We start from the raw sequence: 288,358 nt of genomic DNA on the forward strand, positions 1-288,358 counted from the left end.
AGGAATCAATTTGCCCCAGGAGATCATAGGTCATATCTCAATCTTCTGGCAAAAGATGTTTCAGGTCTTTCCCATGAGAATAACTATAAAGGGTGCAGGCCCTGTGGTTAGCAGGTGCTAATAGAGTAGTTATATCAATTTATTTTGGTCAGCTTCTGGAAGTTTTGGGACACTAATGTGTACTTACCCAGTTATGCCATATTCCTTTTGAGATCTTTCTGAACTTCCCTACTGAAACATCCAGAGAATCCTTCAACTGCGACTCTTGTACAATAGGAATTATGTTCTCTATAGACAACAGATGAATTAAGCTTTATGTAGACATTTTGGATCACCATTTCTCATTATGTATCTGCCTTTAAATATATTTTCCCAGTATAGGTATGGTGTAAATGCTGTGCCTTGGGGTGCTGCACAACATAAATATAAAGTCTGCATCATCTGTTTTTGCTGACACTTTAGTGTCTACTTAAGGAATATATAGAAACTAGACCTCTTCCCATCCTTCCATCCCACCTCCGACCTGTAAGTAAACTGTGACCCTTGCAATGTCCTTTCTGCCTTAAAGGGGAACTATTGTGAAAAGGAAAATTGTCCATGTGTGAACAGTTTGGGGTAGTGGGTTCGGAGCGGTCCCTTTCGTGTGCGTGGAGTTTATTGTTTACCCCCTCTGTAAGATGTCTCTTTAGAGTTATGGAGACATATGTAGAAATACTGTCAGAATGTGTTAGTGATGTAAATAGAGTCTTGTGCCACACAAGACTTATTTCTCAGCATAAAGGGCAGGTGCAAAAAGATTTCTTAATGACAGATTTGCAAATATCTGCATTATGGGGGGAACATAAATTAAGCACACTCTGGCCTGTAGTCCCATTCATGTGTCTATGAAATTTTAGAGTGCATACTCTACTGAATAAAGACATTTAGCCAAGGGTTCATTTATGACCCCACAAGTGCAGTTAGGTTTGCACAGCTGTAGATGCAGTCATTATCAATATACTGTATGCCATTCTTATCCAAAATTCATTTGGCTATAGTTGGCCATACACATACCAACAATATTGCATGAAACACAGTTTCAAAGCCAGGTGAGCTTCTGGTTTAACTGGAACAATATAAATTCTGCCATACTCTGTGCAGCCTCTTGTACACTCTCCTTCTATGGCTGCTTTAAGAACTACATACAATTTGTCAGAAACACCTCAGAGATGAATAAGGGATATAATTGCTTGTGAATTGTTTGATCAAACCACACTGTATATCTTTGTGACATTTGCAGTGTGACCTCATACTATGCATAGGCACTTGCATCTGCTAGAGAAATTAGATAATAATGTATGGCTATGGATCTGAAAACTATATGTCCTTGTTGGGTCTTTGGCTGACAGAGGATGCTGATAATAGTAGTTAAAGGCTGGAGAACTGCAGCCTGAGTAGTTTCCAGTCTTATTTCTTTATTTTTGCTGAAAACAAAATGATTCCTTCTTATTACAGTAGTGAGTATGGCAGTTATAATAATATGATGCCACAATGGAGCATTAACTCCATAATGAAAATATTAGCGTATAGTAGAAATCTTATAATAATGCAAAGACATTGCAATATTATAACAACTGCTCAATGGCACTGGGAGGATTAAAATATTTCTTCTGCACTGTGTGCATTGGCTGAACGGCAGAGGGATTTCAGTACCATGCTCAGCAACTACAGAACATGCTGCTTCATAATGTTTAGGACCCGGCAGCTTTGCCTGCTCATGCACGGAGCAAAAACACACCCACAAGGCTGCCTAGATTCAGAATCTGTCAGGATACTGACTTTGGCACTGCACCCTTACAGATGGGGAGTGGCGTGGAAGGAAGGAGCAGGCGGGGCCAGTGATCACTGCAGCTGATCACACACACACACACCAGCACTATCTTATCCCTCTCTTTCTCTCACACACACTCACCACAATCATGATTCTTCCTCCTCCTCCGAAAAAAAAGAACTCCAGCAATCTCTTCCTACACAGGGTATATTAATGTAACCCACCTACCCTCCTGGAACAACAACATCACCCGCAAAGAGCATGAAGGTAGAGCCACAGAAGCAGCAAAAAAGGACTCTGCACTGTAAGGATCATTAGTGCTTTTGTTCCCAACATCCCAGGAAGCTCAGAGAGGGCTGGTAAGAAATAACCTCTGTGCTACACTGAAATGTTTTTGATACCAAGCTCAGATCGTTGGAGCCTCACAACATAACAGTTCTGCACTGATGATCTATAGATTTGAGATCTCTGAGCTGGACTACAGCTTGAACCCATGCAGTTCCCTCTGTTGGAGTTTTCATGAGGGGTTTCCTAAAACCAGGACAGCAGGGCACCTTACTAAGGTGCAGACAAGTGAGCGCTTAGATCTGACACAGTAACCAAGCTGCTTCTCTATCATTCTGTTACTATTCTGCATCTCAACTTCTAGACGACCCCAAACATCTAGGAAGTGCTTTGCTATGGCATCCAAGCCGGAGGAATATGATCTGAGGATGAGATAATGAGATCATTTGTATTGTGTATAGGAAAAAAAGAAATTGAGACAGTAAATCAGTTCTGTAGCTAAACTCACCATCTGAGGAGCAGCAACGAATCCCCAATGGAACTTTGTGGATTATGTGCTTTGTAGCCTAGAATAAGGTATTGATACTTGACAAGCTTTAGGAGAAAAGGCTATAGGTGACAAAAATAGTAAATTGCAACAATTATCTGACATTGATTTCCATATCCCTTTAATCTGGTTGTTTTTTTTCATATTATGTCTGCTCTCCGAAGGAAATTTGGGGACGATTATCAGGTAGTGACCACTTCATCCAGTGGCTCTGGTTTCAACCAAGCAGCCCCAAAAAGGAAAAGACAGAGATTTGTGGATAAAAACGGCAGATGTAATGTTCAGCATGGGAACCTGGGGAGTGAGACCAGCAGATACCTCTCTGATTTGTTCACCACTCTTGTGGACCTTAAATGGCGTTGGAACCTCTTCATTTTCATCTTAACTTATACAGTGGCCTGGCTCTTTATGGCATCCATGTGGTGGGTTATTGCCTACATGAGAGGGGATCTTAATAAAGCACATGATGAAAATTATACACCTTGTGTGGCCAATGTCTACAACTTTCCTTCTGCTTTTCTCTTCTTCATAGAGACAGAGGCCACAATTGGTTATGGATTCAGGTATATCACTGATAAGTGCCCAGAAGGGATTATCCTCTTCCTCTTCCAGTCAATTTTAGGCTCTATCGTTGATGCCTTTCTCATCGGCTGTATGTTTATAAAGATGTCACAACCCAAAAAGAGAGCTGAGACTTTAATGTTTAGTGAACATGCTGTTATCTCCATGAGAGATGGCAAACTCACCCTCATGTTCAGGGTGGGCAACCTCCGAAACAGCCATATGGTTTCTGCTCAGATTCGGTGTAAATTGCTAAAAGTAAGTATTGAGATATTTTGGGCATGTTGGAAAAGAACGATTAATTTGTATTTTTCAAGGTTTATATGGTCATGTGATTTTGGTGTAATTGGATTAAGTGGAAGAACTATGATAATGTAGCACTACCGAGTCAGTGAATATTGTCCTACTTTTCTACTATGTAGGTTGTGTCTTATCTAACCTTTTGATTAAAATACAATATTTAAGTGTTTTATATACAATTTACAGCAACGATGGGAGAGAAATATTTACTAAAATAGCTTTTTATTCTGACAAATACTACTTAATCTTCCCCAAAGAGGATAAAACAAATATATAGTCTAACTCAAGTAGGCCATATATTATATTTGTTAATTTTTAAAGATGACCAAATAAATATTTTGTTGATGATGTTAAAACATGTGATATAAAAATATAAAGCTAGTTTAGGTAGGTCATCACAAGATCATTTCAGAATCCTAAGGCCCAATAAAAAGGCTCCCAGGTGCCTGCTGCCTAAATGAGGATCAAGTTTGATTTTAGAATTTGATTGTGGAGTTGATTGTGGAAACATATTTCATCCAATTGGTGCTAATTTATCTCAAACCAGCAATTCTACAGATATAATCTGAGACTCTACCAAAATCAGTCACCAAATGACCAATAAAGCAAAAGACTTAACTCAGCTTTATTTTCTGCTTATGGGAACTGTGTGGGATAAGTGAAAGTAAAAGCATATCAGATTTATTTGCAGCACATAGATGTACGCAATAGGTCCACAGACCATATTAGGTCACAGTGGATTATAAAGTCACACAAAGCAGGTTGGTTAGCCCACAGGTCAAGTAAACACATGGAAAGAGAAGAGGTTACATTCTATCAAAGGTGCCCAAGTGGAGTGATGGTAATACATAAGAGCCAAGTATGACCAACTCCTCCACAATATCTCTCAGCAACCAGTTTCAGGATCATAAGCACCATCTTACACAAAATGTGGACTCAACAACCTAGTTCTTTGCAGTGAACTTATAGCAGGCCTCCCTGAATCAAGATATTAATATGCATGTTTGAAAAATAACAAAACAAATTAATATTTGCACAGAACTGTTAACCATTTGCTTTTTACTATGCTCCAATGTCAGTTGTCCTTTATAGACTCCAACAGTGATTATTCCAAGCTGCTAGCTCTTAGCTTTTGACAATGGTATTTTTAAAACACATTTCTCTACATTAGTTAGGTTAATAGGATACATGTTTCTTGTACTCCTGTTTGATTTTTCTCTTCTTTAACAGAGATGGTAAATACTTAGCTGGTTGATAAAGGAAATGCTCATCCATCAACCATCATGGTTAGACCAAGGGATTTATTTACTCATACAACATTCCAGTTAATGATCCCCTGGAGTCTCCCAGTTTGAGTCTCTGCTCTTGGTCAAACTTCCACTGTATTGATTAGCCATGTTATTGCTGTCCTTCTCTTTGCTTGCATTGCTCTTTAATTATCTGAGCTGCTTATTTCCATTTGGTTCAGAAATATAATTAAATAGCAACAACAGGGCCAGGCTAATGGAAATTGTGGAGGGTGGAAAGGAAGACCCTAATATTTGTTTTGTAATGTAATGTTTTTTCTGCAACTTTTAGCACCCATGGCCATCCCTGATGCCTGTACTAAAAATGTCAATTGTTACACAGAATGTCTTGCTTTTTTCCCCTCATTGTTGACCCTAGGGTGCTTGGAGACCCAGGTCTTTGCACTACTCTGTAGTCCATGGCAGTCCATAGCAGTTCTGCCATGGAGTAACATTATTAATGTAGCTGTCAATATGCAGTAAATGTTCTTTTTTTATGTCTTAGCAATTTTGAAAAACCCAGTGCTTGGGAATCATCTTATGTATTACAATCCAGTGAGTCCTTTCCCCTTCTGCTACTAATAAGTAATGTAATCCCTAGCAACAAAAGGGTTAACCCAATGCCAGTCAATGCTGTCATGCCATTCATATTAAGCACATTAACAATTATAGTTCAGTGACTCACATTTAGACTTCACTCCATGTTTATTTTAGCATTATGCACGGTTCACGGTTTACATTATGGTTGAAAGATGATCCTTGCCTTTTTTTTTTAAATCTTTACCTTTTTTAATCTATGAAATAAAGTAGTGGATGGTTGTAGGTTTGCAGAACAATACATTATGGACAATCGTTAGATCTTTTTGAGGAAACGCAGAATTATTATCCCTTTGGAGACCCTTGGATAGCTTTCTTAGAGATGCATTCATAGAAATACTGTCATCAACACAGTACTAAATAGACAGAATGGTGTTTATTAGGTCCCTGCTTCATATGGCAAGCTAACAAATAAATCTTTGAAGGCTTTTGCACAGTAGGTTCCTTAAGAACACAAAGCCTATTTCATTAGCTGCAGAGGGAACAGGGTTCATTTAAAAAAGCTTTAAAAGAAAAACCCCTACCACTTTGCTGAACGACCACTTGGGAATACCCCCAGTGTTTCTCAGTTATGCAATAAACAATGGCAGTTCACTTAATATGCATTTTTTAGTCCAGGCAGCTGATGGAATAAATTGCAGTACATTAAGGATATTATGTATAAACAAACAGCTGATAAATGGGATTATTTACAATGAGCATGGGTGAAAGTGCTTGAGCAATAAGGGGCACAAAGTTGTGGGTTATGAGCCCATCCACATATCACTTGTAGCCCACTCATAGTCCGGTGCACAACGCAAAGCGCTCTATTTACTGCTCATTGCACGTCTCAGTGCTGCACTCTGCACCTTGCTCTCAGTTTTCAGCGCAGTTCAAGTCACAAAGTCTAGAACTGAAAGCCACAGTCCTTTTAAGAGGTTTAAGTGCAGTGCATACCCCAGGGCTCACAATTTGGGCTTACCAAATGGAGAGCAAGTCATAGTATGCCCATGTCCTGCCACACTGAATTCAGTGAGCCAGAACACATATGGGAGGGAGCAACACTTTGTGCTCCATTTTCAGCAGTGTTGGAATGGCCCATTTGGATACCAGGAAAACTTCTGCTTCTATCCATTTTGTCTATTTTTTATAGTCAGTGCCTATTTCTGTATGGGGACAAAAAGGCAAAATAGATGGAAAGATTCATATTGTATTTTAAGAGGTTAGGAGGGTAATGAGACTGAATTAGGAGAGAAGGATAAATAGTTTGAAGAGTGGGCATATGGTCTGATTTTTTTCTGGTTGGCCCTTGGCATCCCAGACCAACACTGATTCTAGGAGCACAAAGGGTTGTGTATGTGGGTGTTGCAGGCAAAAATCAATCACAGTGCAGAGTATAAAAATAGTTGCTCTTACTTAAACCTGCATGACTTTTCCCCCGGCCCAGATTTATTGAGCCACAACACCAATTTAAAAGTGAATATTACATGGCAATACAAATGCTAATGTATTTTAATGTCATATCTGTGTTAATGTTATTAGCTAATTTGTAGTGTTATTTCTGCTTGTGCTAAGGCTGAAAATTCTCTTATTGTTGGCTACACATGACTGGTCATGTGATAAAGGCATACAGTCGGGTCATACCAGCTGGCTTATAAAAAACACATCTACTGGTTCCCCTATAAGAGGGTTTAATAGGATAACTATGGGTGTTAAACTTATTTGTGAGCAGTTAGTCGGAGACAAAACATGACTAAAAGCTGGGCAAATACCACCTTAAAGGTCAAGGAAGACCCAAACCACTGTGGTGGAAGACAGACACTTTCCCCTTAGTGAATTGAATCGCTATGTTTTTTCCCTAGGCCAGTTATTCTTTTTAGGTATTAAATCCACTAGCATACAGAAAAAAGTGGTACAGCACTCAGCCACAATTTTAGACTTGTACATGGCTATTGGGCTTTTACTGAGATGCGATAGACAGTGATAATAACTTGCACAATAAAAAAAAAAACAGAAAAACTGCAAGAGCAGGTTTAGTAAAATGCGAGCTCATCTACCATTGCGGATATAATGGGGCATGTATATACAGTGTATTTTTACTTGCTATTGAATTCATGTTATGTAACTTGTCTCACAAGGTTTGCAAAAGAATATCACAAGAATGGTCAATAACTATAAATGATATTGTCACCAATTTTTTGTGGACATAATCAACATTAACAATACATTCATAGACTGCTACTATTCATTTATTCACCGATTATTATTTACATTAGACAAATCCTAATGGAAAATTTGAAAAATAAAGTTATATTAGCCCTATAAGCTGGGGTTTTTGCCCAAGAGGCCCTTGGCCTCAGGAGTGCCACTGAAGCTGAGAGACTTCTTGGGAAAAGTGCTAATTATTAATATTTAATTGGATTATCTAATATTTATCAAGAATATCCAGCCCACAGTCTAGCAGTGGTTGATTAACTACACACTCAACGTCCTGCCCATATATTGGGAGTTTTTAGAGAATATCCAATATTATGTTCCTTCATTACATCATCCATTTAAACTGGAAGACCCCAGCATTTCAAGTATCCCAATGACATTCTTTCTGTAGCTCCATCTCTAAGAATGATAAAAATCTGAACTATTTACTTGACTCAATTATTGGGCAATTAGTGAAAAAGGGCAAGTTTTGTACCTCTGTGACTGTGTGTGTTGTCCTCATGTTTCCTCCTCCTCTGTTGCTGTATGTGCAGAATAACAACTGTCAGGTCGAAATTCAATTTGTTCTGAGTGTTTGGTACAGGCTTTTTTTTTTTTAAATTAGTCAATTGTGATTTTGATTGTTTAACAGAACGAGGCTGCCCCCATGAGGTTTTTCTTGCGTCCTCAACATTTGACCCTATAAATACCACAAAAATCCATGAATACACTTGTACTCCAAATCATTTCCATTTTTACCTGAAGAGTGTGATCCCCGCCAGTGCACATTTTACTGGTTTATATAAAGCAGGATAACATCCTTGAATGTGAAATTCCTGGTGCAGGCACAAAGATTTCTTTAGTAATTACGGGGCGTTATAATAAAAGTAATAAATGGAAACAATTTTCATAAATAAGAACAAACATTCACATTTTTTACAGTGTATTATTCTTCATTAGACATTTATTTCATTGCAATTTTTTTTTAACAGCTGCTTGAGGGTGGCATATTTTGGCACAGATATAATGAATTTCTTAGTAAGACATCCTATTACATGCACTATAAAACAGTAAAATTGTACAACTTTATTCCATTGGTGAATGGGCGTGTTCACAAAAGCTGGTTAATCATATTTTTCCCGGTAAGGACTTTTTTTTAATACATTACCCTGAATAGTTTCCTTACCATAAATGATGATTTATAGAAAAAAAAGCATATGTTTACCCCATAATATTTAATGTATATTTAGAGGTGGAGCGAAGTACCAAGTACAAATGTGTGCATTTTTATTTACCAGCAATGCAAAAGTCAGTATGTGCCTAATGGTAGGTGCACTTCATATACCAAAACAAATATAAATCCCACTGAAATTGCCTCAACAGTGGCTTCAAAAAGACTTGTCTGCTCTTGAGACTGCTCTTACATACTGTTTGTTTGCCAAGGAAAAGATAGTGTGTGAAGGGGAAGTACAAGTCGTACCTAAGGTTACAATCCTTTCATAAAACTGCCATACCACTACACAATCCTCCAGAATATACAGCCCCAACTTACTTACAAATGGAAGATGAAGTCCTCTAATAAGAATCCTGCCAGTAACATCTAGAAAAAAATGCATTTAGTTCCATTGGCAGTGATCATTTAAAACCAAGCACAAATAATCCAGTAAAAAACGAAGGCAGGATTCCCATTGGAGCGTGCTTTTTCATCTGATTGAGCTGCTGGTTTAGAATTACAGAGAAATTAAGATGGTGCATTGTTATTGCATTCCCTGGTCTATTGTTTCATATGTTCTAATCCAGTGCTGTCAACTTCTGTGATAATGAGGGACGGAATTTTTCAGACCATCATGGTGGAGTGACAATAAGGGAAACCAGTGATGATTACTCCCCCTTTTAAACCACACCCATTTAAACCACACCCATGTTATGCTAAAAACGTTTAAGGCCACACAAGGGAGCATAGGGCAGGCAAAGTATGGCACACACAGGGAGCATAGGGAAGGCATGTCACATACAGGTAACATAGGGAAAGCACAATAGAGCAGGAAACAGGGAAACCTATCAGGACTCAAGATGAGCAGTTCATACTGTGCTACATACAGTGATACAGTGCTGGTTCCCCTCCAGCAGTTTGTATGAAGTGTGAACAGGTGAACTAAGTGGACACTACAGGTGAACAGTACAGGACTTTAAGGGTGACTTTAAGGGTGTGAACAATAGAGTTGTTACAGGTGTGAACAATGCAGGGGGGATTGCAAGTGTGAACAATGCAGGATTTTACTGTCTGTATTTGAGGATTTAAACATTGCAGGGGCCAGTTAATCTCTGTACTGATACCTTTTAAAGTTTACACAAGGTTAGCAGTCACAGCAGGCAGACTTTCATGTGGGGGCCACACAAGGATGGGGGGCACCAGATGGACAGCCCTGTTCGAACCCATTTTCAATTGTTATGCCTCTTCCCTGCCCATTGTATCCTCTCCTTCACCTACTAACCCCTGCATTCTCTGACCTCTTAATGCTTATTCACTGTTATCAACTTCTCTTATCTACGTTTCTCCACTTGCAATTAATTTCTTTCTTCTCTTTTTCTTTTCATGAATCTATTGTCTCACCTTTTTCACAACCTTCTCCTAATCCCATTTTCTCTCTATCTTTATTGGGTCACCTTCCTCTCCCCCCACACATTTTGTGTTTTTGCACCGAGCCATTTCTTCATCTGTGCATGTCTTTTATTCTTCCGCCAACCACCTGTGTTTATTTTCTCTTTTCTATCTCCAGCTTTGTCTGCCTTTTTCTGTCTCATATAAAATTTACCATTTTACATGTAAAGGTGCTGTAAGTAAGCAAATGTTTACCTTAAAGGCCCCTATTGTACATGCAGGCTTGGGTATCTGGATCATTACCCTTTAGACAATGGCTGCACATCTTAATTGGCTGTGTTAAAAAGTAAGGTACTCTTGTACCAGCAATGAATTAAAAATATTGTATTGTAATGATGTACAGAACTCAATTTCAAAGTCAAAAATGGAAGTGTATTGATCACTTGTATGACACATAGGTTATATATTAAGATAACTGATGACTTTATAATTCCTACATGTATGTACTAGACTTACAGTATGCTACTCATTCCTCACATTTTCAATCAGTCACCCATCCTCAGTATGGGTAACTGAAAGACTCACTAGGGCTCATGTACTAATTCTGGGAAATATAACCTCTGTGCACTAACCAATCAGTAATTTGCTTCAGGTTGTCTGCTTCAGGTAGAATACTGAAAGTTTTATCACATTGCTTGCTTTTATAATTTACTGTACTGAGGCAATTTTATCCTACTTCAGGCCTAAAGCTGGCCATACAAATAAAGAACTGTTTTCTTGGAGAGATTGCCAAACCATGGCATGTTTGCCCAATTTGGAAAATTTTGTGCAGGGTTAGATCAGGCTGATCTGGTTGTTTGGCCTCCAGACCAATGTTCAGATTATAACAGAGCCTTATATCATCATGCCAATCCTCTCCCAACAAGATTTTCAAACTTGGACAATAGCTATCTGGGTGATTTTGAGCCAGCTATCTGTCAGGGAGGCAGTCTGGAAGTGCAGAGAAACTGCTGACTCAATCTGAAGGAGACAAATTAACATCTTACAACTTCCCATGAATGGCCATCTTTATCCAGAGGAGGCACAACAAATGAGGAGACATTAGAATATTGGTTCCCAAATTGTAAATCTGGCACTGGCCTGGAGTAGTGACTGGTAGGGTCCAGGGTAAAGGACAGCAGTTCAAAAGAGATGTGAGGACCTCCAATAATAAAACAACAGCTAATTAAAAAATAATTAGAAAATTTTATTAGGACATAGAAACCTAACGCGTTTCGTGCCTATTAGGGCACTTACTCATTGTCTCACTCTAGGGTAACAAAGGGTGACCACAAAGAGGAACTTGAAACAAAGAAAGTCAGAAAAAACAAATAGTTTTGAATCATGACATTAAAATTGCAGAACCAAATACAAAACCCATTTATCCTTATGAGGTACAAGGTGGTAATGGGCAAAAATAGGTGGTGCCAGTTGTGCCTGAAATGATTTACTTGGTTTTCTGATGCAAAACAGACAGCTTAGTCCAAATAACCTAATTTTCTAAATGGCTGATATATGGGCAAGAGGTTGACATTAAGCCCTATGGGCTTTTATAACTGATGGCTTGTATTTTTCTGCAGTAAGGTACATTTCCTGGGTTTATTTTTAGAGAGTTGGCTGATGAATATGTGTATTAAAAATGCATGAAATTTGTATTTGGTTGTAGCAAAGAAAGTAGCTGAAGAAGCTTTGTGGTGGGTTACATTTTTGCTGAATAATGGAGAGCAGCTTAGTTTTTTTTGGGAATGAGGCTGTACTAAAAGCCTTTTTCTGAATTCCCCAGGACGGTTGTTCATTAGCAAAATGTTCTGTCCTTTGATTTCCTTTCATAAGGATTGCAGAAGGTGGCTAAACCTTTACAAATTAGCATTAACACTTCATGGAAAGGAAAACCTGACTTTAATCTGATTGTTAATGATTTTAGCAGATGAGACTCTTCTTGCTTCAATTGGAACAAACCGTCAGGTCAGATTGTCCTTCCAAACATTTTTCCAATGAGGTTTATTATGTAGCTGCTGTTCTGGTGAAGAGTGTAATATTTTAGGTTCTTGTTAAGAGCAGACTGGTCTGCTTGTCGGAAAATAAAAAAAAAAGGAATTTGCTCCAGGCTGGTTAGATTTTAATGATTCAAGTCACCATGTTAGAAAAGTAGAGGACGAAGCATAAAATCCGGTATATGATGGCCTATTTCTGATAAGGAACCTCTTGAGGACCGGGGTTTTCATTCAATAGCCTGTTTGTTGGAATCTCAAAATTCCACGTAGTTAATGAACAGATCTTTTTGTTAACAATATTCTGCGCCTGCTGTTTCTTTTTTAAGCCACTAATTACCTTTGACATTTAGCTGTTCCTATTGGAAGGGAGTATTGGGCTTATAAGCGGTGTGTACTTTAAATGCACATCGCACCGCATACGTGGGAGATAATGATGTCTTGCAATTTAATATTAAAAATCATTTGTATATGCGCGAAATGCTCCCAGATGGCAAAGCCTTAAATGATGTTTTCCACAAACAACGTCCTGCTAAAAAATTAACCCTTTGGTGGCTGGGCTTCTTTGATATCACTTTGCACCATGTTGCCAGGCAACACACGGAGCAGAACAGCGGCATACCGACAAGGTGCCGGGCCCCCAGGAAAAAATATCTTTGAAGGGGCCCAGCACCACAAAACCTGTCATTGGTGAGAGTGCTTGCTCCTTCGCATGAGTGCACTGAAATGTTACAACGTGCACACACAGGCCTGTCTTCCCGCCCAAACAGAAATTCTTGCTTAGTATCATTGCTATAGAGGAAGCTGACCCCGCGGTCTGAGCCCCCCTGCGGCCGCGGAGTTTGCTTCCTATATAGTTACACCCCTGGAGCAGAACACATTAAACTGGAACCCAAAAAGCATAATATCTGTGGCACTGGCGTTTTGCAAATAATCAACATAGATTCTACATTGCCTGGCCAGAAAGAGGTTGTCATTATGGAAAGGACCTATCATGGTGACTTTAATCATTAAAATCTAACCAGCCTGGGGCAAATTCTTTTTTTTCTTTTTTTTCCCACTAAGCCAGTGGTTCTTTTCATGATCTGTCCACTCAAATGGTGCGCCAAACTGTGCTGATCACATATCCCCTGGTGATGTATAATGGAGTTATAACTGGGCATTTTTAGGGCATGATTATTTGTAGTGATGGGCGAATTTGCGCCGTTTCGCTTCGCCGAAAAATTCGCGAATTTCGCGCGAAATTCGCGAAATGGCGAAAAATTCGCGAAACGGCGCCGGCGCCCGTTTTTCGATGCCAACGCCCGTTTTTGACGCCGGCGTCCGTTTTTGGCGCCGGCGCCCGTTTTTGGCCGGCGAATTTTTACCGCGAATTTTCGTGGGCGTTTCGCGAATTTATTCGCTCGGCGCGAATCGCGCAAATTCGCCGCGAATTCGCGCCTGGCGAATAAATTCGCCCATCAGTAATTATTTGTAATAGGGCAAATAATTGTGGTTATTAACACCTGCTTTTATCACCTACTTGAAACTGGGGATATCCAAACTGACTGACAGAGATACAGTATGAATTGTAGAAGTGCAATTAGTCTATTTTTATTTCATATTCTAATGCTATAACTGACTGGTACAGTAAGAGGGCTCTGCTGTCTTCTGTTTTCCCTTCTGTTCAATATGTGATTTTCAATGGTAATGCCACAAATATTTGCATAAACAAGCGCTATAAGAACATGATACTGCACCTTGTCAATTTGTATGTGGGGAGCAGAAATACAGGATGAATGAAGAAAGTACAAACATATTACAATTGTTGTTCATTTGACCGTTAGGAGTCACTATATATCTTTTTGTTGTTTAATGGAAACCAAGATAGTCTTGACAATTTCCCCACAGTGCAAGGCAACCTCTTATTGTTCAACTGTGAAATAATAGATTTTGGAACTTGAGGTCCCTCTGTATTCCAGAGAAATTGCACACTGTCCACTATGGCAAGCAGAGGAACTTCAAATTCCAGAAGGTGTTGCATTACACTGTTAACCTAAAAAGAGGGTTTCCAGTAAGACAGATTTGCCTTTTAATCTGTGGAATCAGGAATGTCTGTGTTTATGCAACATTTTACATAAACCCAACTGAACTAGCTCATATCAAAAAGGGTGTTTTATATATTCCATTTACATTTTTCAGCAGACCTTTACATACAGTAGTAAATCAGTATGCTGGTATAATCTTATAGCAAAGGGAATTATCTACTAGTAGTTGTTCAATTAATGCTCAGTATTGTCTACAATGAACTTCAATAGTCTACTCTTCTGTTTGTTTCTTATTATATGAGAAGCATGTGTTTTACCATAGAAACATTTATTTTCAAATAACCATGAAATTGTCGTATTTTACATGAAACTGTAACAGAACAGCGACAATCTCACCGGTAGTGCTTGATGAAACTGCATCACTGCATCAACTGTAAAATATTTCAGTCTACCATATCAAAGCTAAAACTGCAAACCAGTAACACCTTCATAGAATTATAGGGAAATAATCCAATGTGGCTAAAAAATTATTTACGTATATATATATATATATATATATATACCCAGTTATAATTGTAATTCAATCAGATTTGCCCAACAATATTTTTGCTGGCTGGTGCAAAATCACCAATGATATTTCCACTTCTACTATACTAAATAAATGATGATTAATAATAATAATAATATATATATTTATATACTGTACTCCATCTCAAACCTGCTGAGGTCATGCAGAACTCAATGGCAGATGTCCCTTTTATAATTGCAATCTATCAAGGTAAAATTGTGGATGGAAGTTGTGTTACTAAAATAATGAGGACATTTTGGATTTTAGTAAATAAACCCCAAGTGTACACATGTTTGCAGTATATATGCTCATTCACAGAAGAAAAGAACATAGAATCAATGGATAGGTGTCTGGTCAGTGTCAGCTGAGGCAATGTAGTCATTTGTATCCCCTCTGAGAGATCTCCGAGGTCAAATATTGTGTTTAATGGCATCACAAGAGCCTTAGAGCTGCAGTCATGTGTCAATGTTTGTACTCCGAGTGACGTTTAAGATCACCAAGCGCTTTACAATGTAGCCCATAGAAAAACATAACTACACATTTGATTATATTTGCAGCAGCATAGTAATATATTTTTAATGTTATAAGTACCATATAAAGTAGTGTGTCATTTTATGGCCTAATAGGTGATGATCTTGTTGTGATTGTCTTACTTTATAGAACTCATTAAAGCACAATCAATTGATTTGGATCCTTTTTGTTTGGACCCTACCAAATGGTGTGTTTCCTGCATGCACATAGATTCACACATATTGACATGGGGTTCCATTCCCCGTATAGATGTAGTTAGTGATGTTGCACTGCATGTGTTGTAGATACTTTGTGTGTGACGTGACACTAGCACCTAACTGCATTCTGTTTGGCAGATTCGTCCTTGTGTTCCTAATTGAGACTGAACACTACTTGACAATTTTCTTTTTTGAGATTTTCTCCTTGATATAGTGTCTGATTTGTCTGCCTTTCCATTACTAACCCTAGGCCCAATTCTCTTTTTTTTTACATTTGCATCCCTCCCCGAACTACTAGTATTTGGATTTTTAGACTAATCTCTCCACCTCTGCAGTTGGAAGTATGGGAGACCAGCTGAGAGAGTCTGTGGAGACCTGCTCATCTAACTACTAGGATAAGTTTAGATCCTTAAAAAGGGAATGTGTTGTTGGTCTGTACAATAAGATAGAAAAATATTACATGTTAGACTTCCTTACAGTTGCTCATTGCTGCATCTCTGTTAATTCAGCATAGCCAAAAAACTAAAAAAGGGAAGAAGCACTGCGTATCTTGACAGCGCTATATAAATAAATGATGATGATGATGATGATGAAGAACTCCAGCAGATTAAATTGAAAATTTTAATTAGAATTTTTCGAATTCTTTTTATGGTCAAAACTTCCAATTCGACTAGGTAATTATCCAAACTCGATTCGAGTTTTTAAAAATTCAAATTCAATTTTTGAGATTTATCATACTCTGGCCCTTTAAAAATTAGAATTCGACTATTCCCCAGCTAAATCCTGACGAATTCCTGTATAAGTCAATGGGAGAGGTCCAGTTACCAATTTGGAGATGTTTGTAGCCTCCCTGACATTCTTGTTTTTTTCGGGGGGAAAAACTCTAATCTACTTTGGTCAAATTTCAATCGAATACGATTAGAGTTTTTCGGCTCGGTAAAACTTGTCTACATATTCGTCTTACATATTTGATTTTTATAATAAATTACCCCCCAATTGAATTTCAAATTTCGACCCTTGATAAATCTGCTTCCCCAAGTTGAAAAAGCTCCAGCTAAAATAAGCTTCTGTAAAACCATTTTTCCCAGCAGTGAAGTACGGCTGGAGCAGACTTTATTTTATTATGTACACTGTACCATAATGTTGCACCAGTTTATATAGATCATTATTAAAACTTTGTGTTGAGCCATATTTTGGGGGGTTTGCTTGTAGTGTGCTCACAGTGAGCAGGACACTGTTACTGCATCTGTATGTCTTAAAAAATATACTTTTTTAAACAAAGAAAGCCAATAGTGTGTTTTATTTACTGAAAATAAAAAACTCACGTCACGTCTATTTAATTTCCTTTTTTGTATTTATCTCATATGCATGATATCTTCTTAGAAGAAGAACGTCTTCTTAGTTGGGTTTGAAATACTGATCCTTGACAAAGTACATTATGGTTTTCCAAAGATTTCTAAATGAGTTCATTCTGTATGACTAATTCATAACATTTGACTGGCACCCTATGGCCAAGGTATGAGCTGATCATTGTATTCATTAACCCTTTGATTTATATTAGCCTTGGATGGCACAAATTTGAGTTAGACTATTGTGTCTTGGACCAATGTAAGGGCTCAGTGCTAGCACATAGCTACTGTTGAAGCTGGAGGCCCACTGCTTTCTGTGTAAGAAAATAACCTTACAAGAGATTCTTTGCTGTAAAATGTTGACTTTGAAGTTAATCTCAGCATAAATTCATGATGTCTAATTTTACATCTGAAGCCCTGTCCACTGTTCATTCCCCCCTCCCCCAAAGATGTCGACTTTAATTAAATAAATGCATTTAGGGTAAGGATGAAGCTGCATAGCCTCTAGATCTGTACATGTTAAATGTAATGGATTCACAGTGCAAAACGTTTTGGGGGTGTTCATATTTGTTGACACGTCTTTTATAATATAAAAATTATATACATTATTTGTATTATTATATAAGTAATAACAATGCAATTATTTAATATTTACAAGTATTTAATGTTTACAATTATTATCATACTAATACTACAAACAATGCTTTGATTAAACTACTAGTGCAAGACTTGATCTACTAGGTGGCAGTAGCATAATTGTGGCAGTTGCATAATTAATGGTATTTATTTCTATAAAATGTCTTTTGTATTCTGTTTTAAATGGCATTTTCATTGAAATTTGTTGGTTGAACTGAATTAATACCATATGTTACAAAGTGTAAATGTGATGTCAAGTTGTTATGAAAACTGCAATACCTATTAATGCTTTTGTTGCTTTTCTGTGCAGTCCCGTCAGACACCCGAAGGTGAGTTCCTCCCCCTCGATCAGCTTGAATTGGATGTAGGATTTAGCACAGGGGCCGATCAGCTTTTTCTGGTTTCCCCACTTACAATCTGCCACATGATTGATGCAAAGAGTCCCTTCTACGAGCTCTCACAGCGATCCATGCAAACAGAACAGTTTGAAATTGTTGTCATCCTTGAGGGCATTGTGGAAACTACTGGTAAGAGAGCTCTTTTCTATTGTTCTTCAACTAAGCTTTTCTTTAGGAGAATCATGCCTTGGAGGAACGTGAGTTATACACAATGTAGAGCATCATTATTTAAACTAATTAGTTGATGGGGAAGTCTGGACATGATTTGGCATGGAAAGAGTAGAATGATGTTATTTGAAACCTGTCATCTCCAAAGAAAAATAACTTTCAGCTTTGAAAATTTATTGTCATTGAATGACATACATATCCTTTTTTGGTCACAATGAGAATTTAGAAGGTCATTCCAAAAACTGTGATGTTTAAGTTAATTTCTGTTTTACTAGTACTTTCTATTTTCTAGCTTTGAGCAGCCCCTACAAAAACCTTACTATAATAAACAATAGCTAATTAGTTTCATGTAGAAGAGCTTGAGTGATTTTGTTGTCTTTTGTAGCTCCCTGAGTTTTGTTTATGCCATCTGTTCAGAGATAAAGTGTTGAATGGCTATTTGATAACAGGATTTGAAGCAATCAAGTCAGATATTTGCATCAAACACCTTTTTTAAAGAATGAGCAGAGGTTTAAAATTGCCTTATTTTAAAGGGAAGGTGTTGCTGGTGGAAAAGATGTTTCTGAAAGCACGTATTGGTACCATATGGAAGGGAGTGTGTGTTTAAAAAAAGATGCATTTATGTCAAAATAATCCAAAATACTGTTTCAAAAAGCAAAGCATTTGCAGAGCCCTATTATCTTAGACACTTTCCATGTTTTTCATATCCCATAATATATTGCTGCTACCTATTTAGTGGAGTGCAATGATACAATGCTTATTCTATGTAGAAAGTTGAATCTGTTACAACAGTAAAGTGCTGACTTGACACCATTATATACTTCCTTTCCTATTCCACATGGAACCATAAGGGGAATACTGAAATGCAGGATTTTATTACATCTAATAAGCATTTATTTTCTTCTCTGATACACCATGAAAAAAAACTATTCAATGGGTTTTGGAATGTTATATGTTTAGTAACTGAATATAAAGAGATCCTAATTAATGCTCATTGGGAAAACCTATTTAAATAACTGATCATTATTTAGAGAAATTAATCAATCACATCAGTAATGAATGTGTTTAATCACAGCTCCCTGTGAATTGATTCTTCCAGTTACTTAACATGCTGGCACTGTTAACCTAAAACATGCAAAATTGCTTCTGTCTACCTTGTACCCCACTCTTTGCAATCAGAAAAAATATCAGCAGGCTGGTATATTCGTGTTATCCAGATGAGCTGGCTTAAATTCATACGTTTGGCATAAACAACCATACCTTGTTGCTGTAAGGAACGGTGTTGCATGTGCACTGTGTGTACCACATGCATCAATTATGTTGGAGCCATTTATATGTATAAAATGAGCACAAAAGTTTAATGAATACCCCTAGGGCCCCCCCAAAGGCCTCCCCACTGAACTGCATCACCAGGGGGTCTTACTTGCAGATTAGCCCAACTGGGTTGGTGCCACCTTGCCCCACTTCATGTGCACTTCTCTGCTTCAACTGGACATTTTCTGTGTTGCCAGTTGCAAAGAAGAGGACTCAAAGTGGTGTGAGACTATTCTGGTGCACTACTCTGCATTTTGTAGCCAGGTAAAATGATAGATGCAAGTGAGACTCACTGATGGTACAATTTAGGAGGGGGGTAGTCATCTAGGGGGCTTAGTATGTCAGTAAGCAAATGTTACAACCAGTAAGCAATTAGCTTTTGTCTTCCTCAGATAAACGGAAACCTAATTCCTAACTGGTTGCTATGGATGAGCTTTCTAGTGCAAACATACATTTCTGAAAACAAATGGAGGTGCTTTCTTTCTTTCACTTAACTTCACAGACTCTCATAAATGACATGTTTATTTTAACAGAATGTAATAGAATTATTGCTCTATAGCATGGCAAATTTTAGGGATCTCTGACTAGAAAACATTAAATAATAGAGTGATAGATAGACAAGTCTTTTGAGGTCCATTATGTACCACTTGGTTTTGTTGTTATGGATACAGCAAGCTTTAGCTAGATTTATGATTGCAGCATTTTTGACATAATGTGTTAAAATGACATAACATGGAACACAAAATGCATAGCAGTCCCTAGGCAACATTTTCTGGTGAACAATACAAAAAGTGTGTTCGTAGAAGATGTATTATAATCATTGTAAAGCAACTAAATAAAAATGTTTCTAGAATATATTTGTATAAAACATCCAAGCATAACAATACAGTTATTAGATTCTCGTTCACATCTCTAGTACCACAGGTCATAATATCACATTTCTGTGTAAATGGAGGTGGTGGGTGATATAAACTTTTTAAACAGATTTCCTGAGAAGGACATATTTAGAAAAAAACTCAAATGCAGTTGATTTTGTGGCTTGTTAGTCTTATACAAGGTTACATATAAATATTGATCTCAATATTTTCTGCTACAAACTCTGATCAAATCTGCTTTGGGTTTTTTATGCTTATTTATTATTACATTTTCTCGAAAATTAGCTTTGCGGAAAAATTTAGATTTTCACAATTTTTTTTGTTCTTTTATCCGATTTTCACTATGTTTTCGGAATTTTCACCCAAAAACGCAGAAAACTTCGGGGGTATTGCACATTGGGAATTCTCCCATTGACTTCTATGCAACCTCGACAGATCTGAGATGCCGGATTTTCAGATTCGGACTTTTCCATCCTCTGGGTTTAATAAATTCTGAAAAAATTGTGATTTTTTAAAAGTCAGATTTTGTAAAAAAAGAAATCACAAATTTTTCGTGATTTTTGCATTCAGAGCTTAGTAAATAACCACCTTAGTATTACAGCATTTAAAGTCAATTTGCAATTGGCTTTCATTTGTGTGTGTATTTTATTTTCTATTCAGCAGCTCTCCAGTTGCAATTTCAGCCTTCAGGTTGCTGGGGTCCAAATTTCCCTAGCAACCATGCATTGATCTGAATAACAGACTGGAATATGAATAGAACAGGGTCTGAATAGAGGGATGAGTAATAAAAGTAGCGAAAACAATAAACTTAGAGCATTTGTTTTAGACTGGCCCCCATGTGAAAGCTGGAAAGAGTTAGAAGAAGAAGGAAACTAGTTCAGAAACTCTAAAAATAAATAATAATAAAAAGACCAAATGAAAATTTGCTTAGAATTGGCCATTCTACAACATACTAAAAGTTGACAATGGTGAACCACCAATTTAAAGCTTCCAATTCCAGTTGCAGGAACAAAGAACATGGAGCTAGACTTACACAGATCAGATGGGATTCGCGTTGAAGATTATTTTGCATTCTAATGCAGCTGCAGGCCCTGAAGAGTTAGGGAAAATTGTATTGTGCAATATTGCTTTAAGTATAGAACTGTGATGTTGCTGGACTATATGTCCAACTCACTTGACAGATACCATGAGTTGCTGCTCCTGTTAGCAGAAAACAGCACTTGCCCGGGATTCAACCTTTTCTTCTCCTTTAAGGTAAGGTTTGTGCTGCATAAATTAAAATTAAATGATTGGCAAGCTGGTTCAGTATTCAGATGAGCCATAAATGCTTTCTAGAAGTAGTTTATGTAACATAGTATATAAGCAGCAGGCATTAAACTGTGATTTGTTTAAAGCAATTTTTCCAACTGTGGAGATTTTTGCTTTTATGTTTCAGAACAAAAATCCCAGAAGGCAAACTACAATGTTTTTCTCAATCTCTCTAGTAGGGGTTCGGTACCTTCTTCTAAGGGGCTATTTATCCGCTGCTCAGTGAAACAACAAATGTTCTCATTATGTTTTACAGATTACATCTGTGCAGCTATCATAGAGCATGTATGTTTAAACAGTCAAGATAAGAATCCTTCCATAATATGCTTATTACTCACAAGGATATCACTTGGGACTGTGACAAAGGCCCAAAATCCTAGTCATACCATGGAAGTTTTCTTTTGTTGGTCTGTTAACATAACCAAACATAACACAAGCATAATATTAACAATGTCCTTCCCACTGAAGCTGCCTTCAGTGTGTTTAACCCAAAATATTATTTTATATTTTAATATTATGTAATGAAGAACTTATGTTAAGCTAACTGAGCCCACGTGCCTCTCCTCACCTTCTGAATGCAAGTAGAGCTGAATTCATTGGGCACCTGTTGAATTTTGGGCTCTAGAGAGCAATTAAGGAAAGTGAGATATGTGATCCTTATTCTGCTACCACTTTATATAGGTTCTCTGCTCAGATAGTGTAAACATTGTTTTGATTTGCTATGATAGCTGTTGTGTTGTGTATGTACATATAAGATGGCAAAAACATTCTTGGGCAATGGCTGGCATCATGGAGGTACAGTGGTTAGCATTCCTGCTTTGTAATTTCCTCATCCCAAGCAGGAATGGAGCTTGCATGTTCTTGCCTGGGTTTCCTCCATCACTCTTAATACAATACATAAGCATGTTATTGGCTTGTGATGAAATTGACCATTGTTTGTGTCCATGTTAAATTATAAGTTCCGCTCAGGCAGAAACTGATGTGAATTATGCTCTCTCTAATGTGCTGTGTAACTAGGCGGTTAATTGACATGTTTATAGACAATAGTTGATGGATAGACACATTTTCATTTGCGAAACTTTGGAAAAAGCAAGAAAACATGCATATTTTGCTCAGTATACTGCTACACTCATGCCCTACATTGTTACAGTACCTCCCATCCACTAGGCTACAACTGCTTTTTCAATAGGTAAAAAGACTCCCACGTTTCTACTTTCTTAAAAACATTTCTGACATTACCTCTGGTCATCTGGTAATGGTATCTACTGTTACATTATGTTGCTGTTCATCAAAAAGCACCATCTATAGTTTATATATTACTACAGGTATGGGATTCATTATCGGAATACAGTCCAAAAACAATTTTTTCTTCAGCACGCCACTTACTTTTTCAGGGTGCATCCACTCCCAAGCTGCCTCCAAGTCAGCCAAATTCCTTATCTTGAATAATAGGATATGAAGCACACCATCCTCAGGCTTTGCCTTTCAGTGTGAATTCTGCTGAAATAAAATGTTTTAAAGGCAAAGCCTGAGGATGGTGTGCTTCATATCCTATTATTCAAGATTCATTATCGGAAACCAGTTATACAGAAATCTCCAAATTACAGAAATACCATCTCCCATAGACTCTATTACTATATAATGAAACTATGCACATTTTTAAAAATGATTTTCCCTTTTCTCTGTAAATAAAACAGTATCTTGTACTTACTCCCAACTAAGATATAATTAATTCTTAGTAGACGCAGAGCCAGCCTATTTGGTTTATTTAATGATCACATGATTTCCTGGTTGGCTTAAGGTATGAAGATCCAAATTACGGAAAGATCCATTAACCGGAAAACCCCAGGTTAAGAGATCCCATACCTGTACTAGCTTACTAACACAGGCACATCTTATAATAAATCTGTGCACCAACAGATAATATCTGGGTGCTTTGTATCCCACATTAAAATGAATAAATCATATAATTATGTGTATGTCCTTATATAGATAGCTACAGTGTGGCTCAGATTCCTTTGGTTGATGTGGAAGGAGATGGGCAGGATAAAATGATATATGTCATTATCGCGCCTGCCTTTTTTTGTCAAATAAAGTGAACGGAGCCAAGTTGCAATTTTTTTACACAGTTTTGTGAATATTTTGGCTGCTGATAAAACTTGTACATGGCAAGATTTTTCACTCATTACTACTTATACATCAGTAACGTTATCTCTCTCCACAGATATCTCTGGAAGAAGGCTCTTCCCACTATTGTCCATTTGTACCCATGAGATACTTTATCAAATCTGTGAGCTACTAAGCATTTTTAATTTAAACATTAAACTTGACAAAGATCCACACTCTATCATTCTAATGGCACTGCTGAACTGTACTACACAAAGTTCGGTAGTGAAATATAAAAGTATAGCAGCACTTTAAGTGGCCCAACAGTAACAAATGAGTTAAAGCTTTCCCTGTTGCAAGGAAGTCAAAACAGTAATTTACAATTTCAAAAAAATAAATTCTTACAAGGTTTTGCTGCTGCAGGAGTGAAAGGTGTCCAGCCGTGATGAATTAGTATGAATGCAGAGTATTGATGACCTGATGTTTGAGTTTTGTTTAATTGATATGTCCTTCTTTGGAAAAGGGGCCATTCACCAATTTCTTGTAATATGAACAAAAGGAACAACCAGCGGAACTTGTTCTTAGTGCCCCTAAGCTTATGTGTACTCCCACTATGAAGCAGTTGCCTCTCTGTAAGAGTGGGGGGAGGGCATATGCAGCACATGGGAGTTGTTTGGCATGTCCAAGCCAGGAGTGCCATGGTAAGCAAGGCACTATAGATCCCTTGTACTTAATGTCTGCATATGGCAAATGCTATGTATACAAGGATCCCTTGTACCCACAAGAATTGTGCAAATGCTTTGTATATGGGGCTTTACAGCTGGTGGGAAATTAAGGCATGGACAGGTCTAAGGCTAGGGGCACACGGCGCGATTTCGCCGCGATTCAGCGCTGGGCGAGTTGTCGCTGCGTTTTTTAAGCCGAAATAGCTTTGCTAACTTTGGCGCTGGCGTCAATGCAAATTGCGGCGAAATCGCTGCGCTAATTCACACGCGGCGATTCTTTTTCTACTGTCGCCCGGAAACGCCCAGCGAGGCAACTTCGGACGACAATAGAAAACGAATCGCCGCGTGTGAATTAGCGCAGCGATTTCGCCGCGATTTGCATTGACGCCAGCGCCAAAGTTAGCAAAGCTATTTCGGCTTAAAAAACGCAGCGACAACTCGCTTAGCGCAGAATCGCAGCGAAATCGCGCCGTGTGCCCCTACCCTAAGACTGCAGATGGAGCTAGAAACATGTTCATTAATACTACTTTTTAACAATTTGTTATGAAGAAAAAGTCTTAAAAAGACCAATATCTTATGAAATTAACTATGGTTACTACCACAGACAGATTATTTTAGTATATTTTAGGTCATTAAATAAAATCCATTTATATTATAGCACTAGAAGATTCTGTATCTAAAGCAATGTTTTTTGCTGACTCCAAATGCCTGTGATCTGAAACCGAGGTGTTAATGCCCTCTTTGGCAGAGTTTACTAATTGAGTGAAGGGTGTGCTGCGTATTGAAGAGAAACGTGTGGTCTGACCCCAGTACTAACTGTATCTAAGCTACTCTGACATTTTCATTGGGAAATGATCCTTACAAAAATGTATAGATTGAACACGTCACGTGTACCATTCTACTTCAGATCATGTTTCCTGGTTAGTTATTGGTCCAGGCCTTTGGTTGGGCACAAATTATTTTGCAGTCTGATATTTAAAAAAATCAGTCTACCAAGAAGCCTGCTTTATGGACCCTTTGCATTAAAGGTCAGATTCAAAAACCTTGCAATTTGTGGTTACATATTCTTTTTCCTAATATTTTGACTGTTTATGAAATTTAGTGTCCCAATATGTTCAATTTTGATGACAATGCTATTTTTCCTTTCTTTTTGTCAAATTCAAGCACTCTAGCTTATTTATATAGAATTTTGATAGACCTTTCAACCAACATTTTGACCAAACTTGTTCCCAATGCCCAACCTGGAAAAATATAGTATTTTTCTACGTGAAAGCTGAAAATGTGTTTTCAGAGAGTGGAGTGGAAAAAAAATTTGACATTGTCATCAATTTAATATATTGACCTGACATCATAAAAATGGTGTGCAGTCTGGACATTTTAGTAATAGTGTAACATTTACATTTAATCAACATTCCACTATTTTTATTTTCCACTGATACCAATAAAACAGTTTTTGAAGTTTAAAAACAGGCAATTTTGTTTTGTGATTTTAAAATAGGGTAAAATATACCATATGACCACAAATACGATTTTTGGAGACTATTAAACAGTTAAGATGTTGAATGATCCCAGATAAAATAGTCTTTTTTCAGGTCCCTTTTTTTGTTTATACATTAGGAAACTGTTTTCAGCCAGAGGTCTCGAGTTAATGGACATCCTATAATCAATTTGGAGTCATATGGTAAAAAATGTTGGGGTGAAAAACCTCGAATTCGATTCAAATTCGATCATTCTGTTCACCTGTTTTTAAAAAATTTGATTTTTTTCGATTGGCTGTTTTTTTTTCGAATTTCGAGTTTATGGGAGTTGATGGGAGTTTTTAGAAACTCCCATAAACTTGAAATTCAACCCTTGATAAATCTGCCCCTAAGCGTTTCATATTGCTAACAGTCGTTCATGTTTTCTGATATTAAAGCTAAATTATGTTTGTGAACAAACCACACACCACAAAAGCAAACAATGATGTGGTAAATTTATAAAGTTGAGTTTTTTTTTAATGTACTGGTTGGTAACAATGGTTATTATAAAAATACAGATACGAAACTCTAAACTCTAAAACTCTAAATGGTATTTAAAAGTCATTAGTTTTGATGTAATATGCATTTACAGTCAAACACATTCTGAAAAAACTGACCAGAGCAGAACATTATTTGAAAATCATAATAAATCCTTCCCTTGATTTTTAATTAATCTGCGCCAAGGTTTGTATTCAGAGTTGGAGACAGTTCTGTGGGATATGTTGGTGCTTTTAAAAATACTTATAGTAGAAGACAAAATATCAAATGCTTTGTTGTGCAGTCTGTGACTTTCTGGATCTGGGAAAACAAATTTCCAGGCAACCAGCTTTAACAGGAAATTTGGGATGCTACCCAAATATGTAGTCACATAGTAACTAAATCAAATGTGCCATTTTTTTCCTGCTCTAAATTATTTGGATATATGCATGCCCTATTTCATGAACTGATTTCCCCCAAAACAACCTTCCTTTCCAAGTGTTCATCTAGTAAAACTCAACTTTAACTCAGTCTCCAAAATCAAATTATCGGTGTGTTTACCTCATAAAGAAGATGTTTCTTGTGACAGGTTCTTCCAGGTGCCTGGATATACATCAGCAAAAGAACTGAATGTTCTTCTCCTGGATTAAATCTCTAGTGTGGTTAATTAAATCTATTTTTTACCAGTGCAAAAAAGATGTGAAACACAATATGAAAACCAACAATGTTTTACTGTTTGAATGTGAATGAAATTGTATAGTTGACTAATGTATATTATAGAGACATCCATAATAATTACATGGCTGCTTTTGCATATTTAGAGGAAAGGAATTTAATTATATAACCAGCATGATAAAAAATAAAAACATTTTGCCTGTGTCCAACAGGCAATTCGAAATAGATTTTCAATGATATTGTATGTTTTTATCATTTTGAGAAATTAATTTCACAATGCGGAATCCTCTGTAATTATATGTATGAGCTGAGCTCCATTCAAATAGCAGCATAAAACAACGGTTGTTTTATTGTGTTAAAGTCACCCTTAGAACCTTTGGTCATGACTGCCATTAGCTCATGATAACTGCATAGGACAAAATTGCTATATTAGCCATTCAACCTTAGTTTCAATAATATCTATAAAGAACAGCAAAAAACTATTTTTGCACCCCAAATCTCACCCAAGTTGACCTCCAAGCTGGGGTTTCTGGTGTATCTAAAAGATCTCACCAGATCTCATTCTATTTGGCCTTCAGGATGAGCCCTCTCAACCCTTCCAATTACTGCTCCAAGTGCCCCTCAGGGGTTACCCCCATTGTTAGGTCGACAGTGGCTGAAAGGCAATCTAAACTTGATATACTTAAATTTACACACCAGTCTAATAGATATGTCTAACGGTTTTAGGATCTGCAGTACTTCACAATGGAGTTCCTCTTGCCTTCTGTCTATTCTTTGCTGTTATGAGTTGCACAGGCTCTGGCAACTACATAAATATATCAGGCCATACTGATAATCTTAGTGTGTTAGTAGACTATCACAAGACATTAAGATGACTGTCTGGGGGTATTGGAAGCAGTTGGAACATTATCAAGCAAAATACATCAGATTGTTTAAGTTAAGGAAGAATCAGCAGTTTGATCTAGAAGTACCTGTATAGTCTTTTAAAACTTCTATTCAACGGAATGGCCTAGATATGCAATTTTAATTCATTCAGTGTATCTTTATGTACATTTAAATTGTTTAATGATTACATAAAACTGGCACAAAGCTTATAAATATATAATTAGGGGGGTTATTTTTATTGTTGCAATTTTTTAACTCAAAAAACACGAATAAATGTGCTTCCATAAAACCAAAATTTGAATTATATTTATTGATGGTACCTACTGTATAGAAAGGTATTTTTGGGTTCCGATACAAAAGCCAATAGTCTTTCAGTTCAGTCAAGAAAGGACAAATTAGTATCCATTAAAATTCTATAAACCTAAAACAATAAAATGAAATAATGATATACTGTGCCTTACCTTTAACATTTGCCTTTAGCAGGAATGTCATATTCCCTATAATATTCTGTGTTTGCCAGGGTTGCAACAGATAATTTTGAATTTGCACCTTTTTCATCGAGTGAAGTGAACATTCAAATTCCAATAAATATTTAATTTAGAGGGGCGATGGAGTGAAGTGCTCCTTTTTCGTGTTCACACAGGTCTAATGTGTTCAGCCAAAGAATATTAATCATGCATACTAGAATAAAGAAAAATCACTAATGATGTACCATATTCTAAAGACAAGTTAATGGAAAATTGACATCTAAATCACATTATTTTCTCTCTTTTTCCCTCATATATTAGCACATGGCCACTAAGCAATTAGTACAGGTCAGATCTATATAACAGATGTTCAGCAGTATTCACTCTACACGTGATTGGCAATCCCTAAGGTACTCCCGAGATTAGTACACATCATTATACCAACTGGGATCCCCTTAACACAGTGACCTGGAAGAAAAAACATATTGTTCGTTCGTTTGCATTGGAGACTATATCAGAAATTAAATCAAGCAAATGCTAGATTAAAGCATGAAAAGTCAACAAAAATTTCTTTAAGCCTGAAATTGTCATTCATCAGCCCAGTCTTAAGTAGTATTAACCCAGTAGTATTCTACTCTGATAAAAGGATAAAGGTTCGGAGAAACTCTGGTGAAATAATCAGTTTGCACTTCTTCTGACCAATTCTCAGAGCCTAGAGCCTCACATTTATATGTGAGAAATGATTGTCCGGGCATGAAGTAGCTATATTTGTGCCTGAAAAATAATGGTCACATGTAGGTGCAAGGCATATCTAAAATAATTACTTTTTTAGTTGTCACTTTGAGGCCCATTGTGCCAGTTATCTCAAGGCATTCTTAATTACTTCTTGTTGGGGGGTGGTTGCTTATTCCATATCCTCTTGTGTCAGATTAACAATATATTCACATATTTTAGGGATACATTATATTGCAAGAAACCAAAAGCCAAGCAATTTTTCTTTCAAATTTTCAGTGCAGCAGTGCGAACCAGTAAAATGGTGTGTGCTCTGAATTGCATGTGATTTACCAAGCAGACATAACTTAGTGGCCATATTGTAGAATCGTCATACCATTGTGGTGCCATTTTTCTTGTCAGTGTGGGTGCAAACGATGGCAACGTCATAGTACCACATCTAGGAGCCAATGGGTCCCACAGCAAAATCTTTATAGGGCTGCTCATTTCAAAAACCTACACGAAGATGACATTTTTTAGCAAAATGTGCATCTATTTTTGACCCTCACCAGGGGCCTCATTTATAAATGTCCTGGATACAAATGCTTGAGCACTAAGGAGTGCAAAAGTCCTCTGTCGACTTTCATCTGTGCAAAATCTATAGCTGTAGCCCCTAGCATCTGCCGGGTCTACTTGGTCTACTTGATTTTATGCATATTTTACAGGAAAATATATGAGAAACCTTTATATTGCCCCTGTTCATTCCTGGTGAGATCAATATAGTAAGCTCTACTGTATGTCCGTAAAACCTATTGGCATATTTGCATTCATGAAGTGTATAGGAACTGTATATATATATATAATATAAATGTAGAGGTGTAGAGATAATTAAATTGACTGTGATTTGATATGCAAAATGGTTTATATGCAAAATTATTTCATATTGACTTAAGCAAGAACACTGTAGCATCATAATGGAATTGTGTATGTAACACCCCTAATTTAAAAAGAACTAGAAATAGCATCTCACCACAATAAGGTGCTTCAAATTCCATAGAGTTTGCATGGACAATAACAGAACTACATCTCCTAGCTTGCAGCAGAGATCAGGAACCTACATGGGTCTTGTTATTGCCAGTTATAAAAAAGGGTGTAAAATCTTTGTGGAGGGACTGCCCTCTTGCCACTGTATAAAATAAGAGAGCTGTGAGACAGCAGAGGATTCTGACTGCAGTGTACCTGCTGTACCCGCTTTGGAGTGAAAGAGCTGCTATAGGGTGCAAGCCACCAGCAGAGATCCTGACCCAAGGGAAGCCTGCTACAGGGAGAGCCTGGAGAGAAGCTGACCCTGCTACCCCAGCTTTGGTCTATCACCTGTAAAACAGCTGTTATCAGTGCTAGCAAGGAAGAGAGCAGGGGGAAGCTGTCTGGCAGTTTGGCAGAAAACTCCCTGGCTGAAAGGCTGCACAGAGGTCCTGGGGGAGTACAGCTACTATAGAACAGAACAGCCTTCATTATCTCAGATCTGCTACTCCAAGTGATCTGAAGATTTAAGAGCACATATTTATTACTCTATTGGGGAACTGTGCATTCATTGATCCATGGGAGTTAACCCATTTATTGCTGAACTATACCCCCTTTAATAAGTAATTCCTAACCTGTAAGGATAATGCTTCTGCAGGAAGTAAATATGACTAAGGCCATTGTTATACCACTGGCTGGTGAATCAAAGGGACAGCAACATAATCTACTGAGCCAGGGAAACCGAATAAGGACCCCAAAGTGAACAACCATTTGAGACTGTGCCAGGGGAGTTAAGTTAAGCAGCCAGTGCAATATTACTGGGTTTTAAATCATTAGTCTATATTTAATTGTGAGTAGTGATAGGCAAATTTATTTGCCAGGCATGAATTTGTGGCGCTTCGCCGCCGGCGAATAAATTAGTGAAAATTCGCAGGTGTCCAAAAAAATGTAAGCCGGCGTACATTTTTTTGGACACGTTTTTGCAAATTTTTTGCCGTTTCGTGAATTTCACGCTAATTTTCCGACGAAACGGGACAAATTTGCCCATCACTAATTGTGAATTACAGCATTACAATACCCTGTTTGCTTAATATTGTTGACCTTATTCAGATCCCTGCCATTCATTTACTTAAATAAAAAAGGATCTTATTGAAGAGCTGGGGAACAGCTGGGTGTCACTGATTTATATATATATATATACATACATATTAGCCCCACCCACGGGTGTGCTACATGTACTTTTATAGTGCAATATAATATAAAGATAGTCTGTCATAGTCTGTATAGTGTATTCTTCAGAAAATGAACATGTATGCTGCTGACTGGCATCTCAAATACAAATAATACAAAGGAAATTACATCATAATGTTGAAAAGCTCAACATTTAACCGATATATTGTAATTTTCCATAAATCTGCCTTAATACTCAGAAGTGATTATGAAGTTGATTGCATCTGAAAAGATTGAGTCAGTAATGCTGGGAAAGAAATACATTCCTTCTCTTTATCTTTAAAGAGATAATTAGATGCTTGTTGACTAATTTTATGTATTAAAAAGTGAAGCAAAAAAGGCAGCATCAATAAGGGATAAAAACAATCATTTTCATGTTAAATAGCATTCAATATTTCTCAAATGATTCATCTTGTCAGTCCCACTTTTCATTTATTCATAGATTTCAGCTGAACCTCTATGTTTGTGTAAGAATGATTGCTATTTATAGACTATATGATAAATAAAGTCTGAATCTACAACAAAATAATGTTTTCTGTTGTTTGCCCAAATCTTAACCTATCCAAAATGTTTTAAGGGTTTGAACATTCACGGAGCTGTAATCCAGCATTATAATAAAAACAACTATAATTCAAAATAACTTTACAATATGCATCAATGAAAGTTATTTGTTAAAGGAGAATGAAACCTGAGAAGAACCCATGTCCTTCCACAGATCTCCTGTAATGTACGGTATCCAAGTCTGCCAGGTCTTATTGTGGGAGAACCAGGGAGATAGCTCTGGATGAGCACAGGAACCAAATGTGTATGGATGGGACGGGGGCTCAGTTAGTGAAGTCAAGCAACAGGCCAGGTGAAACCAAACAGGCAATGCAGTATCAAAATGAGGTCAGGGTCACGGGCCAAAGTCATACACAGAGTAGAATCGCAGCACCAAATCATAATCAGAAGAATAGTCAATACAGGCAGGAGTCGGTTCAGGCGGTTCAGCACAAGGAATCAATACAAGAAAGCACCCAGGAGCCAGGAAGGACCTTTACGTTGGGCAAGGAACATTAGGCAAAGAGCCATTTAAATATTCAAATTTGCGCCACTATGTGATGACGTCACGCGACATTTAGAATGAGGGTGAAGATACCCGAGCACCACTCAACACAGAAGTGACAGAACTTGGCACATGATCACACAGGAGGTGGTGGGCGTCTCCGCAGCCGAGTCAGCGAGCACCCCTACCGCTTGCCAGGTATATATATTACATATCCCTTCCAAAACTCATCAGCATGTACTAACCAAATAGCAAATATAACTTTTCCTGGCTGAAAAATGAGTATTGCAGTGAGGTTGGTGGACGTCATCTTGTGCCACTTCACATCTTACTCGTTGTGATTGCCCCAGAGGAACATGTACAGGTATGCAGGCCATAGTGGGAAATGGAACCTTGACTATATGTACCTTGCCCATGGTACATAAAGTCAGAACCAGCATAGCAGAGAATCATAATCAACAGATAAATTCTGCTTTTAGTACCAATTACATTTACCACTATTTATCATTATAATCCTAGCTCCTCTCTGTACATTTGGTGCCCTGTTGATTTTGCAGTTTCTGTGCATTGAAATGCCAAATGCGCACATATAATGATCAATACACTATTAGTTACTAATAAAAACTAACTTACATGTTCTATATGACTTATGGTGGCATCAGGAATTGAGTCATTAGCAACATAGCAGGCCATATCAAGATGGAATCAGTGTTCCTAGTAATTAGATAGTATGAAGTAATAACTGCTACTTTATCCATTTTTCAAACCTAAAGTCCTTATTAAAGGGTGCCAAAAGTAGCATTTTACAGGACTGAGGCTATTGATAGAATCTATCATGATATAATTGTAGATTGTTGCTGGATGCCAACGGCGATGTCATTAAACCAGTAAGGTTTAGTGACATAGCCATTGGCATCAAGCAACAATCTAAATATATCTGAAGTTAGATATTATCAAAGGGTCCTTCAGAACTTTTTCTCAATAGTTAAGGCTGATCTACACTTTTCCAATTCTTTTCTATTTATATTTAGCTTCCTCTGAGCCTCTCTGACATTTTCCTTATTCTTTGAGTAATGATTTTATTTCAGAAGGGTCCATGGTTGTTATACCTTCTAACTAGATATAGTCAAAATTCTCTAGAGAAGGCTACCTTAACATGCAGTGGAATATCTCATTATCGTTTGTGTTATCTATGAATGTGCACTGAAGTTCTATTGTTCCTAAGGAAGCTCTGGAGAATTCTAACGATGATAGTCGGAGCTATTGGAATGATATGTGCTTTTGTGTGTTACTTTAAATCTGTTGGGAGTGTCTTCATCTATTCAATTATCTGCATCATTTTTGCACATACATCTGGAAACAAATAGATAATAATATGGTGCAAATTCAACCATGCTATAGATGAATATAATTGCTTTGCTTATTATTATTTTTATCATTGTCTATTCTGCATCCAACAATTATGATTTTTTACACCTTTGGTTTAAAGAAAGGATTATAGTGAATCTGAAAATGTAACTAAACCATAACTGTAACTGACAGAGATAGATAGATATTATCAATATTATTTTGTTCATTTGTAAAACCCAAGTCTTAATTCCCCATTCTCCTGTCCTAAGGCTTGAGTCTCTGACCTCAAGGGGTTTGATTAGACATTAGTGACATGGCTGTTACGTGAACATGTAGGTTAATGAAGAGGTGGTAGGAAACAGGAAACAGGTATACTGTCATTTCTAAGAGATTTAGAATTAGAACCTGCAGATGATAGTTTATAGCAGGGAGTCTTTAAAGGGATCCTGTCATCGGAAAACATGTTTTTTTCAAAATGCATCAGTTAATAGTGCTACTCCAGCAGATTTCTGCACTGAAATCCATTTCTCAAAAGAGCAAACAGATTTTTTTATATTCAATTTTGAAATCTGACATGGGGCTAGACATTTTGTCAATTTCCCAGCTGCTCCTGGTCATGTGATTTGTGCCTGCACTTTAGGAGAGAAATGCTTTCTGGCAGGCTGCTGTTTTTCCTTCTCAATGTAACTGACTGTGTCTCAGTGAGACATGGGTTTTTACGATTGAGTGCTGTTCTTAGATCTACCAGGCAGCTGTTATCTTGTGTTAGGGAGCTGTTATCTGGTTACCTTCCCATTGTTCTTTTGTTTGGCTGCTGGGGGGGGAGGGAGGGGGTGATATCACTCCAACTTGCAGTACAGCAGTAAAGAGTGATTGAAGTTTATCAGAGCACAAGTCACATGACTTGGGGCAGCTGGGAAATTGACAATATGTCTAGCCCCATGTCAGATTTCAAAACTGAATATTAAAAAAATCTGTTTGCTCTTTTGAGAAATGGATTTCAGTGCAAAATTCTGCTGGAGCAGCACTATTAACTGATTCATTTTGAATTTTTTTTTTCCCATGACAGTATCCCTTTAAGAAGGAATACTCATACTAATAACTGATGAGTGACGTAGCCCTACAAATAAGATTTGAGTACTAAAATAACAGTACCTTCTTTCACAGAGACAGTTCACTACATAAGGTTGTTTCATTTATCATTGCTTTTTGCATTCAAAGCCATAATGCCTTGACTTGATAGAAATACAGTTTACATAATTTTGTCATGTTGGCACTGAAGAAAAGAGAATGTAGAAAACAGAATTCATCAAAAGGAAATGCTAATTATCTGAGTAGCCATTTCTGGATACAAGGAGAACTTGGCTGAAAATAGAAACCATTGGGGTTTAAGTAGCAATGTGAAATAGTAAATAAGTGGTGCGAGTTACTTAAACTGTGACCTTTTTGATTAAACTATAGACATACTTGGGGGCTTTCAGCCTGCAGCCATATAGCTGATGGACTACAAGTCTCAGTGCGCACAGAAAAGTGCAAGATTAGCAAGAATATTACTGTAAACTAATTTAACATAAAATAAAAGTGATTCATGCAAATAAAGTTGAAAGAAATGCAGTAAATGATATGTGGGCAACTGTAACACCTCATTTTCCACTAACTTCCAAGAACTGTTAATGTTGAACATTTTATATTACAAAATAACAAACTTACCCCACTACACAGCAAAAATATTCCCTTTCCCATTGATCAAAGTCTGTACAATTTGACCAAAAATAATCCACTACATCAGCCCCCTAGAACAACAAGGTAGTTATAGGGTAATGCATCCCTTGCCATTATTTGATCTACCAGATGGAAGACATAGCACACAATGTAATCAAGTTAAGTGATTGGATCAGATATTTTTTTGTTTTGATGCTTATTTTAATATATTGATCCCAAAAATACAGTAATTGATCACTGATCAATATGGGATTCTGCAATTAATATCAGATTGTGAGCATGTTTTCATAAAAACATTAAAAAAATCTGTAAGTCTTTCCCATATTGAATTGCCCATATAAATATATATAATTTCACTTACAGAGGGCACCATTGAAACCATTGGGCTTTCCTCCAAGTTGCTGTTATAGTCTCCATTCATAATCAACAATGAAAACTTATTATTTATATAATGAAGTACAGGAACAATTATGAAGAACTATTGTACTATTGTGATCTACCAAACACTTTAATGTTCCAAATGGTTTCATAATCCTGAGTTCATTTATTTCTAAGTGCCATTTTAAATGTTCCCCTTATAAATATCTACATTGTGTTTTTTTCCAATTGTGGTGCTTTTCAGTTCTCACAAAATGGAACATGTATTTACTTTTGTCTATGAGAAAATATCTTTTGTGATCGTGCATCTACTTTAACGACCCCATCTTTATACACGTTACACATTGCCAACCTTTTTATTCTGTGCAAAACAATAGTCAGCAAAGTGTTGGGTTCTACAAAAAAGAGAAAGAATCACCCCTCTGGATATACAGTAAATAGAATGAGCCAGATGTCATTGCATGCAATACATGTTTCCAATAGAAACATCTGTTTATTTGGCAGACAAATTAGGCAATTTGTTGGCATCAATAGAGCTATCGTACCTTTGGGTTTATGCAAAATGGGCTGCAGATGGTTGCTCTTATCTGTTGGACCGGACACAGTGTTCCTGGATGCTTTTGTTTATATGTATTTTTAGAAAAGAACAAAAAATGAGTACATTGTACAATTTGTGAACTAAATAAATCCAAATCATTCTTTGTGATTATTACCCTATTGGCACAAGGTTTTAAATACACTCACTTAATTTAAACAATTCCTAATAAAGCCGCTATAGAATACAGTGTATATATATTTTGCTATACACAATTAAAATTATGATAATTTCCATCCATATATCAAGACTGGTCAGATACTACTGGTCAGATACTACTGTGAAATGTATTTAATATTAACTGGGGGTTGGTTGAAGTTAATTTTAAGGGGGGGGGGTGTTGGTTGAAGCCTATAACTAACTGTCCTAGTGATACGAAACACGTTAGTCATGAGATGTTTATATAAATAAAACTTCTTATTTTTACCTAATATCAGTCTGATCTACGCGTGACCTACATTTGCTTATCTACATATGGATTGTCCTCTCCCTTGAGCTGAGGGCCTGGGGCAGGAGCACCTGGGCCACCGATCTAATTTGGTGAGTTATTCTACTGGTGAAGTAATATGCTTAAATATATTTGGTTTGCAGTTGGTGCTAAGTCTACACAACCATTGTACAAGATTCCTACTGTAAGCCCATGGCCTTTATTATTTATGTCCATATTTTAATCACTAAATTATAACTCTTGCCATTTTATTTGTAACATTTTATATGGTTTGTGTTTTGCAGTCTAAGCCATGTTAGTGGTTAATTATTCTGCATGTAAGGGGTATAGATGTTACCTATAGCATACTCAGAAGCATATTGGTTCTATCTATCTATCTATCTATCTATCTATCTATCTATCTATCTATCTATCTTGTAGCTTTCCATAGGGCAGGCTTAAAATGCAGTTCAAATTAGGGGCTGCCAGTGGGGGACATTTATATGCCTTCCCCCACCTGCCCCTTATGAATACAACAATGCCTAAAGAAGATGGCACTATATTCATACGAGTGACAGCAGGTCTCTGTGCTCTGAAATGGATGTGCCATTGGGTAATCATAAATAGAAAATTGCCATTTTAAAAAATAAGGGCCGCCCTCTGGGATCCTAGGATTCATGGTGCACACAAACAAACTATACATGGTAGGTCACACTAACCAATTAACAGACAGAGTTCTGTTTTTTTGCTTCCACACTTCTTCCTGTTACAGTTAGAGTTGTAGCATTTCTGGTCAGGTGATCTCTGAGGCAGCACAGAGATCATCACAAAATGGTGGTTCAAGGCAAGACATATAAAAGCGCAATATTTACTTAAATATATATACCAGTTCAGTAAGATTCTTTAATATGCCATTTAGGGTATTTTGATATAAATCTGTTATTTTGGTATTAATTTTGGGGGTATAGTTTTCCTTTAAATTTGAGTAAATAGGTCGAAATGCCTTGAAACAGTACTTTAAGTCTTTAAAGGGTCAGCTGCTAAAAATTAAGACAGAAATTGAATATAAGTAAGGACAGGTTTTCCAATGGGTATTGTGTATCTTTTCTCTCTCTTTGCACTAGGATAGGAAAGAATTGAAGTGCTGAGAGGAAGTACCATGTGTACTGATGTTATTGGAAAGCCGTGGAAAACATATTGATTTAAAATTCTGTGCTTCGGTTTGTAATGATTTGTTGTATTCCAAGCTTAAGTTTAATTTACTGAGAGTTAATTCAAAGTTTAACATATGCTTAGTCTTCTGTAAATGCTTTTGGCCAGCTTTTCATTTTCATTCTAAAAAAGGAAAATGACATAGTTTCTGATAAATGTGGTTGACCTTTTTTTAAATACATAGTTCAGGTAATGTATATAAAAAAAAGAGAGAGAATGATGATATAAGAAATGTTTCTAGAAGATCCATTGTGTTGACTGTTGGTTAAAAAAGAAAAAAACATCTTTCCATCTTTCATGACATTCTTTGTACAAATAAACAAGAAAGCGTGCCTTGGAGAACTTAGATGTCAACCTTAACGCTCAGAAAAATACTTTCAATATATCAAGGAAATAAGGCAGGTAAATGAGCCTTACTGTGTGCAAAATTGTATAATTTTTTAGAACTCTTCCAGTTTATTTGTTGAACAGTGAATAAATATGTCCAGCCCATTGATTTCATTAATAAACACTGTGTAAATTTACACCTTGACAGTGACCAATAACAACCAATCAGTGATTACCTCTTTTCAGCCAGCTGCAGGCAGAACATTGAAAGCAAACATCTGATTGGTTGCCATAGGTTACTTCCCAGGTGCAAAATTGCCCACCGTTTATAAATTAGTCCCATCTACTGTCCCGTGTGATAGGAACATTGAAAGCATGCACTCTTGTATTTGGGTCTAGAGCAAATTTAGGTTTTTCAACTTTTTAGCCTTCCATGCTGCCTGCCTGTACACTTTCACGCAGCTTTTTCTTATTGTCTATAATTAGTGATGGTCGAATCTGATCTGTTTCACTTTGGCAAAAACTCGCAAAACAGTGAAAATTCACTGAAATGCATGGAAGTCTATGGGCAACAATTTTTTTTTTTTTGACATGCGACAAATCTTTTCACCCATTAGAGCCTATGGAGATTATTGTTGCAGCAAAATTTGTTGCACATTACTATTAATAATATATAATATAGCCCTACTGTGAAATATAGGAATAAGTCATCTCAGAACTCTTTGTGCTTTAATATCGTAATTGAATTCTATTATACTCTCCTCAATACTAGCCATGCTCAGAAAATACTATTTGACAAAAGTGGTGTCTAATCAAATTTTACTATGAATATTGCCAGGGCCGGAACTAGGGGTAGGCAAAGTAGGCTCGTGCCTAGGGCGCAAAATTTGGAGGGCGCCAGGCACGTACCTTTCTCCGCTTCCTACCCCTAGTCCGGCTGAGTGCACTCCTCTCCTCTTCAGTCCTGCATACTGTTTGTGCACGTGCGCATGCGTGCGCGCACTGGAGGGGAGGAGGAGAGCATACCGGAAGGGGGTGACGGGTCGGTAAGCGTGCATGCGCACATACTTCCTGCACGCGCGATGGAGGGGGCGCCATGGCTGGCTGGGTTGCCTTGGGCACCAGGCCAGCCTGGCCCAGCCGTGATTATTACTATTATTAGTATTGTAGTTATTAATTAATTAAAATGAATCTACTTGTCCTGCCTTTACAAGTAAGCACCACTAGTCATTGCTGTCTGAAAACGAAAGGATAAAATTATAGATTGCTTTTAGTACAACTGTTGGCAATGTAAAACCCTTTTTGGCATCCAATTCTTTAGCAGTTTTTCAGTGTGTCACCCCAAGAGGATAGTTATTTCACAGCACAGTACATAAGTGATATTGCTTAACCACCATCATTGTATTCCATCTGGGAGGTGAGATGTGTGTGAACATTCCAGTCAATATACTCATCATGTTTTTCTTCAGCCATTAGCTCATTCAGGTGGTATGTGTAAAGGCAGTGTTTCTCCTAGCACCATGAAACAACTACCCACACTATATATACCCCCATGATTAAGTCAATGTTATTTTACATTTCACTTTTAGGGGCACATTTACTAAGGGTCGAAGTGAATTCGAAGTGAAATTTCGAATTTTAAAAAATCAATTTCGAAGTAATTTTTGGGTACTTCGACCATCGAATAGGCCAAATGTGTCTTCAATTCGAATTGAAAAAACTTAGAATATTCAACCATTCGAAAATCAAAGTACTGTCTCTTTAAAAAACTTCGACTTCGACACTTCGCCACCTTAAACCTGCTGAATTGCTATGTTAGTCTATGGGGACCTCCTAGAACCTATAGCCAACATTTAGTTTTTAGAAGTCAAAGTTTTTTCTTTTTTTGAAAATCGCTCGATGGATCGATTAAATCGTTTGAACCGAAGGATTTAATAGATCGAACGATTTTACTTCAATCGCATATGGCCATATTCGATCAAAAAACTAATGCAATTCGATGGCCGAATTTCAACGTTTTTTCACTTCGAAATTCGACTCTTAGTAAATGTGCCCCTTGGTGTAGTGATTCAGACCAGGATTGGGTGTAGTTGGATTTCATCTACTAAAACACTGTTCAGATAACTGAAATATGCTTCAGAAGCTACTAAAGGTTGAATGGATTACATGTTGCCGGTATCATTGTGCTTATATAAAAGTCATGGGATTCCTATTAGTGTTTAGTAAGCAGCCTTCTAACTATGGTATACAGTATAACTACCCGTAAATGTTAATTAAATGCTTAGGAAAAAACACACTGCCTGAGGCCTTGCACTTTTATATAGTCATAGTACGCCTCAGTGATTCTAATATCCTTATAACATACAGTTGGGAGTATGTTAACCCTTATAATACATGAGTAATACTCAGTTCCCTGTGTAACTCAAAATGCAGTCTTGTGTCTTTATATGGTCACAGAACCACTAGCATACTGTAAATATTCCTACAATTTATTTATATAAAATTATATAATATTTATAATAAAATTATATATATATTTAGAATAAAGTATACTTGATGAGTAACAGTACATTAGTTTGATGAAGGTACTGTGTAATAACTACTGGTTAAACACTCAAATTTCTTTGGTAGCAAGATGCAGTTTTACAGTGACTTTAACTTGGATTCATACTGGAATGTGCTACTGTACAAAAGAAAACACAGTTTGAGTTACAGTTTGCTGTTCTAAGAAGCTAATGTGTGTCAACAGCTCCTTCACAGTGGAACTGAGCTGCTTTGCCCTATAAATAGATTGTTATGCAATCCATGCATAGTATGTGAATGTATCATTAGGCACCACCATCAGAAGATATGGATGGTGGGGGGGGGGGCAGTTCCTAGCTCTGAATTCCAAATCAGCCATTTAGCAATTAGAAAGCTTCTATAATAACATTTCACATTTTAAATGTGAGTAAATGAAATTAACCTTAAGGAGAAATTTCATTTAAACAAAGGACCTTGGAAAACAGTAATTTCTACAGATATGATCTTGCTTACTGTACTGGAATGCACAACATTCAAGGCAAATCAAGGCAGGTTGGATAAGTGGGCTCTGACTGATTGCAACATTCCTTCAGCAGGACAATTACCAAGGGCAGTATTTAAGAGAATTATCAGATCATGTTTAAGTCAATTATTCTTCTAATGGAAAAGTTTATTTGCATTACAATTTGGGAGGGCTAGCTATTGTAACAACATCATGCACATCCCAAACCCCAGCTCCAACCATTATTGGTGTCCAGAAAGAACTTTCCTCAATCATTATCACTTCATCAATACAAAAAAGCTTTGTATAATAAATGCTAGTAAGCTAATAAAATGAGTTTTATGGGACTACATGCCCTGCTTGTGTTCATCTTTAGCAATTGAATGGGTATTCATATCCATGTAGGGTCAGTGAGCCTAATGGCTATCATTAACCCCTTAGCAATAATTTTTGGAGGCATCCCTCTAGATTTGAGAAAGCTGCTATGTACACACACATATATATATATACATATAGACAAATACAAGAGGTCCTCTGCAATCAACCTATTATCAATATATTTAAGACATTGCCTAACCCTTTAAACAAAATAGGCATTGTTTGTCCATATATTGCAATATATTTAAGCTGGCCAACTACGTCAAAGTCATCCCATATCTGGCCAGTCCTAAACTCAAATTGCATCTGATTCATTAAGAATTCTATTGCTTAATTATACATTTTACACAGGGACTACGTTTTACCTGAAACTTACTTGCTGCTTTCAAAGTAAAACTTCCAAACTTGGTTGCCCTTTTATTAGACACCAGTGGGATCACCTGACTATAGCTGGGTAGGGTGGGAGCTACAACATGGAGCTGGTCACTGCTCCTGTATAAACTAAAACAAACAAGGAAAAGTTGTGCTCACCACTAATTTTGAAACCATTAAGAGGGGGTGCAATGAGGCTGTGACCTCAAAATACATACATATAGACAAGAGGTCCTCATATACTGACATTGCACATTAGTCAGGATACTCCTAGGCCTTGTATACTCCTAGACACCTATGCAGCCTGCCCTGCATTTTGCACTGAAGCACAAAGAACTGTGCTTTCCCCTTGAATACAGTGCTCCTTCTGATCAGCAGTGCTGTATTCATGAAGGACTGGACATTGGTGGCACATGCCACTTTGGAGCCCTGTACCACTTGCTGTAAGCAGACAAAAAGGGCAGGGCTGCATTGTGCTGCCAGCATAGAAATCTGCACCTTGCTCAGTTTTGCAGATGGAAGAAATGGCCCCTTCATGATTCTTTAAAGCTGCATTGTGTACATACTGTACCTGAGTGTGTGGGTTTCCACTCTGCTGAGTGTCAAGAACAGACATGAAGAGGACTGGGCCATGTTTTGCTATATATTTGTACTATAAACGTGTTTAATGTCTTTTAGATCCCGTTCTCAAAATCATAAGCTATAATAATGCAGTGGTAAAAATGCAGTGCTTGTTGCTAAGCAACACCATAACTATATATAACACCACTAATGCGCTCATTGTTTTAATGAAAATAGAAAGAACAGCAATACCCTGAAATCGTATGATCACTAGAAATTTTTTGCAAAACCATAGCACTAACTAAGCTCTCGGATACTTCTGCAATTAGCCCAAACACTTTGCTAATGGGACATTTGAGTAGTAAGCGATTTAGCATGAAAATCTTCTGGAGCCATTATTTTATTATCTGTATGAGAAATCCCAGCACTATACGAGTTTTTATACAGGAATATGTATGATTTTTCTTATCATTTATTTTAGTTTACAAGTGGGTTTAGGTATATCAGTTGAGCTCTAAGTGTTTGTTTATTACACTCTCTCATTCTATAGATCTTCCCACTGCAATGTTTTGTAAATATAGTCTATTATTAATGAAGGTGTATAACCAGACGTATGTGTGCATTGGTAAGGAAGGAGCAAATACACTGGTTATCAAGTGGCAGCGTTAAGAGGTCATCGCACCTGTATACATTAAGCTTAGAGAGGCTGAAAATTGTATACCATTATTTGTAAAGGTCTTATATCACATTGCCTTTTGGTGAAAGGGACCTACAATATTGTACCAAATTATCTGTTACCTTCTGGATAGCCTGGCAAGGTATCCTTTCACAGCCTGGTACAAAGATGCCACACTTGCTCTCTGTTTTACTAAAACATGTGCGTTTAAATCAGAACCATAAACAAACAAATACAAACAATGTCAGTAAAGAACTAAATAATATAGTTATCAAACATTCATTAATGCTGTGGCGCACCACATATAACTGAGAGTTCAGGCCTGCTTGTTGTGTACCCTTTACATTGGTGTGCACTTATCTGTAATCAGGGCCAGATTTGTGGCGAGGCCACAGAGGCCTGGACCAAGGGCGGCAAAATTTTAGGGGCAGCATGCCGCCCAGCCGCATCTCTATGGAGCACTAGGGACTCAAAGCTTGTATGTGTGGGGAGGGTGCGTGCACTACGGCGACGGCTTACTGGGGAGGAGGGGGGCATACACGAAAGATGTGGCCAGCAATGGGACCATGCTGTTTTTGGGTGCGGCATCATGAAATCCGGCCATGTCTGTAATCTCTGTTGTTGCATCCATGAATTCCAGTACATTGAGTTTGGAATCCGTTAATGTTCATTCATGCGGAATTCCCTGGAATTGCAGTGTCCAGTAGTTAGTCCTGGTTCTCTTTTGGGTGGACCTGGGCCAGTAACTAAGCCAGGGTGACTGAACCTAAGTGTTCTGGAACCTGGGGCTCTAAACTACCCTGTTCAGAGAAGGGGCCTGACTAATGAACCTTCTGGGGCCTTCCCTGACTAACACTTACAGACACACTGAGTAGAACCTGACTCTTGAACCTGGGGCTCTAAACTACCCTGTTCAGAGAAGGGGCCTGACTAATGAACCTTCTGGGGCCTTCCCTGACTAACACTTACAGACACACTGAGTAGAACCTGGCTCTTGGTCATTCCAATCCGTTGTCATGCAGCCCCTGCACTTATAGCTCCAGAGCTTTCCTTACAGAGCACCCATGTAACACCTACATCACTTACAGGGGCCAGGTCCATAAGCACCTAAAAGACATGTGGCGAGTTGGCAACTAATGAAGAAGAGTAGACTTTACTTGGGTAAAGGTTAAGTCTTGAGGTTTTATTTTATATATAGCTACACGAAGATTGCAGATCACTGTCTCAGTCAGATCAAGTGGAAGATACATTTTATTTTGTGCTTGCTCTGTTAGTGACATAGAGAACAACCATGATTTGTAGAATAGGTTGTTAGTAGGAAATCATTTGATTTTATTTGACAGAAAATATTGCAACATTTATAATATGAAGCATTTTTGACAGAGAAGAAAAGGAGTGCAGTTCCGTTTCCCCTCCTGCAGGATATCAGTGCAGCCAGTCAACTACTGTATGTAGTTTCCTGCAGGGTTTGAATCTTGTATAGTTATTTGGGTCACTGTTTGCAGTGTACTGACCGTGTTGGCTGATATGTTTAAGAGATGCAAGTGGTTGCTTTTTTTTGCCAAAAGACTCATAAGCTTGCAAACTACTTGTTTCTATTATTTCCTATGCACTTACCATTGTTAACAAACAGGAACTCTACAACCACATTGGTGACAAAAAAGCCAATCCAAACTCTCTAATTTCCTGTCTTAGTGTAGCTGACCCCTGATTGGGGGGTGCAAGGCCCACCGGGGCTGCTACCCAGGGACACCCTCACCCCTCTAGGGCCCCGCAGCTTGCCCACTCACTGCCAGCCCCTCCCCCTGTGCACACTATATTTATACTTACTTTTGCTGCAATTAGGAGGGAGGGCAGTGGGGAAGCAATGGGGGAGGGCAGTGGGGAAGCAACAGGGAGGGCAGAATCAGATCTGGGTTGGTAAGGCCAACAAGGGCTGTGGCTATCTCATCTGCCATTATACCACAGACTGGTATTTCTACAGATTACATTTTCAAACCATCACAATCCCTGAACAAATATCCATAGTATATAGATACTGGTCAGGACTGACAGCCCCCCATACACCACTGATAACACTACAAAACAAATTTAATGGCTCCCTCAGCAAAAATCTCATTCTATTTTTTTAAATTAATCCAGAGCAAATCTTGAGTCAACCAAACAGACCAAAACAAATCTTCCTCTTGATACAGAAAGCAGAGTCTCTTCTTGTCCCTTTACCTTTCTGTAATAGGGTTTCTTGCTTTTGAAAGCATAAAATGACTCATGGCTTTTCTTTTTTTGAGGAAGGATAAGATGTGACTGTAAGAAATGTTCACCGGATTAAATAAGAGCAAATAGGCAGAAAAGGGGAGACTGCTGATACACAATGTTGATTTATTATACTCTTGTGATAGGAATCTACAGAGGAATTGCATAAAAACCTTTGCAGAGAGAGTCTATTTACTCAGATGCAATATTGTAAATACCCCAAGTTTTCTGTTCAATAACAGGATCTGTGTATAAGCATCAACAACAGGACAAAGCTTTGCTAAAGCGTGCTAATACGAAGAACATCAAGTAACATCTGTATGAAGTCTGCAAGAGTGTCTCATAAGATAACTGCTTTGAGTATTAAGACATGAGATGTTCAACAAAGTCATTTATTCATTTTTAATCTTCAATCATAGTTGGGATTCTAAAGGTGAGAATGATCCATATGATGAAATAATGCCAATGCTTCCTCCTCACTAGCAGGCCTGGACTGGGAGTCAAAATAGGCCCTGCCATTCCAAGTACGAGCCATTCCAGAGGCCCAAACAGCCCCCAAACAGCCCACTCTATGGTAACTTTCTATGGAACCATACAGCAGCCCCTCTGGCATTTGCCAGAACCCACAGATTGCCAGTCCGGGCCTGCTCACTAGGTATTCCTAGCTATTCTGATCAACACATATGTACTGCAAATAAGTACATTCTGCTAAACATTTTGCTCCTGAATTGGAAACCCTATATGTAAAGCTGTAATATTCAATTATTCTGTAAACTGGTGGTATTTACCCTGACTTTGCTGCCAGTGTGTCTTTGGCAATATTCCCTGTATACTAGAAATCAAATCAGGCTCCACCCATTTCTTACATTCATGGTCCTGGTTGACATCCTGTGCAATGAGAAGTCATCAATCCTAGTCCTTGATTGCACAGAGACTTTTTTGTTTGATAGCTCTACTTGCCTGCAGAGGCAATCCGAATTGTTTCCTGTATCCAGCATTTGGAACATTTTCTTATGTGATATTCTTTTCCTTTATAAGATGGGAGGAATTCATTTGAGCATCATTTGTAGTGTCTTTCTTTTGAAAAACTTTTCCTAAGAATAACCTTTTATGCACACTTCTAAACATAACATTGAATAAGCTCTCACAGAGAATACTGTACTGAAAATGATAACCCACCATGGTTTCACCCTGACATACATGCTTTTGACTGCATTTTTGAATATAGGACTGTGAAATTCTCTGGTTTATACAAAGTGCTCTTGTGATCGAGTCATCCATCAACTCTGGTGCAAGCTTTTTTAGCCTTTTAATTCTGGCACATGACTTGTTAAGCAATCAAAGAACCAAATGTATTTTCCACTATCCATCATCTACAGAAGGTGTTAGAAGGTAGTCATATTTTTAGTAATTTCTCTGTTTTTGAATAAGATCTTATACTTGTATGAATTAAATGTAATGATGTTTTGGAAGATGAATCCTGTCTCTAGGGTTCAATTATGACTCTGGAATGCACCATTGGAGGAGTCCTTAGGGGTGTTCCCCGTAATGCTCATTCTAGGAGCACTTGCACAGTATCTGCCTCTACAATGGCTTTCTAGCAATAATACAACACAATTTTTTTTCTACAATGAATGAATGAAGTTTTTTCCAAAAATAATAGGCTAGCCCAGGTTTTGTTTTTCATGAAAAAAACCTATGCAAAAAAATACAAGCAAGATCAAAATCTTTCTTGCAAATTATTACTTCATATTGCCCAAACCAGAGGTTGAATGGTTCATAAATCTGTCCCCATGTTGCATATATTTTAGTGAAATACCTTAATTAAACATTTTGTAATAAAACTTAACAGTTAGTGCAGCAATTAAAACGTTGTGCTGTCATAGCCATTAGTAGCGCAAAGATTATATTAAATAACACAATTTTGAAAAAAGGCAAGTGAGTGTAGGGTGGTTAAGCAATTCTGTAAAATGCATTATTTTTAGGCAATTTGTCCTTTCTACTTCCATTTTCAATAATAACAGTTTGTTGAACTCCCCCTTGGTGATAGTAAGGAATATTACAAAGATAAATACATATGCTCTGTGTAACACATTGCTTGGCCGCCGTGCAAACAAAAGCCTTCTATTTGTTCAAATCATTGCTACTACCAATTGAGATACTGCACATAAACATACCATCATTTCCAAAGGTGGGTTTCTTTTGCAAAGAAGAATATTCTATGACTAGGCTGAAAAAAATGAAATTATTTTCTTTTTGTATATGTCTATTACAGTTATCTGTAAACATCGTACATACCATTGTGTAAAGTCTGCATTAAGCTAAATCATTCTTCATTGTCCACCTGCAAACTCAGAATGAACAATATTTCTATAGGAATCACATGTATAATGATGGGAATAGTATTTACAAACAAAAATGGCTGCATTTTCATTTATAAAAAGTGATATACAGTAAATAATAATAAATAATAATGATAAATAATAATAAATAATAATAATGATGCATTTACTAAAGAGCAGCTGTCTATAACTAAACACAATACAGGTATCCAGTCCTTTGGAACACTCAACCTATGCCATAAAATGCACTAAAGTCCAAGTCTCCAGAACTCATCTCAGTATTTTGACAGTAAGGGGCCGATTCATCAAGAGTCGAATATCGAGGGTTAATTAACCCTCGATATTCGACTGGGAACTAAAATCGTTCGACTTCGAATATCGAAGTCGAACGGTTTTGCGCAAATCCTGCGATCGATCGATCGAAGGATTTTTCGTTCGATCGAACGATTAAATCCTTCGAATCGAACGATTCGAAGGATTTTAATCCAACGATCGAAGGAAAATCCTTCGATCAAAAAAATCACAGGCAAGCCTATGGGGACCTTCCCCATAGGCTAACATTGACTTCGGTAGGTTTTATCTACCGAAGTAGGTGGTCGAAGTATTTTTTAAAGAGACAGTACTTCGATTATCGAATGGTCGAATAGTCGAACGATTTTTACTTCGAATCGTTCGAATCGTTCGAATTCGATCGAATTTAACCAATTCGATGGTCGAAGTACCCAAAAAATACTTCGAAATTCGAAGTTTTTTACATTTGAATTCTTCACTCGAATTTTGTAAATCTGCCCCTAAATGTCAGCACACTGTTGATTCTCTTCAAAGAAGATTCAGAAATTATTCTAAAACATATGATTATATATCTCTTACATGTGCTAATATCAACCTTCCTGCTGTCCTAGGCTGCTGCCCATTGCCTCTTACTTCCCCTTATCCTTTTTGCAGGCTACTTCCTTTTGTTATATAATTTCTCCACCTTTTTTGCCATACACTCATTGATAGGCACATTTCTTTTTTTAATGACCCTCTGATGACTTCTGCATCCATAGCAACTGTTTCTAACTTTGTATTGAAGTTTTCATTTCCATGAGCTCTCTATTGTGTTGATTATTTTAAAGTATATAAATATCTACCTAGTATTCCTCTTACTTATAAATAGAAGCAGTAACAGTTGTAATGTAGTGTGGGTGTCAGGAAAGAGTAGGTTCAGTGCTCACATAGGAAAAAAGTGGAAAACAAAGGAAAATGACAAAGACTTTTTTCTGCTACTCTGATCTTATGGACGTTGGCTTGATGTACATAAATGACGATAACCACGCGACAATTTTAATGTACGCGTCAATTTGATGTGAACCGATATTTTGAAGAGCTGATTTATCGTCAGCAAATTGTTGGCGCAGTTTTGCAAATTCATTGCAAATTTGTGTCTGGCAAATTTATTCGCCCATCACTACTTTCTAATCATAGTCACATATTGGGGGCACATTGAATATTTGGTCTCATGCTGCACTTAAATAATAATCCCACAGTCCTACTGCAACACAGTTTAATTTGCATGTTTCCTCATAAAACCTCAAACTACATGTTGGGTGCATCCATCAACTGCATTCTTACTTTCCTACATTGTCTTGCAATGAAAGAAATGCTTTAAGCCATAACATTTAAATACAGTAAGTCTTTATTCTCCTGCTAATAAGTTATCAAAATAATAAATCACTTTCCCAAACCAATTAAAAATACCTAGATTAAAGATTCCAATTCATTAATTGTAACTCTATTATGGGACATGCTCATGAGTCACAAAATACATTTGTCCTATTTGACTCTGATTTGATTAATAAATGTATCATTTTATTCATGATTAATATATATTAATTCAACTTTGATGTAACTTTTAGTGTGATGTAGAGAGTGATATTCTGAGACAATTTGCCATTGATTTTCATATTTTATTATTTTTGGCTATTGAGTTATTTAGCTTTTTATTCAGAAGCTCTCCAGTGGGCAGTTTCAGCAATCTGGTTATTAGGATCCACATGACCCTAGCAACAATGCATTGATTTGACTAAGAGACTGGAATGTGTATAGGAGAGGCTTGAATACAAAAATGAGTAGTGATGGGCGAATTTGGGGTGTTTCGCTTCGCAGAAAAATTCGTGAATTTCCCGCAAAATTCATGAAACGGTGGAAAACTTTCACTGGCGAATTTCAGCGGCATTTTCACACCTGTCGCGAATTCGCACCTGTCTAATAAATTCGCCAATCACTAAAGTATCAATAACAATACCATTGTAGCCTTACAGAGCATTTATTTTTAGATGGTATCCAGATGGTATCCAGTGACCTCATTTGAAAGCTGAAAAGAGTCAGGAGACTCACTAAACACACTTAGGGGCATATTTATGAAGGGTCGAATATCAAATTGAAAAAATTTCGAAATTCAAATTCAAAAAGACCAACCTAAATTGTCGAAGTTTTTTGTGGTTGAATATGTCCGTTTTCCATCGAATAGGTCCGTATTCGTTCGAATTTGAATCGTATGAATCGAATTAATATCATATTTGATCCCCCCAAGAAAACTTTGATTTTTCAAAGTCCACCAATTGACTCCAAATAGGTTCTAGGAGGTCCCCATAGGCTAAAACAGCAATTTGGCAGGTTTTAGATGGCGAATGGTTGAAATCGAATTTTTAAAGAGGCAGTACATGATAATTTCGATATTCAAATTTTTACATTTTTTTTAAAATTCAAATCAAATTTGGACTATTCCCTAGTCGAAGTACACAAAGAATAGCTCAAAATTTGAATTTTTTTCATTCGAAAATTCACCTCAACCTTTGATAAATCTGCCCCTAAAAGTTAACTTAAAGGTAAAGCACACCATTAAGAAACGTGTATAAAATGTAGAATTTTCGAAATGTATAAATTAAATGAAGTCGCTAGATCTAGGATATTAGTATCTACAGTTATAGGACCTGTTATCCAGTAATTTGGGTTTCCATACCTTAAGTCTACTAAAAAAATTATTTAAACATTAATTAAACCCTATAGGCTTGTTTTGTACCCAATAAGGATTAATTATATTTTAGTTGGGATTAAGTACAATTATTACAGAGGAAAAGGAAATTGTTTTCAAAAATGTTAATTATTGGATTAAAATGGAGTCTATGGGAGATGGCCTTCCCATAATTCAGAGCTTTCTGGATAACAGGTTGCAGGTAACGGATCCCATACCTATATTACTCTGAAACCCATTATATATACAGTATACAGGTATGGCATCCATTATCCAAATTATGGGAAGGTAGAATTCAAATTTGTAAAAAAAATATTTCCTGTTTCTCTGAACTACTAAACGCTACCTCATACTTGTTTTATGTCATGAAACTCCTCAGTGACTTATAATATCCATGTATTTTACAATTGGGGGTACTTTATCCACTATATACTGTATATTAATGGGTAAATAGTTCACCTGCAGTGAGATACATTTTCAGTAAATGTCCCACACTTGTTCACACCCCTTTTTCTTTTTAATTATTTTGTATCATTAAACTTGGTGGATGAATATGCACCAGAATCTCAGTGGTGGTTAGGTAAGTGTTAAGAATGTTCCGTTCATTCTGTGCAACACAATGGTTAGGGTAATCCTAATAGAAGGGTGCCTACAATGCTGGGTACTTTCCCAGTATCATATAACAACTGTTCATATTTTAATTGTAGGGGTTTGCAGGGCAGGGTGCAAAGTACCGAAAATGGATGGGAACTGCCATGTTTTGTTGCAGTTTGCACCCTGCTCTGCAAAAAAAAAAAAGAATTGCTGCAGGTCTCAGTGCTCAAAAGTAGTAATGGGTGAATTTATTTGCCAGGAGCGAATTTGCGGCGAATTTGCAGTGAAAATTCACTAGCGAAAATTCGCCAGCATCATGACACTGTCGACGGTTTCTGTGCCGGCAACAATTTAGACGCCGGCGATGATAAACGGATGCCCATTTACTTTAATGGGCGCCGGTGTCAACTTTGATGCTGGCGCCGGCAAATTTTTGCCAGTGTCAAAATCGCCATTTCGGGAATTTTTCGCCAGTTTCGCGAAATTTGCGAAATTCATGGCGAATCGAAACGGGACAAATTCGCCCATCACTGCTCAAAAGTAGAGAGCAGAGATGTGCATTCAAATTCAGCAACACTCTATTCATAAGCAGTGGACTAAGAGAGGCACATAAGCATCCCCCTAATGCCTTTACCCATCCCCTAACTTGAATATAATTCAAAGAGTGCCGGTGGGCACAGGCTGCAATGGAGAACTGTAATTACCACAGGAAAACCTGTGAAAAATACTGGGAGAAATCTTATGTATAAAAAGTGATGCTCATTGCCCTGTGTAGGAAACCGTAGCAGTCATTGCTTTCTAATTGTGACATCTTGTATACAGGCTTCATGTAAGATCAGCCTTGGATATCTCCCTAATTCTAATTCTAGTTGTCTGTCAGCACTGTGAGCAGACCTTTAATAGTTGCCGATGCTGCCCGTGGCCTTTTGTAGCAAATAAACATCATGCTGATTTGAAAATATAAAAACTAGTGGACAATTTATTTTATTCCATTTTTTGCTGTGGAAAAAAAGGAAACACAAAGGAAAGAAACACTTAAGAAAGAACTCTTATGTACAGAAATCAATAACAGAAGCACACCTGCTGCTCCATGGAAATGACTTTGAGTACAAAAACTCACTATACAAATGCAAAACAAAGGGGAGGTGATTAAGGGGGATGAAACCAGATGAACAAATCTGTTAACCTTTTCAGTTTTTGGCAGCCAAGGATTTTTCTTTTGAACATAGTTATAACATCTTTAGGGTTCACTTGTATATATTGTACATTAATGTATTATGGTGGGTGAGGCTGATGGGACCACGTGCTGGTAATAAAGCAAGGCCTACAGTCCTGTTGGATGAGGACCATATCAACACTCCAGTGCGGACATCATCATACCAAAAGAGTGAAACCATAACGGGATTGATCTTTGGGAAAAACTACAATGTATAAAAAAGTGCAAGAATACTCCCTTAGTGCTCACTTACAGAGCACTTGCACTCCTGGGGATCACAGTTCTCTGAGCTGAGCACCGGATGATAAAATCAAGCACTTGCTGCAGAGATCAGTATAAGGAGGGCCAACCAAGTCCTTTCCATACCACAAGTAAGGGCCCATGATTTGGGATGCATCTCTTAACACAACCTACAGTAACTATGTAAATGACACACATTGGAGGGTAGGAGGGGGGTGCCTATGTGCCTATTCTCACCTGGAATCACTTGGATACTGTGGTGACAGTCACACTGGATTCAAAGTCTATGCCACAGGTCTCGGCACTCTGTAATAAAGCACAGAGGCCTGCATCTATTTGCACATGGTCATATGCAGTGTGCAAAATGCAAATATATTAGGGCAGCATTAATATTATAGCATGGGAGAATTGTACTGTCAGGTTCTGTAACAGGTTTTCTAAAATGTAGCTTTATTATTAAATAAGAATACTGTATTTTGGCCAATTCACACATATCACTGTTTAAGAAACTTTGACTAAATCATAGGTTTTCAATATTTATTTCTGGATATTTTCCTAGAAGCAAATCCGTGTGTGCTACCCTGGTGAGACAATAAAACATGCATTGCTTATAAACCTAAGGTCAGTTTTAAGAACCTATATCTTAGAACATCAGCAAAAAGATTGAGTACAAAATGTCACTGCTTTCTTTAGTGAGAGAAATAAACAACAGTTCTTTGAAACACACACTTGTAGGCTTATTGCAGGCAATGCTGTATTCATGCGGTCTATTCAGGTCTGTGCTCCATTTTTGACCGCAAACATGCTGGTAAAGTGCAGGTCAGGAAGCAATTGTGCAAAAAACATTGTAACTGTTCACTGTTTCATTTTTATTCTTTGCACTTTACACCATGCCATGTACCTTGCAAATGAGCCCTTATAAGAAATGCAGTTTGTAGTGCGATGTAATTTGAAAAAAATGCAATTCCTTTGGAAATACTGTGTTTGATTGGTTTCTGTGCTTCATATTCAGCAGCACACAGAATCTCAACATCTTATGTACTGGATGGGGCTCTTTTGCCTTGCCAGACATACTGTATGCACATTAAAGCCACACGCATTTGTCTAATATATATTTTTTTATCACCAGTGTCGAACTGGGGCACCTGGGGCCCACCAGAGAACTTGATCTGAAGGGCCCCTCCATTTAGTCAGGGAAGCCCGCAAGGGAAAATAAAGGACATATAAAGAACAAATGGCATTCAATACAATGATGCAGAAACTGATGTAAACGCGATAGAAATCTCAGATTAGATGGGGTAGGAACTGATGGGAAAGTGAAAATATATAGCTATATGTCTATACATACAGTATAGATATATAGAGATAGAGAGATATGTGCACATAGTACTCAATTTAATCAACTTGTACTTGATTAATTGATTAAAAATTCATGGTACACTTCATTTAAAATAAAAATATTAAAAACAAAATAAAAGTGAGCATTTCAATTATTTAATCAACTTTTAATTTATTTATTTTAAGCACTCCCATCCCAGTAAAATAATTCATTGCTTAACTAGGGGTAGAAAGATAGAGAGATGAAGCAACTGGAAAGGAGCATGGAGATGGGCAGTAAGATAAAAAAAAAGTGGGGCAGCAAACTTAGTGGGGAAGTTAAGAGACCATAGGACTTACATTTTTAAACTAAATTAAAGAAGTTGGTGGAGGGCACGCAGGGTTTTACAGTCCATGTGGGTAATGGGGATAATTAGGCCCACCCCTCCCCCTAGATCATTTGCTTACCAGCACTGTAGTAGGAGCCAAGCAGATCAAATCTTCCCTGGATAGCACTGGCAGAGGAGAAAATGAGAAGGCAGCAATATCAGACCACCAGCAGCCCAACTTGACCAGCGGATTGAAATTTAGCACAGGCAGATGCGGCCAGGATCTACCCATCGCACCAGTAGTAATTGTATCCACAGCCGATCCCTCCTTGACGCTCCTCTCTCTGATTCCCCCCCATGTGATGGACACCAGTCAGTAAGTGACATCATCCCGCACAGCTGAAACAAGCTCACCTTTCCAGAGCAAAATACGAAGATAAGAGCAGTGTTGCCAGGCGGAGTAGTGTAGCAGCAGCGGGGCCCACTAGTTACAGCGTGTGAAGCCCATAGTTATCGGAGCGGACAATCTAAGCAAAAAACCGGAGCATAGCGCACAATTCAAGTCTGATCACTGGCAAAAAAAATAGGGTGTGGTCTTGGGGGCCCACCGGGATTTTTCCCAGTGTCCCGGTGGGCCAGTCCGACACTGTTTATTACCGCATATCTCGGTTTGTTATTAACAACGTTCAGCACTTTAATTTGACTTCCCATATCTCGCCCGTTTTTGACGCCGGCGAATTTTTGCCGCGAATTTTCGCGGGCGTTTCGCGAATTTATTCGCTGGCGGCGAATCACTCAAATTCACCTCAAATTCGCCCATCACTATTGCTGAGGTGCAGGGGAGGCATATTAGTGTCCACCCTCCTGCCCATACACATCCCCTTACTTAACCCATAACCCAAACCTAAGCAGTGGTAATGGGCACAGACCACAACTGGGCCCTGTATTTGCTGCCATCCCATTTGGGTGCCATTTTGTGCCTTTTAAATTACCTCTTTGGTGAATTTCCCTGTGTATAATAAATAAAGAACTTACATTGTAATGAAAACACTATTTCATTATTTAGATGGAACAAACAATATTGATATGCCATAATATACACACAGCACATCATGCATGGTAAAGAAAAATATGATGTGTACGATGATGTGATTAGTTTGAAGCAATGAGACTCCTTTAATTTTACCACGATTATATCTGAAGTGTAACCTCTTCTGCTGAGTAACTAATGCCAGCTCTGACCAATGCATTCACTCTGGTGCAGCAAATCCAAGAATGTCACATTAACAGGACACAAGAAGACATGGGCTGCTTTAGGCTGTATAATGTCTTTATTTAACCACCATATGCTTGAAATATCAAGCTTCTGAACCTCTCCGGGTAGCCCTCTAGGCAGAAAAGCCCTGTCTTTTTCCAAAGCTTGTATTTTCAAACATATACTGGTGCTCATGAAAAAGCCATCATTCAACCTACAGCTTTCCACTCAGGCTCATCACTGCTATAAACCATATTCTCACAAAATATACTGTATATTTTAGGGTCGTGCATACCTTAATTTTGTCTAATGCCATCATACAATTATTTTTTTCTATTGTCACCAGGAGATCTTATTTACTGGGAAACACACATTACCACTGCGGCATATTTAAGACCATTTTTCAACATTTGTTAGTCCATGTGCAAATACTGTATGTGATATCTCACTCCGTGATAATGCAGCATGAGTCGAAATAACAGTTTCCATGGTAATTAAAGGCAGCTCAGAGTGTAGAATCATAAAATAATCAATATTAATAAGATGACTCTTGGTTGCGTTATATTTTAATTCACATCATTTCGTTTAGATGCGATTTAAAGAGAAAATGCATAGTTCAGGAGATGTGTCATATTCATCCATTATTATACAACTAAATGAGCTGTATTCTCCTCAAGGCGATTTAAAGGAGTCCAGAGGGTTTGAAGCAAAAGAAGATGTTGGAGACTTAATTAAAGGGGATCATCACTTTTAGATAAAAATGAAGCATATGTTGTAGGAGGCATCAGAAAATAGTTATGCATCTATTATCTATTAATGTTTGGTCTCTTGAGGCACTGATCCTGATAAACTGTGATTCCTTGATAGACATTAGCTGGTGCCATAGATGATAACTGACTGCACCCATTTAATATAAAAGAATAGCCCTACTGCAAATCTAGGGGAGGTAGGATACTAGTAGAGCCCTGTAATCAGTGCCAGTGCTTTGGTGGCCACTGGGGGGGACCCAAAAATGTATATGGGGGCCCAAAGATTTCTGATTTCAGTCCTAATAATTATAGTTCTTGCCTTGCATATTAGTTGGTAAAAACTTCTCTTTGGCACTCCAACTTGTATTTGTAGATGTTCTGGGCTAAATATTTTCACATCAAACTATGTGAGTGTTTTTAATTCTCTTAGTGTGGTGGCACACTAGATTCTTTGTTGGTTGGGGGAAATATCTGTGGGAGGCATAGGGCCTCAAAATAGGACGGGATCAATGCACTAAACATATCAATTGCTTAATCGTGCCAAATCACCTTGGAACAGACTTTCTTTCCCAGGCTTTAGATAATTAATTTTTAAATCTAGGACTGGGTCTGTATCCACTTTTTTTGTTTTTCTGATATTTCTCATAGAAGCTAATTAGATGTCTCAAGTTAGCACAAAGAGACAAACTCTGAATCAATATGTTTCTGTGATGACTTAACAGTTCTACTATATACAGCAGATGGGCTGGCACCTAACTGTGTCTATCTAGTATATAATTCTGCCAAATTCTGCCACACCTGTGTCTATCTCCTGCTTATCTTCTGGCTTCTTCTCCTCAAGGCCATTCATGACTGTGGAATGCCAGAGGAATTGCTGTCGATATACTTTTTTTTTATTTATGTCACCCAAAACACCTGATCATTCTTATTCTTATTATCTTCGGATAATCCTGACAGCATCAAGTTTGATCAATTGCAAATGGTCTAATAACATTAACAGTATAATGTAGTCTAGGATATTATCATTTGAACAAAACAGCCAAATAATAATATATAACATAGTATAATGTGATATCTTGATCCCCGCTATCACTAATTACTGTGTGTTGTCCTTCCTGAATTCCACATGCCATTTTCAACTGATCAGTCACCAGTACTCCAACGTTTTGTTATTAACACATAACTGACACCATGGGATCCCATGTCTGAGTGGGCACAATATTCACTGTCCATACAGCTAACCAAAGCTCCACCCTTCATCCCACTGTTTTGCAGAAACACAACCAGCTCTGAAACATAGCCTATTTAAGTCAACCCTCAATCTCCACCCTTAGTACCATTTAATCCTAGTCATTTTGATCAACTCACCTTTCCTTTTTATAATTTCTGCCATTACCCCATCAGCATCTTCAGTAACAGGGAGGGTGGGCCTACCCTGGTCCTGCTGCCCCAACATCCAGGTAGAACAAGATTGTGGGACCAATCTTCCACCCTTTAAAAATCCACCTCTGCTGTCCTGTGCCCCTTATACACCTTTTAAATATTTATAGCAACATTTTACACATTTATACAAAAGGTTACAGTAACAGTGAACTGATGCAGCAAGTCCTTTATAGAAAACATCCAGCAGCTTTCTTAACCAGTCTGGAAATTCATTCCCATCTTTGGCCATCAATAATTCAGAATGGATAGACCCTTATTTTGAGGCGTTTCCTTGTGTCCTTTCTTCACATTCAACATCTTGCAGCTCTATTATTTCTACTTTAGAGTCCCTTCTTTCATAGCGTACATTAATAGGCACATGAGGGTCCTCAAAATGTCCATGGTCATTTTCGTGGTAGACACTGTAAAAGGGATAGCTACCATAGGAACTGTGGCTGCACACAGAAGGGTGCACAGCAACAGTAACTGAAGCAGAGGCAGTCACAGTAGTAATAGGTTGGCCATACGCAGGTACTGAAGCACCTCCTGGAGCAAAGGCAGTTTTTTGTATGTTATGGGAGTGGGATCTGTGCCCTGACCTGTCCCTGGTACTAGGACCAGCATGCTCTTCAGTAAAAGATGCAAATGCATCTCTGTGAGGTCTGTATGGAGGTGGGCGTGATCCTTCTGTTGAATCCCATCTCTGATTTCTATTGGAACACCATTGTTGTTGAGTTCTGGCTTCTTTGTTGGGTGGTGTGCTTTGATTTGGTGGATTATGCCTACTGTTTTGCTGTACAACAGTGGGCCGCGGAAAGACTGCTGCAGAACACTGCTGAGAATTATATTGGTGGAACTCTTTACTGATTCCCGATACAGAGGTTTGAGAACTATATTCGGAATCTGAGTAATCTGACCCATTTAGTGTCGGTCTAGGATGCCCAGGGAACCTTACAATATTTGGTGGTGGGTCTTGAGAAACCTCAAGCCTATCTCCGCCATTAGTTGGAGAGACTTAGAGACCTCAGGATAAGGCTCAAAGAAAGACAGAAGTACAGGAAGTAGCACCAACCCGTTTAGTACACCCAAAAGAGTTAGAATTGCCAGGACAGCAAAAAAGTACCTGACAATAAAGTCGAATTCTGATCCAGCAAGTATCAGAACGCCTAATAAAGTAGACACAGCCCCATCCAGGACAGGTGCTCCAAAGCAAGAACAGCTCTGCGATTCTTGTCTCCGATAGCATTGAGGAATGCCAAAGCAACATGAACAGTGAATTCCACTCCAGTTCCAACTGAGGCGATCAAGATAACTACAGGCACTGCACTCAGCTTAATACCTATTAGTCCCATCATGCCAAACAGTTCCACTGTCATAAGGGCTAACACCATGACAATGATTCCAGCAGTCCAAGGGTTCAGGAGAAAGAGCGCACACACCAGAAAGGTACAGGCCAGAACCACACTGATGGACAACAGCAGCCAGTGACGGAGACTAATGTATAGCTCCCAGAACAGGAAAGGGTAGCCGTTTGGGTAGCTCGACACCCCAAGGCTTGTGTAGTTGTTACAGATTGCCCTCACTTTTTCTATAGCCTCCACAAAGTCGGATGTTTCCCGCAGACCATTGAGGTAGAATGGAAACTGGACATATTCTATTGGTTCAGCTGCACGAATTGTCCTGGTCTCAGGCCTATCGACTGCTTTGTCGTGGAGCCACTCAGGAGGGTGTGGGCGGATGTTGGCCTGGGAAGCAGCGTAGGCTACAGGGTCATTACTCACCCAGGCTGTTAAATAGATGTAGAAAGCATTTGGCTGAATAATCCCATCTGCGTCCACCAACTGCTGTTTAGTCAGCTGGTTGAGGTTAATGGGTTTATCAGAATTGCCTGTCTGTATCAGGAGCTTGTAAGCAAGGACAGCATCATCAGAAGCATTTCTATAATCATTACGTGTAATTTTTCCAGCCTCCCATTCATGGTCAAATGTATCTTGCAGTCCTTGCAGCCAGCCCCGAAAGTAATGCAGCCACATCTTAGGCAGCTGTTTGTTACCCTCCAGCAGCACATATCTCACACCAACAAAGCTTTTGTGAAGTTCATAAAGCAAACGCTGGGTTCGAGGATAGTCTGCTTTCTGTGTAACCACATACATGGTAAAATGAAAAGTACTTGAACTGTGTCGCAATAAAGTCATATTCCCTGGTCTCCCTTGGTACAATGTCCGTCAAATCAAGGCCATCTCACACTCGTGTAGTTCCATAAAGGCTGACACTAAGCAAGGCTAAGATACCCAATATGACAGCAACTTTAGTTTTTGGTTTTAACAGGAATGGGGCGTAGTCCACTTTGAATCTGGTGTGCACTGCATAGAGCCCCCATGTACAGAGAACGGAGAAATCAGGTCTCTAGTGGAACTGGTGCTCTCTGGAGTCTGACCGCTTACATCCTGAGGGGTTGATGCTGCTGGCTGCATAGATATTTCAGACCGAGGTTGTGCTGTGGTGTAATACAACTGTGTTCGTGGATCATATTCGGTACGAAGCTGGACTGTCGACTGCATTGTGATTAGTGTTTCATGTGCAAGGCTGTGACTGCTGTAGGTTGGGGGCAGGCTGTAGCATGTATTGTCATTATTGTCTGTATAGGCCTGGGGCTCAATCTGAATCACTCTGCTCACGCAAGGACTGCTGAAGCAACAGAAGATATCAAGTCTGCGGACTTCCCTGCGATAGAGGTCCATGCTAAGTATAGCAGGAAATATCAGCAGGACCATGGCAAAATTAAACACCACAACAACAGCAGCTTGGAGGGAAAATGCCCACAATGCAGGAATAGGTATCAAGGCAGCCATGAAGAAAGCAGTCACATTGCTAATAGATGTAAGGGCTACGCTTGCTCCTGTGCACTTTAGACACTCACCAGTCCTGTCCTCAAATGGAATTCTTTTATTCTGCCCGGTTTCACTAAAAGCATGTGCCAAAAGGAAGACATCATCTACACCAAACCCAAGAGCGAGAAAAGTCAAAACCTGAGTCGTTGCTGCATTAAAGGAAATTCCAATCAATGAACATAGACCCAATCCAGCAGCCACTGAAAGCGCAACCAGCAAGACTCCTGCTAGCCCCACAGCACCCTGGGACTTGGCACAGTCCCACCTCAGCATGGTTAAACAGGCATAGGCAAGCATCAGCAGATAGCCACTTGCAACTCTGATAACGCTCACATCTGAGAATGACTTGAGAATATCATCCAGTGTAGTTGTAGTAAAAGGGATAACTTTCTGTGAGGAGTTTTGTGGGACACTTTGGTGTACAACCTGAACATAGGTCCTCTGCCAGGCCTCCAAGATTTCAGCTGCTTTGTCTTCATTCCAATTCATGTGGGAAACTACTTCATGACCCTTGAAGTGCTCATACATTTGTTTGGGGGTCATCAGTTGAAACATGGTCTGCAAAGCCAGGGCACTGACAATTTGACCGCTAGCATTCTTCACCGTGCCACCAATGATCAGTTCCTCTTGCCAGTGCATATATTTTTTTGACAGTCCATAGCATCCACCACTTAGAATAAGGGATACGTCTACAGGTTTGGTTGAATTTTAGTTGGGTGCAGTGTATGGACAATTCTTATCCGATGGGTTCAAACAAGGTCTGTCCATATAACTGTGGCCTACTTCTGCCTTGTTTATCTTTTCCTCCCAGATGTCTATATGAAGTTTTCCTTTCTTTAACTCTTCCAGCAACTCCAAAGGGTCAAAGTTTGTCCATTGCAAAATGTCTTTACCTTGTAGATATGCCATTCCAGACTGAAGCTTTGCACCTTCCCAAAAGCAATCCAGTGGTGTGATGATTAGACATGGATACATTGAATCTATAATCTGGCTCACGTACACTGCTTCTGTAATAAATTCACCTGATTTAAAGCATTATTCTTCCAATTTCCAATGTTTGTTGTACATGTAGACTTGCACCTTGGTGGCTTCAAGTGCAGAGTGCAGATGTTGCAGGAGAGCTTCTGTTGTCAGGACATTAGCACAATCTTCAAGAGGAGTCTGAATCATAAGCTGTGGATGAAACATAGCCTCCTCCCCTATCTTCTGGCTGGTATAATCTAATTCATGGCTTTCTCTTCTACCAATTTCAACCCACAGCTCTTCCATATTGGTCTCTAAATTAGCTGCTCTTAATCCCACAGTGAAAGCACCAAATATTAAAAGGCCCACAACCAGAAATTTTCCGCAGTTTTTTTTGTATGTAACAACCAAGTTTAAACAACCCTTACAACCTGTTCTAACTCTGTCAATGGCTGCCTAGTACTTTGACCTCCACATAATGCCCCCCCTACACCCTACCCATTTTGTCTAATATATATGATGTTGCACTCGCATGTAGTATATCTATGGTGACTTTGCTCAGACAATGAAAGTAGAACATTTAAATCACTGTATATTTTGTTATTGCTTGAGTATATTGTATTATTTGGATAGACTGCTACAATTTCCCATTTTGTATACTTTCAGCCACAAATCCATGATGTTTTAGTTCTCCTTCCTTCTCTGCTTAAATATTACCGGTAGCTTTCTCCATCCATATCAGCAACTGTCTGTGTGCAACTCCTGCTAGAGCTGAGCCAGTGCTTATACAAGCAAACTTGATGTTTATTGAAAAAAAAATCCCTTTAAGTGGGCACTGGCTTTGTAACTCTGCTCGCTGGCACCTCCATGACAGGAAATCTCTAACAGCTTGAATGCAATGAATAAGCAGATCTGCAAAAAAAAGGCAGTTCTTATGCGTATGATAATGTGATCTATAATATGAATCTTAACGTTGGCTTAGCTATTCAACACACTGATCAAAGCTGTTTAAATGGTCAATAGAAAAGTAACAAGGAAACCTTGGATAAAAGTCCCTGAGGATGAATATTTTTGCTGTGCTGCATCAGGAGCGAATGTGCATTTGTTCGGTGTGAGTGGAATGTGGAGCAGCATCTCGGTTATACAAGGAAATATATAACAGTGTTACTGATAAGTACTGGCAAGAGATCTGACACTTTGCAAGCTGAGCCTTAGAAGAGACATCTCATCCTTAATTTTTATTACAACAATATGTACTACTGTGTGAACAGCTCTCGCAGATAAATAAGAATTCCGTAGAAATTTACTGAAGAGTTTCAATCTTGCCTCAGCAAAGCTAAACTGAAGGAAGGAAGGCATTCTAACCCAGAGGGCCCCTAATGATCATAGATATATTGCAATGTTATGTTTGTCGTTAGTGGAAAATGTATAGATCAACTTTAGTTGCAGGCACACAACGTGCTCATTGGACTGGACTGGTTGATGAAAAGTCTTGAGATTCTCTTTCAACAAAGTGCACTACCTCCTTCCATAGCAACAGAAATAATATCAGTGAAAATTATGTTTAAAGGGTGAGATAATGTAGCTTATTCTTTGGGGTTTATGGCATAAGGTTTCTAATCCCATTCCAGGATAGGGATGTAGCGAACTGTTCGCCGGCGAACTAGTTCGCGCGAACTTCGACTGTTCGCGTCCGCCGCAAGTTCGCGAACGTCGCGCGACGTTCGCGTCAAAATCGTTCGACCATTCGACCGTTCGATCGCTAAAATCTAACGATTTTCGTTCGATTCGAACGAAAATCGTTCGATCGAACGATTAAAATCCTTCGATCGTTCGAATCGAACGATTTTCGGATGTTCGAAGTTCGCGAACAGTTCGCGAACTGTTCGCATTTTTTGCCGGTGTTCGCGAACGGCGTTCGCGAACACATACTCGGCGGTTCGCTACATCCCTATTCCAGGATTTAAATTCCAGGTGCATGTGCAGGATGCAAAAATTCAAGAAAGCAGACGGCACTTCTGAAACTGGGGTTTATTGGAGTACCTGCTGGTAACACCTGACGCGTTTCGGGAGTTATCCCTTAATCATGTGCAGGATGCCACCCTAAGATACACTGTGCGGTGTCTGCATGCTTTCATCCCAGGTCAGTCAGGGCCAGTCTTATCAACTACGATCTTGCTAACTGGTCGGCCATGGGGGGGGGCTCTGGTGCTGGGAGGAAAAATGGTGCCTTCCTCTCCCTCAGTTCAATGGTTGCAAATCTCCTTACTCTTTTGTTCTATTGCCCTCAGCATTTTATTGCACAGTTTGGGCGTCAGATAGTTCATGCCACTCTATGGTTCCCAGTCATTTTATGACACATTGTGGTCCCCAGGCACTTCAAGGCAAACACAGTAACAACCCCTCCCCCAAGCACAGCACAGATTTTAAAGAGATACTGACATCAGAAAATAACCTTTTTTTATATCCATCATAACATTATATTTTAATGCTATTTATAATTTTGCCATAAAAGTATTTGCCTGATGCTTTTACATTTCCTTTCTTACACCCATGTTCCTGTATGAGGGGACTGCCATATTTGTGCAGCAGTAGTCTGTTATCATTAGAAACTCTAACTGACAGAATGAGATGGGACAGTCAGGTTTATGAACTTTAAGTAATAATTTCTTACAAAAGCAGAACAATCAGCAAAAAACGATCAACGTGACCTATAGGTAACTTTTAACGTAGATTAATAATTTGAAAAGTGTCAATATCACTTTAACATAAGTGATCCTTAGGTATCTCTTCTACAGATGAGTGAGGTTGTGATGTATTTAATGTACAGAGTGCACCCCTGAGATGGGCCCTAATGCTGGGAGGTACAGTATGCCTCTGTGTATGCTCCCCATGGGCACAGGGCTTGATTGGGCCCAATAGCCTGAAGCTGCCCTGAGGACAATATGCAGCAATACAGCGAAGAATAGGAGTAGGGGTATGTGTTAAAGGAACCTGGAATTGAGGGGTGCTATTGGACATGGGGAGCAGTGTGCAAGACATAACAAATAAGGCTCTTTCTCAGGTGGTTAAATTGACCAGATGTTTTTGAAAACAACCACATTTTAAATAATGAATGTTTGCAGATATGTTTTTGTCTTATGTTTAGGATAAAAAAAGCAGTGAAAAACACACTTAGATCACATCCTATTAAAGTTTGTCTCATTCATCAAGCAGTAACTATGTCCTTGATCATCGGATGCAGTGGAATTAGTATCCTGTCCCTATGGAAACATATTGCCATTAATGCTCACCTTTTCCTTCCATTCTCTCTACACATGCACAGTACAGAATGTATTTTAGTTGCTGTGCCCTGCAGTCAGAGTTTCCTTTTCTCTATATTTGGTTTCCATAGATACTTCATCAAAGAAGGATCTTCCATTTAAATGATTTTTATGTTACTCAATTTGAAGCACTCAACTTGGCCCCTCACCCTTCTATTAAATAACCAAATGACTGGAAATGCAAATTAGTCTAAAATTATTATAGAGTGTGGTTTGTTTATGTCTAGTACTGTATCTTTCCTAGGTGTATAATCATCTAATGTAACAATTTCAATTAAAAAGTCCGACCAAACTAGACTGTACCTTATTTATTATTAAAAAAAACATGATTTTATTGGATTGGGTAAAAACTCGATTATTTCAGACTTTTTCCTGAAAAGTCAAATTTTTATAGATTTTTGCCCGAAATATTCGGATTTTTGGGATAATTCCAGAGCAGACCACAGAAACTCACAAAAAGGATAGGGACCTCTCCCATTTACTTATATACAACCTTGGCAGGTCTGAGGTAGAGTATTTTCAGAGTCTGACTTTTTCCATCATCAGGATATAATAAATCTCAAAAAATTTGAGTTTTTTTTCCACTAAAAATTGGTATTTTATAGTAAAAAAAAACTTGAGTAAAAAAAACTTGAGTTTTTGGCATTCGGGCATCATTAAATAACCCTGTAAATGTTACAAAGTAATATAATAGAGTAAGGTATGTTGGAAAAAAGAGGTCCAACCTCTGTAAAATACTGTACTGGCTGTATAGAAAATTATAATTTTATATGCCATTTGTGTCTGAGTCACTAGAGAACATCATGCAGAATATCTGGTTGTTGTTACAAACTTGGGCCCGACCAAAAGACAACACAAGATAAGCTGAAGACAGGAACACTGCCGTGCTGCTTGTATGTGATTGTTATGGGCTTCTAGAGCAGAACACTGGGATTATCATGCCTAGGGATCCTCACGCTCCTGGAAATTTCCACACCAGGTGTTATGAGTTTTTCTGTTATTGCGGGAAATTGATATCTGCAGTCCCACTTTCACAGAACATCAATATAATGAATTGCAGAAACATAGGACATAGATCATAACACATTAGAACAGCACAGACAATTGTATTTAATAATTACCAAAATCCATTTATACATATACAATGTAAGAAAAAAAAAAAAAATGTTTAATATTTTTAAAATTTCTCAAGTTCATGACACAAAACACAGGCTCACACAAATGCACCCTGCACTTTACAGAATGATTACACTCAAAATATATTTCGGATATGCAATTAAAAACAAACACTTTTATCTTTAAGCCTGCCATTATGTAATATATTTGCTGTGTGTTCCTGGATTTCTATATCTCAGGGGAAAACAGTTGAAAATATAAACTGGCTCTTTCAACAATAAATTGTTATTATTCCTGTCAGGAGGCAAAAGATAGGATTGATATTGTACTAATACCAAGGTTAATATGATAAAGTGAAATGTATTGAATTCCAGCGTTTGCAGGGACGGTGTTACCCTGACCTTACTGATGATCCTTTGAAGAGAGCTATTAGGCAATACATAGATCAAACTGTTTTCACTTACATTGGAAAAAAAATTGCTTCTGTAGAATGTCACCGTAACTACAGGGGATTCCGCAGATTGCCTAAGAACATTGTGAATACTAATACATGTATAGTGGGGGAACTTAGCTCGCTTATAAGTAGGATTGAGCTTCCAATTCTCACTTACTAAGCAATTTCCTAGGCCATATCTTATTGTCTGCAGAATTATATTTATATGTATAAGTAGGTGCTGTCCCATGCTGCTTGCCTTTGATCGAGGCTTCAGCAGAAAAATACACTGAGGTCATGAATAGATAACTATCAATCAAAAATATCGATGCCTATACAAAAAAATGTCATCTTACGCTTACAGATGAATGCAAATATGCAGAGAAGAAATGCTTTGTTCTGTGGTTGTATACCACATTCTGTCTTGTGGTACACCTTAAAGAAGAAGGAAAGGCCAAATTACTGGAGCGTCCCAAATGATAGATAACCCCCAGTCATTGTCACTTACTGTATATACTCGAGTATAAGCCGAGTTTTTCAGCATTCAAAATGTGCTGAAAAAGTCTACCTCGGTTTATACTCTAGTCAGTGGGCAGTAGCTGAGATTACAGTCACTTTTAATCATTCCCATACCAACAGTTCGCTTGGGGAGAGACTGCAATATCACACAGCACCCTCTGTTGGTTATATGAAAGAATAACAGTGCGCCCTCTGTTGGTTATATGAAAGAATAACAGTGACTGCAATATCACACATCACCATCTGTTGGTTATATGAAAGAATAACAGTGATTGCAATATCACACAGCACCCTCTGTTGGTTATATGAAAGAATAACAGTGACTGCAATATCACACAGCTCCCTCTTTTGGTTATGTGAAAGAATAACAGTGCGCTCTCTGTTGGTTATATGAAAGAATAACAGTGACTGCAATATCACACATCACCATCTGTTGGTTATATGAAAGAATAACAGTGACTGCAATATCACACAGCGCCATCTGTTGGTTATATGAAAGAATAACAGTGACTGCAATATCACACAGCACCATCTGTTGGTTATATGAAAGAATAACAGTGCGCACTATGTTGGTTATATGAAAGATTAACATTGACTGCAATATCACACAGCGCCCTCTGTTGGTTATATGAAAGAATAACAATGACTGCAATATCACACAGCGCCCTCTGTTGGTTATGTGAAGGATTAACAGTGATGGCAATATCACACAGCGCCCTCTGTTGGTTATGTGAAGGATTAACAGTGATGGCAATATCACACAGCACCCTCTGCACATGGTAGTGGGACAGTGGGACAATGCACACAGTAATCCGTTTGGCAATTCTCTGTCACCATCAACTTTGCAAAGAAGTCTGGTTGATCGCTGGGGGGGTCGCTTTGGCGGAATGTGCACTGCTGGGAGACAAGGCTGTAGTTGTGTCTAGGCTTATACTCGAGTCAATAAGTTTTCCCAGTTTTCGTAGGTAAAATTGGGTACCTCGGCTTATACTCGGGTCGGCTTATACTCCTGATATCTGACTTTTTGTTAAAGTTCAATTTTACACTCTTGCTCTTGCAAATGTCATTGATGTGCAAACCACCCTAATCATTAGTCTGTTATTGCAAGTTTACAATAAAAGAATTTTATGGATAATAGAGCATTCTATAAGTTGACAGGGGCAACTACCTGGCTGGGGTGGGCTGCATTATGCTTCACACTGAAAAGCAGATGTTTAATATAACCCCCCATTCCCCTTACAAACCTGCACTTGCAAGCCTACATTTGGTGCAGTAGAAATGGCTCAGCTGTGGCATCACTGTAAATGTCTTAAGAATATATATATATATATATATATATATATATATATATATATATATATATATATATATATATATATATATATATATAGACAAATACAAGAATCCTCTGCACTCAACCCATTGTATGTGTCTATATGTATTCTGTGGTCACAGCCTCATTGCACCCCCACCTAATGGTTTTAAAAATTAGTGGTGAGCACATCTTTATATATATATATATATATATACACATGTTAATGCTTATTTAACATTACAGCACAATCATTCAGCTTCACTATTTGAACCAATATCGGCAAACATTTTGCGATGTAAGCAATATGCATGTTAGTGATACTTATATTAGAGCTACACTAGGCTTCAGTAATACTTGCATGAGTGTTGTACAAGGTGTGCTTGTATGCTGTCCTTCAGCTAAAGGAAGGTGTTCAAATCCTTCATCATGGAGCAGACAGATCATGCCAACTTTACATGCAAAGATTGTGTTGCTGTAATAAGGACTTTAAAGTTTCAATGGATCTACTAACCTATAGTTCCATTTAGTATGAGAGAAGCATGTAATAGAATTTGCCAATGCGTTTTACGTAAATAATAAACATTGGAATTCGACTTTTGTTAAATTGGCCCTCAGTCCAGGCTCCTATTGTACAAATCCCTTAGCTGATAAGCTTGCTTTTATTCTATATGTAGGAAATGCATCAAATCCACAACCTACACACTATTCACACAAGAAATTGTTCCTAAATTAAAAAAGTCTAGAGTCTAAACTTAATACTTCCAGTGTTCCATATACTTTATGTGACCCTGTGATATGCCGAACAAAATATCATAATGAATATAAATACAAAAATACATAATAATAAAATGTGTGAAAAGGTACAAAACGCTGCACGCAATAAGGGATCTCCAAAATAGCAACTTCTGTGCTGTAATGGTTTCCATTGTTTGATGGACCTCATCTTCTTCTGAAAAACAAACAGAATAGCTTAATTGTGCATGAACGGTTCATAATCACAGCAATCTGTGCCATGTGGCTTCTGAATCCATTAATATAATCCCATCCTGTGATATCTAGCCTGCTTATCCCTCTGTCTCTTTAGCCATTTTATGTATTGAACTTTGGATTAGGCTTAATAATATCTTCATATCCTGTGCTGTGGGAAGTAAAAAAAAGTCTTATGCTTAGCTCTGTGCTTCAGTTACATTATATAAAATGATTGCTAGTTGGAGCCCCTTCCTTGACCCTTACAGACCCTAGCTAATATCTCTACAGTAAATAAGCACAGAATTTTGCCTCGCTGACCAATTTAATGCGCCATTATTTTTTGTAGAAGCTCTAAAAATAGGATATGGGTAATATTCAATCTTATGACTTTGACTGAAAGTAGAATAGCCAGAGGCTGCAACAAATTTCAGAATTCTGCAGACTTCAGTTCTACATCACCAGCAACTTATTTTGCAAAGGTGAGGCTAAGGAAATTTTGGGCATTCGATCCAAAGTATTGCAAACATTTGCACCATGAATGCAGCTCTGGGGCTGTCAGCAGGCACTTTGGTGTCTTAACATCTGCCCTTACCTATTCCATAACTGACACATCATTCAGATGCACAGGTTAGAGAGAACTGGTGGTCCATAAAGGAGAACTGTCCTTACTGCCTGCCCATGCCAATCACCAATGGCAGGGTTGCCCTTGTGCCTGCTGTCACTTAACTCTGCATCTTTTTACCCTACAAGAAACACAAAGTGCAGAAAGACCCTGGCTCAAAGTCCTTCTTGAATTTGCACTAAGGGGGGCTTTTTTGCAAATAAGATCCATGAGCCATAGGTAGAGAATAGCAATGGCCGAATTTATTCACCAGGCATGGATTCACTGCGAATTTACGCATTTCACCACCTGCAAATTGTTTTGCAAAAATGCTTGAAAAATTAGCCGTCAAAAAAATTCAGTGTCACAAAAAAGTCACTTGTGTAAAAATCTTTGTATGCATAAAAATTGTTGCACATCAAAATTATTTTGAAGCCCGTTGACTTTAATGCATTTGGACAAAAATGTTGTTCATGTAAAAATTGTCGCTCGTGTAAAAATTGACGCAGATCAAAATAATTTTGATGCCCATCAAACCAGATGTATATCAGAGAAAGGGGAGCACTTACAAAATAAGTCAATTAGAAGCACTTGGTGATACTCATCATCTATAGTGAATGTATTACGCTATGGTAGTTCCTAATTTCTGTTGCCACAGGCGCTGATCCCTTGTGCATATTGTCACAATATAAGGTGAGTGAAGAGGTAGGTAATATGTATAGTAAAAAGTGTGTATGTGTTCTGTATGTAAGTGTGAGGAATCTAATGTTATGAGAATGTCATTTATGTGAATCACCACTAGTGATTCCACTATAGTTCTTTAAAATCATTTTCTAAGTATAATGTTCACCCAGGCCACCAGAGGACACTGTGGTACAGTAGGTATAAAAGGAGGGCTCCACCCAAGTTTAGGCACTTGACAGGAGGGTGTGGCCAAGTCAACAAGGGGTGAGTGAGGACCTGGCAGTGTTAGGACAGGAAAAGTCAACATAGTAGGTGCTTTAAGTAACGAGCACTTGGTGCACGAGCTAGTGAGAGTGTGTAGTATGGGCAGTTGTTTCGCTTAAGAGGAGTAAGCAGAACTAGATTCAAACGTCCACCCCATTGGCCAGGGAACCAGTGTCAGTATAGTGGTAGCTAATGAGAGCTCAAGAGACTTCTGATCAGAAACCGTGAGAAATCCAGAAGGTATCGGGCCCCTATTGGAGAGTGGGGGGATACGGGTGTGAAATACATGACCACCGGAGTGGTTACATGGGAATAGAGTCCTAAGGAAACAGAAATAAGGAAAAAAGATAGTAATTTCCATGATTAAATATATATTGTAGAAAGCACCCTATTGTTACCACCCCCAAACAAGTATGTCACCCATTTTGTTGGTCAAACCTTTATGGAGATGAATCACACATTCATTTAACTTGCCTCAAATGCTTTGGGATTCCCAAACACCCCCATATTTAGTAAATCTGCCTTTTAAAATCTGTCTCTGTGAAGCATCTGTTGACTGACAATAAATTTGTTCTCTAAACGTGTAAAGCATTTGTATCAGCTTTAGCTCGTCAATTAGCAAAGCTTGCTTAACTAATGGTACAGTAATTATTACTCCAGGTCAGATGATTGAATTCTCAAGCAAGGTGCATTAAGAAACATCATTTTTCAACTAATTAGCTGGAGCTCCAGGCAGTTCCAAAAAAAAAAACATTTTGTGTCTTATATTACTGTATATTTGTATTCAGAAACTGTAGTGTCATTTACATGCAAGTTCCGCTTCCAAATTCTCATTATAAAGACATTGAAAAAGAAGTGCACAGAATAGCTCCTCTCATGGGGGTATATTTATCAAAGAGTGAAGTTAGAGATCTCCACAGTCCGCAGAGTGAAATACTGCCTCTCTCAATTCATTTCTATGGGATTTTTCACTCTACGGACTGTGGAGATTTCTTACTTCACTCTTTGAGAAATATATGTGATGGTGTCAGTCACTTCTGCCTATCCAGTGTACAATGCAAAGTATGCATTTTGCAATGGTTGTTGGTACATCCTGTGCAAAGGGCAAGTTATGCCTTTTATCTACAGGAGCTCTAAAGAAGTGTCCTGTGAATCATGGGCAGATGAAGGGCATTTCTTCATTTGCCGCCCTTACTTGCACTTGTCAGTGTGCCATTAACAGGTTCATTGTTGCCACACAGAAGGGGTTACTGGTTAAATTAAGGATTGTTGGCCTAAAACTTAGGGGCAAATTCACTAAGATTCGAAGTTGCGCCAGGCGCAACTTCGCCGCACTTCGCCGCACTTCGCCAGGCGTAGTTTCGCCAGCGCTCCGCAAATTCACTAAAATCCGAAGTTGCGCTCAGGGGTAGCGTAAGGTTGCGAAGTTGCGCTAGCGTTGATTCGCTATGTAAAGCGCAGTTACGCTAGCGAAGGCTAATTTGCATACGGCGCCAAATTCAAATTTCAATGGAGGAATACGTATCAGCACTACAAATGCCAAGAAAACCTTCAAATCATCAAATAAAAATTTTATTTTGCCCTACACATGTGCCCACTGTCTAGGTAAGTTGCCATGAGTCAGGAAATGTAGGGGGGAAGGAGGGGAGCCCCAAAAATTTTTTCGATCTTTTTCAGCCTATCACCCATAATGTAGAAAACACGCCAGCGTTTTTTGGGACTTAGAAAAAATATTGACTTTTTTTGAAACAATCCCTATCTACTCTATTGCGCTTCGCCAGGTCTGAGGTGGCAAAGGAAGTCTAGCGTAAAAGGTAGCGTTCAGTACACTGCGCAAGTTAGTGAATTTGCGTAGTTACGTCGCTAGCGAAAATTCGCCTGGCGTAAGGGTGCGAAGTAACACTAGCGAAACTACGCCAGCGTTCGTTAGTGAATTTGCGCAGTAACGAAAATGCCAAACGCTAGCGAATTAACGATATCGAATTAACGCTAGCGTTCGGCGCTTCGGCGCTTAGTGAATTTGCCCCATAGTATTTGTACCTGCATCGAGAACTGGCTAAAAGATAGATTACAAAGAGTGGTGGTAAATGGAATATTTTCTAATTGGACCAGTGTCGTTAGTGGAGTACCGCAGGACTCTGTACTTGGTCCTTTGCTTTTCAACTTGTTTATTAATGACCTGGAGGTGGGCATTGAAAGTACTGTTTCTATTTTTGCAGATGATACTAAATTGCGCAGAACTGGGTTCCATGCAGGATTCTGCCACTTTGCAGAGTGATTTGTCTGAAACAGTTGGAAAACTGGGCAGCAAACTGGAAAATGAGGTTCAATGTTGATAAATGCAAGCTTATGCACTTTGGCAAAAATAATATAAATACAAGTTATACACTTAGGGGCCCATTCACCAAGCTCGGGTGAATGAATAGAGGGAAAAAAACGAGTAGTTTTTTGTGCTCCTCGACTATCGAATTGGCATAAATTAGAGTAGAATAGATCGAGCGCAAAAACGCTGCGACTATTCGCCCATTCGGTCTCTTTTAAAAATACTTCGACTGCCTACTTCACTACCTAAAACCTACCGAATTGCTTTAAAAGCCTATGGGAAAGTCCCATAGGCTTGTTTTCCAAGTTTTTGATTGAATAAAAAGGCATTCGGTCGATCATTCGATCGAATGAAAATACTTCGATCGAATACGTATTCGATTGTGCGCCTATTCGCCGGGCGAATATTCACCCATTCGACTATTCGCCAGCGCGTAAATTCGCCCGAATTGCCTATTCGATTCTATTCCCCAGTCGAATTTCGAGGGATTTAACCCCTTGAAATTCGACCCTTGATACATCTGCCCCTAAATGGCAGTGTGTTGGGAGTTTCCTTAACTGAGAAGGATCTAGGGTTTTTTTTTTGTAGATAACAAGTTGTCTAATTCTGGGCAGTGTCATTATGTGGCTACTAAAGCAAATAAAGTTCTGTCTTGCATAAAAAAGGGAATTAACTCAAGGAATGAAAACACAATTATGCCTCTTTATAGGTCACTGGTAAGGCCTCATCTGGAGTATGCAGTGCAGTTTTGGACTCCAGTCCTTAAGAAGGATATAAATGAGCTGGAGAGAGTGCAGAGATGTGCAACGAAACTGGTTAGAGGGATGGAAGACTTAAAATACTGTATATGGGTAGACTGTCAAGGTTGGGGTTGTTTTCTCTGGAAAAAAGGCGCTTGCGAGGGGACATGATTAAATTTTACAAGTACTATACATTAGAGGACATTATAGACAAATGCCAGGGGACCTTTTTACCCATAAAGTGGATCACCGTACCAGAGGCCACCCCTTTAGACTAGAAGAAAAGAACTTTCATTTGAAGCAACGTAGGGGGTTCTTCACACTCAGGACAGTGAGGTTGTGGAATGCACTGCCGGGTGATGTTGTGATGGCTGATTCAGTTAATGCCTTTAAGAATGGCTTGGATGATTTCTTGGACAGACATAATATCAAAGGCTATTGTGATACTAAACTCTATAGTTAGTATAGATATGGGTATATATAATTTATGTGAAGGTATGGAGGGGTGTGTGTATGGATGCTGGGTTTTTATTTGGAGGGGTTGTAACTATGTAAATAAACATGGCTCTTTGCATCTTTCTTTTGCACGTCAAAAGCTGCATCTTCAGTGTAAGTATACCGTATATACCCGAGTATAAGCCGAGTTTTTCAGCATCCAAAATGTGCTGAAAAAGTCTACCTTGGCTTATACTCGGGTCAGCGGTACCCGAACTGAGTAGCTGAGATTGCAGTCACTTTTAATCATTCCTATACCAACAGTTCACTTGGGGAGAGACTGCAATATCCCACAATGCCCTCTGTTTGTTATATGAAAGAATAACAGTGCGCCCTCTGTTGGTTATATGAAAGAATAACAGTGACTGCAATATCACACAGCGCCATCTGTTGGTTATATGAAAGAATAACAGTGCGCCCTCTGTTGGTTATATGAAAGAATAACAGTGACTGCAATATCACACAGCGCCATCTGTTGGTTGTATGAAAGAATAACAGTGACTGCAATATCACACAGCGCCATCTGTTGGTTATATTAAAGAATAACAGTGACTGCAATATCACACAGCACCCTCTGTTGGTTATATGAAAGAATAACAGTGACTGCAATATCACACAGCACCCTCTGTTGGTTATATGAAAGATTAACAGTGATGGCAATATCAAACAGCACCCTCTGCACATGGTAGTGGGACAGTGGGACAATGCACACAGTAATCCGTTTGGCAATTCTCTGTCACCATCAGCTTTGCAAAGAAGTCTGGTTGATCGCTGGGGGGATCGCTTTGGCAGAATGTGCGCTGCTGGCAGACAGGGCTGTAGTTGTGTCTAGGCTTATACTAGAGTCAATAAGTTTTCCCAGTTTTCGTAGGTAAAATTATGTACCTCGGCTTATACTCGGGTCGGCTTATACTCGAGTATATACGGTAGGTAGTCTTTGATTGCAGGGAAAAAAAATGCTTTCATTGTCAGCAATTTTTTTGCCCTATATTAGGCATTGTTTTGAATAATCTCAAGCAAGTTCATCCCAATCACAAATTACATGAAAATTTATGGGAATAGTTGCATTTTTATTATTTCTGGTTCAAAATCTGGTGCATGATGAGAACTATATTTCAGAAACCATAGAGATGGATTCTCAAAGCAACGCAAGGCCAGTAACCCAAGAGTAGCCTCCAATGAGAATCCTGTTTGCTCTCTTTCAGCTCGTCCCTTTATTCTTGGTTTCATACAATGGGAGTTAAATCATTTTTTTAGCTCTAAAAAAGAGCCCATTTTGGGGAATGTTATATGTTTCTTTTAAAACATTCGCCATTCTTCTGATGTGTATTTACAGAGTAACAAGCCTAGACTGCACAGCAATCTCCCTATGTTATGATAACAGTAAGACGGCTAGTAGACAAAATTCCCACTGAGATGTTGTCTTGCATGGGTAATTATATTTAGCCTAACTTTGGATAGATGAGTATTGCAATGGTAGGGGATTATAAAATGTTTTCATCATGTTTATTAAATCAGAACTTCAAAACTTCGAAGTTTGTTCTGTAAGCAAGCACATATTGCAATAATGTAAATATGCCTATTGATTTATAGATTTTTAACGTACAGTAAAAATAATATGTTACTAAATTATTCATAGTTAAATATATAAGCCTTTAATTTAGAGTGTAAACAGAGCCACAGCTCTGACTCACCGCTAATCTAAAGTTGCCAGGTGTTGCGGTGTTTCATCTGTTCATTTAATTTAGAGTGACTACCTGCAAAGCATTCCTAGAACTTAAATATTGTTTGGAAAAAATGCTCCATGCACCTTTAAGCCGATAAGATTTCTCCTGAACACGAAACACTCTGAGTTGTCATGGGTAACGCTTCTGACTTAGCTTTTTATAGGACACTAATAAGCACATAGCAAAATCCTCTAGCAGGCGATATTTGTTGCACAAAAACTGTGGATTTCATATATCATCACACTGGGCCAAAGTATAAAATGGGACAAATGCATTGTTAGTCTATGTGACTAGCTGATCTCTGTACACTTTGCAGCATCTTTCTATTACAGGCAGCAATTTTATAGCTGAAGTACAGTATGGTGAAATGCACTTTTTACACATTTCAGTTCTATTTTAACACTCCAGGGTCATATAGAACATGCAAGACAGGGTGCCAATACAAAAAGCAGACAGAGCCCTCTATGTTTGTGCACTTTGCACCCTTTTCTGTGTGCCTTCCCCTCCTGAATACAGTGCTGCCTGCATTTAGCAGGACTGTATTCAGGAGTGGGGAGGCACCCATCCCTTACTTGCATTTAAATTAAACTGCAGAGCGGCTGATCTCTGCACCTCACTCTGGATATTCATTTCAAGGAATGACTACCCTTGCCACAAGAATGAAGCATGAATAAGAACTAAAGGCACACCTTGGAGATCCTTTTGTGCTCCTGGACTTGCCCCAGGAGCAGTTGTAAACAATTTTGTCTCTAAGCTGTGTGCTCATGTGCACACACAAATTTTGAGGCCAGCATACAAAACAAATTGTGGTGTGCACAAAGAATTTTGTGTTTACTCTGACCTGAGCACACTGATTTTAAAAATATGCACATGCATTTAAAATGTGTGCATAAAATAATGTTTTTCATGTACATAGACAAGAAGGAATTAGTTGCAAACTCTACTTTCTTATTTTACTGTTCTCTCTATGTAAGTAAAATCAAGCATTATAGATAACATACATGTTAATGGCCCAGCATGAATAACCAATAATCATTGGAAAAGCTTTTGAAGCATCTACACATCACAGCACAGTAACCCAAATAAATGGAATACAAACTCTATTTATAGATAAGGAACATTCTCTTTATGATAATTATTTGCTTTGGGCCTCAGTACGGCACAGATGATATACAGGTTCATATCCTTCCTTCACCTTTCTGTAATGTCACTATCACACCTTTGTCTCGGACTAGAGGACCTTTAACAGTCTAAAGATTAAACTCTCTAAAACTGAATTAATTACACTCCATTCCCTGAGTTCATTTCACTTGATATTTCAATTATGATTAATAGTGAAACAATTAACCCCATCAGTAAAGTTCATTACTCTGATACAGTACTGTCTGTATCTGTGCATTAAAATCAAGTCACGTCCATTCCTGTTGTAGAATATTACCCATGCAAAAGAAATCGACACATATTTTCAATTATGTCACAACTCAGTTACTTCTGTTCATTTCTTATTGATCTATGATCAAATTTTCCCATTCCTTCTCCAAATGCATTTACCGGCCTTACTTTGTTAGAATTCTCCCCTCCATTTCGGCAGTTTACTGTATTGTTTTTGGGTTTCAGCATGTTTGAGCCAGCCTACACATTGTATATACACTTATATATACTTACTGTAGTTTTATAAACACATTATATTTCTGGAGATAAACTTTCGATAGCAGTGTTGCAACATTATAATTTAGATTTCTCTTGCATCTACAATTACTGTAAGCTTGAGATGCCTAATTTTGAGAAATGGAAGAGTCAGTTTTGGGGAACATTTACAACCCCTTTATCAACCTTCAAGAACATGTTTCTTTTCATCTAAGCCATTTGTTTGAACTATTTCTCTACCCTGCTTGAGAAGCATGGCTCTGTGGGTAGGTACATCTGTCTAGCGCCGCTAAGGGTCCTTAGTCCAATTCCAGCAAGGAGTTGAAATAAGTTCTTGCCTTGTCTGGGTATTCGTTTCCCCCAAAAACATATTGGGAAATCAACTAGCCCCCATAAAACAAACACAAGGGGACACAAATTGCAAAAGGTGTTCGATAGTAACACGTTTCCTTCTTAAAATATACATAGCAACCTTTTCCAAATCAGAGAACTGATAATGTCATTTAATAAGTCCAGATCACAATTCATATGAATCACAGCCAGCCACAGCCACCTAAAGAAGAATATCAATCTTTAATACTATTTTTAGATGAATAAAATCACACTTTTTTTTTGCAAGTATCAAAGATTACAAGGGTGCTCAGGTATACAGATCTCAAAATACACCAGTGTTACAGTGTACGTTCTTTGAAAATTGAATGGAATCAGTTGGTTACCCCCTTATATAGCATGAACCAACTGCCAATGCATTTAGTTCGAACCCCGATGTGATCTACTGTACTTTATTAAATCGTTTGATACAGTGCCACACAGAAGGTTACTGGTTACATTAAGGCAGGGGTCCCCAACCTTTTTTACTCGTGAGCCACATTTAAATGTAAAAAAGAGTTGGGGAGCAACATAAGCATAAAAAAGTCCACGGGGATGTGAAATAAGGGCTGTTATTGGCTGTTTGGTAGCCCCTAAATGGACTGGTAGCCCACAGGAGACTCTCTTTGGCAGGACACCTGCTTTTTATGCAACCAAACAAGCCTCGAATTCAAAAATAAGCACCTGCTTTGAGGCCACTGGGAGCAACATCCAAGGGGTTGGAGAGCAACATGTTGCTCGCGAGCTACTGGTTGGGGACCGCTGCATTAAGGAATGTTTGCCTTGAACATAGTATTTTTACCTAGAGAACTGGCAGGGTTGGCACAAGCCTCTCTGGCAGACAATCTTTTATTAATATCCCAATTCCTGATATCTATAGGAGGTTTATCTATGATGTGAAACTGGATGTTAGTCAAGTCACTATGTACAGATTGTACATGTTTAGCTATAGCTGACTTTGCATCACCCCTCTCCACAGCTGGATGATGCTTCAAAATCCTTGTGCCAGTTACAAATACTATGGTCTAGCACCAAATACTGTGCTCCACATTGACAGGTAGCTAAATACACAACCACGTTAGATTAATTAATCATTTACAATACTGTGGGATTATACAGTTTACAGTAAATGATACTAAATTCTTTAGAAATGTACATCACATTACAAACTTTGCAACTACCAAGACTGCACTTATACTGTATGTATCCCTATTACTTCAAACAGACTGATCCCTGAGTACCTTTATCCAATCTGTATAAGCTCTTATACGTCCAGGATGCTACCCATGGAAAGCAAAAAGTGGATCTGCATTCAAAATTCCAACCAAAAGGGGGTGTAAGCTCCACTGGGACAGGGAGTGATATGCATGATGAGCAATCGCTGCAAAGTGTAGTATAAAAGCGGTGCTATATAAATCACTGATGATAATTTATTTTATCTACGAAGTTTTCATGATCGTCTATTACCCTTTGAAGATAACTTTAATAAACACCCAAATTATTTTTTTTAGATTTTGCCACATTTTTCTGTGATATGAAAAGGGTTTATGATCAGTGATCCATTTGTATGTGGTGTAAATCTGTTTTATCGTTTTTTCTTGAGTTCTGGCCAAACTGATTGGATGTGTGTTCCTTCCCTCCCCCTCAACTACATTTGGCAGCTGCGGATGGTCAGAGCAAAGGACAGACACAGATCAGCAAGCAGTTATGTCCAGTTCTCTTCTGATATTTTTGCCCATTATGAGTCATCTGTAGTTAAGCTTGTTAAATCAGCATTTTTGTAACAGTTGCCAGCTTTCCCCACTGCTTGATATGTGTCCAATTTAATACAATATTAGGAGGATCTGCTTGACCTTCAGTCTACAGGTTCAGCTACTGTCAAGATTCATTCAACTATTCAATTTTTCATGTTAAATGTAGAACTTACATGTCATTGTGAGAGATACAGTAGTGTGTGTGAACAAAGCATGGAAAGCAGGGAAGTACGAGAAGCATGTTAATTCTTTTCTGAATTTAACTAGCCTAGCTGGGAAATGCTATCCATTCATAAAGTTTGTGTGAAATGTATCTTTCAACTAACTGTTCAACAGCTGTTTTGTGTGTATCAATCAATGGTGGACATTGGTTCCTATAGTTGCCTTAACTAATATGAAACTGAAAAACAAGACATAGGGGTTCACTTACAAACCTAACTGCAATGTCTCAAGTGCAATTTGGATGTAATTTTCCATGTTTTTACCAATAATGCAGAATTTTGTCCTTATAATTCTAGCATTCTGCTGCAATGTATCAAATCGAAAGGGTACAATTTGGGTCTAACCTATTTATATAGGGGTTTGTGTCACTTCCGGAATGTACATTCAAAGTAGTATTTACATCCAATGCAATGTTCACAAGTATTGTGTGCCTTTTGACACAATCTGCTTTGGAAAGACTGGAACTGCCATGTTCAGAGTGTTGGGAGATCCAGGGTTGACCAGCATCAGTAGGCTGTGCACCATTCATGAGAAGAGGCAGGATGAACTCACTATCAACCATGTGAAGTGTAAGAGTGTGTCGGGACACAATAAACTGTGTAAAATATTTGTCTTCCATTGTGTCCATTTTAGAGCACCAGATTTGTGAGTGTTTTTATATATGTCCCCTAGAGTCTTCTCCTGCAAAGCATAATATGTTAAATACGGTACAATTTATATGTAATACTTTTTTTTGCTGAAGGACTTTATGGTAGCCATCTGTGAAAGCTCTTTGACACTCAAGGGCCCTCGGACAGATATAAAGAGATTATGGACCAGTCTTACTGCATCAGTCATTTTGCTTCTTTCTAACAAAGATGCTATTAAGGTCTTCAGTGCTAAAAAATAAAAGTGTGAAACATGACCTGCATCTTACAAGCTTAAAGGGGCTCTAAACTCCTACTCAACCACACTTTAATATTTTGTGCTCGACTATAAATACAGATATACTACAGTATAAGATACTGTATTATCAAGAGTGCTGAAGTCCAGCAAAATTAGGATTGGCCAATATATAAAAATGTCCTTAGCTTTCCAGGATAGCATTAAAATGCAGGAAATCCTCCACTGAGAATCCCATTTGACTGGCATCATATTCTCCATGACAGGAGTACTGTAAGCAGCATTCTCACAGGTGAATTCTGTTGCATCTGTAATTACGCTTTCATACCTCTAACATGGGAAAAATGTAAAGAGGGACAAAAATATCAGCTGGTCATAATATGGAAAATTTTATTTTTTGCCTTTGCAAAAAAATTCAGTGATCGTGAAATGCAGAATTTCACTATGAATCTATGCCTGCTCATCACTTACAGCTTTCCCTCTGTTGTAAAGTGGGAAAAAGGCTTAAGAATTCCCTATCACTGTATACATGTCATCGACAGTACTCTTGTTACCAGTAACTAGTAATTTAGTAGAATACAAATGACCCTTCACCTCCCGACTTTAGCATCTCCACCCCATCTTCACATTGCTAAATCATCACTTTGCACTTTGGCACCATCTCTGATGGCATCCTCTTGTATTGAGAGCTACCACCAGTCTTTCGTTGATAAATTTTGTTTTGAGAATAAGAAAAGTTGGCATGCAACCTTGCCTATTATGCCTGCGATCAATTTGCCTCATAGCTAAAATTACTGCCTTCATTCCATTTCCTCAACTTTTGTAAAATATTTTCTTAAAAAAGAATCTACAGTATGTAAAGCTATGATACTAGTGCCCTTTCACGTATTGTATGCAATAACTAAAGAGCCATTTCAGCATGAGTAGTTGTTTTTAGTGATAAGCAAATTTATTTGCCAGGCATGAATTTGCCACAACAAAAAAGTCTCTGTGGCAAAACTGTTGCAGAGACAAAATAGTCGCCACAAGAAAAAACGTTCATTGATTTTAATGCATTTGGAGTGAGAAAAAATGGTCCCACGTGTAACAAAAAGTTGATGCCCATTGACTTCAATGCACAATTTTTTCTGTGAAGCCAAGTGGGACAGATTCACTAATCGCTAGTTGTTTTCATTAGGCTTCTTTTCTCCAAAAATTCCTAAAACTCAATTCCATGCCACCATGGAAACTTTTAACCTGTATTTTTTGCATGCAAATACAAACAGTAATTAATTGCCATGGTACTGTTTTTAAATGTAGTTTTTTTCCCAGTTTCCCTTATAGTTTAGGATGTTACATTAATTGCTGGGTAGCTAACAACTAAACAGAATGCCACTTAGATATTTAGAAGAGAGAAATTGGCTCTGTGTTGTCCAGAGAAGCCATCTGTGTGTGGTCCTGCCCAACCAGCAGTAAAAATATTGGAATAAGTGCTGGATGAACAAGGCATCTGCTCGTAGTTTTGATACATTTAAATTAACACTCTTATCTGACAAATCCCAAGGAGACCAACTGTCCTTGTTTGTTGAAATGTTTATGGCATAATAAGCTTTACCTAGTTAAATGAACATATTATCTAATGTGCAGTTTCAGGGGAAAGATAGCAACAAAATGCAGGGATAATCTTGTATTTGAGCTATGCTGCAAGTATAGATTTGGATTTATAATCCTAACTCATTATTCTTGGTGTCAAACAAATAGCATAATATAAATATTTATGTGTTGAATAACCTTGTAAAGAATAAAAATATTACACTGATCTGTTTGGTTGGCAGTGTTGGGTGGGCCTCCTAAGTCCCATCAGAGAACCTGACATTGAGGGGCCAATCTCACAGAAATTAGATGTAAACTGTGCTAAATGCAACTATGTAACTTTGGAACACAACTCTGATGCTGCTGGTTGGCATTGCAAACATTGTGGTGCAGTCCATTTATTTTGCAAATAATGTAATCAATTGGCACACTTTTACCTAGTAGTCTTTGGTGTGATGGCACCAGAAATTGATTGACTAAATGAATTGATTTAAATGGCCACTCCCACGTTTCGACTGGAAATTAAACTGCATGATAAATCCGTGGGTGTGTTATTGCCCCACATTCTATAAAAATAGTTTGGAAGATTTCAGACCTAGTTAGCATGAAGCATTTACCTATCTCTCCTACTCAACTGCAAAATAAAATAATGCATTTGATAAAGGGCCAGTAACACCAAACAATGAAAGGTTTCTCTTAGAATTTAAATGTACTGTTTCCCTGCACAAGTTATATCTGCTAGTTTGTTTCAGAGCCTTGTATATCGATAAGTTACTGTGTAATCATGGTGAAACCCATAGATCAATAAGAAATGCATTTACAAATAAGTACCATATAATACATTGGTTTCCATAGTGGAAATAAATGGAGATAAACAGGGGTCAAATGCCATTCTTGGATCTTGACAGAATTATACAAATCTTTCAAATACATAATGCAGGGCATTGGTTTTCTAAAAATAGTGTACATAAAGATGCTGGTTGGACAAATACAAACTTCAAATGAAAAAAAAAACTTTATGGTGTTAGAGGGTCTTTAGTAGTATTTTCATAATTTAAAAATGAGGGTAGCCTGGTAACCAAGACTTGCTAATGTGCTTAATACAGGTCCCAAGTGAATGCCCAAGTGCAATCAGTTGTATCCACGGCTTCCTCAGTATATTTTATTCTTGCTCCCAATGACTTTTCTGCATCATTACATTTTAGTACATTAGTGCTCAGCTTAAGTACATGTACATGTGAGAGTCCCAATGTAAGGCAAGGTTTTCCTTTTAATGAAAACTTTTAAAAATGTAAAGGCTGTTAGTACAGAATTTTAGTAATGGTCTATTTGACACCAGCAGAACATAACATAGACTTTGAAGTATTGATATTATCTTTTATTAAAACATCTAATTGCTTCAGTATGTGGAGATATTAAAGCTGTATTTGGACAGTTGCCCATTGGCAGGCAGTCATTTCATGGTTCCCTCTTTAGTTAGTGGAAAATACACTCCAAAATAATATTAAAGTGTTTATTAATATGATTTAAGCTGTACCAGTGGAGAAGTTCAGAGGCCCTATTAGATTATTGATCCAAGCATTCAAATGGACCACAGGAGCCCCCATCATGAATCTTGTTAGGCCAACTTTTGAGTGTCAGTGTCACTGCACATGCTCAGTGTGCTCTGGGCTTATGTTAAAAAACTAGTTTTAGGGGTTGTCAGAAATCATCAAGCAGACAATTAGGCTAATCTGACATAGAATGGGATACTACAGGGATAATTATTATGTCCTGGTGAAGAATATACTGGTCTCTGTTCTGCCATGTAATATGGATCTGAATTGATTTCTAAGAAGCCTTGTATCATTATATTATAATATTATATATATGCATTATATTGTGAATGGTCCCTAGACTCAGGCAACTGACACTAGTTCAGACCTTGTGTTGACACCTCTTTGGTTTGGCTTTATAAAACTGGATGGTAGTGTCAAAGTGGTAGTGATGTTGCGGAGATGAAGAGAGGATGTTGGAGGTAAGGACAAGGATGTTGAAGGAAGTCATTATGATGTAGATGGTGGTTCTTTGACACAAGGGGGTGGAGATCCAGCCGATCAGGATGGGGTTTTGGGGTATCCGAACATCAGACAGGCAGTTACTTTATTAAGATGAGAATATACTGGGGCAGTATACTCTTCATACACACAGATCTTCCCTGCTAAAGGGTTGTGGTCATCTTAGGCTACATAAATTGTATAACCCCTTTAGACTAGAAGAAAAGAACTTTCATTTGAAGCAAAGTAGGTGGTTCTTCACAGTCAGGACAGCATCCCTAATGCTGGGTTTTCATTTTGAGGGGTTGAACTTGATGGACTTTGTCTTTTTTCAACCCAATTTAACTATGTAACTATGTAACCCCCAGAGAAGATTGGAATACCATTTTGTACTTTCTGAATTCCATCATATTAATTTTCAAGTAAGGGTGTATGGATCATCTTGCAGCTGAGCAATAATGCAGTGGCAGTCATAAAGTCACAGGGGGCAGAGCCCAATTTGGCATCTATGTGCACATCCGCAAGTTCCTGCTTGGACATCATACTTGGGAGGTAGATTTGCTCTCATTTTATTCAGTGATCTTATTCATTCATAATAAGGGTAATATAGAGAGACAAACTAGTTAAGAGCTACATGATGTGCAATAGAAATAGTGCTTCTTGATGTATTTTTCATTAATAAGATTTAAATCCTTCATGTGGAAGTTGCATATGACAGGAGAAAAAAATAGGTTAAACATGGAATTCACCCTAAAGATCTGTGCTTGTCTTTTCCAAGGCACTCGTCTAGAAAAAATCTGCAAAAGAGCATGAAATCCTGTTTTATGTTGGTTATTACTGTAACAAGGCATGAAGCAGGGGCTTTGGAAACATGGGACTTCCATTACTGAATGGAGAACATTTAAATGTATTAATATCTCCATGGCAATAAAGCTGTGTAAAACGTTAAGTGCAAATGATCATGCTGAAAAATGTATTCTGTATTATTCTATGGCAGAACAAATATGCTATTCTACAAACTCTTCCTTTCTAATATATTATATATACACTTTTATATTTTATACAATTCTACAGTTTCAAACAGGAAGATTTAACTTGTTGCATTTAGAACATTACAAAATTAATGATCATGAATGAAGTGGATTGTGATCCAATATGTATAAAGTCAAGGGAATGTTGATCGAAAGAAGTCAGTGTTAATGGAGGATTGATGGGGGTTGAAAGTAGAAGGCATTTTATTTATTTTTATTTTTATCAGACATGCATGTATGTAGCTTTACTCATATTGTTCATTATTCACATCAGCTCAGTTACACAGTTGCATTAGGTTCAGTTTCATCTGAGCAATAAACTGGCCTGTATGTTTTTGGAGTGTGGAAAGAAAGCAGAGAATACACTGGTAACTTTTGCAAAATCAAGGAGAACTTACAAACCCAGTCTAGTGCCTAGGTCCAACTACATTCAGGACTCAGCCCACTGTAAGGCAGGGCCGGGCCAAGCCGACAGGGTGCCCTAGGCACCTGGTCCGCTACCCCTGCCCCCACCCCATATGAGTGCGCACTGCATGCATGCGCGGCTGCGCATGCGCTATAAGGGGAGATTAAGAAAGGGAAGGGCAGGGTAGTGACTGAGGGAGTGACGGACCGAAGGGAGTGATGGTCAGAGGGAGGGAGGGGAGGAGGGAATCGAGCAGCAGAGGAGCAAACAAGCCGGACTAGGGGTAGGCAAAATACTTTTGAACAGGTACCTGCCCAGCATCCCCACATAAAAGAGTCTGGTTTGGGGGATGTTATTTGTTCCATTTAAAGTATGCTGGGATCCTTATAGTAACACTCTAAAGGAAAAATGTTCCCAATTAAATGAGGCCAAGAGTTTATTGCACTGGGTACATTGGATTTCCTAGCTTTGCTTTCTTTTGTGTATAGCACATATGTCAATTTCTCACTACCATGAACTTTGACCCAAAATTTTGGAAAGCTATTAAAGCGAAGGGAAAGTAAATGTCTGGGGTCATTTACAAAGACCCTAGATGCAAGTGCCAAAGCATGCCCCTTAGTGCTCAGTCTAAAAGCACACAGTGATATACTGGAATTCTAATTAGGGATGTAGCGAACTGCCGTTTATGAAAAAAAAAAATGCGAACAGTTCGCGAACTTCGAACATCCGAAAATCGTTCGATTCGAACGATCGAAGGATTTTAATCGTTCGATCGAAGGATTTTCGTTCGAATCGAACGATCGAAGCCATTCGATCGAATGATTTCATTCAATCCAATGGCTTCGATCGTTCGATTCGAACGAAAATCCTTCGATTTTAGCGGTCGAAGGAATCGAATGGTCGAATGGTCGAATGATTTTTGACGCGAACGCCTATTGGCGAACGTCGCGCGACGTTCGCGAACATTCGGCGGACGCGAACAGTCGAAGTTCGCGCGAACAGTTCGCTACATCCCTAATTCTAATGCTAGGTTTCAGGGTGCTGAGCAAGGTGCACAAGTGAATGTAAAATTGGGGAGGGTGTTCTCCTGGTTAGGAAAAAGTTGAGAGAGGTTTCTATTTTTTTTCTTAGCAGCAGAACATCAGACCAGCCCCTTTTCTTTCTCCTGAAAAATTCCTTGACTACTTGGTGGTCATAATGGTAGGAAACTGACCAACACAATTAATTCATTTTAACAGTGCGTGTATCCATTGATATCTAGGAATAAAAAAATAATGATGTACATTGCAAAATTTCTTAGAATAGCTCATTAATTTTACATTGACTTTTTTTAAGGGTTTACTTATCCTTTAATTATGCATTGTCTGAATAATCTGTTGGTTATAAAAACACATTTGACTGTGGTGGCAGGGCCCTTTTTTTCTTAACTTGTTGCTATTCCATTCTCAAAGTAAATAGGTAAATCTTTAGGTCAACGTTATAGCTAGAGACTATTAATAAACACTTTATTTCTGCTGTTACATAATACTGCCACATGCTAGTCACTGCAAGAGCAAAACTCCAATGCAATGAATAAGGGAACAATTGTTTTTACGCTGTGGGGCCTCGGAGTGTGGATTGCTACTTTTTCTATAAAACAGCAACATTAAAAAAAATCTATAAGGATGCAAATAGATTATTTTATTCTTACTTTAAACAGGATCAGGGATTTCAAATGAAAATAACACCACTTAGGTTTACTATATATAGTATTAATTGGCAAGTAAATAAAAGTTCCTGTTGATACTGCATAATGCTGTTTGATTGGGCTTGTTGGCACGGTTGTCTTTCCCAAACTGGCATAAAGCCCCCTACAGTATATTGGATTTATTTATTGAATTCCATGTAAATATTGAAGCATAATAATATTCATACCAGTGTAAGGCTATAGTAAAATGCATCGGCACCATTTCTCAAACTGATAGCTTAACTCCAATAGTGCTCTGGTTGAGACCTGTATTCCAGAGTGCAATATTAATAAATGAGCCTCCTAATAGCAGCCATTCCTTCTCCTGTGCAATGTGGGCTTGCTGAAAGGTTCATTGGGAAAAATATTCCAAGCTCAAGGTTTACTAATCTCTTCCCTTCTTTCTTCACTCCATACTGTGCATTACTTCCTACCTCACCTCTTAGTGTTATCTATTGGTAGTCTGATGGTGTACATTTAGGAGTTGTGTCAATATGTTGATGATGGATTCACTCAGTTCTGCAATGACTATAAATATCATCTAGATTTTTGCATGTTCTAACTTTGAGAGTAAATATTTGGGCAAACACATTTTCGCATCGCAAAAGGCTCATTCATTATTCTTTTGATGTACAACACTAACAGGTGCAAAATAGTATCTGAAACATGGAGGGTTTGGATCAGGTGTAATGGCTGAACTCTGCACCTTTCATTGGATTAAAAAAATATATAATGCAGGAAACCTTCACAATACATTGGGCTTAATTTGGTGAGAACAAAAGGTTGCAATTTGGGTCATATGTTTAGAATGGCATAGGGGCAACTGGCAAAACAAGGCTGCTCTTTGTATTTGTTTTTTTCCAACTTTGCAACATGTCCCATGATTTTAGGGACATTTTAAGTTAAATCACCTCCAATGTCTAATTCAAGAGATGGTGTGCCATTAAGAGAATCATTCTTAACTAGCAGAAAGAAAAGTCTCAGCTTTAGCCGTTTTTTATTGATTGACCTTTGAATGGTGGATATTTAATGAACCGTAAAGTCTATGGTTGCCTGCCATTGATTTGCCATCCTGAACATAATGATCTAAAAGGACTGGAAACATTACACACAAGGTAATCCTAACCTTCATTGACCAGTCAAATTGAGCTGATTGCTGGCAGTCCTTTCTAGGCTTTCTAGAGAATCTGTAGACCCTTATCCCCTACCTGTATAAGGGAAATACAAGCTGTAACAGGCAGATGACATTGCTATCTAAATATACTGTAACAGTGCCTCTTGTTTGTTAGAGCTAAGCTGTAAATAGATATACAGTACAGTAACTCCATCCCTTATATACTTACCCACTTATCTAGAAATAGAGAGATTTTTAAATATTATTTTAAAAACAGCCATGAGTAATCTTAGAAATCTACAGCTGCCATCTGTGTAAAGCTGTCAGTATCCCTTTAACAGACTGAAGACCCTTTGCATCAGGTACTTTTCTTCCTATTTCTCTATTAAGCAGGGCATTCAATCATTGGCTCGTAACCTTTACAAGCATTTCCATAACACAGAGCTTAAGGCGAGTCGGACGGGCATCTCAAGAACAGCAGACACTGTATGCTTTGTAATACCTGATTTACATTTTAATTACATTTTCTAAGTGAAATTAATTCATCTTCATTCTGATATGAAAAACACTGGCCGGTGTTTGTTGCACAAATGTGTTATTACAGCTATTAAATGTGGCTACCCTTATCATGGGAAAGAACATTTGTGAAGATCCTCAACATACAGTATGAGTTTCATCAAATGCATCATTGGCTGTGCAAGGACAAAGCAGCTTAAAGTGGATCTAAACACTGTTGCTCAACTATACTTTATGTGATTAGGCTTCAAATTTAACAAAAGATAAGGCATTATGGGACCTGCAGTTCATCTATATCAGGCTGGTATTCTTAAAACATTATTGCTTGAAATGTTTTTCCCCACCTCTCCAGGACCAAATACTTCTGCATTGATTATTGTTTTGGTTAAATTGTTCTATAGGAGAACCATAGAACCTTCCCATTTGAGCACAACCAAGAAAGGGAATGCTTTAAAGGGGATGTAAACCTTCTTTAAAATGTGGTGCTGATTCAAGTCATCATTTTGAATACACTTCTATTACTGTGCAGTTTCTGCTTGCACATATTAGACTGCAATAAGGCTGCAGAAGGATGGATACAGTGCTGTTTAACTGAATTGCTTTGCTTATGGTAATATGAAACCATGAAGAAAAAATGAAGTGTAAGAACAGCAAGCAGGATACCCATTGGAGAATACCCATGCGTCATTTGACTTTTTTTTTTTTTTGCATTGTTGCTTTAAAAACACATCTCTGAGGTTGCTGGATTACAGTTCCCATCAATAGTTCACCTTTAAAAAATATGCAAGGAAAGCATATTTTTGCAAAGTGCATAAAAATAGGTGCATTTTTTTGTGCTTTAGGGAAAGGCAAGTAGGCATTCTACCTTGCCCTTTTGCCCATCCCCCTAACTTCTCATTCAGACATGCATGTGGGCACATGTTGCAATGAAGGCCTGCACTTACTCTTTGGCAGACATTAAGGACAGGGCTGCCTTTTGCCTGTTGTTATTGCACTCTGCACCTAACATTGGATTTCCACTTCAGTACTAGCTGCAGAGTGCAGCTAGAATGGGGGCTCAAGTACTTTTAGAATGAGCATCAAGGTGGATAGTTGTCTGCTCCTTAAAACTCTTTTGGATGGAGCGACAATGGATGAAAGCGGGGAATGGCGGTGGAGAGCAGGTAGGGATCAGGTCTGGGTTGGCAGGGCCCATTTGATTTTTTCCATGTGTGTTTTTATCTATTTCAAATGCAACCCTCTATTCCATTGCTATATTCTATTCTACTGCTATATTGCTTTCTGAACATGTGTCAAATTGCAAGGAAAAGCAGTATGCTGCTTCTTAATCAAAATGCTGAATGCTCATGAGTATAACCAGACAGAACATAATGGAATCAATTAGCTAATGCATATAGGTATGTTCAAACCCACATCTCAAAGCATGTCAAATGCATTAGAAAAATGCCAGTGTGTATGAGCCCTAACAGTGTCCCCCATAGTGTGTGTGTTATTTACCCTTTATTTGTTTGAAAGGATGACAACTCCTGCCTTTTCAGTCTGACCAGTGTCCTAGGTACCTTTATGTACTCCAGAATCACTGCTAATCATGAGAAGGGAGTAAGATCAACATGCGGTTACTGAGTCCACTAAAAAAAAGCTTCCTCTGCCTTTCTAAACCTCCCCTCTCCAGACATAGCTATGGCTCTTTAGCATGCAGGAAAGCTATATACATACACTATTAACGCTGATCAATACTTAAACTTGTCCCCATCCCTGGCATACAAACAACTGATAATTAAATAAAATGCCTTTCTCCTTTTTTCATGTAAGGTTCGATTTGCCCCAGCAATTCTGTGAGACCTCCTTAAATGACCTTTCCTGCAACTGCTTGCTCACTTGAAAGCCATTGGATCGTGCACTGCTGCTCCACGGCTTCAACGCTGCTGAAGACTAATTAATATAAAAAGATATGTCAGCGCTGTCATTTTGGGAAGCTGAAAGAAAATCAGTGATTTCATTTTCCCCCTATAATTAACAGATAAGAAAGAGAAAATATTTGTTTTATAGAACTGTCCTTTACTAAGTATTTATACTAGAGGTCAGATTGTGCTACTCATCCTCTGCTATAGTTTAACTGATATTTAGTGCTTATTTAAATGGGTGAACATATAAGAAAGATGACAGGATTCCACTCTAAAGGGGATCTTAAAAAGGACTCGCCCTCCCAAACTTCTTAATGTTAAATACTTAAAGGGAAGGGGTTGTATGATGGTAGTCTAATTATACACCTAGAATGCATTCTGTCAAACCTGGGGGGGGGGAAATGTCTCTATGATGTTATTACCCAAGATACATTACATCCACTTCAATTTGGGGGACTTGAAATATGAATTACTATTAAAGTCTATGAATTCTTGCAAGTTTGGCACATTATTTACCCATATGTGACAGCATGGGAGGTGCTTTCCCTATACCCCTTTGAGAATCTGACAAAAATGGATGGCCTCAAAGAGCTTTTCCCCTACTCGATACAAACTACCCTAAGCCTAAATACAAAAAACTATACAATATCAATGCTATGGTACCAGAACCCTATTAGATTAAACAACATGTTTCCTAAGTTTTCTAGCTTTTGCTAGAGGGGCTATCAAGAACTGGGCTTTTCTTCTTTCTGGAACGAGGTGCAGAGGATACTTGAGTCACTCACAGATACCTTTTTATTAGTTAAGCCAATAAAGGATCTCTCTAACCCCCCCCAAAAAAACCCATCTAACAGCTAAGTGGAGTTGAGAAGACACTTACCACCAACAATAACAGATATACACAAGAGACTAATCATTAATATGAATCTTGAAGTCCAAAACAATGTGCCTGCACAGATATTTGGGCCCCAACCCCTCTGATACCTCCCTTCTCCCTGTTTGATTATACGTTTAAAGACCAACTGAAAAGCTATAAAACACTAGACCTTTGTGATCATCTAGAGACATAGGGGAAAATGCACTAAAGCGCGAAGTGGCTAACGCTAGTGCAAATTCGCCTGCGTGACGTTGTTTTGTTACTTTGCCGATTTACTAACGGGCGCTGGCGTAAATTCGCTAACGAACTGGACCTACTCTAGCGCTACTTTGCACCCTTACGCCAGGCGAAGTTGCGCTATGGCGAAGGGATGTAACTACGCTAATTCACTAATTTACAGATTTTCATGAACGTTAACTCTTGCGCCAGACTTGCCATCGCCAACTGAGACCAGGCGAAGTGCAATAGAGGGCTTGCTTCAAAAAAAGTTGCAATTTTTTCTAAGTCCCAAAAAACGCTGGCGTCAAAAAAAAAATTTCCGAAAAAAAGGATGCCGGCGTCAAAAACGGCGCCGGTGTCAAAAAAATGGGCGCCGGCGTCAAAAACGGGTGCCGGCATCAAAAATGAGACACCGGCGCCGTTTCGCAAATTTTTCGCCGTTTCACGAAATTCGCTAATTTTTTGGCAAAGCGAAACGCCGCAAATTCGCCCATTACTAATTAACACTAGTGCAACTTCGCTACCGTTCACCTCCCTGAGCGCAACTTTGGATTTTAGTGAATTAGCGGCGCCCTGGCGAAGTGCGGCGAAGTGCGGCGAAGCCTACGCTAGCGCAACTCCGAAGGTTAGTGAATTTGCCCCATAGTGTTTGTACTATGAAAACATGTTAATAGAAGTTACAAAACAAAAAAGTAAGTTTAGCAAAAGCTTGTTCATTGCACTCCTATTGTTCAAAGGGGTATCCTGTGCCTTTAAAGGAAAACTATACCCACAAAATGAATACTTGAGCAACAGTTTATCAAATGAAGTGGCATATGAAAGAATCGTATCAACTATTTAAGTAAATAAGTGTGCTGCCTCAGAGATCACCTGACCAGAAATACTACAACTCTAAGGGGCAAATTCACTAAGGCGCGAAGCGTCGAACGCTAGCGTTAATTCGCTAGCGTTTGGCATTTTCACTACTGCGCAAATTCACTAACGAACGCTGGCGTAGTTTTGCTAGTGATGGGTGATAGGCTGAAAAAGATCTAAAATTTTTTGGGGCTCCCCTTCCTCCCCCTACATTTCCTGACTCATTACCTAGACAGTGGGCACATGTGTAGGGCAAAATAAAATTTTTATTTGCTGATTTGAAGGTTTTCTAGGCATTTGTAGTGCAGATACGTGTTCCTCCATTGAAATTTGAATTTCGCGCCGTATGCAAATTAGCCTTCGCTAGCGCAACTTCGCTTTATATAACCAATCAACGCTAGCGCAACTTCGCAACCTTACGCTACCCCTGTGCTACCCCTGTGCGCAACTTCGGATTTTAGTGAATTCGCGGAGCCCTGGCGAAACTACGCCTGGCGAAGTGTGGAGAAGTGCGGCGAAGTTGCGCCTGGCGCATCTTAGTGAATTTGCCCCTAAGTGTGGAAGCAAAAGACACAACTCTGTCTGTTAATTGGCTCATGTGACCTAAGAAGTATAGTTTGTCTGGTATGTTTGTTTGCACCGTGAATCAGAGGATCACAAGGGCTGCCCTTATTTTTTAAAATGGCAATTTTCTATTTATGATTACCCAATGGCACATACTACTAAAAAATTATATTATTATGAAAATTGTTTATTTACATGAAGCAGGATTGGGGTGAATTTGATCTGTTTTGCCGAAAAATTTCCAGAGAAATTTGCGAAACGCAAAGTTTTATGCCCGTTTCAATTTAGACACGAGCAACTTTTCCGATGCGCATCCAAAATTGAACGTTGCTGAATTTTTGTGGCATTTTCGCAAATTTATTCCCTGGGGGCAAAATGCAGAAATTCGTAGCGAATTTGCAACTGCCGAATTTATTCGCCCATCACTATTTTACATATGAGCTGTTTTATGCAAAATATTTTTATAGAGACCTACATTGTTTGGGGGTATAGTTTTCCTTTAAGTTACTGATGCAGGAAGCATCTTCCAATGCATTTACAGTATGCTCACTTCTATTAAGGTGACCAGAGCCAGTACAGGGGGATTAACCCCCAAACTAATGAAAACCCCTACCCTCCATAGTCCCCCCTCCCTGTTTCCCCCAGCTTTGGTGTTAATACCTGTAAATGCCCCTAAGTCTTTAATTACCCCTTGATGCAGAGTCATCGAAGCAGAGCTCACAGGTGCCATTTTTACCACTTCTGGAATCTTTGGGTTCCTTTCGGCAATTTCCGTGACTGTTGGTGCATGGGCAGTTGTTCAGAACTGGGAAATTGCTACAACTTTGCAGGCACCAATATGCAGCTTACTTACTGAAGACTCCTGAAGTGGTGAAGATGGCGCCCACTTAAAGACCCACTTGCCCACTTAAAGACTTTGGGCATTTACAGGTATTAACATCTGTGCAGGGGGGAACAGGGGAGGGCTATGGAGGGTTGGGGTTTTCATTAGTTTAGGGGTTTAGTTCTCCTTTAAGATTCTGGGCTAGCCAGCCAGAACAGCAGGGTGAACAATTTTACTAATTCATATTATTAGCTGAAAGGAAAATAGAACACTTGATGCGTGTAATGATCACAATTAAGCTCATGACATTTACACCCCCCAAAAGAGGTTAGTTTAGGGTATGACCACCAGCTGCCTTAGCCGCATGTAGCTATGCCCTGAAACTTCCTTGGTCTATCCAATTTCCTGTATGCCCCACCTATTTTGGGGTCTGTGATTTGAGACTCTTGAGGAGAAAATGAACCATTTGAAAGTATGGAATTTGTATTAGTGGTATTAGTTCACTATACAGAATAAGAGCATCACAATAAGGATCACTGACATGAGTATCTGGCAAAAAAAATACAATGTTCAACATACCAAATAACAAATATACTGTACATATTATGTACCACTACATAGCAATTAATAAATGTGTATTGTGTTCTACTGCATCTATAATTTGTCATCTTTGGGAACCTTTGCTTTACAGTGCCCCCTGTGGATGAAAGTATAAACACCAAACTGGCAGCTGCTACCGCTGACTTTTCTATGCTTTACAAACAGAGTATAGGGTAATAAAAACTCACCTTACTATGAAGAAAGGAATAAAGGGTAATAAAAACACCAGCAACTATATTGTATTAAATAAGGTTACCAACCATCAACGTCTTTTAAACACACAGGAAAAATTTTGCTAGCATCCGATATAAAGAAAATCATTTTTTTACCAATAAATGCTCTACACATTTCATAAGAAATAACTTATGCATTATAAATATTTTCATTTTCAGAATACATATCCCAGCCTGAGGATACAGCATATTGGCAAAACAGATACACAGAGAAATACAGTACATAGGGCTGCGTGACCTATACCAGTATCTATATTCACTAACTTCTTATGCGGTTGCTACGTTACAAGTACCTATCATTTGGAGTAACCATAGTAATTCTAATATAAACCCAGACTAGGGCTATGTTTTCCGCCGGCAGCTTCTGTAACTTGTTCACTCTCGTTACTGGGGTTTCGCTGCAAAAGATGCATATTTGATACTGTACATGAAATCAGTCTGTATTCATCAGTGGCTACATTAGGCTCCTATGAAAGCTTTTCCTCACTTCACAATGGATAATTAGAATAATAATAACTGCACACTGTTTATAGGGAGATGGTATTGATATTCTAATCCTTTCTCCACCTCCAATTACATTGTGAGAACCAAACAACCAACTGTGTCATTTGCTCACAAGGATTTCTAATATGATAAAATCACTTACATGGAAATGCTTTTATGCCCAATGCTAGTTAATAGGTCAGATGCGGGAAGGGTATCAAGCTGTGGTCTTCCTTTCATTCATTTGGACCCCAGCAGGATGTTCTTTAATACTCCATTGCCAAGAGTAATAGCATATTATACTAGATGGAATTATGGAGTTTATTAATGCAACACTAAACATTCTATTTTGTGTATAAAAAATATTAGGATGTGATATTTATACATTAAATAAACCTTATGAGCTGTTTTTGCTTTGATTATCTTAAAATTGAATCAAGTATAAAGTACAGGTATGGTATCCGTTATCCAGAAACCCATTATCCAGAAAACTCAGAATTATGGAAAGGCCGTCTCCCATAGACTCCATTACAATCAAATAATCCAAATTTTTTAAAAATGATTTACTTTTTCTCTGCAACAATAAAACAGTACCATGTACTTGATCCAAACTAACATATAATTATTCTTCTTAAAAGCAAAACCAGTTCATTGAGTTTCTTTAATGATTTTCTAGTAGACTTAAGGTATGAAGATCTAAATTATGGAAAGATCCATTATCTGGAAAACCCCAGGTCCCGAGCATTCTGGATAACAGGTCCCTTACCTGTCCTGTTTTATTATTACAGAGAAAAATTACATCATTTTTAAAAAACTTGGATTATTTGGTTATAATGGAGTCTATGGCCTTTTCATAATTTTGAGCTTTCTGGATAACTGGTTTCCGGATAATGGATCCCATACCTGTATATGTATTATTTTCCTTTCATTCCTTCTATGAAGATGTCACTTTGTTTCTGTTTCTGTCTCTAGCCTGGCCACTACTTCCATCAGCTCTTATTTTGTTATATAAACCGATTACAAGAACCAGTTAAATAGGGGCTGTAAAATCAAGGTTAACATGAAAAACCTTCTTGGTTTGCTCATAACCCATGCAGAGACATACCATGAAAGTAAATCCAGTATAACTCTTTCCTAGAACTGAGCACAACTCAGTAGTAACAGCCTCAAACGTTTGCTCATAGTCTGTTTAGAGAGATACCATACATTCACAGCTGGTGCCAGTGGATTGCCCAAGCCATAGTAGTAAATGGCAAGAATAATAAACTCATTTGGATGCAACTGATTGTCTCACTCATTATAATCATTATGTTCAGTTGCATTAAGGGTAACATTTTTTCAAACTTTCAGGTATTTATTTTTATTCCTGGAGTTACAAAATGCCATTTCCAAATCATAATTTATGCCAGACATTCTACCCCCAAACAACAAAATGGAATAGCATATTAGATGTCCCCTCTGGGTGCTGTGACCTTAGATACCCTTGGCATCAGGCAGCTTTGTTCCTTGGATATCTTTCGTCATCATTACTCTTCCAAATAGGGAAACTTTAAAACAACCTGCAATATTAGTGCTGCATTCATTTCAGTTCTACCATATGTGACTCATAAAGCCATAGTGAGTAACGCTATGGAGCTGCAAAAGTGTCAGCAAAGAGAGAAGAAGAGAGAAGAAGAAGAGAGAAGCCAAAGTGGGATCGAAACTTTCAAATGTGTCAAAGTAAGCAATGGAATGTAAGATAAATACATTCCATTATGTAAGATAAATAATAGACTAACTTAATTTCTATAATTAACTTTCTTTTTATTTTGTGGTTTAATGGATATACTGTATATAGATGGTGTTTAAAAAAAGTACTATTGGTTGCTTCTAGGGATGCACCGAATCCACTTTTTTGAGTTCTGCTGAACCCCTAAAACCTTCGTGAAAGATTCGCCCGAATACCAAACCGAATCTGAAACCTAATTTCCATATTCAAATTACCGGTGGGAAGGGGAAAAATGTTTTACTTCCCTCCCGCCCCTCATTTGCATAGGAAAATTAGTATTCGGATTCGGTTCGGCCAGGCAGAAGGATTCGGCGGAATTCGAATCCTGCTGAAAAAGGCCGAATCCTGGATTCGGTGCACCCCTAGTTGCTTCACAGAATAATAGCCTATGATGTTAACACGACTTGAATGCCAATTTACTTGAAGATTGTTTAAATTGTATAAATTATTTTCATATACCTTTAAATGTTTCAAATTATTTAAAGAAGACGCCTAGTAGCTTTCCCCTAAACCTATTTGAGCTAACACACAGTAAGGTCAGTGGGAAGGCATTTAAGTTATGAGTATGGGGTGGGGGTGGTAAATGTTCATCAGTGGGATGGAATGTTGCATAGTAGGGGTAAAGGACATCTTCAAGGACAGCTATTTATGAGCATATACTGTAGATGCTGGGCACTTAAAGGAATTGTTCAGTGTAAAAATAAAAAGTAGGTAAGTAGATAGGATGTGCAAAATAAACACATGTTTCTAATATAGTTAGTTTGCAAAAAATGTGATGTATTAAGGCTGGAATGACTGGATGTGTAACATAATAGCCAGAACACTACTTCCTGCTTCTACGTCTCTTGGTTTCCACTGATTGGTTACCAGGCAGTAACCAATCAGATATCAAAAAACAAAATGGGCAGCACTCCAGGATAAAGTTAAAAATTGCCTTTATTCACCAACAGCAGGGCAGCATTAATAACCAATCAGAGACTTAAGGGGGGCACATGGCTTATAACTGTTTGCTTTGTCCCATGTGGCCCCCCTTCGTTGACTAACACAGAATTAGAGAGCTGACAAGCAGAAGTAGTGTTCTGTTCTGCTATATTAGACATCCAGTCACTCTAGCCTTTATATATTACATGTTCGGCTAACTAACTATATTAGAAACATTTTTTTATTTTATCTAACTACCCAGTTTTTTTTTTTTACACTGGACTGTTTTAAGGCCTTCAGTCTATACCTCACAATTGCCATGTGTTAGAACATTATTACTACACAATATGAGTGCCATTGCTTTTAACTAATTGAATTATTTGAAACAGTAGGGTAGGGAATGCATATAATAGCTGGGGGGATTTTATATAGCAAAGCTCCTTAACTAAACCTACAGTAGTTCAACACAATCAAATGTCTGCACACCACTTACTTGTAGAAACTGGTGCTCTTCAGTCCTCACGCTTTCCTATTAAGTCCACAAAAGATAGAAGAAGGCATACAAAATGTTATATGTTTTGTCACCCTACATGATTCTTCTATTGTATAGCAGAAAATGAAGGCACAATTCCAATATAGTACATGAAAGAAAGGGAGAAAGCAAACATACACTTCTATTTGCCTTCTTATCTAGGTATTGGGCTATCCTTGATCAGGATGTGTATATTATAATATATGTTGATAGGGTAGCCCAGACCCTGCCTTGGCATCTAGACACCCACTCTCAGACCCACAACCTCCTTTTTTTACCAGCTTAGACCACTAACCACTAACTTATTACCTATAAAAGATTGGAAGGGAAGCAGAAAAGTCTATTTTGAACAAACAAAGAATGATCTTGCAGACCCAACCCATGACTCACAGATCTGATTCTGCAATGGTCTACATTATGGACATGGTTGGCCAAACTCGGCAAAGATCTCCAATTGCATTACACATGGGCTTCATCTGATCACTCAGCTAAACATCTGTTTATGTATTTACTAGTGGAGTGATACCTCCCATAGGTTTATTTGCACTTTTTTGCACAAATTTTTTGTATGAGTGACATTATTTTATGATATATAACTGATGTTGCTATTTATATTAATCCTTGCTGAGAAATTATATTAAAAAAAAGTGAAAAGCTTTGCAAAATTCTAGAAAGCGGAATGAAAAAATATCACAATTAACACACAGAATGTTGTATGTAGTCACCCAGCACTGCCCATGATATGAGATTGAAATGAAAACACTGTAATTAGAGCTGATACAAGTTCCTTTAAGTCAAAAGACTGACTCACCCTAAATGAAAACAGAGTACGTGCTCATAATAGCAGCCCTAGCATTTTCTCAGCACTTCCCTTCACTTTAGTTGTGATTGCCACTATCTAGCAAATTAAATTATAGCCACATATGACCCAACATCCTCCCTATGGCTAGTACTTACTCTGTCTCAGCTTATTTTAGGAATTGTATTCCTTCTGTTAAGGGGAAATGCAGCTGCAGTCAAAACCTGAACTCATATAACTGCATTTTACTTATTTGTGCCTATTGCATAGATTTATTTGGGTCTGCTAAATTGAATACAGTTCTTATATGTCAATACTTGATAAAGGGCAAAATAAGGCCTGAAACGTTGCCTGTAATTGTTTCCTATATAAATCACCTTTTCACACTTACATATTACTATTTCTACAGTACAGGTAAGGGATCCATTATCCAGTTATCCAGAAAACGCTGAATTACAGAAGGGCCATCTTCCATAGACAATAATCAAATAATCTAAATTTCTAAAAATTATTTCTTTTTTCTCTGTAATAATTAAACAGTACCTTGTACTTATCCAAACTAAGACATAATTAATCCTTACTTGAAGCAAAACCAGCTTTATGGTTTTATATAATGTTTACATGATTTTATAGTAGACTTAAGGTATGAAAATCCATATTACAAGAGGTCTTTTTTGCACAAATCTTTTTGTGGATTTGCATATTGTTTTTAAACTTTACTGGTTTGTGTAGCGTAATATTGTCTAGATACAATTTTTATAACTGAATCCCTTACTCTAACAAATGAAAGACCAGAGGGCAAAGGGATTGGATCAGCTAATAGCGCCCACCTCACAGCGGTTGGTGAATCTGCTCCTTTGGTGACAGGTACAGTATGTCCAGCTTTACACAGAACAGCTTTCATGGAATACTCTGTAGAGCCTTAACCTTGTTTTTAAAGTAAACTAGAATTTGAAGTCCAGCAAAACCGAGTAAAGTGTATTTGAGCTGTACAGTATGATAGGGTTTAGTGTCCCTTTAAGGTGAAGCTCACTATGCTTCTAAATGCAATCTAATGTTTGGCAAGTAAGTGGTCAGTAGGCAGCCTGCCCACCTGTGTCATACCCAGATAACTTTGGTTTTTACTACTGGAACATGGTAGCATCTTGCTCTCTATGTGTGTCTTGGTGCAATCAGTTTTGGGCCTCTACTTTGTCATTTTGGTGTTTGCAGATCTGAAGATTCTGGCAAATGCCAGAGGGTGAATTTAGGGGCACATTTACTTAGCTCGAGTGAAGGAATAGAATAAAAAATACTTCGAATTTCGAAGTATTTTTTTGGCTACTTCGACCATCGAATTGGCTACTTCAACCTTCGACTTTGAATCGCATGATTCGAGCTAAAAATCGTTCGACTATTCGACCATTCGATAGTCGAAGTACTGTTTTTTTGATCGAAGGAAAATCGTTTGATTAAAATCCTTCGAATCGTTCGATTCAAAGGATTTAATCTTTCGATCAAACGATTTTTCCTTCGATCGTACTAAATGCAGTAAATCCTTCAACACCGATATTCGAAGTTGAAGGATTTTACTTTGACGGTCAAATCTCGAGGGTTAATTAACTCTCGATATTCTACCCTAAGTAAATGTGCCCCTTAGTGTCTCACTGTGTCCTTCATTATAATGTAGTTCTGTAGGTAAGTGCTGAGTTAATGTGAGGATGAGCAGTTCATTTTAGTAATCTGTATTTATGAAACTGCATAATTTGTCATCGTCTTAGTCATAGTGTAAGGGGGCCTTGGCGCCAATGTTTTTTTTTGTTAACTTATAAGGGGGCCCTGACCATCATTAGCTTTTTATAACTTGTGTGTTGGGAGTTTACCTTTTTTAGCGCTGTGTGGTCTTTTAACTGCAGTGTGGAGTGGGCGGGATCTGGGGTGGGGCTTGGGGCCCAGGGGGCTCCGAATTTTTTTTTGTATGGGGCCCCCGTGATTTCTAATGGCGGCCCTGATGCTATGCAGTGAGCATTATAATTTGTTCATCGTATGTGCTTGTGCTAAGGGCAAGAAAACAAAAGTGTATTACAGGCCTTTGAAAGTATACACCTGTGTTTTACATGAGTAAATAGAGCTTGTGCTGAACATACTTTTTGCCTATTGTTTTATGATGTAAAATCTATGATGTATGCTATTTCAGCAAAACAGGGCAAACTGAGAAACCAAAGTTACTCCATGTTTGGTCCGTGTAAGGTACATAATTAGCACATGCGTACAAATGGGGGTGGTGCATGCTCACAAGGGGGGGTGCACAAACACCCACTGGCCTAGGGGTGGCCATATCAGATGTTCGGGCCTAAGTTTCCCTTGGTGCTAACCGCATGGATTGTGTATCGTCTTGTGTTTACATGGTTTTATACAAGCAGATGATGGGTCTTTACTGAAACTGATGCTATTTTATAAATGTGATATTGTTCATTAGAGAACCCACCGGTAGACTCTGTCTGAGAAGATGAAGGGTGGGTACGCTTCTTTGATCAGCACATGCACAAGAGGGGTCAGGCTGAAGTCCAGTGCCTAAATACACTCCTGGATAGCACATTTTTAAAGACCTTCAAGGCAGCATTAACTGTGTGGAATATCTTTGGTGATACCTGGGGATGCCAACTAGACTCAATTTGTGGGAAAGGTTATGTCCCCTTTAAACCCTATCCATGCTTTTTGCCACTCCGATAAACTTAGTACAGATATAAATCTTGTTCGGGGAAGATCCATGCTGAGACTGTGAGACGTAGACATATCATTTAGACTGCTGAGACAAATGTTACTAATGATCAAGCTAAATCATTTACGTTAAATCATAAGTCTCTGTTTCTGAGTACAGCTGTAAGATCATTTAGCTATCAATCAAATTAACTTTCGCTTTGCTACCTGTGCAATTACTGGCTATGGTGGAGAATACGTTTTGACATATGTAATTAGCGCAGCCAAATATTGGTAAATATTTTATACATGCTCCTCAGCGGGCGTTACTCTTAGTGTGGATATATATATATATAGTATGGATATCAAGCTTTCTATAGGCACTGATTTATCGGTAGAGAGCCTCTTAAATATTTCTGAAGTGCATCAAAAGACTAATAAAGATGATCAATAATGTATTTTACAATTATTAGCCCCTGCAAGAATTTCTTGATAGACTAAGAATTGTCTCATTGAATGAGTCAGCAGAACATGGGAAGAGGCATAACCCATTTGAGTCACTTATAGACTAGCCTTGAGCAGCAAAACAACCAAGCTGACAGTTTTGCTTTGCATGGTATACAACATTCAGTAGCCAAAGGGGGATGCTGATGTGAGCCACAATTGCTAACATAAAAGGCTGCTGCTAAGGTACACAAATGCTTCTCTTTTGGAGCACTTTAGGTGTGTGATGGAACGTACCACATGCAATTTTAAATATGCACATTCTTGAAATATTAATGGGTTTCTTAATTATAAATAACCAATATAAATAATAGAATTAATGTGCAGATACCTGTCCAGACCATCAAAACCTCATTAAAGATCCCCACTAAATACAGGTAGGGATACATTTAGTATTTGTAAAATAACCCTTATTAATGACATTGTTTCATTTATTTGACCCATGCTGCCCAACCACACCCACATTGGTTTAAAAACACTGGGGATGCACTGGAGATACAATGCGCCAATCCTCATTGCTCCAGTCCAGATGATGAAAATTTGCACGAATAAAGGGGAGAGGACAGAGGCGACGAACGGCAGTGGGTCTAGGGGCGCCCACTATGTAAATCCGGCCCTGTAAGCAGCGATCACCCTTCCAGGAGGGCCCCAGTTTTTAGTAACCTGGTCACCTTGGTCCCTGCAGTTGTGGCCTTTAAAACAAGTAAAATGGAAAACAAAATGACCTGGCCACTAATTCACCCTGGCCACACCCAATTTGACACAGTTTCACCCATGGACCTGTGAGTAATACCTTTCCATATCTTAAGAACCCTTCTCTGCCACGGGGCCTCTGCCTGGAGTACCCCCTGTACTCCCCTGATGGCATGATTTTGCTATAGTTCCAATAATAAGCAGAACATATGCAGTGTTATGTTGCAGTTTTTATGCTAAGTTCTATAAAGCAACCAAGTTATTGCTCATATAGAAGGTGGCGGCCTGTCCTCACTTACAAACAAGCTGCACATGCAGTTCAGATCAACTCTCTGCTAACAGAAACATTGTGATCTAGCACTTTCTAGTATCACAACGGGCTATCAGTATTGTTGGACAATAATATATAAGATAATGAAGAAGACTTACAAATATGGGGTGTGACAGATGATAACCCCATTGCAACATATTGGCTTGGTTATTCTCCATGGGCAGGTATGTATCTGCATACTGGTTTTTCATGTGAATGGTGCAGCCATGAAAAAAAACCTTACCATTAGACTATTGCAGGAATGGGCAATCAATAGGTCTCTATAGCTCTCAGCATCCCACCAACCACCTAACAGTATATAAGTAGCACCACATAATTAAAAATAAAACTACATATACATGTAGTCACTACACATGTTGTCTATGACCACGCCTAAAAAAGTTGCTCTCTAGCGGCCAACTGAAATGGAGCATTTTTGCATATTGCAAAGTAAAATAATACCAGGGGAATATTTGCTCTGACTCTATTAACCCATTACAGACAGATGCTTTGCTATAAAACAGAAGACCAAATAATGCTCAATGTTGGTTGGTACCATAGGTTACAAGATATTTTGCACCTGTTACTACATTACTTAATTACAGATTACATGCGTCTGATTTTAGTCTATTGTACACTGAAATACAGGTAACATATATACTGGTTTAATATATGGAATATATGTGTGATGTGGTGGCTCATGTGAAGGTGTACATGGTGCTGGTGTGTCACGAACGGCACCCAGAGGGGCACGATCGTTTAGCAAAGTTTTTGGGCAGAAGGTCACAGTTCAAGGGAAAGACAAGCAAAGGTCAAAACCGGAAGATCAATCAGAATAGTCTAGTAGGCACGGGTCGGATAATGGAGTTCAGAATGGTCGGAAAACAGGCAAGGGTCAGGATCACAGAAATCAGAGTAGTCAGGAAAGCAGGAGTCAAACACAGGAATGAGGCATACAACAAAGCACCCAGGAACTCACAAATGGAACCAAACAACGGACAATGATACAATTACAAAGTCCCTTTAAATACTATTTGAATTTGGCGCTTTTGCGCAATGACATGATGAGGCCAGCATCAAATGCACATAAAACACAGAATTTTTAAAAATTCTGTATACTTGCATTTTTTTATTTTAACACTGCATACTGTATTTTCCAGCAATTCCAAATAGCTCTTTCAACAGAGAAAACCTGCTTAGATAATGAAATATTTGTCAACTAATAAATAAGCTCAGCAGGTAGAATTGAGGTGTTACAATGTTCTTTGGTAAATTAATACTTTGTCCAAAGGAATCCCTGTGTAACGGTTGGAATACAACAGAAAGATTGTTCCAACTTATCTAAAAGTGTTGCTTAGCAATATGATGTCATGTTTGACCTGTAACCCTGTATGAGTTTCTTCTTCCTATGTGTGGATGTTCTCTCTCTTGCAGACATATTATGCTTAAGTGCTTATGTTCTATAAAGCAAACAAGTTAATGCTCATACAGAAGATGGTGTGTCTGTTCTCTTTTACAAAAAAGCTGCTCATGCAGTTCAGATCAGCTCTCTGCTAATAAAACTATTGTGGTCTAGCACTTTCCTGAACAGTATATAATGTTTCACCAATAATCCATAGTTCAACTTCCAAACGTATATGATTTGTATCTCAATAGGCTTCCAATATTTTTGGACAATTGAACTTTTAAAGTATACACATACAGTACCACCACCAGATAATGAAGCCTAAAGAACATTCAGACATTTCCTCTACATTCAATGAAGTTTGTCCAGATATTACAATATTTAATATTTAAGCTTGCTGGCTGCATCTAAGTTGTATCTGGTCTGTCCTACACTCTTTATGAAAAATGAGCAGAGAGTCGTGGATCTAAACCATTCCTTGCCCCATTTTTGTGGAAGCAATTCACACCTTCATTTCATATTAAAAAACATTTTAATATTTCTAAAATAAAAATCCCCTTTACAGGAGAACTAAAGGCTCTTTGAAATAAGTCCGAAATCTCTTGCTTTATTTTATTTTCTAACAATCTAAGTGGCTGCAAAAATGTATTTATTGCCACCAATGCCTTATACACTTTCCACCCTTCTTACACACTACATGAATTGCTTCAGTCCAAAACAGTGCATAGAGACTTGCAGTATATTATAGTATAATAGTAGCAAGCAGCAATCACCCAGTAATCCCAATTTGTTAAATAACAGTGAGATAACTGAAATAGAGCTGGTAAGGATAATTCTCATTGCAGAATTATTTGGTCTCTAATTCAGCCTGTCGTGCCTTCTTTATAGAGCTGGGAGAGAAGAATAGTCAATTTTAGCAACGGTATGTATTCCATGTAACAAGGAAATGCAGTCACACTTTACTCAGTGGGTTGCCAGACTACAGATCCAAGCATACTTCACATATTTTCAAGGTCAAGGTATGCTGGGAACTGTAGTCCAGCAGCATCAGGGTTGTATCCTATAGCAATATTACTCAATAAAACTTTTCCCCAGCTCTCCGGGGTTTATAACTCCATCAAAAATAAAATAACCCCAGCTGGTCTGTAAAAATCTGGCACGCTTTTTTGCCTCTTGCTGCACTTGCTCTTCCATCTGGGATAGATGACCCTGAAAGAATTTATTTTACATTGTGATACTTGCCAATCCCCCACAGATTGTAGATTATTTTTCAAGAATAATGCTTCCTTCATATGTACGGTTTATCATTTAATGTGAACCTCTGGGTCTATGGTATACCCAGGGTTTAGAGCACTGCTACAAACAGCTGGTGATATTTGTGCCAGTCAGTTGAATGGGAAGCACCCCATAACATTTTTATTTGTTTTGGTTATAAATAGAGTTTGGCGAATTTGGGGCGTTTCGCTGAAAAATGTGCGAATTTCCTGCGAAATTCGAGAAACGGCAAAAAATTGGAGAAATGCCGCTGGCGTCTCATTTTTGATGCCCGCCGGTGTCCGTTTTAGGCAAAATTTCACAAGTGTCCAAAAAAAATGGACGCCAGCGTCCATTTTTTTTTTACGCTGGCTAATTTTCACTGGCGAATTTTCGTGGCAGTTTCGCAAATTTATTCGCTGGCGTTGATTCGTGGGAATTCGCTGTGAATTCGCACCTGCCAAAAAAATTCGCCCATCACTAGTTATAAATGGTTTAACAGCTTTATAATCACATATATGCGGGGGTTGTCCATTTAGTTTAATTCAACAGATAGAAAGAGCAGAAGGAGAACTCAGCAGACATTTGCAGCTAGACACATTCAATATATTCAGAATCAATTGACTTAACCCCAGTGTAAAGATCTGTACACTACACTATGAAGCTAGAGAGATATTTGTGCAATATTTTTGAAAAAGATAACAAATGAGATTACAGATGACATTTGGACCATAGAGCCCTAGTTTATTTGTAGCAATTTGAATTGGGCCATTCAATTATACTGAGATTTATAGAAATGAATGACACAACTCAAACTCTCACTAAAAGGGAGCAGAGGGAACACACTTCTCTCAAAGTTTGTGTAAGGAAATCTGTTTTACCTGGGATTGGGGGTGCTGTAAGTCGGCCGCGGGGACGCCCGCCACGCCGGCCGCGGGGACGCCCGCCTCGTGGTTCCACCATCTTGCCTCCTTAGGACGCGCGCGCCCGCGTCTCGTTTCCTTTATTTTGACGCGGACGCGCGCGCGTCGATCCTGACGCGTGTGCGTCGATTTTGGCGCGAAAACCTTGGCGTCCAAACAGGGTATAAATAGGCCACTTCCACTCCCAGCAAACTGCCCGTGATAGAACTTGTTTCTGGTGCTCTGTTCTGAAGCCTTGTGCTATTTTGCCTGTTTGAATCTGATTATCCGTGTTTGACCCAGCCTGTACCTTGACCATCCTGAATTCTGTATCCTGACCTGTGCCTGATATCCGACTACTCTTCTGCTTGTACCCTTCCTGCTTGATACCCGGTTTTGACCCTTGCCTGCCTGACGACCCTTGCTTTCTGCCTGCCACGACCCAGCCTGTCTGACGATCCTTCTGCCTTATCCTTGTCTGTTACCGTGATCCTCGGTCCCAAAGACTCTAGCTCCCAGCCGTGCCCCATTGCCTGCCAGAACACTTGCTTGAACCTCTCGTAAGACCAGGTGGCACCCGATTAGGCTGAGGGCTCCTCCCGAAGCTCAAAGGTGGTCACACCACTGGTGAAGCTTAGCTCAGAACCAGGATTCGAGCACTTGTTCTGGTGTTGGGTGCCGGCCGTGACATTATCACGGGCCATGGAGGACGACGATCACACCGAAGCTGCTGCCGCTGCTCCACTTCCATCTTCTTCCGAGCTGTTGCTAACTACGCTGCTGGAACGCATGGAGGAGCAGGAGCAAAAGCAGAACTATCTACTCCAGGGGTTTCATAACCTAACACGCCAGCTGGAACCCTCGCAGCAGCCAGCCAGTTCTGTTCCTACTCCTTCAGTGGGTTCCCTGCCTGATAGGGGTGCTGTATTCAGACCTCAGGAACCCAAGATTGCATTTCCGGCCAAGTTTGGTGGGGACAGAACCCAGTTTTTTGTTTTTCAAGAAGCCTGTAAGCTGTACCTCAGCTTTTTCCCCCACTCATTTCCCTCTGACGAGGAAAAGGTCAGGTTCGTAATGACCCTATTAGTGGGTGACCCCCAAGTCTGGGCACTTAGATTGCCAGCCACCGACCCTGCCCGTTTCTCTTTAGATATTTTCTTCCGCTCTATGGCCATTCTTTACGATGACCCGGATCGCGCCTCTTCGGCCGATTCCGCTATTCGCAAACTACGCCAGGGTAAACGGGAGGTGGAAATTTACTGCACAGAGTTTCGTAGGTGGGCGGTGGAGACTGGCTGGAACGATGCAGCTCTAAGGAGCCAGTTTCGCATCGGTCTAGCCAAATCTGTCAAAGACAGCCTGGTCAATTACCCCCTATCTACCAGTCTGGATGACCTTATGTCTCTGGTTATCCAGGTAGATAGGAGACAGAGGGAAAATCGGGAGGAACAGGGTACTTCTTCTTTGTATAAGCATAATTTTAGTGCTAAGTTGTCAAACCCCTCTGTGTCTCAACCTCAGGAGGAGCCTATGCAGCTGGGCATCTTTCACCTCTCTCCTGAGGAAAAGGCACGGAGGCGGTCTCTTGGGTTGTGTTTGTATTGTGGGGAGAAGGGTCACTTCCTCAATCAATGTTCCAAGAGGCCGGGAAACGCTCTAGCCTAAATGGAGAAGGGGAGCTCCATTTGGGTGCAGGCGTTTCCTCTCCCCAATCTGCCTCCAAGGTCCTATTATCTGTTAAATTAACCTGGCCTACGGGCACTGTTAAATTGTCAGCCTTCATTGATTCTGGGGCGGAGGGTAATTTCTTGGACGCAGCATTCGCTGCTAAAAATAAAATTCCTTTGGTTGCCCTCAATCCTCCTTTGAGAATTCTGGCTGTCGATAAAAGACCCTTGGGATCAGGGGTGGTTTCCCAAAAGACCACAAATCTTTCCATGTGTGCAAATGATCTACACTGTGAGGAGATAGCTCTATACCTCATTGAGGGAGCTTCCTCTCCTCTTATTCTTGGTTTACCATGGCTCCAGAGGCATAACCCTCTGATAGACTGGGTTTCTAAGGGGGTGACTCAATGGGGTACAGGATGTAGTGGGGTTTGTTTTCCCTCTGTAGTAGCCACTACTTCTTTTGAGGGGTTACCCACAGCATATTCTGTTTTTTCTGATGTTTTCTCCAAAAAAGCAGCTGAGACCTTACCTCCGCATCGGCAGTATGACTGTCCTATTGATTTAGTTCCTGGGTCAATTCCTCCACGTGGTAGAACCTACCCTCTTTCATTGCCCGAAGCCCAGGCAATGAAAGAGTATATACAAGAAAATCTTGACAGGGGCTTCATTAGGCCCTCCTGTTCCCCTGCGGGGGCAGGGTTCTTTTTTGTGGGTAAGAAAGACGGTGGTTTACGCCCCTGTATTGATTACAGGGGGCTTAACAAAATCACTGTAAAAAATCGCTACCCCTTACCATTAATCTCCGAACTATTTGACCAGGTCAAGGATGCTAAGATCTTCTCCAAGCTTGACTTGAGGGGTGCCTATAACCTCATTCGGATCAGGGAGGGGGATGAGTGGAAAACGGCTTTTAATACTAGGGATGGCCACTACGAGTACCTTGTTATGCCGTTTGGTCTATGTAACGCCCCAGCAGTGTTTCAGGAGTTTGTCAATGACATCTTTCGGGACCTGCTGGGGATATACGTAGTGGTCTACCTAGATGACATCCTCATCTTCTCTGCCAATCTGTCTGATCATCGTCTTCATGTTTGTGAGGTATTGCGTAGGCTTAGAGCTAATAACCTGTATGCAAAATTGGAAAAATGTATTTTTGAGGTTGCTTCCGTACAGTTCTTGGGATTTCATATTTCTTCCAAGGGTCTCGAAATGGATCCAGACAAAGTAAGAGCTGTCCTGGAGTGGACCCAACCATATTCTTTACGTGCAACCCAAAGGTTCCTAGGTTTTGCCAACTATTATAGGCAATTCATTAAAAATTTTTCTCTTATTGTGGCTCCTATCACAAATCTTACTAAAAAAGGTGCTGACCCCAGTATGTGGCCTCCGGAAGCTATCCAAGCTTTCGAGTTCCTCAAAAGGGAGTTTAGTTCTGCCCCAATCCTCCGCCATCCCGATACAACACTACCTTTTATAGTTGAGGTAGATGCTTCTGAGGTGGGAGCAGGGGCAATTCTCTCTCAAAGGCACCCGACTACTAATAGGTTACATCCCTGTGCATTTTTCTCTAGAAAATTTCTTCCTGCAGAGGCAAATTATGACATAGGGAATAGAGAACTATTAGCTGTCAAGTGGGCCTTTGAAGAATGGCGGCATCTATTAGAAGGGGCTAAACACCAGGTTACGGTCTACACTGACCATAAAAATCTGTTGTATATTGAGTCAGCAAAGCGTCTAAATCCCAGACAGGCAAGGTGGGCTTTGTTCTTTTCTAGGTTTAACTTTACCTTGACGTTTAGGCCTGGTACAAAGAACGTCAAGGCAGATGCTCTTTCCAGAAGCTTTGACTCAATATATTCTGAAACTGATGACTGTAGTACAATTATTCCGGGTGAAGTCATTGTGGCTACTTTGGAATCTGACCTCTCTTCTTTGTTATCCCCTGTTCAGACAGACGCTCCCTCTAACACTCCTGTTGGGAGATTTTTTGTTCCTGAAGATCTTAGAGAACAGGTTCTAAGAGAGGTTCATGATTCCAAGATGGCAGGACATCCTGGTGTAAGTAAAACTATTTCATTACTTACTCGAAGTGCTTGGTGGCCGACCTGTAAACAAGATGTTAAATCTTTTGTGGATTCTTGTCCTGTCTGCCAACGCTCCAAGTCTTCTAGAAATTTGTCCCAAGGGTTACTGATTCCCCTCCCTATTCCTGAAAGACCATGGACCCATCTTTCTATGGATTTTATTGTGGAGTTGCCTGTGTCCCAGGGGAAAACAGTAATTTGGGTGGTGGTGGATAGATTCAGTAAGATGGGTCATTTTATTGCTCTTCCCCACCTCCCATCTGCCAAAACTTTGTCCGAACTTTTTATTCAACATATATTTAAGTTGCATGGGTTTCCCAGTAATATTGTTTCAGACAGAGGTGTTCAATTTATCTCTAAGTTCTGGCGCGCATTTTGCTCGTTAGTGGGGATCGATCTTTCTTTTTCAAACCGCCTATCACCCACAAACCAATGGGCAAACCGAAAGAGTGAACCAGTCTTTAGAGCAATTTTTAAGATGTTTTGTGTCCGAAAATCAATCTTCCTGGGCAGAACTGTTACCCTGGGCAGAATTTGCCTACAATAACGCTACCCACTCCTCCACTGGGGAGTCTCCATTTTTTGTTGTTAATGGGTTACACCCAAAAGCCTTTTCCTTCTCTAATTCTGGTTCTTCTGTCCCTTCCGCTAATTCCTCTGTCGAACAATTTTCCTTGATTTGGTCCCAGGTACATGATTCCTTGTCTACTGCTACTTCTGCTCAGAAAAGGGCTGCTGATAAAAGACGTAGAGAAGCACCCCAGTATAAAGTGGGAGACTTGGTGTGGCTCTCTACCAAAAACATCAAGCTAAAGGTTCCTTCCCTTAAGCTGGGTCCCCGTTTCATTGGTCCTTACCCCATCACTACTGTTATCAACCCTTCGTCTGTTCGCCTTAAATTGCCTGTTAATTTCAAGATTTCTGATTCTTTTCATGTTTCTTTACTTAAACCTGCCGCTAATACTCGCCTTACTTCTGTTCCCCCTCCAGTGCAAGTTGACGGTCAGCCTGAATTTGAGATCCAGGAGTTCCTTGATTCCCGAATGGTACGTAACAAACTCCAGTACCTCACTAGGTGGAAAGGATTCGGTCCTGAGGAGAACTCCTGGGTCTCAGTTGATGACATCAAGGCTGATCGTCTTAGGAAGCAGTTCCATTTAAAGTTTCCTGGGAAGCCTGGGGGTCCGGTGTCCCCCCCTAGAGAGGGGGGTAATGTAAGGAAATCTGTTTTACCTGGGATTGGGGGTGCTGTAAGTCGGCCGCGGGGACGCCCGCCACGCCGGCCGCGGGGACGCCCGCCTCGTGGTTCCACCATCTTGCCTCCTTAGGACGCGCGCGCCCGCGTCTCGTTTCCTTTATTTTGACGCGGACGCGCGCGCGTCGATCCTGACGCGTGTGCGTCGATTTTGGCGCGAAAACCTTGGCGTCCAAACAGGGTATAAATAGGCCACTTCCACTCCCAGCAAACTGCCCGTGATAGAACTTGTTTCTGGTGCTCTGTTCTGAAGCCTTGTGCTATTTTGCCTGTTTGAATCTGATTATCCGTGTTTGACCCAGCCTGTACCTTGACCATCCTGAATTCTGTATCCTGACCTGTGCCTGATATCCGACTACTCTTCTGCTTGTACCCTTCCTGCTTGATACCCGGTTTTGACCCTTGCCTGCCTGACGACCCTTGCTTTCTGCCTGCCACGACCCAGCCTGTCTGACGATCCTTCTGCCTTATCCTTGTCTGTTACCGTGATCCTCGGTCCCAAAGACTCTAGCTCCCAGCCGTGCCCCATTGCCTGCCAGAACACTTGCTTGAACCTCTCGTAAGACCAGGTGGCACCCGATTAGGCTGAGGGCTCCTCCCGAAGCTCAAAGGTGGTCACACCACTGGTGAAGCTTAGCTCAGAACCAGGATTCGAGCACTTGTTCTGGTGTTGGGTGCCGGCCGTGACAGTTTGTCATACAGTAACTTGCACTTAGTGGGCCTAAAGCTGGCCATAGATGCAAAGATCCGATTGTTTGAATCCTCGAACGATCGGACTTCGCCATCTACCTACCTGCCATTAACCATTCAGATCAAATAAAGTAGAAAAGAACAGATCAGCCGATGTTCTGCCCCTGACAGCAATCATACGAAAGTTATGTCCGACAAAACCTAGTGACTCCCACTGAAAATCATACGATCGGCAATACACGCAGAGATATTATTGACAGCCGACAGAAATCTTTTAACCTGTCCAAACGGCCAATCTCTGGCGGACGAAAAATGTTGGGACTCTCCACACCCGGTCCAAAATCGTAACGAATTCTTGATTTGTACGATCCGATCTTTGCGTCTATGGCCTGCTATCAGATTGATTTGACTGAAAACACTTTTAAACCTCTACACTAGAAGTGATGAAACCCCTGCTAAACAACTTGCACTTACAATACATTGGGTGGGCAAAACTGAGAACCTGACCACAATTTTGCTGATATTATGAGGGGGGGAATGCTGCACTCTGGGTATAAAACATGGCAAATTGCATTTGAAATTGCACTTTGCATACTGCACTTGCATTCATAAATTACCCCTTTTTGTTTTAGTGGGCCTGTGAATGTGATATCACCTGGTGGCCAGATCCTGGCCACAGGGGCCAGTAGTTTGATATACTGTAATGTAAGACTTGTACTTTTTTTCAGGAACATGGCAAACTGATATTTATTTAAAGGGCACAATGATTTTGGATAGGGATCATAAATAAAAACATTATAGAAAGGAGTAAAGACATCATTTATCATATTTAAGGAAACTTTATCTTTAAATGTATACTATTCTGATGGACATGCATGTAGCATTGATGTTTATTTATTTTAAAACAGTACATACGTCTCATTAATCTGTTTGGTTGGCCTTATGAACTAACTTAAGAACTAACTGGGCCAGCTATGGATGAAATGTGAAATGGGGGATATATAAAAATGTTCCGTGTATATGTGTGTGTGTATGTTTCTACGTGTGTGCGTGTAACTAATGGAGAGCAAGAGCTCGCACCACAAGAAAACACCATCTGTATCTGAAATTGTCACATTTCATTTACGCCGATGCAAAGCAGCCGCAAGCATTCCGTTGTTGTTATCTAACGTTTCCAACATTTAACCTATTTTTACTTTGTAATATTCATATCAGCTACGTGTTTCAAGTACCGTACATACCAGAGCAATGTGCATTAAGTACTTATCCCTACGCACACTTTCTGACCTCATTGACTTTCTTTCTTTTAACGTAGCGATGGATGTAGTTAATGAACCTAGGACTTTAGTAAAGGGGGTGTTCTTTGTAATACATTTTTTCTATGATCATTTTGACATTGTGTATTTTTAATTTTTTCCACTTCTAAATAGTCTTATGTCTATATGTAGGCATAACTTTGATCTTAAAGGAGTTAACTTTTAGTTTGATGTAGAAAGTGATATTCATTAAAATCAATAATGTTCTTCTGCCATAATTCCAGTGATAAAATCACTACAAAAGTACAATGCTTTATGACACATTTAAAAATACATATTTGCTAGTGTATTTTCTACTTATCAGTTGGTAATGTGAGATTTATAGACCACCATATCCAAGGGCACAGATAACAAACAGATTTCTCTTCATGGATGGGCAGATATTCACCACTCACTGCCTGCTAACTCAGCCAATTGGGAAGAGACAGGAGCATGCTCACATTGACCCAACCAGCGTGTAATGAATTCAAAATAACTCATCAGTCTGCCTTTCTTTTTCTACCTTGTTTGATTGGCCCTACAGCCATCACTGACTGCTAGGTGCCATATGTTGCCTATCTAAAATCAAGAGCCCAAACTAATGTGCCCATGGAAGTATGACAGTCAAGGTCCAGGTGTTCCAACTTAATATAAAAATAATCATTTTAAATCCTTTATTAAAAAATAACCAAGGTTGTGTCGAGCTGCTATGATATACAGTCTGGTAAGCACTATAATTGTGATAGTAATCTTTGCTAGAAGTTTCATATTCTGTTTTAAATAATATGAATGAATAAACCACAGCACATCAAATACTCTGCTCCTAATAGATAAATAGGCAAGTAAAGAACCCTTATTAATTAAAAGGGGTCCTATTTTCTTGAACTAATCAATCAGTAACAAGATATATGTTTATATGTTTATCTTGATTGGTTTCAGATAAATCATGCAAAGTAATTCAGAATTCATTAATAATGACATTAAAAGCTAACACTGTATATCCTGAAGGTTCATATTGATAAGTTAACCTTATACTGTACAACTGTAAATTGCCATATTTGTAAGTAGATATACATTATATTGCTGTTTTTTCCTTTTTCCTTAATATTAACACAAGATAAGATAATAAAGACATTTCTACAAAAATCAATACTTTATCTACAGAAATAATCTATTGATAATTTATAATGAGTAAAGATATCGCCAGTCTGATTTATTAACACAGAGGCAATGTGGAAAATGTCAAAAAATAAATGCAGATCACCCTGTTTATTCTACTCGGAGGTGCAACTATTAGAGGTCCTCCATGGAGTTTTTTAAGATTTGCATCTGACTCTGTTTACAGCACGTCGCTGGCACAAAGGAGTCTCCTGGGCCTGTAGTTAGGAACAGAGCTTCTTTGTGCCGGAGAGTATTTCACTCTGAACATTGCAGTGGATTTGCATGGGCTCTCATGCTGTTTGTAACCATTTTTATTTTAGCACTGAGGTCAGCCAAAGGAATTGTAACCTTTTTTGGCTTGACATTAAACACGGGTAGTAACCCTTAAGCAGAATACGTGTGCTGGAGTACTTTGTTTGCACTGTAGTAACTGAGCCCTTATATATCTAAATCCTCAGTACAAACATGGATCTCAGCACATAAAACCAGCCAGTCTTCACTGTAAGCATTGTAAGTGAATGTTCCAAACTGAGAGTTAAAACACTTATTAATTTGAAGGTTCCTATGATCTAAAAATAATATGTCTGCTTGCCTGTATGTCTATAGAATCTCAGCATGCATCAAAGCCTCGAAGACTTGTAGCAAAAAAGACTGGAGTGTAACTCATGTGCAGCCTCTATAACTGCTGATAGGAGCAGAACTGCAGTGAGCAGAGAAAGGCATTTTCTTTATCTTTTTCAACAGAGAATAAGAATCCAACCCTTTCTTTATTACTAATGGGATTTTCATGGGTGTGAAGAGGTGCTTCTGGTCTTGTCCTTTGTTCCATGCTATGCTAATGCATTTTCTTACAATTTTTGAAATAAATTGTATATAAATGTGCTTGCTCAATCTAACACTTTCCTATCTGCAAACAACTCGCCATAAGTCATGCAGTTTCTGCCACTTGAAACAGGTAGAAGCTGTCAGTTACTCATTGCGTGACAAGTGTCTTGCTGACCCCAGGAGCCTCAATATGAAACTGGATGCAAGAATTGTAGGGGGACGGTGTAGTGATGCTGGGGTCAATGCACGCCCAACCCTAACCTGTCCTCTCCTAAGCCGAAAACGAACCTGACCCAGTATTTTGATATTATTTGTATACTGAAGTCACTGGATAGAGAGGCGCAGGGCTGGTACCAAAATGAGGAGTAATCAGAGGGTGCTGGGGTGTGGGGTCTATCAGTGCTATTTCAGTCATGGTCAGTGAAAAATTACTATAAAACTTTAGCACCACTGTGCTCCCTGAATTTTAGGGGATTTAGTTTTAAGGGGGCACAATGATGTGGAATGGGAGCAAGGTGGACTGGGACACAGCTGGGATTGATGGGGGTGGGGCTGGACAGATATCTCATCCCCTGCAGATCAGGGGCATTCAGACCTTCATGAAAGTTAAAGGAAAACTATACCCCCAAAATGAACACTTAAGCAACAGATAGTTCATATCATATTAAGTGGCATATTAAAGAATCTTACCAAACTGGAATATATATTTAAGTAAATATTGCCCTTTTACATCTCTTGCCTTGAGCCACCATTACGTGATGGTCTGTGTGCTGCCTCAGAGATCACCTGACCAGAAATACTACAACTCTAACTGTAACAGGAAGAAGTGTGGAAGCAAGAGACACAACTCTGTCTGTTAATTGGCTCATGTGACCTAACAAGTATGGTTTGTTGGTATGTTTGTGAGTACAGTGAATCCTACGATCCCAGGGGACGGCCCTTATTTTTTAAAATGGCAATTTTCTATTTATGATTACCCAATGGCACATACTACTAGAAAAGTATATTATTATGAAAACGGTTTATTTACATGGAGCAGGATTTTACATATGAGCTGTAATATCTTTTTATAGAGACCTACATTGTTTGGGGGGTATAGTTTTCCTTTAATGTCATTATTGTTAAATATTAAAATGTAAAATAAATCTGGGACTGCATGAACAGGGAGCAAGGAGTGCACAGAACAGGCAGCATAGTAGGCACTTGCAGTGAGTGTGCTGCTGGCTCTGCAGTGCTGGGAAAACTTTTATCATACAGCATTGGTTTCAGAGCCTGGTGTGCCTGTTATATCTTTTATGGTTTAAAGGAGCACATTTGTACAGGTATGGGATCTGATAATCGAAGAGCCGTTATTCAGAAATCTCCAAATATGGGAAGGTCATCTCCCATAGACTCAATTTTAATTAAATATTTTAGATTTTTAAAAGTTATTTCTTTTTTTCTCTGTAATAATAAATCAATACCTTGTACTTGATCCCAAATATAATTTAATTATCCTTAATAAAGGCAAAACAGTTCTATCGGGTTTAATTAATGTTTACATTATTTTTTAGTATACTTATGGGGGGATTTATCACCGTTTGGATTCGAGTTTTTGCCATGATTCAATTTTTTTCACATAAAAACTCACAAATTCAAATTATATTTTTGAAAAATGGTTGGTATTTATTAAGCACAAAAAACTCGAAAAAATTGGAATGTAAAACTTCGGCATCTGAAAACAGAAGTCAGTGGAAGCTGTCCTAGACAAAATTCAAGCTATTTTTTAATTAAAATTTTTCAAGTTTTTTTGAGCTTGTAAATGCACAACATTCAAGTTTTCAAGTTTTTTTGAGCTAGTAAACTCACAAGTTCAAGTGTTTAAATTTTTCGGAGCTTGTAAACTTACAGATTCGTGTTTTCCTGATTTTTTCACAATGGTACTCAATTAAAGTTTTTATATTCAGACATTCAAGTTTTTTTTTTATAAAACTCTAAAAAAAACCTGTAAAACCTCACATATTTCATTTATACTTTTTTCATCTTCTGGGCAAAGTTCCACAGTGGGAAAACACTCTTTCTACCCACTCTAAAGTATCTCCATGGCCCCTTAGCTCACATTTCTCATGTCTCACTGGTGTTTCTCACCAGACAAGTTGCTCAGATGTTTATTGAAATACATACCCAATCAACTCCAAGCAGACGATGCAGGCAAAGGTCCAGGGTAGATACACTGATACTAAGGCAATGTTTCATTCAATTATTCTTCAAGCTGGAACTGCCTTTATGCATTTTATATTAGTGGTCCAACTACACTGGAATGCGACTGAGTTGAAAGCATATCAGTTAAAGATCTCATCCCCCAAGAATTAACTTTTTAGCAAAAGATAAATAAATAATCTCAATCTTGGCTGCTAGAGGTTTTGCTGGTATTGTGGTTACTATGGTAACAGGCGACTCCAAGGCGCTCTAAGCACATATCAGGGCTGACCTCGAGGACACATTATTTCAGCTGTTCATGTTTCCTGCCCTTAACAGACCAATTGATTTTTATTTTAAATCCTTCTAAAAAGACTTAAGTAACGAGTGGCTGATCTTGGGAGGTAATGCAACAAGGTAAAGATGTCAAATTTTCCCCTATTACTGATTTTATTCTTTATAATTTATATATTCCATCTGGAAATATGTATATATACAGCAAAGAGGCTTGTCATTAACACACACTTAGGAATACTTTCTCATTGTGTAGGAACCGACACATGACCTCATTCAATTTCCAGGCACAGGTCTGATAATGTGAGTGTCTTATGACATATTGCTCTGATCTTTGTGGGTTATGTCAGCCTCAAAAGACAACAACTTAATACAGTGGGTAGATGTTATATCTCTCTGGCACAAAAAGATCAAAGGTTTTTTCCTTTGTTCAGTTTGTCCATTCACTTGATACACAGTATATATAAGACATTAGCTGTGTGCACCAGATGCTTCCTAAAATTGTTTGCTTTTGTGTACAGCTACAAGCAGCAATACTGGGGCAGGGACTATTGTGAATGTGTATATGTAGAGGACCATTGTATTCAGAAACTCTAAAAAAAAAAAAAACCCTCATCTGTTCTATTGACTTTAATTTAATGTAGCTGAACATATTGAGTATACAGTATATGACATGCCTGTTCAAGCCATAGATAATAAAACTACAAATATTTTAAGCATTTACATCAATTAGCCACCAACATGTGGTTTATCAATTCTATGGTCTTCAATATAGAAAAACTGAACTGTGCTACCCTACATCATGGTAAGAATAGCGTTGTAACCCCAGTTATTTCATGTATTTGTCATGTTGCATCTAAATATGCCATAACCATGTTGGCAGCCAGTTTGCCAATCAATAAATGATTCATGTAGAACAGTGATCCCCAACCAGTAGCTCGTGAGCAACATGTTGCTCTCCAACCCCTTGGATGTTGCTCCCAGTGGCTTTAAAGAAGGAGCTTATTTTTGAATTCCAGGCTTAGAGGCAAATTTTGATTGTATAAAAACCAGGTGTACAGAGCCTCAATGTAGGTTGACAATCCTCATAGGGGCTACTAAATGGCTAATCACAGCACTTATTTGGCACCCAAGATCATTTTTCATGCTTGTGTTGCTCCCCAACTACTTTTACTTCTGAATGTTGCTCACGGGTTCAAAAGGTTGGGGATCCCTGATGTAGAATAACAAAGAACCTGAAAATGTACAATTTATTGTGCTTGCAGTCAGATGCTTGAGTTATTAAATGCATATTGGATAGGTTGGCCATTGCGGATTATGTTTTGATCGGGATGATGAGGTTGAAACCCACCTTTCACTCTGTTGTTCAGGCATTTCACTGTCCACTGTCTTAACATATATTAAGTGTGATACACTGTTTCTATGTTCTTTCATGAGGCAAAATGATCACTTGTAGGAGATATTGCATGCTTCCCAGAACCATTGTAAAGCAAAAGAGTAGCCAGATAACCCATTTTAAATATAAAGTTTTACTCTAAACACTGTAGGAAAACATAGTCTCTCATTTTCCACTAACTGGACCTGCATATTTTCTGGACCATCTACAGTGGTAGCATAGGGGCTTGAGGCAACTAGGAATGGGACAGCATGGGGTGGCCAGACTTTGCAACCTGATGTAGCAGAAGAGTAGTGGAATAACTCTAGTAAGGACTTCCTTCTTATATTTATTTATATACTACAGGTAATACTGTATTTTTCCACATTTCTGAGATTTTACCCTGAATTCCAATCTAGTTCAGCATACTGGAAATTGGCACAAAATTGTTAGTAAATCACATGGTAATGTACCAATGAAAAAATTCAGGCAGGACACGTACAACTGTACCTAACTTTACAAGTGGGATAGGAAAATTAAGAACACAATGCAAAGTGAGCTCTCTAATTGTCTCTAAAAGTTGTTGGCAGGTGTAACACACAGGACCTTCTTGTAACTTTGTGTGCTGTGCAATGTGCTTGTAGTTCATCAACAAGTAGGAACATAGACGCTAGGGGCAAAAATTTCCTTTTTCGTGGTATAACATGTTGTGTTTTATAGATATATCCGAGTATACGTATAGTGTATGGAATGTAGAGTCCACAATTTACCACAGCCAGGTAAAATGACGCAACCAAGGTTCCCAGAGATGAAACAATGTATTCAGATTATCCAGCCCAGAGACAGCAAATTATACAGAGATCTTTCAAAATGTGCCCACAGGTTATACTTTCTTCCTTCTCTCTCTCCTTCTTCTTCTTCTCAATCCTTCTCTCCATCTCTTCCTCTGCTTCCCTTTCTCTTCAGCCAAAAACCAGCTCCATTGTTATACTGTTTCTCTGCCATTGACCAAAATGGGGAATGGTTCTGATTGGCTGATGACAAGATAAACCAGCTAATTTCTTTAGATATCCCTTTTACCAATAACGACTGTACAAACAGTTCCGCTTTGAAATGGAAAAGACCCTCTCCAGATGGTTTCTCGGGGTGTGTCCCACATATTTAACAAAGCATCCTATCTTATTTTTGCATTTTATTAAAATACAGGACGGGTCATAAAAACTCAGGACATATACTAGCTTAATGGCGGTTAATTACAATCGGTCTATATATATTACTACATAACGCATCAACCAAGGGCTCAGTATGAAATCCTATAATGTAATGTATTCTGTCACATTATTTATGACTATAATAAAATTGTTCGTTATTAATAGGAAATGTTAGTGTTATATAAATATTCTTATTATTATAGTGTAAGTGTTTAGTCTTATAATATCTGGTAAACCCAAGCTAAATGGGTTTATACAAAAAAAACATTTGCATCAACAGAAAGGGCATGCTGTGACATTTTCAGACATTTTCAGATTTTCATATGTGACCGTTTCCATAGCTTTTTGTAACCCCAAGATACATGAGCCTGTCTGTTCTGTTTTCCAGTATATTGCAGTATCTTTTGCAATAATCTTACCTGTACCGTTCACTTTCAGAGAAGCTTACATATTGTAAATGTTAACATGCTTTATCAAATATCAGCCTTTTAGCAAGTATATTGTTGTAGTCTGTAGAGCTGAAAGTAAACATGCAGAAATGCACGTTTTCACTTAATAAGAAAATACAGCTTCTTGTTCACAGTTAAAAGTGACATTGTAGGGAGTGCTAGCCATCTCCAGCATAATGATGCCAATGTCTAAATAAAATCAGTATCCCCTTTCTCTTATTTTGCAAATGTTTGGCCAATCAAAGGAGAAAAACTCTTCTTCAAACTTGATGTTAGATAGGCCTAGATTATGATCCAGATTAGGACTAAGAGGAAGATTTATACACTTGATATGTTTTTTGAAATGTCCCAGCTCTTTGCAAAACATTTTCAGAAAAGTACTGGGTTTGAGGTTTCTAAGATTCCTTTCTTAGGTTACAGAATTTCTAGTGAATGTTTTGAAATTGGCTCCAATAAAGTCTCTGCTAGTGATGGGCGAATTTATTCGCCAGGCGCGAATTCGCGGCGAATTTGCACGATTCGCTGCCTGCGAATAAATTCGCAAAACGCCCGCGAAAATTCGCATCAAAAACGGGCACTGGCGTCAAAAAAAAGGCGTGAAATTCACGAATTTCCGGCGAAGCGAAACGGCGCAAATTCGCCCATAACTAGTCTCTGCAATCCTTGATTTGCATCTTCCTACCACTGCTGAAGCTATCCAGAGTTCTATCATAGACTGTTTATTAAGGGATTCTGCATTTATAATGCTCCCATACTAGCTCCTATTCACAAAGGAGGGAAACCAAACACTTGGCCCCATATAAACATGAAAGCTTTTACATCTTTGAAAGAAACATTCACGTCTGCCACCATTCTCAAAACCCAAAACCAGCATCTACAGTAGATGCATCAGACATTTATACAAGCACTTTTCTCTTGCAGAGGTTATTAAGCAAATACAAAATCAATAGCTATTAGGTAGTGATGAGTGAATATATGCCATTTTGCTTCTTCTAAAAAGTTCACAAAAACGCGCTGAATTCAATGGGTGTTTTTATGACTGACAAATTTTACTCGTGCGACAATTTTTCTCGCTCCAAATGCATTAAACTCAATGGGCAAAAATATTTACAAATCCATGGCTAGCGAATAAATTCGCTCATCACTATTATTAGCTGTTAAACTGTCCTTGGAAGAATGGTGACAGCTGCTGGAAGGTGCATATTAACCCATCACCATTATATCTATTTTTCAACAAATTTATAGTTCTAAGTAAAGGATAGGGATGTAGCGAACGTCGGAAAAAAAGTTCGCGAACATATTCGCGAACTTGCGCAAAAATGCGAGCGGTTCGCGAACGGTTCGCGAACCCCATAGACTTCAATGGGATGAAAAATCTGCCTGTGTGTGCTTGGAAGAGATAGTGTAGGGGGAGAGCTGTTAGTGATTTCAGGGACAGATGATAGTAAGCTTGCTGGCTAGTAATCTGCTTGATACTGCTCTGTATTGGAGGGACAGAAGTCTGTAGGCATTGTTTGCCCAGTTTTTTTGGCCGCAGCCACTGAAGCACAGAGGCCAGAAAAAATATGCCATATAAATGCTGAAAATAGTAATTTTTTTGGTCGCAGCCACTGAAGCACAGTTGCCAGAAAAATTATGCCATATAAATGCTGAAAATATAAATTTTTTTGGTTGCAGCCACTGAAGCACAGAGGCCAGAAAAATTATGCCATATAAATGCTGAAAATATAAATTTTTTTGGTTGCAGCCACTGAAGCACAGAGGCCAGAAAAATTATGCCATATAAATGCAGAAAATATGCATTTTTTTGGTCGCAGCCACTGAAGCACAGTTGCCAGAAAAATTATGCCATATAAATGCAGAAAATATGCATTTTTTTGGACGCAGCCACTGAAGCACAGTTGCCAGAAAAAATATGCCATATAAATGCTGAAAATAGTCATTTTTTGCCATACGTTGACCTTGTAGACATTGTTTGCCCAGTTTTTTTGGTTGCAGCCACTGAAGCACAGAGGCCAGAAAAAATTAAACCAGTAGGGTTTGCACCCTAGTTTGTAACGGTGGCGGAGGGAGGAGGAGGACGCTAAAGGACAGCTGTGTGTGGAGTCATGAGGCTTGAAGAGAAGGACAGCTGCATAGAAGTCAGAACAAGTCTTCCGGCGTGCAGTAACCCTCCGAGATCCACCCCTCATTCATTTTAATAAAGGTCAGGTAATCGACACTTTTGTGACCTAGGCGAGTTCTCTTCTCAGTTACAATCCCTCCTGCTGCACTGAAGGTCCTTTCTGAGAGCACACTTGAGGCTGGGCAAGACAAGAGGTTCATGGCAAATTGTGACAGCTCTGGCCACAGATCAAGCCTGCGCACCCAGTAGTCCAGGGGTTCATCGCTCCTCAGAGTGTTGATATCTGCAGTTAATGCCAGGTAGTCCGCTACCTGCCGGTCGAGGCGTTCTTTGAGGGTGGATCCAGAAGGGTTGTGGCGCTGCCTTGGACAGAAAAACATTTGCATGTCTGACGTTACAGACTGGCCAAAGGGCTTTGTCCTTGCAGGTGTGCTCGTGGCAGGATTACTGGCACCTCTGCCCCTGGAATGTTGATGAGTTCCTGAAGTGACATCACCCTTAAAAGCATTGTACAACATGTTTTGCAGGCTGGTTTGTAAATGCCGCATCTTTTCGGACTTGTGGTATGTTGGTAACATTTCTGACACTTTATGCTTGTACCGAGGGTCTAGTAGCGTTGCGACCCAGTACAGGTCCTTCTCCTTAAGCCTCTTGATACGGGGGTCCTTCAACAGGCATGACAGCATGAAAGACCCCATTCTCACAAGGTTGGATGCAGAGCTATCCATCTCCGCTTCCTCATTATCAAGGACTGCATCATCCACGGTCTCCTCCCCCCAGCCACGTACAAGACCAGGGGTCCCCAAAAGGTCACCACTAGCCCCCTGGGAAGCCTGCTCCTGTTGGTCCTCCTCCTCCTCCTCCACAAAGCCACCTTCCTCCTCTGACTCCACTTCTGGCACCTCTCCCTGCGTTGCAGCAGGTGCCTGGGTTCGTTCTGGTGATTCCGACCAGAAATCGTGCGCTTCCAGCTCCTCGTCACGCTGGTCTACAGCCTCATCTGTCACTCGTCGCACGGCACGCTCCAGGAAGAAAGCGAAGGGTATTAGGTCGCTGATGGTGCCTTCGGTGCGACTGACCATATTTGTCACCTCTTCAAAAGGTCGCATGAGCCTGCAGGCATCACGCATAAGCACCCAGTAACGGGGGAAAAAAATCCCCAGCTGTGCAGATCCAGTCCTACCACCCAGTTCAAAAAGGTACTCGTTGACGGCCCTTTGTTGTTGCAGCAGACGTTCCAACATAAGGAGCGTTGAATTCCAGCGAGTCTGGCTGTCAGAAATCAAACGCCTGACTGGCATGTTGTAGCGCTGCTGAATGTCAGCAAGGCGTGCCATGGCTGTGTAGGAACGTCTGAAATGGGCCGACACCTTTCTGGACTGGGTGAGAACGTCCTGGAATCCTGGGTACTTGGAGACAAAACGTTGGACTATTAAATTTAACACATGTGCCATGCAGGGCACATGTGTTAAATTGCCTAGTCTCAACGCTGCCAACAGATTGCTTCCATTGTCACACACCACTTTTCCGATCTGCAGTTGGTGTGGGGTCAGCCACCGATCGGCCTGTGACTGCAGAGATGACAGGAGTACAGATCCGGTATGGTTTTTGCTTTCCAGGCACGTCATCCCCAAGACAGCGTGACAACGGCGTACCTGGCACGTCGAATAGCCTAGGGGGAGCTGGGGGTGCACAGGTGTGGAGGAGGAGAAGGAGGACCCAGCAGCAGAGTAAGAAGAAGAAGAAGACGAGGTAGAGAGCGATGGAGGAGTAGAGGTGGTGGCAGAACCGCGTGCAATCCGTGGTGGTGACACCAACTCCACTGTTGTTGTTGAGCTACCCATTCCCTGCTTCCCAGCCATTACCAAGTTCACCCAGTGGGCAGTGTAGGTGACATACCTGCCCTGACCATGCTTGGAGGACCATGCGTCAGTAGTCATATGGACCTTTGGCCCAACACTAAGTGACAGAGATGCGGTAACTTGGCTCTGCACATGTTGGTACAGGTGTGGTATTCCCTTTTTAGAAAAAAAATTGCGGCTGGGTACCTTCCACTGCGGTGTCCCAATTGCTACAAATTTGCGGAAGGCCTCAGAGTCCACCAGCTGGTATGGTAAAAGCTGGCGGGCTAAGAGTGCAGACAAGCCAGCTGTCAGACGCCGGGCAAGGGGGTGACAGTCAGACATTGGCTTCTTACGCTCAAACATGGCCTTCACAGAAACTTGGCTGGTGGCAGATGACTGGGAATGGGAACAGGTGGTCAAGGTGGAAGGCGGAGTGGAGGGTGGTTCAGACGGGTCAAGGAGAGCAGAGGTAGAGCAGTAAGATGCTGGACCAGAAGGAGTGTGGCTTTTAGTTTGCCTGTTGCCTTTGAGGTGTTGCTCCCAAAGTGCTTTGTGCTTGCCGCTCATGTGCCTTCGCATAGAAGTTGTATCTATGTGGCTGTTGGGCTTACCAAGGCTCAGTTTCTGACTGCACTCATTGCAAATTACAATGCTTTTGTCAGAGGCACACACATTAAAAAAATCCCACACTGCTGACTTTTTGGAAGTGTGCGATCTGGCGGTAACAGTAGAAGTTGGCGGAGTTGGCGGTATTGGCGGCAATGGCGGGTGCGTTGGCCGGCTGAACACAGGTGCCGATACATGTTGTTGCCCTACTGATCCCTGCGGGCTGTCCTCCCTGCTTCTTCTAAGTCTTATTCTCCTACTGCCTCTCTGACTCTCCGTCTCTCCATCTGAACTACCCTCCTCTTGCTCTCTTCTACTAGGCACCCACAAAACATCAATCTCCTCATCATCATTCTCCTCAGATGCATCAATTTCTTCTGACACATCACAGAAGGAAGCAGCAGCGGGGACCTCCTCCTCATCACTCATTATGTCCATCTCTATCGTGTTCTCTGCCAGAATTAAATCTGGTGTAAGGTCCTCATCTCCTTCATCTTCTTCTGGCAATAATGGTTGCGCATTACTCAGTTCAAGAAACTCATGGGAAAATAACTCCTCTGACCCCAGTGAAGAAGGGGCACCGGTGGTGGAGGAAGTGTTACGTGGGGTGGCCATAGCAGTGGAGGATGAGGAGGATGTTGTGGTAAAGTTAGAAACGGTAGAGGATGGGGTGTGCTGTGTAAGCCAGTCAACTACCTCTTCAGCATTTTGGGAGTTCAGGGTCATTGGCTTTTTAAAACTGGGCAATTTGCTAGGGCCACAGGATTGCATAGCAGCACGGCCCCTAGCACGGCCTCTGCGTGGCGGCCTGCCTTTGCCTGGCATTATTTTTAAAAAAACAACAACAACAACAAAAACTCAGTTGGTTTTTCTGGAAACGATAATACACACAGCTAGATGGCGGGTTGAAGAAAACAGTGTGCAAATAATGCCTACAAGGTCAACGTATACACTACTACAGCGGTGGATACGGATTACGTAAAATATATTATGGCTGCTTGAAAAAAGTCACTCCGGTGTTTTTTCTGGAGACGGTAATATTATGGATATTTAGACAGAATGTGAACAAGGTCACACAGCTAGATGGCGGGTTGAAGAAAACAGTGTGCAAATAATGCCTACAAGGTCAACGTATACACTACTACAGCGGTGGATACGGATTACGTAAAATATATTATGGCTGCTTGAAAAAAGTCACTCTGGTGTTTTTTCTGGAGACGGTAATATTATGGATATTTAGACAGAATGTGAACAAGGTCACACAGCTAGATGGCGGGTTGAAGAAAACAGTGTGCAAATAATGCCTACAAGGTCAACGTATACACTACTACAGCGGTGGATACGGATTACGTAAAATATATTATGGCTGCTTGAAAAAAGTCACTCCGGTGTTTTTTCTGGAGACGGTAATATTATGGATATTTAGACAGAATGTGAACAAGGTCACACAGCTAGATGGCGGGTTGAAGAAAACAGTGTGCAAATAATGCCTACAGGGCAAATAATGCCTAAAAGGTCAACTTATACACTACTACAGCGGTAGTAAAATAAAAAAAAGTAAAATAAAAAAAAAATGAATATTAAAAAAAAAAAATTAAAGTTGGTGCTGCTGAACTACTAGGAGCAGCAGATTAGCACACCAGTCCCACTCCCCAACACTGCTAGACTAATAGCACTGGGCTCTTATAGTAGTAGTAGCAGTAGTAGTAAAACAACAAAAAAATAAATAAAAGCAGTCCTTACAAGGACTACTGTTATTGCAGCAGTCAGCAGATGAGATCAGAAGCAGGACAGCTGCCCACTGCAGCTACATACAGAGCACTGCAGTAGAAGGTAGATTACTAGCCAGCAAAGCTACCTAAGCTTAAATGTCCCTCAAACCCCTGCAGACTTCTGTCCCTCCAATAACAGAGCAGTATCAAAACGATTACTAGCCAGCAAACTTTCAACTGTCCCTGAAATCACTAACAGGCAGCAGCTCTCTCCCTACACTATCTCTTCAGCACACACAGGCAGAGTGAAAAAACGCTGCAGGGCTTCGGTTTTTATAGGGAAGGGGAGTGGTCCAGGGGAGAGCTTCCTGATTGGCTGCCATGTACCTGCTGGTCTGGGGTGAGAGGGCAAAAAAAAGCGCCAACAATGGCGAACCCAAAATGGCGAACGTCGCGCGACGTTCGCGAACTTCCGGCGAGCGCGAACACCCGATGTTCGCGCGAACAAGTTCGCCGGCGAACAGTTCGCGACATCTCTAGTAAAGGATACATATGATCATTGAACTCCTAAATTGCATGGTCTGGTGGCCTTACATGCTTTGTCCAATTTCTCTTACTAGTGGACCTCACATTTCCCGTCTCCTCTCATCTTTGGACTGTCCCACCCAAATTATACTGGACTGCATCTCTCATCATATAAATGAGGTTTAACTCATTATTAAAACTGTAGTTCAGGAACAATAGGTTAGATTCTTTAAATCAACAAGATAAAGCTTTTTGCAAGTCCACCAGGGGCAGCTGCCCAATTAATTCTGGAAGATCAATGAGAACTCTGCCTATTTGATTCTCAGTTCTTGGCTTCAAGTCACTGAAGGCATTAAAGGAATGATTTTTACTTCTAAACACCAAATCAGATTTATATGCCTTTTTGTTGTAATCCCAATATGTTAAATAATATAAATATCTACTGTCGTAGAGCTGGTAAGGATGATTCTCTTGCACCTTTAAATTAGCTTGGATGGCTTACGTTGGAGAGCTATGGGAGTAACAGAGTATGTTTAAGGGAAGGTATATATCCCTTTTAAATACAACATACTTTGGAGAGTTAAGGATCATGAACGAACCTTGGGAAAGGTTGTGCCCCTTTTCAATTATTAAACAAGAATAGTTGCACAAAATAATGTATGCCAATATGTTTTGTTGAGTATAACAAGCCTTTAGTCAGATTATACCTCATAAATACTTTAATTAGAATATAGTCACACAAAACAAAATATGTGAATATATACCAATGCAGAATGCTAAGCTGTTTTGATGAGTTATATGTATGTTTTAAAGCATCTTGATAGGAGCAAAAGAAAATTATGTTCACAGATTGCTGCAAATTAAAATCTTGCAGCAAATTGCCATGGGATCAATTACAATGACTTAAAGCTATTAGAAAAGGGTTTAGGGATTTTTTGTACTGTACTGGTATACTTTGATCTGGAAAGAAAAGACATTCATTCATCCAAAAGAAACACAAGATCAATAGAAAGAAAGAATGAAAAATGGGATTCAAGCAGTTTAGAATTGTAAAAACAACTCTTAAGCCAAACTCCACAGATCAGTCTTTGTAACTGAAATACTAAAGTGACTTTTAAGTCATAATAAATAAAGATTTAATTTGACAGGAAAGCTTATAGGTAGAATGCATATTCCATTTGATTTACTTTAAAAGGTACATAAACTTAAATAGCATTCTCCCTGCATTCTCCACCATATTATCACGTATTTATTTATGATAGGAGCCATAGTTTGGCAAAAATAAATGGATGGATTTATAAAGCAACTCTAGTAGTGATGGTTTTATTTGAACTAGCATATTTAATTATGCTGGGAGTGCCTACATTGGAGATCTGTGGGGTGAAGGAGTCAAAAAGGAGACTATTAGGACACAGATATCATATCGATTGGGCATATTTTTCCCCCAATATTGCAATTTACTGTATTACATTTCCCAAAAATTTTTGAATGTTAGTTTACCTAGCAACCTCACTGTTTCTGGGTAGTCTCTGTTCCTGTTTTTCTTTGGGCAAGCCAATAATTTGACTTTGATCTAATGAGGCTTTGAAATGTGTTTGTACTTAGTTAGTTGTTAAGTTAGTTGTATTTTAATCCCTATTGACATCAAGGGATGGGCAAATTTTACCCGTTTTGTTTCACCAAAAATTCGCCGCCAGCGAAATGTCGCCAATGCCCATTAAAGTCTATGGTCAGCAAAAAAATTTTGTCGCGCGGCGAAATTTTCTTGACGCCTGTCTTTTTATTTTGATGCACAACGCCATACGCATCTATTGTCATCATTTTTTGGGCGAAAGTTCGCCCATCCCTATTGACATCATCAGGCAGAGCTCACTGTAGGTGTTCCTTTGTGGTGGAGTATGTATAATATCAATATACCAGTGTCTAAAAATCTCTTGTTGCTCTAATAAGTACAGCAAATACATGTGTACTCTAAATACAAACACACATAGATCACACACATTCTAGACTGTTCTATATTTTTCAATAAATATTGAACACTTGATTCAAATGATTCATTCATTTTTTTGGACATCCAAAGGGCATCATTGTTCTACTGAACATTTGTTTTCAAAATCCAAGATTGGTTGGCAAAAACTGCCTTTAACCCTTTAAGTGTCACCCACCTTAGCATCTTCTTCACCAAAAGAAATGTACCAGTGTGCCGATGGTGTCAATTCTGTGGTTCCTAATTTCCTCTTTCTATGTTTAATGTTGTGCACCAAGATCAAAGCACCCTAATTTTTTTTTTGGTCTTACATTTGAACAGTAGTTATTGGCTCAAAATGATATCATAATAATTTGTATCTTTGTTCTATTCCAGGCATGACGTGTCAAGCAAGGACCTCATACACAGAAGATGAAGTTTTATGGGGACATCGCTTCTTTCCAGTTATTTCCTTGGAGGAAGGATTCTTTAAAGTTGATTATTCACAGTTCCATGCAACATTTGAAGTCCCAACAGCTCCTTATAGTGTTAAAGAACAGGAAGATATGCTTCTGATGTCTTCTCCTTTAATAGCACCAGCAGTAAATAACAGCAAAGAGAAAAATAATTCAGTAGGCTGTCTGGATAGTCTAGAAGACATAAGTACAAAGATGCCACTAAAACTACAGAAAATAACTGGCAGAGAGGACCTGCCTAGAAAACTTCTTAGGATGAGCTCCACAACATCTGAGAAAGCATATAGCATGGGCGATTTACCAATGAAACTTCAGCGAATAAGTTCAGTTCCTGGCAATTCAGAAGAAAAACTGGTAATAAAAACCACAAGGATGATTTCTGATCCAATCAGTCAATCAATAGCAGATTTACCACCAAAGCTTCAAAGATTGTCTGGTGGAAGGATGGATGGAAACCTGCCACCAAAATTACGGAAAATGAACTCTGACCGTTTTACATAACACAAACTTTTAGGCATTAATTGAAGTGTGAATTGCTAAGGACTCAATATTAAATACACGCGAGAAGCTGTACCAATGCAGTTCTTCTTAAAATATATAGGAACGCATTTTCTTTGTACGACATTCAAACCTGCCAATATGCTAATGCTGAGGTAGGAAGGACTGTATTGTACATATAGTGCTTTGATATAAGACCTATGATGTTTTTATGGTCTTACTGAAACTAAAGTAATACTAACTGGCATGTAGTATCACATGACGCATGCAATAATAGTGTGCATATTTTGCATATAGTTTTATGGCATGATTCTTAATTTTTATTGTATAATCTAAAAACAAAAGGGGCATTAAAATCCCCATATTTTTTAAGAATTGCAGATCTCATAAGAATGGCTATCTCTAAGGGCAAGGTTTTATTTAAGCTAATTTAATATTCAGATGTAGATTGTATATATTTGTTATTGCAAGTAATTTAAGAGCATGTGTTATATCTTAAAGCAGAAATTCCACCCAACCTCTAGAATTTTGCTTGAAAACTTAAATAATTTCAAGATTTTGCAGACCTTTATAAACTGTACACTGTAAACATACAGGATGCCATATATAAATATGTAAGGGCTTGAAATAGGAATATCAGACTGTGGACCCTTTGCAATTGCGAATGACTTCTCTGCCAAAGGCTGGCTAAGGATGCTGAAAGCGATTTAGTCAGCTATAGGGTTGAACCCTATTTCAACACACTCCATTTTCTGACCTATTAACAGTGTATTTAAGATGTTTATTATAACCATATCGGGAACTGAAATATAAGGAGTAGCACAAGTTATCATTCCATAGAGTCAAGTAGGCCTATATTCATTTGACAGGTACATTAAGTTCATTCTTTAGTTTAACTAGCCTTACATATTAATATATGATCATAAAATGCAAAGCAATGTAATTAGTATAGAACAATTGTAGCTCTTGACATCTTGACCTTCAGTGTAAAGAAGCAAGATAAATCATTATTGCCATAAATTATTTTGATTTGTGAAATTATACATATTAAGGGGCAGATTTATCAAGGGCTGAAGTGAATTCGAGGGAATTTTCGAAGTAAAAAAAAATCGAAATTCAAAGTAATTTTTTGGATACTTCGACCATCAAATAGGATACTATGACTTCGAATTTACTTCAACTTCGATTCAAAGTAAAAATCGTTCCAATATTCAACCATTCGATAATCGAAGTACTGTCTCTTTAAAAAAACTTTGACTTCAATACCTGCCGAAGTGCTATGTTAACCTATGGGGACCTTCTAGAAGCATTTTTTAAGTCTTTACACATTAAAGTAAGATTGTTCGATTGTACGCTAAAATCGTTTGAATCGTTTGATTCGAACAATTTAATCATACAATCGAACGACTTTACTTCGATCGTTCGATGGCCAAATTCGGTAAAAAATACTTCAACTTTGATGTTCGAAATCAATTCGATGGTCGAATTTCAAAGTATTTTACACTTCGAAATTCGACTTTTGATAAATCTGCACCTTAATGTGGCAGAGTACAAGCAGTTCTTCTTCAACTATCAGGAAATAAGTCAGTCAGATCATTCAAGCATTGCCTGAGATGGACTTGGACTAAGCTTGCAGGCGAGTTCATAAGCTGTCTTCACTAAATTCCAGACATAACGTCTGCTCCCTTGAAAATTAATGTCATTGGTTTGTGTTTATAAGGGACCTTGGAGTGCTTTGATATGTATGCCATATTTTACAAAATATATAATTCAGGCATCACAATGTGTAACAGAAAGAGTCCACCAAGTGATGTTGAGGAGCTAGTGACACCTGTTTGTGTGACCTGCTTTATAGAAAGGAATTTATTAGATCTGAGCTGTTCCCCTAAGAATATTACTTAAAGGGCCACTATACAAATTATATTTCCCTGCAGACTTTTGTTTTGTAAAGCTAAATAACTAAACTTTACATAAGTTTATGGAATTTTTCTATACAGGCTATAAAAAATACTAGGATGTTGTCTCTGGTATGGAGAGTTCAAATGAAAGCTTGTTTGCCTGGGTACTAAGTCACAACTTGCTTAGCAAAGTTAACACTATGGGCTAAGCTAGTATCAAAAGAAAGTTACAAACGTTATTACACAAGAAAAATAATGATGATATAGTGAAATGAAAAATTGTGATTTCACCAAAGATACACAGTAGCTAAGGCCTCAATAATATTTATGAGCGAAATTTTTTGCCAGGCATAGATTCATGATTGCCAATTTTTTTTGTAAAACCACCCAATGCATTTTTGGTGGGATAAAAAAGTGTTAATTGAAAATAACCATTGACTCCAATGCATTTCATGAAGACAGATTTGCTCATCACTACTTGATAACATTTCGATATATGTCATAAAAAAGATATATATGCTTTAATTGCACAATTCTATCAAAGCAAAATGTTGTATCAGTGTGAATTTCTGCTTTAAATTTGTCCCAATAGTCCGGGCTATTTCAAACCAACTGTTCTTTAAAAAATGGGATGCAAGAGAGTTTTTTTTCCCCCAAACTGTAATAACATTTAGATATATATTGCTAAAAAGAAAATATATGCTGTAAGTGTAACCTTTTTTGACCTTTCCATGAAATAACTGAAATTCTGAGAATGCTATTACTATCTTTATATACTTGTTTATTAATAAAATATATTTAGTTATAGAGGTAAACCATGTTACATAATATAATACGCACTGGGTTACATTTATAACTTTCATGAAGAAACTATGTTAAAGCCATAATGATGCAATTTTGTACATCACCAAAAAGAAACATTAATGCATGAAAAAAAAATTCTCCCATTTATCCACAAAAAGGCACAGTATGTTTGAATTTCAGTCACCTCAATTCAGATCTCTGTTATCAGAGTACCCATATACTGCACAATAAAACATTTTCCATGGCCTTAAGGTAAATGGCTAACACTATTTTGGGCTATTTTAGACCAAAGGGGTTAATGTCCAGCTATATCTATAGAGCATGGGTTACATTGGACTCTTCAGGCTGGGCCTTCGCTAAGTGGAAGAAATGAAGGTGTGGTGTAGTGCAACTACAATTCCCACAGGCTACTGTGCATAAAAATAAAAAGATGACAGAAGGTTCTTGCAGCAAACCAAAATGAATAGTTTATTTAAACAAAGGAAAATAATGTACGAGCAGCGTTAATACTCACATCCACAAAGACAAGATATTGTAGAAATTAATAAGAATGGCACATCAGAGACAGCTGAATGTGGAGGTCCTGCGGATGTAGTCAAGGTAGTACAGCACACCTCCAGGCAGATATACCTCAAAAGTGGTCCAGATCCCACCCAGTGGAGTGGTCAGGTAGAGCAATCTAAAACCAGACACCCTATCCATTACGGTCCCTTCACTGTAGGCAATTTTATAGTTTAGGGAAGTTAATCCTTGCTACAATCCTCGATGGAGCACAAAGCTGCTTTTGATATTTACCCTCACTATCTTACTCTCCTAAAGGTAGTATCCTATCTTTAGCTGGCCTCATTCACGTGCACCCTGCTCCCTGACTTATCTCTTCAGGTACTGGTCCCTCTAGGGCAAAATGGCTTTACTGGGCCTTGGTGTACCCAGGCTCCCTGAAAAACAGCTGGGTCAGCAACCAGAAGCCAAAGAGGAAGATCCACCCCTAACCAAGCACTATGTTAAAGTGTGGCAGGAAGTGGTCATAAAGCCACTTGGCAAATAACTTGGATATGTAAACTAACAACTAGATACATGGGCATCTGCCCAGCAACTAGGGAGATAATGAAGTGTAGGGTCTTTACAGATGCATAAAATCCTTTTAAGCCTTGAGTTAAGATTGTACAGTATGAAAGTATGAAGAAGAGAGAGTCAAGCACAAACATATGAGGCAGGCAAAGTAATTCTCAAATTCCTTTCTGGCTCTGTATCAGTCATCTCATTGCTATCTAACAGGAAAGGCAGTACTCTGATTGAAGGATACCCTTACTTCAATTTGGCCACTAGCCCTGGAGGACCTAGAAATATGTTTTATTGCACAATGGTGCTTAGAAGTATCTATCCCTATGGTTGGTGGACTACGTCTCCTTTAGTGCTTTACCCCATCATAACATATTTGACCATTCTTGAAATTGTATTCCAGCAATCTCTTGGTGGTACAAATTTAATACAAATATGTTCCCTTTAAGAGCAGAAAGGCTTTTGTAGGCTTGAAAGGGAGGCCTTCGCTGGATAATTCTTTTGCATATGAAATTGAGATAGGCTTGCCTGCCTAATCATCATTTAACCAGCTCAGAAAAAACAATAAAGGTTGGAAAGTTAAAGTACTTTTAATTTCAGCCTTTTGTCCTGTTTAAAGCAAGATGTAACAAAAATATTTTTTTAATCAAAACAATAGGCAAAATATTCGTTCAGCAGAAACCCAATTCATTTAACTCATATTGAAAAAGAGGGTGTATTGCCACTTTAAGTTTGTGATAGAGATTTGGAGAATTTGTATACTCTTTCCAATGATCATCCTATTTCCAAACACTAATTAACCTTCTGCAAAAGTGCAAAGGAAAATGACTGTAGTTATGACATATTCTATTACAGTGTATATTTGTAGTTGGTCAGTTTGCTATGGAGCAGGATTTAAAGAGAAGATCCCCTAGCAATGCAGAAACATAAAAAACAGATATACCTGTATCTATTGTCTTCCCCTTCTCTAAGGTCCCATTGAGGCTGGGGTCCCAAGGCTAATGCCCCTGCCTATAAACTTGTCCATAGCTGACCTTGACAATTATTGCTGATCCCATCATTCTGAGTTACAGCAAACCCATCATTTAAATGATTTATATTCACCTCCAAGGCTTCAAGGCTTACTTTTCTTACTGACTGTATTAGGAGAATGAAATAGTAATTGTTAATGGAAAAAACATAGGATATTTTTCATTCTGACAATAATTCCTTTGCATGTATTTATTATAAGTTTTACAAACTCTTACCACCTCATCTACCAGTGCTAGTCTGCAATTACTGAACAATTATTTTTTTGTGCCAAAAATGTGCCGCTTTCAAGCAGGTCTTAAAAATGCACTATACTCAACTTAATTATACTTCATTTGGCAAAAAAAAGAATTTTATTGTATTTATGACTTTTATTACATTGCCCATGTTATTCACTGAAAAAAGAATTGTATTACATTTATGACTTTTATTACATCCCCTATGTTATTTACTGATAACTACAAATAATTAATCTTTTAAAAACTATGCTCCCAGTTAAAAGCCTCCTGGCCTGCCTTTGGGGTATTATTTTTTCATTCAACGTTCTCTATAGAGGCATTCATAATATGAAATATACTTGTTTTTAAGAACTGTGTATATGCTATAGGCACAAAGATCTCTGGAACTCAGGAATAAAACATAACGTTTCGGCACAAAGGAAGATATTGCTGCCAATTTACATTTCACCTATATTGTACTGTGGACATTTTTAAGTTATATAAAGTGTAATGTGTAAGGGAGTTTTTCTTTCTTGGTACTGCACTACTCAAGGTATACAAAATAGAAATATATGTGTGTAATGTATGTGCACTTAATGTGCAATACTGTAACAGTATATACAGACATGCTCAAACAGACCAGTATATAGTAGTATATTATTTTATATAATTTTTATTATATTAATGTTAATGCACTGTAATTCAAATTAGTAATTATTGAAAAAATATTTATTTATATACTCATACAGTAAATTAAAAAGAATATTAGAAGGTACCCAGGAGATTACTGATCGTACATATTAAAAAAAGGTGCAACCTGAATTCAGATCTTATAACTCGATGGCACCTTTAGAATTTTCAGAAAGGGTGCAATTAGTGGTCCCAATTAGCCAAAAATTACCTTCAGCTTTTATAAAAGTGGTGGAACTTCAAAGTTTTATATTTTAAATGGTTTATGGTGTCATCTAAGGGGCCAGTTTAATTAGTGCATTTATATGGCAAAATAACTTCTTGATAACTCTTATATTTTACAATGGGATGTATGTTTTCCTATATATACACATACTGTATATTTTCATTGGAGAATGTTGCCAGGGACTTCTGTTCTTTATAAGAGTTATAAGTTATGTCACAGTTTAAATTTCTTTCTATTGTATGAATGGTACTGTATGTTGGGGAGTTATTTATGTCTGTCCTTATTAACTAAACTAGAAAAGCTTGTAGTGGTCTAATTTAGTTAGAATGAAAGTAACTCATTGGGATGACTGGACCAGGTCATATGCCACTTAACCCTTTTATTGAGTGCTTTGTTGAGAAGAGCATATCTTGATTTGAAAAGCATCAATTTGCAAAATAAATAATTTTTCTCTACTTCTCTTTGACTGGAGATGTAAAAGCTTGTAAAAAATGAAAGAAATAGCATATACAGCATCATTCTTATTATTTATTTTTATTTATTTTTTCTTTTAAAAAGAAAATATTTGCCAACCTAAACTTTCACATCTCTACTCAGGATATGAATTATGTAGTGCTTTAACTTTTCTATATTGTTCATGTATTCCAAATGAAGTAGTTCATATCAACCATACCATCAATTTAGCCATAAAATGATTGTGGAATGTAATTGCAAATAACACCTGATGTACAGTGTGCAGTGCATAATATCAACTCAATAAAGTTTATTTGTTTTTTAAACTTTCTATATTTTGCCCTTGTTTGTCAAGGTTATAGCTACTCACTTGCTACTTTGTATGAACACATCTATTATTGTTTAGTTGCTGTTGTAAGTTTCAAACTTATAATATATATATTTTATGTCTTATTAAGGAATAGAATTATTGTGTTCCTTTCAACAACCAGCAGAGTGCCAGGGGCTAAAATAAGCTCTTTATTCCAGGGCCACCATTAGTCTCACCAAAAACATCCGCTTGGTTCCTGAGTAAAAACATTTAATATGGAATCGCGAGAGACGATTATCCATGCAGATTAAGCACACTCAAGAGGAGTCTTCATTTGGTGGGTGCATATTACTTATGGTTGTCATTGGTTTAAAGGTTTATTATGATCAGCAAATCTGAGTAACAGCAAACCAATATGCATACTCAGGGATCTTTTAAAGTTGGACTACTAATGGATCAGTTTACACCGTGAATCTATACCCTTGAGTTCCCTGCTGCTAATCCATTTACTGTACCAGCTATACTAATTCCACTACACTTCTCCCTGGAACCTCACGCTGCTCACTTAGTAGCCCTTTCTATCACATCTAGAACAACATAAGATAGAATACGAGCTAAATCTAGCTAAGCATATTTATAGTGTCCCTCTCCTTGATTGGGCATCCACTGACAACGCCTACCTTTATGTAAATATGGCTCCATGTTTGTTTCACTGGCAATAGGATATGGAAGCATCAAAGACAGTTTCTCTCTAACAACTAAATAGCAATATGCCGTTCCTATTGATGATACAAGAGTTGCTTTTCTTGGTGTCACATGATCAATTTTTTACTAGCTCTACACATCTAAACATCAGTATTTCTGCCCTTTTGGTGTTTGAATGCAGTGTAATATTATCACTTTTTTTTTAGAACAAAAAATACATGGCAATTTCACAATACTAGGTAACAGTGTGATGACTGCAGTAGTGCTATTAGGTTGATTCGCATTGGAAAATTCTTTTGCATCAGTAATTAAGGTTGGAAAGCCTATACTAAAAAGGTAAAACAACAAAAAAAATTGGTTTTAGGAGAAGTATATATTCCCGAAAATTCCCAGCCTAAAAGAGTTAGGAAAATGATACAGGCTCCTTCCAAAGTGTCTACTAGTTTGAAGTATAAAAGAAATGGATATTGTCAGGACCAGCCCGGAGGCCCCAGACACGAACTCTTATGTACTGTATGCGGTTTAGGACTTGAACCTTGCAAGCCACTGGAGGCTCTTGGGGTTGGTCCTAATCTGTTATCATATGTTCCTGACTCTGCCTTTTCCCAGTCTGTTTCTATCCTGGTCTCCTCCCATCTCGTTACCCTCATGTGTTTCCCATTCCCATTTATGTCCCCTTTATAAGCCCAGCCCTGACCCGTTGCTCGGCGCTTGGTCATTGCGTATTCCCTGGAAGACTTGCCATCCTTTTTTTTTTTTGTAACTTAAATTTTATTTGGTTTAGCATTTAAGTTTCCAAGCATAATAAAAGCACAAGGTACAGACATAACAGGAAAAAAAGTCATGTATATCGTTTTCACAAAGTTCTCAGTTGGTAAAAAAGAAGGAGTGTGGTAGTTTACATGGATGTCAGAATAAACTTACAGAGTTACAGAAATGGTTAGAAAGCATTGAACGACCAGAGGGCTTGATGTAGAGGTCAATGAAGCAACAGAAATGCAGTAGACATGCATTAGACAATCATCATTATTATAATTATCATTATCATTCCCCCCCTTCCAGCATACGTGTTTGAGACACATAATAGACCCATTTCGACCAAACGTTGTCATGTTTAGGTAAGGATCCGTGATGTTTGGCTGTCATTTCTTCCATTAATTTCATATCACGGATACGGGAAATTGTCTCGCCTATGGATGGGGCACGAGAAGACTTCCAATTGGAAGTAATAGACAATCTGGCCGCAGTGTAAATGAAATTCAGAAGTTTCTGTTCTGGGGGGGAGATGCCTACATGTGGTAGGCCTAGTATTGCATTAGAGGCATGTATTGGAATCTCATAGAAAAAGAGTTTCGTCACCAGATCCCTAACGCTTTCCAAAATGCAGACAGTCTCGGACAGGACCACAATATATGGGAGAGAGAGCCCTCCTGTCCACAAGCCCTCCAGCACAGTGCTGAGGTGGTTGGATACATTTTGCTTAACTTCACCGGTGTATAGTACCAATTGAAGATAGCCTTGTAAACGCTCTCTTTCTGTCTCACACAAGTGACATTTCTCCTGGCATTTTCCCATATGTCCTGCCATTGTTCCAAGGTGAAAGTGGTGGAGAGCTCTCTTTCCCATTGTAGCATATATCTATGTTTAGGAAACGGTTCCTCTAATACTGTGTTAAGTATAGAATAAATAGTCGAGATCAGTGCTTTCTGTGGCAGACCCCGAAGACACGTCCTTTCAAAAAACGTCAGTGAGCGAGATGGAGGACGCCCCTTGAACACCCCCTTAATGAAATGTAGAATTTGCAAGAAGTCATAGCACCAGTTCTGGGGGATTTGATACTTCTCTTGAAGTTCTGCGAACGAGTGGACTCTGTTCTCCAATGGTTTGAGAAAATCATATATTCTAAAGAGGCCTTTGGAACCCCAACGGTTCTGGAAGGCGGGAGACATTCCCGGGATAAAGTGAGGATTGGCCAGAACGGATTGCATTGGGGACGGGAAATTGGTCAAGGGTGATTTCTTGGAGCAGTGTTCCCAGAGTCTAATAGTAAATTTAGTTGCCTGCAGAACATTGAGTGGTAGCTTCACCGGTTTCGGGGTCTGCCACAGAAGAGCATTTGGGTGTATAGCGGCCAGAGAAAGCGATTCAATGAGTGCCCATCTAGAGGTAGGGTGATATGTGGTCCAGCCTAACACCTGCCGAAGTTGTACCGCTTCGTAATATCTGCGGATATTGGGTACTGCCAATCCCCCCTGAGATCTATTCATGGTCATTACCTTTCTGGAGACTCTGTGTCTCGACTTCGCCCAAATGAACTTAAAAAACATAGTTTGAATATTCTGTAGGACAGCTTTAGGCACCGTCACAGGGAGGGTCTCAAAAAGGTATAACAGTTTAGGCAGGATGGACATCTTTACAGCTGTTATCCTACCTAGCCAAGATATCGTATAGGCGCCCCATTTTTCCAGGAGCGAAGAGATGGATTGCAGAAGCGGGGTATAATTGTATTTAAAAAGTTGAGAATAGGAAGTCGTCAAATGTACCCCAAGATAACGGAGCGAATGTTCCCTCCATTTATAGTTAAAGTTAGCTTTCAACAGTTCCCTCATGTGGTAGGGGGTATTCAAAGCTAGGGCCTCTGATTTCTGGAGATTCAGTTTATAACCCGAATAGTTGCCGTATAGAGTAAGCAATTTGTGTAAATTTGGAAGAGAGATTATGGGGTTGGTAATGGTTAGAATGACATCATCTGCGAACAGGGCCACCCGAAACTCACTATCCCCCAGCCTCGGACCTGTGATGTCATGATGTTCCCGTATAGCCGTAGCCAGCGGCTCAATACTAAGGGCATACAGAAGGGGAGAGAGTGGGCAACCCTGTCTGGTGCCATTTGAGATAGAGATAGATTGGCTGGAAGCCCCAGGTAATTTAAGGGTTGCCGTAGGCATAGAGTATAGGGCCTTTATTGCTGTCAGAAATGGGCCATCGAACCCCATGGTTTGTAGCAGATCGAACAGAAAGCCCCAATCTAAGCGGTCAAACACTTTTTCGGCGTCCAAACTGAGGACGACCGCTGGGATTTGGGCTCTATTAATAAGATCAATTACATCAATAGCTCTGCGGGTGTTGTCACCTGCTTGTCTGCCCTGAATGAACCCAACCTGATCAGGGTGGACAAGTCTAGGCATTAAGGGGGCAAGTCTATTGGCTAAAATTTTCGTAAATAATTTAAGGTCCGAATTTAGTAGGGCGATGGGGCGGTAGCTGCCACACTGATTGGGGTCCTTTCCCTCTTTAAGCAGCAAGGTAATATACGAGGTCAGCATTGTCGGTGGAATAGGAGAACCATTGAGAAAAGAGTTAAAGAGTTGGGTCAGATAAGGAAGAAGGACACTATGAAACGCCTTATAATATGCATACGTAAAGCCATCTGGGCCTGGGGCCTTCATTGTGGGAAAGGCTTTTATGGTAGCTGCAATCTCCTCCGCAGATATGGGAGCATTGAGAGTCTCTAAATCAGATTGGGAGAGCCGAATTTTAACATTATCCCTTAAAAACGCTTCTCTTAACTGGTCTGCGGGCCTCCCTGACAAAGAAGGACGGGTACCCATGTTGTACAATTTGGAATAATAATCACTAAACGTCTCAGCTATGGCCTCAGGAGAATATACTAACTGGTTATCTCCCGTATCTATCGATGAGATAGCCGTCTGGGCCAGTTGTTCCTGCAATTTCTTGGCCAATAAAGTGTGAGCCTTATCTCCACTCTCGTAGTATCTCTGCTTGAGCCATCGGAGGGCCTTTTCCGTGTCAGCTAAAAGTAGGGTTTTAAGGTCCCTACGCGTCTGGGAGATTTTTAGTCTGATCAGTCTGGTAGGAGTATGAGTATAGGACTTCTCCCAATGCACCAGCTGACGTTCCAGCTGCGATATGTGGAGTGTTCTCTGTTTTCTAAGCTTAGAGGAGATGGAAATAAAGTGGCCTCTGAGGACAGCTTTATGAGCCTCCCATAAACAGGCTATATCTTCTACTGAGCCTCGGTTAGTATCAAAGTATTCCGTTATAGTTTCTAAGGCTTTCCTTTTAAACTCTGGGTTGTTCAGGAGAGTTTCATTTAAGCGCCAATGGGAAGACCTCTTAGGCGGGTGTGTTACATCTAATTCTAGCATCACTGCAGAGTGATCAGTCCAAGATGTGGGGATAATAGTGGAAGTGGCCGGGACTAAGAGAAGGTCTCTAGACACAAGAAAGTAATCTATTCTAGTGGAGAGATTATGTCTAGCTGAAAAAAACGTATATTCTCTCTCAGTGGGGTGGTGTACCCTCCAAATGTCCCTAAGGTCAAGTTTACGGAGTAATTGGCGGAGTCCTTTGGAGTGTTCAGCTGTGTCCCTGGCAGTGGGCGGGAAGGAACGATCTCTCAACTCTGAAAACACTAAGTTAAAGTCTCCGCCAATTACCGTGGGAACCGAATAGTCCCCCCTGGCTTTGCTCAACCTGGAGCGTAAAAACTTAAATTGCCTTCTATTCGGTGCATAGACATTCATAACGGTCAAAGGCTTGCCCCCCAGTGATCCCCTGAGAATCAGATATCTGCCGGCTGGGTCAATATCAGCATGAGAAACCTGAAACGGACAATCCCTATGTATCAGAGTTAGCAATCCTGCCTTCTTGGTGTCTGCCGAGGCCTGATATACCCTTGGGTAGAGATTAGACTTCAAGATGGGGCTAGGACTATCAGCACGCTTAATATGCGTTTCCTGTATCAAGGCAATATCAGGCCTGAGCCGATGAATCTCTCGAATGGTTAAATACCTTTTAACCACACTATTTAAACCATTAACATTAATCGTTAGAAGCTTAACCATTATGAACGTGTAAGATAGGGATGCTCACAGTAAAAACTGACATTGTAACTCGTGCTATAAACCAAGCGTAGCATGGAGAAGCATAAAACCATTTGAAGGAAAACCAGCAACACATAGGCAGTTTAACAACACAGTAAACCCACATGTAGCAAAAAATAAGTGCAATGGAGAACCGGGGAGAAAAAGAAAAAAGAAAAAGAAAAAAAGATATAAAGTCAATAGAAAAATAAAAAGTAAAAAAAAAAAAAAAATTCCAAAAATAACGAGCCCAAAGTCACGCAGAAAATCTGCAGGTGTATGTCAATGGGGTCAAGGTAGACCATACACAGCCTTACTGGGTAGCGTCCCGGTGGTGGTGGAAGTACACAAATATGAAGAACAGAGATAGTACTCACGGATCCTCCATGGCAACGGGAACCACCACATCTGCAGGCATGGGATAAGGCACAAAGAGAATGGGAAAAATCGCCGAATGGATGGACGGCAGGCTCACACAGATGCAGGTGAGGACGGAGCATTCCTGGACGGTGATCCTCCCACCTTCGTCCACACTGGATGAAGCTTGTCCTGGGGTCCAGAATCTGCAACCGGAGCCTCCTGCTGATGGTCTTTGGAGGAGATACCCAGATCTTTAAGAAAACGTGCGCCATCTGAGGGATCCTGGAGTATGTATTGTCGGTTCCCTTTCGTGGCCATCAATTTAAAGGGGAACCCCCAGCGGTATATTATCTTGTGGGCACGGAGGGCCTGGGTAACAGGGCGCAGCTCCCTTCTTTTCCGCAGAGTGATTGGAGAGATATCATTAAAGATTTGGAGCTGATGACCCTGGTGTTCAATGTGGGGGGTATTGCGAGTCTTACCAGTAATAGCGTCCTTGCTTTCAAAATAATGGAGGCACACCACCACATCTCTGGGCCTGGTTGCTCCTGGTAGCCTAGGTGCTAGGGCCCTATGGGCTCTATCAAACCGCCAGGCTTCCGCTGGGAGATCAGGGCAAATGCTGGAGAAGAGGGAGCGTAGGAAAGCTCTGATGTCTTGAGGGCCTACCTCCTCAGAAATGCCTCTAATGTGTAGGTTTTGGCGCCTTGACCTGTTTTCCACATCCTCAGCTTGTGCTTTGAGGAACGCTACTTCTTCTTGCAAAGTAACATTGCTGTTTTCCAGAGCATTATAACGCATGATTAAATCATCCAAGGCCGCCTCCAGCTTGTCCGTCCGGTCCCCCAGGCAATTAACATCAGTGCGGATGTCATGGAGGGCAGAGCGTATTGTGCTTGCGACAGACTCAGCGATCTTATCATGTAGCTGGGTAAGCTGTTGTGTGAGCACTGGTACCGTCACTAAGTCAGGCGAGGGTTGAACTTGCCGCAATCCCCTTGCATCGCCAGATAGGTCTCCCTCCGAACCTGGGTGCGCTGGTGATGAGGCCTGCGAAGGCGGGCAGGGATCCGCATCCGAATCATCAGCGCCATCTTGAAGCGCACGTTGCGAGGCCGAGGGAATTTTCTGTAGAAAAGGCGACATCGTGCCTGCCTGGTCCTTATTTTTGCGTTTTCCCATGCTGGGGATATTGTCCCACACTAGCTACTGGACCTGGTGCAAAACAAAAACGGCTCAGTCACGCTAATTACCAGGGTTAGCTGTCCCGGTACACGGAGCTCCATGAACTTCCGACTGCACTACTCCATGCCGCGCATGCGCCCCGACTTGCCATCCTTGTTCCAAGCTCCTTTGTTCCTAGATCGTGTGTACCAAGTTCCTAATTCTGGTGTTCCTGTGTCCTGAACCTGTGTCCTGATACCTACCATTGTGGATTTCCTTCTATTGACTTTGGCCTGTTCTGACTATGGTTCCTGCTTGCTGTTTCTTGTCACTCCTGACCCGTGTTCCTTCCAACTACTGTGGATTCCCTGGTTCTGACCTTGGCCTGTTTCTGACTACGATTCCTGATTGCTGTTTTCCCCATCACTGCCTATATTTTTGTTGCACCTGTTATGTAAGTTTAATCTTTATTAAACCCTGCTTTTCTATGGCTTCAAGACTCTGTCCTGCCATCTACTGGTATAACCCAGGCTTCCCACCTTACCTATTACCTCCGAAATACCTCTCTGCAGTGTCAGAGCGTTACAGATATCATGAAGAATTCAGCAAAGTAAATATGGCTTAGTAGCAAATGTGCAGAAAGTTTACATGTCCTTTATGCAACAGAGCCATATATAATGCACGCTAATGCCTATATAATCTATAGTCTGGTCATTTCCCTATGGGACCAGACTGTAAATTATATCCTTATAAACGGCGTGTTCTGACATCAGAACGCGCCGCTTATAAGACAGAGACATCACCTGCATTGCAACTCCCTCAATGCTGCTTTCCCTCCACTCGTCTCCCCTCCCATCTTACTTTCAGGCACAGGAGCGGTCTTAATTCACATGCCGCGCTTCTGTCCCTCTGACTCTCAGCATCGGCCCCTTAGTCTTTCTCCCTGCCCCTTCGTTTCTGGTTTCGCAAGAGTTTGTGCAACTGCAACTCAGGGTGCGGCCTCTCCACGTGTGTGTGTGTGGAGCCGTTGCACAGATCAAGGTCAGTAGGGCACCTCACACACATTCCGGATGCCGTCCCCGCCCACCAAGAGGTAGAACGCTGGGAGTGGCCGCTCTTACAGTGTAACCTCTCTGCAGGCTGTCTGATTCTGTGCAACAATGGCGGCCAGCATCCAGGAGGCAGCTACTACCAAGTAGGGATGTAGCGAACCGCCGTTTTGGTGTTCGCGAACGCCGTTCGCGAACACCGGCAAAAAATGCGAACGGTTCGCGAACCGTTCGCGAGCTTCGAACACCCGCAAAATCGTTCGATTCGAACGTTCGAAGGATTTTTCGTTCGATTCGAACGTTTGAAGGATTTTCATCGTTCGATCGAAGGATTTTCATTCGAATCGAATGGTCGAGGGATTTTAATCGTTCGAACGAATGGAAATCGTTCGAACGAATGGAAATCGTTCGAACGAATGGAAATCGTTCGAACGAATGGAAATCGTTCGAACGAATGGAAATCGTTCGATTTTAGCGGTCGAATGGTCGCGAACTCAAATTGCGAACGTTCCCAAACGTTCGCGAACATTAGGCGGACGCGAACGGTCGAAGTTCGCGCGAACAAGTTCGCAGGCGAACTGTTCGCTACATCCCTACTACCAAGGAGGGGTAAGATGCGCACCGAGGAGATGCCTGCAATGTTCTGCACGGTATTTGGGTTGTGATGTAGGAAAACTGAGTATGTTTAAAGTAATAGGGGTGGGACAGTACAGGTACATTATACTCTGTTATAAAGGGGTCAAAAATAAGCAGAACACAACTGGAAGAAATACAAATAAAGGTACAAACAGAACTACAGGGAAACTCAAGAAACAAAATTAAATAAGGTGAACACACACAGGGGGAACAAACACAAATTTAGCAGACACAAAAATAACACATGGTAGCATTTTGAAGAACATACATGAAAGCCATACATTAAAGTGAGACATTTCAGACAAAATGTAGGTTATAATGCATAATGTACCCCCTACTTAAATTTATAAAGATATCAGAAGTCACCTCGGAGTTATGTGACCTGTATAAAATATATGGTCACATAACTCCTCGGTGACTTATAATATCTTTATAAATTACAGTAGGGGGTACATTATCCACTATATAATAATGCATATATTATGAATAAGTAATGCAGGATATTCCTGCAAGATTGGGCAACAATGATGAGACGAAAGATACAGTATATGCTTCAGTGTTATTTTAATTTAACATTTGTCTCTGTTGCCAGCTTGCACTTGGACAATGTATTTGTCAACTGATCTTGGCACAATTCCTTCCTAGAATCACACTGCTCTTCTTCTCCTGCAGATGCTTGGCTATTAATCTTCCAAATATATCTGTTCAGTTTCTTTGCTCAGTGTTGATATGATCTTTTCTAACTTTGTTTACACAGAATATTAAAGGGACACTACAATTTTCCTGTAGAACTCTGTTTACAACAAATAATTGTATCATTCTGCATAGCATTGCCATGTTTTTAAAGAGCATACATATAACATATAATGGCTCATAAAAAATGAATGCAAAGTGCACACATCCACAATTCAACATTCCATAATAAATGCTTTATAGTTTTCACATACTTTTACTTGTAGTGTTTAACGGAAACCTTTTTAGGGTGCCCTTTATTCTTTAACCATATTTATTGTTATGCAGCACTGCTGACATGTGGAGCACAGCTGGCAGCTCTGCAATGCAAGGTACAAAGTGCAAAACTTGGGCACAATTTGACTGTGTTTGGCAGTTCTATAGTTATGAGGCTGCAACTGAGCTTTGTACTTACTGCCTGCCATATGGCTGCTTAATCCAAGGGGGTTATTTATTTAGCTCAGAATTTTTCTGGTCTGACTTTTAAAGAGGAAAATACAATTTTTTGAAGAAAAACCCCCTAGATTTTTTCAGGATTTATTAAAGTTAGATGGTGTTAAAAATCTGATAAAAAAAAGTACTCCAACTCAAACCTGCCGAGAACATGTAAAAGTCAACGGCAGATGTCCCATTAAAAATGGAAGATTTTCTGAGTTGCGCAGGGTTTCCATTAAAATCGTAGCTTTTGGGCAGTTTAATGAAAATATTGCAATATTGAAATATTGTGGGTTTCATGCACATAATCCGAAAAAATCATATTATTTTATTGTGACTTTTTACACACCACAAAAATTTGTGAAAATATATTAATAAATAGGGGGGGGGGAGTCCATGCAGATTTGGTTGGAGTGGTTTTCAGAAAAAAGTGAGAACTTTTCGAATTTTGATAAATACTGTAACTCCCTTAGACTCAAGTTCTTCAGAATGAGAAGGGCATTGTTTTGTGGAGCTTAATGCTCTAGCACTAGGACATAATAGATGACCCCTATTGTATTCAATGGTCATCGTTATAGAATAATTTGTAATAGCAATTCAAACACAAAAGAAGATATTTTGGACTTTTGGATTATTTTAATATATTTATTTTCAAGTAACATTTTCTGTCTTTTCTGTATTTATTTGTCATTTATGATAGGCAAGAAAGGGACTCAGGCCTTACCACTATCTTTACAGCTTAATAAACAGTGCTCTACAGAACCAGACAAACCATAATTATCCTAGTTATTATTTTATGTACACCCACATTTGTAGACACTGCCAAGTGACTGATCAATAATAATCTATTCTTTCAAACAAGTTTACAAAATTCTGTTTTGTTTTGAGAAGCAATGCGAGACATCACAAAGTACAGTATTTAATGTGCAAGTAAATTGCTGCCAGGCAGGGAGAAGGGGAAATCAGCTGAATAGAACCTGAACCTAGTTTTTTCACTATTATCCTAGCTGACAAGGGGAATGAATCAGGCATATATTGTCTTGCTGGATTCTCTTAGATTTAGCAAAGAAAATGTAATTCAAGTAGTCAATAAGATGGTTCTGCATTCTTTCTCCTGTACTGAGCCTCAAGAGGAGATACTAAAACAATCTTGTTCTTTTGAAGCTGGTAAAGAATACAGCAATTCAAAATGCTAGATCAAAATATTCTAGGCTATAAATAATGCATTTTTTTACAGAGTAAAACCACAACAGACCTGCAAGGGTCCTTTGGTAGTAAAGAGCCATCTATGCTAAGGTTGCTCTTAAAGCTCAGAACCATATGGGGTCTTTATCTTGCCAGCTATTTGTGATATAACCAGACATGCATAAAGTGTATTTAAAATAACTAGTGAAGAGAAGTAAGGTAGATGTTGTATACTGTATTAGGTATGAAATAGCTGCCAAACATTGATATCTAAGATCAGACTGATGAATAGTCAAAGAAAAAATAGGGCAAGGTACTATAATCATACTTAAGGCTTGTGCTAGAGACCTCATCTAAGAAAAAGAGTTTAACAAGAGCTGGGATGGTATAAAACTGAGGACTTAACTGAGTAGCTGCTTATATTTTTTTCTATACTGAATATCTTCTTCAATAGACTGAGGAGACCGAATCATGAGTTTAAAGATGAGATAGGCCAAACACTCATTGAAACAGGGAGTTAAAAATCCAACAGCAGCGTGAACCGTATACATCTGTAATCTATAATTCAAAGAAAAATCTGGATTGAAACCAAGTACTTCTTTAAATAAAAAGTTTGTACTTTTTTTTTGTACTGTACCAATAATGGGGCAAATTCACTAACCTGCAGAGTTGTGCTAGCGCAGGCTTCGCCACACTTTACCAGGCGAAGTTTCGCCAGGGCGCCTGGGAAAGCTTCATAAAATAAAATAGAGATGTTATTTTGCCCTATACATGTATAGTTTAGGTGCCATATGTTAGGAAATGTAGGGGGAAGGAGGGAACCTCCCAAAAAATCTTTTTCAGAATAAAAAAAGGAAAATACGCCAGTGTTTTTTGGGACTTGAAGCAAGTCCTATCTACTCTATTGCACTTCACCTGGTCTGAGGTGGCGAAGACAAGTCTGGCGCAAGAGGTAACGTTCAGTAAAATGCGCAAGTTAGTGAATTAGCATAGTTACATAGTTCGCCATAGCGCAACTTTGACTGGCAAAGTAGTGCTAGAGTAGGTCCACTTCACTAATGAATTTACGCCAGCGCCCATTAGTAAATCGGCGAAGTAACAAAATGACGTCACGCTGGTGAATTTGCGCTAGCGTTAGCCGCTTCACGCTTTAGTGAATTTGCCCCAATGCATCCTTAACCCATACAATGAGTATAAATTCTTACACAGATTTTAAGTAAACCCTGATTGGCTGGCAATGTGTAGTAGAGTTAGTCATTTGTGCAAACCTTCTAAATAAAGGACCAAGGAATCAGTGCTAGATTGGATTTAGACAAACAGGTTGTATACATTAAGGGGTTTATTTACTAAAGTCCGATTTTTTCTTGTCTGATTTTTAAATGGGAAAAACACAATTTTTTTGTGGAAAGAAAAAATTGAATATTTTGAGATTTATTATACCCCGAATGTTGCTAAAAGTCACACTAAACCTACACCTACTGAGGTCATGTAGAAGTCAATGGCAGATGTTCCTTTTACAACTTGAAGATATCATGATCTGTGCTAGGTTTCGTACGAGAATACGAAAAAAATGCAGTTTTGGGGCACTGAGTTTTCTGGCATGAAATCTGAAAAAAAACTTATGATTCAAATTTTTTTAACAATTTTATCAAGAGTTCATAGAATCTTTTTCATCACTGAATTTTTCAAATGATATTACTGATAAATAAGGTCAAATTGTGGATAGGAGTTTGGTCAAAGTTTTTTTTACTAAAACAATGAGAAAGTTTTGAATCTTAGTAAATAACTCCCTAATTGTCAGTGATGGATTAAAAATCTCATAACATTCACTATATTTGAATGATCATTTACAAACACAGCCACAAGTTAAAATGGGCACAGATGTTGTGATTATTGATGCTGTTCATTCAAGGATCTAGCATCAAACATTCTCATTGAAAAAAGCACCATAGTCTGTCCTGCCTCATATACTAAATTGAGTGCCTGTTGATGCAAGGGAATCCTAGAGTTACCGCCACCTTGAACATGGTGGTAATTCTAGGGTTTCAACAGTAGGTTGCGTCAATTAGTCCAGTAGATTGCTAATGTCATTTTTTTCAACATTGAGGGTTGGAAGCTACTTGCAACTCACATTTCATTTGCTACCACACATATGTGCCATTGCAGTCATTTTCATGCATTGGGCACAATTGCGGCAGTTGCAATTCCATAAACAGTTGCATTTACACTGAAATTATGGGTTAAACCACTACATTATAGGCAAAAACATAACAAAATAAAATTGCACTTTGCAGACTGCATTTATAGTCATGAATGTCCCTTTTTGGAGTTCAGGAATGTTTCAGTTAAAAGAAAGCAATATGTTTCAACTCTGCTAGAAGTATATGTTTTGAATTTGCCAGTTGGTCACTTTCTCAGCATTCAAGGAAGATCTGTATCCAATACCACACAGAGAGAAAAGGTCTCCTTCACATGTGCACCTATAGACAACAACTATCCAACAACTATGTTATTCCAACTACACACTTTATTGAAGGGTGTCCCATGTCCTGCCTTTGTGCCTCTCATTCTATCACAGTTGATCAAGCTAATTTCATTTGCACACAATTTGGTGCACAATTTGCACTCCTGGTATCTGGCACAAATTGTTAGGGCTGATTTTGGTAAATGCTGTAATCAGGGAATAAATTTGTATTCTGGGTAAAAAATATGTCCGTTTGCAGTCCTTTTGTAAATCAGCCCATATTTACCACATGACCTAGCCCAAGTTGGTTTGTTGTAGTGTGAGAACAAAAAGAGGCATTTTGGAGAATATAATGATGATTACTGCATATGAAAAAGGCACAGTTGCCTAGAGAAGGCTGTTGACAATCAGTAAGGTCTTTATAAAAACTATGAAAGCCCTAAAATTTAAATCTATTTTTTTTGCATTTATCTGGTAATATTCCCATACGCAGAATTAAAAGGGAAACTAAAAGAAAGAAGGTTTGTTTGTAAGTGATGTTGTTGATTGGTTTTGAACAATCTCTATAATTTTGTGATATTTTTTATTGGCTAAGAAAATAATAGTATATTGAAATCCTGCTGTCCTGAACCAATGGTCCCTTTAATAGAATGCTTTGCAAGAACGTTGAATTTGATAACATGAAGTCAGCTAACCGTGTATGACTTCTTTAAACTGAATTTTCAAGCTGATAGGAAACTTTCCCAGGTAATATACTGTACACTGTAATAATATTTAATTAAAAGTCTACATTTTACTGGATAAATTAAAAGACCTGGTCATTAGTCAGCTTCACTAAATAAGTGAATTATTGCTTAATCCAGCCATTTAATTTATGTGCTGGACCATGTAGGGTTGATCTGTCTGTTTGGCCACAGAGTCACTTATATGATTACATGAGGCCTTTTCAGATTTTAAGTAAAATACCATATTGAAATTCTTACAGGATTTTTCAACCAGCCCAGATGGTATCAGGCAGAGCAGGAAATAAATATTGATTATGGTTGCCATTGTTTTTTCACCAATAAACTCCCAGCATGGTCAAGAGTTGTTGCTTTGTATGTAATATCTGTCCACATATGGCAAGCTGCACACTTGTTTATATTTATCTTTACCTGTGTTAAAGGTATCTCTGATTTGATCAGCTTGATTTTGCCCCACCATGTGATTTGCAAAATGAGCAAAGCTTCCTGTGTGGGCCAATTTAAACTACTAGATTGCCATTTTAATTTACTATTCATGTGCTACCAAATTTGACTTTGTCTTAAATAAACTGTGATAATCCATTTTATTTCAAATATCAGCCTATCCAATGGTTGGAGCGGAATGAATTTACATATAGTTCCTAATTATGAACATAATACAAACCTTGCACTCTGTCTGGAAATGATTAATTTTTGTTTACTTATTTTCTGTGGAACTCTTACTATATTTTTTCTGCCTGAACATCTGTTGTAACTCATGCTGTATCTGCAATGTCCTTTTGCATAAGTCTGGACAGAATGTATCTGTGTTAACCATTTCATATGTACCACTCACCTTACCCTTTTTCAGGACAGGTTTTTTTTTCCTCTAGTATTTTCTGTGTATCACTTACTTTGCCCTGTTGGTGGCACACTGGGAGAATAAACCAAATATACTGTAGTACTTCCAGCCCTATGATTCCATGACAGTCAAGATTTTGTCAGGTTAGTTGAACTCTAAAGGGAACATCATCTAGACTATTAGGGGTAAATTTACGGCTTCGCAATCATTGCACCACTTCGCCAGGCGAAAATTTGCTCAGACAACACTAATTTACTAAAATGCAAAGTTGCGTCCAGGGTGCCGAACACGAACGAATTTTCACTAGCGTTACTTCGGCAAATCAAAGCGAAGATGCAATAGCGTTCAATTCTGCCTAGCGCAACTTCATTAGAGGTCTTCACTCAGGCTAATTTGAATACTGCGGGAAATTTAAAGTTGAATGGACATATATGTTGCAGCAAAAAATAGAAAAAGAAAATATAGTTGTTACAATGCCCTACATGAGCCCACTGTATAGTTAATGTTCCATATGTAAGAAAATGGGGGAACCCGGTTACCAAAAAAAACTTTTTTTTTAACTTGCCCAAGTGGGGCTGTGGGTCCCTTGGAAAGGACATTTTTTCTTCACCAGCAAGCAGCGCCGTTTGAGACGGCTACTGCAATTCCGCCCCCCTTCGCCGACTTACCTGTCGGGAGGGGAGGCAGGAACACACTACTATGAGTGCAATTGCTCTCTCTAGCAATAGTACAGCCGAATTTCTGGTTTAAGAACCTGGAAATTCAGCTCTTAAAGGTGCAGGAGCGGCTTTTTGCCGCCCCTGGAATCCTCTCTGGCGATGCCGCCTGAGGCGAGCGGCTCAGCTAACCTCATTGGTGGAGCGCCCCTGCCAGCAAGGCTGTATTTACTTTGTTTGACTGCACCCTCAGAGGTTATGAATGTTAATTTTGTGTTTAATCTGCTGTATAAAATTAATTCTCATGAAAAGATCACCTGGAAACCCAGTGTACTGTCTCTTTTCTGTGTAAAAGGAGCCAATGCTACTACCTAAAGAGCAATTCTCCCACAATATACACATATGTTGTAAATATATATGGATTACAGGTTACACAAATCTCTGTCACTAGGGCTTTCCACTCCCCTCTCTCTCAATAACCACATATATATATGTTGCCCTTAGGCACTGACCATATGTACAATTTCAGTTTCCATCAGAACTTATAAAAGAAATACAGCATTATGTTTCCGCAAGATAAACCTAGGAGCTAATGCAACATTGTACTAATATGATATACTTTCATTCTTTACATTTGTTTTGGTTACAAAAGCTTTTCAGAATGATGTTAGTTTATTTAATCGGTCCCTAACATTTTCAAAGATTTATAAAAATCAAAATGTATCAAATGTTTTATTTAAAAAATACACATTTGAGTCTCTTCTCCCAGGAAGAAAATTCAATCCATTCCCCACTGCACCACAATTTGTTTTAATAACTGTCAGAACAATTCCAACTTAAAAATATGTACTTGTCTCATTTATTTTTGCATTGTGTTGTAAATATAACATCCATTTTCTACTGATTTACTTCTCCTGATGGTGTTTTATTTAAAATGACTGTACTTAATGCAAAAATGTAATCATCTCAATTGATTTCACCATATAGGTATTGAAGATGGCATCCAAACTATAATCATATGGGCGTAGGCTTCCTGTAGAATAATGAAAGCACCTATAATTGTATAGTAACAGGCAACAATTAAAATGTTCATTTTTATATTTATATATTGCAGTGTCCTCCTTCTTTGTAATTTTCTGGATTGTAAAAATATACATACATACAGTACAATGGTTCTCATTGGAGACTCTGACTCATTGGAGAGTCCTCTTCATCTTTGATTAAACTTGTGGTGCCTACTTTGAAGCAACACTTTTAGGGAAGGGTAAGTGCACATAGTTAAAGCCGTTTCCCCAATGGAGGTATGGGCTAGTCGAGATTACACTCTGGTTGGAGGAAACAATACTATTTGGGCCATTAATTGCTCCTATTGAGTGCTATACCAGGAGATGCTATACCAGGAGATTTTTAATCAGATACATGGGAATAATGAACAAGTCTCTTGGCTCACTTATTAGGTTTCCTTTAACAAAATGTTAATGAAAAGCTAGTGATGCATTGGAATCTATTTAATACATCAAATGTATTAAAATAATAATTAATACACCTCTTCTTGCAAGAAGCTATTATTGTGATTGATTATAAAAATAAAACCAGATGGCAATGCAGCCTTAAAATGCCTGCACCACATATTATGTTGTGTTCCTGCCATAGCTATTTGGAACTTGACGTACACTTGAATGATCTTTGCTTTAATTAAAATTAATTGGTTGATACCTGTCTTCTCTTATTCTTCTGAGATGTACAGTACATCCTAAACTTGTGTTTTTGGTAACAAGTTTATACTAATACAGTACTATATACAGTATGTTGATGTGTTTATTTTTGCAAAAGTGCTTCTATGATTAAACATCTCCTGTTGTTACAAACAATACCTGTTTAATAGATTATGGGGGTTATGTAATGAATGGCACTAAGTTTGCCCTGGGGCAGTAACCCATAGCAACCAATCAGCAGGTAGAGTTTACTAGTCACCTGTTCAAAAGGAAACATCTTATTGGTTGCTATGGATTACTGCTCCTGGGCAAAATAAGTGCATTTTATTACATATTGGGGTATGTGTATTTAGTGTAAAGGACTCGTTTATTAAAATGTGTGACTTTTTCCAATTCTTGAAAATTGAGGGGAAAAAACATAATGGCAGATTTTTTAAAATTAAAGTTTCTCGTATCTCAGATTTTTGATCTAAAAAAATCTATGTATCAATCTAAAAAATCTTACATTTCAAATTAAGAAATTTCCAGGCCAAAAGTCATTGGTATGTTTTTACCAACCTTTAGTTTGTAAAAATACATGTAACAATGTGCTTTTCGTTATAAAATTTTGCAATTGAGTCTTCCACTTTGAGTTCATTTTTATATATCGGAGCATTCAAGAACTAATTTCAATTGTACAAAAGAAATGAAATTCGCCAAAATGACAGTTTGCAGCAACATCGCCAATTTACTAGGCAGGTAAGATACTTTGCTAGCGAAAAACCTCAACACTAGAGAACTTTTTTGCCAGGTGAATTTTCGCATCTGCGAACAATAGTTAATCCATTTATTTATCAAAATGTAAAAGTTTCTCTTTGTTACCCTTTTTGTTAGTCTTTTTTTTGCAGGTTGTGATTTGCAAATTAATAAGCTGAACACAAGCTCAACATTATTATATCAATGAGATCATATCCGGTTTTCCATAAAAGTCATAAAAAAAGACCTCTTTAGGCAAATTTTTCGCTGAAGTTTCACGAAAATATTTGCGGATGGCGAAACATGGAAATTTGTCATGAATCCATGCCTGCCGAATAAATTCTCCCATCACTACATATGACCTTTTATATACCCACTTGAATTTAAATTGACGTAAGCGTAAGTAAGTTAATGACATTTCACTAGGTAAGTAACGCTAGAGAAAAATCTGTAAGAAATCATTGCGCATTCACTGATGAAAGTACACTAGCATTCTTTTGCTGAGGCAAAATTATGTTTTGATGAATATGCATAGTAAATAGTTTGATGAAATAATGTTTGACGCAGTTTCGTGAAGTATGGCGAAGATTTCTGAAGTGAAAATTTGTAAGTAAATCTGCCCCATGTGGTTATTCTAGCACTCTTTCAAAAAGAATACTGTAATTCTTGGTAAATACAACTGACAATAGCAATGCAGTCTCAATTTAATGAACAAAAAATGAGGCCACTCCACTGTTTTATACAGCCAGCAGTGAAGGTAAGTGTGTATATTGGGCACCTGTAGGAGTAGCTAGATGTTATAGGGCTCAAAAGAAAAAAATGATTTGTGTCTTCTTCTTAAATATATATTGAAACTGACAAACAGTCAGTGCATTATTGTGTGTGTACTGGGACCCTTTAGAGTTACAGGGTCTGCTTCCTCTATACCCCCATACTGTAGGTAAGATTAGAGTATTATTTACAACACTTTCCTATTGCCAGTGTTTACAGAGGTTTGGATTTTATTTGATGTTTGATGGATTTGGGTGAACAGAGGGCAGCACTGTTGGAAGACTGGAAGGGATGAAAGACTTGAATTATGAGGGTAGACTGTCAAGTATGGGGTTGTTTTCTCTGGAAAAAAGATGCTTGCGAGGGGATATGATTACACTTTACAAGTACATTAGAGGACATTATAGACAAATAGCAGGGGACCTTTTTACCCATAAAGAGGATCACCGTACCAGAGGCCACTCCTTCAGACTAGAAGAAAAGAACTTTCATTTGAAGCAACGTAGGTGGTTCTTCACAGTCAGGACAGTGAGGTTGTGGAATGCACTGCCGGGTGATGTTGTGATGGCTGATTCAGTTAATGCCTTTAAGAATGGCTTGGATGATTTATTGGACAGACATAATATCCAAGGATATTGTTAGACTAAAATCTAGAGTTAGTATAAATATGGGTATATATAGCTTATGTGAGTGCATGGAGGGGTCAGTGTCTGTGTATATGGATGCTGTGTTTCATTTGGAGGGGTTGAACTTGATGGACTTTGTCTTTTTTCAACTCGATTTAACTATGTAACTAGAATACTAGGTATGTTTGTGCTTTTTGAAACACGTGGTCAACATGGGAACAAGTTGCAATTTCAAGAGATCCGACACACTGCCAGATCTGAAATTAGTTAGAAATTTGTAATTACACACAAGTCCACCATTTGGCCATCATTGTCTAACATGGTCACTGACTATATTTTGACTGTTGTTGTAGAGGAAAAGAATATACCAAAATGTGAGTTTTGCTTTAATTTCTCCATATTGGAAGATCCAGGAAAGGTGTTGCTAAACAATAGGAATGCACCGAAGCCAGGATTCGGCCGCCTGGCCGAGCTGAATCCTAATTTGCATATGTAAATTAGGAGTGGGGAGGGAAAGCATGTGATTTTTTGTCACAAAACAAGGAAGTAAAAAATGTTTTCCCCTTCCCACCCCTATTTTGCATATGCAAATTAGGGTTCGGATTTGGTTCGGCCGAATCCAAAAAAGTGGATTCGGTGCATCCCTACTAAACAAATAATGGTTTCTCTGTTTAAAGAGTAACTGGAGTATTCTGGAAACAAAAGGAAGGCCAGTTACTCCATTCTATTATTGTACAGCTTGTAAAAGCCACTGATATGAATGGAAGGCTCACTGTCTTAACAAAGGCAACTTTCAGCACTTGCAGTTTCTCTCCTAACTGTTTCTCGGTCCTCTACCTTTTTTTTTCCTATCTCTAACACTCTGAGCTCTCATCTCACTTCCCCTTCCTTTTGGAGCACCGAATTTCCAAATGGAAGCATGAAGTCTGGTGTTCCCACACATGAATACAATACTGCCTTAGTGGCAAGTGGGGGGAGGCATGTAGACAAATTGTGTCAAGAATTGGTTGTGCAGAAGGAAGGTGGTAGAACTAGATGAACAAGATCACATGTCCTAAGGAAGAGTTGCAGAGATATGCAACATATCAATGAGATTTTTGGGAAGGCACAGTTTTTATGCCAAATTTTTTGTGCACCCCTAGTTCCATGAAATTGTGTACTGAATACTGTGTAAAAATTCCCAAAGTCTGGAATCTTACCCATATTTTCACTTTCTGTATCTCTAACTGCATGAGTCAACCTCCTAGTGATGTACGGGTCAAACCAATTCCTGTGGGTTTACCAGGCAGGTTGGGCCAACTAATTACATCAATCAGGTCTCTGGCAATTAGACTGCGTCTTTGTAAGTTTGAACTTGTAACTATATTTTACAGCTTGTTTTTGGTGACCAAAATCATTGGAAAATAGCAGTGCTGCTGGCATTTTTATCAAAGAGAATGCATTACACATAAAAGGGTGCTTTCTATTGATTACACTGGTGTCACATCTTCAAAGTTATGGACTGCATCAAATACTGTAGATGACGTTTTTGCCAGCATCATTATGCATCCAACTACTCCTTTTTACCATATGTTTAAAGATGAAGCAATTATTTCACACTCAGAAGAGGACTAAACAACCTCTGGAATGCTCATATCTAATCATCTGAAAAATGTAAGACTTCCGAAACTGTCTAAAGTAAAAGGGTAGAGTACAGTATTTCTAAAACACGTATATGAATTTCATTCATCCAGGTCATGATATATACAGTATAGTATCTAGTACAATTAAGTCTAAAGTAACTGGACATTTCTGAGTTTCCTTGAAAACATTTCACCACATGTGAACTGAAGAAGTACCTTGGGCAAGTGGTAAAGAAACCCCAAAGAAAGTTCAGTTGCTTTAGACTTAATTCTACTAGATACTGTGGTTCCAAAACAGTGTTTTTGGTCCATGGAATACAACTTCACTATGCACTCCATCATTAAAATTTAAAAGTGAACTAAGCCTTCCATAAAACTCCTCATTGCTCTCCACAGTTCTCCATATCTGTAAGACTTAAAATTAATTAGATATGAAAAATACATTTTCCCAACTTTCATTAGTACTCTTGCTCTCTAAAATAAGTAGATTGCGTTGCTGACTCCAATTTCAGGCTTAATAAGTAGCATATCAGTTTATTTATGTATTTACCAGGATGTTGCTGCCATGAGGCAAATTGTAGCAGCCTGCCAGGGGAGGAAAAAAAGCCGCTCCTGGTAACTTTAAGAGCCAAAATTCCAATATTTCGACTCTACTTTCCAGCAAAATTGTGTTGGCAAAAAGTTAGACAGGAGAGGCTTTTTGCTGATTCTGGTAACCTTTTTGCGCTGTTTTTCAATTCACCTCATTTGCAGAGCACCTCTGTGCAGAGCATTCAGATACACAAGGTAGGGAACATCACTGGACAAAGAGAAGCCCTGTGCACGCCTCCTAAGTGCCCAACAATGCTGTACAATGTCGAACCCCTTAGCCCTTTCACCTGTGGGCTCATATCTTTATCTGTGTTGCAGTTGAGTTGACATGGATCATGTCATGGAAAGGCACAATGAACCTACACTATGAGCATCCATTAAGGCAAAGCCACAAGATTAAAACTTTGTTTATTATAATTAATAATAATAACAGATATTCATAAATAACTGGTGTACTGCACCAATATATTTATTCATTTACACTGGATCATTTACAGGGACATGGAAAAACCAATGTAGACAGATATTGTTTTTTTTAACAATAACCAAAAAGAACAATGCTCTTTGATGTGATTGCATTATCTGAAGCTTGATGCAGAAACATTGTTGGTGCACCTGGAGGTCAAACAGAACAGCATTTATTTCAATGAGAAAATGGAGAGTACAGTATAGGACTGGAGACTCAAGGACCCACCAGAGGACCTCCCTCCAAGCTGCCAACCACCCCTTGCCCACTGGCAATATCTGCTATACCATCACTGCAAACTCCTGTCTGCCACTCACCTACTGTACCTGCCTCACACACCCAAACAGTGCGGGGCCAAGAGGTGCTTGCACCCAAGGAAATGATCTCTTGTCCTGGCTCTCACTCACACCCCCCACCCAGGACCACCTACAGTTGCAAAAGCCTCCCTGCTACTGGCAGCAAACATCCACCCTGTTCCCTGATCCCCAATTAGAACAAGCCAGAGCAGAAGCAGAGTCAAGCAAATAAAAAAATTAAATTGCTCTACCCCAACAGCTTTCTATTGTGCCTTCGCAAGCACTTTCACAGGGGTGCATGAAAGGTGGTGGACCCTAGGACCTGATGGCCTAGGGGCACCAAATAAGGAAATCCGGGCCGGTTTATCAATATAAACACTATAAACTAATTTCATTATGTTTGTATTTTCGTCTGAGTGCAGTGAATACTCTTGCAGGCCCTAAAATCTTAATAAATTGTAAGCAAACAAAAAACAAATAACTTTCTTGCCTCACTTAAACACTCAATTATTAACTGCTAATTTGGGAGTCAGCTTAAATAACTAATGAATAGAATAATTCAAAATCATGAAATGCTGCTTCATTACACTGTAATCAGTTAATCTGTTTTCTAAGTGCCTAAATACTGTATGTTTCATATTCTGAACTGATTATTCATTAACAGATATATTTTACAAATAAGCCCTTGGTGGAGGACTCCACTTAGCAATAAACACCTTCAGAAATCATATTTGGCAGGACCACGATGTCTCAAATCTTCACAATGTATCTTGTCTAATGTGAAATGTTAGGGGTTTATACAGTTCAGTTGTGCAATGCCCTCTAAAACTACATTCCCATCAAGTTAGTGTATTTTTGTATTCTAGACATGTTGATCAAAAGGAGACAACACATAGGAAACCATATAATATATACTATATATATATATATATATATATATATATATATATATATATATATATATATATATATAGTATAAAGAGGATCAGCACTCACATCGTTGTAGGTGAAGAAAATAGTATTTATTCAATAGATTTACATCTTAATCCGACGTTTCGGTCCCGCCTGGGGACCTTTCTCAAGGATCCTACAACGATGTGAGTGCTGATCCTCTTTATACTATATATGCAACTTTGATCGTGCACCACCTGTTATACACTGATCTGAGTGCTGGTGCTGTGGGATGATATATATATATATATATATATATATATATATATATATATATATATATATATATAATCCATATTTCGCGCGCACTCCGTACATAGATTGCAGAACCCAGGTGCTACCTAAAGAGGCTGTGTTATCAATCAATTGAAGGAGTCAGGTGCACACCGGGATTTAAATAGTTAAAATGTCCACATTTTATTTGAATACTTTTAAAAAACAGAACTGGTCAATATATATATATATATATTAATCATTTTTAAAATGTATAATACTTCCTGAGAACCCTTTTAAGGCTGCTTCCCTAGGCCTGAGCTTAGGCACTGATTCTAAACAGAGCATATACAGTATATGTTTCACTACTAGCATAGGAGTCAATGCATTCTGCATGAGAGTTGATTCATTATCAACCCTTCAAAATCAATTTTAGATGTAACCTCACTTTAAGCTAATGTTTCATGATTTCTCACAACCTCTAAACTTAGCTTCTCAACAGCAGCCCAGAGCACATTGAACATGTGCAGTACCACTGACACCCCATAGATGGCCTAACCAGATCAGAAGACAGAGAGCTGCTGGGGAAGACATGGGTTGTGACGGTTGTAGGACCATTGAAACTCTGTGCTGGAATAGTAAGTTTAGCATATACTGTAAAATACAGCGTTTCTTGCCATATTCTTTTTAAAACTTTTAGGGGGGTTATTTAGTAAAGTCTCATATTTTCTGGTCGGACTTTTAAATAGGAAAAACACAATTTTTTTTTGAAAAAAAAAAAAATTTTTTTTCAAGATATATTAAACTCGATGGCATTAAGGGGCAGATTTATCAAAGTTTGAAGTGAAAATTCAAATTTGAAAAAAAATCGAGCTAATTTTTGTGTAGTTTGACTAGGGAATAGTCCAAATTCGATTTGGATTTGAAAAACAAAATTGTAAATTCTAATTTCTAAATTTATCACGTACGGTCTCTTCAAAATTTGACTTGCCTTCGCCAATAGAGTAGATAGGTCTTCCTCAAAAAAAGTCCCAAAAAACACTGGCGACTTTTCACTTTTCAGGGTGTGGCTTCCCCCCAACATTTCCTAACTATAAACTGTACACTGGGCTCGTGTAGGACAATATACCGTATATACTTGAGTATAACCGAGTTTTTTCGCACCCAAAATGTGCTGAAAAAGTCTACCTCGGCTTGTACTCGAGTCAGTATGAGCTGATCGACAAGAATGGCTGCGCTACTGACCAGAGTCCCGTGCCCCCGCACCCCTGATAGGGCCTGCAACTTTGCTCGTAATCACTCCCTGAAAAGACTCAGAAGAGAGGGTAGAGGGAACCGACCCCGTATGAACATCTTCCTGGTCATGCGTGATGACATCATTATGTGCCACGTGTGTGCACACAATGTCACTGCACGCGGCTGTGCTGTTTGCGCCTGTGAGAGTGGACGTGGACTGAGTGAACAACAGCGTGCACAGATCCTTTGTCAGTTTGCCTGATCCTGGTGGCTGCTGCCTGGCTGCAAGTGCAGTAAGTAACTTACAATTTGAAAAGGGCAGCCAGTCATAGCAGGCAGGATTATTGTATTTTTTCTTTTATTGCAAATCTTCCACTCACTTGGTAAATTAAATAATTATATAAATAATAATCTGTCTGCTGACTAAAATAAATAATAATATGAGCCAATTCAGTCAAACAGACTTTAGAAAATGCTACAGCCTGCAGAGATTTTTTTTAAGAAGGATTTTTTGATTATTGAAACTTAGCAGTAGCTACTGCATTTCTCACCCTAGGCTTATACTCGAGTCAATACGTTTTTCCCAGTTTTCGTAGGTAAAATTAGGTACCTCGGCTTATACTCGGTCGACTTATTTTAAGCTTCCCTGGGATTGTGTAGTGTAATGTATTTGCTGCAACATATATGTCCATTAGGGATGTAGCGAACGTCGGAAAAAAAGTTCGCGAACATATTCGCGAACTTGCGTCAAAAATGCGAACGGTTCGCGAACGTCGCGAACCCCATAGACTTCAATGGGAAGGCGAATTTTAAAAGCTAGAAAAGACATTTCTGGCCAGAAAAATGATTTTAAAGTTGTTTAAAGGGTGCAACGACCTGGACAGTGCCATGCCAGAGGGGGATCAAGGGCAAAAATGTTTCTAAAAAATCCATTGTTGACACAGCGCTGCGTTTTGTGCTGTAAAGGGCAGAAATCACACTACATTTCTAAACCTGTGTAATAAAATGCTTTAAAACGTCCGGCGTCTACATGCCAATCAAGTCGTGTAAAAGTTACAGCCTGTTCACACGCAAAGACGAAACGCGGTGCTTACTGCAACGCAAAAAGACGCAAAGAGCTTTAATGAATGATACCGTCAAGTGAGCAAATAATAGTTTTTAATTACTAGTTGCTTGTCACCTCCAGGATGTTCGTCCTGTTGGTGGCAATATTTCTGTAGTGGTGTGTTTAGCAGTCACCGTGCTTGTGCGCACGTGCACGGTCAGGCAGAGGTAATTCAATGTACAGTGAAGTGAACCAAAAAACACTGATTCTGCAGTGTGGGCCCAGTTTTGGTCTACTTTATTGATCACCTGCGGTGACCATAAAAGATGCGATTTTGCCACTGTTGCAGAACCCTGAAAAATTAGGCATGTGTACTTTCCTGAAAAATTATGTTTTTTTTGTCGCAGCCACTGAACCAGAAGTCCAGAAACAATATGCCATATAAATGCTGAAAATATTAATTTTTTTTTGTGGCAGCCACTGCAGCACAGAGGCCAGAAAAAATATGCCATATAAATGCAAACAATATTAATTTTTTTTTGTCGCAGCCACTGCAGCACAGAGGCCAGAAAAAATATGCCATATAAATGCAAACAATATTAATTTTTTTTTGGTCGCAGCCACTGCAGCACAGAGGCCAGGAAAAATATGCCATATAAATGCTAACAATATAAAAAATTTTTGTCGCAGCCACTGAAGCACAGAGGCCAGAAAAAATATGCCATATAAATGCTGAAAATATTCAATTTTTTTGGTCGCAGCCACTGAAGCACAGAGGCCAGAAAAAATATGCCATATAAATGCTGAAAATATTCTGTTTTTTTTAGTCGCAGCCACTGAAGCACAGAGGCCAGAAAAAATATGCCATATAAATGCTTAAAATATTCTGTTTTTTTTGGTCGCAGCCACTGCAGCACAGAGGCCAGGAAAAATATGCCATATAAATGCTGAAAATATTCTGTTTTTTTTAGTCGCAGCCACTGAAGCACAGAGGCCAGAAAAAATATGCCATATAAATGCTGAAAATATTCATTTTTTTGTCACAGCCACTGAAGCACAGAGGCCAGAAAAAATATGCCATATAAATGCTGAAAATATTCTGTTTTTTTTGGTCGCAGCCACTGAAGCACAGAGGCCAGAAAAAATATGCCATATAAATGCTGAAAATATTCTGTTTTTTTTGGTCGCAGCCACTGAAGCACAGAGGCCAGAAAAACTCAGGATTTACCTGGATTCAAATTAAACCAGTAGGGTTTGCACCCTAGTTTGTAACGGTGGTGGAGGGAGGAGGACGCTAAAGGACAGCTGTATGTGGAGTCATGAGGCGTGCAGAGAAGGACAGCTGCATGGGGAGTCAGAATCAGAAACTCAGAACAAGTCTTCCGGCGTGCAGTAACCCTCCGAGATCCACCCCTCATTCATTTTAATAAAGGTCAGGTAATCCACACTTTTGTGACCTAGGCGAGTTCTCTTCTCAGTTACTATCCCTCCTGCTGCACTGAAGGTCCTTTCTGAGAGGACACTTGAGGTGGGGCAAGACAAGAGGTTCATGGCAAATTGTGACAGCTCTGGCCACAGATCAAGCCTGCGCACCCAGTAGTCCAGGGGTTCATCGCTCCTCAGAGTGTCGATATCTGCAGTTAATGCCAGGTAGTCCGCTACCTGCCGGTCGAGGCGTTCTTTGAGGGTGGATCCCGAAGGGTTCTGCCGCTGCCTTGGGCTGAAAAACATTTGCATGTCTGACGTTACAGAGTGGCCAAAGTGCTTTGTCCTTGCAGGTGCGCTCGTGGCAGGATTACTGGCACCTCTGCCCCTGGAATGTTGATGAGTTCCTGAAGTGACATCACCCTTAAAAGCATTGTACAACATGTTTTGCAGGCTGGTTTGTAAATGCAGCATCCTTTCAGACTTGTGGTATGTTGGTAACATTTCTGCCACTTTATGCTTGTACCGAGGGTCTAGTAGAGTCGCGACCCAGTACAGGTCCTTCTCCTTAAGCCTCTTAATACGGGGGTCCTTCAACAGGCATGACAGCATGAAAGACCCCATTCTCACAAGGTTGGATGCAGAGGTATCCATCTCCGCTTCCTCGTTATCAAGGACTGCATCATCCACGGTCTCCTCCCCCCAGCCACGTACAAGACCAGGGGTCCCCAAAAGGTCACCACCAGCCCCCTGGGAAGCCTGCTCCTGTTGGTCCTCCTCCTCCACAAAGCCACCTTCTTCCTCTGACTCCACTTCTGACACCTCTCCCTGCGTTGCAGCAGGTGCCTGGGTTCGCTGATGGTGCCTTCGGTGCGACTGACCATATTTGTAACCTCTTCAAAAGGGCGCATGAGCCTGCAGGCATCGCGCATAAGCACCCAGTAACGGGGGAAAAAAATCCCCAGCTCTGCAGATCCAGTCCTACCACCCAGTTCAAACAGGTATTCGTTGACGGCTCTTTGTTGTTGCAGCAGACGTTCCAACATGAGGAGCGTTGAATTCCAGCGAGTCTGGCTGTCGCAAATCAAACGCCTGACTGGCATGTTGTACCGCTGCTGAATGTCAGCAAGGCGTGCCATGGCTGTATAGGAACGTCTGAAATGGGCCGACACCTTCCTGGACTGCCTGAGAACGTCCTGGAATCCTGGGTACTTTGAGACAAAACGTTGTACTATTAAATTCAGAACATGTGCCATGCAGGGCACATGTGTTAAATTGCCCAGTCTCAGTGCTGCCAACAGATTGCTTCCATTGTCACACACCACTTTTCCGATCTTCAGTTGGTGTGGGGTCAGCCACCGATCGGCCTGTGACTGCAGAGATGACAGGAGTACAGATCCGGTATGGTTTTTGCTTTCCAGGCACGTCATCCCCAAGACAGCATGACAACGGCGTACCTGGCACGTCGAATAGCCTAGGGGGAGCTGGGGGTGCACAGGTGTGGAGGAGGAGGAGGACCCAGCAGCAGAGGACGAAGAAGAGGAAGAAGACGAGGTAGAGAGCGAAGGAGGAGTAGAAGTGGTGGCAGAACCGCGTGCAATCCGTGGCGGTGACACCAACTCCACTGTCGTTGTTGAGCCACACATTTCCTGCTTCCCAGCCATGACCAAGTTCACCCAGTGGGCAGTGTAGGTGACATACCTGCCCTGACCATGCTTGGAGGACCATGCGTCAGTAGTCATATGGACCTTTGGCCCAACACTAAGTGACAGAGATGCGGTGACTTGGCTCTGCACATGGTGGTACAGGTGTGGTATTCCCTTTTTTGAAAAAAAATTGCGGCTGGGTACCTTCCACTGCGGTGTCCCAATTGCTACAAATTTGCGGAAGGCCTCAGAGTCCACCAGCTGGTATGGTAAAAGCTGGCGGGCTAAGAGTGCAGACAAGCCAGCTGTCAGACGCCGGGCAAGGGGGTGACTCGCAGACATTGGCTTCTTACGCTCAAACATGGCCCTCACAGAAACTTGGCTGGGGGCAGATGACTGGGAATGGGAACTGGTGGTCAAGGTGGAAGGCGGAGTGGAGGGTGGTTCAGACGGGTCAAGGACAGCAGAGGTAGAGCAGTAAGATACTGGACCAGAAGGAGGGTGGCTTTTAGTTTGCCTGTTGCCTTTGAGGTGTTGCTCCCAAAGTGCTTTGTGCTTGCCGTTCATGTGCCTTCGCATAGAAGTTGTACCTATGTGGCTGTTGGGCCTCCCAAGACTCAGTTTCTGACTGCACTCATTGCAAATTACAACGCTTTTGTCAGAGGCACACACATTAAAAAAATCCCACACTGCTGACCTTTTTGAGGCTGGCAATCTGGGGGTAAAAGTAGAAGTCGGCGGCGTTGGCAGCAATGGCGGGTGCGTTGGCCGGCTGACCACAGGTGCCGATACATGTTGTTGCCCTACTGTTCCCTGCGAGCTGTCCTCCCTGCTTCTTCTAAGTCTTATTCTCCTCCTGCCTCTCTGACTCTCCGTCTCTCCATCTGAACTATCCTCCTCTTGCTCTCTTCTACTGGGCACCCACAAAACATCAATCTCCTCATCATCATTCTCCTCAGATGCATCAATTTCTTCTAACAGCTCACAGAAGGAAGCAGCAGCGGGGACCTCCTCGTCATCACTCATTATGTCCATCTCTGTTGTGTTCTCTGCCAGAATTAAATCTGGTGTAACGTCCTCATCTCCTTCATCTTCTTCTGCCAATAATGGTTGCGCATCACTCAGTTCAAGAAACTCATGTGAAAATAACTCCTCTGACTCCAGTGAAGAAGGGGCGCCGGTGGTGGAGGAAGTGTTACGTGGGGTGCCCATAGCAGTGGAGGATGAGGATGTTGTGGTAAAGTTAGAAACGGTAGAGGATGGGGTGTGCTGTGTAAGCCAGTCAACTACCTCTTCAGCATTTTGGGAGTTCAGGGTCATTGCCTTTTTAAAACTGGGCAATTTCCTAGGGCCACAGGATAGCATAGCAGCACGGCCCCTAGTGCCTCTGCGTGGCGGCCTGCCTTTGCCTGGCATTATTTTTAAAACAAAAACAACAACAACTCAGGTGGTGTTTCTGGAGACGGTATTATTATTGATATTTAGACAGAATGTGAACAAGCTCACAGAGCTAGATGGGAGTTGTTTGAAAATAAAGAAGAAGAAGAACACACTGGGCAAACAAGGCCTACAAGGTCAACGTATACACTACTACAGCAGTGGATACGGAATATATTATTGCTGCCTGAAAAACGTCACTCGGGTGGTGTTTCTAGAGACGGTATTATTATTGATATTTAGACAAAATGTGAACAAGCTCACACAGCTAAGTGGCAGTGGTTTGAAAATGAAGAAGAAGAAGAACACACTGGGCAAACAAGGCCTACAAGGTCAACGTATACACTACTACAGCAGTGGATACGGAATATATTATTGCTGCCTGAAAAACGTCACTCGGGTGGTGTTTCTAGAGACGGTATTATTATTGATATTTAGACAAAATGTGAACAAGCTCACACAGCTAAGTGGCAGTGGTTTGAAAATGAAGAAGAAGAAGAACACACTGGGCAAACAAGGCCTACAAGGTCAACGTATACACTACTACAGCAGTGGATACGGAATATATTATTGCTGCCTGAAAAACGTCACTCGGGTGGTGTTTCTAGAGACGGTATTATTATTGATATTTAGACAGAATGTGAACAAGCTCACACAGCTAGATGGGAGTTGTTTGAAAATGAAGAAGAAGAAGAACACACTGGGCAAACAAGGCCTACAAGGTCAACGTATACACTACTACAGCAGTGGATACGGAATATATTATTGCTGCCTGAAAAACGTCACTCGGGTGGTGTTTCTAGAGACGGTATTATTATTGATATTTAGACAAAATGTGAACAAGCTCACAGAGCTAGATGGGAGTTGTTTGAAAATGAAGATGAAGAACACACTGGGCAAACAAGGCCTACAAGGTCAACGTATACACTACTACAGCAGTGGATACGGAATATATTATTGCTGCCTGAAAAACGTCACTCGGGTGGTGTTTCTGGAGACGGTATTATTATTGATATTTAGACAGAATGTGAACAAGCTCACACAGCTAGATGGCAGTGGTTTGAAAATGAAGAACACACTGAGCAAATAATGCCTACAAGGTCAACGTATACACTACAGCAGTGGTGGATACGGAATATATTATTGCTGCTTGAAAAACATCACTCAGGTGGTGTTTCTGGAGACGGTATTATTATTGATATTTAGACAGAATGTGAACAAGCTCACACAGCTAAGTGGCAGTGGTTTGAAAATGAAGAATACACTGGGCAAATAATGCCTACAAGGTCAACATATACACTACAGCAGTGGTGGATACGGAATATATTATTGCTGCTTGAAAAACGTCACTCAGGTGGTGTTTCTGGAGACGGTATTATTATTGATATTTAGACAGAATGTGAACAAGCTCACACAGCTAAGTGGCAGTGGTTTGAAAATGAAGAACACACTGGGCAAATAATGCCTACAAGGTCAACGTATACACTACAGCAGTGGTGGATACGGAATATATTATTGCTGCTTGAAAAACGTCACTCAGGTGGTGTTTCTGGAGACGGTATTATTATTGATATTTAGACAGAATGTGAACAAGCTCACACAGCTAAGTGGCAAGGGTTTGAAAATGAAGAACACACTGGGCAAATAATGCCTACAAGGTCAACGTATACACTACAGCAGTGGTGGATACGGAATATATTATTGCTGCTTGAAAAACATCACTCAGGTGGTGTTTCTGGAGACGGTATTATTATTGATATTTAGACAAAATGTGAACAAGCTCACAGAGCTAGATGGGAGTTGTTTGAAAATGAAGATGAAGAACACACTGGGCAAACAAGGCCTACAAGGTCAACATATACACTACAGCAGTGGTGGATACGGAATATATTATTGCTGCTTGAAAAACGTCACTCAGGTGGTGTTTCTGGAGACGGTATTATTATTGATATTTAGACAGAATGTGAACAAGCTCACACAGCTAAGTGGCAGTGGTTTGAAAATGAAGAACACACTGGGCAAATAATGCCTACAAGGTCAACGTATACACTACAGCAGTGGTGGATACGGAATATATTATTGCTGCTTGAAAAACGTCACTCAGGTGGTGTTTCTGGAGACGGTATTATTATTGATATTTAGACAGAATGTGAAAAAGCTCACACAGCTAAGTGGCAGTGGTTTGAAAATGAAGAACACACTGGGCAAATAATGCCTACAAGGTCAACGTATACACTACAGCAGTGGTGGATACGGAATATATTATTGCTGCTTGAAAAACGTCACTCAGGTGGTGTTTCTGGAGACGGTATTATTATTGATATTTAGACAGAATGTGAACAAGCTCACACAGCTAAGTGGCAGTGGTTTGAAAATGAAGAACACACTGGGCAAATAATGCCTACAAGGTCAACGTATACACTACAGCAGTGGTGGATACGGAATATATTATTGCTGCTTGAAAAACGTCACTCAGGTGGTGTTTCTGGAGACGGTATTATTATTGATATTTAGACAGAATGTGAACAAGCTCACACAGCTAAGTGGCAGTGGTTTGAAAATGAAGAATACACTGGGCAAATAATGCCTACAAGGTCAACATATACACTACAGCAGTGGTGGATACGGAATATATTATTGCTGCTTGAAAAACGTCACTCAGGTGGTGTTTCTGGAGACGGTATTATTATTGATATTTAGACAGAATGTGAAAAAGCTCACACAGCTAAGTGGCAGTGGTTTGAAAATGAAGAACACACTGGGCAAATAATGCCTACAAGGTCAACGTATACACTACAGCAGTGGTGGATACGGAATATATTATTGCTGCTTGAAAAACGTCACTCAGGTGGTGTTTCTGGAGACGGTATTATTATTGATATTTAGACAGAATGTGAACAAGCTCACACAGCTAAGTGGCAAGGGTTTGAAAATGAAGAACACACTGGGCAAATAATGCCTACAAGGTCAACGTATACACTACAGCAGTGGTGGATACGGAATATATTATTGCTGCTTGAAAAACATCACTCAGGTGGTGTTTCTGGAGACGGTATTATTATTGATATTTAGACAGAATGTGAAAAAGCTCACACAGCTAAGTGGCAGTGGTTTGAAAATGAAGAACACACTGGGCAAATAATGCCTACAAGGTCAACGTATACACTACAGCAGTGGTGGATACGGAATATATTATTGCTGCTTGAAAAACGTCACTCAGGTGGTGTTTCTGGAGACGGTATTATTATTGATATTTAGACAGAATGTGAACAAGCTCACACAGCTAGATGGCCACTGGGCAAATAATGCCTGCAAGTGCACTACTATTGGTGCACTACTATGAAGAACAGCAAACAGCACTGGACACCTTAAAGAACAGTAAGATAAGTAAAATAAAAAAAAAATTATATGTATATTAAAAAAAAAAAATATTCTCGGGTTGGTGCTGCTGAACTACTAGGAGCAGCACAGTAGCACACCAGTCCCACTCCCCAACACTGCTAGACTAATAGCACTTTGCTGTTAAAGTAGCAAAGTAAAACAACAAAAAAGAAAATAAAAGCAGTCCTTACAAGGACTATTGGGTTATTACAGCAGTCAGCAGATGAGATCAGAAGAGATCAGTGCCCACAGCAGGCAGCTACATACAGAGCACTGCAGTAGAAGGTAGATTACTAGCCAGCAAAGCTACCCTAAAATGTCCCTCAAATCCCTGCAGACTTCTGTCCCTCCAATACAGAGCAGTATCAAGTAGATTACTAGCCAGCAAACTTACTATCAACTGTCCCTCAAATCAGTGAAATCACTAGCAGCTCTCTCCCTACACTAGCTCTTCCAAGCACACACAGGCAGAATGAAAAAACGCTGCAGGGCTTCAGTTTATATATGGAAGGGGAGTGGTCCAGGGGGTGTGGGGGTGGTCCAGGAGGGAGAGCTTCCTGATTGGCTGCCATGTATCTGCTGGTCTGGGGTGAGAGGTCAAAAAAAAGCGCCAGGTAAGGCGAACCCAAAATGGCGAACGTCGCGCGACGTTCGCGAACTTGCGGCGGACGCGAACAGCCGATGTTCGCGCGAACAAGTTTGCCGGCGAACAGTCCGCGACATCCCTAATGTCCATTCAACTTTAACTTCCAGCCTTATGCAAATGAGGCAACTTTAGCGCAACTTCGCTTCACTTGCCACAGTAACGCTAGCGCAACTGACACAACTTCGGATTTTAGTGAATTAGCGTTGTCCTGGCGAATCTACGCCTTGCGAAGTGTTGCAATGTTAGCAAAGGCGAAGTTTCAGCGGCTGGTAAATTTGCCCTCATGTCCTTTGTTCCTGTAACTGGAGTTGGAAGCTTTAAGCACAGTTTCCTAGCAATGCCTATGTCTGTCCTTTATCCCCATGTCTAATTCCAATGTGATATAATGAAGTCAAAATTACATTATAATCACTATAAGTAACAGAACATCAAGATGGCAAACATAGTAGTAATCGGCATTCTCACTGGTGAATTCCCTTGCGTCTATAATGAAGTTTTTGGTCAGAAGAACTCTTTGTTTTTTTTTTATAAAATGGGGGTATATTATTTTTAATAATACTCAAGTTTCAGTGAGTCATGTAACAGAAATTGCATCACTTATAACTGATGACAGGATATAATTTACTGGATATTCATAGCTCTTTTGCATTATAGTTTTTACAAAATTGCTAATTCTGTGTGCTTTACAACTGGAAAGGGGTCTCTTAAGTTTTTCTATATGGAAAACAGCCTCAATACTCAAGATTGAGTTTATAATTACTAATATCTTATTGTAAATATGAAAGTGTAATGTTGGAGGACATTTCACTAAATTAATGGGGTAACTGGTACATCCTTTAGACTAATTTTAAGATCTCCAAGTCTATCAAGTTTTAATAAGACCATCCATAAACAATAACATGTTAACAAGTTATAAATAACTAGCTGTATTGGGTCATTACTTCTGAACTTGTATCAGTGAAAACAGGAAATGGATTAAAAAATAGTCTTTTGTAATTTTTGAAGGAAATACTTTTGAAGAAAAATATTTGACGAGGTCACTAATGACAGTATATTCAAATGTTTCAATGCATTGAAGTCAATTGTATTTGTTGCATGTGCATTGAAAATGCCTCCTCACACTATTGGCTCATCTGTCTTACAAGCGGCAATTCTGGTTAACTGTGATGCAAAGGTATTTTAAGATTTTTGTCATCCATGGTGGATTTACCTCAGGTAACAAGATGTCATAATCCTTTGAGTAAAAAAAGTGTAACCTAAACCCAAGGTTAGCACATCCATAAAGAGCAACATCATGGCTATAAAGGATAGTATTGGTGGTATAGAGTTATACAGTATTTTCTACCAATTTGGAAAAGAGAAGTGAAAGCCCAACAATGTAGAGAAATAGCTTATAGGAAAACCTATTTCTTTAAGAAGGATGAAACGGAGCATGAAAATCCATTGGTGTACACAGGTGTAAAATCTATTGCTTCACTCAGACTAGTATAAAATGAACAAAATTGGAAAATTCATTGACTGATCTTGGTCAATCCCGTCAGAGTCCTTAAACTTAATCCCTCAAAATGTAATGATTTGGACATTGAGGTACCTCAATAGTAACAAAATATGTTTTTAAAAAATAGGTGGCTATTGCTCATAGAATTCTGAAACAGAATAAGCAATTGGTCCATGAATTGGCTAATTTATCAAGCATTTCCACTTTCCTTGAATTTGTTTATTTCCTATGGGTTTTCAACTGTCAGCTATAATTCTGTCTGTTCACTGATATGTAAAATGGCTGTATTTCAACATATTTGAATTACCCTTCCAGAAGATCAACTCTGTTGCAGATGTCTGAGTCATCTGCAAAGAGATACCCCTTACTACATGGTAATATATCACTAATAAATATATTTAATAGAATAAGAACCAAAGCCTTTACATTGCATATAAGTAATCCTTGCATTATAATTACCCAGTACATGTTTTTTTTGGGGAATTTATAGCATTGATTCAGTGATAATTCAGAACTGCTGCTAAACTCTATAGGAAAAATATAAATTTATCTGCTGAAAGCACTTGAATCAGTTCTGTTTAATCGCAAATTTGAAAATGTTAAATTTTGCCTATTGATTGGCAAATTCTAGAAAAAAAAACATACATTCTGTTGTAAAATCTATAATACAAAAATTTACCAGTGTTATTGTATCTCATTTTTCTTTAAATTAGCGGTTTTTAATTTAACAATGTACGTCAATAGAATTGAACATCTGCATTTCTGTGGAACCTTCTAGTTGTTGACCTTTGGGACACTGCAAATGAAGAAATGTTCTAATAAGCCACACACTTTGGCATCATAATGAGCAGCTGCAGATCTTATGTTCAGAACATTAAGGCCGTGTTTAATATCTGCTGTGATGAAGCGGGAAGGCAAATTCAGGTGCACAATCCTTATTATTTTCAAGTAGGATTCCAATTGTACATAGAATGTACTGTATTCCTTTTTGCACAATAGAATATAAATAGATATCCCTCTATTGTCCCACTGAGATGTCACTAGATCCTCTGCTGTCAGTCTGTGGGTCAGCAGTCTGCTGGGAACTGGGAATGCTACAAACACATCTACACAGGGAAAACACAATTTCACTCTTTCTTTTTGTTATGTTAAAGTGGAAATATAAAAATCTGATTTTAATATGCTATTTGTAATGATAAATGTCACAATTTTTTTTTAGCAATATAAACACATTTTGTACAAGAATTCTTGTGGCACCAATGGTTATTACAGAATATCTTATATGTAGAAGATCATCACAACACACTATTACCACCATGTGTTTGCCCCCTGCATATAAGGCTATCTCAGTGTTGCCTCAAATGAACTTCACAAACTACCCAGAGTCCTAACCATGGGAGTCTTTACAATCTGATGGGAACTGCCACACACTTCAGTCTCCTTACTAACATTATCTCACACTCCTATAGAGTACTATATTGGGAGCTACCCTTCTTTTAACTAGCAGCCCTCATTCAAAGGGGCTTTTCCCTGACTTCTATGGTATCCAGCCTACCTAGGGGTGTGGCTTCTCCTTCACTGAAGTCTTCTGCATCCATCACCATATAGTATAGTTCAAAGAGAAAAACATGACTGCAGCTTCTTTTTTTTTTCTAACAGCAAAGATTACGCATAAGAAACCTGGAGCAGTAAGAACACTTTCCTACACACAGGGCATAGGTTAAACTTTACAAAGAAAGAGAAGTTAACTATTTTTCTTCATTTAAAAGTACATGTTTTGTCGAGCAAAAACCAACAGATAACGCCAAAGCAAATTTTATGTTTTTCATAAATAAGAGTGCAATCAAATTTCAAGTTTTTTTTATATTCAGATTTTCAAAAAGCTGCTCCTAAGAGTCTCAAGTTAGAATACTGCATGCATGTATTAAAATCCAGGAAAGTTAATGACTGCAAAAGAGTTGTGCATATTTTATGGGTGAGTATGCAAACTATATAATGGCCAGTGCAGTTATATGCTAATGGAACAGGACATCATGAAAGATTACAAATATTCCTTCATTGGAATTTTGCACTGTTTTTTTGTAAAATTAATACTTTAATAAAGCTTTAATACAGCATTATCGAATTTCTGTTATTTTCTTGCTTTGATGTTTTACTATACATTAATAAAGACATGCCTAATAAAGACTGAAAGCACTAGGACAAGCCATGACTCATTATGATATAATCCGTTACATAAGACCATCCACATGGAGAATCCAGAGGGTATTAACATATGGTATAGCCTTCTGATTTTTTAAAAATAGTGTTCCTTGACTCCAGGGAATTTAATTCTGTCTGAGTCTAACATGAAATTGTTTTATTATGTATGTTCTTCATATTTCTTTTCACATTTAAGTACAATAATAAATAAGAAGCCAGAAACCTGATTGTAAATTCACTTTTCCCCACAGACTAATAACATCATCTATTATTTGTAAGTGCATGTGAAAGCCTTTACCATCAAACTTTCATTTCAAATGCATCTACCTCAAAAAAACTGCAAAACAGCAAGTATTAAAGGGATGTCTGAAATAGTGATGGAAATGTCCAAATATTTTAGTGGTGGAAGGGGCGGATAATAGATCCATTATCAATTATTTTAAACATTATTAAAAAAAAATCAAAAATACATTTTGTGAAGACTAATTTTTTAACTATGTGTATAAAGAATGTGATGTTCTTACTTCATTTATACCAATTTGTCCTTTGCAAATACATGGCTACCATGTTGTGCTAGTTGTATATCACACAGTTGAAGGGTGTAGTGCCCACCCAATTCTTACCAGCATCATGCTCCTTCCTTTGCAGTAAGTAGTGTCCATTATTTGCAATTTAGGGGACAAATCTTTTTCATGGAAATGTTCTTAGGGAGTGTTCTTAGTTATTTTATTTATTACACTTTCACTGTTTCAAGGCAAAGATAAAATCAATATTAACAAGATAAATTAATCTTATGAAAGGTATCCGTGAGAAATTTACCCTTAAAATTACTTTATGCTTAGCCTTAAAATGGCTCCATGACCTTTGATTAAGGTCTAATCTCTGTAAGGGGTCATAGGCTAGGGCATCTTTTATTTTTTTTTAAGAAACCTAATACATTACATTAATGAATATGGGCCTTGACCTTTAAGGAAAAACAAAATTATTATGAACCTTTACTCCAGATTGAGTGAGGTTAGGAACAAATAATATATCACTACACTCTCAATAATTACATTATGGTAGTTAATATTACTGAGAGGCAGATCTATCATTTGAGGGTTTGGAAACTCGAAAATGTTGTTGTTATGAAAAAACTTGTGAAAAAACTTGAAAATCAAAAACGTGATCACAAAAATGTGGTGATTCACATTGTACCCTTAAGTCTTCAACTCAAATCTGTCTAAAAACCTGAATTGAAAACTATCTTTAGTTTTGAAAATACAACTCCAATTGACTTCTACATGAACTCACCAGCTTTTAGATGCTGCATTTTTCATTCAAGTTTTTGAGTATTTGAACATGTAGGGGGTATTTATTAAACTTGACGCTTTCTCACTATACAGTAATTAAAAAAAATATGACCAAACTTCCAAACCCGAATTTCCTTAATTTAATAATGAATCTCTTAAAAAAAATCATGCAGGAAAAAGTTTTGACAAGATTGTGTCAATTAGAATCGTGCAACATTTATGAATTGTGGCCCCAAATACTCTACTTGACAACTTGAATGTATCGGTCTTTGTGTTGCAAAGTCAACAGGGGACTTAAAGGAACAGTTCAGTGTGAAAATAAAAACTGGGTAAATAGATAGGCTGTGAAAAATAAAAAAAATGTTTCTAATATAGTTAGTTAGCCAAAAATGTAATTTATAAAGGCTGGAGTGACTGGATGTCTTAATATAATAGTCAGAACATTACTTCCTGCTTTTTTTGCACAGTCTATCTACTGTATTTAGCCAGTTTTTATTTTTATACTGAACAATTCCTTTAAACATGGCACAGATAGGGGTGCAGACGAAATCAAGGTCAAAAACAGGCAAGAAGTCAGGGCAAGTAGCCCTTCAGTCACAGTCAGGATCAGGCACAGGATCAAACAAGGAAGAAACAACAAGGCTTTGGCATGGAACTGTATATACAACCAGCTTAGACAATGAACAATTGTTTAGAAATGCCTTCTCAATTGAAAAAAAGCATAACAATATGCACAGTCAGCATGCATTAGAATATGCCCAGGTGCCATGAAAAGAGAATTGGGAACTGGCACGTGAAAAAGGAAGACTGCTTGGTCTTTGTTGTGCCTTTAAAAACTTTCCCCACCCCCAGGCTACTGACTTTTACATCAGGACTGTACTCTAGCTTTAGATGTATAATATAAATACAACAAACACTCCATCAGAAATGTAAGGGATCAAGGGCACAATTCTGCCTGTTACTCATGAATGAGTATGTGATTCCTATGGGACATTTCTGGAGATTTTCAGCTCCATTGAGTTGATGATGGTCACTGTGCTGTAAAGTCATGTTTCTGTCATGTAAAACCCCTTTTATAAATGAGTGAGATCAAAACAGTTGATACCTCCTTGAAAAATAGGCACCTACTATATTGGTCATAACTATAAAGCTTGAAACTTTTTCACACAATACAACTAACCTATATTATTTAAAAAAAAAGAAAAAGAAAAAAAGGGAAGAGCATCTGGCCCTGTCTTCTGTTATATCCGTGCATGTTTAATGCATGAATCAAATGAAGATATTTCCTAACATTTTGTTAATGTGACAGCGTACAGCTGTGTGTAACTGTTGGACTCTCATTCACATCTTGTGTGCATTTTTCTTTTCAACAGAGCATATCTAATAAGAAAATTGTATTGGAAATTTGCAATACATCTTAATGTATGTTTCTGTTAATATTCTGCTGTATTCTTTTACCCACTGGGTTACTCAGCTGATTTCCACCATCTTGTATCTTCTCATGGGCAATGTCCTTTGCACTCGCAAATTTAGTTGTTTCAGTTGGGCTTCATTTAATTTTTGTAATTTTTAAATTATTTGCCGCCTTCTTCTGACTCTTTTCAGCTTTCAAAATGGGGTCACTGACTGATTCTAAAAACAAATACTCTGCAAGGCTACACATTTATTGTTGTTGCTACTTTTTATTTTTCTTTCTATTCAGGCCCTCTCCTATTCATATTGCAGTCTCTTATTCAAATCAGTGCATGGTTGCTAGGGTAATTTGGACCCTAGCAGACAGATTTCTGAAATTGCAACTTCATATTAATACCCTTGATTTTGCTGAATAAAAAGCTAAATAAAAAGCTAAATAATAAAAAAAAAAAAAATTAAAACCAATTGCAAATTGCCTCGGAATATCACTCTCTACATCATACTTAAGGTTAACTCAAAGGTGAACTACCACTTTAAATTTCTAAAACAAACCAAATCTCTGCAAACCAGTTTTGCATGGACCATACTTTGGGCACCAGGGAATTATTCTGACAAAGGAATAGAGCTTTCTTAAACTATTGCCACAATGTAGCACGCACAGAATTATTAAGAATACTAAAGGAGTGGCCATATAGTATTGTCCTGGGCAAAATGCAACCTCCTTAATATGATCAAAGTTGCAATCTTTGCACCTGGTCTAGTAACCCATAGAATTCTGACTGGAGGAATAACCACATTCAGGAAGGGGCCCATTAAATGTCTAAAGTAGCTGGTAGACAGACTGCATTCTTGTCAGTGCTAGACTTGCCCAAAGATTCAGAGCTGTAGAAGTCAACTTTGGGGTCCGTATAACCTTAAAGTTACAGTGTGCTAAAGAAGCACTTGAAGATTTAAAGGCAAACTATACCCCCAAAATAAATACTTAAAGGGATACTGTCATGGAAAAACATGTTTTTTTTTAAAAACGCATCAGTTAATAGTGCTGCTCCAGCAGGATTCTGCACTGGAATCCATTTCTCAAAAGAGCAAACAGATTTTTTTATATTCAATTTTGAAATCTGACATGGGGCTAGAAATATTATCAGTTTCCCAGCTGCCCCAGTCATGTGACTTGTGCCAGCACTTTAGGATGGAACTACTTTCTGGCAGGCTGTTATCTCTCTTACTTAATGTAACTGAATCAGTCTCAGTGGGACTTGGCTTTTACTACAAAGTGCTGTTCTTAGATCTACCAGGGAGCTGTTATATTGTGTTAGGGAGCTGCTATCTGGTTATCTTCCCATTGTTCTTTTGTTTGGCTGCTGGGACGGGAGGGAGGGGATGATATCACTCCAACTTGCAGTACAGCAGTAAAGAGTGACAAAAGTTTATCAGAGCACAAGTCGCATGACTGGGGGCATGAAAACTCTTCCACCATTCCAGTCACAATGGCACATTGTAAAGCTGGCCATAGATGTTGAGATTCTTAAAAGATCCGATCCTCATCATGAGACCAAGATTTTCTCGGAACGATCGTACGATCGTACGAATTGAGCATCAACTAAAAAGACCAATTTGGCAGGAAAACAAAGGGTAGTTGCCTGCTTGGCCCTGCAAACATAGATAGATTGCACTGGGACCGACAAAGATTTTCTAAACTGGCCGATCGTAAGATGTACGATCGCTCGAATCCCACTAACCACACGATAATTTTGAAGGATTGGTCGGACTTCGCTAAAATCGGTCGTTCGGCAAGAGAATCGTCGCGTCTATGGGGAGCTTTACTCTTCAAGGAGGTAAAATCTGAAATTCACAGAGGTGTTAATTCTGTGTAGTTACTGTGATATGATTATCCAATGTGTTTCTAATAAAAGAAAACATTGTTCCAAGCAACTTCTATTCTAAGCAACTTTGCAATATAAATTAATTACAAATTTCCTGTGGTTTTTGAGTTATTTGTATATGCATTGCTATTGAAAGCAGTATTTGTCTGCCCCTTTCTATTCTCTATTGGATAAGATTGTTGATACAATGAAGACAAGACCTGACTTTGCTGAGGAACCAAGACTTTTGCAACAAATACTACTTTTAATAGCAATTGTTTTTACAAATAACTTTAAAAACACTGAACATCTCAGTGCTTAGAATTATGTTTTCTTTTATTAGGCAAATTTTTATTTGGGGGTTGACTTGCCCTTTAAGCATCAAACCATTGAATTTTAGATGGTCTTAAAATAGCACAATTTCTCCTGCAATCTCCAGCAACCATATCAGGTTCTGCACTGGTAGAGCACAGACAATTATCTAGAACCGCAGATTCACAACTAAAGTAGACTAAAATGTAAGCTCATATTTCTTTCATTTGTTCAGGATTTTTACAAGCAGGCTGATTTGCAAGTTAAAATTTGATCTGTGTATATATTTACAGCACTTTGTATGAATCCATTTGCATTTGAAATTGTTTGTTAACAAAACTGGATGCATTAAATGCATTAAAGTTAATGAGCATCCGAATAACTTTGATGTGCGCCAATATTTATGCATGCAACAATTTTGTCGTGCAATAATTTTTTTTCGTCGCAGCAAATTTTTCCACCACAAATTTTCGCAGCAGTTTCGTGAAAAAAATTGCAGGGTGGCAAAGTGAAGAAACTTTACTAGTCCCTCAAGAGGCACGCTTTGAGTTTAGCAATAAATAAAGGTTTAAGGTGAAAGACAACAGTATAGAGATATTGTTCAAGCTGCTCTTGAAGGGGAAAAAATAAGGAATCTAGTGGTACAGTATATCATGCTTGACTGGGCATGTTGCTAAGAATAGATTAACTGTTATTTACATTAGGCATTACCCTGGAGGTCATTTAAGCATTTTTTTTTTTTTATAACTTGTTTTTATTTGAGATGATAAAGCAAAATCACAAGATACATTCTGACATGTTTTCATGAAGCAGAGATTATAGTGATTATGATATCAAATATAAACATTTCAATAACAATTTAAACATTCAGCTCAGTTGCGATGAAAAGCAGGGGGGGGGATGTAGATCCTATGAGGGGTGAGTTAGATAAGAGGTCAGCAATCTATTAGTCTGATGACTTCTGGGAGGTGCAGCGTCGGATTGTAGAGATTCTTGTTGCAATGTTGTCAAGTATTGGGATGATTCCATGAGCAAAGGGTTGCCTCTGAGAGTTTCCATATCGTACCATGGCGTATGTTTAAAAGTGTAGATTGTGAGGCATTTGATCCGTTGTGGGAGATGTGATATATAGGTAGACCAGGTGTTGAAGAATTTCGGTGTATCATGTTCTTTCCTGGTTACAGTTTCCAACCAGTCCATATGGAATATGTGATGCAATTTTTGTTGTACTAATGCCAATGGGGGGGGATCAGTGTGTAGCCATTGTTGCAGTATTGTTTTCCTGGCTGCTGCAGCCAGTCTACCCATGAGGTGCTTTTCAGTTTTTGTTAGTTGTGTAAATGAAGTGGAATTGCTGAATAGGGCCCATTCTATATGGGCTTGAAGAGGCTTCCCAGTCACCCGCGCACCATAAGAGATGACTTCTTTCCAGAAGGATTGCAGTAAGGGACAAGACCATATGGTATGTATCAGGTTCGCAGCAGGGGCGTGGCATTTTAAGCATTCGTCTGAGGAGAGGTTACCCATCCTAAATCTCCTAACTGGAGTAAGGTAGGAGTTATGGAGAATTTGTAATGACATCTCCTGATACCTACTCGCTGGAAGCGATGACATAATTTTACTATGTTGTCTCAGAATGTCTAATTCTGTGGTGTTAGGAATTTCCGTAATCCATTTGAAGTTAGGTTTGTCTATGTCATCTACGTTCAATAATGGTTTAATAGTGTGATAAATGTGTGAAGTCGAAAGTTTCTTGGTTTTATGCTTCCATAGTTGGTTCAGTAAGCTGTTTTTGTCTGTAGTCGTTAGGAGTTGTAATATAGCTGTCGCAAAGTGAATAATTTGCAGAGCCAAGTATATGTGGGTATTTGTAAACGGAAATTTTTCTGTCATCTTGTCTAAAGAGAGTACTGAGTAATCATTGTCTAGTACGTCATGTATGTTGTGTAGGCCGCTGACACTCCAGTGATGTAGAATGGGGTTTCGTATACCAGGTATGAAGTTTTTGTTGTCTATCCATGATATGTAAGGGGAAATGTATTGTGATATGTTCTGCCGTTTCCTGACAGATTGCCATGATTTATACGTGTCTAGGAATAATGGGTTGTGCTTTATGTGTATTGGAATATGTTGTATGGGTGTATGTAGTAAATAATTCAAGGAATGGTTATCAGTGTGATATTGGTCTAAGGAAAGCGTGGTATATAGATCTCTATTAAGAATCCAGTCACCTGCATATCGAAGGAGTGCCGCTTCATTGTAAGCCTTAATGTTGGGGAAATTGAGACCGCCTAAAGTTTTAGGTTGTTGTAGTTTAAAGAGTCTAATTCGTGGGCGTTTCCTGTTCCATATGAAGGTTCTAAATATTTGGTTTAAGCGTTTTTGATCGGTAGGTTTAATATAGTATGGTAACATCTGTATTGGGTATAGAAGTTTAGGGAAGAGGATCATTTTAATGAAGTGTATTCTGCCAAGGAATGATAGATTAATATGTTTCCATTGCTGCTTTTCTTGTTGTATGGTGTCAATTATTTTCCTGATGTTTAAGGAATATAAATCTTTGTGGTGTGAGGGAATTTTGATGCCTAGGTATTTGATATTTTGTCTTGTTTTTTTAAAAGGGAAGTGTGGAAGCCAATCTGTATTTTCTGTATGATATAACTGGAGGGCTTCTGATTTATCCAGATTGATTTGAAATCCTGCTATTTCGTCACCTCCACCATGAGAAATACAATTCTACATTATTGACTTTACCCCAAAGACAGCACCCACCACATATACATCAATACAAAAAAAAAAAGACTATGCATTTTTTTTTATCAACAGTGAAAGGACAGTCCAGGAGAACTTGCCATATTTTGATCCCACATTTATAGACAAAAATGAATTTGTGGTTTTTTGAATCCAAATATCTATTACTATATTATCTCGCTAATTCAATGTATTTTTTTTTTTTACATTTTCTTTAACAAAGCTATAACACAACACTCCTTTAGCCTGGTTAAAACTTGCTTTATAAATGGCTTATTTGAAAACATTATGGGGCAAATTCACTAAGATCCGAAGTTGCGCCAGCGACAGCTTTGCCGCACTTCGCCAGGCGTAGTTTCGCCAGCGCTACACAAATTCACTAAAATGCTCAGGGAGGCGAATGGTAGCGAAGTTGCGTTAGCGTTAATTCGTCAAGCAAAGCGAAGTTACGCTAGTGATGCCTCATTTGAATACGGCGCCAAGTTAAAGTACAATGGACGTATATGTAGCAGCAAATACATTACACTACACAAGGCAGGGAAAGCTTCATAAAATAAAATAGAGTTGTTATTTTGCCCTATACATGTGCCCACTGTATAGTTTAGGTGCCATATGTTAGGAAATGTAGGGGGGAAGGAGGGTGCCCCCAAAAAAATGTTATGTTTTTTTTCAGCCTATCACCCTTAAAAAAGGAAAAGACGCCAGCATTTTTTGGGACTTCTACTCTATTGCACTTCGCCTGGTCTCAGTTGGCGAAGGCAAGTCTGGCGCAAGAGTTAACGTTCATGAAAATCCGCAAGTTAGTGAATTAGCGTAGTTACGTCCCTTCGCCATAGAGCAACTTCGTCTGGCGTAAGGGTGCGAAGTAGCGCTAGAGTAGGTCCACTTCGCTAGCAAATTTACGCCAGCACCCGTTAGTAAATCGGCGAAGTGACGAAATGACGTCACGCTGGCAAATTTTTGCTAGCGTTAGCCACTTCGCACTTGAGTGAATTTGCCCCTATATATCCAGGTAATGGCATTTCTAATCATGGCTCTTGCTGTCATTTGTATTCATAATTTTGTACTAAAGAAGATGATATTCTTGTTCTGTATGAAAATAACTCGAGAAGTACATCTTTGGTTATTGTCTTTTTTCCCAGCTAAGGAGGCAGAAAATATTTGTTGCATCAGATGGTAAAAATCCTGATTTTCTTGTGTTTTCTACTTTTCTTACCATAATGGGTTATGTGTTCACAGCAGATTGGTTTTTGTATGCTCCATTTTTTTGACTATTTATAGTTTTACATTTAACATTTTTCCCACACATACAGTATATCCAGTTTGTTATAAACCATTGTTCTTTATCAGATTATGAACTATACTTAACATTTAAGATAGAATATTATTTGATTAAGCAATACATTTATTTCATAACACCATAACTAAAAAAAATCTAATATACTGAGGCTGATTTGTCTATTTTTGAAACAGAAATAAAAATTTCAGTGACTTTTTTTTTCACTGATGATGTACATTTTAATGTGTATTTTTCTAAGATTGCTGGCCATTAAAAAAACTTTAATGGGTTAAACACAGTTGTATAAAGTCATGGTAAAAAAATATGGGACCTCTTCTCCAGAATGCTCGGGACCTGGGGTTTTCCAGATAATGGTTCTTCATACCTTAAGTCTGCTAAAAAACATTTAAACATAACATAAACCCAATAGTACCACATCTTATAAAAATTTAACAACGGATTTCAAGAAAAACTCCTAATCCAACAGAAAAAGAAATGTCAATTGTCCGTCATCCTGAAAATGTAAGAGAGGAACATGCTAAAAGGACAAGGTACTCACAGCACACACAGGCCCTCTGACCTATTATTTCGCCCAATGCTCAATGTCTCCTGAGGGATTGGCACACTCCAAATTTGTGATTTTCTGTTACAAGCGGGACATTTAACAGCCTTGTTGTGCCGGATCATGTTGTCATGCACCAACCATCTTTTCCTAGCTGGCCAACAACACACCCATATAGTGTTTATGGTGCAACAATACCTAACCTATATGCTGATAACTCAACAACAACACCACCACTTTATGATGTTGCAATAGCTAGACATCATGATCCTTTTTTATACAGGTACTATCCATAGCCTTATTTCAATGTGTTTCCTAATATGTGGACTACACAGAGGCCTTTTTTTGCAGCAATTGATGCCTACATCAGCAATGTCCTCTCCAAATGTAACCACTACTTTAAATACTGAAACCACTTTAAGTTATTACGTTTTAATAAGCAGCAGGGATGGCATGACAATGAACACTTCTTCTTTAACTGAGTTAAGGCTGTACTATTGAATGATTGTTCAGTCTGTAAGGAGCCATTGCACTGCAGAATTTCTCATGAAGCACATTTACTTGATTGAAACAAAGTGGTCCAATTTGAGTGCAAATCCAAATGTGAATTTTTCTTTCACTATACAATGAACACTGGAGAAGGTCCACAATGTATGATTTATCAGCAAAACACTGAATCTCCATGTGTGATGGTTGACTTTATGCTACAGGAATTCTAAATCATATATTATTTATTGTGTTTAATAAAACAGGGTTATGACCATGAAAAATGTCCATCAATGTTTTATTTAAAACTCAAAGTAAATTATTGTTAGAAAGTCGGTCACTGGAGGACTCTGTACACATGCTTGCCACGATATAAGCTTGTAGAAGATTCATGCTACATGTGTTGATGGCTTTTTCACATTGTTGGCATTTTTACCTTTGTAATTTCAATCATATGTTCTGGGATGTAAATCATTGGGGCCTATTCACAAAAGGTTGAAAAAGTGAGTGTTATTTATAGCATGCCAATAAAAACTTCTTATATTTTTAGAATAAACAATCGATTCATTAAAAGTTCACTTTTCTGACTTTTTTGCGTTAATTTTAAGTGTATTGTATACACAGTTTTATAGCATGTGGTTTTTTTTTATGCACTATTTTAAGCCATGATGGCATGATATTGCCAACATGTTATTAGTGCAATCTATAGCAACAACAGCAGACACTTTTTATAGTATTCCAGTCATTCCTTTTCCCACTGAGTGCAAAGCACAGCAGAACCCTTTATTTGCCCCATGTCTATGACAAACATTACTTTCAGGGCTGCATTTCACTCAAAAAAACTGTGCTATGCACCTTACGATTTCTCTCTGGTGCAGCTGGTAAGTGAAAAGATCCTATGGGGTGAAATTTTGTTCCTGGGGCAATGGCAAAAGAGCCCTAGTACGTCAGGCTAAATCTTGTGAACTAAAAATGTATAAAGCAATATCCAAAATGTGCATGCAAAATACAATTCAACTTGGATAGGATGGAAAAGTATACATTTTTGTTGTATTTTTAAACTCTTCTAATTTACAAAATCCTCTAAGCCAAACTGCATACGAAAACAATTACAAGTTGGTTTGAAATGCACATTGCTTTATGGTGTTGGTTTGATGTTGTTCTTGTGCTTGGCATTTACATTAAACATGTTGTTACTCTTTGATTATTCATTCTTGTCTTGAGTGTTTTATTTCACATAGTCGCCAAGTCTTGAAGTGTCTTAGCTGTGGGGTTTCTGCGGATACCTTTTTGATCACAATATTTAAACTGATGGCTTAGACTTTTGGGACTAGAGAGCCTATATTTGACATTGTGTTATATTGCATTTTTTATAACACTTGCAAAAACTTATAGATAGACAATGTAAACCCATTATTTTACACATAATGATGTTTGAAAGGAGTGAGACTTTTTCATCAAAAGGATTCTAATTTCAGCCTTCAAAAATGAAAATATTAAAGAGATCCTGGCACAACAGAGTGGTGTGTTTTCATCACTTTGAATTTTCTGGCTGCAAAGCATGTGTATTAACCATGTTCAAGTATAAATATATATGCTGTGATGAGTGAAACATGCCCTGTGTTGCTTTACACATACAAAAAAGTCACAAAATGGCAACATTTTGCTGATATTTCCCCAAATGGGGATTTTTTTTACACATTTCTTCTTACATCAAATATATTGGAGTCAATGAGCATTTTTTCTTGTGTTTATTTTCACAACAAGTACGTCAGAGTCAATAGGCAGTTTTTCTTGTGTTTCTCGAAAAACAAAGCAAAATGTTACCACTGTTTCACAAGTCACTTTTGTTGTAAATCTGTATCAGACAAAAAAATGTGCTCATCCTTATACATAAGTTCATATTTAATTAACTAATTAACTATTTCTAGGTAACTTTATCAGACTGGCGAGTAGTGATGGGTGAATAAATTCAGCTGGCGCGAAGTCGCCTTGAATTCCCGCTTTTCCCCGTAGGCGAATAAATTTGCGAAAGTCGCTTGTGTCAAAATCACTGCACGTCAACATTATTCGGCCTCCCATTGACTTTAACGTTGTCCAAAATTGACGTGGGCATCAGTTTTTGCGTTTCACTAATTTTTTGCCGTTTTGCGAATTTCACAAGAAAATTTGCCCATCACTACCAGCGACCTTTTAATCCATTATGATTCAATTGAATTTACCATTTGTAGTTCAAATGTATACTTCTTGTATATGCATTTTAATATATATATTTAATACACAAAAGCCATGAATATCTTGTAAATTATATCCTTATAAATGGTGAGTTCTGATGTCATTTCTGTCACATGACTCACTGAAACTTGTGTATTATAATAAATAAAGTTGCAAAATATGATGATATTAGAATTAACCTCGGAGTTCCATGACCTTTATAAAAACATTTTGGCCTTCGGCCTTGTGTTTTTATATGGTCATGTAACTTATAATATCCTTCTATTTTACAAGAGGGGGTACTTTAAGCACTTTACTGATACAGGTACTATAGCGATGATTAAAATCTTGTTTATTTTTGTTTTAGAATTCACGATCACAGCAAGCAGACAGGTGTCATTTTGTTTTCACTGTTATTAAGGCAAGCTTTACATCATGCCAAAATCTTGTTTATGTGCAAGGATGGGGCACCTGATGCTCATGCCCTGACTACATGATTAGATGGTGAGGGGGAATCTAGAGGTATGAGTGGGAATGTGGGCAAAATATGATTGACAGCCGAGACTTAAGTTAGCATGGATGAATTTTATTATACAGCTTATTATGTCTGAGTGGCTATACAAAGAACGTGTCTGTTTATTAGAATTTGTAAACACTTCATGGATAGAACAGATCCTTTATTGAAAACTATATTTATTGGGCTAACAATAATAAAATGGAGTCTATGGGAGATGGCCTATCTGTAATTTGGAGCTTTCTGGATAAGGGGTTTCCGGATAATGGGTCCCATACCTGTACAATCAAAAATCACAATATTCCAGTAATTTTCGATGTGGCTGTAAAATCCCTACAACAAAAATTAAACATAATATTGCTAAAGAACATTTTCCATGGACTGCTATAGAATCTCAGTAGATTTAAGGGCTGAAAAGAACTGAATTCTCATATAAGGACTCATCTCTCACTTTTGCTCCACTGTTTTTGAATGATTATACTATCATGCACTTATTGCACAATGTCAGTTTTTTCCATTAAAAAGAAATAACATGGTATAAATGCTTCCATCTTTCACGCATTACCATGACCAGGTCTCCAGTCAGTTACCTGTCAAGCTGCAGCTTTCATAAAGCTAATGTTTTCCTTGTGAGTCTTTAAAATTGATATTAACCTTAGAGCAGCATTCGGTGTTAATCAAGCATTAAGGAATTGTAAGAAAGGGAACATTGTCAGATATTCCTGCAGAACAATTGCATTCACTCTAATCCATTACCCACAGTAGCAATTGCAGAGGCATTATTAAGGCATTACTGTTATGAGCTTGGCAAGCAACAGTTAATTAAAAAATATATTACTGATTGCAATTTCTCTTGGGCTAATGGAATGTTGGCCCAGGAATGGGGTCTTTCTCCCAGAAATGGGCCTTTTTTTAAAATCGGGCACAAGCTAATGAGTGGGGAATGCTTCATTTCCAGCCACAACAAAACTACTGTGTGAATCTCTTGTGCAAGTTTGTAACATTTATTTTTACAATGCACTGTGGAGACCTTGGGATTACCAGCAAGTTCAGGAAAAAAACTAGCTTTAGAGTTCCCACAATAGTCACACAGTTCATTATAGGAGACTAGGTGGGTGTACAGCTTCATAGTGCAACTACTGTATATGGTGTAAGGAGGGAGTTGGAACACAAGTACATTTAATGAATGGCATCAATAAATATAACACTTGCATCCATTATAATACAAATGCACTTGCATTAGTAAATTACTTTTTACATTTTGTTCCTGATCTACAGTAGATTCCATTTGTTGCTTTGATCTTTGCTGTATGTTAAGTTGTTCTTGTGAATGTTTTGGGATTATGTCCCTGATCCATGAAATGCAAATTGTGAGGCAAAAAAGAGCAATGGAATCAGATCAGTGTGAGCTGGTAATAGCCAATACCAATCAATATTAGTCATTTTTTCTCCTAATGATTGCATCCTGTTGTTTATATTATTGATGTCATCCAAACTGTAGATGAACCACCCCTAGGAATTTTCTAAGGAAGCACTAAGGGGCAGATTTACTAAAGGGGCAAAGTTGGCATCGCAATAGAAATTTTGTCAGAAATCCGATCCAAAGGGACATCGCCAAATTTACTAACAGACCTAGAGGACAATTCGCTAGCAAGAGACCATCGCTAACGCAGTTTTGCGCCCTTTCACAAGGAGCATTTTCGCTCAGGCGAACCATTGTTATCATTTAAGGGGCATGCCACATTTGCTTTAGGGCGGGCTCATGTCTAGGGTATTAAAGGATCTCTTTTGCCTTTAATTTGCTTTCTTGAACATTTTTAATAATAACTTTTAGCATTTGCACCAACATCTCTAATAAAGTCATATTTTAAAGGGGTGGTTCACCTTTAAGGTAACGTTTAGTATGTTATAGAATTCAATTCTAAGCAACTTTCCAATTGCCTTTCATTATTTATTTTTTATAGTTATTTGCCTTTTTCTTCTGACTCTTTGCAATTTTTAAATAAGTGTCGCTGACATCTTCTAAAAAGCAGATGCTCTGTAAGGTTATTAAAATGTATTGTTATTGTTGCTTTTTTTAAAAGGCCCAATCGTATTCATATTCCAGTCTCTTATTCAAATTGATGCATGGTTGCTAGGGTAATTTGAACCCCCCTAGTTTCCGGATTGCTTAAAATGCTAATTGAAGTGCTGCTGAATAAAAAGCTTAATAACTGAAAAACCGTAAATAATAAAAAATTAAAACCAAATTGGCTCAGAATATCACGCTCTACATTATACTAAAGGTTCTCAAAGGTAAACAACCACTTTAAGACCTATATGTACTCGCCCTATTCAAATTGACCTAAGCATTAGTCTACTAACAAAATTTTTATAGGCAGCGAAATGTTAGCGAAAGTTCACTATGAATTGCTCGCACTGATGAATTAATGTTAACAAAACTTCACCAGCAGTCAGCTGCAGAGACGCAACGTCGCATTTTAGTGAAGTAGGGCAGAGTGTGGCAAAACCTTCGCAGGTGAAAATTCGCCCTTTAGTGCATTTGCCCCTATGAGTTTTACTATTTAGGTGGATTCTAATGACTGCCCACATTTCCCATTCCGACAAAGACAAGAGATTCTTTGCACTCACTCATTATCATATATTAAGGACAAAGGTGTGGTGTTTATACAAATGGCCTGCAGGTGTCACTGTGCACATGAGTACTGTGTATACATAGTACTATCAATACTGCATAAGAGTGATAGAGTTGGAAGTTGCTGTTGTGTAATGGCTGCGTGAGGCTGCTAATAAAGCACTGTTATACTCTACTAATCCTCGGCTACCAAAACATAACAAAAGGTAGCTCTGTATATCAGCTTGCAAAAATGTTAAAAGTTATATTTAATGTTAATGCTAAATAGTGATGGGCGAATTTATTCGCCAGGCGCGAATTCGTGGCGAATTTGCGCGATTCGCCGCCAGCAAATAAATTCGCAAAACGCCCGCGAAAATCCGCGGCAAAAACGGGTGCTGGCATAAAAAAAAACAGGCGCGGCGTAAAAAACGGGTGCCGGCGTCAAAAACGAGACGCAAATTTTTCGGTGAAGCGAAATGGCGCAAATTCGCCATCACTAATGCTAAGATTATCAAAACGTGCAATTATAGGCAACATATAGTACACTATAAATATATAGTAGGTTAACAGTATTGACAGTTTAACTCTTAAATTGTAACCAGGGGGCATTTCAGACCCTGGGGGCCGCTGCAGGGGGCTACTGCAAATGTGGGGAGAGAGCAAATGTGCTCTCTGCACTAGGAGTACACATCGATATAAAAAACGGTATTTCGGCTCTGCAGCATTTTGCTACTTTTTGCTGCCCTTAGTAACATCATGGCTTGTGGGCCCCTGATTTCAACGATATCAAGAAACATTTTCAGCGTAATTTAGCTTAATGGGTTTTTTTTTCATATTAAACATTTAATATTACCCTGTCTTCTATTAACTGTTCCAACAAAATAGATATTTTCAGATGGACAACCTTCACTTAATTTTTTTAAATTAAATATTCTGCTTGGTTAACAATATCTGCTGAGTTTCTCGGACAGTAAAGAGCATTAAATCGCTCCATTAAATGACATTAGTTTGCAGCGTTTGCACATACAGTACCCTCCAGATTAAAGTCACACTGGTGCTGCTACCTCCTCCTGCACTGCCGGACACCTGGAAGCTAATGTGGAGCCAATGGGGAGCCCGCTGACATCGCCTTCCTCTGTGGCTTACGGTACATGAACACTCCAGGCTCGGTGAGGCAGCTGCAAGGCATGGATACACACACCCTTCTCTCCGCTCACTTGCTGCTGCTGCTTGAAGTGGCCTGACCAATGGCAATTTAGTGTCACCGTGCCTCGGACCTGCGCTTGTCCCGCTCGGGTGGTGGTAGTGTCCCTTGTTGCTCTTCCTTCACATGCTGTCAGTAGAATATGGGCAATAGCCAGGGAGGAGAAACCAAGCGCCACAGAATGGATACTTGCCCTGTTGCGAGTTTCGGTAAGTTAACCAGGACAGTGTACAGTGACACAACTCACTCAATCCCAAGATTAAAAAGAACTGTCCTGTCAACAGCAAGTGTTGCCCTATGGGGAAAGGTACATTGCTGGAAAAGAGCATGGAACACTGCACCCCTTGTTTGCAATTTACATTTGTATCCCCATAAGGTCTCATCTCATTTTCCTACCCTGTGAAAGGAAAAATCATACTCCTTCAGTATTCATAACTAAATCTCTTTGTGGGGGCACTATGATCTCCTTTTAGAGGGTTCATTTACAATGAACCACACAATGTTCAAGGTGCAAACAAAGGCCACAACTGGTCTTTTTTTTGCACACCAAGTGGTGCATTGTGCAAAGAGCGCCAGGCCTGGGCAGAACTTAGAGACTCACATCTCTCTTCATTAATACCACATTGACTAGGTAAATCTGGTACCTTTTTAGTGAAGGGGGGGTTGTAGGAGGGAGGCTATTTGCATAACATTGTGGTTCAATAGAAGTGTTGGTGTTGAGGTGGGTAAGAAAAGATGTATTTTTAAGGCTTTCAAGTTAGCTGGGGGCAGCTGAAACATTTATAAGGTACAAGGAGGCCAATAAATCATGCAAAAAAAAGCTAAAAGCTAAAATCGATATGGAAAAAGGGGTTTGCAACAAGCAGTAAAAATAATCCAAAATATTTTTTTAAATATGTAAATAGTAAAAAAATTAAGCTGGAAGAGGTGGGACCCTTAATATCAGAGGGGGCAGCTTGACGAGAACAGAAAAAAGCCGAGATTCTGAACTGTTATTTTTTCATCTGTTTAGACAAATGAGGAACCAGTTAATGCAGATTTCCTTCTTAATAGTCCCAATCCTAGTAATACAACTAATGTTGCATGGTTCACGCATGAGGAAATTCAAAAGAGACTAGAACATATTAAGATAAACAAAGGTCCCGGACCGGATGGTATTTGTCCCAGGGTACTTCGAGAGCTTGGCTCTATGATTGCCAAGCCGCTTTACTTAATTTTCCAGGATTTATTGAGGCCTTACATGGTGCTGAAAGACTCGCATATTGCTACTGTGGTGCCACTAATCAAAAAGGGATCCCATTCTCAGCTACAAAACTATAGGCCAGTTAGTCTGACATCAGTGGTAGGAAAGCTTTTCAAAGTGGTATTAAGGGATAAGATACTGGAAGTCATTGCAAATCATAATACTATGAGTTTGTGCCAGCATGGTTTTATGCGTAATAGATCTTGCCAGACTAAATTAATTTCCTTTTATGAGAAGGTGAGCAGGGACCTCGATTCTGGGAAGGCAGTGGATGTGATCTACTTAGACTTTGCTAAAGCATTTGATACAGTGCCACACAAAAAGTTACTGGTTAAATTAAGAATGTTGGCCTGGAACATAGTATTTGTACCTGGATAGAGAATTGGCTAAAAGATAGACTACAAAGAGTGGTGGTAAATGGAACATTTTCTAATTGGACCAGTGTTGTTAGTAGAGTACTGCAGGGCTCTGTACTTTGTCCCTTGCTTTTCAACTTGTTTATTAATGACCTGGAGGTGGGCATTGAAAGTACTGTTTCTATTTTTGTTGATGATACTAATTGTGCAGAACTATAGGTTCCATGCAGGATTCTGCCACTTTGCAAAGTGATTTGTCTGAATTGGAAAACTGGGCAGCAAACTGGAAAATTCGGTTCAATGTTGATAAATGCAAGGTTATGCACTTATAAATATAAATACAAGTTATAAACTAAATGGCAGTGTGTTGGGAGTTTCCTTAACTGAAATGGATCTAGGGTTTTTTGTAGATAACAAGTTGTCGAATTCCAGGCAGCTAAAAACACAGAACAGAAATGGTTGTCCTTTAAAATGATATTAAATCATTACTGTTCTCAATTTATTCCCTTAAGGACTAAACGTAGAAGCTCTAAGAATCATCCTGTGTGGCTTAATACAGAGGTAAAGATGTTAATGGGAAAGAAGAGAAAGGCATTTAAAAACTACAAATCTGTAGGGACAGAAGCTGCATTTAATGAATATAAACACTGTAATAAATGTTGTAAATCAGCAATCCGGAAGGCTAAGAAAAGAAATGAAGAGTTAATTGCGGTGGAGGTGAAAACTAACCCTAAAAAGTTTTTTAAATATATTAATAGTAAAAAGATGCAGGTTGAGAGTGTTGCTCCATTAAATAATGGTACCAGTATAGTTGTAACAGATACAGATAAGGCTAATGTGTTAAATCAGTTCTTTTCTTCAGTGTATACAATAGAGGAGTCTGGGTTCACAGGCTCACTTAATAACTGCACGAATGGTTCAGCTCAATCTAGTCAGTGGCTGACTCAGGATATGATTCAAAAAGCTTTAATACAAATTAATGTAAACAAGGCTCCAGGGCCTGATGGCATACACCCCCGGGTTCTAAGAGACCTTAGTTCAGTTTTAGACCAGCCCTTATTTCTGATTTTCTCAGATTCACTGTCATCTGGTATGGTGCCTATGGATTGGAGAAAAGCTGATGTTATTCCAATATTTAAAAAGGGATTACGATCTCAGCCTGGCAATTATAGGCCAGTAAGCTTGACATCTGTGGTGGGCAAATTATTTGAAGGCTTGTTAAGGGATCACATTCAAAATTTTGTCCTAATGAATGGCATTATGAGCAACAATCAGCATGGCTTTATGAAGGATAGGTCATGTCAGACGAATTTGATTGCATTTTATAATGTGGTAAGTAAGATTCTGGATAGTGGGGGGGCAGTAGATGTGATCTATTTGGATTTTGCCAAAGCGTTTGATACTGTGCCCCACAAACGACTGCTTTCTAAACTAAGGTCTTTTGGGCTTAATGAAGTCGTTTGCACATGGATAGGAAACTGGCTACAGGATCGGGTACAGAGGGTGGTTGTTAATGGGACATTCTCTACTTGGAGTAAGGTTCTTAGTGGGGTCCCCCAGGGCTCAGTATTGGGTCCACTTTTATTTAACTTGTTCATTAATGACTTAGGGGAGGGGGTTGTAAGTAATGTATCAGTGTTTGCAGATGACACAAAATTATCCAGCCCAATTAATTCCATCCAGGATGTGGCATCCTTGCAACATGATCTTGACAAACTGGCAATCTGGGCAGCTAAGTGGCAAATGAGATTCAATGTTGATAAATGTAAAGTCATGCACCTGGGATGTAAAAATATCCAAGCCACTTATACCCTTAATGGGACTGCACTAGGCAAATCCATTATGGAAAAGGACCTTGGAGTCCTTGTAGATGATAAACTTGGCTGTAGCAAGCAATGCCAGTCAGCAGCATCAAGGGCAAATAAGGTCTTGAGCTGTATTAAAAGGGGCATAGAGTCACGGGAGGAGGGGGTCATTCTTCCACTGTATAGAGCACTTGTAAGGCCCCATCTAGAATATGCCGTACAGTTTTGGTCTCCATCACTCAAACAGGACATTATTGTATTAGAGAGGGTACAGAGAAGGGCAACTAAGCTGGTAAAAGGTATTGAAAATCTTAGCTATGAGGAAAGACTGGCCAAATTGGGGATGTTCACGCTGGAGAAGAGGCGCTTAAGGGGTGATATGATGACTATGTATAAATATATAAGGGGATCATATAATAATCTCTCTAATGCTTTATTTACCAGTAGGTCTTTCCAGCTGACACGAGGTCACCCATTCCGATTAGAAGAAAAGAGGTTCCGCCTAAATATTCGGAAGGGGTTTTTTACAGTGAGAGCTGTGAAGATGTGGAATTCTCTCCCTGAATCAGTCATACAGGCTGATACATTAGATAGCTTTAAGAAGGGGTTGGATGGCTTTTTAGCAAGTGAGGGAATACAGGGTTATGGGAAATAGCTCATAGTCCAAGTTGATCCAGGGACTAGTCCGATTGCCATTTTGGAGTCAGGAAGGAATTTTCCCCCTCTAAGGCAAATTGGAGAGGCTTCAGATGGGTTTTTTTTTTGCCTTCCTCTGGATCAACTGGCAGATAGGTAGTTAATAAAAAAAAAAAAAAAAAGGTTGAACTCGATGGACATGTGTCTTTTTTCAACCTTACTTACTATGTTACTATGTTACTATGTATGTCATTCTGTGGCTACTAAAGCAAATAAAGTTCTGTCTTGCATAAAAAAGGGCATAAACTCAAGGGATGAAAACATAATTATGCCTCTTTGTAGGTCACTGGTAAGGCCTCATCTGGAGTATGCAGTGCAGTTTTGGGCTCCAGTCCTTCAGAGGGATATAAATGAGCTGGAGAGAGTGGATAGATGTGCAACTAAATTGGTTAGAGGGATGGAAGACTTAAATTATGAGGGTAGACTGTCATGGTTGGGGTTGTTTTCTCTGGAAAAAATGAAGTTTGAGAGGGGACATGATTACACTTTATAAGTACATTAGAGGACATTATAGATAAATAGCATTTAGCGAAATATTATTATAGCAAATCGCAGGGGACCTTTTTTCCCATGAAGCGGATCACAGCACCAGAGGCCACCCCTTCAGACTAGAAGAAAAGAACTTTCATTTGAAGCAACGTAGGGGGTTCTTCACAGTCAGGACAGTGAGGTTGTGGAATGCACTGCCCGGTGATGTTGTGATGGGCGATTCTGTTAATGCCTTTAAGAGTGCTTTGGATGATTTTGTGGACAAGCATAATATCCAAGGCTTTTTGTGATACTAAAATCTAAAGTTAGTGTATGGTTATATATAGTTTATGTGAGTGTATAGAGGGGTCAGTGCATGTATGTTTGGATGCTGGGTTTCATTTAGAGGGGTTGAACTTGATGAACTTTGGTCTTTTTCAACCAGATCTAACTATGTAACTATGCTGGCCCTAGATCTGAGGTAAACACTAGAATAATTTGGGGCATCCCAAGTGATTCAACTTTTCCTTGTCCTTTAAGAGATCCTGTACCACCAGAATGAAATAAATACTAAGTTATTGTACCAGAAGTGACAAGTGACAGTAATAATAATTATCCTGGAAAATGAAATGAGTTATGAATGCATATGCAATAATTAAGTGAAAATTTCAGTTTGCATTTCTTTGTGTTCCTGACAAGGCATAACTCTTACTGTCTAATTAGACTGTTTTACTTTCAGAATCATGTGGATTAACACTCCAGCAAGGTGTCTGAAGTGTCACTCTGCCCCCCTACCCTATCATTGACTTGCTTCTCATGTATCAGATTTAACAGATTTTCCACAGTCAACAGGTTTAATGGAGTTTCCACTGTTAATGATTTACAGGTTTCTTTCCAGAGAATATACTGAAAATTATTTGACACATTTCCAATAAAGCATTCTACAGTATCTCTACTATACCCCAGTATAATTACTATATCCTTTCTAAAAATAACACTGGCATGCTCTATAGAACAATTATATATCATTCATATCAGTTCCAGTGCAGCTTAGAGTCTGCAAGGCTCATATACAGTATGGCCACAACTACAGTTGTGGTTACACAAAAATAATCACCAGTGACACCATTCATTAAAGGTACTTACAAAAAACCCCACTCTTGTACTTGCACATTTCACAACTGCTCGACAAAATTAAGGAACCCTGGAGCTACAGCCATAAGTGATGATTTAATGCGCACTGTCTCACTTCAAAAACATTTACTTTAATTTCTGAAAAATTAGCAAAATAAAATGTCTCCAAATGCATTAGAGTCAATGGGAAAGCATCTGCATTTACCAGTTTTTTTTTCTGGTGCAATAAACTTTTTTTTCCAGCAAAACAAAACAGAGGGAAAAATTCTAATAATGATTTTTTGTACATTTTTAAAGGCACAAAAAAATGTTTTTAGTGCAGAATCAACAAAAATATTGGCAGGTGGTAAAACTGGGAATTTCACCTTGAAACTGCTCCAGACAAAAATGGTTGCTCCTCCCTAATGGCTACCTCACCAGGGTTTCCACTGCTGTCAGTCTATTTGGGATTGGATTCTGTGTCCTGCATGTTGTCTAGCAACCGTCAATGCAGAAAGATCAGGGAGACTGTCAAATGAAAGGTAAAATAATGGGTTTAAATCAGTATACAAAGCATAAACAGGACAAACACTAAAAGCAGGAATACATATACACAGAACACAAAACATGCAAATAAATAATACAGAAAGAATCTGGTAGAGAAGGACACAATGATGGTACATCTAATTAGAAAATAGCCAGTTCCTTCTGTGCCACCTGCTGGCAAAATACTTAAATTGGATTTACCTGCAAGACAACGAAGAGTAGGGATGTAGCGAACGTCGGAAAAAAAGTTCGCGAACATATTCGCGAACTTGCGCAAAAACGCGAGCGGTTCGCGAACGGTTCGCGAACCCCATAGACTTCAATGGGAAGGCGAACTTTAACATCTAGAAAAGACATTTCTGGCCAGAAAAATGATTTTAAAGTTGTTTAAAGGGTGCAACGACCTGGACAGTGGCATGCCAGAGGGGGATCAAGGGCAAAAATGTATCTGAAAAATCTGCCTGTGTGTGCTTGGAAGAGATAGTGTAGGGGGAGAGCTGTTAGTGATTTCAGGGACAGATGATAGTAAGTTTGCTGGCTAGTAATCTGCTTGATACTGCTCTGTATTGGAGGGACAGAAGTCTGCAGGGATTTGAGGGACATTTTAGCTTAGGTAGCTTTGCTGGCTAGTAATCTACTGTTCTCTTTAAACAACTGCCATACGTTGACCTTGTAGGCATTGTTTGCCCAGTTTTTTTGGACGCAGCCACTGAAGCACAGTTGCCAGAAAAAATATGCCATATAAATGCTGAAAATAGTCATTTTTCGCCATACGTTGACCTTGTAGACATTGTTTGCCCAGTTTTTTTGGACGCAGCCACTGAAGCACAGTTGCCAGAAAAATTATGCCATATAAATGCTGAAAATATAAATTTTTTTGGTTGCAGCCACTGAAGCACAGAGGCCAGAAAAATTATGCCATATAAATGCAGAAAATATGCATTTTTTTGGTCGCAGCCACTGAAGCACAGTTGACAGAAAAATTATGCCATATAAATGCTGAAAATATAAACTTTTTTGGTTGCAGCCACTGAAGCACAGAGGCCAGAAAAATTATGCCATATAAATGCAGAAAACATGCATTTTTTGGTTGCAGCCACTGAAGCACAGAGGCCAGAAAAATTATGCCATATAAATGCAGAAAATATGCATTTTTTTGGTCGCAGCCACTGAAGCACAGTTGCCAGAAAAAATATGCCATATAAATGCTGAAAATAGTCATTTTTTGCCATATACGTTGAGTCAACGTATGGCAAAAAATGACTATTTTCAGCATTTATATGGCATATTTTTTCTGGCCTCTGTGCTTCAGTGGCTGCGGCCAAAAAAACTGGGCAAACAATGCCTACAAGGCCAACGTATACACTACTACAGCGGTGGATACGGATTACGTAAAATATATTATGGCTGCTTGAAAAAAGTGACTCCGGTGTTTTTTCTGGAGACGGTAATATTATGGATATTTAGACAGAATGTGAACAAGGTCACACAGCTCGATGGCGGGTTGAAGAAAACAGTGTGCAAATAATGCCTACAGGGCAAATAATGCCTAAAAGGTCAACTTATACACTACTACAGCGGTAGTAAAATAAAAAAAAGTAAAATAAAAAAAAAATGAATATTAAAAAAAAAAATTAAAGTTGGTGCTGCTGAACTACTAGGAGCAGCAGATTAGCACACCAGTCCCACTCCCCAACACTGCTAGACTAATAGCACTGGGCTCTTATAGTAGTAGTAGTAGTAGTAGTAGTAAAACAACAAAAAATAAATAAAAGCAGTCCTTACAAGGACTACTGTTATTGCAGCAGTCAGCAGATGAGATCAGAAGCAGGACAGCTGCCCACTGCAGCTACATACAGAGCACTGCAGTAGAAGGTAGATTACTAGCCAGCAAAGCTACCTAAGCTTAAATGTCCCTCAAACCCCTGCAGACTTCTGTCCCTCCAATAACAGAGCAGTATCAAAACGATTACTAGCCAGCAAACTTTCAACTGTCCCTGAAATCACTAACAGGCAGCAGCTCTCTCCCTACACTATCTCTTCAGCACACACAGGCAGAGTGAAAAAACGCTGCAGGGCTTCGGTTTTTATAGGGAAGGGGAGTGGTCCAGGGGAGAGCTTCCTGATTGGCTGCCATGTACCTGCTGGTCTGGGGTGAGAGGGCAAAAAAAAGCGCCAACAATGGCGAACCCAAAATGGCGAACGTCGCGCGACGTTCGCGAACTTCCGGCGAGCGCGAACACCCGATGTTCGCGCGAACAAGTTCGCCGGCGAACAGTTCGCGACATCTCTAACGAAGAGCGGTTGTGGGACTATACCAATCAGAAAGGCAATCAGAGAAACAAGATTACTCTCTGCTTATCTGAGATTAAGCGTTGGTGTTGACCTATTTTATTCATGCAGAAAAGAGAATATTATTAGGAAAGTATTAATTCATGAATACATTAATAACCTCCCCTTGCAATGGCATATTGGAAATTACAACTTAAATCACAAAATACAGCTTTTTGTTCCATGCGTTCAGTGTGCTATTTAAAGGGATACTGTCATGGGAATTTTTTTTTTTTTCCAAATGAATCAGTTAATAGTGCTGCTCCAGCAGAATTCTGCACTGAAATCCATTTCTCAAAAGAGCAAACAGAGTTTTTTATATTCAATTTTGAAATCTAACATGGGGCGAGACATTTTGTCAATTTCCCAGCTGCCCCCAGTCATGTGACTTGTGCCTGTACTTTAGGAGAGAAATGCTTTTTGGCAGGCTGCTGTTTTTCCTTCTCAATGTAACTTTTTTCCCATGAAAGTATCCCTTTAAGAAAACAACTCTTGGTAGAGCCAAGAGAGGGGCAAGTCTGAGAAAACATAAATCTGATGAAGTAGTGAACCAGTGGAAGTGGAGTTCCCTGTTCATTAATGGGGTTATTCACCTATAAAATAACTTTTAGTATAATGTAGAGTGTGAAATTCTGAGACAATTAGCAATTGGTTTTCATTTTTTATTATTTGTAGTTTTTGAGTTATTTAGCTTTTTATTCAGAAGCTCTCCAGTTTGAAATTTTAACAGCTATCTGGTTGCTAGGATCCAAATGACCCTAACAACCAGGTAGTGGTTTCAATGAGAAACTGGAGTATGAGTAGGAGATACCTAAAAAGAATATTAGTAATAAATACCAAGAACAACAAAATTTAGTCTCTTAACAATACAGCCCATAATACAATAGTTTATGGACTGCCTGGGGACTACTCTGCAACCCCCCATTTGAAAGCCAGGTCAGATGAAAAAGGCAAATAAAAATGAAACTGAAGGATGAATACAGTAGCAGTTCCATGTATAAATACCTCCAGAAATCATAGCAGGATGTCATAGGGGCAATTTCTTGTATAAATACCCCTGGAATTCACAGCAGGATGGCACAGGGGTATTCCATGTATAAATACCCCCAAAATTCACAGCAGGATGGCACAGGGGCAATTCCATGTAAAAATACCCCCACAATTCACAGCAGGGAGGCACAGGGGCAATTCCATGTATAAATACTCCCACAATTCACAGCAGGGAGGCACAGGGGCAATTCCATGTATAAATACTCCCACAATTCACAGCAGGGAGGCACAGGGGCAATTCCATGTATAATACCTCAGCTGTTAAAATTCAGAAAGACTAATCAAGGAGTTGAAGCTCAAAGAGTTAATAACTGTTAGAAAGAAGACCGGAAGACAGAATATGTGAGGACATTTAACATATAGGAAATGGGCAAGAGGCAGATTGGTGGTCTTAGATATAGCTCACTTGTCCTAGGATTAGATACACAAGAGTAATTGCAGGATCATGCAAAGGTAAACCTTGATGTCATGTACGTTATGTACTGTATATGTTCTGTGCTTAATTTATGTACTTGAAGAAAACCACCTATTGATATTCCTTGTACTTGTGGTTAATGGCATGGACCCTGAGGGCAATTTTTTTATGCTTATTTGAAAACAAATATGATTTGCAATGCAATAAAAAGTCTAATGAAGATTTGTGTGCAAATGTATTCTCTTATGAAATTTTATTACATTTCCCCCTAAGACACAACCTGAGTTGATCCTTCAGTTTACTAAATTTATATAAAATAGATTATAATTTGCAATATTAATATAATATTGGACTGATACAAGTATATTCTCAGGGCTTTGAGATACTGTACATAATGAAATATTTCATGTTCTATTTTAATGCAGAAGAAGTGTAGTAATTTTCCTTTGATCTCACTTTGGTCTTCAGAAAGTAAAAGGAGCTATATTGTTTCAATGCCTTATATTTCTGAACCTTCATCAGTCTTTGTTCAGCTTCAATTCTTTCTTGGTTGCAGAAACCTCTTACCTTAAACCATAAAAGTGTGTAATATGTTCTGCCATCTTAACACATTGGAAAAGGGTCATTATTGTTGTGCCACATGAAAAGTCAGAATACTTCACAAAGAAAGAAAGATGCATTTGTGTATTACATACACAATTGGTAAAGCAAGATAAAAGAAGTATTAACATGCAAAATAAGATTAAGGCTAGACATTCTGTAGTTTATATTCTAAACTTTGGTACAATCCCAGATGTTCAGCAGACCTATGATGACACCTTCACCATTGTACATCATCTGACCATCCTTTGAGTATCAATGGCAATATTTTAGCTTAGGGGTAATCGGAAATATTGAAAACATAAAGAGAAACTGAGGATACATCTGATCTAACAACATGTACTGTAAAAATGATGGGGCTATGGGGGAAATCTTTGAAGATGAGGATCTTCTAAAAGGGATATGGTGGCCTTAAGCTGGTCTAAAGGCACAGAATATAAAGTGTATGGCCTAATTGTTCAGTGTAAAAATAAAAACTGGGTAAATAGATAGGCTGTCCAAAATAAAAAATGTTTCTAATATAGTTAGTTTGCCAAATATGTAATCTATAAAGACTGGAGTGACTGGATGTCTAACATAATGGCCAAAATATAACTTCCTGCTTTGCAGCTCTCTTGGTTTCCACTGATTGGTTGTCAGTTACCGATCAGTGACTTGAGCGGGGCCACATGGATCATAAATATTTTGAATCTGAGCTTCATGCTAAAGATCAATTGCAAACTTACTGAACAGTTATGTCCCATGCAGCCCCCCTTCACGTTGCTGACTAACTCAGATTTGGAGAGCTGAAAAGCAGGAAGTTGGGTTCTGTTCTGTTATGTTAGACATCCAGTCACTTCAGCCTTTATAGATTACATTTTTGACTAACAAATTATATAAGAAACATGTTTTATTTATGCACAGTTTATCTATTTACCCAGTTTTTTATTTTTACACTGAACTGTTCCTTTAAGCCTACTTATTCCCAAGGAAATTATATTACAAGTATAGATTACAAGATGCTGCCAAAATTCTTATTCACTCTCTCATCATATCACGGCTAGACTACTATAACTCTCTTTTAATTGGACTGTCACCTCTCCAGTCCATAATGAACACTGCTGCAAGGCTCATATACCTCAGCAGCCGCTCCTCCTCTGCCTCGCCATTCTGTCAATCCCTGCACTGGCTTCCGTTACCTTTCAGAATCAAATTCAAATTAATGACACTGACTTTCAAACCACTTCATAACTCTGCCCCACCCTACATCTCTGAACTCATCTCTATATACTCACCCAATCGCTTACTACGCTCCTCTACTGACCTGCTACTCAACTCTTCTCTCATTACCTCCTCACAAGCAAGGACTGCACCCCTCCTCTGGAACTCTCTCCCATGGTCTGTCCGACTTTCTCCCAACCTTTCTGCTTTCAAGAAATCTCTTAAAATGCACTTCTTTCGAGAAGCCTACCCTCACTCTGCTTAACTACCAAACGCAACAACACATACAGTACCACATTTCTCACCCACTTAATTCGATCTTGCCCACTCCCACACCTTGTGTATTACTCCCTTCCCTTTAGACTGTATGCCTATGGATAGGGCCTTCCTCACCTTTTTGTACCAGTATTGATTGTGATGTATCTAACTCCATATGTTCTATGTATACAATTCATGTCATTTAGTTGTATAATCACATTTACTTTACAGTGCTACGCAATATGTTGGCGCTATACAAATACATGTTAATAATAATAATAAAGTAGTGATATGTGGGCTGGCCTAAAACTGTCCAGTTTACCCATTGGTTGGATGGGCTCTGGCTGAAATGTGGACACAAATGGCAGATTGGATGCAGGTCATATGATGCACACAGTACCTTGTAAAGCTGCTTTAAGTTTATTGTACCCAGAATCCCTCATCCCTGTGATTGCTGAACTTGCACGTGAGCAGCTGGGTGGACACTAGCAAAGAGACATCATTGGAAATCCTTATGCCTGCCGAGAGCTCCGTGTCTGCTTGTATTGTGCAAAATGCCTCTGTTCACCCACAAGAATATGTGGGCACTACTGATCTGCGGGTATGTGTGCAACATTTTGCTGGTTATGGTAAGGCGCAGGTTCAGGTTTTCCTGCCCCGAACATCACTAAAAAGGAGATAGCAAGAAAATATTTCTGCACTTTGCATTTACAATATAAAACATGTACAGAATTGTAACTGTGCATTGAACTCAGTTTAATAGAATAGATTTACAATATAAAATACAAACATGTTCCAAGCGAGTATGGAGATGTTACATGCCATTGCCTATAGATCACTCCTGTATAAAACAAGATATGGTGTTTCAGTCTAGCAGTGCACAGCCTGCCACACCATAAAAAAGCGTCCGATTGCATTTGCTTCAGAAGCTAAAGTTAAACAGAAGACTCGTTCATTTTGTGTCTCACAGGGAATGTTACAAGGGAAATGACTTCATTAAAAGCAACACCAATATCTTGACAAAAAGAAATGCCCTCTCATTATACCTTAAATCAATTCTATTAACCATCAGAAAGCCATTGTAGACAATCCCTCAGATTTTTCAGAGTATTGGACTTTGCAGTAGTCCTGAAGAACTCTATTTAAAGGCAATTTGTCATACTTAAGTTAGCGAAATCACCAACTTTATGTTAAAGTTTTTTTCTTAAAAGCTTCAATCCATCAAAAGTGTGAACTGTTCCCCCGTACTGTATTAATTTCAGGCATACTTAAGTACAGGCCATTTATTTATTGTAATTTGAACATCTCACTCAAGTGTAGTGAGTTTCAAAGTTAAATAATGCCTCTGAATGACAAATATTGTTTTATTTTTGACATGTCTGTGCATAATTTATTGTACTGAAAAGTAATTTTCTCCCTCCAAATGTATTTGGTTATAATGAGATTATGTACACTGAGGGGCAAATTTACTAAGGGTCGAATATCGAGGGTTAATTAACCATCGATATTCGACCATCGAAGTAAAATCCTTCGACTTTGAATATTGAAGTTGAAGGATTTACCGCAAATACTTTGATCAATCGATCGAAGTACACATCGTTCGATCGAGCGATTAAATCTTTGGAAACAAACGATTCAAAGGATTTTAATCGTTCGATCGAACGATTTTTCTTCGATTAGAAATAGCTTAAAAAACTTATGGGGAAGGTCCCCATAGGCTAACATTGTAGCTCGGTAGGTTTAAAGTGGCGAAGTACTGTAGGTAGTCTAAGTTTTTTTTAAAGAGACAGTACTTCAACTATCGAATGGTCGAATAGTCGAACGATTTTTACTTCGAGTCGAATTCGTAGTCGAAGGTCGAAGTAGCCTATCCGATGGTCGAAGTACCCAAAAAAACGTAGAAATTCTAAGTTTTTTATATTCAAATCCTACACTCGAGCTTAGTAAATTTGCCCCCAATCTGAGATATTAATAGTAAATACCTCACATTGTAAATTAAATTGCTTGTATTTATCTTGAAAGTCTCTATGTAATTGTAACTCCCCTCCACACGCACATCTCTCATTTTGAAATATCTGAAACTAAAAAGGATTTAGTAGAACATGTCATTATTGTTTTAAAGGGGGTCTAAATTGTCCCACTTCTCTGCCTAGCTCTCTAAAGTGGCACATGCTTAATTACAGATGGAGGAGAATTCACCAATGACATTTGCCCTACACAAGTCATCAAACATATGTTGATTACTCTTTGGGTTTGATTTCCTCATATAACCCTCAATGGGGAACATGCCTATATATTGTAATTCTGTGCTAGGAAATTCTGTTCAATGCTTCCATCTCCAAATTCAGGTACAAAGTACATTCAGCTAAATAAGGTACAGTAAGATCCTCAGTGGCCCTCTAAAGCCAGAGAAGAGTTTTATAGAGTTATATTGATTTAGGCAGCTCCCATTTCACTTAACTACAGCTTCTAGCATTCTTTAAATAAGGGATGTTCAACTGAAGGCCCACAGATTGGGTGTATCCTTCCAAGAATTTTTTGATGGTCATTGGTTTAATAGCCTTTGTATGACATCATCATTTTAATAAAAATCTGTCTTTTAAATATGTATAATGACAAATAATGGACCTACAGCATATAAAAAGCACAGATTAATAGTCTGGCAAAGTATGCTTGATCAACATTAATATAGCAACCAATTACACATTTTGAAAAGTCTGAATTCTTTTGTCCGAGTCATGGTTTTTAAAAAATATAATTATGAAAAATTATATTATCATCAAATATATAGGTATATAAGTTCATAATAAGTTTACATATATATAAACACATGGCCATAGTGCTATATTGCCATGAATTTCTACAAACATAATTACATTTTTAACTCATGTCACACTGTAATTTGGCCTTACAGATTAGCTGCACAGACATTGCTTCAGCCAGCTCTGGTGGTCAGCCCCACAAAATGATAACCTAAGGTCCCAGAGATGCTTTTTTCAGAATTAACAGTTTGATATAACTTCATAAGCATTATACTATCACTTTATGATTCCTTGGCGACTGGAGGCCCAGTGTCACTGAAAGAGATTTTTTTCCATTTTACCTGGTCAGAGTAATCTCTACGGCATCTCCAATATACAGGCAGTTTCATGTGCTTAGTCATAGACTATAGCCTCAGTAAAGACTGTCAGGTTCAACCCAGTGTTCAGGACCAAAATATATGCCGAATATTGCACAATTAAGCTTTTTTCTTGTTCATGTTCCCTATTCCAATGGCCACTCAAGAGTTTGATGTGCATCACTTTGTTGACTCCCTAAGTGTAAAGTAGATTGAATAATCTTAGGATCAGAATATTTAGTGATACTGAGTATAGCACAGGAATTTAGTGTTTTAGCGCTGAGGTTGAGTGACAGGGAATTTTTGGCCATTGCTGTTCTCCACTGGAAGGCTATAATCTTAAAAGTGTCCAACAAAGACAAAACAATTCTCTGAGTTGGGCTGAAATCCCTGCTGTAAGGGATGACTAATAATCTAAATCTGTATATTTTAATTATCTTAATTATTCACAAATATTAAAAACTAATGATTAGTATTTGAAACATATGTTCCCATGACAGGATTATTCTTTCAGGATACATTTCTACAGTTTTTATAGATAATATAAATTCATGTTATTTAGGAAGCATGTTCATTTAAGACTCTGAAGCTTTATTATCGGTGTAGATACTTTCCACGTCAGTGTCTGTCAGTTGTGGGACCTTGGTTAGTGTCAGTGTTTATCAGACTGAAGTTAGAAATTTAAGGGAGGATTAATGTTATCCATCCAAGGTGATTATGATGGGAGGATGTCATCAGAAGACAAGACTATAACCTTGAGCTGTTTGTTAAGGCTCACTCCATCACTCTTCTGGGAACCTGTGTAAATCTGTGCACTTTTAAATTAATTACATTTTAATTCCCCCACCCCAATGAATTATATTGATTAATGATTTCACCAAAAATCATTATATTTGAGACTATTTGATCCAAATGCTTGAAAGTCAATGGGAGTCTGAATAATTTTGATGCAGGTGAATTTTTATGTGCACGCCAATGTCAATGTGTGTGAAATCTTTTTTGACACGGCTGATTTTTTTGCCGAAGAATTGTCGCCACAGTTTCTCAGGTTTCTCAGTTTCTCCCATTGTAGGGACAAATGCATCTTAGAATGAACAAGATGCTGTTTGCTGTAATATTAGGTAACTTTCTCTGAATCAGATACTATACTTAGGGGCACATTTACTAAGCTCGAGTGAAGGATTCAAAGTAAAAAAACTTCGAATTTCGAAGGTTTTTTTGGGTACTTCGACCATCGAATAGGCTACTACGACCTTCGACTACGACTTTGATTCAAATGATTTGAACTAAAAAACGTTCAACTATTCGACCATTTGATAGTCGAAGTACTGTCTCTTTAAAAAAAACTTCAACTACCTACTTCGCCACTTTAAACCTACCGAGCTACAATGTTAGCCTATGGGGACCTTCCCCATAATTTTTCTAAGATCGATGGATTAAAATCCTTTGAATCGTTCGATTCGAAGGATTTAATCGTTCGATGGAACGATTTTTCCTTCGAGCGTTTAATCGAAGTATTTGCGGTAAATCCTTCCACTTCGATATTCGAATTAACCCTCGATATTCGACCCTTAGTAAATGTGCCCCCCTGTGTCTTCTGATGTTCTGTTATAGAAGGAATATTCATGTTTTTCTTTTTAAAGTTTCATTACTTTAGGCTCCAAATCATAATTTGGATCCTAAACTGTGGGTATGGCCACCCTTAGTTACCTGGAGTAGTGGCAGAGAGTTGGATTTGGGAAGAATGACAATTTCCTCTTGTATATAGTCCTAGAAGCTTAGGATAAAGGTCACAAAGCGTGAGATTTGGGGGAGAGCACTTATTTGCTTCTTTATATAGTTGCCACTAAGGGTGACTAAATATTAAGAATGAGGAGACTTACTGCTTCCTCCTTCCTTTATCGCCACCGTGAGTACCCTAGCCAAGTGAAAGAAAACCAGACATAGAATAGATTTGTGGGTAATGACTTTATTTTGTGTGCAAAACCTTAGTCCTTACCATCCCATTACTTAGTTGCTCCATTTGACATTGTCATTGGATTCCCAAACTGTATTCAAAAATGTATTTGAACACAAATCCCATCCTGTTACTTACAGTAGTTGCTCCATTCAAAATCATAATTTGGTTCCCAAACTGTATTCAAATTTTATTTGAATACAAAACCCATCCCGTTACTTAGTTGTACATAAACCATGCACATTTTATATCAATATAATACAAAAAAGCCATACATTTCCTGTAACTTATATCCTTATAATCAGTATTGAGTGCAGCAATTTCTGGCACGTCTTACTGAAACTTGTGTATTATAATGAATAATGTACTCCCATGGTAAAACATTAAAAATCACCTTTTTTTTAAGGGCAACTCTTTTGAAATAAAAAATAACAAAGTGGTATAAAGGTGATACCTTTATTGGCTAACTAAGATAATCATAGCTTTCAGAATATTTGAGTTCCTTTTTCAAGCTGATTGCCTAAAATGTTCTGAAAGCTTGGTATGATTATCTTAGTAAGCCAATAAAGGTATAACCTTTATAACACTTTGTTATTTTTTTTTTTACAGGCTAACGCGATACAACAACTTCACCTGCAATTAAAAAGTCACCTTGGAATTCCATGACCTGTTTGGTCTTTTTCAGCAAGATTTGGGTTAGGCTGAATCCAAGTGCCTGGCCGAATCGAATATGAATCCAAAAAAATCACGCGACATTTCCTCACACAAACAAGGAAGTAAAAAACTGTTAACCATTTATAAAAAGTGGATTCAGTGCATGTCTACTTATAATATCCTTATATTTTACAATAGGGGGTAGATTATTCACAATATAACTTTAGTAATCATAACATTGATAACCATATTAGGAATTGTAATATCTATTTGAAGTCAGAGCTCATATGCCCTGTCTTAATTTGGAACTGTTTCCATGCCTCTGTGGTTAATTAACATAGACAATATAAATACAGATGCTGAAGAGTTAAGGTTTTCTGAATTTTATGAGTAAAAATAGCTCTTATCCATCAAAATCCCAAGGATTGTAGATAATATGTCCTACACCTGTAGTCCCCCCATGCTCTATAGTTCAATTTTAGCATCACACTGTACTTTTAAGATTTCATTTTTGACCCCAATTCCTGAAGAGGATAGTTTGTCCAAAACATATCTTATTTGTTGCTTTTGGTAGAATCTGAACCCAATTTATCTGTTCATTTCAGAAGCTGAATATTTTGTTCCAAATTATTCCCTTTGTAAAATACATTGCTCTACTTCTCTACTGCAACCAAAACAATCTGTGACTATTAATAATCTCTCAAACAAGTACTGCCAAAACATAGTGAGAGTAATGAGTCTATTTTGGAGGGTTCTATTATCATTTAAATAAAAAAATTGGCTTTAGTACAGAATTATGGTTCATGGATTTATAATACACACAACAAGAAACACATAGAAACGTTGCATCAATTGCAGATTCATTGTTGTGATGAGAAGCTTGTCTGTCTTTTAATACAAAAAAATCTGATTGTAAAAGTCAGTGCTGGCAATGTTGCATCAAAGTGGTGCTGCAATATAAACCGTGCAACTTTTTCAAAAATAGAACTCAACCTTATTGAATTGTAAGAAGAAAAAAACAGCGGAGCACCGTAGGAGTCCATAAAAGTATTAAAAAATGAAAATTTTATTCAATAAACATGTAAAAGCAGATTAAAGCAGCAGTGAACTATATCTTGAAACCAAGTTAACCAGAAAACTATGGGAATTATGGGAAGGCAATCACTGATAAAGTCCATTTTTAGCAAACAACTCTTTTTTTCTAAAATGATTTCCTTTTTCTCTGTAATAATGCAATTAAGCTGCATGAATCCATATTGGCGTATATTGGGTATATTAACTGTTTATTAAGCAGTCTTAAGGTATGGAGATTCATATAATGAAAAGTTCCGTTGTCCAGAAAACCCCAGGTATCAAGAATTCAAGATAATAGATCCCACCCCTGTAATAATAATAATAATAATATTTACATACATACATGCATACATAAAGTCAGAAGAAATGCAGCTCACAAATTCCCTAAAAACAGTGACTTGAAAGAACAAGATTTGGCAAACTCTGTACTGTAAGCAGCTCCCACACAATGTTTTCTAAGTAAAATTGTTGGCACCTGTATACTAAAGTGCTTTGAGATTGTATTTAAATTACTGCAATTTAATGTGGCAAATTTTTAGAGCTGTAAGTATCTCCAGGCATGTGTTTCCTGAATTGGTCTAGTGATATCTGCTTTGCTTAATTTCAAGTGCAAGAGTGATCCTTTCAATTGGTTTTTACAAATTGTAGGTTTTGGGCATTCTTTTTCTGCTCTTAAAATTGCAAATTGCCTGCCACCATTTATATTGGATTAGATACAAAACTTAAAATGCTTAGATATCCTTAACATTACTGCAAAGCATACATGTATAGTGATGTGCGAATAAATTTGCCTGGCACGAATTCACTGCGAATTCCCGCATTTCGCCGGTGGCGAATAAATTCGCGAATCTCCCGCAAAAAAATTGCCAGTGAAAATCTCCCGCGTCAATTTCCGATTTTCAAGATTTTTCCGTAAAAACGTTCGAATTGCTAGATTTTTTTCGTGAAAACGTTTGAATTGCTAGATTTTTTCGTGAAAACGTTCCAATTTCACGATTTTTTCATGAACTTTCCGATTTCACATTTTTTTGCGAATTTTTTGCTGTTCGCCCATCACTATACATGTATATCAGTAAAAAACTAGTCACACTTGTACAAAAAAAATAATAATACAAATAAAAAATAACAAATAAACAAAATGTATTATCAATTAATGTATCATTCTTTCTACATCAGAATCCCCAATGTACTCAAGTTAAGAAGGAATTTTATTCTGGCCATTAGATATTTCCTATTCCTCTTGTGATATTTGGGATAAGATTTTTTTCAGTAATAGGTGGTATTAGGGTGGTATGCTGAACCATATCTCTTAATAAGGTAACAGCTGAGCCTCTAAAGATGCCCCAGTAGCTCCCCAGTTTCTTTTCTGATGATTAACAGAACTATATATATATATATATATATATATATATATATATATATATATATATATATATATAAAAAATGAAGATAAGCACTCCAATGTTTCATAATTAGTGAAGATTTATTCCACTGTGCATATCACCAACGTTTCGGTCCACTTTTGGACCTTTATCAAGGATATTGTGCGAGTGTTACATGTGGGTTAAAAAAGAGGGTGTGCTACAGTGCCATTATCATTTGCTTACATTATAATACTATGGGGCACATTTACTAAGGTTGAGTGAAGTATTCGAAGTAAAAAAAACTTCAAATTTGAAAGTATTTTTTTGGGTACTTCGACCATCGAATAGGCTACTACGACCTTCGACTACGACTTCGACTTCGATTCGAATGATTCGAACTAAAAATCGTTCGACTATTCGACCATTAGATAGTCGAAGTACTGTCTCTTTAAAAAAACTTCGACTACATACTTCGGCAGTTTAAACCTACCGAGGTACAATGTTAGCCTATGGGGACCTTCCCCATCAGTTTTCTAAGGTTTTTTTGATCGAAGAAAAATCCTTCGAATCGTTCAATATTGGAATTCGTAGGATTTTACTTCGAGGGTCGAATTTGAGGGTTTATTTATTAACCCTCGATATTCGACCCTTAGTTAATGTGCCCCTTAGTGTGCATTGTTCATGCTCTTAGTGGACTTGCTATTATCCCATGTGTTAAAAAGTCCAGTGTTAGAATGTAAGTCCAAAGTTGTGAAAGTGTTGTGTGAAAATCCACTTTGTGTAGTTTTGTGCAGGGTACCTATAGAACAAAATCATAAAAACCATGTCAGCATATTTACATCATACTTCATTTTCTATTTTTGAAACTGCCCTTTGAAAAATTCTCTTTTTGTCAAGATTGTACTGTATAAGTACTTTTATAGTTTCACCCTTAAACACTGCAAATTAACTACTATATGATCCTTTCCATGGAGTTAAATTCTCTAATAAGAAAGTAGACTTTGTTTTCACTAGGAATTTCTTTTGCTTTTCATTTGATTGCCAGTATTTTTAATTGAGGTCCTCATTTGCATTGATCAAACAATAGTCTATGGTGCCTAAGTGGGCAATCTTGTAATCTGACAATATATACAGCCTAGCTCTAAAACCCGTCATGAAAGGGAAAGAAAGTAAAGTGTTTTCATTATGAATGAGGAAATAGTACTTCATTTAAAATGAATGTGAAGTCTTTTCTAGTTAAGGACCTTGCAATTAGCTTTTTTGATGAGTTACAAGCCCTTGTCAGTAATCACATCAGAAGAGTGTTTGAACACTACCCATTAAATAGTGTTGGTATCTAAATTTTTTAAAGATTTAAAATGGGGAAATAGGAACCAAATTTCATAGGAATGAAGGGTAAATAGTTGCATTTTGTACTTTGTATGAGAGTTATTGAGCTCTCCGCTCTCCAAAACGTAGCTGCCTGTGATTGCCCATAAATATAGTGCTGGCTAACTTTGTCAGTGCCACATTCATGACTTTCATCACGCATGAAGCATTTAGGTTATACCTAAGGAAATTAGGGAGAGCCACACAGGCAATTGAGACCTCTACTTTCCACCTACCCTGTGGCAGGTGGTGAGAACAAGGCTGACTTGCCCCTGCTCTGCTTTGCAGTCTGGCATTCAGTACAGAGCACAGCGAGACCCCAGACAGAGATTATTTCTACTGTATATGGGCAATAAGGGGCACTGTCATCCACTGTAATAGCAAAGGACCTTTTTTGTGTTCATTTCATAGGAGTGCAGACGATTGCACTTTATTATTTCAAAGGTTATTTCACAACACTTACTGCTTATGATTTACTGTGCACAAATTACCTTCTATATGTACTACTACAGTCAATAGTATCAATATGCTGATATCTGTATTTAGATTTAGGATGGGAAGTAATTTACAATTTCTCCTATAACTTAGGGGGTCATTTACCAAGTGGAGTATGCAATTTTGGACAAAATCTGCCATAAAATGAGATTTAGCAAACAAATCATTGGTCTATTACTGACATTACATACTCTAAAGTGGACTTAATATGAGCAAAATAGGTCAGCATAGATGGAACTTATTTTCCTTGAGTATTGCAAAAAGAATGTGTTATCCTAATCAATTAATTTCACATTAAAAATAGTTGTTTCAGGTCGCCCTATTCCAAAATCCACACTAGAGCACACCAGGGATTTTTCCTGTTCAGAACAGCTTTCAGCATCTACTGACAGATAAATGTAGCTTTATCATTTGTATCCTAATACTATATAAATGTTTCTGGCACTGTCACAGACTTTTGATGTTGAAGTAGCACAATCCAGTGAAAGTTGCAGAATTACATGAACAAAAGGTTCCTCACCTTGTTCTAGGGTGGGTTTGTCTGGAAAGAATGTAACACTCATTAAGAGTTTGATGGCACCTCTAATCATCTTTATGTCATCAGCTATGCTGGGCACATGAGATATATCTGAAACCAGACATCAGGAGCAAGATAACAAGCAACTATGTTTATTCATTACATATTCAGTACATAAAATAATAAATACAGTACCCTCAGAAGTTTATTGTCTTTTTTTTTTTTTACCAAATAACAGCACTGGTGTCACTTTAGTAATATAAACATCAGATGCAAAATACAGAGAATAAGTATCTATTTCTTTTAGATTTAATTAAATATGAATAAGAGAATATTTGTGAAACTCTAGCTTAGGGTTCCCCAACCTTTTTTAACCAAGAGACACATTCAGATGTAAAAATGTTGGAGAGCAACATACTGTAAGCAGACAAAAAGTTCCTGGGGTGCCACATAAGTGCCTGTGATAGGCTATTGGTAGCGTCTATCAGCCCAGCCCAGAACAAAATTCCAAAAATTAATGTGGCTAAAAATTCCATATTTTGTATACTGAACTTATTACACCAGCTTAAAGTTTTAGCTTCTCAATAGCAGAAATGATCTAGGACATCAAACTTGTCACAGGGAGTCACCATCTTGGAAAGTGTCTGCGACACTCACATGCTCAGTGGGCTTTGAGCAGCTGTTGAGAAGCTAAGCTTAGGGATTCCAAATTATCAAGCAGAAAAGGTTGGCCTGTAATATAAGCTGATGCTACAAGGCCGATTATTAAATTCTGATGCTAGTTATACTGGTTTATGTTGCTGTCATGTAGTGATTGTCTGTATTAATAGAAGCCTAAAACATAATGTACCATATATACTCGAGTATAAGACGAGTTTTTCAGCCCCCAAAATATGCTGAAAAACCCTACCTTGGCTTACACTCGGGTCAAGCGTAAAAACGGTCACCGGCATCTAAGAATAGTCGCCGGCGTCTAAGAATAGTTGCCGGCGCCTAAGAATAGTCGCCAACATCCAAGAATAGTCGCCGGCGTCCAAGAATAGTCTCCAAGAATATTCGCTGGCGTCCAAGAATGGTCGCCGGCATCCAAAAATGAGACGCCGGCACCTCCAATGGGAGCAGAAACCCTCAATTTTTTGATTGAAACTTACCAGTAGCTGCTGCATTTCTCACCCTAGGCTTATACTAGAGTCAATAAGCTCTCCCAGTTTTTGGAGGTAAAATTAGGTACCTCGGCTTATACTCGGGACGGCTTATACTCGATTATATACGGTATGTAACGTTTCTATCCTACTTCTATAGTTAAGCTTTAGTTCTCCTTTAAACAAGGCATTTTTCATTGAACAGAGTTCAACTGTCAGGGAACACACTGAGCCAGAGGAGAATATCTTAGCCAAGCGACTAAACTTTGCAGTTGCACCAAGGTATGTCCTGTGGTGGATTTCATTAGTTGATGAGGCTGAAACTATCCAGTTGAAAATATTAGTGGCTAAAGCTCCTCCTTCCAGCCTAAGTTTTCAAGAGATTACATGTTAATAATTCAGTAGGTATCCAACGAGCAGCTACAAGAAGAATGTTATTAACTGCTTACTACAATTTGAGGTTGTAGATCATCAGTCTGGCTTTGTATTGTCATCTCTACCTAGAGGAAGCCACTCCATGCCTGTAAGGACTCCCAAAAATACACAATTGTCAGCAGCAACTACTGTATGTGACTTATAACATAACTAAATATACTGTATGGCCAATATCTTAGCCCCCTTAGTTGGTAACACGGAACACCACATTAAGAACTCCATGGACTTTGTCAACAAAGTACATGAGGCAAACCTAGAGACCAATGAGACAATGGTGTACTGTGAGATGAAATCACTATTCAGATGCATACCCATGACTGACTGAGGCAATTAAAACACAGAGAAAATGACTCAGAATCAGTTTGATCTTTACTGGACTAAAATAAGCTAAAAACAATACCACTTACTTCAATTATAAGGACATTTTTTTACAAATAAAATCATGGCTCTGCTATGGGTTTGCCTGTGTTTCCCATTGTAGGGAACCTTTACATGAAATAAGTAGAAAAAGAAAGCCCTGAACATCTTCAAGACACAAGCATTATATGTGAATTCACTGAACACATAAACTTGGTGGACAAAAACATCAAATTTAAGGGACTGGATATTGAAGTATACAAGATACCCACTCATAAAATCAAAACCTAGATGGATGGAAATCTTCATAGACAGTTTCATGATATCGCTTTTAACAGACCTAGTGGACCATTCCTGCTGAACGGGGCTTTGTACTGGCAAAGCTTTATGCAAAGTTTATATTGATGAGGTCATTTATGAGTGCAAGCTGAGTCATGATAAAATGGGCATACATGTTGATTGTATTGACCCCATTTGTTAGGTGTCTTAATATGCTCCTTGCACATCCACATATTTGTGCTAAATAATATTGCATCTTGTATTCATCTGATGATCATGCCATTACGTTAGTCTTAACACATTGGGCACAATTGCTGTGGTTGCAGCTTCCTATATGACTAATTATGTCTGGATAAAAATATGCTGATTTATGTCCACACACTGAATCTGGTAAGTAAATGCCCCTTCTGGTCTCTCAGACTCCTGTGTAAGAATAATCCAACCAAACTGCCCATGTTACAGCAGATGCGTTTTCTCAAAAGTCAGACTATATTCTACCATTTTCCTATACTACAGGTCTGGCCATATTATTGTTTTTATCATGGAACAGAAATCCTTGTTTAATAGATCTCTCAGTTACTATAGAGGAAAAAAATCTCTGTCTCTCAGTTTAAATTGGTTGCCAAGACATTTAGAGGGAATAATAACAACATACTGGTTCATTTAAAATAACTATTAGAAACTCAAGAGGAGAAAAAGTCTGTGGGTGTTTAAAGAACAGATGCCTCCGAGAAAAGTGCCTAGCATGCTATACATGTCAGAAAATAATCCTTGATGGTTCTGGTGCAATCTATTGTGAAAGGAGTCATTTATGACATACCCACAACTGTAATAATAATAGTAGTTAGTTTAGGTTCCATTAATGTTAACAGGGTCATTTTCCACAGTATTTTATACTCAAGTTCCACTTCAGACAGCCTTCAAAAATTGCTCAATTGGGGGGGGGGGATCCTAAGATCTTGATCACTCCTCAGTAATTCTACCTTTCTTCTCTTTTAAACTGGTCATGCATATCTGGGATTGGCACTGCCCTTTGGGTAATTTTAACACTGCAGTACCACCTGGGTAAATATGGCCTATGGGGGACCATTTAGACCAATAATCCTGTAATCCTTAATTCATGTTTATATTGCTTTTAGAGTCATGTGCATTTTGCGGGTTCTGATCCTCTTGGATGGAAGTTTATAGGCCCCAATTAAATCATAATTCTCTATTTTCAAGGATCCTTGATCCTTCTGATTCCTTTTAACTTCCAGCTGTTCCAATTGAAAACAAAACTTGTATATGGCCACTTGTACAGTATTTGTCTGTTTGGTCCATGGAGTACAGTATAAGTAGGCCCCTTTATGGCCACTTTATATAGGTGCCATATATAGATGACCATAAATATATCTGTAATTTGAGGTCTGGGTTCCATGTTGGTCTAGGTTGGGTACACACTTTTTGTTTATGCAGTTTTGGCCTTAACCCAGCATAGAGCAGACAATTGTTAAATGACTGGTCTATCTACTTGATCATTTGCATGAAGAAAAATTAACAGAGATAAGCTGTTTGTTCTGATGCCTTGAAAACAGTTCTCAAATATTTTTAACTGTAGAAGTTAGATGTACTCTAACTGACATGGGAAAGCAAATGGAAAAAGCAAATAGAGCTGACAAGTCATAGATATTGAATATTAAATACAATCCCTGAGGGAGGTAATAAATAATGACTGCTCTGCAAAGCTCAATCAATTGCTTATAAATAATGTATGTGTTATGGACTCATTAGCTAAAAAAAATATGATTTCAATAAAATCTTTTTGTGAATATTTTTAGTACTGAAATGTTGCATTTGGAAAGTAAATGTCTCAAGCTATTTGGTCGCATTGTCCTTTTCTTATATATTATATTATATTCAGGTGGAATTGTACATTTTCTAAATTTCTGTATATTTTACCAAAAAAAGTCAGGGGGCTGATTTTTCAAGGCATGAGTGCAAGCTAGACTAAACGCAAATTGATAATCGTTTCCCCCACGTAGTAGTCCCATAGCAGCCAATAACCAAGCAAGATAAATTAAAGCAAATTCTTACTTGGGTCCAAGTAAAATTTAATTTGCTTTTCTTTTTGTTGATAACTGCTCAAGATGCCTGGTGGGATGAGCTAGGAAATTGAGAATGACAAAGCCATGACATGATAAGGAATAGAGAACTGAAGTGGTTAAATTATAGGAATTGTTTGGGTTGTAATTTACAGAGTTTGATGAGTTATGGAAGAGTCACAAAAGATTATATGTCATAAAGTTATAAGAGGAAAGAAGTGTGTTTTGAGACCTTTTGGCCTTTAGAAGCTCCCAACTAAAACAGCCTTTACAACAGCTTGTATTCTAAAAGAGCTTTTTACTACATGGTGGGATTGGATGATATTTTCCATTCATACATTAGAGGTTGTGCATAACTGTTGGGCAATCTGGCCTAGGTCACAGGTTAAGTTTACAATGGGAGGCCTAATCTTCCTTTTCCATCTCATTAAAGGGATACTGTAATGGCAAAACATGTTTTTTTCAAAATGCATCAGTTAATAGTGCTGTTCCAGCAGAATTCTGAACTGAAATTCATTTTTCAAAATAGCAAACAGATTTTCCAATACTTAATTTTGAAATCTGACATGGGGCTAGACATATTGTCAGTTTCCCAGCTGCCCCCTAGTCATGTGACTTGTGCTCTGATAAACTTCAGTCACTCTTTACTGCTGCACTGCAAGTTGGAGTGATATCACCCCCTCCCTTTCCCCCCAGCAGCCTAACAACAGAACAAAGGGAAGGTAACCAGATAGCAGCTCCCCAACACAAGATAACAGCTCCATGGTAGATATAAGAGCAGTACTCAATAGTAAAAGCCAAGTCCCACTGAGACTGATTGTCACATGACTGGGGCAGCTGGGAAACTGACAATATGTCTAGCCCCATGTCAGATTTCAAAATTGAAAAAATCTGCTCTTTTGAGAAATGGATTTTAGTACAGTAGTCTGCTGGAGCAGCACTATTAACTGATGAATTTTGAAAAAAACTTGTTTTCCCATGACAGTATCATTTTAACTCTGTTATTTATGGAGCATACAGCATTATGGTTTACCATAACAGGGAACAGGAAAAAGGTTTAGTGACACCTATGTTGGCAATGATGAGTGTGGCTGTAAAAGCCAGTTGCAATAATTGTAAGGGATTGTCCACACACTTTTGGATTGTCTCTAATGCAAAATTGGCAAACCCAAGCCATCCATTGGACTAAAAGGAATTAAATAAATATCATTAAATACATTTAAAACAGAAAATGCTATATCTTTAAAAGAACAGGAACCCTTAAGAACTCATGTTTCTTTATCAAGCCATACAAAATGCACATTTTTAATCTGTGACCTAAGGAGAGGTGGTGCCACCCTTTTGGAATATTATGTCTTTGTAAGAATTGCAAATATATATATATATATATATATATATATATATATATATATATATATATATATATATATATATATATATATATATAAATAACAAAAGTGGTTTCCCGGTTGACACATCATTGAGATGGGATACTTAATAATGTCAATGACTGTGTAAGGTGGCAATCTCCTATATATTGAGATGGTTTTAAAGTATTGTTGCAGAGATGGAACATTCTTTTGAATGATGGCCCAACCATATTAGGTACCTATTAAAATTCAAACAGCAACACGTGTTTATTTCTCTTTAATTACTTGTCACAAGCAAGATAACATTAAGTAGTTTTATCTGGAAACTGACAGCAAGGTAACAGCATGGTCAGCACACATCCCTGGCAAGCAAATCTCGGATGTTCCCTCACACTCACCAACTCAAGATTCTTTCAGGATGAACTGGGAAATGATCTGATAATGCACCATGCTCACTTGATAAGTTGTTGGAAATGCATACCATGTTAAAGTGTTATCTGGTCAGAAAGGACAATCCAAGCTATTTCAAACTATACACATGGAATGATACTGTTTGCATTGAAGAGAGCCTGTCACTCAACAGACTTAGAGCAAAGCATGATTCACATTAATTGCATGTGGTGCATCAAAATAAGCAAAGTCTCATCTCTTGTGACCCATAAACCCATTTTGCATGTGATACAGGTATATAGATGACTTTTATATCCATCTCTTTTATATCCATCACACACATCAGTCATTGTTTGGACTGCAAAGAGTGACCTAGTTCAAGCATGCTTCACCAATTATTAGGAGTAGGTATGAACTGTATACCCATACAAATACAGATGCCATATAACATGCTTGTCAATGGTAAAATTTATTGCATTTTTTGTATAATTTGTTATATGCCACAGTACAGTATATCTAAACCTATTGTTTGCTATAATAAGTATTCATATAATTCTTAGGTTTCACATATTGTTCTTGCCGTGGAAGCTTAAATGGAATTTTAAAATTTTAGTATAAGGCTCAGATATAGAAGAAACTTTTATAAATATCTAATAAGCATTTTAACTCTTACCTCCCTTATGATCATTGTCTGTAAAACCCAATGAACAATTCTAGTGGAAACAACCAAATGGAAATGCAATAGTTCTGTTGCCAAGAGCAGAGAGGGGAATATTGATTAAAATAACCCTTACACTTTTAAATCAATGCACTGCAAACAGAACATTCTTTTTGCTTCCTCAGTGGTACAGTATTTTTTTTGAAAATGGTGCTTTGGGTGAGACATGCGACTTGTATTTTTACTTAAGGTCACATACTAATGTCCGTTTATGCTGTTTATGGTATTTATTGATACAGATGGAGCGAACTTTGTATAAATAATTATACAATTCTTGGTTGTCCCTTATTCCAAAATGTATTAGGGTTCTTCTCAACAGAGTAAATGGCACCGTCAAGGCCGCAGCACTTCCAAGATCAGCTAGTAACCTGATGAAGGATATGTTTATCCGAAACATGTTATGATGGAATAAACACATTGAACTTGCTGTGGTTCTCCAGAGTTATTTTTATTTCAAACTTTGTATAGCTATCACACAGCTTACTATGGCCCATTGCAGCACACCATGACATGACAACAGAATGAAATGTCGAGCCATCTGAGCCAAATTTACTATTATCTGAGATAATAGCACTAAATGTGACCAGTTAAAGTGTGCTGCATATGTTGACTAAGGCCACACTAAGAACCATAGAGTTATTTGTAGATGCACTGTGCTCAGTTTTGAACAGGAAGACAGGACAGACGCTGAGTGCAACTACACAGCAATCAATGTTTTTATGCATGCACCTTTAATGAATTTTATTATGCAGTGCATGACTGCAAGGAAATTTGCAGTACTGCAATTTATCTTGTTTGGAATTACTCAATTGCCTAGGGTTCAAACATTCTGGAAAATAAACCCAATTTTTAATTTTAATGTGGCATAAATTTGGATTCAAGATTGTTGCTCTACATTAAGGGAAGGCCCCCATCCACGGAACACAAAGATATCAAGCATTCTGATCTCACCATTGGCTCCATCACAAACATATATGATGTATGTGTGTGACAAGAGTCCTCTGCACTCAACCCATTATCAATATATTTTAGACATTTTGTGCATACTGCTACTGAAAAATGCCTTACCCTTTAAACAAAACAGGGACTGCCTGTCCATATATTGCAATATATCCAAGCTGGCCAACTATGTCAAAGTCATCCCATATCTGGCCAGTCCTATGCTCAATTTTCAGCATAGGACAGATATGGGATGACTTTGACGTAGTTTGCCAGTATATATTTATATATATCCATTCCATGTTATAAAATATCCCTTGTAGATCAGTTACATCAATCAAAAAAAAAAGGAAAGGGTATGGCAGAGCTGTAAATCTACCTAGTCCTGACCACCAAAAGTGACTGTACAAGAAGGCGACTAAATAGTGATGAGTAAATATACTTCTTTGTATTATGCTCTGAAAGTGTTGTGTGAAAAAAAAGTTGTGCCATGGAAAGACGCCGATTGACTTTAACACGCTTTGCAATTCTTTGTAGTTTCGAAAATTTTTGTCAAAGCAAAATAGGACAGATTTGCATGTCACTGAGGAAGGCCAGCAAGAGACATATAACAAATCTGAGTTACAAACTTCAGTGGCAAAAACTGGAAAAAGTATGCAAACAACTGTTGCCCAAGTGTTTCTTGGCAAAAAATTCACACATGATCTTACCCACAATTTCCCAGAAGGCACATGGGAGACTCTGAAGTCAGCTAAAAAACGTTTGAGCTTTTTGGCCATTACATTTAATGTTTGCCACATATGTTCATTGTCTGCACTTTATTTAAAGTGTAATAGTCACACTTCTTTAGCACATTACCTGAGAAAACATTGACTCTGACATGTGGGCAGCTTAAGATGTTTGTCACTTTTCAGTCTTTGTGAAAGAACAGGAGATGGTTTGTAATAAAAAGTTAAACATAATCACCAATCCATGTTTGTTAACGAAACCCTTTGCAGAATAAGGTTTAAGGCACTCTAGACTGTTAGTATTGGAAGAAGACAGACATGCAGGTTTATGCTGGGCATACTTCACTATTGTTTAGTTGTTAATAATTTAGTTATACTTGCAGTCTTGCTGACTTTGGTATTCATTATGTAACTTAGTGAGGCTTAAGCAGTGGGTGACATCTCTGTGAGCCCTTGGAAATTATTACTGATTCTACAGAATGAGCTGAAAATGTTAGGTATTAGCAGATATTTTAGGTGACACAAATAGGTTGCGAAATAAAGTTCTTTTTAGCTAGACACACGTGCATTTTGCTAATCAGGAGGAAAAGTGCTGTGTGCTTGTTAATCTTGCTTCCCAGCTGAGTCTGATTCAGTCAAAAGGTCACCTGCTACTATTTCTGGTAGAGGTTTATTAAATGTAGATGAAGATAAAAAAAATTAGATAAATGATAGATTTATAGATAGATAGGCAACCTCCTTGATATTAGCTTACCTCTTTGTATCAGATGCAGCATTAGTATAGCAGATATTGTCACAGCAGTCAATTGACATGGCTTAAATGAGCAGTCAGATGGCAGTAGTCTATGGTGATTTTTTTTTTTTGAAACTTTTAGCCATCAGCTATTAAATGTATTATTTCACCTTTCTCCATTTTGTATGGATATATCCTGATTCCGGGTGAGGAAAGAAAAGGGGAGATAGATGACTTTCTCTAACAAATCTCTAACAAATCAGAATACAGATCAGAATATACTCTAAACTCGTATACTGTATGTGTTCTCTGTCTCTATGCTTAGGAATGGAGCCTCAATGATGCTAGGAAGGGCCAGGCAATAAAATTGTCCTTTGCTGATTCGGTTTTGTAGAGGTTAATGACAGTCCTCTGGCAGAAAAAGTTGTTGCAATAATCACTGTGATGTGAACATGTAATGTGTAATGTGTTGAGTCTTGAAAAGTAACAAGATTATTATTATTGCAAAACACTAATTTATAAAGTGTTCATGGTAAATGATACACAGACAAACTGATATAGCAGGTAATGAAGGCCCCACCCCCAATTAGGTGCCCTGGATAAATGAAACATAAGGAATACATATATAATTATCCTTTATTTCTATAATGCCACCATTTTCTGCTGCTCTTTACAGTGATTATACATCATTTACATGAGTCCCTGCCCCTTACCATCTACTGTCCCATTCATATAAACGAGTGCCGATTTTTTCAGAAGCCAGTTAACCTGCATATTTGTTTTTTGAGTGTACTGTGGGAGGGACCCAAAGGAAATTCACACAAGCATGGGTTTACAGACTCCTTGTAGAATGTGCCCTGAAACAAAGGACTTTAGTAATGCAAGCCTGCACTTCTAACTACTGCACCATGCTGTGTGGAAAAGTGATGTTTATGTTTGAGACATTTCTTGGCTAGTTTAAAGAGCTAATAGGTATAGTATGAGAACATTATGAATGGTATATTTTCTTCTTAAATGTTGTAGATAATGGTTACTATAGCACCTACATTTAGCTGCACTGTGTGCAGCTAAAGACTGTGTTTTCGTAAAGTTGGAAACTCACACAACCAGATCTGATCCTGCAAAACTGTCTAGGAGGGGTCATGACTGTCACCAGGTAACTCAGAAGTGGCATCATTCTGGGATTTGGAACAGGCTATTTTGTCATTAAAACTATTGCCCCTTTGCTTGGGAAACTGAGCCTAAAATGCAGAAATAAAACATACATTTGCCGATAAGGATCTTTTGTAATCTATCCCCAACTCTCATATGAAAATCTTAAATTTCTTAAAATATTTGTAAACCTCCTACTATATACTTTATACTCTCATACTGCTCTCCAAAGTAGGAGGCAACCCTTACTTAAACAATTCCATTCGTCATCACTATGTCTTAAATGTTTCCATCAATGATCACATGACTAAAGGATGTGGAGTAGGGCACTCAAACAGAAGGATGGATTCTCAAGGGATTCTCATCAGAGGATCTTCTTTCATGAAGTAGGATACAAACCTTAGAAAACAGGAATGTTGCTGAACCATGACTGCCAGAAGATGTAGCCCATCAACCTTTTGGTGACCCATTGCATAATATATATATATATATATATATATATATATATATATATATATACTGCATCCATGTAGTGGCTAATATACCTTACATAACATAATCTACAGCCTTTAGAAATGGTTTATTCAATCCTGGCATTCCTGTATTAAAGTGTAAATGAATAGAAGTAAGAAAGGCATACCATATGGGATTCCAAAGCAAAATGTCACATCAAATGAGAGGTCACTCGTTATTTTGCTTCTAGGTTGCCGTTCACAGAAAACTCCCAAAAGTGTTGCAAAAAAAGGTCGCTTTTGTGATACAATTACTTCAGTGATCCTGGAATATTCCACACATATGAATTATTATTTCGTAGAGATTTGACTTACAGTTTACATTATTTTTTAGCAGCTGCTTGATATTCTGAAAAAATTCCAAGATAATTTTCTACTTTCAAAATTATCTTAGCTGATTTGCAGGTAGTAGAGACTTTCTCCTACCTATTTACAGTCATACTGTGAGGAGTGCCTGATTGTGGTCATCTCCTCTTCAGGGCTGTATCCAAGATAATAGCGCGGTGACATTGGCAAGCCAGCACGTGACCTCATAGCGCACTCTTTTGGTGCCAGAATCAAAATAAAAGAGGCTGGCCTTTTATGGTTCAATGCCCAAATATAGGTCCTACTTCTGAAGTGGTCTTGGGTGCTGTAAATTGCTACTGATTACTGGATTTGACCTCTTGCTTTGTTCATGACTTCATTGTTTCCTGACTGCCATCAACTCCTTGCCTGTAAATTTACTTAGATCTGTTAACCACTCTGATACAGCAAATTGGACTTTTATCTGGTGAATCTGCACAGCAGACTTCCTTCTTGATCCTGACTCCAACCTTCTATAGTTGTCTGGCTCTGACACATACATCTTGTATGACCTGTTGCAGTTCACATTGCCTTCGATTTAATCCTCATTAATCCTCTTATTTCCTATAGTTTTATCACTATGCCATGGTTAAATATGGGGTCCATCATTACCAATACTCTACACAAATTCCAAGACAAGCCTCTTTTCCCTGCCTTGGTGTTCCAATTTGCCTCTGACCCAAGAAGATCAAACCCAATTTTGTTTATAGGTCCTAGTATACAGCTATCTATAGGTTCACATACTTTGTCAGTGCTCAATACTATATATATCAACATATTTTTCATTTCATAACTCTTTACTTTTCTCTACTTTTTTTTTCTCATAGGCTCTTTGAAGTCCAATTTCTATCTTAAATTCAAAAACAAAGAGTATCCAAACATATCCAGCTCTCCCTTAACTAATGCATGTAACATTGCCAACACAACAGCCTTGGAGGCTAACTGTAGTTGTTAAACACATTTATCACTCCCAACAGCTACATATCATCTTTTTCTAAATGCTAGTTATGGACATATAACCCATGAAGCCATCAGCAATTTACTTTCTACATCCTACTAGCAATAGACCAATTAATGTGGGGTACTTGACAAAGGAATAATGCGTCCATGATGCCTTATGAGCCAACAACTGCTTTAAACTCACTGGCCGAAGACACTACAGTATTCGGAAACCTAAGAAAAGAATATGTTTCCCAGGTAATGAGCTCTAGTTAAGAGAGAGTTAGTATAAACAACAAACACTTAAAAATTCTGTGCCAAGTACTTGAACTTTCTGTTTCTGTTCAGTCTCAAAGAAACCTAAACTGTTTAAGCCAAGGTATTATCTGACTATTAAACACTTGAATATTCAAATGCACCGAAGTCTATCTTATAAATCCAAATTTTAACTTGTAATTAAATTCTAAAGTAATGCAGAAAGTCCAAAATATGATAAAATGACAATACTTTAAAAACCATATTACGGTATTAAATCTAATTGGTCTCACTGGGAAATTCTGTCTCTTTTACAAATGCATTACGTTTCCAATATCTTGTTATTTCCAATGTTTGTAAATACAAAGTGAACAAACCACAAATAATTAATTACAATCGTGTCTGACTATATATCTTGTTAAAATAAAGAAAATACTCCCTGAGTAAAATAGATATTGAACCAGAATGCTAATTCAGTATTTATAAGACATTTAAGAATCATTATATGAGGATATTTTAGGAACCGCTGTGGGTAATTTATTAGGGTTGATAAGGTACAGGCCAGTAGGGATGCAGCCTATAGAACATTTTTACTTGTCAATAAAACTTATTCTTTGTAGTCTGGTTTCATAGCAGTGAAACATTTACATCCTAAATCAGAGCCATTGTTCTATGTAGGCACCCCATGCAATACTAAAACATTAAATAAATAAATGCATTTATTTATCTGTGTTGGTAAATCAATCTCACTGTGTTATTCTATTAAGCCTATATGAAGGATATTTACATTTTTTATGGACTTTGGATGGTGTGGTATGTCAGTACAGTACAGTTAATTCTGAGCAAATTGTCTAATCACGTCTGGTCTGTGTATGACGCCTTAAAATTGAACAATATCTGGTCCTACAATCTGAAACCATTTATTTAGAAAGAAAATCAGTAAGCCCCCAACCCATGTCAGTACTGTTTTGTGTAAAGTATGCAAGATACATGACTGAACCTTCAGCCCATGGTCAAAACAACATCTAGAAAATCAAAGTGCACATGGTCCTAGAATAAGTGCTGGGGTCTAACATTACAATGAAATCAGTCCAGTTAATTTTGGCCAAATTGGGTAATGATCTGTCTGGTTTGTGCATAATTCCATCAAATCAAATGGTTATTCTGATTAACCACTACGTGGTCCTACTATCTGCAGTCATTCAGATTGGAAACCAATAAGCCCCCAACCTACATCAGCATGCACGCGAGGTCATAAGGGCATCTTAATCACTGTTCACAATTCTTCAGGCCATGGCCCAAACAGCTAAAACCAAAGTGCATATGACAGTAGGATTAAGATTGGGGTCTATAAGGTCACACTATGATCTGTCTACATGTGGCCAACTTAAAATACCAATAACAAAAGGATTTGAAAGATGGCACCTCTAGATAATCATTACAAGCCATCAAATTCCTCAGGAGGTGATGATGGTAGATGAAAAGATGAACAGAAACTGAGGATATACAGGCAGACCACGTTAAAGGGCAACTATCGAAATTCCTAGCAGATGTATTAGAGCTTACTCAAATAACTGATTCCAGTACAAACAAAATTGAACAAAATAACTGCCTTTTGCACAAATCCTGCATGTAGAGAGAAATAATGGCTGGTGATTTTAATAGAGAGAGCTCTAATACATCTTCTAGACAAAAGGAGCCCCTAATAAAATATACTGGATGTAACTGTCAATGAATATCTGACACCCAACTGCTGCATGAAGACAGAATGAAGAGAAACAGATGCTGAGAGAGGGACAGTGAACATAAACTTCATTATTTTAGAAATGATGCAGAATATTTAATTGTTTGTATTTAGAACGTTTCTTATTTCAGAATTCTGAAGCTTATATTCAACTGTGTAGTGACCTCTTTCGACAGTGGAAGAAAGTTTTATAGTTTGCGAATTTTATAGTTTGCGAATTTTATAGTTTGTGAATTCTATAGTTTGCGAATTTTATAGTTTGCGAATTTTATGGTTTGTGAATTTTATAGTTTGCGAATTTCGCCAGCAGCGAATTTTTGGCGAAATGAAACGGGTCAAATTCACCATCTCTATTTAAGAAGAATATTACATTGCAAAAAGTGAATTATTTTTATTTGTGCAAATTGTTTTGCTCTTTGTGACTTTTATTACATTCCCCCAATCGTCCCCAATATCCTCAATGACTCACCTTTAAGTGCCAGCGATGAAGACCATAATGGTGTTTTTTAAGTGAATAATAATAATAATTTACACTGGGTAAACAAGCGAACATGCTGGGAAAACAGAACAGTTTATTGCTGCACATCAGTGAATCAGTGAATGAGCCCCACTGAGAAATCCAAAAGTCTTTAAAATTAAACTAAAAAGTTATGCCAGCAAACCTTTTAAGTTATTTCAAGCTCCCACACGTCTGTATGTGTATACTGTATAACTCAATTTGGAGTTTCCATGGTAACATTCATGCAGTCTATGTCGTTTCCTTTTGGAAGGACAGTTCCAAGGCAAAGCACTTTCTTAGATGATCCCTGAAACATTTTATGCTTCAGTCTGATATGCAAACACATATACCATGGGAGAGAAGGAGGCCAACATTTTGAGATGACTAATTACCTTAGCAAGAAAAAAAGGCAGAACGTCCCCCTAACAGCTGAGCTATTGCAATGGATATTCATTTTACCTGATACCTTCATTGTTTAGCAGAGCCTTTTCTGCCACCATGAGGGAGCCTTGAGTCATAACGCCATAGGTTTTCTTATTTTATAAGGGAAAAGGAAAATTTGGGATTTGCACATTTTCATCATTACAGAAACCAAAATGATTTCTGCAATTCCATGTTATTGAAAATACGGAGATATTATCTATTCTATATAATGACTAGAACAAACAGCTGCAAAATGCTGTGTTTAACTGAGATCTACCACCTGAGTGCAAGGCTTATGGCTCTCCTTAACCTCTACAAACCCTTTTCGAATCAAGTTTTTTTGTGTGTTTTAGATTTTCTCTGCCTTTGCAGAAGACTAAAAGATACATTGCCTCTATTTTAGCATGGTGTATTGTTAGCAGAAACTATACTTAGAATATGTTGTTTGTCTCAGTACACAATTACTGCCCTCTTAAGACTTATGCAGTAGTCAGTAGCCTAGCGTGAAAACAATATTCTCTAGGTTGCAGTGACACCAAGTGGTTGTTAGTTATAACTATTTATGCCGAATCCATAATACTTTGACATCTTAGAACTATGGGTTACTATAATTAAAGGCACAATGTCTGCGCCAGTTTTGGTGACTCATTGAAATGCAGTGATCAGCAGGAAATGATCAGCAGGCGGCATTTACTAGTCATCTGTTTGAGAGCAATTACATTTTTTTTATTACATTAAAAGGATCATTTATCATCGCTAGTGCCGTGTGCAAAGTGCAATTCCAGACATGAATCTACCACAATTGCTAATTGTGTGCATGTCAATCATTTGCAAAATAAAAGTTGGGTCACTTCGGGGGCATGCGTTCAAACTAGCACTTGCTTCTTATGCTCTTGGTGAAAGTCTGGAACCAAATGGCAGCAATCCACAACAGAGAAGAGGCAATGTAACCAAGACCCTGTATACATCCACACTTGGCTGTCAAAGTGGCCATTGGATATACCAATTTAAAACCCTGGCCCCCAATGGGATTAATAAGAATCTAGGGCTCTTAGCATTCATTGGCTAGTGCAGGCCTGGATTTGTAGAGAGGCCACCAAGGCCCGGACCTAGGGCGGCAGGATTTTAGAGTTCGGCATGCTTCCCAACCACACCCACATTGGTTTAGAAACACTGGGGATGTGCAGGAGATACGATGGTTTTTAAATTTTCCATGCACCAATCCCCATTGCTCCAGTCGCGATGATAAAAATTTGCTTGAATAAAAGGGAGGGGACATGGACGTGTAACTTTATTGTGTTTTATTTATTTTCCAGTACTGTATGGATAATTAAGACAATTGATATCTTTGATGGCCATGGGAGTTGAGTTGTGGTTTGAGAATTGATCATGTAAGGTGTGCTTCTGCAGGACTGACCAACCCCGTCGTCATGCACTTACATACCTTTATCTGGCTTAGAATGGTGCAGTTTCACAGGATACATGGAACTGAATGCTTAGAACACGTTGTTCCTGTTGTCTATGATTGGTGATTTATTTTGTGATTGAGAGCAATTCTAAAGAATGGCCTAACCGTTTGGGGCTCACAGAAGCTAATGAATGTTTAGATCACAATTTAAAGGACTTGATATAAATAAAATGTATTTGCACCTGTGAAAGCGGTTGGAACCCAAAAGCTTATGCCACAATGTCTGCAATAAACAAGATGAAGGCTTAAGCCCATGTGAATTGTTGTGCTTGTTCCCTTTGCAGAGCTTATTTAAAATGGTGTTTTGGGTGATGTATAGTGCTGCTCACAATATAAAATCATTTGCTGGCAAATATTACTTTGTTAGGCAAAGGTTAGTGTTAACACCTGCCCTGGTTTTGTTTAATAGTTTGTCACAAAATGTGCATTGCGATTGCAAAATTTTATGACATACACTGCAAATGTCTGCAAAATCTGTCTGGTTGCAAACTTTGTGAGGAAGTCTATGAGGTTTGTAATCGATCAAAAACAATGCAAACATGGTTGTTATAATTTGCAATGGTCTTTGCAATCTTTTTTTCTTAACAAAGCATATTACATTCCCCCAATAAAGATTAATTTCCAGTGCACCGTGTTATAATGACATTTGCATGTTATTCACTGGGTGCAAGTCTGCTGTACCTGTTGATGCAGCTCACAGGAGGTACCCAGAAATTAGCAACAGCTTGTAGGTGGTGGTAGTTTCAGGGTTCCCGAACTTTAACAGGTGCATTTGCATTCAATTTATTAGAGGAGGTGGAATGGGTGCAGTGATGCCAAGAGCAACTTTATGGATGTGCAGGAAGCATTTTAGGACACAGGTACAAATGAAGCATATCAATGTCTGCAAAATAACATCCATTTTCTTGGGCAGCTGCAGCTACAGTCATAAATGAGCCCTTTGTTGTGCAAGTGGGACTCATGGAAGTATTTGTGTGGAGGTATCAGTTAGCATATTGGTAAATGCAGAACTGTACTCTGTTACTTTCAGGGGACAATATGATTTCCACATTTACCTGCCCTCAACCCAGCCAGCACCTTTCCACAGAGAAGGCTTACATGCAATGCTCGCTATCTGGATGGGACCTTTTTGTATTCATGGATGAAGGGTGTAGTTCAAATAACTTACAGGTTCTTAAACATAGATGTAAAGATTTTTCTTTACTTAGCGACCAATTTCAGTGCGACAAAATTGGTGAATCATAAGAAGGTCATGTGCACTGAATGATCGGACATCTAATGATCTTTCTTCTGACATTGATCGTTAAATTGATTGGGTAGATTAAAAAAATTGAATCGTTAACTTACAAAATGTGTCCATTGATGGGATGGACATATTGTGAAGGAGAGGTGATTTGATGACAGGTGTATTACAGAAGTAAATAAATATATGTTTATATAGAAGCCCAAAAGAAAAAGGACACAGATTTAAGTAAAAATATTGTTTTACTATAAAAACACTAAAATATTAACTACAACTCCCATTAAATATAAGAACTGTAGTTCAATCTATTAGTCATAACTCTATAACAACTCTGAAGATTAATTACATCCCCCCTCTTAAAAATTTTAGAATAGTATTTGATTATAGGCACCATGTAACAACCTTCGCTTACCCTGGTGGTCGAGTGGTGTGACCTCTGGCATGCACGTGCGCCCTCCACACCTTCGGCGGGGACGCCTGCCGCATGCATCCTATTCCTTCTGGGCGCGCTTCCAGGTTTATGCGCCGGCGTAATGACGCCATCGCTCAACAGCGTGAAGTTCAAGTATTTAAAGGGGCCTGGCACTCAAAATCACTGCCCGTTGTTAGGTTCAATTTAGCTTGTTCCTGGGTGCTTTCTTATTTGAATCCTGATTGATCATCTGTGTTTTGACCCTTGCCTGCCTTCTTGACTTCTCTGATCTCTCCAATCCTGACCCTTGCCTGCCTGGTTAACTCCGAACTCTCCAATCTGACCTTTGCCTGTCCGCCGACTATTCTACGTTCTCTAATCCTGATTCCGGCCTGTCTGACTTTTGTAATCTGCCTGGTCTGCCTGTTCCTAGTGGTGTTCTTCCTTCCAGTATCCTAGTGAGACAATCGTTCCCCTTTGCTCGTCCAGAACCGTTAGCTTTGCTCCTCTCTCAAATAAGACCTGGCGGAATCCGATTAGCCAAGGTCTCCTCCCGAGGTGAAAGGCAGCAGTTAAAGGCCATGACCAGGGAGCTTAGCTTGGGTTCTGGATATAGGGTGCAGAACGTGACACACCAGAATGATAAGATATAATGCAAATTTTATTTAAAATACCCTATCCCATAAAAACAAAGCACAGTAACTGGAGGGTTCCTCAGGATTCTACATATATATCATATGGACAGTTCAAAAGGCCTTGGAAAATGACCAAGACTCCCCTAAACCGAATACCAATTATTAACTTCACAATGACAGTTGTAACTATTAAAACAAAGATTTGGTCATTTTCTCAAGCCTTTTAAACTGGCCATATAAGGGTATATGATATATGTATAAACCTGAGGGGCCCCTCCGATTACTGTGCTTTGTGTTTATGGCATAGGCTATTTTAACATGAGTGGTGTCCACATAAAATCTGTTTTACATCTTGTGGCTCTGGTGCTATAATCAAATACTGTGATACAATTTTTAAGAGGGGAGTTGTAGTTCATATTCAGTGTTGTTATAGAAAAATATTGTTTTACTTTTTTTGTGCATGTTTAACAATGTTATACAATAAAAATTGAAAAAAGAAGAACAAAATTATCCATTGGACATAACATCTTGAGGCAGAAGAAGCAGGCAAAAAGCTACCACAGCTTTTCTTCTTCTTCTTCTTACACTTCTTCGATATTCAGTATTCAAAAGAAGCTGTGAACATTGAATAGAAAATTATAAAGAAAAGAAACAACTCTGGTACCACAAAGCTACCAGAGGAGTTTATTATCTTCTTTATAAAGTTCTCACTATGGAATACTCAAGAAAAGATAATTGTATAGTGGAGATAATAAACAAGGAAAAAACAGTGGTAGCTGCCTGACACAATAACACCAAAAAAGTACAAATTGTACAGTTTGTTAACTTGACATAAACATTTTTTAACCAGTGAAAGAAAAAAGGCATTGGTATCTTGTAAAGGGGTAAAAATACAATTTTATAAATAAATATTTTTATAATGTAAATAGTTGTTATGCTGTAGTGCAGCCGGCAGGTGGTGCCAAGTTCACCTGAGAGCCTATATAAGACAGTGCCTTGCTGAGGCACTTCTTCTTTTGTCCTGGAAGATCTAGCAGCATCAGCAGAACAAAGTGGCCTGGCCCTTGGAAAGGTTGGTACCATTAGGGCTAGCTAGCATTTAGCAGTGGCAAGTGAGTTCACTTAGGAGTGAAATGTAGAGAGGGCTAGCAGTCAGCCTGTTGTCCCAACAAGGAGCAATAGTTTGTGCTAGAGCTCTGAGGTGATTGTGCACTAGAGATAGGAAATTGAGCGACAGGTATAAATTTGCGAGTTTAGCGGCCGACTAATAATTTTTCGAATTTGCAACGAAAAGTGTTTTTGACACCGGCGCCAATTTTGCCCATTTTGATGCTGTCGAATTGTTGCCAGTTTCAAAATCACAGTTTTGGGAATTTTCCACCATTTTCGTGAATTTCGCAGCAAATCGAAAAGGGACAAATTCGCCCATCATTACTTGTGACCAGGGAAACTGGACTCTTCTGAGACATCTCATCAAAATGCTTCTTTTCATGACACACATCTACATTTTCACATGCAGTTTCTTCTGCAACTGGCACAACCACATTTTCATTAATTTTGTCTTCATCCTTGACAAAGTTAGGATAATGATTGTTCTGGTGCAGTCTGGAGACCTTCTGGTTTAAGACACTAGTCTCAAACTTATGTTTAAAGAAGTTTTCTGTAGCTTTCAAAACTACCTGTGGGCAAACAAGAAAGGCTTGGTATCGTATACCCTTAGCAGCCAATCATAAACTGCAACAAAAAAACAGCAGAACATTTGATTTGATTAAAAAAATGCAAACATTATTTCTGGACTTTTATAAATTGATTTTGCAACCAAATTCATAGATTCTAGATATAATAAAGGTTGTAAAGTTTGACTGAGATCTAGTAACTTTTAAATTTTAAATGAATGCATAATGCAATGTTGCGTATGGAGAGACCCTGAGGTTTAGGTATGGTTTTACTCAGGAAGTTTTCCCTGTATTTTGACAACTAAGTGGTCCTTGGATTCACCTTGCAGCTATGTCCCTTTCCTGAGTCCATTGTAGTTTATGGCTTGCCCAGTAAATGGCAGTGTTTAAATGTTTAAAAGAAACAACACAGGGCTCTTCCTTGATCCCACATTTTGGGGAGGTGGGTACAGGAATTGGTCTGGACTGTATCAGACCCAAAGTTAGGGAAAGTTTATTTAGTTGTAGGAGTTTTATGTTATAGACGCTCTAGGATCGAAAAATAGTGGCAGATTATTTAAGTAAGCATCGTTTTTGCTCCAACAAGGAGAGAAGATGGGGCTAGCACCCTTGTGGTGACCAAACCACCAGACAGGGACACAAGTGTGTGAGCACAAGAGCAGGGAAATCGCCAAGACAGGCTATACTACCCCTGAGAAGGATCTACTGGCAAAGTGTCCGAAAGTGTGAAGGTTTTCCATTGTCTGATGTGATTGTATTTGGAGAGCTATACTACCTGACCTATGCTGTGAGCCATATCATCTGTCATTGTCCAATAAAGAAGTTATCTGTTTGAAGTGACCCTCTGGATTGCTGTTACTTTCAGCCTGATCGATCTGTGCACTAGGAGACACCAAGGATCCACCCAAGGTTAAAGTCTTTAAAGGGGTCACTACACACTGCTGGGAGTTGCAGGGAGTTGCCCACAACCTAAGGGTATCCAGGGTACACTGTCAGCAAGTCACACTACTCACACACTTCCATGGCCCACCCATCGGTGTGCTACACATAGAATCGTATTTTCTTTCGTAATGCAAAAAGTTAAATTCTTTGCATAAATGCTGTGAGTCACCATAAAGGATATCCTCTGGGTGGGCACACAAAGATATGTTGTTCAGTAATGACATAAGTGGAGTTACAAACACAGGAGTTAGTGGGGGATCTGTAAGTGGAGTTATAAACACCGGAGTTTAAAACTAAAGGAGGTTCAAACTAGGTCAAAAGTTTGTTCTAAACCCTAATTTTAATTATTTTATTTTTTTACTGTTTTGATCTGTAACTGAGTGCTAGCAGGATTGAAGGTCTGACTCAGTGCACAGTCTGACATATGTATGCAGATTTGGAACAAGAGATCCAAAATGCTTACCTCTGTGGTGGTTGTGAGCAGATTGCCACTTTGGAGGCTCAAGTTAGAGCACTAAAGCAACAAATTGCAACACTGCGGTCGATCTTGAAAGGACTCTTTTGCTCACTGAGCAGGACCTAGCGAGATCAGATAGTTTGGGGGGAACAGAACAGCAGCAGGATGTTGAGGCAGCTAGCTGGGTGACAGTTAGAAAATCTAAGGTGGGCAAAAGGAAAATGGAGGCTGATCCGGAGATTATACATCGCAACAAATTTGCCAGATTGTGTGAAGATGATGGGATTATGAACTCTGGATTGGCAATTCTAGATGGGGCTGATCTCTCTAACAGCCGGGAGACCAGTTTCTCTAGTAGTGGTGGGGAGGAGAGTAGAGTCAGGCCTAAGCAGATTGTGGTTGTAGGGGACTCAATAATTAGGAAAGTGGATAGGGTAATTTGTCGTCCGGATCGCTACAACCGAACAGTTTGCTGTCTACCTGGTGCCAGGGTTCGGCATGTGGTTGATCGGATAGACAAATTATTGGGTGGGGCTGGGCATGACCCAGCTGTCTTAGTGCATATCGGTACTAATGACAAAATAAATGGTAGATGGAAGACCTTAAAGAGTGATTTCAGGGATCTAGGCTCTAAGATCAAGGAAAGGTCTTCCAATGTCATCTTTTCTGAAATTTTGCCCGTGCCACGTGCAAGTTTAGGAAAACAGCAGGAGTTTAGGGAGCTAAATGCGTAGCTCAAGTCTTGGTGTAGGAAGGAAGGGTTTGGGTTCCTAGAGCACTGGGCTGATTTTTCGTTGGGGTACAACCTATACAGTCGTGACGGTTTGCACCTCAATGGAAGGGGGTCCGTGGTGCTAGGGGAAAGAATGGCTAAGAGGTTGGAGGAGTGTTTAAACTAGGCAAGGGGGGGTGAGATAAAGAATTATGGGGAAGCTAGTGTAGACGGGGCAGTGGGGTTAGTAAGGGGTCATGGGGGAGGAGTGCGGGGGCATATAGTTTACCAGTTAAGGAGGTCCGTCTGTTACAAGGAAAACAGAATAATACTAACTTAACATATAATTCTCCACTAAGTAATGCAAATTTCAAAAGTAAAAGTAGTAACCTCCGCTGTATGCTGGCAAATGCACGGAGTTTGCCAGGTAAAATGGGAGACCTAGAATTAATTGCATGCTCTAAAAATTATGATATAATTGGTATCACTGAGACCTGGTGGGATGAAACATGTGACTGGAATGTGAATTTAAATGGTTACACCCTTTTTAGGAGGGACAGAGGGATTAAAAAGGGTGGAGGAGTGTGTTTGTATGTAAAGCCTGAATTAAAGCTATGCGCTAAAGAAATACCAATAGCTGGCACTGGTGAGGGTGTAGAATCACTCTGGGTAGAGATTTTGACTGGGCAAAAGGTTACAAAAAGAATTATCATTGGTGTTTGCTATAAACCAACCCGTATAAGTGTCGAGTATGAAGCCCAGCTACTCTTGCAGATACAAGCGGCTTCACAGCTGGGTCTTCTATGGGTGACTTCAATTATCCAGACATTGACTGGGGTAATGGGGTTGCTAAGACAGAAAAAGCTAGTAGGTTTGTAAATATGCTGAATGACAACTTTTTATTCCAGCTTGTTCAAGAACCTACTAGGAATAACGCTCTTTTGGACCTTGTAATAACTAATAATACTGAACTCATCTCTAACATTTGTGTGGGTGAGCATTTAGGGAGTAGTGATCATAACATGGTCTCCTTTGAGATTCTGTTGCAGAAGCAATTCTATAAGGGAGTAACTAAAACACTAAATTTCAGACATGCAAACTTTGACAGTATAAGGGCAGGGTATAAGTTCACAGGGTTAAACACAGAACAAAAATGGGAAGTCTTTAAAATGCTGCTTAATAAATATACTTGTCAGTATATTCCACTTGTAAGCAAGGAACGTCGTTGCAAAGCAAAACCTTTTTGGTTCAATAGAAGCGTTGGTGTTGAGGTGGGTAAGAAAAGACGTGCTTTTAAGGCTTTCAAGTTAGCTGGTACAGCCGAAACATTTATAAGGTACAAGGAGGCCAATAAATCATGCAAAGAAGCTATAAGGCAAGCTAAAATTGATATAGAAAAGGATATTGCAGCAAGCAGTAAAAAAAATCCAAAATTATTTTAAATATGCTAATAGTAAAAAAATGAAGCAGGAAGGGGTGGGACCTTTAGTTTCAGAGGGGGGTCAGCTGTTTGACGAAAACAAAATAAAAGCATTGATTCTGAACTCGTATTTTTCATCTGTCTACACAAATGAGGAACCAGTAAGTGAAGGTTTCCTTCTTAATAGTACCAATTCTAGTAAAACAACTAATGATGCATGGTTCACACATGAAGAAATTCAAAAGAGACTAGAACATGTTAAGATTAACAAAGGTCCGGGGCCAGATGGTATTCATCCCAGGGTACTTAGCGAGCTTAGCTCTGTGATTGCCAAACCTCTTTACTTTTTATTTTTATTTTATTTTTCAGAATTCATTGAGATCCAGCATAGTACCGAGAGACTGGCGAATTGCTAATGTGGTGCTTCTATTCAAAAAAAGATCCCGTTCTCAGCCTCAAAAATATAGGCCAGTTAGTCTGACGTCAGTTGTAGGAACGCTTTTCGAAGGGTTAATAAAGGATAAGATACTGGACTTCATAGCAAATCATAATACTATGAGTTTGTGCCAGCATGGTTTTATGCGTAATAGATCTTGCCAGACTAACTTAATTTCTTTTTATGAGAAGGTAAGTAGAGACCTCGATTCTGGGATGGCAGTGGATGTGATTTACTTAGACTTTACTAAAGCATTTGATACAGTGCCACACAAAAGGTTACTGGTTAAATTAAGGAATGTTGGCCTGGATCCACTTTACCCATAAAGTGGATCACCGTATCAGAGGCCACCCCTTTAGACTAGAAGAAAAGAACTTTCATTTGAAGCAACGTAGGGGGTTCTTCACAGTCAGGAAAGTGAGGTTGTGGAATGCACTGCCGGGTGATGTTGTGATGGCTGATCCAGTTAATGCCTTTAAGAATGGCTTGGATTATTTTTTGGACAGACATAATATCAAAAGGTTATTGTGATACTAAGCTCCATAGTTAGTATAGGTATATAGAATTTAATTAAAAGTAGGGAAGGGTGTATGTATGGATGCAGGGTTTTCATTTGGAGGGGTTGAACTTGATGGACTTTGTCTTTTTTCAACCCAATTTAACTATGTAACTAACTATGTAACTATGTAACAAAATATCCCAGCACCCGACACTAACACTGTATAATTCAAGAGCTTTTAAGCTTGGGGGCTCGCAAACATGCAGCATGATGCTCCTGGTTTTGGAGGCCATGTTGGGCCTCTAAGCATGTGAATATTGATGAACATCCCAGCTTACCATGCTGATGGTGGTGACTATCTGCAGTATTTTGTTCCGTATTTTGTGCATCAGCTACAAATCATCATTACGTCTTAGATCAGTGTAATGATGTGAGGCACCTTGTAATCATTAAGGTGCCGCAGATACTATGAGGGGGTTATTGGTATGTCGAAGACAAAACGTCCAGTGTAATAAATCAGCAGTGAGAATTATTTGTAAACCGAGAATAAAGAAGGTGCATAATATAAGTATATGGTAGGTCCTTATGGGGACAATATATGCATCAGTAACATTGAAGATTTTTCTTATGAAGCAACAAAAAAGAAAAACACAATTTGTTGTTGAAGGCGCTGATGGAGATAAAGGATTTAATTTACAGCAAAAGCGCCAGAGCACACAATTGCATACTTTAGGCATTTTACATGGAACACTTGCACCTGTGGAATTGATGGCACAAGTTTTACTCTTGTGCAGATGAAAAAAGGTGCATAGTGCAGAACTCATCTCTGCTGGGAGCAAGGAAGGCCTATACTAAACATCTGCAAGAGTCACACTGTACTGAAATTTGGATCTCAATCATCATACATGATAGGGTATATTCCAAGGGTTGGCAATCTGCTGCACATTATATTTGTTGAACTGGAGACCCAAGGGCCCACTAGGAGTGAGGGGCGAATTCGGGACGAATTCGTCTAAATTGTCGCTGGCGTCAAAAAAACTTTGACAGATTTATTTGCGAACTTATTTGCTGTCTGCAAAACCTGAAAATTTGCTGCAAATTCGCGCCTGGCGAATAGATTCACCCATCACTACCAACTAGAAGACCTGATTGGGCCCTGGTGCTATCAACCACCCCTCCCTGCCACAGCTATAGACTCTCACCCCCTTCATGCTCCACACACATACTTGCCATACAGAACCAGAGGCAGGGTTTCTAGGGACTTCTGAGTGGTAAATTCAACCAGCAATTTTGCACATCTCTGTCCAAAATGACCTAATTTCAGACCTTCCCAGACAATGTGAAACATCTTTCCTGAGCCTCTACAAATCTCCATTAATATCCACTGGTGTTTTTTAAGTTTTATCACCTTAAGAATATCTTATAATTTTTATCTTAAATATGGCAACACTGTGGGTATTATTTACTAAAATCCGTTTTTTGAAGGGGAAAACACAATTTTTTCCAGATAAAAAAGCTTGAATTTTTCTTGATTCATGAAAACCCAAATAAAAAGCACTCACTCTCAAACCTGCCAAGGTCATGCAGAAGTCAATTGCAGACGTCCTATTTATACTTGGAAGATATCTTCCCGGGTTTTGTACAATAAGCCGCAGTTTTAGTAGTTTCTGGGCGATAATCTGAAAAATTTGTACTATTTAAATTTTAAATTGCAATTGTGCTTAGACAAGTCCTCTGAGCAATTTTACATGATTTTCATTTGAGAGTTTTCATTTATTTTAAAAAGCTAGCAAGACTTATGGGGAAATTAAAGGAGAACAAAGGCCCTTTTTAAAACATCTCTAGGCCTCCTATTGCACTGCCCCCATGTGGACACTAATTACTACTCCTTCTGTACATAAATAGAAGAGTTGTGTAGTTAGATTGGTGGGTGCCCTCTTGTGCCATCCTTTTCTCAGTGCTTGACAGCCAGGAGTACGCATGGTCTTGTCAGCTTTTACTGTGGTTGCTCCTGGTGGAAGATCTCTGGGAAGAGGGCATCAAGCGGCATAAGATGGCATAAGCTGTTCTTCTCTATACTGATAGAGTAGCAGTGGGTAGGCTTAGGAGAGGAGAGTGAGGTTGCTGGAGGTGTCTTTTGTTTTTCCACCTTGAACGTTAGTGATTAAAATCCCTAAAACATTTTCAATATGTGTTAATGAATGCAGTGAATATACTATATATCGGACAGCTGTTAAAGATAACATTTCCTAAGGCACAGTTTTATTTTGGATCTACAAACCATTAAGGCTATAAAAGAGAAAGACAATATATATTAGAAACAATTATAAACTATCAATAATATGTATGTAACTCAAATTACTAATGCAATGCCAGCATTAATGTCTCATATTTGCTCTTGGAAGCTGACCTGAATACACAGTGATGACAGTACTGCAGTATGTTCAGCTCTCACTAGATGGGGATAAAGTACAAGGAATCTGGAGTAAGGGACCATGAAAACATTCTGCAAGGAAAAAAGGTGTCTGACACCAAAATTAGAATATATTGTTTTCTATCAATCACTATTTAAAATGAAACCTGTCTTTATGGACTGTCATATGTAAGACAAATCACTACAACAACCCACCTTTTTTTCTAGTTAATATGTATAAAGGTAGATGATTCATCGGTATTGGAATATTACATTGGAGTCTCACAAGGACCTGAGCTCATGGCAGTGCTCAGTCATCTACATCTATTCATGACTCGCTGTTACATTATAATTACAGGGGTTTTTTGTGTGTGATTTGCCCTCTCCCCTCCAGTTTTGTTTTTGTGCAAGCATGTTATTTAGTAATATTCCTGCAGATTTATAAGGTCCTTATTCAAAGTCACTGTGAATATTGCAAACTAAGGTAACGCAAATAATGTAGGTTCCACACATGAAGGCTTATTTTATGATCCCATAGTTCTAATGTAACTGTGGTCGCGAGGTAAAAAACATACAAAATACACAGCATACACATTGATGTGCATTGGATGCCGTTGCTCAGAAATTTTTTGGTGCTTGGATGTTTACACTTTATATTCTTAGCTTGAAAATTATGTCTGCCCCTGATTCTTTAGGCTTATGTTCATTATATCAGTTTCAACAGGCCACTGTAAAGGCCTTCAAGATACCGTCACCTTTGGAGGTGGCAGGAGGTTCAGGGCTCATGTGTCATACTTTGCCTGCCCTATGCTCCCTAAGTGTGCCCTTCTCTGCCTGCACTATGTTCCCTGTTTAAGCCATACTCTGCATGTCCTATGCTCCTCGTGTGCCATACTCTGCCTGCTCTATGCTCTCTGTGTATGCCATATTCTGCCTGCCCTGTGCTCCCTGTGTGTGCCATATTCTGCCTGCCCTATACACCCTGTGTGCCCTACTTATTATGCTCTTTGCTCCCTGTGTGCCCTACTCTGCCTGTCCTATGCTCCTGCCCTATGCTCCCTGTGTATGCGATATTCTGCCTGCCCTATGCTCCCTGTGTGTGCCATACTCTGCCTGCCCTATACACCCTCTGTGTACCCTTCTTATTCTGCCCTATGCTCCCTGTGTGCCCTAATCTGCCTGTCCTATGCTCCTGCCCTTGTGTAAGCCATACCCTGCCTTCCCTATGCTCCCTGTGTGTGCCCTACTCTGCCTGCCCTATGCTCTGTGTGTGTGTGCCATGCTGTGACTGCCCTATGCTGCTTGTGTGTGCCATACTCTGCTTGAACCTATGTTCCCTGTGCGTGCCATATTCTGCCTGCCCTATGCTCGTTGTGTGTGCCATACTCTGGTTTCCCTATACTCCTTCTGTGTGCCATACTCTGGGTTCCCTATGCTCCTTGTATGTGTCATACGCTGCATTTTCTATGCTCCCTGTGTGCCATACTCTGCCTGTGTGTGCCATAATTTGCCTCCCATATGCTACCTAGGGCCCCTAAGGTATTTAATCAAGTGCTTAGTGTTGCTGTGCTATCCACAGGGGAGGAGGAGGCATATGGATTTAAGGGTATGTTTTAACATGACTTATCTCTTTCACATACTGTATGAGTAATATCCCTGCAGTGAGCACCAACCATTTGGTGTTTTGGTGTGCTACCACCATTAATGTGGACATGGTCTTAAAAGTTAAAAACCAGGGCATGGTCATTGGTCAACACTAGCTTCCATTATCGGTCCTCTACCATGTAGGCCAGAAAAAATCCGGCCCTTGGTAGCACAGAAGTTGGGCAGCACTGGTGATAGACACAATGTATTGCACTGCTCGATAAATTGTATCCAAATAAACACAGCTTACATCTGTAAGGGAAGTGGAGTCATGTGGGTAGGACATGGGTTTGCAGTTTGCATTTACACCCCTTCATGCCATTTAACTGCTGCCTATTGGCACAACATGCAAAGGGAATCCTGTACTTACTACCTGACCTTTAAAATCAAGTGAAACTAAATTAAATCACAGTAAAGCTCTGAATAACTGAAAGTGACTATTTTTTTTGTTCAGAGATGATATGATATGAAGAGTTTTCCAATTTTAATATGAAAATTAAGGTCCAGACAGATGTCAATATTTGATGAAATCTTTTATGGATGATTTGGTAATTGGCCAAATTAAAAAATGATGGCTTTGGTATAGGATCCATTATCAGGGAAACCAAATTACAGGAGGGCCATACCCCATAGAAACTAATTCAATCAAATAATTCCAAAGTTTTAAAAGGATTTCCTTTTTCTCTGCAATAATAAAACAGTATTTTTGATCCCAAATAATATGTAATTAATGCTTATTGCAGGCAAAACAACCCTATTATTTTTCAAATGTTTAAATTATTTTTAAATAGACAAAGTATGGTGATTCAAATTACGGGAAGACCCCTTATCAAGAAAATCCCGAGTCCTGAGCATTCTGGATAACTGGTCCCATACCTGTATCAAAATACTGAACCTCGGTATTTAACATTTGGGAAAGCATTTTTATTCATAGCCAATTTATTCTATAAAATGTGAAAATTTCATCATAGTGCCAAACATTGACTATTCACCTAGTTTTATTTTAATATTTGTATAGCGTCCAGTACAATATGCATTGTCCAATCTATATAAATCAAATGCTATCAAATCTGTATGGTTGCTTTGCAGATGAAGATGTATATATACACACAACTACTGTATATACAGTATTTACATAGAAGACTACACAATATTTTCATTGCCAGTTCTTCAGAAAATGTAACATGAATTTTACTTCCATGTACTTGTCATCTTTGTTAGATGTGACCTTTTATATACTAAAAGGGAAAAAGGCCTACAATTTACCTAGAGCTAACTGTAAATATTGAGAGCAATTATCAGTTTGAGGGAATCCTAAATATCGAATTCACAGAATATTGTATGATGTATTATTTGAATGGGAGGATGTGGGATTAATGTAATTAACATAAAAATATATTTTTTCTCTCTTTTATTTAGATAAGATATATTTAAAAATTATTTTATTGCTTGAAGATACGACCAGAAACTGGCTATAGTTTAAATACACCCCTGTCTGTGTCAGCAGGGCGTTTACAAGAAAGCAGAGCAGGCATTTTATTAAGCAAAGGGTAGAGACAAGGCATCACCTTGTGTGATAAGCACAAAGCTCTCAGCACCGTTTGCTGTGTGTCACTGTTTTCCCTTAGTGTAAGTCAGCTTGCGTCTGATGCTTTCTTTTGACAATAGAGAAATTATCTGACTTTTGACATTTCAGGGGAATAAATTGACCTCTGGTACAACTAGACAAGCCGTTTTCTCTGTAACACATCTTGGGGAACTTGGGAAACTAGTTAAATGATCTCTGTTGGGCTCTTCATCTTTTGCAGGTCTATAATGGCTTATTTTTATGCATTATTTTTTGTCACATTATTATTATTTTAAAGAAATACTAATTACAGTACTGTATAACATAATATTGTAGGTTATGTTTACCCTGATAGCTTTATGCTGTCAAATAACGGAGACTTGTTGCTAAAAGAATTGTAAGGGTACAGTATTTTTTTAATTGTCTTTAATGAATTTTTTAACCATCAAAAAAGATACAAATAATTATTTATATTGCCAGTTTATTCATTTATCCCCTTGTGTATAGTTTTCTGTACATTAAGATGCATTGATTTTAGGGGGCACATTTACTTAGCTCGAGTGAAGGAATAGAATAAAAATACTTTGAATTTCGAAGTATTTTTTTGGCTACTTCGACCAGTGTCGGACTGGCCCACCGGGATACCAGGAAAACTCCCGGTGGGCCCAGGTGTCAGTGGGCCCTCCTGCTTCTAAACATTTGGCTTATTTCATGGCCATTCCCTTTTTCTATGAGAATAAAGAGGCTAAATAGATGGAATAATATGTTATAGTATGGAAAGAAAAGAGAATAGGAGAATAGAGGTTGACTAAGGAAAGGAAGAAAATAATACTTAGATTGGGCCCCGGTCTAAAGGTGTTTGGGTGGGCCCCTGGTCTAAGGGTTTTTGGTGGGCCCCTGGTGTCCCAGTCCAACACTGATTTCGACCATCGAATTGGCTACTTCGACCTTCGACTACGACTTTGAATAGAACGATTCGAACTAAAAATCGTTCGACTATTCGACCATTCGATAGTCTAAGTACTGTCTCTTTAAAAAAACTTCGACCACCTACTTCACCACCTAAAACCTACCGAGCATCAATGTTAGCCTATGGGGAAGGTCCCCATAGGCTTTCCTAGTTTTTTTTGATCGAAGGAAAATCGTTCGATCGATGGATTAAAGTCTTTCGAATCGATTCGAAGGATTTTTCCTTCGATCGTACGAACGAAGGAAAGGATTTTACTTCGACGATCGAATATCGAGGGTTAATTAACCCTCGATATTCGACCCTAAGTAAATGTGCCCCTAGGTGTCTTATTGAAAATGATATGCCCATTTAGCTTTTTGGCCGAATCCCATATCTTTCACAAAGGATTCAGCCAAATCCCAAACCAATTTTGAAGCCTAATTTGCAATGGGAATGGGAAACATGTGCCAGATTCAGTTTGGCCAGGCAATTTGATTCATCCATATCCTGCCAAAAAAGGCTAGGATTTGGCTGAATCCCAAACCACACCAGTGTTTTAGTGCATCCCTAGTATTTACAAGTATTCATATTGATTTCTTAAGTACACATTTTGAATTTTTTTTTTAGTAGGTGTCAATATTTGTTTATGGCAAGTTGAATTCAGAGAGAATTATTTTTCCTCCCTCTTTTTTAAAGAATTTTCTAAAACATTTCTTGATTTTGCCAATGTTTCAGCTGCCCTGTGGTTGAGTAAATCATTATGACTTAACTATGGCAACACTGCATCAAGTTTTCAAGCATTTTATAAAAATATAATCTGAAAGGTCACTGTGAATATTTCTGTACTGGGATAGTTTTTCTTATAGTTGCTGCCAAGTAGAAAGTCCCAGAAAGAATAAAATACATTACACTTTCATGCTGGAAAAAAAAAATTAGAATGGTAAATTACACTAAAAACGTTGCTTTAACGGTGAAATATCGAGGTGTTATTATGTGTTTAGATTTGCTATACATATCCAGTAAAGCCTGTAGGAATTCAAATTTACCAAGGTAGTTGCTCCCACCTTAATTACAAGGACCAACATGGTGATTTGGGGAGAAACTGCATTAGGAAAAAAGGCAGAGGTTTTAAGAATTTCTAGTTTTTAAAAGTCTTCCTTATATGGTTTCCATTTATTTTGGCACCATGGAGCTCATAGCAAGGGGACTGATAAATAAAACCATTGTCAAAATATTTACCCTGATCAAGTTCCAGGCAGGGCACTTTCTGTGCCCCCCCCCCCCGCACGACCGCTTACCTGTCATATGCAGGGTCCAGGGGTAAGGCTGCAACACTAGTTTAGAGAGCACAATTGCAATCTCTTGCACTAGTAAAGCAGAATTTCCGGGTTTAAAAAACTGAAATTCACCTCTTAATGGTACCAGGTGGCTTTATGCCGCCCCAGGTAACTTATTTCGAGTTTTTTCAACTCGCCTCATTGCCGCCTCGCCCCTGGTTCCAGGAATATTCAAAGCAGTAAATAAGCATGTTTGTTCCATGCCCCTTCCATCCACTGCTACATGTCAGCTTTAGAATATTATGTTTTGTGTTAAGGAAACAACACTACCAATTCTAATATTTTTGTATAATTCAGGCCTGGGTGATTTGATTGCACTGTGATAATTTTTTAAGGTATTGGTTGTTTCATACTCATATTCCATAACTTGAAAGAAGTGATAAAAATATGGGTTTGGAATCTGTTATCCAGAAAACCATTTCCAGAAAGATCCGAATTACAGAAAGGCTGTTTCCTATAGACTCCATTTTATCCAAATAATCAAAAATTTTTAAAATGATTTCTCTGTAATAATAAAACAGTACCATGTATTTGATCCAAACTAAGATATACTGTAATTAATTCTTACTGGAAGCAAATCCAGCCTATTGAGTTTATTTAATGTTTGTATGATTTTCTAATAGAATTATGTTATGAAGATCCAAATTACAGATAGAGTCGTTATCCATGCATTTTGGATAATATGTCCCATACCTGTACCATAAAAATTGTGTTGTTATGTAACACACAGTATGAAATTAACCCTCTTATAATTCTTAAGTGTCTATGGGCTAAATCAGATTGAACAAAGATATTTTGCTTTGACTAAAATCTAGCTTACTTTTGTATAATACAAAAGTACAACAATATTAATTTGGAAGATTTTTTAGAAATATATCATCCAAAATGAATAATCTACTGTAAATACTTTTATTCTCTTGTTTTATGATTTTCATGGCCTTCAAGTGGACTAAGTATTTAACATGCTCTGGGCTAATCATTTATGCCAGTTCATGACTGTTTGCCAACGTGTTACAAGATCAGATAAAAGCAGTATTTTAAGATGTTGCCTTGGGTGCAGGTCAATGTAATATGACAGAAAACGTGCGTTTCTCGGGGTACTTCAAGGCCCAGAGGGGATCTTTTCCTCTGTCTGGTGATCAAGAAACGTACATCCTGTATGTGAAATTGGTTGTCATGACATCTCCTCATTTTGTCCATTCCCCTCTTAAAGCCAGAGGGTCTTCAACTTTTCTTCTCTCTTTTCTCTTTGGCAGCAGCAATTGAACTGACAGGCAGGAAGCTGTCATCTCCTATTCTTTCATTGCTTAAATAAAAAGGCTCACCACCTTCAAGGCTATGTGTCATGATGGTATCATCTAGGTGGGTATTTCTCAGATGTGCACATTGCTTATTTGCCTCCAGAAACAAAAACAGGCATGCTTCATACATACAAAATACACATCGCGCATGCTAGACATAATTGTAAATTGAAAAGTGTTTTAATGGTGGTTTAAAAGAGTAGGTTTTATGTTTTATTTAATTAAGTTCAACAATGTACAACATCTGAATAGCGCACATAAGACATATAAGACCTTATAGATGGCCTTGTGAAACAAAAAGTTTACTGTACTATATAAAAATCTAAGAATTGTCTAGTATACATTTCATATGCACTGTAAGTATATTTCAGTTAAACCAATAAATATATTTGAAGTTAAGTCTTAATAAATAAACATTATGTCAACATTCAATATTCTTCCTGCAGATTTTTCTTTTTATGTAGAAGTAGTGAAATACAAAAGTGATTGGGTAATTATAGGGCTTCAAATAGTTTTTATACCTACTGTACGCTGCACCTTTGTGTGGATTGCTTCTTTGTTGTGATGTAGAGTGCACCAAACATTTAAAAGGATTAAAATCCCTTATGTTCACAGCCACTCCTTGTTAGAGGCTTGTGAATAACTTGCAGATAAGGGATGTTTCACGGCAGCTTCATTACATTCATTTGGTCTTTGGTATCACGCATTGCAGATGAATTCAACTGAACTTAAATTCAAAAAGTCTGCAATTGATATATCTCGTGTAGCAACTTACTAACATAGCTATTAGAATCTACATTAACAAGAAAGGTATGAGATTGAGATGTCCAGCTTTCTAAATCCACAGACAATCTCATTCCTATTTGAGCACAGATTACTCATTTAGAGGATCAATCAAATATGAATCTGTTTAATATTTTTTATGTCTAAAAGAAAAGAGTAATTTTTTTTAAATATTTATAATACTTCTTTGTAGTCCCCATGAATAATGCCATGTATCCAGATCATTGAATTAGTCAATTACAAAGAGATAATCATCTTAACTATGAAGCTGTGTGTTTGCATTAACACCAGACTAACTCCTAAAATTACAGCAATATTTTACACCTCTCAAAATGTTTAACCTACTGAAGACTAATTCAGGTGCAAAAAGTAACGTAAAAAGTTATGCAAAACACAATCACATAAAATCATAGTAAATTGTACTCTTAAAGCTTTTTAAACACTTTTGTATATGACCCTAAATGTAAATTTCCCTAATGTGTATCATTAATGAACTTAGCAAGGCTTTCCATTCTGGCCATGAAACTGTAGACTGTCTAGCCATCACCTTTATTGGAGATATCATTATCAAAAGTACTTCACATCACTTAAACCTTTGGAAACGTCTCCTCGTTATAACAGTCATTGCAGCTGCCACCCCAAAACTCCTTCTGTTCTAGCTCTTCCAAGACCACTTATGCTTACAAAGTAAATACATTAATAATATATAACTTAGACCACAAATGCCAAAAAGATAGACTATAGTTGGCCAGGACATATTTACATGTTAACCATTAGGGATGCACCGAATCCAGGATTCGGTTCGGTATTCGGCCAGGATTCGGCCTTTTTCAGCAGGATTCGGATTCGGCCGAATCCTTCTGCCCAGCCGAACCGAATCCTAATTTGCATATGCAAATTAGGGGCGGGGAGGGAAATCGCATGACTTTTTGTCACAAAACAAGTAAGTAAAAAATGTTTCCCCTTCCCACCCCTTATTTGCATATGCAAATTAGGATTCGGATTCGGTTCGGTATTCAGCCGATTCTTTCATAAAGGATTCGGGGGTTCGGCCGAATCCAAAATAGTGGATTCGGTGCATCCCTATTAACCATACCTGCTGAAATTAGGGTTGGACTGGGAAAAATCCCAGTGGGCTTCAGTCCAGGTGGGGCACAATTCTGCCTGCCCACCCTCTATTTGGCACCAGGGCCTTCACAAAGTTTTCAGTGGCCCACTGATATGCAGCAAGGGGGGGGTGCAGCAGTTAGAAGGGGCTGGTGGTGCTGTGGTGTGTGCAAAGAGTGGAGTCTGACACTGGTAAACTTTTTGCAGAAACTCAATTACATCTTTGTGGTTAATGTGTTTAATAATACGAAAAAAAAATCTTATTAGTTTATAGTTTGTACATGTTCCATGGCATGTGAGCCAACAATGTAATTTTGTTAATATAATTTTTTACTGTTCGTTGACATGCTGTGAATGAAACCCTCAATTTTTCATGTGCATTTATTTTCTGCTTTTCATAAACGTATTATTGGCTCAGCTTGCCATTTTAGCCTTGACTAAGTTGCCAATGTCTCTCTGGCTTTGGTTTGTTCATGATTCCTTATTACCTCCCAAAGACCTACATTGTGTTATGGATCTATGGATGATGATATTACTGGGGTTGTGGTGAGCAAATAGGGCCATAAATGAGGCAAATTGGATGATAAAACAAAGGACATCTTTCTACATTTTCTCAAAACCAGTATTGGGCCATACTACAAACCATTGCCAACAAAAGCATTCCTGCATATTAACCATATTAATATTCTGCATAAAAATGTGAGGATACTGAAAAGTGCATAAATCGTTATATTATAAACATGCTAACTAGATCATTGATTCTCAGTTCCAGGTGGTGCCATGTATGATTTATCAGCTAATATGAAATCATGGCAAGGCAATATCCAGCATACTAAAGATTGTCTATTCATGTTATATAATTTAGGCGCAAGGATTACATTTAGACCACCAAATTTTGAGTTTTTTGGCATTTTCTGTATTGCTTTTTTTTTTCCTTCCACCTTGCTCAAAAATCTTAAATTCTTTCAGAATGCAAAACAGCCGGACACCTGTTCATTTATATCCTCCCAGATGTTTTCTGTCTGCAAGTGCTCATTTGGAATGAGAAGAAGGTTATGCTTTTTTTTTTGTCTGTAGTTTTCTGCTGTTACAGCTGGTCAGCTGCTATTTTATTACATATGATTTCTCATCACTAGATGGCAATGTTGATTTTAGTTATGCCCAACACCAAATGGCTAACTACAGCCAAATAAGATAGATAAATTAAGAGACAATTATCCATGTCCTACTCTCCGCTACGTGTGATTAAACTAGTTTCTTGCAGCCTGCAGGATAAATTCTATAGGGTGTCTGACTTAGTCAAAACTGTTTCTTCACATGCACACTCTTCCTTGCTTTCACCTCAATCTGTCATGCAGATTTGACACTGCAGAGCTTCTGTGCTACTCGGAAATGGCATATATTTAATGTGGAATATTGTGCACATCTACAGTCATCTACAGTAGCTCCTCTAAAAAAAACCTTCTATATTTAGGAAGTGTTTTACTTGAAAAATAAAATTAACAGAGAGCAACAGAAGTCACATTCTTTTATACAAAATTCCCTTTATAGTTATCTAGCATAACTCATCCAAAAACAGAACATAAGTCAACTGAAAACAGTGGGAACAGTGTCATTAGTTTATTAAGCACACATTCTGTTTTCTAAAAATTAATGACAGTGCTACTGACTTGTATGGGTGACTGTAGAATATTGAACATGTTCAGTACATTACTGGTTGTGTACAAAGGTTGAGGTGAGTTTTTTAAATGAAAAAAAAAAATCAAATTTCAAGCTATTTTTTGTGTACTTTCGACTAGGGAATAGTCCAAATTCGATTAGAAAAAAATTTGAAAATTTGAATATCGAAATTTATCATGTACTGTCTCTTTAAAAATTTGACTTCGACCATTCGCCATTCACCTGCCGAATTGCTGTTTTAGCCTATGGGGGACCTCCTAGAACCTAATTGGAGTCAATTGGTGGACTTTTAAAAATCAACGTTTTTTTGGGGGAAAAACTTCAAATTGAATGCGATCGAATGCGATATTCCTTCGATTCATACGATTCAGATTCGGCCGAATGCGGATCTATTCGATCGAAAATGGACCTATTCGACCAATAAAAACAAACTTAATTTAGGGTTGGTCTTTTTGAATTGGAATTTCAAAGTTTTTTCAATTCGAAATTCGACCCTTGATAAATTTGCCCCTATAAATTCAATTTGTTGAACACATATTCAAAAACAGTAATAGATTCTATTTTTATATTGCATATTATCAGGTAATAAAAATATTTAAAGTGTTTATCCAAACTGCAAACTCTGTCATACACGTTTCAAATCAATAAAAAAAAATATATATAAAAAAAACCTGTCCCAATAAAGTCTATTTACTGCATCAATATATAGCCTATTTGCTCTATTATCTATAACGGTATGGGATCCCTTATCTGGAAACCAGTTATCCAGAAACAGTTGAGTTAAGGGATGGCTATCTTTGATACAATCCATTTTAAGCAAATAATTCTGATTTCCTGTTTAGCTGTAATAATAAAACAGCGCCTTGTACTTGATGGTAACTAAGCTACATGAATTGGTGGCAGATAAATCCTATTGGGTTTATTTCTAGTTTAAATTATTTTAAGTAGCCTTAAGGTATGGTGATCCAAATTACAGAAAAACCTCTTATCAGGAAAACCCCAGGTTCTAAGCATTCTGCATAACAGGTCCTATATCTGTTTTCAACTGTCCTTTCACTCTCTATCTGTCGATCTATCTATAATGTATCTATCTATCTATCTATCTATCTATCTATCTATTTCTCTCTCTCTCTCTCTCTCTCTCTCTCTCTCTCTCTTTCTCTCTCTATCTCTCTATCTGTCTGTCTATCTAATCATCTGATCTGTTTATCTCTTTTGTTTAATTCTTCCTAAATACAAAATAAATCACAATTATCAGATTAACCAACTAAGATTAACCAACATAAGTTATTTCATTGCATCTCTAAAATCCACAATGAAATTCACATTTTTTATTGTTGATATGTTTTTCCTTTGTACTAGGATGCTGTTGTGTTTTGTACTTGTACGCTTCAGGCCACTATAAATGCACAAAATTAGTTCAAAAGCTAAGTGATAAACTGTTTGCAAAATGTCATTTCAAAATATATAAGCAAATTATAGGATAAAACAGGTCTCTCCTGGGTAGTTATTGACTATGAACAAGTTCAAAAGCTATGATCAATAACAGTAAGCAAGCAGCTCCTTAGAGACATGGCTAATGAATCAATAGTTTGAAATATAAGGCAAACACAATATATTTTGCAGCTGTTCCTAATTTTAGCTTATCATGTAAATATTTCTTCTAGTGAAGTCAGCTGATTTGCAGAGTAAGAGGCTTCCCTTAGTATTTAGAATTTTGGTTATGATGTCTTGTATGTCAGTAAAGAAAGTGAAGAAAGCTATGCTTAACCACATATCTTAATACAATAGATACACATGAAACCAGAATTTAGTGAAATTAATTTGAAAAAGTATCTTTTACATTTCAAATTAAAATATAAAGACTTAAATATGTCAAATAAATACCAATTTTAATAGATGTTCCTATGGGAAGTAAATGAAATTAGTGGGGCAGGATTGTAGAGACATGCATTCCAGGAGCCCACTTAATTCACCTTTACCCCATTATAGACACATTAAACAACACTGCAAAGAGGGTTAATTAAGCTGATTGGTATTCATAGCATTTCTATATTTAACACATTAACTTGACCAATGAAACTGCAGGAGAAACACATGGATTAACATTTACAGCATGAAAATATTTTAAATAATAATGAACACAATGGAAGAAAAAATATGACTCGTTTTGCACAAGGCAAGTTATCTCCTTATTAACATTTGGTCATGGAATCTTGGAAGGTGCACACTGAAAAGACAAAGGAGCTGCAAATATTACTGGTATATCCTTACTAAGAAAATTTAAGAATAAACATTTTTAATAACATATGATTCTTAAATTACGTACAATTCTAAATTCTTAATTAGATTTTTAATGAGTTACAGTATATAGCCTTTCTACTCCTAACTGTTACCACTGGTAAATGCACAACAATATCTTCTTCATTGCACTCCTGATTATCATTCCTTATTAAAACAAAACTATTTGGGGTAGTGCAATAAATCCTAAAGTTTGTTCTAGGCACAAACTAAGACAAGTGCCAAGACAATCAAAAAGCCTCAAAGACAAAGTACGCCTAAAAATAATGTTCATAGTATTGGTAATAGCAGTATTCTATAGGAAATCACTACAGTAGAACCCCCATTTTACGTTTTTCAGGGGACCAGAATAAAATGGTGTAAAATCAGGGAAAATGTAAAATCAGGGAAATTTATAATGCATAATATATATGTGGGATCACAAAAAAATTATGTAAAATGAGGGGAAACTTAAAATTAAGGGATGTAAAATAGAGGTTTTACTGTATATACTTTTATATAATAATTTTTTGTAACTGTGTTAAAAAATCTTGAAAATTGATTACTGTGCTTAATAATTCCAGAAAACATGCTTCGGTTGAATTAAATATGGACAGGAGGTTGCCTCCTACAGGCAATTCTTAGATTAGCACTGCCCAACTTTTTCCATAGATTGGGCATGTTATCTGACACCGCTACATGATGGGGTTTAAATAGAATGTGCATAGGACACTATACATGGTAAAGTGCACAATATTCCAAAGCACTTAATCTCACATAATGGGCAAAACTATTTTTTCTATAAATATTGATTAAATGTAATACAAGTCTTAGGGGGGGGGGTCTTAGGGGGTTATTTACTAAAACCCACATTTTTCTCATTATTTTATTAAAACAACTTCAGCCAAACTCTCATATACAATTTTATCTTATTTTAAAAAAATATTTAAAAAGTCATCTGCCCTTGACTTCTACATAACCTTGACAAGTTTGAGATGAAGTATTTACGGATTCAGACTTTTGGCAGCCTCGGGGTATAATAAATCTCAAAAGATTCCAGGAAAAAATTGTTGTTTTCCCATTTAAAACTCTGACCAGAAAAATTCAGACTTTAGTAAAGTATACTATCTGTTACTTAACTGTTGTTTATTACTTAAGTGAGTAATAAGGAGCAAACAAAGAGAAAAAGAGACCAGGGGACCCAGGGCAGTTTAATGACTGAACCCCCAACCTACTTATTTTGAATGTTGGAAGGAGGGCCCTGGTCTTTGAAAGCAGGGCACTTGGTGTTGCAGCCTGTGTATGCATTTATATAAGCTTGGTTACAGCCAAAGGAAATCCTTTGCTCCATTATGATTATTTCAGTAATGCAAAATATCTGATTGAAAAATAAGTTATGTCTATGAAAAATAATTAATGTCTAGCAGTAGTCTAAACAAACAGAACATTATTCTCATTAAATAATTCTCAGATACATATTAAACAACACAAAGCAGTTTGAGACAGAGTTATGATGATTACTTTGATTGTCAGAAAAGTTATGTGAGGATAATAGCATGCCAATTTGTCTGTTTCAACACAATCAATAAGTATTGATTTGTTAATGCTTATTCAAAGGAAATTTACTTGGGATGAACCAAAAAGGAACAGGTTATTACTTTTATTAGTATTAAGGCAATTGATAACCAGGGCTAAACTAATGAAAATAAACTGGCATATAAAACTATATTATTTTTACAAAAACATAGCCAATACAGTGTCTGTAGCGAAAATAAATTAGGCTAATCTTTAACTTTATGCTTTTTTTTTTTATTGTTGTCATCTTCGAAAGCAGGGTATTGAGATAATGTTTAAAAAGTGATTTTATTTTTCTAAAAATGTATTTTTATGATTGGATTAATGCCACTGGGTCGTAGGGCAACCCCTCGCTCTCGAGTATGGGATTGCAGAAGCACGCATGCCCTGCGCTCTGTAAGTTGTGGCGTTGTGAGTTGTCCGGGCCTGAAGACAAATACTGTATATGACCAGCCACTTTGTTTGGGTTTTTAAATCAGAAATGCATTATTCAGTATACCAGTTAGTTTAATTTTCTTGTAGTAAAGAGACACCTTTTTAATATTTTCAACTCTTGTACAATGTAGAACAGAACCTTAGGGGGTTATTTATTAAGGTCTGTTTTTTTCTGGTTGGACTTTTAAAGGGGAAAAACACAATTCTTTCGTGGTAAAAAAACTTGATTTTTTTTATTGGTTTATTAAACCCTGATGGTGTCAAAAGTCTGAATAAAAAAAATCAACAAATGAAAGTGTTTTAAAGGAATGACAATATAATGTACTGTTACCCTGCACTGGTAAAACTGGTGTGTTTGCATTAGAAACACTAATATAGTTTATATAAATTCAATTCAGACCTGCCGAGTTCATGTAGAAGTCAATGCCGCTGTTTTTCTTTAATAATCCAAAGATTTCCTGGTTTTGGGTGTCAAATTCAAAACAGTCGCAGGTTTAGGGCAACAAATCCGAAAAAGTCACAGTTTTTGGTGGCAAATCCGAAAAAAAAGAATGAATTGGATTTTTTTCATGATGTATTTGATTTATTTCCCACACAAGAAATTTTTGTGAAAATGTATTGGTAAATAGGGGGATAAACTCGGTGCATATTTGGTCAGAGTGGTTTTCAGAAAATATTGAGAACATTTCAGATTTTGATAAATAACCCTCTAAGTGTTGTATAGGAGTAACTTGATTAGCCATAGAGAGGCCATATGTGTCAATAACTGAAAATTTTCATTCTCAAAAGAAATCCGGTCATTTACCACTGAACTAAAATGAGGCCAAAGCAATAGATTCATAAGACTAACCAGCTTGTTGAGTCTTTATTATTATATCATTTGCTAAATATATATGTAATTCTACAGTGCACAGTAATAACGAACATCTACAGTTTTCTGACCCTGCTCCCTGTATTCAATGTATAATTCTAAAGTGAATGGAATATATATTTGTTCTGTATAATAAAAACCTTCTGGTACCAAAGGGTTGGTGAGTATGAATTTCAGCACCTCCTCTGTGGATACCCTCCATATACATTGTTTATTTGCATAACCTCTAAGGACTTCAACACTTAACAGTACCCTTTTTACCTATATAAATCTTTATTGGTTATTCCTTATAGATTAAACCATAGTAACATCTGAGATTGCATGTTTTATCAATACATTCAGTAAAATTGCAGTAAAAAATGCAATCTGGCGAGCTTCTATAGAACATTCAAGCTATTTTTGAACAGCCCAATTGGTAAAAATCTTTGCAATCAAGCATTTTCTCTGCAAATTATGGGAATAAAGTCTAATATATATACAGTATATATACTATGAGAAAAAAGAGCGATTATGCTTTTTTCATGATATTAAAAAAAGGCCCCATCCCTATAAGAATACTTCTGTTTCAATATAACCCATGCTGTAAATTAAACAATCCCTTGATATATAATGTAAATAAATAAATAATTTAACAAAGTAAGTAAATGCAAAACTGAACACCCAAACAACATCAAGAACATGTCCACCATAGTCTGAAACAAACCTTTCTTTCAAGATGATCATTATTAAAATAGAATTATTCACATTCCCTGTCTGGAAGGACGACATCAACCGCAGGATAATATTCCTCACTTCCAGACATGTCTGTGCTCTCCTGTACTTCACTATGCAATAGGCTGGACACATGCAGATCATATACTGATAGTAATATTAACTCAAATGATGGTTTATTGGCAGCGCATACTTGAATCTCTTTTGTAAATGAATGTCTATGATTACGTCGGGATTACAGATTTTAATATGAATACAAAGAAAACAGAAAAGCCACACAAGCCTTTGAAGCCAAATTACCTGGAACTAAAAATAGTTAAGTGTTGATATTCTCTCCTGGACCTTTACTTTCTCCGCACAAAGACAGGTCTCATATCATGATGTGTAGCTGATGACAGAAAGACACTTACTTTCCTAACTGATCTTCTGTGGTAAAACATTCATTTCTTTGGTATTTTGTAGTTCTTATAAGTGACAAAGTACATAATAATTTGTGACACTTTTGTGTATTTTGTATGTGATTTTTTTTCTTCTTTTTTTAACAGTGTGAAGTTTTCTTCTTAATTAATTTAACACATTTGTGGTAAGTTTTTTTAAAATGGAGCAGAAACAGATCATGAGCTAGCTAGCAAGCACACATATATTTCTTCCCAACCATCTTATTATACCAATATCATATTCTGTTTTTTCTTGGGATGTAGCCAGTTATGTTGGCATATTCTGTGTTATAGTTAAACAAGGTGCCTCAGTTAACATAAAAAGCCTTTTGTCTGGTGTACCTGTCAAGCATATGTAAACGCCAGCTCAATTATAGCTGTATTGGACAAATGATGTTGGAAATATTAACCCCTGAAAAAAGAGAGAAAGAAAAAGGCAGACACTGAACATGGACGATACTCCCAAGTCCTGACCAATATTTTAAATGTTACACAAGGCATTAAGTCCTTATAAGGGGTAATCCAGTCAAGGGCTGCTCCTGTTTCAGAGTTGGGAAGAGGGAACTCTTCCCTTTCCAGGTTAAAGTGTTACCTGGCATATCTGTACTTGGCCAGGGTTACCAAGTTTCCCTATGTGCTTGCTGTCTTTGGATCCCACTTTCTGGAGGGCAGAGTTGGTGCTGCAAAGTCTAAAGAGAAGGTTGCCAGTAGTTCCAACAAAGAGATCAGAAGGGTAAGTACCCTGTTTTACTCACCAGCATACAGACTCAAAGTGGGAAGGCTTAGGAATAGGAGATTCCAAGAGCAAAGCACCACAATGAGCATCCCTTCATTGTTGCCAACACTATTCATGTGTAAAATCATAACATTTTATGACGCATCTATTAAGCAAATGATAACTGTACCATCTAAGTAGTACTACCAAAGAGATTTTGTAAGATCCAGCAAGTATTAACAGTTTGTTTCAAGAACCACTGGCACCCAAGTTATCAAGATATCTGTGTATGTAAGTCAGTGAGGGCCACCGAGTTAGGTAAAAACACTTTAACATGGAGATATTTCACAAATAAACAAGAGCATGTTCTGCTACACTTCAGTGTTTGTGAACTCTGAGGCAGATGTGCATAAGCATTCATTATCTCACATTATTGAAATGTTATTAATAAATCTATATTTTTATTATACTTTATTATAATAAAATAAATTCATGTTCCATTTCCCTGGCCCTCTTGCCAATCTGTCCAAATTCCAACAATACAGATCTCACCAGAATATCTGAGAGAATTGGGCGCTGACAGCAATTCCAGAAATAATGATTTTAGGGCTTACCACAGTCTGTAGGGAACTTGAACATCAAACATTCCCATGGCTCTTAAATGCTTAACAAGTCAACAATAACATTTTAAAATCAATGTGAATGCTGACAGGAATCCAATGCAAAAACGCAAGAATGGTACTGATGTGATAGGAGTCTTTAGAAACATTTAAGTAGCTGACTGACTGTGTGTAGTGAAAGCCCTGATCTTCAGAACATCTTGTATGAAATTCTCAAAGTACAGTTTCAGCACCAAGCCTATAAGAAAATGTTCAGTGAAAAGTAGTGAGCCGTTTCACATTCATTTAGAAAAAAGTCCAAATTAAAAAAGAAAACTCCTAAAATGATTCATAAAGGGTAAAGCAGTAAACAGCATAATTTGTGCCTCTCTTTTGTCATATGCTGTGCATGTAAGGTGCATTGGGAGTGTAGAAATAATTGAACCCATGCATAACTCTCAATGTCACATGCAGTAAACACTTCCGTTTGTATAAAGTTTTGTTTATAATTCATAATTTTTTAAATCTCTCTATGTTAAGGAGTCATTGTGACAATAATTTTCTGCTATAATACAGGTTTTACGTATCATGTTCTTGTTTGTGCATCACTAGTGGTTGCAGTCTTGCAAAAACAAACACAGTAATTATTTGATGTGATATCATTCATTAAAGGTACTTACACTAAAAAATGATCACAAATAGATGACATTTTTACACAGAGCACTGAAATAGCAACAGGGCTCCCAATTTTCCATGCAAAAACGCAATTTGCCTGTGCAACTTCCCTCTGCCTCTTAATCTCCAAACACAGGTTGGGGCAGGGGGTACTGCATTCAGCTGCCCTGTCCTGTAGCATGGATGGACCATGAGATGGAATGATTCATGGGCCACAGAAGAAATGCTGTAACTTTTGTAATTCTTTGTAACTCTGTCTCCACTTGAAAGTAATGATGATTTATTAACAGGAACATGATTTTTCCAATGACTATAAAATGGTCTGTCAGCTTCCCTTGAGCCTTGTTGAGTGAGAAAATAGATAGATAACATGGTTGAGTGAGGCAGAGAAGTTAACAAATGGGCTTATGGAGGAATTTACATAATGGTAGGTGTCATAGCTTTACGTAAGAATGCTAGCAAAGGAAGGCCCAGAGCCCAGTGGTAAGATGCCTTCAAGCAATTGTAAGTTTTTTTATTGGAACTCTTAATTCCCATCTGAAGGTCGTTGGCACTATAGATAGGTGTGTTATGGTTGCAAGCATTACTGGGTATTTAAGATGACCTTGTTTTGAAAAGTTATGGTGTCTTTGTATCACAAATTATATGTTTTTGTATTCCCTTTACAATTTGGAACTATCCATTTAATTACATTCTAATGACTTGACGGTGATGTGAAACAATGAACCAATAGAAGTGCTAGAAAGGGAACCTTCTAACATGAAATTACTTGTAATTAATTTAACTTTCTATCAACTACAGTACTTAAAAAAAATCCCTTCTTGAGATCAGTAATGCATAGGAAATGGGAGCAGAAGAAGAAGAAATATTTCTTTACATGGGTATTTTAGTTGATTTTGTGAGATATTCACTTATCATTCCTATCACAAATTCTATTATATTTTGGTGTTAGTACTCTGGAAGGGCATATTACTAGATGTCAGCGCATCACGACCTATAGTGAATGTTGGAGCATTTTATTTCCCCTCCTTATATGTCTAATTCCTTTTTCCAAATATTTGCTTTTTGTCTCAAATATCTTGTACTTTCCATTTAAGAATTGTAAAGTTTTAAAAAATGACTGATTGTAAAACACACACTACCCCTTAAAGGGGTAGTTTACTCCCTCCTTGTTCAAAATATGTTCACTGTATAGAACTTGTGATGAACATAATTTTGCCTAGTGTTTTAATTAAGAAAAAAAAAAAAATATATATATATATATATATATATATATCTTGAGTATAACAGGAATAGCAATTAACTCCAGCACACGTAGAATGTTTAAGGGACTCTTCCCGTGTTTAATGTTCAAGCCAACAATACAACATTTCGGGGGCGTACCCCTTCGTCAGGTATGATACCTGACGAAGGGGTACACCCCCGAAACTTATTGTTGGCTTGAACATTAAACACGGGAAGAATCCCTTAAGCATTCTACTTGTGCTGGAGTTAATTGCTATTACTGAATTGTGGAGGGGCCGTCCTCCTATACCCCAAGCACTGTGTATAATTAAGTGGAGAGGCCAGGTGTGCAGGTGCAATCTACTGCCTGAATTGAGTATAACAGGACAAACTGGGAAATTGCTACCATTTTTTAAGAAAATGTTTTACTTTGTGTTAAAGGGATAGTTTTCCTTTAAGTTAACTTTAGCATATTACAGGATGGCCAGTTCTTATAAATTGATTTTTATTTTTTATTTCTTGTAGTTTTTTAATGATTTACCTTCCTCTTCAAACTTCGGAGTCTTTTCAGCTTTCAGATGAGGGGTCACTGACCACAGCAACTAAAAAACTATTGCTCTGTGAGGCTACAGTTTTTTTGTTGTTACAGTTACTTTTTATTATTTATTTTTCTATTCAGGACATTTCATATTCATATTCTAGTCTCTCGTTCACTGCCTGGTTACTATGGTAATTTAGATTCTTGGAACTGCAGTCCAGCTATCTCAGGGTTGTATTCTTAAAGCAATATTACACCAGTATTCTTCAGAGCCAGGGTCAGAGTGGGGGGCCCAGGGCCCACCAGGCCTGCGGTCTCAGCCCCCCCCAGCCCTGAACCTGCCGCAAGTCCTTCATCATGCCCGCTGAGCATGCACGTACCTATTTCTGAAGCGCCCATGGCCAGAGACGAGATTGAGCAAGGCCCCGGCCACAGCCACCATCAGCATGCCTGCCTCCCACGGAGTGTGCACGCGAATGCCTGTTTTTGGAGCGCCTGTGGCCAGAGACGAGATTGGGGCAGAAAGGGCAGGGAGCAGGTCTGGGCCTGCAGGGCCCACAAGGATTGGGGCCCACCGGGTTTTTTCCCGGCGCCCCGTCAGCCCAGTCCGACCCTGTTCAGAGCCCATAGTTGCATTACAATGCAAAATAATCCTCCAATGAGAATCTCAGCTGTACATATGATTCCATGTTCTTTATTCCTGCAACTGGAGTTGGAAGCTTTAAGCACTGTTTTTCTTATTATGCTTATTATGTATACTTGTTGGTGAAAGGTTGTTGTAAGCAACATGGGGTGGTGGAAAAATACAGATTTCTGTATTCTGAGATTGGTGTTTCCTGTACTTTCTTAAACATGTTTTGTACTTTTTCCCTTATAGAGTGATCATGGCATTTTGTCTTGATTTTCCCCTGTCAAAAACTGTTTAGGCAAAATGGGAGAAAATGTTGATTGTCCTAGAGATGAGTTGCCAGCTGAAAAGCTTTGTGATTCCAATATAAACTTGGCAGAGGTCAAGAAATTGTTTGTTATTGAACTTCAGTGTTTCTCAGTTTAGATTGAAAATGCCTATTGTAATTTGTTTTAGCTACGTGCTATCTGTGTAATTCATTTTGAACCACTCCCTTCTTTTCCCTTTTTCTCCTATTAAATGTATAAAGTGATCCATACACAGAAGACAGACAGAAGTGTCAAGTGTTGCAGTTATGCTCTAAAAAAAAAGTCTAATGATGCAAGTACATTATATTACATAAAGTAACACAAAGCACAGATTTATTATAGTGTGTATTAGTATATGACTTGGTTATAGTTTGATTTTTTTTTTACCTTTTTTCTACTTCTGTTTCATACAAATATATGCATTGGTTTTAATGTTTTTTTATCAGAGGTTTTTAGCATCACTTCTTTTGTAAAGAGTTAAGTCCACATTTCAACATCTTTTTATCAATAAGAATTCTTAGGAACTTTGGTGTTGCTTGACTTGGCAGAGATACCTTGAAGATATCAGTGGTAACAACTTCTTAGAGGGCATAAGTAGAAGGTTCGATTTCTATTAAAGTTTGCCTTGCCTGATATGAAATAGAAATTAAAGGACAGTGTTAAATACTGTATATGCACAGGTTAGCTCAAAGATAATGTTTAATAATGTACAGAACATTTACTGATTTGCATGATTTTGCAAACAGTGTTGACAAATAAGTCATGTGGGAGGCCTGTGTTTCGTCTCTGACCCTATATTCTCTCTTCTCTGCAACAGCTTTTTTTTAACTATGCTTTGTCCAGCAATCTCAAAGGTCAGCAATTGGGACCCAATAATGTGCAAGCACATTAGTGAGACTACAATGGAGGATGCTGAGTCCCAGTAATCAAGATACTGGCCATATCCAATCTTAGATAAGAAAAACAGGGGATAACTGGTTTTCTGACAGCTTGGAAGGCATGCAGGTGGAGATCATATTAGTATGGGTTCTACACCTTGCTCCTTAGATCAACTCATTGCAGGGAAAATATTCCACCTTGATAATAAAGTTCTGCTGGAACAGTTATTAAGATACTGTATCATGAAATATGTGAATATTCTACTACATGCTTATTAAGCTTTTCTTGGATGAAGTACTGTGTCAATCAGCACTATCCTTCAAACCCAGAAGTTCACCTTTGCTGAGCTGGAAGCTGTTAAATTTGGATAATTTGGAGATAGGCCCAGGAGGTTTCTACTTTTATGTAAATAGGCATAATATAAAATGATTATTTAATACATATATCTAATAAAAGTTTTAGTTTTAAATATATTCTTTCATTTACATCTCCTTAGGAAATGTTACTTTTTGTTGCTGTTCATAAGTAACAATACTTTCACAGTACAAAATTCCCCAGTTAGACATATTGTTTATAATATAACTGGACTTTGATTAGCCAGGGCAGCATCAAGGCCTCTGGTAGTCCCCTAGAAAATTATACTTCTTTAACCCCCCCCCCCCTTTAACGCCTCATAAACTTGGAACAAATCTACACAGAATATATATATAACCCCCAGGAATGATGTTTGCCAACAGAAAATGCCACTAGAGTGCATGGGCCATCTGCCATGCCAGTTACCAGGCGCAGCCATGCTCTGAAAGGCATTTAAGAGCAGGTAACCTCACTCTGCAACGCTACCTCTTAGGACCACTACCCAAAGGAAGTACTAAAATGCACTCCAAAAAACAGGGTAATGCAAGAACCTTCCCACTTGGCAAGCAATCCCTCCTGACTCCAAATTCATGCTGTGATGAAACAAGCAACCCTCAAACCAAATAAGGGTGGGAGGTTGTTATGTTGCTCCTTGTCATCCATGGAAGATGTACAACTCCATAACCCCTTCTATTATCAATTCCCTGTTCTGCCCCACCTCCCCTTTTCCACCCACCACATCTTAAACTAAACCTGTCCTGCATGCCTTCCTAAACCAATCAAGAACCCCCTACCTTAACCCTTCAGTTTTTGGGGGGCTCCATTCCTACAACTTCAGTGTTCATCTTAATTCATTTTAATTTAGAGGCCTGTAGTAACACTTGTAAAGTGTCACAAACATGGGGACCACGTGTGATCTAATGGTATTAATATCATGTAGATGCTTTGGAAGAGGCTGGCAAACAGGCAGACAGGAGTTAACAGCAGAGAGTAGCTTTATTCAGATGAACAAATACAAAGACAGACACAAGCATAGAAAGGCTTAACTGAGAGGAGTAGGCACTGACATATCAAGGCATGACAGAGAGAAAGCCCAAGACTCAGCAAATCAAGGTTAATTGCAGCACAATGTCCAGGTAACATGTTAGAGTTGGCAAAGTTCAGGCTCAGCCAAGCAGGCAAGTATTAATGCAGGAACAGAGCAAAAGAGCACCTACCATGGGAAGAATGATCAAGGGATATTTAAACTGGCAGCAAGTACCCAGCTTTAAATATTTGAATTCCCCATCAATGCCAAGCCATTAGCAAGCATACTTGCCAAGCCAGTAGTAGTTTTCTGGTGTTTTTTTGATGTCACAGATGTTACTGAGCTCAGAGGCTGTGTCAGAGGAGCTCAGATCGGTACATCCTGACATACAGTTATGAGACCATTTTATGTAAAACAACTGCAAAGTTATAGTCTTTTTTTTTCTGTAAACTGTGCTTCCGTAATAGTCCTATTTACCAAGCAATGGATACATTCTTGATTAACAGTGAAAACAACATGATTTTTCTTTGTTCTATGGAAAATATATATATCAAGGCCTTTAAAGTGGACCCGTCACCCAGAGATAAAAATCTGTATAATAAAAGTCCTTCTTGAATTAAATATGAAATCCAATTTCTTTTTTTTATTAAAGCATTCATAGCTGTTGTAAACTCATTTAAAAATATCAGCTGTCAATCAAATATTGCCTACCCCGCCTCTATGCCTAGACATAGAGGCGGGGCAAGCAATTACTTTCACTTTCCATTCAGAACTTCCTAGATGTCACCGCTCTCCCTACATTCCCCCAGCTCTCTTAACGATTTAATTGTGAAGCCAGGGCATGGGGATGGACATTGGGTCCCTGTCCCCTGGTGCATAAACAAGATTCTGAGATGATACAAGGCTTGCCTTAATAACAGTGTCCACAAAATGGCTCCTTCCTGGTTGCTATAATTATGAGTTCCCAGACTGATGGAAACAATATTCAAATAATTTATACAGTGTAATTAAAGTTCATTTTGCTTGACTTACATGATAAAATAGGATTTGGATAATTTTGTTTGGGTGACGGGTCCCCTTTAACCAACACATACACGTTAAAGTCTTTATTCCTTATCTAAGTGGTGACAAGGACCAGTTATTCCTGCTGAGCTTTGTGACCCACATAATTTCACTAGCTTTGGAATGTGAGCTTAGATGTAAATAAACGACTGCGTATATAATGAAAACTTTTATGCTTCAGAGTAAGATCTCAATAATGTTTCAGCTTTAATTTTGCCAAAGCTGATTATGCAATTCAGAAGAGTTAGGCAACATTGTAAAATTGACTTATGGACATCAATGATCTTATCTAAGGTGCTTGGTTTTTGGCAGCGGTGGAGGTTTTTTGTTTTAGGTGATAAAGTGGAGCAAATACATAAATATTGGAATAGCTTCCTGATTCAGCAGTGATTCAGCCTTAATGTTGGCTTCTATATTCCGAAGACATCCAGTGCAGTTAGTTAACATGGTAACTGACTATTGATCTGCAAAAATAGAAAGGAGCACTTTTTATAATGAGAAAATGTCTCTTAGCTTTTTATTGATAGCCATGGACACTGCACCAAATCCTTGACACTGCACCAACTGTCAATAGGGACTGTTTGGGCAACACCAGTTAATGGACAAATGGACATCAATGATCTTATGAGGGGTGCTTGGTTTTAGGTGGTGAAGTAGACTAAAACACACACGCAGATATATATACCCAGTATATATACCCAGATGGTAAATATCATGACCATGGTGGTTCAGTGAACACAGTCAATAACACTGCAGATTTGAAGTGTGGCCTAGGGTCCTGAGTTCAATATCAATCTGGCACTATGGTTTCCTCCCACACTTCAAAAACTGTTTAGGCCAATTTTTACTAATATAATACACAAATGCCATAAATATCCTCTAAATCATATCCTTATAAATGGTGTCTAGTGATGTCACCAGTTAGTGATGACATTTTTGTCACTCACTGAAACGTATTTATAATAATAAAGTACCCCATGTTGAAAAACGTGATGTTCGTGAAATATAAAGCGGAGGCAGAAAACAAAATGTGGACATAATTAGTGCAACTTATTTGGGAAAAAAAATGCAACAAAATATTCCCAAGCTTTTTTTTGCGGAAAAAAAGTTGCACGCCAACAAGAATCTAGTTATCCCAATCGTTTTCAATGAAACTGAAAATCTTTTAGTTATACTAGTGCATTTTTCCATGTCCGTGTTTTTTCTCTGCATTTTTCTTGAATCAAGAACAAAACGTCAACTTAATTTTTTGATAAATCACCTTGGACTTCCAAGACCTGTGTAAAAGCACTCTGCCTTTGGATTCATGTTTTTATATGGTCATGGAATTCCTCTGTGACTTATAATATCCTTATATTTTACAATAGGGGTTACATTATTCACTATATATGCAAAAATATAGTCACCTCCATGTAACTACACCACATTTTCATTTTTATTATATAACGTTTTTTCTATTTCCCTACTAATTTCATTTTGTCAGTTGCTTGTTAGTCTCATACATGCTAGGGATTGTTCACATTTTCTCTGAATATATGTTCACGTGCCATACCCAATATAATGCCCCTTTTATACTCATATGATGAATTGCCTCATTTTGTAAACAAACTGTTATATATGAATCATTTTTCTCAAAGCAAAAATAGTCCACAATGTTTTTCTTTTGCATTAAATGTTGAATGTCTCATCAGTTACAAGTCATTATTAAGTTCGTAAAGCCATACAGAACCATTCAGCAGTTTTTAATAATTCATTGAATTCTTTGCTGTGGGGGCGGCTTTGTTCTGAAGTTCAGATGCAATGGAAATGACTGAGTGCAGTAAGGTAGCTAGTTCTCCTAAATGATATCTATATGCACATTAAAGCTTGAGAAAGGTAAGTTAACTGTGCCGCCTTGTTTGTTCCAATATTTGATTTTGTCCCTGTATCTAGAACCAGTTTGTAATGAAATGGTTTTTTTTTTCCTTTGTATCTAAACTATTGCTTTTTTGTTATTTGATTTGTAACATTTCCTCTGACATGAGCATGAGCGTTTACATGGCTCTACTGCAAGTAGGTGAGTGAATTCTGTTTACAACACACATACACAGATATCGTGAGGATCTAGGGTAGAAATGACCAGTTCTTTAAAGGGGTGGTTCACCTTTAAGTTAACTTGTCTTATGTTAAAGAATGGCTAATTCTAAGCAACTTTTCAATTGGTCTTCTTTATTTATTTTTTATAGTTGTCAATTATTTGCCTTCTGCTTCTGACTCTTTCCAGCTTTCAAATGAGAGTCACTGACCCCATCTAAAAACAAATGCTCCGTGAGGCTACAAATTAATTATTGCTATTTTTATTACTCATATTTCTATTCAGGCCTTTCCTATTCCTATCCCAGTCTCTTATTTAAATCAGTGCATGGTTGCTAGTAATTTGGACCCTAGCAACCAGATTGCTGAAATAGCTAAGTGGAGAGCTGCTGAATAAAAAGCTAAATAATTCAAAACCCACAAATAATAAAAAATGAGAACCAATTGCAGACTATCCCTCTCTACATCATACTAAAAGTGTACTCAAAGTTGAACAACCCCTTTAACTCCACAAATGCATGGCTCTACTTGTATATTCTTTTATGGGTGTGTAACACTTTCTTGGCCTATTCCACCAATTAGAAGTTAAGGGTGACCAGCTAGGTAGTGAGCATGGGTTACATTGCGAATCCTCACCCAGGGCAGAGCCTTCGCCAAATGGAAGCTTCCCCTTTAAACTGTAGTTGAAATACAACTCACAGGCATTTAAGTGCAAATAGAATAATGGACGCCAGGAGGTTCTTTAAAAAGGTAAAACAGGAGCAACAGATTTATTATGCCAGAGGCAAATGACCACAGGTTTACTTACAAATATACTGAGGACACAGCAGGTGGAATCACTTTGGACAGTACAAGGTTCACAGTCAAACAGGTGCGACTCCCAAAAGATATTGCAGATAGGTGTACATCAATTCCCAGTTCAACCGACGTTGCCAGTGAGGGGATCGGGATCTATCAGGTAGGGTACAGGTAGTCCTTTGCTCACCTAGATGCCTATCAACTGAGTTCCCTGCTCTAAAGGCAAACAGGCCTTGTGGGAAGCTACTCCCTACTACAATCCTCGTTGGAGCGACAGCTGCTCTTTCTGCTACACCTCTCTGTCTTTCTCTCCTAGAGAGAACTATAACAGTATCTTACTATTTTAGCTGGTCCTCGTTCACGGGGTTACCTGGTCCCCGACTTAGCACCAAAGGTGTCAGGTCCCTCTGGGGTAAATGCTTACTGGGGCCTATGGTGATCCCAGGCTCAGTGGAGATTCACCTAGCAGCAGCACCAGGAGCCAAAGAGGAAGAGGACACTCCCTGCACAACACTATATAGCAGTGTGGCAGGGGAGTGTCATTTCACTCTTTGTCCAATAGGTGTGGGTGTTACACTTAACCAATTACAAGGGCTTGGCCCAATAACAAGGGAAAAGAGAACTACATACAAAAGGTAGGGATTAACTCTATAGGTATAGGATATCCTATAGGTCCCTACAGGTGCTTTATTTGGGAACAGGGGTGCTGGACATTTATTCAAGGAATTCAATACACGTCAATCCATAAAATGTCACACAACTTGTCACATTCATGAGAAGCACTAATTTACTAACAAGACATGAGCAAAACTAGATACAGTATACAGCAAAGAGCACTAAGGCCCATATCATGCTTCTGTAACAAATATTGTCATGCCATAAAAACAATGCTCACATTTAGTGATGGGTAAATCTGTCCCATTTTACTTTACTGAAAATTTCACAAAATGGTGAAAATTCATGAAACACATTGAAGTCACTGGGCATTTTTTCACAGCATCTTTGCCCATCACTTCACACATTACAGAATTCAGAATGTCTTCTTTAGCAATACTGAATGGCAAGTTCTCTCTCTTGAACCAATGTCCGCACAAGATTTTTGAGAGTTTAGGGTTTTTTTATGGATGAGCAGCCACACAAAAGTCCAATATCACCATAGGTAGTGCCTGTAGTTTTAAGTCAGAGTGGGAAAAAAGGTCAATTGGACTCTGGAGCAGTTTTATGGAGTGATGAATCATACTTCACCCATTTGCAGTCTGATGGGCAAATCTAGGGTTTGGCAGATGCCTGCCTGAATAAATAACGACATCTGCAAAGTCTTTTGAAGAGGGAAAAATGTTCTGGGGTTTTTATGATTTTTATTATTTGGCCCATGAAAAAATCCTTACTGCAGTGACATTCCATTCTTCCTTCTGTATGGAAACACTAACAAATGAAAATGTACTACAAAGAGCTCTGACATTAGTTTACCTTTATAGATATGGGTTAGATTGGAATGCTGACACTGAACTCAAGTCCAGCATTTCCAACTTCACTAGTGCTCTTATGGCTGAAAGAAAGGAAATGATTCCAAAAATGTCCCAAAATCTAGGGGAAAGTTTCCCTAGAAAACCCAATTATTCCAATTTTTTAGAGGCTGCATTGTACAGGCTTTGTAACTGTGAGTATTGTTTGATCTATTGTTACAGTGTTTGGCTTTATATTGATGCTTTAGACTTGAGCAGTCTATTAGGCTCATTATGACTCAATGGGGCTCATTTATTAACGCAGCGCAGCGCTAAAAAGAGCACAGTGGCCTGACATTTGCCCAGCGCATGCGAGTATTTAATAATGTAGCGCACGATACCTTAACAGTGCGATTTGTGCGCTAATGTAGACACAGACAGGTGCGACGTGTGAAACTGCGTATCAGCTGTCGCAGTGCTTATAATAAATTGTGCACACAGGAAGATACCGCAAAGGTAAGGATTAGTTGTGCTCATGTATGAATGCGCTGCTTTAATTAGTTGCGTCACATATTGCGCATATTGCGTTCACTTAGACGCATCTGCATTTGTTTCTGTGCTAATATTTGTTTGGTTGCAAAGGTGTTTAGCCTACCTGATACCCTTAAAGGAACCTTGGTCAATATAAACATGTTGGGTGGAAGGCGTGGTTAATATGCACTTTACAGGGGTTGATCATCTTTGAGTAAACTTTGAGTTTAACAAACATCCCCACCAACAGCAGCACCATTGTATTTGCCAGAACCCAGTTTAGCAGTGTGGCTCTGCACACATATATAAAATTCTCTTTTAAGCAACATGAAATGCAAAAATGTGAATATACTAGCGCAGCTGGGCAGGAATGCGCATTTTGAAGAGCGTTACTATTACGCCACGAAGAGGCAGTCGTAAAAATTGTGGTGCTGTTGCCCGGGTGAAGTTTTGCACATATACAGACGCAAATCTGCGACGGGCGCAGTGCAAGCGCATTGTAGCCACGCCCACAGCCACGCCCCTAACAACCACGGCATCGTTTGCGACATAAATGCCCAATCTTTTGCACAATGCGCATAAACAAAACCATGGCAAAAGCTCTGTGTTATGCGCAATATCACGCAAATATATTAGCGATCACGCTCTTGATGGCGCAGACAATCTTTTGCGTCCACTTATGCGCTGCGCTGCTTTAATAAATGAGCCCCAACATGTCACCCAGGAATACAATTCCCTGTAATATGAACTAAGTTAGTTGGACACTGTTACAAAAAGCACCGTTAAACCTGTTACATCAATACTTAGAGGTTCAAACAAGGGCAACTGAATGCAAAATTATCAATTTGCTTTCTTCTCTGAGATGGGGGATAATATAGAAAGGCTGATAGAGTAGCCATTCACATTTACACAGTGCATTATAGAACTACTGTGTGTGCAATAGATGTCAAGAATTTCAATTGCCCTATCTGAAAACTCTCTAAAGGTGGCCATAGACGTAACACATTACAATCTTTCTTGGAAAAGATCTTTCCAAGAAAGATCATTCATTTCAATACACACGTATAGAGCTGAATTGTCAGATATACAGGTAGAAACAATAGAATTCTACCTGACGATTCAGCACTTACAATGACCAATCTTTGTGTGCCTTCAAAGACACCCAATCAAAATTTTCCGTCCAGCCCAATCAACAAACCCACCGATATCCATGTCTTTTGCCAATATCGGTAAGGTCTTTTCCCACCATACACGCAATGAAAATCATGCGAAATTGGTTTTGTGCAATATTATCTGTGCGTCTATGGCCACCTTAAAGCAGGGACGGCATAGAGATATATCAACAAGGCATTTTACATCGTCAGATCTGTATTACAGCTAATAATGCAAAGCATAATTTTCAGGAAAAAAAACTTATGGCTTTTAATAGGATATATTTGTGTCTAATTTGCTGCAAAATTTAAATTGATGCCATAGCTTAGCTACTGTAGGCTTACAATAAAAATCACATTCCCTCGGTTCTGTAATATGTCAGTCTGAAACAGTGTCATTTTGTAAATAATTCTAGTTTTTATTATTACAAATTAGCGCAATCAGTGAGTTGAAACTATTAGTTGCGACATACATATAGTTAGCAACTTGGACATATGAGTTGCTATGGCAAAGGGAGGTTATATTGTCACAAACCAGGGACCTTGGTGATATTTATTAGATATTTCTGGTTTCAGAAATAGATGCAGAAAGGAATAGGCGTTGGGTGAATCTTATTTCAAGCTGCAACAGACCTGCCTCCTGTTTCAGGTTATGGTTCTGTAGTAACAATAGAACACCAGCACAGACCACGCCCAGTGACCATTTATTTGCACACCCCTCCACCGTATGAGCCAGATCATATCAGTTTAAAGCTAAGTCTAATTTAATACGATTTAAAAAAGCCTCTTATCTCAAAAGGTTGTTTCACTTCACAGGAATCAAGACAAACATGGTAGTGCACACTAGATGCCAATTTCTGCTACTATACCATGCCTGTCCTGATCAAAGAAATGCACATTTTTTGGCTTGTCGGGAAATACTATTGAATGTGGTCTTTGGCTGCCTGCTGTCTGCTTAATCACCTTTATCTGTTTAGATTAGGCTAGTTTTAGGAGTATGTCACGAAACTGAGCAGAAGTCAACTTGTGTAGTGACTTCCTAAATGAGCTTCAGAATGTTGGGAGATCAGATGGTTTCCCTTTGCTGATTTTATTATGACACGGTAGGCTTCATTTACAAAGTACATAGCAAGGTTCAAAGTGCCATAAATGCAATGTTCCAGCTTGCCCTGGGTTCGAATGGACCTCGCACACTGTTGTCAGTGTGTGTCACTGAGGATCAATAAGCCCTGTAGCTTCCACCTGTTTTAGGAGCATATTAAGTACTCTGCTCATTTGCATCTAACAGCATGCACCCTGTTATGCTAGAATCACACTTGTTCAGTGCAAGGTCCTTGGGTGAATTTATTATAAATTCTTTTTTTTTTAAAGAAAAAAAATATCTTTCTAGCCACTGCCTGAAGATTTGCTTTGTAAATCCAGAGGCAGTGCTGAAGGGTTCCTTGCCTATAGTTACACATTTGTTAAAATATGAATTTTGACTGATCCATTTATTTTTCATAACCATGTGTCAAAATAAAACAAAATACATGTGTGACTCATGCAGTCCCCCACCTCTTCCTTTTAATGTAAGAAACAAAGTTTGATCGTTTTTCATGTATTTACAACTATCAAGGCAATAGATATGGCCATGATAAACATTAGCTGTCGGCTCCCCACCACCGTATAAGCCCATTTCTGCTGCTCATATATAAAAGTCTCATAATCTCTGCTTTGTTTATATTGCTCCTCACATTAAACCCATTTATCATCAATCCTTGCCTGTATTGTCCTATTCTGCAAACAGAGGCTTTTTTTTTCTCATTGTGGAAAATCGGAAAAAAAACATTTTTGATAAAAAAAATTTAAAACATTACCATGTTTTTTAAGATCATAATATTGCTTAAGAATATTAGATATTAGGTACAGTAGCATATACATATTGTGAATGTATAACAGCAGAAAAAGATTTTAGATGCAAACAACTCAAATGTGATTGCCAGGAAATCAAAATTTTCAGTTTCAGAAGAGTACAATGCTCTCTTCCCATTAGAACATCTTGCAGAACATGTCACTGTGTCCATTATAGTGGTTGCTAGATTTCCTCCTGCACATTGTTAGTTTTGGCTGTGCAAATAACATCTATTACAAATCATGCAACTCTTCTGTTAAGTCCTAAGACTTCCCTGACTTTCTGTCAGTTTTTGAAGCCATTACATGGAAGTGTAAACACACCTCTGTAACTTTTCCCAGAGGTTTAGGTTATTTTTCTCTGACCTTATGGTGAAGCACTTTCTACAAGAGCTTGATAGGGTTGAGCTCTGGTGACCATCCCAGCAAGTCTGTCAAAGTCAATACTCCACAGTAATCAGTCGGTACCCTTTACTATTCAGCTGTTTAAAAAATAAACTAGCAGAAGCCACGATACCTGGGCAAAAGTTGTGCTTTTTGTTACATTACCCTATATACTTATTGCAATATCAGTTTTGGTGTGACAAGTAGCCATGCATAAACCTGTCATGCATAGAGCACAGCAAAGGATGGCCAGGGAGGCAAGGGTCCCTGTATATTATTTCAGACACTCTGAACATGATACTGGCAGCACAATTGGTACTGTATGTGCACCTAATCCTCACATCCATAAGCTTTTGTGGTAGAGAAAAGATTAGACCATAACAAAGAATTCAGTCCTGGCATCCCATCTTAGTCCTAGACATGTTTCTTCTACCCAGTCCATGTTCGCAGCAAAATATACACAGTATACTTTATAATAATGGTTAGTGTAACTGTATATTTTTAGTGCAGTCAGATTTGATTATCTTGATATATTCTCAATTTTTCTTACTGGTTATCTAACGGAAACATTGTACACCATTCCCGTAACAATTTATTAGGGACAAGAAATTCTTAATTCTTAAAAAAGGGATTGCAAGAATTCATTCACTAATTGTGCATTGTATATTGTGCATCCCTACATACAGCCCTCACAACAGTTTACAATAACAGGCATTTTGACACCCTTGTAGGCTTCCAAAGGTCATGTGAATCTACTAAGCAAAGTATTGAGGCTGAAAACTAGAAATTTGTTGTTCCTCGCCATACACACTACTGCCTTACAGCAAAGTAGCTTTTTTATTAATCAATCAAGATTCACTAATCACCAGAGCCTAAAATTTATGAAGGCTCAATTAGCACCACAGCCACAGTTGGATAACATGGATACAACTGGTGCTGGTGCATACATTCCAATTCCTGTTCTGAACTGCATGCCTATTGACTCAAGTGATACGAGCTTTCAAGATTGTAATTTCAAGGTTCCCACAGCTGGTTATTTGAACAGTTCTAAAAATGATATCACTGTCATTTTTACCATACACTTACCAAACTTCCCCTTGTGGTCATTATTATTGTATACTGGAGTTTTGGGACAAAGTGCTGTATTTTGAGTAAAAACATGGCACATAGTGATGGGCGAATTTATTCGCCAGATGCAAATTTGGGGCGAATTCCCGCATTCCGCCGCCAGCGAATAAATTCGCAAAACTGCTGCAAAAATTTTCAAAAAGTGACACTTCGGCGTTTCACAAATTTTTCTCTGTTTCGCGAATTTCCTGCCAAATTTTTTGTCTAAATTCGCCCATGACTAATGGCACATTCACAATTTGCACACTGCACTTGCACAGTGGTTTATGTCCTTTCAGCTGTTACCTGAACAAACTCTGTGAACACCCAATGCCAGACATAGAATACCAGATTTGATAGCCTTAGTTAAATGAATGGGATTCTTGTACTTTATACTTTATTTATTAAAAAAGGCCTTTATTTCACTGGATATCCAGCACAAAAAACATTTGTTTCGCCTTAGTAAACTGCTCCCAAAAAGAATTGCGGTTTCTGCTGCTAGCAAATAAAATATCAAACATCATCTTCAAGTCATCCATTAAGTTTTTTATTCTTCCTTTCAACAATGTGTTCACCTAAGCAAATCCCCTACTTTCCATAAAAATATTCTTGATATCCTTCTAGTTATATAATATAACAATTGCTAATGTATGCAGTTTTCTGTGATATCCTACTGATGTGTTCCAACAAATGAAGCATAAAATAGATGCTGGAATTTGGCGTTGTTCTTATTTGGAACTAAGGGAAGTGGCTCGTTTTATTTGTGTTGCTTCTGTTCAGTAGCCTGAGGCAGCAATAAAAGAGAAATACTGTAGTCTCCATTGCAGTTTACATGTTATCCTCAGATGTCATTTAATTTCATTTCTCTCCATTGCATACCACAAGCATACTTAACATTTTCTACAGTTGAGTAAGCATGTGCTCTCCATTTCAAGAAATTGACTTCACTTGTTGTAGATATGCACTTATATATTACTTTGTTATAAGTAATATCCTAGGCCTGTGCTCATTCAACTTATTGAATGGGATACTACAAAAATATGGATTACAAATTCATTACAAAATTGACCAAAATTCAAAATAAAGCAAGCACAGTTATCTGCAGCTAACAGAGGTTATGGTACAAAAACAATGAAGAATGTCATGTATATCTTGGTTAACAGCCTTAACAGCCTCTTTTGCATAATAATAAGTAATACAAAATAAATAATACCCCCGTAAAATTACAAAACTTTATAGAAAATATATAAAGAAAACTCCATCATAATAGCAGATTGATCAAAAATTTAAATACAATGTAGAATAATATTTTGTTACCTTTTACAATAAAGTGTTCTTTTGAGAAAAATGTTGTTGCTTTGGACCAATGTAAGCCCCATTGAAAACTTGATTAAAAGGAAATATAGGTAAGCGGCTTTATGGAATTACTTTCAAAAGTAAATAAGCTTACAGGCATTTTTATAAAAAACTTGACAGAAACAGAATCCACTTTAGTGTCATTATCGACAACCAAGGGAATAGCTGGGTGAAATGGTTTGGATCTCTCAAACTGGACTCACTTGTTCAAACAGAGCACCTGAATAAAATAAAAAATAAAAAACAATGAATTTTTTTGAATTCCAGCTTTCTGAATGCATCATTCAAAAAATAAAAACTTGAAAATACAAATGAAAACAATATGGCAACTAAAAACCTAACAAGCTGCTATATACTGTAGGTCAACTGGGGGTGTAAATTTAACATTCAAGCTATATTATTATTCAGGTTTTTCTTGAATTTGTAAAAATGAATGGAACAATGCAATTCCAGTTGGAAACATAAACATAATTATAATTTCATAATTTATGTAATAGACTCTAAGAAGTTAAAAAAAATTGTAGTGCGTCAAAAATTATCAAATGAAAATTTGTCACCTTTAGGCTAAAATGCATTTTCGAGAATTTTTGGTGAAATGGGTCAAATTCACCTTTCACTACTTGAGATGACCCCCTTAAGGAGTTGGTATTACATTTATGGAATACCGCTACTGCTAAACTGACCCCACAACATGCTCACAGCCATGTATAGCAAAGTATAGAATGTAGCAAGCTGGAAATTATCTAATTATAACTATGTATGTTGGGTTGCAGGAAATTCTTAATCATGATGGCATCAATAAATATGGAAGTAAGTGACCTGGCAGGGCTGGCTTATTCTTTGTTGTTTAGAGAATAATGAACAGAAATTCAACAAGGCCCTAGTTATTATCTCACACAAACTGCAAACACATTGGCATGTCACTGAAAAATAATGACTTACAGTAGTAGAGCTCAATCTCAGCCAAATGCTTCAGTAAGTCAGGCCAATTCACTTAGTTGAGATATTCTCCCAGCTCATATTACACATCATCACTGACTCAAGGTATAACATATTTTTAAAGATGATTTATCAAGCAGAGAATGACTTGATAAATCTTGTTACATTGAAAAATATTGCACTTCAGCTGGTGAAATATGAACTAGGCATGCACTTGGCCTTTAATAAATAAACCTTAGACATAAAAGAAGCCCTCCCCTTTTTTGTTATTAAGCGATTAAAATCCAATATTTTATATTTTACAAAATAAACTGGTGCTATGCTATTTATGTGAGAGCATGTTTAAATAATCTCCATAAATATTGACTAAAACAATGACTGTTTTAAAGTACTGTATGTAACAATTTAAGATTAAAATAGCTCCATATTAGGGAATTATATGCCTCTTAAATTCACAGTTATATTTCTTAGTTTTCTTCTGTATTAAATAGTTATTTTCCTTAATTTGTTAATTCCAATTTGGATCCTTTGTTTGTTTTAATTGTATAATACAAAGCCCATTTACATTGGGAGGGGAAGGTACCAAGCATCTTGTGTGTTCAACTTTGTGCAGGAAATGAGTAACAGCATTTTTCATACCTTCTTGTCTGTCCAGTGCTCCCCCTTACTTGTTTTATTTATTTTTTGTACATGGACTCCTCAGTAGAGGTTGATGTATTGGGTCCACCACAGGCTGTGTGTTGAATACCCATTCAATTGTGTTCCACAATGTACCTTGTCCCCTCACAATCTGGCAGGTCTGAACTGAGAATTACAATAGGCCCTGGCATTTCAGGTACACAGAAGTGCAAACAGCCCCCCCCCCCCCCCACAGCCCACTAAATAGTGACTTTCTATGGCACCTTATAGCAGCCCTTCTGGCATTTGCCAGAACCCACAGATTGCAATCTGGCCACCAACTATAGAGAAAACTCTTGCACTTTCAAAATGGCGCACATATGAGTTGCATATGGTGATGTATAGAGTGTGACATTCAGGATGCACAAGATGGGTATTAAGTACAGGACTTGCAATTTGCTTTGTGCAGACTTGTATGCAAATAAATGAGCCATAGAACTTCCAGAACTGAAGTAATATTCAGAATCAGTAGGGGTCATTTATGACTGCAAGTGCAGTTTTGAGTGCAATGCTGATGTTTTTTAACCCATGATCTTTTTTTGCATGATTCTATGATAATTGTGGTCACAGTAGGGCAATGCATCTGATGCAGTTAAAACCGATGCACCAAATTTGAAGCAGATGTGCTTCATTTAATGTGATTCAAGCACAATTACACAGCAGTACAAGTAATCAGTGTGATTTGTTATGCAACCAACTGCAGCCAAGTGTAACTGTGTTTGTGCTCATGAATTACCCCAGTAGCTTAAAATAATGAACGAAGACACAAGTGTAAGGGCTCCTACACACTGGTGTTTGTTTGTGCGTCTTTGATAGAAAATTTGCATATTGTGCTTTTTTCTATTCCGAATGTGACCGTCTATTCTACTGATAGCTGAACGTCGAGCGCAAGACAATGCAGCATGCTGCATCTAAACAAATGCACTGAATCACAAATGGAATAAAATGCAATGCTCATGAGTACAACCAGGCAGAATAAAATGGAATCATTTAGCAAATGTGTTTAGCATAAAAAAAACTCTGAAAAAAATGTCTGTCTTAAAGCCCTAAAAGTTAAAAACAAGCACGATTAAAGACATATATACACTACATATGTTAAACATGTAAGAAATATTTACTAAATAAATGACATGGCAAAAATATTTCTGATCTACAAATTCAAGGTATTTGTAGATTATTGACTAACAATGTTTGTGATATTGGTTAACATGGATATATGTGGGTGAGACAACACAAATGTTCCTAGGCTCTATATAGCAGTCCACATGGGCACTTAGAAGTAAAGCACGTAAATGGATTCACAAGCATGAAACTCTTTGGTGGGCATGGTTTCCCTATGTGCGGAGGTTAATAAAATAAGACTTTGCCACAATGTGTATAAGTAAGGCATGGAAAGGGTACCAGAATTTATTTTTACTTGTGCAACCATTTTTTCTCACTTTTATTAAAGTCAATGGGTATTTTTCTTGCGGCAACTTTTTTTGTCCAAATGCATTAAATCCAATGGGTGTTTTTTCTCATGGTGACTTTTTTGTCTCTGGACAGTTTTGTCTTGGCAGCTTTTTTTTGCGGTGAATTTTTGCCGTAGTTTCCTGAAAAAGAAAAGCAGATGGCAAAGTGTGAAATTTCGGCACAAATCCATGCCTGCTGAAAATTTGGTCTAGATCAGTACAACCCTGTAAATTTTAGATCTTGGGAAAAATTGCTATGTTTACACATAGCCTTGATTGTTTTTAATGATGTACATCATCCTAGCATCCTTGAGATGATGATGATGATGACAACATTTTAGAAACTTTCTGACTTCCTGTTTGAAAAATGATTCATTAATAAGACAGGACCTTACTAGCGAAACAAGCATCCCAGTATCACAGACAAGTGTTCTGTCATTTAACGGAATGAGAAAAACAGACAAATCCAGCCTGCAAAATTAAATTCATTAGCAGATAATGGAACAGAGTCATTTTACTCTTACAGTGGTAAAGAGGATGCAAGGGGAATTGCTAGAAGCTTCCTAAGAATATTTGATGCTGAAAAAGGAACAGGACATTTTGTATTGTATATCTACAGATGCGTAAAGACAGTTGGGGAACAACACAAGCATGCAAAAAGTTCCTAGGGTGCCCAATAAGGGCTGTGATTGGCTTTTTGGTAGCCCCTATGTGGACTGGCAGCCTACTGGAGGCTCTGTTTGGCAGTACATCTGTTTTATTTTTCAGTCAAAATGTGCCTCCGAGCCTGGAATTCAAAAATAAGCTCCTGCTTTGAGGCCACTAGCAACATCCAAGGGGTTGGTGAGCAACATGTTGCTCATGAGCCACTGGTTGGGGATCACTGCTCTAGATCAACTAGCAGTTAGGTAGTTGTATATAGATGGAAAAGGTTGATGGACATGTGTATTTTTTTAACTTAAGTTACTTAAAGGGATACTGTCATGGGAAAAAAAATTTTTTCAAAATGAATCGGTTAATAGTGCTGCTCCAGCAGAATTCTGCACTGAGATCCATTTCTCAAAAGAGCAAATAGATTTTTTTATATTCAATTTTGAAATCTAACATGGGGCTAGACATTTTGTCAATTTCCCAACTGCCCCATGTCATGTGACTTGTGCCTGCACTTCAGGAGAGAAATGCTTTCTGGCAGGCTGCTGTTTTTCCTTCTCAATGTAACTGAATGTGTCCCAGTGGGACATGGGTTTTTACTATTGAGTGTTGTTCTTAGATCTACCAGGCAGCTGTTATCTTGTGTTAGGGAGCTGCTATCTGGTTACCTTCCCATTGTTCTTTTGTTTGGCTGCTGGAGGGAAAAAGGGAGGGGGTGATATCACTCCAACTTGCAGTACAGCAGTAAAGAGTGATTGAAGTTTATCAGAGCACAAGTCACATGACATGGGGCAGCTGGGAAATTGACAAAATGTCTAGCCCCATGTCAGATTTCAAAATTGAATATAAAAAAATCTATTTGCTCTTTTGAGAAATGGATTTCAGTGCAGAATTCTGCTGGAGCAGCACTATTAACTGATTTATTTCCCATGACAGTATCCCTTTAAGTGTTACTATGTTGTATACTTGTATTTAGGAAGGTATAAAGGGTCATTTATGAATGCAAGTGTAGTATGCAAACAGAGCCTGACAGCTTCAGTTCAGACAGGTTGGGTTAAGAAAAGAGAGCCACATACTGTATATGGACCATTGCTGATTATGATATGCCTGTATCTCCTCTCTCAAAGGAGTTGGGCTCTGGCATTAAGGTGCAGGCCTGGTTAAAGTATGCAGATAGGTTCAGTGTTGGAATTACAGACTGGATGATAAATATATGTGGGTCTGAACTCTGAATAGAAAGATAAATACACAATGAATCTCTTCTCTGTGTGCCAAGTAAGCATGAAAGAATTCATTTTTTGATGAACAATGTTGCTTTGCATAAAAGTAGGACTTGCTTTTAATAGCTGTGGCAGGTGTTCCTTCTCTATGGGGACTGATTTTTAAAAATCTATTAGGGTTACCACTTCCCACCTTTAAAACTAGACACATGCCAATTCAACAACATACAAATCATGGCCATTTGAACACATTATTTGTGAGATGTTTAAGCATTTTTGCATGGAAGCCCATCTATTATCATTTTGAGTTCTGGAGAACACTTTCAATTAAATATCATTATGAGTGGTGATAGGGGGACACCAGTGTATTCTTTTATGCTTTTTTGTGCTGGATGGCAGCCCCAGAAAAAGCACTGCCCTGCCTTATGTAATTCGTATCAAGAAGGCTTTGATTGTACATAGTAAGGCCTGAAACCAGATGGAGCAAAGAATATCCAATAAACAAATGGTTATCTAAGCTAAAATTGCAATAATTGAAGTTCACAGGTCTTTTAATCTTCCCCAAATAACAACGGGCTTGCTCTAGCTGCATCTAAAGGTCTAATCAAACTTTACATTTCTAAATGACCATCGATTAAAACGAGGAAGCCATTTCAATTGATCTTTTAATAATGTGTTATTTACAGTTTGTCATTCTGTGCGAGGACCAACTGCTACTGTAACTTGCAAAATAATCAATGAGGGAAAAGTCACTCCCTGTCGTTTTTGCCTTTTTTTTTTTTTAAGCTTTTTTCATCAGTATTAAGGAGACCTTGTAACTACAGTGTGCAACAAAAGCAAACAATTTTCATTTGGTGTCGTTTTTCTTTTTTTTAAACTTGTAGTGAATCTTACTTGAACTAGATGTGCCCTATATACATTTTGCTACTGTTTGTATGTAAATTTAGTCATGAATAATCTGAATGTACATTTTACAACATATAATACTAACAAATAAAGAACAAAAATAAGTAAGAATGACTTTTGGGCCTATTAATTAAAACTGAGATTGTGGTTTTTTTTTGTGATTGGAGAAAATCAGGGCAGGCTACACAAACATTATTTTTTTCAAATTCTAGCTTTCTCAACTCAGATTTCTGAATTGTAATAATGCATTATTCTGAATAATTGGGACATGGGATTTTTTGGATAAGGGGTCTTTCTGTAATTTGGGTCTCCATACTTTAAGTCTACTGAAAATTATTCAAACATTAATTAATCCCAATGGGATTGTACTGCCTCAAGTAAGGATTAATTATATTTTAGGTGGCATCAGGTGGCATCAGGTACAAGGTACTGTTTTATTATTACAAAGAAAAAGGAAATCATTTTTAAAATTTGGAATTATTTCATTAATATTGAATCTATGGGAGGTGTATTTCCTGTAATTCTGAGCTTAATGGATAACTTGTTTCTGGATAACATATACCTTACCTGTATAAAAAAATCTCAAACCATTTTGGTAAAAGATACCAACCAACCATAAATCTGCACCTAGAGCTTCACCTCCATGCCTTGTAGAAACTAATATCCCCTTCACTTGGTAGACTTAGAAAATCACTGACTGTGAGAGGAACTTAGCAAAAAAATGGCAAGTATATAGGCAGACATCAGCACTGGACAACCAGCATGAATGTCAAACAATAGGAACATCAGAAAGTAGTGTCTGAGCCTCCTGGAAATATAAGGAATAGGCACTGATTGTCACCACCAGATGCCTTATGGTATCCTGGGGGGTCCAGGAAGCACCAGGATAGCCTGATCCATCTATTATTGTATATGAGGGACTGGAATCAGTAAAATGCTTTCCACTGAACTGACCCTTATGGAAGGAAGGGTCTCAAACTTAAGAGACCAAACATAGAGTTGCTTTCATTTCCCTGTTTGCCCTAGTTAGCTCAAAATAAAAATAACAACACAATATTGTATTTTTCAGGTCTGAACTGGATAACAAATTGTAGTGATACTTTGCATAATGTAAAAGTTTAAGCATTTTACAAAAATGGACAAATCTAAAAAATAAATTGAAGGTGCAGATTTATGGTTGGTTGGTATCTTTTACCAAAAAGTTAAATTACAGGGCTCTCTGCTGCAAAAAAAGGTTAACTGAAAATTAGATGCAAAAATATGGAACAAAAACTATGTTTGAACCTTTAATCCTTGCTTATCCTTTAATCCTTGCAAGAAGATGGTCTCATTAGTGATGGGCGAATTTATTCGCCAGGCGCAAATTCGTGGCGAATTTGTGCGATTCGCCGCCAGCGAATAAATTCACGAAACGCCCACGAAAATTCGCCCGGCGTCATAAAACGGGCGCCGGTGTCAAAAAAGGGGCCGGCGTAACAAACGAGACGCCGGCGCCATTTCTGTGAATCTTCCAGCGAAGTGAAACGGCGCAAATTCGCCCATCACTAGGTCTCATCACTTCACAGGGGTGTTAGAGCTCAGCAATTGTGCTCTAACACCACAAGAGCAAAATGGTGGTAGGGCAGTGACACATGTGGAGATGCGGGAGATTCAGTCATCTGGCAACAAATCGCCTCTTCTTGGGGGGCGACTAATCTCCCCGACTGCATTCACGCCTGCTAGAATCTAAATCGCCGTCAGTGCTTTATTTTCAGAAGTCGCCGAAGTTGCCACATGAGGAAACTTTGGGCGACTTCGGAAAACAAAGCGCTCAAAGTGCCATTCCACCAGTGATTTCGATTCTAGCCGACGGGAAGAAATTGCAGGGAGATTAGTCACCCGAAGAAGAGGCTAATTGTCGCTGGGCGACTCATCTCCCCAAATCTACAGGTGTGTATCTGCCCTAAAGCCCATATGTCTGCAGTACATATCTCAGTTTGTTTCATCCTTTAGTGGAAAGTGTAGATAAATTGGGGAAATAAAAAACATCTAGGAAACCTATTATTTTGAACACATTACACTGAATTGTAATTTCTATTCCTGCAGCTTTATTTTTCGGTGCAGCTTGTCTTCGAGCAAAGTGCATCCATCTGAACCATGTCCTGCAGCAGTACAAACAATCATAGGAGCACTTGCAAATTCATGTTGTGCTCTTTGGCTTTGCTTGCGCGGGGTTTGATTTTATTTCCCCATGACATTGCTGCTTGCAATTCCTGCAGCCCTGTTGCTGTGAAGTGTGTCAGTCATTCCTTGTGCTGATTGTACTCAATTCCGCACCGTGTCATTTTACTGCCTGTAATACCATGCTGCTTCAATTGCTTGACTCAAGCTTCTGTCAGCCACTGAAGTGCTTCATGAAGCCATTTCTTTTGCTATGTCACACTTCAAAAATATTTGATAAATTAGACACTAGGGGTCAGCGGTTCACAAACTGCGGATAATGCGTAATAAATTGGCATGTTACAGAGAATGTGTAGGTTTTCATGTGAATTCAAATAGAAATTGGAAATCCAAATGCAGCTTTGATTTCCTTTATATACTGAAGTGCGGATTCAAAAAGCCAGTAAATATGTTCATAGCAACAATTCAGTCTTTGAACGTGGAATAGGGACTGAAGCAGCTTTAATTCCAATGAATTCTTTGTTTTAAACATTCTTCTCTTAAAATATAAAAAAGTAACATATTAGATTGAATATAATTTGATTAAATTCAAGAATAACATGTGGGGGCCGATTCACTAACTTCGAGTGAAGGATTCGAAGTAAAAAAACTTCGAATTTACGCGCTGGCGAATAGTCGAATTGGCGTAAATTCGCCTGAGTAGAATGATTCGAATAACGATGCAACTATTCGCCCATTCGATAATCGAAGTACTGTCTCTTTTAAAAATACTTCGACTGCCTACTTCGCCACCTAAAACCCACTGAATTGCTTTAAAAGCCTATGGGAAAGTTCCATAGGCTTGTTTTCCAAGTTTTTGATCGAATAAAAAGGCATTCGATCGAATGAAAATCCTTCGAGCGAATATTCGAACGAGCGCCTATTCGCCTGGCGAATATTCGCCAATTCGACTATTCGCCAGCGCGTAAATTCGCCCGAATTGTCTATTCGATTCTATTCGATTCTATTCCCCA

The 288,358-nt window shown here is 38.3% G+C and overlaps 1 protein-coding gene, 1 long non-coding RNA gene and 1 pseudogene across 2 annotated transcripts in view; 1 reads left to right on the plus strand and 2 right to left on the minus strand.

The window, feature by feature from the left end:
- Positions 1 to 1,783: 1,783 nt before the first annotated feature.
- Positions 1,784 to 132,722, plus strand: kcnj3.S (potassium inwardly rectifying channel subfamily J member 3 S homeolog). The gene is made up of 3 exons (XM_018238786.2): positions 1,784 to 3,461; positions 17,812 to 18,028; positions 131,806 to 132,722. Exons 1-3 carry the CDS (start codon positions 2,790 to 2,792, stop codon positions 132,384 to 132,386), a joined length of 1,470 nt encoding a protein of 489 aa, XP_018094275.1. The 5' UTR covers positions 1,784 to 2,789; the 3' UTR covers positions 132,387 to 132,722.
- LOC108702959 lies at positions 58,315 to 62,435 on the minus strand (annotated as a pseudogene).
- A 149,611-nt stretch (positions 132,723 to 282,333) lies between the features above and the next one.
- Positions 282,334 to 288,358, minus strand: part of LOC121398916 — an 8,885-nt gene continuing 2,860 nt past the window's right edge. Inside the window, exon 2 of the long non-coding RNA XR_005964617.1 lies at positions 282,334 to 282,549. This is a non-coding gene — a long non-coding RNA (uncharacterized LOC121398916). The remainder of the gene's footprint in view (positions 282,550 to 288,358) is intronic.

This window comes from Xenopus laevis, chromosome 9_10S (assembly GCF_017654675.1).
Source record: "Xenopus laevis strain J_2021 chromosome 9_10S, Xenopus_laevis_v10.1, whole genome shotgun sequence".
Taxonomy (NCBI): Eukaryota; Metazoa; Chordata; class Amphibia; order Anura; family Pipidae; genus Xenopus; species Xenopus laevis.

Excerpts from the sequence above, each read along its gene's own strand:
- kcnj3.S (XM_018238786.2), top strand. The coding sequence starts at position 2,790 with ATGTCTGCTCTCCGAAGGAAATTTGGGGACGATTATCAGGTAGTGACC. Across the intron at positions 3,462-17,811 it reads TTCGGTGTAAATTGCTAAAA|TCCCGTCAGACACCCGAAGG; the intron begins GTAAGTATTGAG and ends TTTTCTGTGCAG. Across the intron at positions 18,029-131,805 it reads GGGCATTGTGGAAACTACTG|GCATGACGTGTCAAGCAAGG; the intron begins GTAAGAGAGCTC and ends GTTCTATTCCAG.